Consider the following 288,358-nt stretch of genomic DNA (forward strand, 5'->3'; position numbering starts at 1 on the left):
TAATTAATGTGTGGCATAATGTGTTATAAGGGGCATTACTGTGTCACAAAACCACACACCCTTTTCGTCCTCTATGTTGATTTTTTTTTGGGTGCTGCCAAATTATGCCTTTGCCCCGGGTGACAAAAATCCTAGTTTCGGCCCTGCCTCCAATCAGGCTCGTGCCTTGGCCCCTGTCTTATTAAAAATAATGATCATCTTATCTACAGTTTATTTGATAAACCTGCTCAATTTGTATCTACTTCTGCTAGTCAACTGCAACTTGACAAGAAACATGGAAAGTTGATCAGTATAAATTCATTTTATTTGGAATTAGGTTGGAACAATAAGGACTTTATATGCACATCCAAGAGGGTCATAGAAAAGGATGGTGACATTAGATTTATGTGGCTGCCAACTTCCTGCAGTCTGTGATTACAACTATTTAATCCAGGTCAATCCTGTTTGACTTTTCCCTCAGTTTGTATCTCAACTGATAAACCAATGGTCTTATTATGAAGCAATGTCTTTTGCCTAGCTGGAGTGGAAAACATTAATTTCTCTTTAAAATCTAAAAAATCTCAGAAATTGTTTATTACTGTGGTCTGAAGTTCAAGAAACATTACAGAATATGAGCTAGTAAAACTTAAATGACCTGTCCCTGCGGGGAAAAAAAACACTAATCCTCAATTTATGGATGTTTCATTTTCAGTGATTCCATTTGTCCCAGAAATGTTTACTCTTGGGTTCAGTTTTTTTAAATGTTTAATCTTGGATTCAGTTTTTTACAAGAAACTAACTTAACTTTTACTGTTGGACTACAGTACTTCCTACTTAATATCTGCGTACAGACATGTCCTAAATAAAATGCTGAGACACTAGCACATGACTAGTAAAGCACAGAAAATTATGGCATGTTCAAAGAAATTAAGGAGAAAATATACAGAGGTCCTCTTCAGTGACCGTTGGCCTAGCATTGCACTGTGATGTTATTATGCAATCCCCAGCTACTGATCACTGAGAAGGAGCCAGCATCTCTGAGAGTGCCAGGTATACCCCCAGAGTGAAAAAATTGGGATGTGCCATATGGAGTTGCCTCCATGCCAGCTAAGCCGCACCCATTTTCAGTGAATGCAGGCACATGCAGGAGGTCTATTGGCCGCACTGGGTGGTACAAACCCTATGGGGGTGCAGGGGTATGGGCCGCACTTGGTGTCACCCTCGGAGGGGGTGACACCGCAATGCTGGCTTTTCCTCAGTGACAGGAGATTGCAGTGTGACATTATCCTGCAGCGCTCGGCTGCTGACAAAGAGGAGCAGCCGACAGTGCAGACACTAGACTCCAGGGGCAGGCCAGCATCTCAGGGTGATCATCATCACCCATTACTTCATTTGAAATGATAACCCAGCTGCAGCTCACCCCACTTGCCAATGCACTCCTCCTGTCCGATTCACAGGGGAAAACACATTTTCATTTTAATTAATTTTACATTCTTGAAGACATTCTGTGCTGTGCTGTGCAGAGGTGCATAAAGCCATTTTCAATCTTCAAAGAACATTTGAATCTTACAACAGCTCAGAGCTGATAAGGTTTAGGTCCTCTACTAAACATTAAAGCGGCCCATACACGGTGCAATTTTTTTACACGATGTGGACGATTTAGATCGATTGTACTGATCAATCATGCACATCGTGTGTAGATTTTGGTAATTTACGATGACGATGCGCATCCCCACCATCGTAGATCTGCATCATACATCTTATGGGAAAACCATAAGATTACGACCTGTTGTGTACGATGTGACACACATCGTAATAGTTTTTGTGTATCTACAATACGATGTACAAGGTCTGGAAAAATCCCTGGCCACTCCCCTTCTCCATTTTGTGATTGAGAAACGACAGAATGAAGAACAGCTAGCAGCATCATGCACATCATGAGCCTTGGCAAGTGAGTATTTATGTACTATACAGGCTACCCTGTAACCACTGTGCCACCAATGTTTATTTCCCTCGCACACCATTGTTTAGACCACTGTGGCATAAATGTTTTATTTAACCCTAGCACACCATTGTTTATACCACTGTGCCACCCGTGTTTTTTATACCCTGGCACACCCTTGTTTATACCACTGTACCACCCATGTTTTTTATAGCCCGGCACACCCTTGTTTATACCACTGTGCCACCATTGTTTAATTGTACCCTGTGCAGGGACATTTCTAGAGAGCAGGGGGCCCATGTGCAGTCTCCGACACAGGCCCCCTCCTCTCCGCCCAGCAGTGCACTGAGCTGTGCGTGGCCAGCGCCAGAGTTAAAGACTCTGGGCACAAGAGTGTGCCCAGAGTCTATAGTGTATGCACAGGTCACTGGGAAAATGGCCACGGTGGCCATTTTTCTTGTACTGCGCATACGCAAACGACGGGAAAATGGCCACTGCGGCCATTTTCCAGTCGTTTTATAGCGCCAGACCCCTGCACCGACATGGGACTCCGGAGAGGTAATATTATGGGTGCAGGGTGTGCGGTGCAGGGACCCCTGGACCCAGGTCTCGTGTTCCCCGCACACCCTGCACTCATTATAGATACGCCCCTGCCACTGTGTCACTAATGTTTTATTGTACCCTGGCACACCCTTGTTTAAACCACTGTGCCACCAATGTTTTATTGTACACTGGCACACCCTTGTTTATACCACTGTGCCACCAATGTTTTTTTATAGCCTGGCACACCCTTGTTTATGCCACTGTGAACCAATGTTTTATTGTACCCTGGCACAACATTGTTTATACCACTGTGCCAACAATGTTTTTTATAGCCTGGCACACCCTTGTTTATACCACTGTGCCACCAATGAGTTATTGTACCCTGGCACACCCTTGTTTAGATATTTAGGAGCACTATGTTTTTTTTTATTTTATATTTATTTTTTAAATTATTCAACTATATAAACTTTAGAAATGAAACCGTCATAAACATTTTCAAACAAACTGTGTTAAAGCATAATTTTTTACAGTTTTGAATATGAAAGGCTATATCTTTATGCAGTTTATGTTTTTTATTTCACCAGAAATGACAAGCATTAGAGAACGGCAGTTTATTACGGGCTTCCTGGAGTTGTACAGGGCCCATGAGTGCCTGTGGCGGATTAAAACTAAGGATTATAGCAACAAGCAGAAAAAGGCTGCTGCTATTGACAAGATGGTGACCTCCTGCCTCAGGTACCATGATGAGGCAACCCCCAAATGGGTCAAACTGAGGATCCAGAACTTGCGGACAGTTTATGTGAGGTAGAGGAAGAAGGAAACTGACTCCTGGGCATCTGGAGCGGGGGCAGATGATATCTATACTAGTACATTATGGTACTATAAACTTCTGGAGTTCCTCCATGAAGTGGAGCCCCAGCGTGAATCCTGAAGCATTTTAGTGGACACGCCCCCTGAGGAGGAGTCTTCTGAGAACCCAGGCAGTGAACCACTGTCCTCTCTGGATCTGGTAAGTTTATTTAATATTGTCTTTTATTGTATGCTGTCCTCCTGCCATGGTACTGCCCCACTCCATTAAAGTAGGCCAGGTATAGCTCCCTGACCTGTTTTGCCTGTGCACTTGGTAGTGTCTCCCTCACTATGGGTTTTGTGACAGAGGGCATTTGGGCACCATTGTGTGGTTGTTCCTGGTCATCCAAGTTCATACTTGGTCCAAGCTGTTTAGAGTTTTTGGCCTGCAACAAACTGTGTAGGAACCAACAGGCCATGACCACAGAATTAATTTTGTCCACACAAAGGATTATAGCTGTATGGAATATCCGGAACCAACTACACATAATTCCAAAAGCATTTTCAACTATGCGCCTAGCCCTGGATAGGCGATAGTTGAAAATGCGTTTTTTTTTGGTCAGTCCCCTTTGTACATATGGCTTCATTAAATGCTCATATAGAGCAAATGCCTCGTCTGCCACAACACATAGTTCAGGCCGTGCTTCGTATCTGCTGTTGTAGGCAATTATAGATGTGGTGAGTCGGTCATAAAATTCCATTTGCTTGAAGGAACCACCATCGGAAGCACGGCCATGTTTCCCCACATCAACGTAAATAAATTGGTAGTTGGCATTTACCACCGCCATCAGTACGGTACTGTGCAATCCCTTATAATTGAATTAAAAGGAGCCACTGTGGGGAGGCGTAGTAATGCGTATATGTTTCCCATCAATGGCTCCTCTGCAATTTGGGAAATTCCATCGACTTTCAAATTCATCACCAATAGACTTCCAGTCCTCCATCGATGATGGAAACTAAAATACAAAGAAAAAAGCAAATTAGTTTTATGAAACACAATAAAATAAAATTTTCCAATCTCTCCTCCTACAGTCTACTGCGTCGGAGTATGACCCAAGTGAAAGTCCACACTTACACTTAACCCAGCCTGCTAAAGGTGTGCCAGAAGTGGCGGAGCCACTGCGCCATATATGAAGAATGGCACGCTGTAACATGCCACTGCCAGTCCCTGATCCCCTATTGCAGCAGGTAAAGCAGGCCCTAGCCAAACCAACAGATCAATTCGATAGCCTTGGTTCACATGTGGCCAGCAATCTCCGCATCATGGATGAGGATCAGCAACTGAAAGGCTGATCCATGACATCATTATGCAGGGGAAAAGGAATCAACTAGAAAATACTTCCAGGGTGATCAAGGAACTGGTACTCACCTCCGCAACCAATACGGGCCATGGGTATATGGCATCACCTTTATATCCACCACCAACCTACCAAGGCACTGGAAGAATGGGGCAAACCCCATCCCAACCCACATCCCCTCCCACCTACAGTATGCCTGAGGCATCCTACCCCTCAACATCCTCCTCTTCAGAGGTGCTTTATTGTGCCATGTTGTCCGAGGTTGAGGACGCATCACAATTTGAAAATTTTTCATAGTGTAAAATTCCACAGTATGCCGGGGCCTCAATCTGTACTTGCGCCATTTGCTTCTTGTCATGTTCAACCCGTCATCTGACATACCCTATACCCTGCAGCTGGCTATCTATTTTGCATCTAAAAACTGGTTGATACCCATGTTATTTTGTGTGAAATTTATTTGTGTGTCCCTGTAAAGGGAAAAAGTTTAATTAAAGATTATTTCCACTCTATAAGGCAGTTTTGGGTGGCCCAATACCTGCTGCAGGGTATGCGATGTGGACGATGAAGTTTGGAGAGGGTGAGCAAACGCATGGCGCAAGGGCAGATTGAGGGTTTCCGGGGACTCAATCTGCACTTGCTCCATGCGCTTCTTGCCCTCTTCAACCTGTCATTTGACATACCCTGTACCCTGCAGCTGGCTACCTATTGGGCATCCAAAAACTGGTTGATACCCATGTTATTTTGTGTGAAATTTATATGTGTGTTCCTATAAAGGGAAAAAAATTACATGAAGAAATATGTCCTAACCACTGTATCAGCCAGTATTCAAAGCATGATATACTAGTTCGGCTACTATAAAGACCATGTTGGTTTTGTTGTACCCCATATAAACAGTAATGGTTTCACACCATTAAATACAGCCATGTTGGTTGTTAAATATGTGGTTCCAAATAAAATAAAATAAATGTTTTAAACAAAAACACATTTTTGTTCTATTTTTAATCACCTTGAAGTACTGGAACTTCAGGACTTTAACAATGGCATCACAGGTGTCTGGGATTATGTGCCCCAATGCCTGGGCAGAAATCAGGGTCCCGAACTTCAGGTCTTCAAAAGACCGTCCTGTAGCCAGGTACCTCAGGGTAGCCACCAACCTCTCTTCATCCAGGATGGCCATCCTCATGCTGGTGTCCTGCCTCTGGATATAGGGGGTCACCAGATGCAGCAAATCCTGGAATGTGGCATCATCCATCCACAGGTAGTTGTGATAATTGTCCGGGTTGTTCTCCCTAATCTTCATCAGCAAGGGCATATGGGAGCGACTCTCCCTCCTCATCAGCCACTCCTGGGTCCAGCACGACCACATCCTCCTCCTCTCCTCAGCTCCTACACCTTTCAGCCTCAGATAGCCATAGGCTAGCAGAAGCTTATGGCGATAAGAATCCATCAGGGAGAAGAATAATCACACTTTGTAAATGGCAAGCCTTAAAACAAAACAAAACACACTAGCAAAGTACATCGTTCAGCAGGGTATAAAACCAAGCCTCACTAGTCACTGAGCGTGCACAGATTTAAAATGGATGCTGCCATTTATACCCCCTAGCTAAGCCCTCCCCTATTCAAATTCCAGAGATTTATCATGAGGTGTTTAACAATAAATGATGTATTGTTAACGATTTGAAATCGGAAACAATGCATCGGATCATATGATCGTATGTCCAATCGTACACCATTTGTACACATCGTAGAGTGAATTTCAAGGGAAGAATTTCAAAGCAATCGTACTACACATCTTACCAACTGAAAATCGCACCGTGTATGGCTGGCATAACAGAATACATTTTACATCCCAGAGAATGGCATCTCTACAGTAGGTACATTTGACGTAATACACAAAACGTTTAAAATATACAAAACTACCACAAGTAATAATTACAGTCAAAATACCTATTAAATTATGCTAATCCAAGCACTATTTTATAAGGAAAACAGAAAAAGTTAGTGAATGACAGAAGTGATACTAAAATGGTAGAAGGTTGTACTAATGTGACAATTACACTTTTATACAGTATTCCTCTTCAGGTTTTCCACGTTTATGTAGGTCTATATGTACTTCTAGTTTGTGGTGGCATCCTGAGAGACTGAAAAGAGGAATGCTCTGAACATATATATATATATATATATATATAACAGAGGGCACACAGAAACAGAGAAATCTGCTGATTGCACACACACACAGAAAAGTAGCTATATATATATATATATATATATAAAATGCCATGTGGACGGTACTCCCATGTATGAAGTTTTTATATAGATGCTGGTGCCCTCTGTCGGTCTCCTCTCAAGGGGCCATATAAACCTTCTTAATGGCGGCACTCAGCTCACAATAAAAGTCATGGAGGCAGGGTAAGTCACCAACATTTCGATGCCCCACTTTATTGCATCATCAGGGTAACAAAAGACAACAAGGATTAAACATACCTATATACCGACACCATCACCTTCTACACCTGCGGCTTTCGGCGTCAGGCTTGTAGCACCTACAGATGACGTCCACAGATGGCGTCCGTCGCCGTGACTACAAAAAAATAAACATACAATATAACTATAGCAGACCATAGAATTCAAGGTTTTTTATATATATATATATATATATATATATATATATATATATATAGAAGAGAACAAAAACTGCAGCACCCGGAGGCTGATATTAAATAATTATATTGAAAGTGTCACATAAATCAACAACGTTTCGGAGTTCTAAGCCCCTTTGTCAAGGTGTATATATATTATATATAATATATATATATATATATAAATATAAATCAGAAGGCACACAATTGTGAAGTATGTAGAGATGAAAATGGTATGGTTTTACTTAAAATTAAACACGTACATCAAAGATACATTTGTCACTACTGTTTACAAGTCATCTGTCTCTGTACCGTCTCTGTACCATGCTACAATGGACTTCCTTCACCCACTTTGAAGTGGTGAAACGTGTTTGGAGTGGCTGATGACATATGATGCATTGACATCTCTAGGAGATTTCATTGATTAAAACCGAGCTTGGATTCAGGAAGTCTTCATATTGTAGCATGATCCAGAGATGCATGACTGGTAAACAGCAGTGACCCTGATCATAGGGCTTAGTACATGCTGTTAAATTTATTTTTGATGTACGTGTGTTTGATCTTAAGAAAAGCCTTTTTATCTCTACATATTTCATGATTGTGTCCCCCTGCTTACAGTTATTCTGTCTTCCGGGAAGGGCATTTGTAATGAGTTGCACTCCATCAAATAAACCATATTCCCGAATTGACTCTGCAATAGAGACTTGGTGAATCTTACGCAAACCATTAACAGGATGTTAATGTGTACATATAGAATGTGGTGAGGTGGTGTTGGTGAGCTTCTGAGTCTGTGTTGTGATGGTGGGATCAACCCAAGCAAGTTTAAAAAGGGGTGTGACCACATCTATCTGCTACCCAGAGTATACAGCCCAATTCAGGATGTGGCATCCAAGCAGACAAGTGAGTCTGGAGTAAATGGTGGTGAGAACCTGTGCACACTTCCTATGTTAGGAGATGCTGGTATAAAGGGTCTATCCTAATTCCCTTAATAAACAGAGTACAAAAATTGATAATACCTGCGCTTAGTAATGTAGGGAACAGATGATGTTGCATGTGATAGTGACACTCCAAGGCCCAAATGTTTGGATAAGATTATTTATTCAAAGATAATGTTAGCTAAATCTAAATTAGGGATCAGTAGTTAGTTACACTGCTACCGGACTCCCAATATGTCTAGCAAGCACAAACCACAAAAGGGGAGCGAGGGAGAGGGAAATAGTTGTTTAGGTCCAGTGATGAAAGGGGGGGGGTGGGAAGGGGTAGAGAATAGAAATCCTAATGCAATAGTCACAATAGTCCACCTTCCTAACCGGAAGGTGTAGAGTCCAGGGGATTGAGGAAAAATGAGAGTGAAAAATACATAAACCAATAGTCTGCAAATAAAATAGTGTTGTTAAAGAATGTGTAATGGACAAGTCCAGGGTGTTGCGCTCTGGAGGGGCGGCGTCCCGTGCCCTTCGGTCCGACAACTTACCCTAATCTTTTGGAGTTCCTGCTACTTCAACCGTGGTTCCTGCGGGATGGGTGCCAGCTGTCACTGTAAGCCTTCTTGCGGATACACCTGCGGTCAGGCGGCCTGGGTGTTGCGAACCCGTTAGGGTCCCTGGCAATCACCGGCGTAATGAGGCACGCATCCAGGACTTCGGCACTGCGGATCAGTCTCCTCCCACAGAGAGTTGAGCCACCTATAAGCGGTAGAGGATGGCGGAGGACTATTTTGACTATCGCATTAGGATTTATATTCTCTCCCCCTTCCCACCCCCCCCATTCATCACTGGACCTAAACAACTATTTCCCCCTCTCCAGCTCCCCTTTTGTGGTTTGTGCTTGCTAGACATATTGGGAGTCTGGTAGCAGTGTGACTACCTACAGATCCCTAATTTAGATTTAGCTAGCGTTATCTTTGAATAAGTAATCTTATCCAAACATTTGGGCCTTGGAGCGTCACTATTACATGCAACATCATCTGTTCCCTACATTACTAAGCGCAGGTATTATCAAAGTGAGTCTGGAGGCCAGAAGAGGCCAGGCCAGTGGACCATACCTGCGAGAAGCAGGAAAGACTGAGACTTTGTGCAAAGTTGTGCGCAGCCTAGCTAACTTTGCTAAAAAGGGCTGACGAAATGTGGTAGTGCCCTAACTGGGTGCTGGGTTGTTTATTTTATGTTGTTGTATGCTGATAATGTTAAATCATCATTTTGTTTGTCTCAACCGGATACTCTGTATAGTGTTCCTTATTTATGCACCCAAATACTGCAACACTGACCACTCTACAGAGCAAATATCCCAGAACATCACTATATATTGTGGCAAAGAGGGGTTTTGCCATGTTCTGCTATAAAGAACATGACTCTTTCCATGTGTAAAGATGTTGTTCCCTACTGGATACCTTTAAAACACAGCTGCATCCCATGTATCTGATTTTTGTGTGTCTGTGTGACAAATAAAGGTTCTGAGATTCAAGGGCAGGGCCAACCTGGGACTAAAAATAGGCCCTGGCATTTAAAGTACTGTACACAGGACCACCTTGGCATCAGCATCTGTCTCAAGGGTTAGGATCCTCCCTTGCTATTTCTGACTCCTCCTACTTCTTAGTCTATGCTCTTACAAATATATTTAATAACATTAATAATTAACAACATACGAGCGCTGATTGAAAAGTAATTAGACTGATTTCTTTATTCAGAATCAGATGACTTCACAGGATCTGAACATTTTTCTTTTTTAAAGTAGCGTCCTTCACATTTAATTCATATTTTGCAGTGTTTAAACAATGATTCAAAGACGTGCAGTAGACTGTTTTGTGACATCACAGTTAGTGTTGCAGCTAAGGCATTTTTCACTTCATCATCTGTTGAGAACTTCTTTCCATGCAGTTGTTTTTTCGGGGTTTGGAATGTCCAGAAATCACAGCGCGCTTAGTCTGGGCTATAAGGAGGGTGTTACAGTGCTGTCCCATTAATTTCAGGCAGTGCTGCCAATGCAACAGCAGCAACATGTGGTCAGTCATTGTCTTGGAGCAAAAACCACTGTTTCTTCAGCAAATGTGGTCTTTTCTTCCTCATGCGTCCACGCAAATGGGTTTTCAGGATGTTTGCATAGTAGTCACCATTAATTGTCAGTCCATGGGGAACATAGTGCTGTAGGATTGTAGGATCATACCGCGCGCATCAAAAAACAGCAGAAGCATGACTTTACACGCCAAAGGGATCACACAAAAAATTTTTGGCGGAGGCGAATTTGCGTGTTTCCATACACTGTTGTTTGAATTGCAGATCATAATGATGAATCCATGATTCGTCACATGTCACAATCAATGTCAGGAAATAGGATATCCCCTCCGACATTCAAACGGCGTTCTTTCACGATTCAACTCGTCGTTGCATCTGTTCTTAGGTGAAATATCTGGGTACCCTTCTGGCACACACGCGATGCATTTTCAGATCATTTGTCACAATATGCTGATCCCATTCGAATGAGATGCCAAGTGAAGCCAAAAGTTCATGTCAGGAGGGGGGCACTGTGAGTCCCTCAGCCCGGTGCACAGCCAATGGAGTGTGTGATCAGCGTGATCGCTCCCCCATTGGGAACATCAAGTAACATCTGACCCTCATGCAGAATTACAGCAGTCCTGACTTTACTTAGAAATTGTTAACCCCATACAGGACTGCCATCAGAAATTGTGAGGCTTGGATGACAAAGTAGGCAGCCCCGCCTAGCCTTGTCAACCTTCTGAATGTGTATATTACATTAGAAATATTGGTCAGGCTGTCAGTCCCAGCAATATTTGGCTAAAAAGGCATACAGGCAAACTATTTAGTTAGTTTAGCAACCATGCATAAAAATACGTGCTCTCACATTTAATATAATTTATAATAAACTTGCCGGTGGTTATATGCTCCTTTGGTCCCAGCTATCACCCGTCCCCATAGGCTGTCACCCCTCCCCATAGGCAGTGCTGAAGCCTCAGGCAAAACATTCCAGATTCTAGTTCCCAGGGCTCCACTAAGCAGCAGAGTTAATCTTTGATATTTAGCCAGGAGTACTCTTTACTGAATGTGTGTAAGAGCTGAATGTGCATGTGGTGCAACTACAATACATTTATGGGTGTGGTATCATACCATACCCAGAAATGTATTGTTGTTGCACCATATGCACATTTATCTTTTTCCCACTTACCTCATCTCCTTGAAGAGCCCTTTCTTCTGACTTTGTCTCTTCTTCTCCCCGGCAGACGCAGCTCCTCAATCCTCACACGTTGCAGCTCCTCCGACCTCCTCTCTCCAGCGGCGCGGCGTGACATCACATGCACTGTCTACAAAATAAACTTTATTGAACAAAGGGGCCGACGCGTCCTTCTCCTTTAATGGGGACTGGGTAGTGCAGGTCGGTGGTGGTGGCCATTAGCAGCGGGCCTCCCTTATGGAGGCAGTGCTGTCTTGCGGGCTGTGCAGCGGTGGTAGGGGAGGATGGGCCCCATTCTGACAGTGTCGGGCCCTGTACTCCAGTCCCCCCTGATGGTGGCCCTGACCTTGTAACATGCAGTAAGTACTAAAGCTGTGTTTGTAATTGCAGTGGCTAATTTATGCACGCCCATGCAACAGTGTTCTAATTGACAGTCACGCCTGCATTTCACTGACCTCTCCCCCATCACCACCCCCAAATGTTCACTGCCTGTCAATCACTCTGCGATGATCTCCGTGGTCTCTGTGACTGCAGTGCGATCACAGTTGTGCCTTCATGGATGCGCATTGCAATGCATATGCATGCGCAGTACGCAACAATTGCCCAACTGCGTACGCTTTAGCAGTTGTGATCATTAATGAATCAGTCTGTACTTGTTTAGCACATAGAATCAGAGTCACTGAAAGGGAAGTAGGAGACAAGAGACAAGGAACAATGAAAGCCAGAACAGTGCTGGACAGGAACATGTGGAAGAATTTCCCTGTGTCCATACTAAGAGGAGTGATGAACAGTCAGAGGGTGAACTAGAGAGAAATGATTGATATGGGAGGAGAAAAGGGTGGAGATATAGGATGAAGGATGGCAAACTTGGATGAAAAGGTGAATTTTGAGTAAACATTTGAAGAAAATAAATTATGGGTATGGCGGTATACCTGAGTGGAGGTAAGCAGGGTGTAGAAACAGTTGACAGGATTGTAACTAGGGATTAAACAGTAGCACTGGTTGAAGGGGAGGGGAGCTCCATCCTGGCCATGAGCAAAACTTTGTCTGACAATCAACGAGACTCCTTTTATCTGAACAGTCGCAATTCCATGCTAGTCATGACGTGCCCAGCATTATAATTGATGCAGGTGGTATTCCTGTCTGTTGGCCCACCTCTCCCTCTTTCTTCGACATGTCACTTGGAAAAAGTGACAGGATAGGAGTCAGGACTGATGCTGCTGCAGCATTCATAGAAGCTGAGATCAGCTAGTTAGTGAAAAATAAAATGGGGGCGCAGTATCACATATAGTTTGCATTGGGGACCATGTGTCATATTGTAAATTGGGGAATACAACATGTGGTATCTAATATTAATTGGGACATGTACAGTGTGACATAAAGGGCAAGACGTAATAGGATCTCAGTGTTTTGTGTGTGGCAAACTTCGCACATTTAAAGATCTGAGTTTGTCTCACAATTCGCCAAATGTACAAGCCTGCAAACTTGTAAGTTCGAGGCTATTACATAATGCAAGCCCGGGTGAGATTTCCCCTTTGTAAACTCAGACTTTTCAATGCGACTACCATTAAAAGGTCCAAGTTATACAGAAGCCTTCACATATCAGTGAGAACTGTGGAGGATTATGTGTTTAAAAAAGAAAGCAGTAAAAGCAAACAAACAAGCAAAACCATCCCCAGGTGCTGTTGATCCTGTCCTGTTTCTTAAAATACAGAGGAAAAATGTGTAGGGGTACCCTGTATTTTAAGAACCAGCACCGGACTCTGTTGAGCCTGTCCTGGTTCTTAAGATACAGGGGAAAAAATATGTAGGTTTCCTCTGTATTTTATGAGCCAGCACAAGGCTCTGTTGAGTCGATCTTGGTTGTGGAAATATAGGGAACAAAATGAGTAAGGGTCCTCTGTATTTACTAAAACAGCACCGGATTCTTTCTAGCGGGGAAGTAATGCCACAGCTGGGAGCCATTTCACCAGGTCCCTTGGCCAAAGCATTACACCTGACCAGGGCTGGCCTGGCAATCTAAAACTTCTGGCAAATGCCAGAAGGGCAGTTGGTTTCAGGGCTGCCTCGAGGAGTGTGCGGCTGCACAGGGTGGAAACCTGATGGTGTGCGTACATCACTTATGGCAGGAGGACTGCACATGCACAGGACCCATTCTACCTATGTGCAGAATGGGTCCTGGAAGTTCGCATTGCTCCCTTAGCCGCAGCCTGATTTAGAGGCTGCAGCCATTTGGGGGGAGAGAATGGGGCATTTTGCTCCCATTTTGTAGGTGTGCCGGGGCCAGGATCTGCATCTTCTCACACAGAGTTCTTGGCCCCTGCTGACCAGTTCCGTTGCCCATTGCTCAGATTGGTGGTAACTGCGGCCATATGCTGCATTTTTGGATGAAACACTCGGATCAGCGAAGCTGGCAGGAGGAGTCTTTTGTCATCAAATGTCTCCTGCTGCATTAGCATATGTTATCTTCACTGCTGCGTCCAAAGATGCAGCAGCAATGCTAACAGCGTTTACCTGTGATTCAGGCCCCCAGCGCAGAACCACCGGTACACCCTTCCCAATGAGTAATAATGCACTTAGAGGCATTCAGTTAGTATAATTTGTACAATAAAGATGTCATTTTTCAGGTGATTTTCTTTAAAAAGCTCAAAAATTGGTTTATTTATATAGGACATGTATTTTGGGGTGTTGTATAGATGGGAAATGATTTTTAACTTGCAGATGGGAGTTACAAAAGGTTTTTTTCCTGATAATATTTTAAAATTGTCTAAAAACTATTTGAAATCACATACCCCACACTTGCTTACTATCATTTGTCCACCGTCAATAAAAATAAAGGTAAAAATCAGCCATTTTACACGTAAGTACTAAAATATTTTTGCTTTTGGCCTTCTATACTGTTATGCAGTGTTATTTGCCACCTTTCTAGGGTTCAGGGTGATTTCCCCATTTTTTCATGCAGTTCCCCCAAATCACACACTGTAAACTTACAGAGCTGTTGCGGCAATAAGCATTTTCTATTTGAATAGCAAGGGTCAGGAAAGCGCACATGCTGAAAATTAGTTGCGATATATGCATTAGGTTGACCAGTGGTAAAATCTTAATGTGGTTAATTGAAATCTCCCCTATGTGTAGGTCTGTTGGAATGAGTCAGGCAATGGTAAAGAGCAACAGCACCAGTTGACAGGTTGTTTTTAACTGACCAAGAGGTGGTGGATAATATGGAAGTAAAGGACATAGGGCCCTTTTCATGAAGAGAAAAATGTCCCTAGTGATAATTAAGGATTGAACTCACTGTGAGTTCAATCCTAGTATTGGAGGCATTCATCATGCCTCCAATACATATTTACATGCCTCCAATACATAATTACATGCTTCCAATAAATAATTAAAGCTGTCTCCTTTTGCGGAGACAGTTTTTCAGAAAAAGGGCATTTTTCTCATTCTGCATTCACTCTTCGCTGCCTGTCTTGAAGCTGCGCACGTGCAGCTTGAAGACAGGCTGCAAAGAGACAGGAGTGAAGCCAGCAGAGTCAAGCCCACCTAGCCCCCTTGCACGCTCTCCTCCACCGCTCAGCCACAAATATTCCCACTGCCTGAGACCTGCCCCCCCGGCTTGCTAGCCTCCTCACTCCCCTCCACTCAGCCTGGGATATACCTGATGCTTGAGACCTGGCCCCCAACCCCTTGCCGTATTGCACCCATCACAGGAGTCTGTGACCCCCGCTCAGATCATGCAGCCCCGCAACGCCAGTCCCCTGCTGCCGCTGCTGTGTCCTCTCCCTTAGCCCCATCTCACAGGAGGAGAGTTTGGGGAGCTAGGAGGGAGCTCCTGGAAGGTAAGAGGATACAGCAGGGTGGGAACTTATCAGATCCCTCTGCTGTATCAGATGCTGTATGCCTGCTCAGGGTGGCATAGAATATAATTGTCAAGTTCCAATGCTTTTTCGGAACTTGATGGATTTCATAATTTCCACATCCCCATACTATAGTATGAGGACTGTGAAAATTACCGGGGGAGAATTGTAACCAGGCGATATCAGTGATATTTCCTACATTACATTAAATATGAATGGCAATGACACTTAAATCTTAATTTTCACCTATTTTTGTGTAAATTAAGTGATGATGAGTAGACCCCATAATCAGAAACTTCAATTAAAGCTAGAAGTTATATTTTTGTTTTCGGGGGAGGACAAGTCATTCACTTTGCCAGAGGCACCCATACTTCTAATTATGGCACTGACAGTAGCAATTAGAGAAAGAGTAGTGGAACAGGAAGGAGTGTGAACAGAAATGAGGTTGGAAATGTAGGGGAGGGCAGAGTAATTAAGTACATTGTGAGTGAGTGTAAGGAGTTTGAACTGAACTCTGAGTGGGATGGGAGCAAGTGAAGCTGGTTGCAGAGGGGAATTTCATTGTAAAGTAGTTATAATGGAAAATCAGATGGGCAGCAGAATTTCTGATAGATTGAAATGGGGACTGTTTAGTAAGGGGGAGGCCACAGAGGAGGAGGTTACAGTAGTCAAGGTGAGAGATGATGAGTCCCAGGGCTGTAACTAGGGTAGTGCCCAGTGCCATGGCACAGGGCATCGCAGGGCAGGGGCGCTGTTTGGGCCTGTCAATTGTCCAGGTTATTATCATTCTTACTTGTAGCTTCCTCTTCTTTTATCCGCAGCATCTCCTGGCTGCCCCAGTACCTATCTCTTCCCTGGCCCTTCCCCATGAAGCAATGGCCCTTTTTCAGGTGTACTATCTTATGTACCTATTTAAAAATGGAGGGGGGGGGGGGGGCACCAATGCTCTCTCTGGCACAGGGCACCAAAAAGTCTAGTTACGGCTCTGATGAGTCCACAGATAAGGGTTTTGGTAGCATCAGGAGAGAGTAAGGGCCTGATCTTAGCTGAGACATAAATTGATACTACTCTATGTATAACAATTTGGGAATGATTTGTTCTAAAATGACGGACTCAATAAGCGCATGTGTACTATTCATTACTTTTGACACCAGTTCCAGTTCAATTGTGCATATAATTTATTGAATAATTAATTTATATGGCCCACACAATAACTCCTCCAGACAGTAAAATAATATAATGTTTTCCTTTTACAAGTGGAAAGTATGATGTAACATGTACCTAAGGTCACATCATGAGAAGTGCAACAAAACTAATGCAGTTAAGCCCTAGTGCCAGATTGACGTGCAATATTGACATTATTACCAGGTAAAAAATAATGTATATGAGCATGTTTGGATTTTTCCTTTTGTGAAATGTAGCAGGAAAGATATTTATTTGTAAGCTTTTTGCAGTATGTGACTATCCTGTTCTATATGTACTCCATTAGCTGGGAGTACACAGCCTTAATGCATTAACAGAAATATCTGTTGTGCGCACAGTATTGAAAGCTTACAAAGTGTTATGCTTGTGTATAAAAATAGAAAGTGGTAAAAGCCCTTATAAATAAAATAAACATCACACTGCATTTTTACTGATACCAAAGGAAAGAAGGAATTGGCACTACACCTTGGATTTATCTCAGCACTACACTATATCACCATGTATTTTAGCCAGAAAAAATTACATGCAGCATATTTTAGAAAAAAAAAGAAAAATATGCTGTATAGCCTAGTAAGTGACTTGCTCAGAAGGAGGGATCACATAAATATTGCTCTAAGTGGGATGGCCCGGAAATCCTGTGATAAAAAAGGGATGTATGGGGAGAAAAGGGAAGGTTATTGATCATCTTCTTGTTTCATTACTCTCTCTATGTGCCAGCATTCTGTATTTTAATTCCGTGTCACCTTTGCACCCTGTCCATATGTCCTTGCGATATCTGGCCATCATTAAGCAGTATATACAGTAACTTCATGAAGCCATCTCTTCCCTAAATGCCCTTCAGCAGCGGCTGCAGTTTTCGTTGAGAGCACACATGGACTAGGGGAGGAGGAGACTGTGCTACAGAAGAAAAAAATGATACTCTAGGGGGAGGGGGGCGAGCTTTTTCTTCCATGGTGCAGAGTTGTTACTGAAAGGACAGGCAAACTGCAGGATCTCGTTTCTACTGAAGAAGAGAAGGTACAGACTAATCATTTCCATTTGTCTTTACTCCTTACTTTGCACATCCTGGCCAGTCATAGGTGTAGGGAGCTGTCCCGTCTTGCTTAGTGCTGAATCTGTGTTTAATGTATCCTTAACGATAAGATTCTCCAGCTATTCTAATTTCTTTTCTTCCATGCAATGCTAGTCATGTAATAACAGACACAGCCTTTGCATAGCTTGTGTTCTCCTGTCACTGTCCCCGCTTTGCTTGTTATCCCTTCTAATTTCTTTTTTCTGCTGATACATCTGTTTTCCTGAATACAATACTGTACATTGCAGCATGTGCTGTCTATGAGAGCCGTGCTTAGATTTATTGACAAGCAGGGCAGTGCTGGGCATGCAGCATCAGCTGTGATAGTATTAGACATCTAAATGATACAGGGCAGACACTTGTGAAGTTGTTTTACGTTTAACCTATCAGTATTTCTACTGTATGCAAATTTAATATGACTGTAAGATATCTGCAATATCTGCATCCTGCATTTAACTTTTTTGGTCACAGACACCCATTTCAAACTCTCCATACAAATACGTGCCAATGTGAAATATCAGGGATGCTTTTTAGGATATTAAATGAGTCATAATTTGACAGTCTTTGAAGGACCAGCAGAGGGAGGCATCAAGCTGTGGTATATTGAGAAAATGACAATTCTTATCACCTGCAGTGCAGGAGTAGGACTACTCTGGGATATCATTTGTTGCAGCCCACTAGGTTGTGCAGTGAGGCGGAACACCCACTGCAAAAAGAGTGATTTGCTGTTTTGTTAGTTATTATTTTGGTATATTGGCTGTCAACAAAGACTGAAAAGTGTGAGACATCATGCTTAATACCACATTTTGTTTATGTATGCTTTATATGAACTGAGGTGAAAACAGGCAGCAAAGGCTGCATTGTAGATTTCTGTGGGATGTCTATGCTTGTGTTGGCAACATGACTTGCATTTGACCTCTATGAGGTAAAAAGGCATGTTTTTGTTTCATTTTATTATATTTTTCCATTTTCTTTAGATTATATCTGTCAATTAGCCTCAGAAAAGTGTCTGGTGTTAAAAGAATCTTGTGACTACAGCATAATAATTGAAACAGGACACCTCACCTTCAAATGTCCCTTCAGACACTTCCCTCCAGACACTGTACAAAGGCTGTCCAGTAGCCAAAGCAATTCAAAGATACACACCTTAAAGATCACAGATATGTTTATTTCAAAAGCAGCATACTAGTGATGGTGATTTTATAACATAAATACTTTGTGTACATATAACACCAGATGCTATAAATCTTTGCACCATATTTTCAAGTATGTATTCAAATTTTAAAGCAAACTAGTTTTCTAAAGTGCACATATTTTTTTTCTCTTTGATGTTATCCTTTATTGATTTCTTAATACATTTGAAATAATTTAGTTTATTTTGTGTTAGTAATTTATTTAAAAAAAAAACTGCTGAACTGTGACGTAAATTTCTATTCAATAAAACTCACACCAGCATTGGAGACGTTTTTCAAATATGGTAGCTTTTCAAGGATCAATATTTCAAAAATATAATGCTTGTGCATAGTGACAGCAAAAAAACCTCTTGTTTTTGGATGATTTGTAAATTAAAATATTTGAAAGTATGTATTTTTCATGTATTACAGGCTAGAACACACAAGTTTACCTGATAGTCTTGCATGTAATATATAAAATAAACTGAGTGGAAGGAATCAAAAGCCATCAGTATGGATTTTGTTATGAAGCAAGCTTTGGGAGGTAAGTGCAGGCATCTCCTATTCCCCTATACAGTATGTCAGAAACTTAAGTACAATGCGTCAATTTCCGAAGCTCCTCCCATTCTCTTGTATATCACTGCACCATGAGGTAAAATGCCAGAGTCACCACCTGAATAGCCAGAGGCAAAACATTTGAGTAAGTTAAAAATATTTTTAGAATATTTTATCAATAATCGAGCCACAAGGTAATTCTGATTCCATTCACACATTGCATTCTGTTTTTATCACTTTGAAATTATTTTCAAAACTGCAAAATCTTATATCATGTATTGCACTGGTTCTTTGATTAAATATGATATACATTTTATTTTATAATATTACTTTATGCTTAAAATAATCAAAAACAACAGGGATAAGCTAACAAAAATATTGAAATGTGTAAAATGTACATTAGTTTTCAAGTACCAACATAGTATGAATAATTTTATAGTTACGAATTTACTATACATGTTCATTGTACAAAGTGTTTAATATTTTCTTTGGCATATAAATATCACCCATCTCATTTGCTTATCAAACTTCACAAATGAATATATATCTGTATTGCATACATGGCATTAAGTCAGTAGACTGCTTACTTCCTTAAAGTGTCTGTCAAATGTTTAATTGAGCTTTAGTAAGATGTATTTTAATTAAATAATGAAGTGACCATTTAGTAGCCAAGTCTTAATTGTTATGAGGGAAGGCAACATACAAGTCTATCTTTGTGTTAAACGGGCAGTTGGTAATTTAGAAAATTATGTATTTGCTTTAAAATGTTATTCCACTGTGGTAATTAGCACCTTCTTTTATGCCAAGATCACCAGCACTTTCCTGGACAATCATTCACTGCAGCTTTTTCAGCAGAAAAATCATTGTGCCATAGATATGGCTGTTTCCTCTTATGTTTTAGGTGCAGTGTCAAATTGTGCACTGCAGTATTTTTGCTTACATGAAATAATGTTTTGTGCAAACCTTTTTTTAACAATTAGGATAAATGGATTAATTAAGATCTGCTGACTGTAGAAAAACAATCTTGCAAAACCCGAAATAGGATTGGATCCATTAAGCAGACTCCAGATAAAACCATTTGTCAAACCCTTCACTTTGAAAACAGCTATATCGATAAAGAAAATGATTAAAACCCAGTGAACTGTGGTTAAAATGACTTTTATTTCCATTGATTTATGCCACGGGACAGTTGAAGGTTAAAGGAAAGAATCTTTTAAGTTATTTCATTTTAAAATGAGCTAAGTGTAAAATGTTTTATATTATATTAAAACATTGAAGATGCAGGACAAAGTTTTAGTCAAGTGTAATTACATTATACATTATGGAGTTAATGCTGAGTTGTTGGCAAAATGAGCATAAATGATTCTAAAAATGAAATACAATATATATAGCATATTTCCCTTGCATGTCAGCAGCATATGCATCTGGTTTGCGACAAGGTGTCACCATCAGCATGTATCTGCACATATCCTATACAAGGTGCTAAAATATACCTCATAACAGGTGAATACGCTCTTCTCTGCAGGTTTTCACTTGTCCTACCTTAGAACACCCTTTTGCTTCCCATTCCACCACTGATGATGCTGCAGGCGGTTATAAGTGCCATAGACACATATGTGCAGGAACATACTTTGGCTGTAGAACAGCCTTGGCATCTATCCGTGCACGTGCACATGGAAAAGGGGAGTGGCTATGCCTTATGGGGCATGTCACAAGTCACAGGGGGTGTTTGGCCTAATGACGTGCCCTCACCTCTCTGCATTGGCGGCCGAGCAAAGCCCTGGTAGACTGAGCTGCTTGGCCAGGCTTTTGGGCCATATCAGGCCATCGGCCCTTCTGGCATTTGCCAGAGGTGCCAGATGGCTGGTCTGGCACTGCATATGCGTGTATTCACTTTCTGAGCAAGCGCACAGTGATTTCACGCAAGATACACTATGCATACTGCAGTAGTGCTCATTCTACATCAGCTCCAAAGCCTCTGATAGGTACACTAGTCCAGCACCAGAGATGCATACCTAAGGTAACTCAGGATCACTTGCTTACTATTGGACTGTTTCTGAGTCACACAGAAAGTAGCTATAGGAAACCTGATTTACTAGCTTATGCTAAGTGAGAGTCCATAGGGCTAATGCAGGGGATCAAGTATATTCAAGCAGAAAACTATGCTAGCCAATGCTTTTTACACCAGCCACAGCAACTGTCATCTTTAGTATGGGCACTTGCACCAGCCTCATGCTAAGTACAATTGATCCATCTAAAACAGGCTTCCCTTCCCCATATGCATTTAGAAATGTACAGAGCTTTAAATACACAACCATGACACTCCCACAAGTCAGGGCGGGCCTGTGTGCTCACATTGTTGCCACCCAATTGCCTGGAAATGCCAAAATTCACAGACAGACAGAACCATCCAAGTTTCGTTCGCCTCATAATAGGATGGAGATATGGAAAAATTTGCAAGTCCACATCTGCGCATGTGCTGTATGCAACAACTTGCCATGCACAGAGATTCTTCTGAATGAGCCCTTATATGAACAGGGCCAAACTCAGCAGTTATTATTCTCAAAATGATTTATGCAAAACATTGTATTTGAATGCATTTATTTTACATTAAAATCTAAGGGGTCTATGTACTAAGCCTTGGAGAGAGATAAAGTATCAACCAATCAGATCCTGTCATTATTCAAACACAGCCTGCATAGTGACAGTAGCAGTTTGGTTGATTCTTTATCTCCATCCACTTTATCTTTCTCCAAGTCTTAGTACATATACCCCAAAGTTCTAAAAAGGTTGGTAAGTATAGTAGTCAGAAAAGCAGCAACTTAAGAAAAAAAAAGTCAGATATAAAATGACTGATATACAGTAGGAGTTAGCAGTTAGATGACTATTCATATATAATGTCTCGTTGGTGGAATTTCTTATGATTTACAATCATGCTCTATAGTGTAGCATAATATTATAAGCGCAACTAAGACACTGATTAGACAAATAAATTACAAATTGCATATAGGACTAATTCAGTTTTCCCTGTTCGAGCTCTATTTTGCTCAATTGATACTTTAAATAGTAAACATTAAAAAAAGGAGGGAGTAAAACCTTGTTAGGATTTTATCATGAATATTTCCTTCTCTCAGCCATGGGTTTTATGAGATACTTAACCTCCTTGGTGCCACTAATCAATGTCGTCTCTAGGCCCCAGAGGAGTGTTAGATGCAGTGTTTGCCACAGCAACGATCTCATCAGCTGCCTTTGAAACCCTCTGACAGTGCATCTTACATTCACTCCAGCCTCTTAGACAGAACACAGCAATTGTGTGAGGAAGCTTCTAAATAATTTATTATTTCTGTATCCCTGCATTAATGTAACCTAAAATGAGATCTGGGCATCTAAGTTATAGCAATATAAATAATGCTAAAAATAACTTTGTCCCATATTGGCTGTCTCAGCTATATAAGAGGGACATTTTATACATATGAGATTTTAATCTAGTTTGCATTTTTGGGCCCTTTCTTTGTAAAACAGAAGCTCACAGCCTGTTGTTACCATTAAGCTGGTTACACACTATAATATATAATGTATCATATATAGTTCCTACAGGGATCAATCGTGTGGATCGTATAGTGTGTACGCTTGATTGTGTGTGCACGGCGGTCAATCAGCACATTGCTCCATCTGCTGTGCTGCACAGCAGATGGGACGATATAATGAATGATGCCATACTGCCACATGCAGCATAGAAAGATACATTGCGCAGTAGTACAGCGGATCGTACAGCCGGCCCTGGTGTATCGTTACATTGCGTCGTTCCATTGCCTGGTACACACATCGCGTAGTCTGTACACCTCTTTAGGGATATATGAACGAAAATGCCGGTTTTTAGAAGTGGAGATGTTACCCATAGCAACTAAACAGAATCTATGTAACATTTATCTAGCACCTTCTAGAAGATAATACAGTAGCTAAAATCTGATTGGTTGCTATGGGCAACATCTCCACTTTAGTAAATATACCCCTTAGAGGCTACTCTTTTCAGGTTTGTGGAAATTAATTATCCCATGGTCTAAACAGATTTTAGAGGACAGTTGTTTACATTAATGACACAGAAATGTTCTAGAATGCTACTACAATTTTGGCCTTCATCAATCTACAATGAGGAAGGTAGCATGGAAATCGAGAAAATTAAACATCATTGATATTCTTTCCCAAGAGAAATCACTCAAAGAGCAAGAATTACAATAGTCTGGGAGCACACAAAGAACCCCAGGGTAGTAGATAATTATCTTTTGTATTGTTTAATGCAAGTGTTAATGAGAAAAGAAAAATAAGAGAAATGTTATATTCAGAAAATAAATTGAAACCGCTATACCCACAGTGTGATACATGGAATTGGGAGCATTGTGGTGTTCAATTACTTTGTATCCTCAAGTCCAGGCTGGCTACATATAAACAAGGTTACAAATAATATTACCATTTGATTTTATAGGAAAATTCTGAGCTGATACTTAAATTAATGTGGCTCATGTAATATGACCATTTCCAAAAACACAGAGGTAAATTTACAACCGGATGGCTGATTTGAATAAATATTGTGTTTATAAAAGATCAAAATAAAGTCCTGTTTTGAACCACATTCCAGGTTGCACAGTTCAGCAACCACTGTAGTTTTACAAAATAATATTATTGAAGTCAGTTCCCATCTCTTTCACTGTTCTTGCTAGCTGCTATACACATAGGGCCTATCAGAGTTGTATGCTTTTGCCGATGTTTTCGCAGTTGAAGGATTATCAGTCACACTGCACATGTGTCAAGGTACATTACAGTAGTTGCTTGCAGCGGGTATTTATTCACAGTGTGATTGACCGTCAGGAATCATTTGGGAGAGGTGCGGCAAGGAATAAAGGTGTGCTGTGACCATTTGGGGGGCATGTCTCACCCTGCAACTGTGATCCCATACACAAAAATATGGCTCCGGTTTCTCAATTCCCATGCCCATTTTGAGGGACTATAGACTCTCTCAGGACTGCAACAATCGAATGATCTGCAAACGATGATGCAACTTTGTACACACAGATGCTGCAACGTTTTATGTAGATGCTTGGACTTGCAAAGCTGCTGGTGGGCGGCTCAATACATCTGCGGCATTTGCATATTTTTACATAGCATCTGCCTGCACTGCATAGCATCTGCACATTCGCATCAGGCCCACAGTTCAGCACCAGAGTAGTCCAACTGATTACAGTGCAACTGCTAATAACACCATTACATTCAGCTAATTTAGATGACATAACTTTGGCATCTCCAATGGAATGTGGTTTGGAATGAATCTTGAGGAACAGAAAGCATTTGGCTTAAGTCACTGCAATTAAAAGAGATGTTGATAGTCCATAAATGTAAAAGCTTCCTTATGCTTTTCAATGGGGGACATTTATAAAACTCTGCTACAAGAAACTGTGAAAATGGGTGGGATGCACTAACACTAAAATGCGGTCAAACCTCCGAAAACTGCTGTTTACGGAGGTTTGACTGCATTTCCCATAAGTATCAAGCTCTGTATAATGAAACTTTCCAGAGCTTGCACTGGATAGGCATCACCATCTATAGTCGGCATTGCCTAATAGGAGCTTATGGCCTTATTTTCAGATATTTCCCCTGGGTCCCCAGCAGATCTCGCATGCACTGGCTGGCAGTTACTCATGTGAAGAAGGACCCCTGGGTCATAAACTCGGAAGCCATAACACTGCAAAGGACAGTTCTTATTGGAAGAGCTATATTTTGTGGCTTTAATCGAAAATCTACATGTATACGGTTTTACTAAACACCACTATGTATGATGTAAGTGAGGGATTTATCACATTCAAAATGCAGTGTTTGATAACATCTCTACAAGGGCAGAATATATCAATCAGATGACTGCTTTCAGGGAAAAATTGGTAATCTCATACAAAATTGTATTTTCGACACTTTTACCAAAGAAAACGCTTTATAAGTATTTCCCATTAAATGCTTTATCAGAATGTCCAATAAATTCTCTGTGTTAGATGCCAATGATGGTTTCTGCCAAGTCAATCTGAATACTTCAAATCAGACAGTACATCATTGGGAACCTTTGTAATGTGCATCAACACATTTCAGAAACTTTGTGTGAGATCAGCTGAGCTCCATGTTCTAGGTATATGAACCCTCTGAAAGAGTGTCTGAACTGCAGGGAGATAGAGAGAGGAAATGGTTTCCTTGGACCCATGCCCACATACCACAAAGGAAACTGATAACTGGGCTTTTTTGGGTCATAATTGCAAGTTTAGGAAGTGGCAACTGTTGTAAAACAGACCCCAGGGTAAGGATTTCCTTATTAAGCTCTGTAATGGTAGAGACTGTGCAACACCTCACAGGAAGACAAGCACGAAGCTCTATGCAGTCAATCTGGTTAAGATCAGTGAGAGTTGAGCAAAAAATAATCACCATGTATATTTTTAATTATAAAAAGTATGTAATACATTTCAAACCATATAGCTAGAAAGTAGCAAGAGCATAGAGTTTGTGGTAGACGGCAAGATCAATATTCCAACCGAGCTTATAGAGTACTTAAGGTAAATTGGTCAGTTTAGTCCTATTGGTATTATTTGCCATCTGTAATTCAATAGTGTAAGTAAACAAATTGGTCTTTCACTTATAAAATATTGAGGACTAAATTTAAGTCTAGAACTTACATATTATTAGCTAGTAAATCTTCCAGACCTTCAGCATTCCACTTTCTGCATCTGGCACAAGTGCTGTGGGCTGCTGACCTCTACAATAGTTCAAGTCCAGTCTGCACCCATTGATCAGTCTGTTAAATAGCTAGGACTGTTAAAACATATGCAGCAACTATTACCTGACAGAATTTTCAAGCATATCATACACAGTAAAAAGAATAGCTCAAATAACTCAGAGTTCACCATGATACATCATAAACAATCTGTAACTGCTGCAGGAAAACAATTGTTGTGCCACTAACCCCAAGCAAAGGCAATCAAACATAAAAAAGCTTTGCCGGTTAAAGTGCTTAGCTATGTCTAACCTTGTTTACATACAAAGAACTTTTTAAAAAATATGAGGCTGAATTGAATGTCAATGCACATATGTTTGCTTAATCTGATATCTGCAATTTTGTACTGCACATGCCCACAAAAAAGGCAAATGCCTACATCCTTCATCTGGAACTTGCACTTGGAGAGGTGGAACGGAGAATGGAATAGGCATCAAACACAGACCAAATAAAATAAAACTGTGCTTGTGTAATTGAGAACTGCGGTAGGCCTACACAGGTGTACCAATTTGCTCTTTACTTGTGGCTGCCGGAAGGGCATTGCTTGTGTCTATATCAGGGGTATTTAAACATGCACACCTATAGCTGCTGTGGAACTACACATCCCAGCATGCCTAACCACAACTTTAGCATGCCCTAATAGTAAAACTGGTGCAGGGTATGCTGGGATGTATAGTTCTACAACAGAGGAAGAGCCACATGTTGAATACCCCTGGTCTATATTATGATATTTGATGGATATACTTGTAATATATTTAAGCTATATTCATTAAAACATGTAAAATAAGATTATACTTGATTGCATTAAATTTTGAATAGCGTGCAAGAGACCTCAGGGTTTATTTACTAAGTGCCGGTTGGAAAACCCCACACTTCTGTTTCATGTTTATGCCCAATAAATAAAAGGGCAGTGCTTTTACTAACGGTGTCTTGATAGTAAAATCACAGCCCTTTTAAACGATCCAGAACTGCTTTCAGAAAGTCCAAGTGAATTAGTTCTTTATGGCACATGTCCTACCAATTGAAGAGTCAGTACCACTTCTTTGGAAAAGGCTTTTCGGTTTATTGAAAACTCATAGCAAATGAAGATATATAAAGCCAATATAACAAACAATGAATAGGATACCAACATGGGATGTAGAAATTAGATTTACATAAATTTGTAACGTGTTTCAGGGGCAAACTGCCACCTCCTCGGACTTATTTATGTCAGTATCTGAATATAATTATAAGTATGATATGTGAGAATTATATTTTACAGATAAATATATTAATAGCAGTTAATAAAAATCATTGTAAATAATTTATAATTATAAAATGCATAAAAACTGTATATTAATAAGCTGAAATCATATTGCTATCTTAATCATTTATAATGTTATAGCAAATACCAAATTGTAAATTAAATATAAATCAATCAGTCAAAATGGGTAAAACACAAAAAATAATATGCAAAGAGCAATTAATAAAAAAAGCTAATTTATTTGGGACATTGCTAGGATACTATCACTTCAAGGGTTGTTGGGTTAACACCCTAAAATCATATTTGCCTCCTTTTTCAGGCTCCTCTTTGGGAGAAGCCAAGAGAAATAGATGCAGCTGACTGGAGGTGGGGGTGGGGCCCAGTGCTTCACATTACTAGGCTCCACCCCTTCAGGGGGAATGCTTCAAATCATGGGTTGATCAAGAGGATTACCTGCAATTCAATGTATTATTATCCTTATATTGCTCACTTTGCTAGGAAGTAGACAGGAAGTGAGAGGGCCATCTACTCTTATGCGAGTCTGGGGGACTGCCCATAAATTCATGAGTCTCCCTCAACTTCCTGGAGAGTAGGAAAGTATGCCTAAAATACATTAATTGCTTTTATTTTATCTCCATTGGAGTTATATAGCATCAAGTTGATGCTTAGAGTACATTTTATGTATATATGAAAATGTTCCAGGCAGTGACATCATTAGACGGCTACAATCACTATGGGTAATGTAGGCGAGTCGACTCTAAGGAGGAGAAATTGATATATCAATCTTTCTAAAGAGTGGAGAAGAGAACAAGTGAAAAGTTGTCCATAGCATCCAATCAGCTTCTACCTAGAAGCTAATTGGTTGCATTGGGCAACTTCTTCACTTGTTAACTTCTTCACTCTTTAGAAGTTTTAATATATTTTCCCCCTAATTCCCCAGCTCTTCTCCTAAAAGAGTGGATGTCTCTTCTGAGCTGATAGACACATGCTTTTCTGACCACAGAATGGGGAGTGAGAGCAGAAAAGTAGCCCTGGAAACCTACAGATTAATTGCTGGGTACCTACACAAAATTTGGAATGGAACCTGGCTATACATTGTTGCACGCCTGAATGTAGGACTGTCAGTGAATTGCTGACTCAAAGTTTCAATGTTCATATCAATTATCTTCCCTTTTTATACACAAACAGTACTGTACATAGCAAATTATCTAGTTTTAGATGTGTAGGGTTCTTCTGGAGACACCTGCACAATCATTGTCCAATTACACAGCATTACATGATATAGGAACAATGGAAAAGATTTTCTGTCCATTGTCACAATACAACAAAAATCAAAGTTAATGTGTGAAGCATTATAAGCTTCTGAAACTTCAAAAACTCTTTTTTTTTGTCACTGAGGAACAGAGTGAACCAGATAGTAATCTTTGAGGTCAGACATGCTCATCATATACTTTTCTGCTGCCTTTCTGACGTACCCCAGAATTACTGTTTCAGACTCAGTGTTTGCATAACTAAAAAGAAAATAATAATTAAATTGGGACATATCTTTCTATCATGAAAAAATTGTTTATTTTGGTAAATTTTTGTCTGGCAAAGAAACACTGTATTTTACTGCAGCTACTGTAGTGTGTACTATACTACACGTAAAATGTCAGTCATCAGGAAAGGAACCCAGACAGCATCTGATCAGGCATTAAGGACATTGATAGTGTTTATGCTCTTGAGGCCAACTCTGCTTCCAGCGTAGTGGAGGATAAATTTAAAGCCACGCTGTGCTATCTTTCAAACTACTGTACACTTGTCTGTCTTGTATTACTGGTAATCAGAAAATACTTGCTGTATTTTAGTGGAACAAATGATTTAAAGGGAATATTCTCACATATTTTAGTATCACTCCATTGTTTTTTAAAAAAATTAAGATTATTGGAAATAGACACAAATATATACTCAATGGTATGCAAAAAAAACCTTTGCAAATAAAAAACACCCTCTAAACTTGAGACATAAATAGATGTTCTATTATATACAAGTTTTGCCTGCTGTCTTATATTCATTACATTTGGACCTACTAAATGTAAAATGACAAGCAGTGCAATGTGGGAAAATTATAAAGAAAAGTTGGCAGGTGCAAAATTGCAGAGAAGCAGTGCAAATAGCTAAAATGTATTTTCATTTTTTTACATTATGGCTTCAGGGTGGTGCTAAGGTTTAAGCCTGTGGATTTCCTATATAAAATTAGCATAGATGACAGACCATTGTAAGCATGTGTTAACACCAGGTCACTGGACATGTAACAAGTCAAGGCACCAGGGGTGTATTTATAATGGGTGCAGGGTGTGCGGTCACACAGGGCCCCTGGGTCCTGGGGGGGCCCATACTGCACACCCTGCACCCATATTATACTTACCACTCCGGAGTCCCATGTCACTCCGGTGTCAGCGCTGTAAAAAATGCCTGGAAAATGGCTGCCGCGGCCATTTTCCCGGAGTTTAGTGAATTTGCAATATAGAAAACAGGGAAAATGGCCACCGTGGGAGGTTACCTGAAAAATTGGGACCCTCCCCCAGGTCCCAGGAGAGTAGGCAAGTATGGTCAAAGCACAGTACACATTTCTTACACATTACAGTAAATGGCTGGAAAGTGTAAATGAAAAGGACTCAATTTGCTTGGAGCATGTTAAAAGCAAATCAAACAAAATACAAAAATACCTTTCCACACTTTAACTTCCCAAACTGAGTAGGAAACTTGCACTGTAATCCTATTACTAGACTGCAGCTACATTAGTTATACTATATTGGGTTTGTCTTTGAGGCCTTCTGCAAATGATATTGGGATGCAGTTCAACCCCTGTCCCAGCCACCATGGTGTAGGGAGTTGTAAATGGAAAATGCGGCCCAGTCACCAGGGCAAAAAAAAGCGCATAGCCAACTGACACGCATGCACAAAAAAAGAGCAGGTTGTAGTAAAAAAGACTTGTAACTTGCATTTACAATATGTCCAACTCTACATCAGGCACCATGTATACAAACCTAATTGAAAAACTAAGTTGCTGTAAAAATTAGCTCATAGAAATATGTGCTTCCAAATACTAATTTACCACATTCTATAATAAATATAATATTAACTGAAATTAAGCATAATAAAATATATCTGAAGTAGGAGAGTGAAAATACCCTAGCCTCCCAATCTTTCATAGCTCCTTACAGGCAATTGTTTTCAGGAGTAATTTAGTAATGCACATTGGGCCTGATTCAGGAGTTATTATAATAATTTTTATGGTCAAAACTCTGCAGTAAAAAGTGTATGGCAGGTGAGGCACTGCCTCCCCTATCTACCTTTTCTGCACATCCCTGATCAAAACATACCAACTTTCCAGCATTATATACTGCTGCACCTTTGTATAATACTCACATGCTCCCTCAGGTTCATATATGTATCTGTAAATCTGGCTCTGATACTAGCCAGTGCCTCCCTAGTGATTTAACTCACTGCATGTCACTGGTCAAGACCATTTCTTCAGTGCGTCCTAGTGAGCCTCTGCAAATTTATACGCAGCTGGAGAGGCCCCAGCATCTTAGGCGATATGCTCATGCTCAGAGATTGATGTGCAACCAATTTGCGACCATTGCGAACGTTTCCATTCCGATGTTTTCGCATTTGTACATAAATGGCAGATGTGAGATGCCAGAGGTCACATCTTTGGCCTCTGAGTCATTAGCATATTTTTGAAAGTCCCCTGCATACGCAGCAGTGACGGGCATTGTGTGCATCACTATGCCAATGTATTCGTAGTTGAGTAATTAACGACAGTCTGCACATGCATCCGAGTCGCACTGCGCATGCGTCAAGGAACAGTAGCATAGTTTCTCACAGCGAGTATTTATTCACAGTGTGATTGACAGCCAGGGAGTGTTTGGGGGAGGTAACAGGGTGTATCGGCTAAAAATGGAGGCGTGTCACAATTCTGGGGAATGTCACATTCTGCATCTGCGATTCTTTATGTAAGAAATATGGCTCTGGCGTCTCAGTTCCTGCAGCCATTCTGTGCGACCATAGAGTTACTCAGGACTGATAACATCGAGGCATCTGCGTCCGATGCTGCATATTTATAGGCAAATGCTTAGATTTGCAAAGGCACCTTTGAGTGTTTCAAAACATATCTTGGTGTCTGCGATATTTGTATATTTTTCCACAGCAGCTGCGTACAGATTGTAGATGTGATGGCTATAGCATACATCTCTGAATTAGGCCCATTGTCCCGTAATGACAATATCTGACATTTATTGTAGCACTAAGTGACTACTACACTCATAGGGATGCTTACAGTAGATTAGGTACTTTTCCAATTTCAGTCCTAGCCACTTATTATTTCATTCATAAATACTGGAAGTACAGTACATTGTATTCCTATATAGTGGTGACAATTCTGTCTGTACTCATTTTATTTTTATTAGCACTAAGAGATCCAAGACTAAACAGTTTATTAATGGTTTAAATTTATTGTGATGATCTTAAAATGATAGCAACTTCCTAGAGAGATACAGCAACTATTGTCAGATGAATACTAGAGGAATAGTGCTAGATATAGGATTTTAACATTAAAGTCCTTTTCAAACTAGTATTTTGTGTGAATAATTTTAATGAATTACAGTAACGGTAAAAAAAACTATAAACAATGACTATTGCATACACCCCAACATGCGTGCTCTATGAAAAAGAGACCAGCACATGTTATGTTTGGGGCATGGCCACGCATCACGTTTCCATTCCTCATCATGCTGGGGGCATGCCCAGCATTCTCTGAGCTGTTGGGCTACCCTCAGCCTCTCTTGGCACTGTGTGGATGCCGCACACATAAGATTGCCCCAACAACCTTTGCCTCCAGTATGAAACTGCAGCCCCCATATATGACTGGAGGACTGTGCCCAAAATGTGGGACTGTCCTGTGAAAAAATCAGGAAGGTTGGGGAGTATATTACTGCACTAAGTGTGCTTTCTTAATAATGGGCTCCAACAGTTTTGCATCCTGCCCCAAACTGCTTCAGTTAATAATAGAGACAGGGGCCTATTCATGATCAGTTATGGGCCTAGTTTCCTCATGTTTTTTATAATGGGCCAATTCATTATTAGGGGCCTGATGGGACTGCCTAGTGGTCAGCAAACTCAACATCATTAGATGGCGTTGATTCCCAGAACCACACTCCTTCCCAAGGGAAAGAGGTCCAGGGTTGCAAAGAGGGATCCGAGTGGTTACTTCCACCACCTTTGCACTGCAGGACATGCAGCCATGCACATGTGTGAACTCAGGCTGGCACGGCACTGGTAAGTAACACTGCTACTTAGTAGTGTTATGGATCATGTGGACGGCTGCTTTTCGGACAACTGCACTGCACCAGAGCAATAATGAATTGCTCCGATAGTTAAGTATCCACCTCCAAAACTCGCATCAAGTTTGGATACTTAATTATCAGAGGCCACTCAAACCCTGATGATATGTTCTTTATGCTAAGGAGTCAGGAAGAACTACTTCATCATGTGCAATTATTATCGGTCCTGCGCTTTCAGCATATATGTCTCTGTACTTTTTAGTAACTGTCAGAACAGGAAATCTGCATGTAAGGCATCATGTGGGCAATTCATTTAAATAAGTAAAAATATTTGTGGATAGCATAGAAGCCACACAGCACTGCGGTTCATTGGTTTGATGCCAACCAGTATAATATCTGGCCTGATTCAGAGCCGGACGCTCTGACAGAGCGCTCGCTCTGAAGCAGGGCCGTCCCTCTGAATTTTAGAGCGGCCTCCTGGCTGCTCGCATAGCTGTGGTTGACCACCCACAGCTATAGCGAGCGGCCAAAAAGATGTTCGCGAAGGTCAAGACCATCGCGACCATCGGGCTTGCGATGAGACCCTTGTGGTAGGGTCTCGTCTGCTGCAAGCCCTGGAGTGCTTTTGGCTCTATCAGAGCCAAAAGCACTCCCACTGACATCACTTGTGATGTCAGTGGGGCCGGCCCCAGACAATAGGCTTTCCCATGGGAACGCCTCCGTCTGGGCAGCCACGCCCCCGGCATGCCCACCAAAGGGGGCGTGCAGTCACTCACCATCGTGTGCATGCGCATTGGCCCAACATCAACCCGCTTGCGAGTGCTCAGCGCTTGCAAGTGGGTCTGAATCAGGTCCTCTGTTTGGTTTTGTATGTCCTGACCCTGTGTTGGTGGGTTTCTCTGGGTGCTCCAGTTTCATGCCATATTTTGGTTGGGCATATAGATTGTAAGCCCCGCTGGGTCAGTGACTGATGTGAATGATTAAATATTTTCTGTAATGTGCTGCATAAATATGTAGGCACTGTATGATAAAAAGATTTTGATAAACAATAATCTTAAATAAAAGAGCTAATTTTTCATGGAGGAAAAACCCAGCGCAAAAACTTTTGTTTGACACCACATATAGGGGCCTATTCATCATCACTTTATATTTTACAAATGCACATTTTTACCTGCAATTGTAAAAATGTATTTATCGGGACATTCATTAAGAAGGTAAAGCAAGAGATATCACAGATATCTCCTACTTACCTTTCTCTTGCGGAATGGCCCGCTGTCCCCATACACTAGTATGGGGACAGAATTCATCAAGCTCCAAAAACACAATATTTCCGGAGCTTGATTGCGGGAGCATTCGCCAGCTTCAGTTGGCGAGTGCTCCTGCTACCTGTTCCTTCCCTATGGGAAGGAGACCCAGGCTGAGGGATCCTTTTTGGATCCCTCCGCCCCTGTCCGGCTCCTTCTGCTGGTGAACAGGGCTCCTGTGCCCATGCGTGGGGACATACGATTTTCGGAACAGCTGACTTTCGGAACAGCTGTCTCCACACTGGAGCAATGATGAATTGATCTGGCGCCCGCTGCGAGTTAGAATGTTGGTTATTGGGGCCCGATAATTAACATCATGAATAGACCCATAGACATTTTGTCACACTCCACAGGGCAGACCTCTTTACTAGTGGAGGATAGCTCTTAAATGTACTTGACTTTTCTAGACACCAATAATTGCTCCCATCATGGTTCAAGCAGCAGAACAGGAACCAGTGGGTTAGATCTGCATTGCAAGCTAACTGTAAGAGCTGCCCATATGAATGGCAGTGAATATATTTTAATCTATGTTTTAATTTACTTTTTCTATTCTGCAGGCATTATAGAATTTACCAAGCTCTATTTACTAAATGCAGCACACATAAGCTGTTCTTTCTTTGTAATTATGGGTAACAATACATGAACACTTCTCTTATTATTTATTTTGCATGTAATTTTTTGTTCATGTTCTATATGTATAGACAACTGATTCAGAGTTGTATACTAATGCTCCCACACCTGCGATTTTTGTAACAGTGTATGTGTAAAAATATGCTAATTTAATAGTGGCTGGGATTTGTACTGAGACACCCACCTGAGCATTCACAGCTGTCCACATCTGCCTAACACGTACGTAGCATCAGATGCGGATCATGCCAACATCAACTCCTTGACTGAGTCTATGTTCACTCAAAATGGGCGTCGTAACTGACATGCTGGAACCTTGTTTGCTAAGTTTGGGATCGTAGATGCAGGATGTGATGCCCCCAAAACAGTAGAGACACACCAGTATTTAGCCAAACTCTCCACTGCCTCCCCTAAAATGCTCCCTTCCTGTCAATCACACTCAAATAAAGATTTGCAGAGTGTGACTACGGTGTGCCTTGACTAATGCACAGTGCAACTTACATGCATGCATAGTGGCAAAAACGCTCCATTTGAGAAAATTTCAGCATTGTGTACAACTCAGAATCAGGCGCAATGTACCTAGCTTATTTTCTTGTTTTGTAAGCTGGATTTAAGTCTCAGTGTCCTTATTTATTCCAGCTATATATACAGATGTGCTGCATTTCTGTCTCTGTTTACACATGCTGAATATAGTTGTCAGGATTTGTTGTTGCTTTGTAATGTATTTCTTATCAGTAAAGACATATTATAAACATGCTCAAAGGTCTATGCTAAACAAGTCCAATGTGCCACATTCCTTACATTGTGCAAACAAAATTAATGAAAGTCAGGAAGTAACCTAAAGTAAAAAACGAAAGCTAATGTCAGTACTTATTTGTAGGAATTAAAATAGATTTAACACTAGGCAATATCAAAAGGAAAAGAAAGAGAAAAGTTAAAATTCCTTGGCTACTCAATGAAAATCATATTTAACAATAGTAATAATAGTTGGAACCATAAAATACATAAATCATATTATGTTACATATGAAGATAGTCAATTTATTGTCAAAAAATAAGGAAATATAATACTAGGTATAATTAAAAACATACAATTCAAAAGAACAATATGAAATTATAAACACATTGTCACATAGTCATATGCTTACCAGTGAATGTTATCAAATAACCCACAATCATACTTGACTACCCTCCTAGAATGTCCAGAACACTCCTGAATTTTTGGGAGTCATACATATTCCCTCAAGATCAGGTCATTCTCCCTCATCCCATCTGCTTCCTAGTGAAATGGGAGGGACTAGAGGGTGATGATACGCCATCATTAGACTATGGGTTTTTCCTAAAATGACTATTTCTTTTTAGACTTGTATTCTTTTCACAAATCATCTGAAACTGAATTTTAACTCAACTGCCAACAAAAACAATAGTAATTTTAGGAAAAGTTCTTAGTCTAGTCATCATAGCCAAATTCCCTCACTGTGATGCTGTTATTCATGGCAATGCAACATGGGGGCGGGCCATAATGATGTCATTTGCCCTGCCCCACAGTATCCTCCTGCATTTCCTCTTCAGGAGCTCTCATTGAGGGGAGGGAAACAAAAAAGTGTAGCTATGTTCAATGTGTTTGTCCTATTGCAATAGGGCCTAAAACTAGCAATTTTTTCACTGAACATTTTTGGCTTTCCACTACTCATCATTTTAAAAATGAGTGAACATTGTTTACTGCTCATGTTATTGAAAATGTGTTAGAGATATATAATATTAACATTAAACTCATGCAATGCTTTTAAATTAATTCTAGTGCAACATTTATATTTAAGTCTATTTGTATATAACATTAAGGCAGGGTGTATTTGTTATGTACTTTGAATGATACACTAAACTCTAAGAGGAAAATGTATGAAAACTAGTGTATAGGGAAATCATACAGTTGCCCATAGCAACCAGTCATAATCCAACTTTTATTTTCTAGACAGCTCTAGAAAAATGACAGAATCAGATTGGTAGCTAATAGTTGATAGCAATTTTTTTATATGAATATGGAAGTTTTCATAATATCCCTCATAATGTTTACTGTTAGATTTGGAAGCTGTTATCATTGCAGCATTTTCTTAACTAGGAGAAGATGTATGAAGGCTTGGGGGTATATTTACTAAAGTTACATTTGTGTCAGTTTTGTTTTTTTTATGTATTTATAGGTGATTTTAAGTTGATTTTGCAAATCACGGATTAACTAAAGGCAAAATTGACTAAAATTGACTATAAAACTGAATCCCTACCAAAATTACCATTGATCAAACATCGATACTTTGCCATAGATCACTACAGGATTCCCTCATTTACTAACAGTCAAATTGGAAATTGACTAAAAATGTACTTCAAATCTCACTTTAAAATCAGCAAAACAGTGCACCTGCCTGAGGCAGGCGAGTTTGGGAAAAGCATGCACAGATCGCTATAATGCTTAAAAAAACCTAAAGAATTAAACGTTTAAGAAAAAATGGTGTTTGGTCCTCCCCTAAACCAATAACCTGCCCTAGACCTTTTAGCATGTTATAGTCATGGAAATTCGGGGGGAAAAATGGAGTGTGGTTACCTCTATCTTCCATTTACCAGCAACAGACTGAACTAGCCGGGATGGTAATGCCACAGAAGGAGTACACACAGTGTGGGCTCTTCTTGCCAAATCATTAAACCAGACCCAAACTGGTCCTCACAAGGCTGGCAATCCTCGGAGGGGACCCCACCAAAAAATGGGCTCTTCCTTGCATCCCTGGTGGTGGTGAATGCAGGGTTAATGGATTAAATTAAGAAGTAATATTGTTTTTCACACTAGAACTACAGGTACCAGCAAGCATGCCTTTGGCACTTTATAGAACTATAAGTGCCAGCAGGCCAGTGACACCTGTACCCCCACCTCTCCAAATTAAACAAACCACAGTACACACACCTAATATAGTAAATCTTTATTACATATTCATTCACTCACTCACCCACACTCACACGAAATACTTACCTTGCTCCATGAAGGAGGTTGGTCTTATTCAACAAGTATAAGTCCTAGGTCTTGGTAAAATAAAAAAAACTTACAAGACCCCACAGACATGCAGTGGACAGTGCTAGCTGCCTCCAGAAATGACTGAAGGTCATTCACGGTCATCTCGATTCACTTTGATGAAGAAGCCATTTCTAGGGCAGCGGCCACTCTCAGGTAATCAGCGGCTGCTGCCATGAGCTAATCAGCAGCTGCAGCCATGGATACCGGCCACTTATTCAAATGTTAGTAAATCAGCGATTTTGGGAGTGAGTTAGAAAGTCAGTTTTGGGTTGATATCAGTTGATTTAATTGATATAAAAATTTACTTAAAAATCAATCTTTAGTAAATATATCCCTTGAAGAGAGATTAAGTGGAAATAAATCATGAACCAACCAATCAACTTCTAATTGTCATTTTTTATACATAGCCTATAAAAAAGACAGGAGCAGATTGGTGGGTACTTTATTTCTCTCCAAGGGTTGATACATATAACCCCTAGTTTTCAATATGCTGTAGACAATTTGTAGCTATTTTACTAAATACTCTGTTGTAGAGTCCACACCAATTTAAAATACTTTTTCTTTCTCTTTGCATTTTTCTAAATTTTGATCACAGGTCACCCATATTTTAAATAACAGAGCATAAAAGAACAACATGGCAGTGTTACTTTAAAATCATAGCTACAGTAGGGCTACCATCTCTTTTTAAGTGAACATGTCATCAGTAAAAAGTAAAGATACAGAAATGGAATCACTTTTAGTGGTGGTATCTAATAATTTTGAAACAGGCCGAATATAATTTAGGGGAGTTAGACAAAGAACAAAACTTGCTACTCAACCCCACTCCACTGAGCTTTTTCCACTGATTTCAGAAAGTTCTGTAGTCATCGTTAACTATTGGTTGTAGGTGTCAACCGTATATCTGCATAATGTCCTCAGTTGTAGGAGGGTAACGACTGCTACCACCAATAACTTGGTATCACTCAGTCCTATGTAGCTGCTGCAGCACCTTCTGCTGCTTGTTTAACTAGATCCTCCAAGAATGCTTATGGTGGACTGGGTAAACTGTTCTCTTAGAAATTCAATGTTCAACAAGCAATTCTAATAGAAATTAGCACTTTTTAACTCTGCTGTCTCCTTAAAGACATGGTCCTTTAAACTCATAGAAGTATATAAAAGTTTTGTGCCTGATACTTGTTTATGAGGATCAGCATGGATATTTAATGTTAACTAACTAGGGGTTTTCATTCCCTCATGGACTTGAGGCCAGAAGTCATGGGCCCAGCCACTGTGCCACTGGTTTCACTATGATCACTTCCAGGGCTTTCTTGTTGGGGTCTAGCAACACCACCAAACTGATTTTGTATCCAGGAAGATTTACTAGAACATTGGGGCAGCCCAGCAGCATCAGCATCTGAAGCTCACTTACTGTACAGATGTGTTCTCATACATCTATCCTCAATACGCCATGTAGTGCAAGACACCTGACTTTGCTGATTAATTTGATATGTGACATTTGTATGTCTGTGTGTTACTGAGTCTGTATAAGAAGCACAACAGACCTTGGCATGGAAAAAAACCACTGCATCATAGCATTTGTTATACAGATTCACACTCAGTCACACACAGATATTGTATATAAGTGTTGCACATCAAATTAATCAATGCAATCTCATGGTGCATTCCAGATGCATCAAGTTGTGCCTAAGATGCATTTTTTGGGTGAAAAGATGCAAGAAAGAGTCACCCGGCAATAGCAGAGTTGCACAGGACCTGGTGCACCAAGAGGGCCTGTTTAGCGCAACTTCAAGAATGTATTAGGACACATCTGTAGGTGCCTGACACAGCAGACTCCATATACAATCAGGTAAACATAGGTATGATATAGATTTAATAATATTTTAACAAAAATATATGCTGTCCTCATAAAAGGCACCATTCTACAACCCATTTATAGTTCCCACATTGTGTGATGTATTATGGAGCGAGGACTCAACCACAAGGACAATATTCAATATAGTAGAATTAATACAAGCAAATAAATACAAGTTAATTGACAGACAATAAAGACAAAGGTAATTTTCCTAAGGAGTATACAGTCTAATTGCTAGTGCCGTATAAATATTTGTATCATGAATATAGGATAACATACAGTAAAAAATTGTGATCACAAATTAAGATAAAATCAATGATATTAATGAATGTTATGAATTCATAAATTAGTACTATATACAAAACTCTCTCAATATGTTTACCACAAAATTCTAAGAAGACTTTGCATATATCTGTAGCTACTAGAGGTAGTGAAACTTGTGTAAAACTCCCATTTCAAAACACAAGCAGAAGATCTTGAGAGCAGTAGATCAAGAGAGCCAAAGGTGTACAACTGAAAGTCTAAATTGTAAAAACTTGTTATCTGTAAGTAATGTGCCTTGTCACATCAATCCACTGTAACATTTTTTTAAGCAAACACATTTCTTATAGAAATTATGTCTTATATGTTTGTATATACAGTACTTTTTATATACTGTATAAGGACAGGTTTGATATACAGTATGTGTTATATTTTTGTGGTAGAACTACGAACTGTTGAATATCTCTTCATATAAGATCTTCACTGAACTACTCATTATCAAAAACCATCAGCACAAGTTGCTTCAAGTGTTTACTTAAATGTTCTTATCTTTTTGGCCACTAGGCAAAGCTGAAAAATAACAAAAACGTGATTGATTGCAAATGACTCATTATGTCATTTGGCACACTTCACTAGCATCTGCCATTTCAATGATCTACAGTGTTTACAATTCGCCAAACATGCGAGAGAATAAAGTAATTAAGTCTATTTCACTGGAAATATCACTTTCCATTTCTCTAAGAATCCACACCTGTTTTCTTAATGATCTCTCCAATACGTCTTTCATGTTTCATTATTAATAGTTGTTGGTTATGATAGTTCTGTGTTTATTCAATCCCTAATTGAATTTTTCTTAAGTTGTTTCATCTTCTCGATATTGTTGGTCTATGTAAAAATAATTAAAATGTATATTTTTTACACAAGCAACTCAATACCAAAGAGGACTTCTTTCTGCTTAAGATATTTTGGGATTTTGCAGGATTTCACATTGCAGGAAGCAATGGGCTCCAATCATTGAAATAATGTTTCCTGCAGTGTGACATCCTGCAAGATTCTGAGTAAGCATCATCTTTGCAGGAGTATGGTACCTGTTCTTTCTAATACCACATGACAGTGCTGAGTCTTTAAATACTGTTTGTTTTATGAGTAAAACATTTCAAGAACCAAAAGCCAAGAACATATTAAATAAAATACTAATTATAAACCATTGTAATATGGCTGCTTCTAATTTGCTTCAAGTGTTATTTTATTATTGATTTTTTTTTTCATTTCATTATATACTCCGGCTATAGCATCCACCATTCATCTCTCTAACTAAGTTTGTCAGATAGATATTGATGCTTTAGGTGTCTGCTTGTCAAGGTCACCCCAGACAAGTGACTACCCACCCATTCCACCATTAACCTCATCCAATTAAAGCTCCAGTGTTCTTACTCAAACTCTGATATGCTTCCCTAGTAACCACGGAAATCATAGAAGTGGTAACTAGGCTGTAGGCACACATATAGGTGACTGGGGTGTACTTAACACAAAAAAACCTTCCATATATATATATATATATATATAGTATGTATACACATATATATTATATATATATATATATATATACAGTATGTACTGTGTATATATATATATATATATATGTATATCTATACATGTATCTCATATTACATTCTCTCACTTAGAAATTATTTCCTTACTATCTCATTTACTCAGTTCTGACAATATAAATGTGCAATAGAGCTATGAATACTTAAACATAATTGTAATAATAAGACAGACTGATGCAGGAATGTATCATAAAATTATTAACTGTACAATTTTCTCATATTGTACAAATGAAGCTCTCAGAGGTATACAATATTGTTCAGGATTTGTATCTCATATTTTTCCTTTTGCAGATTTTCAAAGAATTACATTTGTGGCAAGTGATAATAGGCATGTATTGCCCAGAACTGGGGAACTGTTTTTTACTAGCCCTTTAAGTAATTATTTTTGGTGATATTCTTATTAGTATTACTAATAATAAGTATTGCAAAATATGTGCATCACTCAAGAAAAGAATGTATGTAGTGTAGTAAAAGGGTAGGATTGGTTTTCAAGGAATCCTAATGCTTGAAAAAAAATATCACATAACAGAAAAGAGAAAGATCCCGCACAGGACTAAAATGTATAGGTAACCATATTGAACCAACTTATTTGCAATTAATAACTTTTTACTCAATGTAAAAACATATAATATAGTTGGCGGTGCTCCTTGGAATCAAGTATACAAAATACTTATAAACTAAAAAAAAAAGATTTTCGCAAGAGCTAAAAAAAGAAGAAATTCCTTTTTTGGGGCACTCATTATACTTTACTTTTAATGAGTGCCCCAAAAAAAGGAATTTCATCTATTTTAGCTGTAGCTAAAATCTTTTTTGAAAAAAAATATATAAGGTATATAAATTGTTTAAAATGTGAATATTGCATTTCGGTGGATTTACCTTCTACGTACAGCAAATTGTTGAACCCTGGCCTCTTTATTAAGATTCCTGTCAATAATTTTAATGCAACTAGACTTATGGCCATGGAGCTCTTCTTTGAGCGACTTACATGCCAAAGGATCAGTATGATTCTTATTGGAAAGTCAACTTTGGGGCAAGATGCTGTCTCTGTGATTAAATAGAATCATGCATTCATGCAGACATACATCATACAGCTCTCTGTAGTGTTATAGGTAGAACTAGACACAAGAATACAGTACAGTGCACACTTGGACCTCTAAAGCATCATTTTTTTTGAACAGAGGTAACTGCATTTCCCTAGGAGGTGTTTCACAATAACACATTGGACAGCTCCAAGTGTGACGGCTAAGGAACAAAAATAAGGAATAACAAGGTAAGTTGTGCTTTTATGGTTATGATTTCAGAAGGGAAACTACATCCTCAGCTTTCATTTTTCTTTAAATTGATACTCTCCACCCACTTATATATACATGAACATATTTATGTAAATCTAGACAAAACGTTTTAAGATTATCACATAAACAGTTCATGTCAAACCATTAATTTAATGTATTGTTTCTGCTATCACTCTGCAATGTTAATGTACAGAATTTATTGATTTAGATTTCATGATAAAGTAAACAAAACATTACTTTGCCACTAAAAGCAACTTATAAGATAGATGAGGTAATTTATGAACATAATTATAAGTTCCTTGTGGTTTTATGTTGATTCACCTAAAAACAAATCATTTGTGACTTTCTTAAATATTTTACCTTGAAAATGTCAACACCTCTATAGGGATGATTGACTAACATTGCATCTTAGTGCAAGTTTTCTAAAATATAGGAACCAATTAAACAATTGCCTTTAAGATCTGATTGTTACCATAAACTAGCAATCTACAGCCCAGATTTTTCTGTGAAATACAACATGTTGGACAACCCGATTCACCAATTCCAAACACTTTTTGGTTGGAATCTGTGATCTGTAAACCCCATACATTGCAGATTTTTTTTACGCAATCATCTGCGAAACACAGAATTGCTTCAGTTGATTGCTGATGTATGGGGACCTTAACTTTCACTAGGCAGTTTTCAGTTGATTGCTGATTAGTTACTAGTGTAAATCTTCCACTGACCAATAAGAATGCAATGTTAGTAAAATAAAAATACATAATTTACTGAACTTTATATGTCCTCCAAAAAAGGTGTCAAAAAAACCTGTCACCTACACCTTAAACACTTATCCGATCAAATAATATATGACCTAAGAATTTACCTTTTTTAACATGAGCATAGTTTATACCACATTCATATCCTGAAATTATTGTGTCATAAAATTAAAGGAAACCATCAGTATAGAGCAGTGGCTCCTGAGTGGCTCTGAAGGCTCAGTCTAAAGTGCTAAAACACTTTCCCTTAATGCCAATTTCTAATTTAATAGTGGCCTAATGAAATACATACAATACTAATGCCGATAAATTTGAAATGTACACAAAGTGCGTTATTCTATAATTTGACAGAGGAGAAAAAGAGGAAAATATGTTTTCAAGTCAGAATAACTCCTTAATCTATACTCTTATAAGTGTGAACAAAAGTGTTTTCCATTTTTGAGGGGTTTACTAAAATCTAATTCATGAAAGCTACTATTTCTAAAAATTAATAAAATAAGACTTACTTACAAAAAAGTAATTACATTTATTTTTGTGGCCGTTTTTTATGATGTAGAAGTACTGTAGTTTTAAAATGTCATTGAAAAAGTATTTTTAAAATAATGTTTTAAGAGTTTCCTGCAAAACAAAACTTTCAATTAGTACTATACACATGTTGTTTTCTACTGATAATTAGATATATTTTATTTACTTGAATGGTTACAAATTAAATCAGATTTGGACCATTCTTCAATGTGTTATTTTTGGGCCAATTTGATTGTGTCCAACTGCTGCAGCCAAATTTATGGCTTGAAATTGTTCAAATAAACTATAAAAACTTACCTGTATGTGTAAGTGTAATGGATAAATATTTTTTGCCTTTTTTTATTCAAGCAGCACATGGAAAACTGTTAAAATACATTCCAATGAAGCCTTTTAAGCTCAAACTTGCTAAAACCAGGTCAAACGTGAGTTAAACCTGTCAAAAATAGCTCTATTTTTTATATATATCTAAAGTATGAGAAGTAATCACAAAAATAATAATTTTTTTTTAACAATAATTTCTAAAATATAAGACCATAGTTTTCTATATAGAGTATGGCTGCCGACACAAATCTTGGACCACTCCCACAATACAGAGTATATTTCAGTGTATAGATTTAAAAGTAGATCCCAGTTTGCCAGCAAGTTAATTTTGGCAAGTAGCATACAAAAAAGAACCCATTCTGGTAACAGTTTTACAATGCAAGGTTTATCCTAATGCCCAAGCAGGCCTCCAACATGGTAGCTAGTTTAAAAAAATAGATATGGTGGCTATTCTACAGAGGAGTTCTATACTCAACCATTTTGAACCATTCTGATAGTTCAGACCTTCAGTTTGGTAACTAGTTTATGGCTGAATTATAACCTGTAGCAGACCTCAAACTGATGACTCAAATATCATATGGACCTGCAGCCTCCTGAATGTGTACCTAAGGCAAAAGAATAAGAAGTACTGTATAAGGCAAAGAGGAAGGGAATAGTTTTACTAATTATTTTATAATAATATTTATGCATCAATGATTTAAGATCGCAAGTTGCCTTCATTCATATAAGGCTTTTTACTGAATTTATCAGCAAAACTTGCAATCTCCAGTGTTCTAATATTGCAGGAAAAGAATAGCATTAGTTGGAAGCAGCACTGTATAGTGTTATATTGGAAGGTGTGAAGAGATGGGGGATGTGCCAAAGAGTAGATGAGAAAGATTTTAAAAATATATATTTTAAAAAGCAATGGTGTAAATATCATGGACACAAGTTTTAGATTAAATGAATATAAAGGCCATGATATCAGATCAGTATTGGTTCTTTATTCAGAACAGACATGTAGATGTTAAAGTTTTAATTTGTTTATTCACCCCATTGCAAAATTGTGTATAATGATATTTAGATAATTATAGAATTATAACTATACTATATATATGCAACATTTATTTTAATGAGATTCTGTGGGTGGCACCAGAGGGTACCCTGTACCTGCAGCCTAATGAGATATAAGGATTTTCCAAACCCTTCATGTAGAAATTGAAATACAAGAAGACTTGGCACTGGGAAGGTACATACATAAAACATCCGTCTATGACACAAAACTGTAACAAGGCACTCCCTTATCCATCTAAAGAGAGAACATATGCATTTATTCGGGAAAGAGCCACAAGCATGTCACAATGATTATGCTCTTTTAACTGCTTGAGGAAGCAGCCAGGAGATGTGAAACGCATCTAGGTTTTCCTATCAGTAAGAAAGATTTTATCTTATTCTTATGCTTTCTTTTTGTTTTACTATATTTTTTATTTATTAGTCTTTATGATTGTATGCCTGTATGTTATTTTATGATGCTGTATGATTTTTTTAAAATAAATGTTATACTTAGCTGCACACTGACTGTCTGTTATAGTTTGCCCAGGACAGAACAGTAAGTTATTATAAAAATGCAATTTAGAAATAAATAAATAAATAAATAAATAAATAATTTTTAAACCTGTTTGAGTTATTCCTTTATCATAAACATCTGGTTATTAATTTTGAGGTTACCAGTTTTACTTGTGACATCCTTGTGGCTCCTCCCAGATACACGCATACAGTATGTGCTCTCCCTAAAGAGTAAGGGAATGCCTAGTTACAGCTCTGTGTCATGGAGACATGTTTTATGTATGTACCCTCCCAGCGACAGATTCCACATTGATTTTCATGTACTTTACCAATCTTACCAGTGGGATGGGTACGGGATGCTGGCACTCGGGATCCCGATGGTCAAATTCCAGATGCTGGCATTCTGACAGGGTTAGGATACTGACACCTGTTAGTCAGTATCCTAACCCTCCCTCCCTGGTGCCTGAACCTAACCTCCCCTCCTAGTGCCTAAACCTAACCTTCTGCTCTATGCACCCTAAACATAACCCTCCCCCAAGTGCTTAACCCTAACCGTCTTCTCAACCCTGCTACTTAAATTTGGATGCTGGCATTGGGATTCTGACAGGTGTCGGGATTCCTGTGCCGGTATTCTAAGTGCCGGAATCCCATGTGTTGTTATAATGGTATACAGTTGGGAAGCCAGCGGACCTAATCCCGACAGATAGCTTCCTGACTGTCATATCCCGGCAAGGGTCTAAAGACAAGCGTTGATATGCCGACGCCTGTCATTAGACATACTGTACGCCGGGAGCCCGACACCCGACGCCCAGCATCCCTATCAAAGGGACGCTGGGCACTGAGCGCGGATAGCCACAGGGAAGGAGGGTTAGGTTTAGGGTTCCAGGGGGGGGCACTTAGGGTTAGGCACCCCCGAGGGAGGTTAGGTTTAGGCTAGGGGAAGGGGGGATTAGTGTTAGGCACCCCCAGGGGGGATTTATGGTTAGGCACCCCCCTGGGGGATTTAGGATTAGGCAGCGGGGAAGGGGGGGTTAGGTTTAGGCACTTAGAGGGGGGATTAGGGTTATGCACTGGGGGGAAGGTTAGGGTTAGGCACCCTTAAGGGAGGGTTAGGGGGTAGAAATAGGTTAGTATATACTTACCTTTGACGATCAGGATTTCCTCCTCTGCCGGGATGCCACTGTCGGGATTCCAACCGCCGGGCATGGGTCCAGCGGTAAATCATACAGATTCCGTTATAATGAACATATCCCTAACCCGTGTACATGGGCATAAGATCCATAAGCCCATACTGTATGTTCAAACTGCAAAAAAATTTACTGTATGTGTGAAAATTACAATTGTTGGTAAAGAATTAAAAAGTACTTTGTCTGAGTCTCAATCAAGTCATAAGTTATAGAAAAACCAACACATCAGTATTATAAACACTGAAGCACAATCTATGCAGGTGACAAAATAGGAATGTTTGTAAAGAATCCACTTATCTTTTATATTGAGACATAAAATATAACAGACAGCTAACAGTTACTGAAATGGCTACTTTGAACCAAACAAAAGCAACCAACATAATAAATGTTTTATATCAGCAATGCCTTTCAACAGAAAATGAAGGATTATTGTGATTTTTGTTTGTTTGCAACACTGTTAGGAAACAGAAAAATAAAACATCTGTAGGAATTTGTTAAGAAAGCGGGTAACAGACTGTTTTATTTTTATTATTATTATCTATGAGAGTTTCACAGGGTTTCATACTAGTAAATTATGAATGAAGACAAGGAAAATGTAAGTATTGGATGTCACTGAGGAGCTCCATGATTAATAAGGGAGATAAATCCTATTATATTATTCACAGAGCTTCCAGCATCCATAATGATATATTTGCATGAGGGTTGTATATTATATTCAGCTTATGGTACATCCCCCTGGCTGATAATGTAAATTATAGTATATTGTATGCATACTTGCCAACCTTTTGGCAGTGATCACTTCATCGTAGATTACTGGTATTGAGAGGTGGAGGCTGGAGCCATGATGACTTGATTCGGTGTCATACTGGATTTTCCTTTTACGGTATATTAAGATAAATTATTACAATTATTTAGATATACAAATGTGTTCTCATTCGCCTGTCCTCAGTACTCCATGCAGCGCAAGACACAAGTGAGCCGCACCAAGCGGTGTAGTGTAGCAACTTTTTAAAAAAATGTGCATCTTATTCTAATCTGTACCAGAGACTTTAACAGCACAGGAATTAGTTTTGATTTGTTTAAAGCCACAGGTGGAGCACAAGGGAACTTGACATGAGAATGAAAATCACAGCCGCTGCATTGTAGCACTTCATATACAGATTTAGACTCATTCGTGTACAAGTGTCGCATAGCAAATTAATCAGTGCAGTCGAGTTAAGCGGTTTTGTCACATCATATTATGACTAAAACGTACATACAAGTAAAAAAGATGTGGAAAAGACTCTTCGTGTAGGCTGAAGAGTGGGCTGCTGCTATTAGAACTACAAACACCAGCAAACCCTGACATCGAGGGCCTGCTGGGTCTTGTAGTGCACTAGCCAAAAATGTGTTCAATAAAAACACTGCCACCATAATAAAATATTGTATGACAATAAACATTCCCTGGCACACCCTCTTTTACCTTTTCATTAGTCCCCTAAATCCAAGGACATCATCTTCTTTCATCTTGCTTTTAGTTTTTTGGGGAAAAAAAATTCTATACTGTTTTGTATTTGTGCTCTGATTGGTCAGAACCTGGGAAAGCCATTAAGTATTGGTTGCTGCTTGTGGGGTATAATGAACTACAATGGTACAATATTATTCATTGATACTTTTAAACTTCAATATTGTTCATTGATACATTGAAACTTTCAACTTAAATATAGCCAATTCAATCTAACTGTGCAACTAAGTGCCCTGCAGCTGTCACCATAACATATGAAAAGAGTATTTGCTGTGAATATTCATACTATAATTATTACAAGCATACTTGTATCAATACAAGCTTGTATCAATACTTGTATCAATACAATACTTGTATCAACACAAGCAGGCACACAGGCCATCATCTTCTTTCATCTTGCTTTTAGTTTTTTGGGGAAAAAAAATTCTATACTGTTTTGTATTTGTGCTCTGATTGGTCAGAACCTGGGAAAGCCATTAAGTATTGGTTGCTGCTTGTGGGGTATAATGAACTACAATGGTACAATATTATTCATTGATACTTTTAAACTTCAATATTGTTCATTGATACATTGAAGCTTTCAACTTAAATATAGCCAATTCAATCTAACTGTGCAACTAAGTGCCCTGCAGCTGTCACCATAACATATGAAAAGAGTATTTGCTGTGAATACTCATACTATAATTATTACAAGCATACTTGTATCAATACAAGCTTGTATCAATACTTGTATCAATACAATACTTGTATCAACACAAGCAGGCACACAGGCACATATATAGTACAGCTGTACTACACAAGTCCCTCTCCTCATAAACAATATTCAGAGTACAACGTTCAGCCAACAGAGTATTTATTAAAACCCGAAAAACTACTAATACTTACTATCTGATCATAAACCAGATTAGATAAAATTATGATACAAAGGTAGATGACTAATTGGAATAAAATAGAATAAGGCAAAGTAGGCTGTAACTACTGTATTATAAAAGTGTGCAAAACTGCTTTCAACAAATTAAAAATAATGAATACATATTATTGAATATACAAAGTAATATAATCTTCATACTATATATGCGCATTTAGTAATTAACCATGCCATCAATTTTGTGAATATTATAGCATTAAATGATGCAAATTGGAAATCTGATATATATGTAAGGGAAGTAATTATCACTAAGTAATCATGAAACTACAATGATTTGCTTATTGGGAAGATGTAACAGTACGCATAAAATGTGTAATGCATGACATTCTGTTTATTATTGGCTATATATTCAATTAGCATTTTCTGAATAGACAAATGAGTACAAATGAGAATAATTACAGCTTAGAGCATTAATAGACTAATATTATAATGAAATCAATAATGCTTGAATAGTAAAAGTTAAATACATTGTTAGAATTTTTGTCACATAGTCAGCTGCAGTGTAAATAATTGATATTAACTGAACAAAATCTACATTTTGTATAAATGTATTAAACTACAAAAGGTGGTTTAAGTACAATTCATTTATCTGACTGTACTGTATGTGGAGCTCAGTCTCTATAGCCCACAAAAGAAAAAGGCACTGTATGAGGGGCTAAGATTTTTAAAAAATGTCATCAGATAATTATATTGTTAAATTGCTGTAATAACACAGTTCAAATTAAATTGAATATGTCTGTTTAAATTAGCAAGTATAGCTGGGACTAACATTTTAATTAAACCAAAACTTTTCCATTGACTGATTGTGAAAACCTAGCACTGCACATACAACTTTTTCAATATTCCATTCTGCATTCTCTGAAGTACTGCAGTTATCATTTAATGTTCAGACAAAAAACATCTTAATCACATTACATAAGGGTTTGTACCTATTGGAACCATCTAATCTTAGTCAATATCTATGCGTTGTATGAAGACAAATATTGATGATCAGTGTGCAATAAAGACAGGGGTGCAGCAAGGGTGAAAATACAATTGAGCAATCACCTGCTACTCAGTATAACATACAGAACAAACAAAGGTGTAAATCACCTACTGGCGCTCCCCCAACCACCAGTGCACATAGGTGATAAGGCAAAAAGATATTTCCTTAGTTGGTGAAGGAAAGGCGGAAATAACTGCTCCAGATGCAGAAGTCTGCCCAAGGTAAAGCCAGTGAAGCCTGTCCTATGTCCGTGCTGGATGCAGTCCTTAGAACCCACACTTAACGCGTTTCAGACTTAGTAGTCCTTCTTCAGAAGCGTATTTGAGGCTCTTACTTACATAGTATATATATCCTATCCAATAAATCAACATCTGAACATTATTACCGCTAATCGGCACTCACAGGTATAGGCGCATGCGCAATTACATACAAGTCCCGGAAGTGGAATGGCCGTGTGTTCCACACAGCTTGAAGTGGTCATATTATGCGTTCCACAGCCTCCGTAAACCCGGAAGTGGCAAAATAAACATAGTCCAAAATCCTTTTAAGTTTGCTCTTTAAACGGGAACAGAGTTTTTATATTCCAAAGCCTCCATGTAGCCATACATAACAAGCTTCATGGGTCTCTCAATCCATAACTGTGAAATTAATGTTCCTCCTAGTTGTTACATCTTACGGCAGGGACAATCTCCATAAAATACTTCTATATATCCTCACTCATCCATGTCAGCAAGGAGACGATATTAAGTTCATAAATAGTGTCCATACATGAATGACATAAAACACATAACTAAAAAATAGTTAAACAGAAACATGTTATAGTAAAGGACAATAGATAGCAGCAATAACAAAAGACTTCAAAAATTAGTTTAAAAATAGTATCCAATTAAATTATAGCAGCACAAGTAGAGAGCATGTAAAAAATGATGACATTAGGTTAAAAAACACTTTAATTCGAAGTCACCATTTAATCCCCTAGGTACCAAGGTCTTTAATTGATGAATCCATCTCATCTCGGATTGGGGCAGTCGTTTATCTAGGTCTCTCGTTCTCCACTTGGGCATTATCACTTGTATGTCCAAAACATTTTTTATATGGCATTCTTTTGAATTATGCAATTGTTTAAAATGCATAGAGACTACATGGGTCTCTAATCCCTTATGGATGTTATATATATGTTCTGACCACCTAGTTTTCAAATTTCTACTTGTTTTGCCTACATAAAATAAGCCACATGTACATTCCAAGATATATATAGCATTCTTCGAATGACATGAGACAAATTCTTTAATGGGGTATTTGACACCATTCACTGTGAAGTCAGTAACTTTTTTTGTGCTTGATCTGACTGTCTTACACATTAAGCAGCTTCCACAATGGTGAAAGCCCTTAGTTCTTATACTTTGCCTTATTTCTGTCTCTATGCTACTTTTGACCAGTTTTTCCTTCAAAGATGGGGCCTTTCTATATATGAAATTGGGTCTTTCTGGGATTTTATCCCCAATAACTAGTAATTTATCTGCCATGATTGATTTTTATTAGCAGCCTTTGGTCCAAATAACTATTCGTATCTAAAAGACACAAGTGATGTATTACATAAGGTTTCAAATTTAAAATGGCAAGAGGGAGATATTTTGTGCAGTTTTCTGTCAATCCCAGTTAGCCGCGCGGGTGACGCGGTGGATCAGCTTGCTGCAAATGGGTTTCACAGTGAAAGTGTAGTGAAGAATAAAGCTGGCAATAGCAGTGATCACAGGATAGAATGCTCCGTTTCATCACCCATGCGGCTCCCTGGGATTGACAGACCAAGGAGTTGTGGACAGGGAGTCTCGTGGAGAGGGATGCCAGCAGCCTGCGCCTGGAGGAATCTTCACCATACTGCACTTCATATGATGTGAGAAAGGCTGGAGTGGCTTTACAATACAGGACTAGTGAGTACTATGGATCATTGATCTGACCATTTACCCAGCAGCTGATACTTTCATTGGTTTGATGTACTCACCCTATTTACTGGAACATTGAGATTCTCCAGCGCTCACTTGCATATGCGCTACCAGTTTATCCAGTACTACTATATTGCTTGCAGTGATTTAGCACCTATATACAAGAATCAGCACTTTACTGAGATAGGAACTGGTCCCTAATCCATATTTGTTATTACTGTATGGAAATATTATAGTTGGGAGAAACACAAACCGGACTTGATTATATTGGTGGAAGTAGTAACATCTATTGTTTTATTGCTTTCTGTTGCCTAATTGTTGTTTGTGTACTCCCGGGAGTTACATTTATTGTTTTTATTGTTACAATCAGGACACATACTTTTTATTAAAGATTTAACAATACCTTTGGTTGTGTGTCTCAGTGCCACCTACATTCTCTTTTTTTCTGTATATTGTTGGAGGTGTGGCATACCTCCAGTTGGTGTGCAGCAGGACATATCCGCTTGGATAGGAGTGCATTACACCATCACTGGCGCTTAGACTTTTATTGCTTATGTCTTTTATACCACACCCATTCCTGAGGAAAGGGGTAAATTTTGGTAAAATAAAAGCTATATTTTGCACATTTCTAAAATCCTATGAGTGCTGTGTATGTTGTGTGTGTGTAGGTGTGTGTGCGTTCGTGCGCAATCAAATTACTTATCCTTAATACTTGTGATTTAAGGTAAACATGAACATGCCTGTACTGTAACTTCTTTGTCTACATGTGACATTGGCACAAAGATACTTTTAACGTATACATTTTCAAATGGTTAAACTTTTTGGTCAGTTCCAGGTAGCTAAAACCATACAATATATCAAAACATTTCAACACAAAATTATAGCTATAAAACAAAAACTACAGCAGAACGCACAAAGACTATAAATGCAGTACAGCACTAAAATGAATGTTAAAATTATATATATATTTTTTAGATAAAATTAACAGAGATACCTCCCCCCCCATGGCCACTACGGACTTATGAAATGCCCTACTACACCCAATCAGACTGTAGCACAACCTAGACTCTTTAGATGCTTTCTGAAAATTTATTTCTTTATTAGATGTTATGCTGTTCCCACCTAAACTATCCATATTAATGCAACCTCACAACGGTTCAATCTTCGCACTCAGCCAAACTCGTTCCTCTTGTTTCAGCTGTGCCGACTTCAAATTAGATTGTAAGCAATCTCGTGAGTAGTGCCACCACTACCCCTTTTTATGTTTGCATTTATTTTCATTACCTTGTATGTCGATGTTTTATGTATGTCCTGTATTCAAATTAACAATAATACAGTAATAATTAAAATAAAAATAATCATATTGTATACATGAACATTTTCTTTAGCCACTCCTCTGACAATACTTTATGTACATTATTTTGAGATTTGGGAGGTCGTATAAAAATGCCCTACGTTAATAATCATCCCAACCACTGATTGAAGAAATTAAAGTTAATGTATTTGTGTTTCTTCGTCTGTCTCTGGGGAGACATTGTAAAAGCCTGGTAATAATATCTGCAAGAGATGTCACATGAGATTGCTACAACAGCTGTGGGTGGCTCTCTGGAAGCACTGTACCTAGAACGCCAAGCACATGCAATCACTGAACACTGTAACCATTTATGAACAGTATATTTGCATGTCACGTACTTGCACGTTCTCTAAAGAAGCATTAAAATGGATTTTGCATTGTGATAAGATCACAGTGTTTTGAATTAAAGATTCCTTTTCATTTAAGCTATTTTCCACTGCAGATCCAAAGATAAGCTTTAGTGTTGCTTTTGTGCAGTGCCTATTATTTACAATACTTACATGGCAATGGATGGGTCATGGTTTTGGAAATTTGGTTTTGAAACTTAATACACCGTAAAGATGTGTTTGTTGACTCTAATTTAACTTTGAGTTTTTAATTACAGCATGGGATAATTTAACTTACAGAAAGGGAAAAAGTATTATTATGCCCTTAAATCATATTCAGAATGATCATTAAGTAAATATGTTCCTGCTGAATTTCCAGTAACCTCCAGCTCGTACACTACTAAAGTGATACACATCACTTGATATACACTTCCTTAGGGCACAGCTGGGAATGAAAAAGCTTTTTGAAGCGCAGGTCACATCTCACTGGAATTACAAAACTGCTTCTCCATTGGGGACATATCAAGCCTTGAAATAAACAACAAAGCAAAACAGATGTTCGTAAGTTGCACACAGCCTACAAGCTCCAGGATTGTTTGTCTCTGTTGATTTCTTTGCATGAAACATACATGAAAGATAATAATCATGACATTTTGGAGCATATTCAGAATTATTTTTGGATGCGTTAAGCATTCCTTAATTTCTGTATATAAATCTGTGAAAGAAAATTAGCAATTGTGTGTGCTTGCTGTTTAGAGACATATTTCACTGCATCATTTGGTGCTAACAAGCACCACTGGGCTTTATGAATCTGCTAACCCACTTTTTCAGAGTTATCCTGGCACTGTATCACAAATGAACTCACTATTAAAACATATTAGATTGTCCCAATGGTGCCCATTAACCTATTTTATATAGCCACACTTCAGATTGAGGCACAGAACAGAGCAGCAGTGCCTTCTGGTTAAGGCAGAGCTGAACAGAACACATTATACAGCCTTTATATAATGAAGGGATTGCTTAGGGTAAAATGTAGATTCAAATAAATGTCTGTTTTTAAATCTAATGCAAGTACAAAGTTGTGTACCATCCCCGTATCATTGCTATGACACAGCTTATACTCTCTATCATAGAAACACTAACATTACCCTATCAATATATTTTTGGACCGGATAACAGGAAACAGATACAGGGTTTGATCATTAATATTGATGACAATAATAGTTATTCAGGAAAGTGGAAATGTGCAGTGCAGCAGTAATATCATACACCTAATATTGTGTGTATGCATCTGATTTTTGCTGGAAAGGGCATGAATTTGTAAGATGGCAGGATATAGAATATTTGACATCATCTGATGGAAGTACTGTAGCTGTTTGGATGGATGAGTGCTTTGATGCATGTCAGCTAGATGCTTTAATATGCCGAAATGTGCACTCACATGTAAAATGCAATTTTCGCTTTGCAGAGAATAATTATTTCAATTAGACTGAAGCAGAGGAAAAGGTAGATTTATTGGCCCATTCCCCTGTTTAGTGGGTAAATGAACTGTACAAAGGTGGCATCACAATATAATTTCCATGGTCTACTTTACAGAGGTAAGTACAAATTTAGGTCCAGTTTGATTCATTTAATAGTAGTAATAATAATAATAATATCCCTACCCCGTTGATCCCTATTTTATTCACCTTTACAGTCACTATTTGGCACTGTTTGCTGCTACTCAACCAGTATTAATTTTCCATTTCAGTCTTCAAGAACTCCATTTGATGTAATGTGTTAGTAGCATTGTTATTTCCACTGTGTATGTGCATAATTCTTTATTTCTATCTAAAATAAATTTTACCTGCCTTGTCAAGGCTTGGGTTGCAATTCTGTAAAGATATTTCTGTAGCAAGTTCCTATAGTGCTCTGTGTTAATATCCCTACACAGTTTAATACAATTGGAAAATAATTGTGTTAGAATTTTAGACCACTTTTTATGCAATTTAAAACAAATGTTGCTTTATATTTTTTCTGTCCAGTGTTTAGCAGACACTGTTTTTTTAAAATGCCCCTCGCATTCTGTAGTTACATAAGTGACTGTGAATTGCACCTGTTAATTCAAGCTATTCCCTCACCCCATCCTGTGAATGTTTAAAAATATTGAATAAAATCAATGTATTGTAAAAGTAAGTCTAAGCATGAAATACCTTTCTTGCATATCCAAACATTAATTAGATATTCTCCCAATGCAGTCTTTTTCCAAGGAAATTGTCCATTACAACATTATGTACTGTATATTCAAGTACATTGTCTTATCTGAGCTAGCAGCCACTAAACATAGATTATTTTCTGAACCTTTCATGACCAGGTCATTTGAAGGAGTCACAATTTTCCTATTGGCATGTGTTCATGTAGTTAACATTTGACCTTAGTCCATGTCCTTACTATTCATTGGAGATACATCATTAGCTATGGTTAATTATCTCCTGCTTTGAAGTACAGGATTATTCTCTCCTGTATATTAAGCACAATAATACAATGATTAGAGAAAATTAATTATGGTCTATGATCAGTTATCGTTATCCTCCAACACTTAGAAATAATTCATTTTTAACAATATTTAAAACCATTTTTTATTTTGTTCTCTAAACGCTGTAATTGAATCAAAAAAGTATAGTACTGAATTTATAAATAATATTATTTTTAACTTTATTGTTGGTTAAGCCAGAAAAAAACCCATAAAACCACAAAGTGAAATGTTCACATTATATTTCCACATCATTTAGGACACATACTAATTAGCTGAGGCATAATTGCTATAACACAAAATCATTGCTGTCCCTGCCAAATCAACCTGTGCAGTATTCAGGGCCGGATCAAGGTTTGTGGGGGCCCTTTGGGCAACATACATACATATATACACACATATATACATATATATATAGACACACACAAACATAGACACACACTCACACATATATATATATATATATCCACACACACACATATATACATATAGACACACACATATATATATATATATATATATATATATATATATACACACACATAGACATAGACACAGTACATATGTACTGTACATAACTTACTGTTTCAGAGTCAGGGAAAGGTATATTGGCCAGCAGCCGAAGGGGGCGGAGCCAAATCCGATGAAGAAAAAAAAAGTTAATCTTGGGGATTGGGGCTGGGGACAGTGTGTGGGGGCCCCTATGTGCAGGTGCCCCAGGACAACTGCCCCTGTCACCCTCCCTATAATCCGGCCCTGGCAATATTCTGTGGGGCACCCTGCAGCTGCTGTCAATTAAGACTTTGACCCAGTGTCGGTGTCCTTGTTATCTCCTATGCTTGCGCAATATTTCCAGCACCATGTTTCCAAATAAATGACCAGAAATATGGCCTGGGACGCTACTGGGTCACACATTGTAATGGGTGTAGGGAGAGCGATGTGGGTCCCCATGACTCAGGGGCCTGTGTGCAAAGCACATCCTGCTCCAATTATAAAAAAAATATATAAAATAAAATATAAGAAAGGGCACTCACCAGGTAGAAAAGGTAAACTCACATCTTTATTTAGAACTCCCAAAAAACTGCATTACCAAAGTCGACATTTCGAAGCGTCTTCAGGACCATAACATTTGTTGCACACAAGAAAGCTCCTCACCACACACTGATCTCCCTACTCAAGGGACACCTTATGTAGCCAGCAGCCCTTCCAAAGCCCCACCCACCAATTAGCTGATTAGAAAAAATGGAAGTAGCTCAAACACTAAAAAAAAATCAAAGCATAAAACTAATATCAAGCCAGATGATAAAAGACATAGCGGTTATGCATCTAATAAATTCTCAGTAGCGGGACACCAACTCATCAGACAATATAAACATATATAGAAAAATTCTCTAGAACGAGCCAAGATGGCATCAGGCGTCTTGCATTCCACAGAGGGAACAGCTTGCGTTCCATTAACAGGAACACAACTGCCCGGCACAGAAGTGACGTAAACACTAGGTCAGAGACAAGGGAACAGCCTGAGACACACATCCCCACCATGGGCATGTCAGTGGAAAGTAAGTAATGGCTCTTAGGCCCCTTGTGTGACCGCTGTTTGCTCTGGCTGAGCATAATATACTGAAACAAACATCTCATTAATCAAATGACAATAGTCAATGGATAGGAATAATGTAATGGACACTACCGCCACTACAGGGCTGCAGTTCACCCATACAGTAAAAAAAATTATTATATAACCAAAAAAGTGTTTTAAATCAAATCATAAACAATAATAAATATATAAAATAAAATCAAAAGAAATATAGAGAAACAGAAAAATCATGACAAACCATAAAGTAACATATCATAATACAAAAGTAAAAGCAACAAAACAGAACATAACAAAAAATAAAAAAACAAGTTGTGTATTTGATTCTGTTGAATGCACACTTGAACCCATTAACGCAAAAATACATGGAAAGGGTTAGACTCATTTAAACCCTTAGGGGTCACCAAAATGTTTAGTGCTATGGCACTTTTTCAAGATCCTTGACATTTTCACAAAAGATTATCAATTTGTGTCTTATTTTTAATTATTATTTTGCTTACTCTGATTTGATATACATTTACTATTTGTGGTGTTTACACAATCATCATAATTTCTACAGTACCCACACACATAATAAATACATCACATTACATCCTTGCAATTGTATCATTGTACTGTATAACACAATTATAATCGCTAGATGACACTGCTGTGCTTAATTTGTTTTTGTTACTGTACATATCTTAGAACTTAATCATTTTTTGCTGCACCTTTGTCAGTACATACAGAACACATGTTTAGTTTCTTCTTGTTTTGGTATGCTACCTTGCTAGTCTAAGTAATCATTCACATATTGGAGCTTACAATCTAACTTTCCCACTATACACCACAATGGTACATGTCGGAAACTAAATAAACTACTGGTATGGTTTTGGTCTGTTACATAATAAGTGTCTTAGTGGCAATGGAGCAATTTACCTAAGTGCTGCTGGACAACAATACTGACCAGTAATCACTGTGATACCTTTTATAAAGCTATAGATATTATTGTATTGTACCTTGCATATTTTTTTTCTTTAACATTATGCACTGAGGTTAGCCTTATGCTCCAGGGGATTGTATTTTGCAAATTTTGCACGGATATTGACCAATACATAAAATGATTCAGTCATGTTTACAGTAAAAACATTAGTCAGTCTCCTACATTACAAAACTCTCCTTTTTGTCTACACCTAAAAAAAATGTATCGACAAAACTACATAAGAAATCAATCACCAAGCAGATATAGCTGAAAGCTGAAAAAAAACAATTTTCTTCAAGAATACCTCTGATGTATACAGATTATAGAGGTCCTATATGTTATGTGGTCAATGACCACTTCAAATGGAATAGAGTCACCATTTTAATTAGTGCCAAATCACTTCTCAACATAAATATAAAATGGAGAATAAAATGTCATATTTATGATGGTTTTTTTTCTAGTATCTTTGAAGATAGCAAGGTCACTATAGTTTCTCTATATGTCCCCAGTACAAGACATGTCCTCTTTCTCAGGGTGGTATGTGAAGAAATCCAGAAGGTAATAATAGATAGTGTTGTTGTTGTTGTTGTTGTTCATTTCAATAGTATTAGATCCTAAGAAGGACAAATTCCAATTTGCCACATCTCAATCTGTCCTTCATGATGTAGGACTTTGTAAACAGGATTTGGTATTTTCAATGTCTGGAGGACATACACCCCTGATATACATGACTAGTCATTTTATTTTCATAGTAGCTACTCTAGAATAGATTTAATACATTCTGTCAAGTGGACACTTCAAGAAACTTAGCACATTAAAATCCTTCAATTAACCTGGTCAGATCATGCCCCTATTGTGTGGTAATGGGACTTACACCTATCTAAACCCTCTCATAGACCTTGGTGAATCCCCAGTTAACTATTGACTTCTCCTGATTATAAACAGTTAATAGCAAACTTGTTAAATCTTTATATGTAGACTAATAAACTAGAAAACACATCCATCTCTACTTTACATTGTACAATAAGGTAGTCCGTTGTGGTTCTGCTGTCCAAACGGGCCAGGTTGAAACTGAAAAAAACTCTGCAAAAATTTAAGCAGAATTAGAAACTAAATTGACTTGATTAGAAGCAAAGAACCAGAAACATCCCTCTAGCTTTCTCAGGAAGGAGCAGACTGATATTAGGATTCAACTGCAAAACATTTCTTGTATAAGAATGCAAAATGCCCTATGTAAATTAAAAAAAAAATGTTATATTGTGAGCAATAGAGCTAGCCGACTCCTTACATATAAATTATGTGGTAGACAAGCTAAGAATAAAATTAAATGTTTAATTGATCAGCAGAGATGCAAGTGTCATAATCCATTAGATTTTGCTAATGTATTTTCCACACATTATTCTCAATTATAAAATCTATAGGATGATAACACTGTCCCTCAACCTTGTGAGGGACATAGCTCCTTTCTCAGAAAGGTATCTCTTTTCACTGGATCAAAATAGCTTAGCATTGGTGAATGCTCCTTGGACACTGAAAGAAATTAAATTGGATATAAAAAAGCTTCCTAAAAACAATTCTCCAGGCCTGGATGATTTTATTAACAATTACATATATTGTGATGTCATAGCTCTGGTTCTAGATGAGCTGTTCATGATTATGGAAAGTGGGTAACTTTTCAGTGGAAACCCAAATAGTAACATTTGTGAGGCATATGAAAAACTTTTGTATTGCAAAAATGACACACCTATTGCATTACTAAACTATGATATTAAAATATTTGTTAATCTTACTACTGGTTGCCTAAATCCTCTCCTCTCTAAATTGATTCATGCAGATAAAGAAGAGTTTGTTCACAATATTATCGAACAGTACTTGAAGGGTCTCTGACATAGTAGAGCCTGTAACAAAATATAACTTATTTTGCTTTTCCTTGATGCTAAAAAAGACTTTGATAGGCTACACTGAATTATATGAATCAGGTACTAATTCAATTTGGTCTCAAAGGTAAAATGATAAACTCTATATTATCTCTTTATAAGGGCCTGTCAGGCATGGTCTTCAGTTATCAGGTTCCTCTCCTACTATTTTTATATTTTCAATGGAACCTGACAAGGGTGCCTTCTATCCACCTTTTTTTATGGCTATAGAGCCATTGGCCCATAAAATACACTTCTACAGTATGCTAACTTCTTATATCTATCCATACAGGGCAAGCCCCATAAATTGTATCTGTTCACAGACAATGTTATAGTTTTTGTGACTGAACCTAAGACTTTGTTATTAACTATACACATGATCTTTGATCAATATAGTAGAGCTTTTATAAACTAAACATTTCCAAATCAGAAGCTCTTACAATTAATATTTCTCCATCTATATGGGATAAACTTCGATCAAACTATCCATATATTTGGAAAGATATTTCTCTATCATATTTTGATGTTCAGAGTGTGGTCCCTATTGGGAATGTTTTCACTGTAAATTTTACACCACTTACTACTTAATATAACTCATGGATCAAACATGAGGTCTCCTGGCTGGGCCGACTATCTGCATTTAAAATGTTGTTGGCTTGTATCTGGAAAAATAAAGCTCCCTATCTAGCTTTTAGACATATGTTATTGGCAAAAAACAAGGGGGCTTAACACTCCCAATTTAGTTTTATACCAGGAAGCCTGTCTTATATCTCAAATGAGATAATATTTCTCTGTTCCATTCCTTAAACTCTAGATAGACCTGGAAAGAGCTTTGTTACCAGAATCCCCATTGGAGGATATAATATGTATCCAACAACAATCCAGACCATCTCTCTCCTTACTCCAGGTTTAAACCTGGTATTACCAAACAAAAATCTTTCTCCTAAGGCAGTAGATTGATAGCAAATAAGCATGTTTCCAATAGGTTCCCTAAAGACATTAATACCTTATTAGCTATAATTTCTTATAATACCCTTTTTTATTTAACAGCTCTGAAATCAATTTGGGTTAGTCCTATCTGATTTATATAAATATTTCCAAAACTGGCATTGGATATGAGATATAGGTAAGATCAATAACTCACTCTTTCTCTCCCCACCACAGACTTTGAATAAAGTAAAAAATAGATGCGAAAGAGTTCTATAACTTTCTGGTATAAGATATTACTCTCTTTATAGTGGAATTAGATCTCTGTCATATCAACAATGGGAATGCATCTACTTATCTTCATATCATATCGCAAAATGCTTGAACCAAACTTAAATGCATATACCATTAGTATATAGACTCTATCTTACCCCTATTAAACTTCATAAAATATGGCTGGTGTTCAAAGTTTTGCTGGCGTAATTGTGACCAGGAAGGAAATATTATGCATTTATTCTGTGAATGCCCAGTCATTCAATCACTATGGCAGGAGGTTTTTAGCCTGACTTCTAAACTTATAAAACTCTTGATAGTTCCTGTGCCCCTCTATATTTATATACCTCTCATGTTCCCAAAGGCTATTGTTATGTTTTAGGGGACATGTTGATAGCTGTTAATGTGGTCATTACACAAACTTAGATATCCCCTGCACCCCTTCTAGCTTATATGAAAGCGAAAGTACAGAACCATTTTGAGATGTAATGTACAATTCTATTTCAGTTTCCTCTCCTAATAGTAAATAGCTCCCTTGGCCGAAATATGTAACAGAGTTGGAGAGCATCCCAGGGTTGTAAATTTGAATAGATTATGTTTGATGACTTATTATTGCCCAAGTTAATTTTAACTTGTGTTTTAATGTACAGTGCTAGGTGTTTTTTGTGTGTTTTTCATTTTTTATTCTTCTGTCTCTTTCATTTCATTCTGTACTAAATTATATACTGTGTGAAGTGAACCTATGGTCACGTGATTAACACTGTAGGGGAGATGTATCAAATATTTGAGAGCGATAAAGTGGAGAATTGTCCAAAGCAACCGATCAGTGTCTAACTGTAATTTCAAACTCTGTGCGAGATAAATGACAGTTAAGCTGGGTACACACTATACAGTTATCGGGCCGATCAGCCGATAATTGAGTGATCGGCTCGATAATTGTATAGTGTGTGTAGGCAGAAGTATTAGCTGATAAATGACTTCAAACATTCCTGCAACAGACAGATCAGAGGTTGGCATCTGATGTGCTGCACATGCTAACTTGTTTCTGAGCTCCCAATCCTTTAAGACATCTGAATGAAGTACACACTGAGCTAGAAATTGCTCAGTGTGTATGTGTGCACACCAATCAGATAATTGCTCTGTTAAATCAGAGCATTTTTTGGATCAGCAAAATTAATGTACTAGTATTTACCCAAATTGATTGGTTGCATTGGTCAACTTCTTCTTTTTATCACCCTCCAAGGCTTCATACATCTCCCCTTGTATCTCATTCCTATTTATTTCTTTTTTTATTATTTCTATAAAATACTAAAAAAAAAATTACTGATTATAAAAGATCATTTCTTTTCTGATAGTTTTATTTATTTATATGATTGCATTTTTGCATTTGATTAATTATGCATGCTTTTAACACATTATAAAATGTTTCTAAAATAAATTTTGCTAGGAGGAAGGCAATATTATTGTAGTCATTTGAACTATAGACTTACAGCATTTAATCCAAAAGAAACATTATTGTTAATAATAGGAAATCATAGCTTTAATAAGGCACACTCAACATGAAAATTATTAATGAAAGCAATTGAAATTTTTAGTAGAAATACATTTTGTTCTCTTCTTTGGCAGAAAATTGCCATTGCAATGATGATTTCCAATTAAAGTAATTATCTTCATAATACTTTCACTGCCACAAAAGTATATTCAGGTAGGAACAGCAATGCCATTGAACAAAAGATTATTAGAATGTTGAAGAGGAAGTGTTATAGAATGTCTACATTATAGATTCCTAGGGTCATGTACAGACTGTAAAACTGCAGACACGATTTTGCAACAGCTGGGCATATGCACAGATGTACGCCTCATACCACTTTTTTAAAGTCTCTGTGCAGACACTTTGTATAGTTATTGGCAGGACTGAAGTATGTGACAGAACTGCACATGGTGGCAAAACTAAAAATGTCCCTTAAAAACTACTGTCCACATTGTTACAAAATACAGCAAGTAACCCAACCAGTTATATGCCACAACTGGCGTTTTCACAGAGGGATTTACCAGTTCATTTCAAACTAAGTGATATATTTCTTAATAACCCATCATGGTGATAAGTATTATTTTTTTATACCATTTATTGCAGTGAAAAGTAAATCACTTATTGCTGAAAACAATATCACTGAGGCAACTGAATGTTACTTAGCTGCCCTGATGATACGCACCCAGATTGGTGATAGTTAGTTTGCCACTTTGCCAGGTCAGTCTGCCCATGCATCATCTTGCTTGCCAGCTAACACATGTGCAATAGAAATTAATTGACTTGTTAAAATATAAAAATCAAACATGTAGAAAACATTTAATATTATATGTATCTTCTATAACACTTTTTATTACATATACTGTCATAATAAACTGTTATTTATTTATTTATTTTATATTAATAATTACATGTATATAATTTAAACAGTATAATATAAGAAGTATTGCATCATACATTCTACAAATAAAGCCTTTTTGGATGTTTTAGACCTGGAACTGCCAGCACGAGATACTTGTAAAAAGACTCCCCATGTATGAGCAATGTATAAGCAATGAGGAACCTTTGCTAGCAGTAGCCCTTTTGATGTATATATATATATACAGTATATATATATATTAGGGATGAGCGGGTTCGGTTCCCTGAGAACCGAACCCACCGGAACTTCGGGGATCGGGGGCGAACCGAGCCAAAGCTCGGATCTCGCTGTCAGCCCCGGATCCCTTTCCCGAGGCAAAACCTCGAGATCTGGTGTCGGACCTCGAGGTTTTGCCTCGAGCGGCCATTTAAAAAAATGCCTTTGCCTTTAATAGGCAAAGTGCTGATTGGTTGACAGAGCCGTCTGTCACGGCTCTCAGCCAATCAGCATTGTGGTGCTCATTTGGAAGTAGCACGGCCCCGGGAGATCCGTGCTACATGCATCTGTGTGATTGACATTGACACAGAGCACAGATGGGTCTGTGAGACCCATCTGTGCTGCTGTGTATTTCAATGACACAGATGCACGCACGGACCAGGAGATCCATGCTACTTGCATCTGTGTCATTGACACAGAGCACTGATGGGTTCATGAGACCTGTCTGTGCTGCTGTGGTAAAAAAAAAAAACCTGTGTAAAAGGAAAAATGGCGTGCACCCCCCCAAAAAAGAGCAACCAGCCCTAGGCATTAGTGACCCAGTGCTGGGTGTGCTTAAATACAGGGGACAAATGATGTAGGGGTCCCCTGTACTTAAGCACAACCAGCACCGGGCTAGTCAGAACCAGCGCTGGTTGCCAAAATACGGGGGACAAATGACGTAGGGGTCCCCCATATTCTGCACAACCAGCTCTGGGCTCTGATCCGGTCCTGATTCAGGAAATACAGGGGAAAAAAATTAGTAGGGTTCCCCTGTATGTTCCAGAACCAGCACTGGACTTTTTCTAGCGGGGGGCTGATGCCACAGCCAGCGGAGCCCTTTCACCGGGCCCCCCAGCCGCAGCATCAGCCCTGACTGCTAGTCAGCCCAGGCCGGGGATCCCTGGAGAGCTGGGGACCCCCCCAATAAAGGGGTCACCCTCTCCAGGGCACCCCAGGCCCAGGCTGATAGCCCCTGGTGGCGGTGGGTGGCGGGTTGATAGTGTGGTGTGGTATAAATAAATAATATCAAACATTGTCTTTACAAGTAGAACTGCAAGTCCCAGCAAGCCTACTCTGCATGCTGGTACTTGGAGAACCACAAGTACCAGCATGAAGGGCATTAAGGGCCCACTAGTACCTCTAGTTCACCTGTAAAAAAATGTTTAAAAAAAAACACAGGACACACACACCGTGACAGTATAAGTTTATTAAACATATACACACACACACACACACATGTACACATACTCACCTATGTATCCCTGTAGCATCGGTCCACTTGTCTGGTAAAGTATTCATAGGGGACCTGTGAAGAAAAACATACTCACCATCTCCTATGCGAGGTTCTGTCCTCTTCGTTCCAAAGTAGGCATCCCTGGACTTGGCAAAAAAAAAAAACACGAAAACCCGATCCACGAACTTAGTACCGTTCTATAGAAAGGTACTTCCCGAATGAGAGCTTAGCGGCAGGGTACCACCATGGAAACCCCGCTGCTAAGCGTTCATTGGCTGAGAGAGGTCATCTCCCATCTCTCAGCCAATGTACGGCTCCCTTCATTGTAGTCAATGGTGGGAGCCGCAAGGTTATTAAAGTTTACCCTGCGGTTCCCACCATTGACTACAATGGAGGGAGCCGTTCATTGGCTGAGAGATGAGGGATGACCTCTCTCAGCCAATGAACGCTTAGCAGCGGGGTTTCCATGGTGATACCCCACCGCCAAGCTCTCATTCGGGAAGTACCGTTCTATAGAACGGTACTAAGTTCATGGATCAGGTTTTCGTTTTTTTTTTTTGCCAAGTCCGGGGATGCCTACTTTGGAATGAAGAGGACAGAACGTCGCATAGGAGATGGTGAGTATGTTTTTTTTCACAGGTCCCCTATGGATACTTTACCGGACAAGTGGACCGATGCTGCAGGGTTACATAGGTGAGTATGTGTACGTGTGTGTGTGTGTGTGTGTGAATGTTTAATAAACTTATACTGTCACGGTGTGTGTGTCCTGTGTTTTTTTTTAAACATTTTTTTTACAGGTGAACTAGAGGTACTAGTGGGCCCTTAATGCCCTGCATGCTGGTACTTGTGGTTCTACTTGTAAAGACAATGTTTGATATTATTTATTTACACCAGACCACACTATTAACCCGCCACCCACCACCACCAGGGGTGGCGGGGATAGCCCCGGGCTATCTGCCTGGGCCTGGGGTGCCCTGGAGAGGGTGACCCCTTTGTTGGGGGGGTCCCCAGCTCTTCAGGGATCCCCGGCCTGGGCTGACTAGTGGTCAGGGCTGATGCTGCGGCTGGGGGGCCCGGTGAAAGGGCTCCCCTGGCTGTGGCATCAGCCCCCCGCTAAAAAAAGTCCAGTGCTGGTTCTGGAACATACAGGGGAACCCTACTCATTTTTTTCCCCTGTATTTCCAGAACCAGGACCGGATCAGAGCCCAGAGCTGGTTGTGCAGAATACGGGGGACCCCTACGTCATTTGTCCCCCATCTTTTGGCAACCAGCGCTGGTTCTGACTAGCCCGGTGCTGGTTGTGCTTAAGTACAGGGGACCCCTACATCGTTTGTCCCCTGTATTTAAGCACACCCAGCACTGGGTCACTAATGCCCGGGGCTGGTTGCTCTTTTTGGGGGGGGCATGCCATTTTTTTACACAGGTTTTTTTTATCACAGCAGCACAGACGGGTCTCATGGACCCGTCATTGCTCTGTGCCAATCACACAGATGCATGTAGCACGGATCTCCCGGGTCTGTGCTACATGCAAATGGGCACCATAACGCTGATTGGCTTCCTGTCTGCCTCTGCAGTGCCACTCCTAGATGGGCCACGTGTTTGTGCCACCCACTTGTGTCGCTTAGCATAGTCATCCAGCTACCTCGGTGCAACCTTTTGGCCTAAAAACAATATTGTGAGGTGTGAGGTGTTCAGAATAGACTGGAAATGAGTGGAAATTAATGTTATTGGGGTTATTAATAGCGCAGGAACAAAAAAAAGGCCCATTTTATGTGATTTTAGTGGGTTTTTTTATTTTTTAGGAAAAAATTCAGATCCAAAACACAAAACCCAGAACCCAAAACACGGAAGGGTGGTTTTTGCAAAACCAATCCAGATCCAAAAGACGAAGAAAGATCCAGATCCAAAACCAAAACACAAAACACGAAAAGTGGCTGGTGCACACCCCTAATATATATATATATATATAATAAGAAGTCTTGCTACAGGCAAAAATATCCTTTGATCAATAGGGACCCAAGTACTGTACCAATGTTTTAAATGACCAGCAAATCTGTTATGTTACTAACGTCATACCAGTTTCAAGAGGGAACAGGCGAAAGGGATGCTAGTAAGCAGTGCTTAAACATGACTGAATGCACAGAATATGCCAAACTTAGCTTCAAAGGGCAACACAATATTAGAAATGCTCAAACTGAAAATATCAAATAAATATTTTTGCGTGACTACCGCAGTGTGTACTTTGCAACTACTAAGCTGTTAACTTGAATTTGAAATCCACATTTGCAGCTCACTGTTATTAGATATTAAAATAAAACTGTAAAATGTGTAGGTGGAAGCTGGTACAAGCTTAAACGGGTAAATTTTATATTATTTTCAACTTATTTTAAATCAACTGCACACACTATCATATCCTAGATTGACCTTCAAATTCCAAGTTCCAAGTCTCTACTTACGTGAACATAATTTAAAACTATACCAAAAATTATATTGATATAATAATGCGCTTCAATATTGGATGCAGCTCGAACAATATAAATAGAGGTCACAAATCTATATTCATAGAAACACAAACATAAACAATAAAAGTCCCAGCGCTTCCTTCTAGGCCAGTATAGAAGATTTAATTCCCTTTTGTTGGTTCTTTAGAATGAAAGTCCCTTTATAAGTGATTCTTCTTTTTTTCTCCACACTGATTGCCACCAGGCATATATTTCAAATGTATACAAAAGTAAAAAAAAGATTGCCAAATATAGTGAAGTACAATCTTTTAATGAAAAAACTATTTAAAACATATTATCCACCAGCACTAAAGGGTCTAGGTAACGTACCAGATAGAGAGGTGTATATGTACACCGGCAAACACATGTGATAACAGGAAGCAGTCCCGGAAAAAGCACCTGCCTTCAAATTCACTGGTGTATCCAAACAAATTCTCACGTCTGTGTCTGTACCTTCCCCTTAAACACCAACGTGTTTCAACAATTACAGTCTTTATCAAGGTGAGCTGGTGAAGTGGATCTCCAATCTTAATATACCCTGCCCTTCCCTCTCATTGGCCAGCAACAGGAAGGGGACAAAAACATTCTATATTTCACATATAAACATAGTTTTCTATTATAAGCACATTCCAATTGTATATCTCCTTTCAATCTTATTAAGTATAAGGTAAAACGATACGTTTAACCACTAAAATAGACTTAGAAGTATGTTACTTCCGTTTTTTACGTTCCATCTGGAACGCACATGATACTTCCGGGTGCGGTCACCTGACACACCACATGACTAGATTGTCTCCGCTTGGTGCCTGTTAACTACGGCCGCTATTCCTAATTTGCCGTCTCTTCCTGTTTACCATCAGAGGTACATGAGTCATCACATCATGTGACTCACCTCATGATTTAATCTCTTCAGCCAGACGGTCCTTCACTAAACTTCGGGATTCTTTCTGGAGTAGCGCTTCTTCTGGTCACATGATCCGGAAATATGCGGGTCACCTAGAGTTAAGTAACAAACTCTTTCTGGAGTGACGTTTCTTCTGGTAAATAATCCGGAAATATGCGGGTCACCTTGAGTTAAATTACCTCTGCTGGAACGCGTAACATTCCCCATTATAACCTAAAATAGGTGTGATATGAGGAACAAACCCCTTCCGATAGGGATCATTATCACTATAACAGAATAGTGGATGTAAAGTGCAAAAGTGCTCATACTTTACATCTATAAATGCCTTTACAAAATAAAACAGAGATTAGTCTATTAAAATAATGATAATAAAACCACCATCCAATGGGGCAATTGATGGGTAACACCTAAAATATCCATTATTAAAGCGGAGTGCACAGTGCAGAGTGCTTTAAATTTACATCTAAAATTTACATTTAAAATATTATCATAAACAGAGTGTAAAGTATAGAATGTTTATAATTTCCATCTATATATATCATTTTAAATCAAATCAATGGTGACCTTATAAAAATATGGTGATTATGAAGACAGTATATCAAGCTAAAAATTGACAGATAACACCTCAAATACCAAAACCCTTATAAAATTCATATAAAATTCCCCTAAAATTCATACACAATTATAAGAACAATTTGATTTCAAAGTCATTATTCAGGCCAGTAGGTAATAGAGTTTTTAATTCATGTTCCTTGTGAATTTTCCATCAACCGTTTCAAGAACCACTCTGAAACAATTCTGAGCATCTCTACAAAATACAATTATAGGCTGACAGCAAGATTTTTGTATGTTACTCTCCTTCATATAGAGTAACTACAGTATGTGCAAATTCAATAGTGATTGCATCAAGGACAGAACTAGCAACAGGGCAAATTTGGCATTTTCCAGAAGGTCTGGAGTGACTTGTTCTATTGATCTAGTCTGGTCTAGTCTTTTGTTACCATGAGCCTTTTAGCATCAGACAGCATATGCCATGCTTGTAATAAAACAGCATTGTGTAGCAGCCACAAAGGATGTTTCAGAAGTTCATGCTAAAGCAGTCGCAACTGCGTCTTTTGTTGCAATGCAACTGTGTCTTTATGCTAATACCACATATGATGCGATTCATACAGAGATGCACACTGGCATCCTTGACACACCATTGGTTGCACCATGGAACATTGCACCAGCCCTATGGGAGAGCAGAATCTGAACATGGTAGCCAAAATCAGTGCAACTGTGGCAAAAGATGCCCATGACATACCCACGCATGGATAACCACCCACCTGTTACCACTGAGGAATGCTGACTGAAATTTCCTCTCTCTGCATCCATATTTGTTCTGGTGCTTTCAGTAGTAACCATTGGGAATCATTCACAGAGTGACTCAGGCACATGCGCAGACTGAAGACATCGGACACTTGCATCCAACAATGACACTGTATCTACCTCTGATAAATTAGAGATGAATGGTTCGGTTTTGCTGAAGACATTGGACACTTGCATCCAACAATGACACTGTATCTACCTCTGATAAATTAGAGATGAATGGTTCGGTTTTGCTGAAGACATTGGACACTTGCATCCAACAATGACACTGCATCTACCTCTGATAAATTAGAGATGAATGGTTCGGTTTCGCTGAAGACATCAGACACTTGCATCCAACAATGACACTGCATCTACCTCTGATAAATTAGAGATGACTGGTTTGGTTTTGCTGAAGACATCGGACACTTGCATCCAACAATGACACTGCATCTACCTCTGATAAATTAGAGATGACTGGTTTGGTTTTGCTGAAGACATCGGACACTTGCATCCAACAATGACACTGCATCTACCTCTGATAAATTAGAGATGAATGGTTCGGTTTTGCTGAAGACATCGGACACTTGCATCCAACAATGACACTGCATCTACCTCTGATAAATTAGAGATCACTGGTTTGGTTTTGCTGAAGACATCGGACACTTGCATCCAACAATGACACTGCATCTACCTCTGATAAATTAGAGATGAATGGTTCGGTTTTGCTGAAGACATCGGACACTTGCATCCAACAATGACACTGCGTCTACCTCTGATAAATAGAGATGAATGGTTCAGTTTAGTTGAAAACTATACACACCTGAACTTTGGGGTTCCAAGTAGAATCATTTTGGGTCTTCTCACCAAGTTCAGAACTTGGATCTAAAAACTAGGTCTTGTATATTTTGGATTGCATTTAAGTTCCTCCTTCATGATTTCAGGTGCTATGAGGTGGTCAAAATTTACTGGAAATTACTCGAAATGAATGTTATTGATGGTAATAATACTGTAGGTAAAAAACAGGTCCAAGTTATATAACTATAGCTGTTTTCATCAATGTTTAAAGAAATACAAAACCAATGCTGAGCCAAAACACTTGAGGGTGGTTCTGCCAAAAACAGAAACACTAAAATTATTTAGAACCAAAACATGGGGGTCTGCACACATTTCTAAATTAAACACCAACACAAGCTGCACAATAAATTATTGATTTGTCTGTTGCTCTAAATGTGCTAGTGCACTCAGTTTACAAGTTTTTTGGCACAATTATGATCCCAGTTTAGTGCTAGAAATAGATGTCTGTATGTTTTAAAGTTTTTCTGTAAAATGCAAGTTTTCTGTTTTTAAATTCCAAAAATAGGCTTGCATATAAAATAGTGAAGCAAATTACAGTGACACAAAAAAGTGTAATTTTTTTATACTGTTAGGTAGCTTTCTTTACTTGACAATAATCAGCCTTGTGACATGTAGTTTGAAGGCCAAGCCATTCATATCTTATTCATTTCTATAATTATAATCCCTTTTCTGACTATATACTGTTGATAAACCTTTTTGGAATTCAGCATAGTACATACAGTAGCATTTCCAACATATCCCCTAGAGTAAAGAGCAGGGGCATAATTAGACCTAGGAGAACCCAATTGCAAAATTTTCATGCACCCCCCCTACATCCACAGTGGCTCCAACCCCCTCCTCAACTTACCTCTGCTCCGTTGTTGTACAGGGTAGTAGTTTACAGGGTATGTATTATAATTACATTAGCACATACTTTGTGCCTAGCACAACTTTAATTCAAAATGGATGATGAGTGCCCTAATGGGAAAATTAAAAAAAATAAGAATAATTTTATGGGCAAAATCAGGTGCACTTAGGGAGGGTTTGCTCAGAACCATCCAGCACTCAAATTATTCAATTTGTTTGCTAAGCAGGTACCCAGACTACAGGTGAAACTGTTCTAGATTCATTGTGGTGGGTTCTTCAACAGCTGCAATCTGGTTTATTTGTGGAAAAGGGGGGCCCTAGACTGCACACCCTGAAAATATATGTAATGGGAGGTGCTACCTGCATGTAATAAATCTGGTTTATTACATGCAGGCCAGGTCCAAAACTAGGGGTGGGCAAGCAGTGCCACCACCCAAGCACAGGACCTAAGGGGTGGCACCATCACTTCCCCTAAGCACCTCCATTTGGCTTGCTGCCACAGAGTTGCCTAAAGTTTACCTAGCAATACAACAATATACTAGTTTGCTTTCAACTTGCTTTTACCTTATGAAGTTATTGTGAGAAAGAAATATGTATAACTCTGGCTTTTGCAATAATTTCTGCTGCAGGTAGTAATTATACCAATATATTTATTGATAATAAATGCATATCAATATGGGGGGACAAACAGACCAACATGAAAAAGATTGGGAAGGGTGAGTGGGAATGGTGAGGGGAAGATAATTGTTCTCTGGAGCATATATACAGACACGGCCAAAAGTTTTGAGCATGACACAAGTTTTGATTTTCACAAAGGGGGTCATTCAGACCCGCTCGCGAGCGCAGGACGCTCGCAAGCGGGTCAATGTTGCCCCACTGTGCATGCACACGATGGAGGGAGTTCCGTCGTGTGCATGCGCGAGACCCGGATAGCGACGGGCTCTCCGTCGCTCTGGGTCTCGCACCAAAGGGAGCGTGCTGTCGATGTTGATTGACAGCACGCCCCCTTTGGTGGGCATGCCGGGGGCGTGGCTGCCAGGTGGAGGTGTTCCCATGGGAACACCTACTGTCTGAAGCCGGCCCCACTGACATCACTAGTGTCACTAGTGATGTCAGTGGGAGTGATTTTGGCTCTGATAGAGCCAAAATCACTCCAGGGCTTGCGGCAGTGAGACCCTACCGCAGGGTCTCCGTCGCAAGCCAGATGGTCGCGATGGTCTTGACCATCTTGACCATCATCATGGACGCTCGCTATAGCTGTGGGTGGTCACCCACAGCTATGCGAGCGTCCAGGAGAACGCTCCTTTTTCATGGAGGAGGGCCCTGATTCAGAGCGAGCGCTCTGGTCAGAGCGTTCGGCTCTGAAACAGGCCCAAAGTCTGCTGCTTCAGTGTTTTTAGCCCTATTTGTCAGATGTTACTCTAGTATACTAAAGTAAAATTACAAGCATTTCATAAGTGTCAAAGGCTTTTATTGACAATTACATTAAGTTTATGCAAAGAATCAATATTTGTAGTCTTGACCCTTCTTTTTCAAGACCTCTGCAATTCACCCTGGCATGCGGTCAATCAACTTCTGGGCCACATACTGACTGATGGCCACCCATTCTTGCCTAATCAATGCTTGGAGTTTGCCAGAATTTGTGGATTTTTGTTCTCCACCTGCCTCTTGAGGATTGACCACAAGTTCTCAATGGGATTAAGGTCTGGGGAGTTTCCTGGACCCAAAATGTTGATGTTTTGTTCCCCGAGCCACTTAGTTATCACTTGTGCCTTATAGCAAGGTGCTCCATCATGCTGGAAAATGCATTGTGTATCAAGAAACTGTTCTTGTTGGTTTGGAGAAGTTGCTCTTGGAGGATGTTTTGGTACCATTCTTTATTCATGGCTGTGTTCTTAGGCAAAATTGTAAGTGAGCCCACTCCCTTGGCTGAGAATCAACCCCACAGATGAATGGTCTCCGGATGCAGTACTGTTGGCATGACACAGGACTGATGGTAGCACTCACCTTTTCATCTGTGGGCAAGTGTTTTTCAAGATGCCCCAAACAATCTGAAAGGGGATTCATCAGAGAAAATAACTTTACACCAGTCCTCAGCAGTCCAATCCTGTAACTTTTGCAAGATATCAGTTAGTCTCTGATGTTTCTCCTGGAGAGAAGTGGCTTCTTTGCTGCCCTTCTTGACACCAGACCATCCTCCAAAAGTCTTCGTCCTGTGTCATGCCAACAGTAAAGCATACTGAAACCATTTATGTGTGGGGTTGCTTCTCGGCCAAGGGAGTGGGATCACTCACAATTTTGCCAAAGAACACAGCTATGAATAAAGAATGGTACCAAAACATCCTCCAAGAGCAACTTCTCCCAACCATCCAAGAACAGTTTGTTGACAAACAATGCCTTTTCCAGTATGATGGAGCACCTTGCCATAGGGCAAAAGTGACAACTAAGTGGCTCGGGGAACAAAAAATCAAAATTTTGAGTCCATGGCCAGGAAACTCCCCAGACCTTAAACCCATTGAGAACTTGTGGTCAGTCCTCAAGAGGTGGGTGAACAAACAAAAACTCACAAATTCTGACAAACTCCAAGCATTGATTAGGCAAGAATGGGTGGCCATCATTCAGTATGTGGCCCAGAATTTGATTGACAGTATGCTAGGGCGAATTGCAGAGGTCTTGAAAAATTAGGGTCAACACTGCAAATATTGACTCTTGGCATAAACTTAATGTAATTTTCAATAAAGCCTTTGACACTTATGAAATGCTTGTAGTTTTACTTCAGTATAATGTAGAAACATCTGACAAAAAAATCTAAAATCAATGAAGCAACAAACTTTGTGAAACCCATTGTGTCATTTTCAAAACTTTTGGCCATGGCTGTACTCTAATGAACAGATGATATTCACATTATAAAGAGTAACATTTAAAAAAAATATCTAAATTAATTAAAAAATATTTAAAAGTTAGGTTTAAAAACAGGACAAAAAAATCAAAAAAATACAGCCAGTCCTTATAGAGTCAATTAGTACAGTTGATATTGGCAATGCAATAGATATCAGTGTATCAAAATGTCAATTGATTCATCCCTGTGATCACAAGAATCCGGCATGGTTGTAATATTGGATAACTTGTAGCCCTGCAGTGGCTAATGAATCCCTTCCAGGTGAAGTGGAGTAGTAGAGGTAAGTATATCAGGATATTGCTGATGAGCTGCTAGATTAGGCAGTTCTACAGTGGTCCCTTCGGAAAGCAGCTGCAGGGTTTCCAACCGTTTCTGGTGAATACACAAAGGATCCATGATAAGGTCATGACCCTATGTGTATTTGCGGCCGTTATTGTGAAAATGGGGCTGCTTATCAGGAACCTGCCTGAGTCAGGTGAAAAAAAATCCCTTATGACTGTTGGCTTTGAGGCTAATTAAATAGCCCCTGGGGTATCAATTTCACTAAAGGCTTAACTATTTTGGGTTCATTTGTTAATTTTTGTTTATTTACAACTTACATATTTTTATCACATCAGATTTAACTTCCTATAAAAGATTTTCACGGTATAACTTATCTCAAAAGTTGGATTTCATTTTTTTTATAGCCTGACTCTTAAAATTTAATTGATGGTAGAAATTTGTCCCAAACGTCCCATTTGGCACTTTGGCATATTAGCTATCCAGCGTTTGTAATACAGTACCTGCTCTTATAATGCAGGTAATATACTTTATGTATTAAACAATGTAATATTTATGGGATGTGGTATAAAAGATTAATAGTTAACAGGTCGACAATGTCTAGATAGATAACAGATATTAGATAGCCAATAAGTGAATAGGGACAAAAGGTCAATAGGGACAAAATGCTGACACAGTAAAGGTCAACATTGAAGAAGGTCGACAGGTACAAATGGTTGAACGGGTCAAAAGGTCAATACAAAAATGGTTTACACACAAATGGTCAACACAAATATATATATTTCTAAACCTAACCTTCACCCTAACCTCCCCTTGGTGCCTAACCCTAACTTTACCTCCTGGTACCTAACCCTAATCGACAGGGTAGGTGCCATAACGTCCCCTCTAGTGCCTGACCCTCCCTCCTGGTGCTTAACCCTAACCATTGGGGTAAGTGCCTAACCCTAACCATTGGGATAAGTTCCTATCCCTCCAGTAAGTGTCTGACCCCAGACCTAACCATAACCTTAAAAAAAATCATGTGTCTACCATCTGTGTGTTGATCATTTTTGTTTTGACATTTCGACCCTGTTGATCTTTTGTACCCATCAACATTCTACCAGGTCGACCTTTAGTGTGTCGACCTTTTGCCCCTGTTGACCTACAGTATTGCCAATCTAACATCCGGTGTCTATCTAGACATTGTTGACCTTTTAACTGTCTATCTATATTCCGGATACCATATTTAAGAAGAAAAAGATGCACGGCAAGGGCAGCCCAGTTATATGACCTAATAAAAAAGTGACTGGATCACTGTATTATTTGACAAGATCTGAATGACCAAATTGGATGAAATTCAACTGTTTAATCAATGGACAAAGGGTCACACACTGGCACAGTAATTTTCTGCCGAGATTTACAGACGTGACTGTTAGTGGTCTAAATGATTACCATATATTAGAATTATTTTCAGGCTTCATTTTTGTTTGGGACACTTGTCCAATATAGCTGGCAATATTATATTGTGTGGACAGCATTATGGTGCTGATTCTGAGTTGTGAGCAAAGTAAACAAATAACTGTACACCTTGGTAAAACTATGCTGCACTGCAGGTGGTGCATATGTAAAATGTGCCGAGAGAACTAGATTTGGGAGCGGTGTGTCCAAACTGAAATCTAAATTGCAGTGTAAAGATAAAGCAGTTCAGCATTTGTGGGTTTTATGCAAGAGCTGCAGGTATTTACCCTGCATGCATTTTTTTTTTACTTTCCTTCCAAATCACAATCATCCTCTAAATGCTAGATCATTTTGGGATGTCAGTTATTTCAAAAGAATTTAAATAAGGAAAAGGTTCTAGGAGATAACCAGAAGAATAGATGCATGGAAGATTCATAAAGTTAATACATAATATATATGCACTTACAATTGTGTTAAAATGTAGCAGACTTAGGGCTCTATTTACTACAATCCGCATATTGAATGCGGATTGTAGTGTGATATTACCGAGTGAATTCGCATTGCGAATTCAGGCAATATCACAGGGATTTACTATAAATCCCTTGCAGGTACAGAGCTTGCGATAAAGCTCTGTCCCTGCAGATCCCATCCGCACTCTAGTCACGGTATTTTCGGAAAAAATACAGTGACTAAGAGCCCGCGCATGCGCCGACCCACCGTCGCTGCTACCCCCACCTACGCTAAGCCCTGCCCCCCGCGATCGCAGACCCCCCGCGACCCCCCCCCCCCCCCCACGACCCCCCCCTCCCTTCATTACACTTACCTGCTTCCTCCTGGCCTCCGGTGATCTTCTCCGGGCTTCCCGGTCAGGTGATCTCCCATACTGCACTGGGACCCGATCACCTGATGACCGGGCAGCAGTGCACTGTGGGAGACCAGATGACCAGAGAGGAGCCATCACCGGAGGCCCGATCGCCGGTCCCTGGATTCAGGTATGTAAAAAAAAAAATTTCCATTTTTTTTTTCTTTTTTTTACAGCAATCAGCTTGCGGTCTGTTTAGACCACATAGCTGATTACTGGTACCGGCTCCCGACTCTGCTCTCCCCGTTAGAGCAGAGTGGGAGCCCGGTAACCGGGGGAGACCCTGGATAACGCCACCTCCAGGTGGCGTTATTATCACAGGGCTTCCCCTGGTATTTTTTTACAATTTATTTTTAGTAACTCTGGTCGGATCACATTTCCCATTACAATTATGGGAAATGCGATTTGCTTTACTAAAGATAAGTGATACTTAGGGGTTGGAGTAGAATTTTACTAATTCTACTCCAATTGTACAGGTGAAACTACAATAATGTGAAAAGGGTGTGAAAATACCCTTTTTCACTTTATTTTAGTAAAAATAATGTTAATAAATAGAGCCCTAAGATACTTGACAGCACCCTTACCTCTTTAAAAGCTTGCTTACTTGTCCTAAGTATTGGTTAGCTGGGAAATAAATCACAGGGTCACCATAGATCAAGAGCATTGGAGCGTATGTTATCTAACCTATATTCAGTAGGAGCCCTTAAGATTCCTTTCCAAGTAGATTATTTTTTCCTTTTGCATTGCCGGTTCAAACATGCGCATTGGAACTGGAAGTTCATGTGCAAACATGTGCAGTGGAACCTTACTGAGGCTGCCATATCCACTTTTGTTAAACAAAATAAAAAGTGTAGAAAAAAATAGAATAAGCAAAAAATACTGAAAGAAATATTTTAATAGGAAAATAAAATAAAATAAAAATTGCTTTATTTAACAATTTTTTTATTGTGCCTTCCTCAGATGACAAATCTAAAATGGTGGTATTGATAAGACACAAAAGACCACTTGTTCTTGGTAAATCATCAGTGAACGTGGAAGCTTTCAAACTAGAGTCCCAGTGATGGCTACTGCTGGAAATGCTTGGCTATAGCCACCACCTGTGTTACAAAAACAGGAAAATTAACTCAGGCAAATTAGCTATTGTTTTTGGATAAAGGGCTTTTCTAATTTCATAAATATGGCCCTTAGTCTGTTAAACATGCAATAGAGAAGTGCTAGCACTGAGTGCCAAAAGTCTTGAGATAGATGCCTAGTATCGTGTAGGACCACCTGTACCCTGGCGAAGTGCAGAAACTCAATGTGGGTGGACGGAACACCTGTGAAGAGATGGTGACCCATGCCATCTGGATAGCTTCCCACAGCTCCCCGATATTTGTAGGTGCAGGATCTTGGGTGTGAATGGACCTCTCCACCACATCCCATAAATGCTCGATTTGGTTCATGTCAGGCAAACATGGTGGCCACACGATTCGTGGGAGCTCTCCAGAATTATCCTCAAGCCAGTTCTGGCCAACTTGGGACCAATGACATGGTGCATTATCCATTTAGTCCATACCAAATTACCAACACTTAGTAGTACTATTCATCTATTATTAGTACCACAGAGTGCCTAGACATAACCATAAGACTTTACATGTAGTTCATGAAGGACTGCAAATTGTCATCAAGCAATGTAATGTATCAGTTACTGGTCAATAACATGTTCAAGTGGACCAGCAGACCCAACCCGTGCCACGTAAACACACCCCACACCATTATAGAACCACCACCAGCCTGCACAGTGTCTTGTTGACAACTGGAGTCCATGGCCTCATGGGTTCTGCACAATACCCTAACCATACCATCAACCCAAAACAACTAAACCATGACTTTTCAGACCACTCCACATGTTGCAATTCCTTCAGAGTGTTAACAGGAGCACTCCGGTTGGTCTTCTGCTCCCATATCCCATGGAAGCTAAAGATTGCTGCACTGACCTGCTGGTTATGCTTTTGGTACTGTACCTTCTGCATTGCATGTGGATGTGATTTGAGAAATTGTTGATTGTCTGTTACCACAGACAGTTCTGGCCTGACACTGCTAGTCACAATCATTAATCACCTGTGGTTGGGCTGTCCATGGTGATTGGTAATGTCTTGCATAAGTTCACATGTACACACGTGACACGATAGATCGAGGAATGTTGACAGTCTGCACAACTTTGGAAAAGGAATGTCTATCCTTCGGACACCCACTATTACGCTATGTTTAAATTCTGATGATTCACGTTGCATTACCATGAGCAGGTGTTGAAACTGAATCACGAGATGTCAGATTACAACTAATGCAGGTCTGGGCATTTCCAAGACATCAAAGTACGGTGACTTTTTGCACTAGATAGAGATACTAAAATAAACAAAAATTTAGAGGAGTCAAAATATGAAAGAGATACACAACATGCATTTATTGCTAGGTGTCAGTGGCCCTGTTGTGGGAATATTATTTTTCAAGTTGGAATTGTCACTTCTCATGACTGATCTGTGTCATTAGATGTCAGTCATAGATCTTAGTTTCCCTACAGTCTCAAAATTGTTCACATGCACAGTCTGAGCATAGATGCTTCCAGCACAGAGTATTAACTGAAATGTAAATACCTTTATTTTCTCTGGGAACTGGACCTGCAAATCTCTAGAATAAATAGCTATTTGCTGAAGACCATGTAGCAAATAAATAAATATACACCGATAAAATGAAAAAATTAACTTAATGTCAATAAAGAAATGTACTGTCTATACCATTTGCCCCTTAACTAGGCTCACTTCCAGTTGCTGGAACGCAAACCGGAAGTTAGGTGGCGCCGTGGCTCTGGTATTTGGAGCGCATACCGGAGGTTTTGTAAGTCTAAGCTGGGTTTACAGCTTTTCTTTAGTGGTTCCCTTTAGATGTGGTAGCGCCCTATACTGGTGGTTGTCAATCTTTGGGTAAGATATAGTACTAGACACTCTGGCCCTGTAGTTTGAGCCACTTCCGGTCACGGAAGGGCTCCAGAGGTGGAGCTTACTCCATTTGTTATTGGCAGTGGTATAAATAGGGGACTGTGGCTGGAGTTCAGACAGGGTTTGTCTGTGTCCTCTACACTGGTGGTATCCTGATGAAGACATGCACCTGAAACTATTTGTCAAGATGGAATAAAATTTGACTTTTTTTTTTACTACAAATGGAAAGCCCTGGTGAGTGAATCCTATCTACTTGTGTTACATATATATATAAGTATAGACACTACATTTCTTTATTGCCATGAAGTTAACTTTTTTTCATTTTATCTGTGTATATTTATTTATTTGCTACATGGTCTTCAGCAAATACCTATTTATTCTAGAGATTTGCAGGTCCGGTTCCCAGAGAACCAACACCAACTGAATTCGGAATCACTTTGAAGCACCAAGTCAAACCAAGTCCCGGTTCGGATCTTGCCGCGGTTCTGAACTTGGATTTTAAAACTGAACAAGTCTAACAGGTCAAAATGACGTAATTTTAGCCTTTTTTTTACTTTTAATTTTTTATGATACAGATCCAAAACCAAAACACGTGAGGGGTATTTTGCAAAACCAAAACACGAAGATGAATCCGAATCCAAAACCAAAACACGGGGGTCGGCGCACATCTCTAATTTATTCCTAGTAAAAGTAATGGCAGAATACTTATAAAGAAGGGCATCAGCTGTACAGCTCTTGTATCATGCTCTAGACTTATGCTTTTGACAGTATCCCAAAAAATTCTTAACATGATAACTAGATTGTAACCTACCATGAAGCCAAAGACGCATGAGGTCTTGTCTTGTATTTTTTAACATAAACGCTTTTTCCTTTTCAAATATTATTTCCAACTGAGCAGAGAAAAGCTTTTGTATCATGATTGATTGGAAAGAAATCCCTATGAATGGTGGCTGTGTCACCAAATGACATTCATTTATTTTCTTTATGTACTGTCACCCTTGCCATGAGTGAATAATAGGTCAAATGAAGAAAAAAAAGATCCAGGTAGAGTGAATTGTAAAACTGAATTGTGAAACCTTTTTTAATATATTAAGTTTTCTTGTGATATTTAAGTACATCCTGGAAAAAGAAATATGAGCCAGATGTCGTACTGTTATCATAACTAAAACGTTCTTTATAATTTCTTTCTGGATGGCTGTAACTGGAAGGCAGAGAAGATACTATGGCCAGAAAGGGAGGTCCCTATATTTTCAGTTGCCTCTCAATTTCTTTCTAAAGTACATGATGAGGCTATTTACATTTTCTGTAGAAGAACTTTACTGTGGTAAAAATACTTAGTTAATATTCTAACTGGGTAGTAATGTGATAATAGACTATGGGGAATATATTTTACTAATGTGTGGGTTTATAGAAGTGGAGATAATGCCCATGGCAACCAATCAGATTCTAGCTATTATCTTCTAGAAGGTGCTAGATACATTATAAGTAGAATCTGATTGGTTGCTATGGGCAATACTTCCACTTCTATAAACCTGCACTTTAGTAAATATACCCCAAGGCTAGCTATAAATGAATGTTGTTTGTCAGCACAACAAGCCCATGGCATGCTCTAAAACACACAGGGGCTGTTGTGGAGTTTAATGCAATTCATCTGGTATTGCTCCCACATTGCTTGCATGGAGATAAAATAAATATGTGTACTCAGCATGATCTCTTTAGCATAGAGACCAGCGGGGATCCCAGCATCGGCAAATGCATACACACTAGCTGATGTCAGGAGCGACATTGCGACATTGCAGCATGGCCCCCCGCTAAAGATGTTGCCTGTTGGACCTGCATGCAGGGAGTGCACATCGTCAGTGACATTGAGGGTTCACATATACGATGTGCCTGACAACATATTGTCTAGTGTGTACCAGCCATAAGACTCTGCATCACCCATAGTGCAAACAGACATCCTTTCAAGTCTGCATCAGCACCACAGTGTATAAAGCATTGACTTAAAGGGCTGTCATGTAAGGAACATAACCCAAAAGAATCTATTTAGAGTAAATTCTATGCATGTTGTCATTTTTACAAATGAAAATAGTCCATTCACAACATAATGGCTATCTCTGAGATACAGAAAAGGACAAATAGATATTGTAAAACTGCATTTTACACATACTGTACATGTGGCATATTTTATATCTCATTCACTATGCCTTTGCGCTTGTGAACCTGCTGATGCAGCAAATGAAATATTTAAAGTCTACCTACTATCAGGGAGTACAGAACCAGAGGAGGGCTACAATGCCGCCGTGCTCTTGCTCGCTGAAATCACCATTTCTGAATTACTCTGTAATTTGTATTGATTTAGTCAATAAAGAAGGCTCTTCCTACAGACAGAAAACATAAATCTGGTGTCATTGTGTTAGTGATGGATAAAGAAACACCCACAGCTTGCTGCTCAATATTAAACTGTGGTTATAGTTATGCAAAATGATCATATAATTATTTGACATTATAAACATACTAGTATTTACTATATGATTAACATTCTTCTTGTGAGGAACAAAATATTTTAAGCTAGCACAGAGGTTCCCAAACTCGGTCCTCAAGGAACTCTAATGGTCCAGGTGTTAAGGGTATCCATGATTGAGCACAGATGATTAAATCAAAAACTGAGGTACTAATTAAGTCACCTGTGCCCAAGCATGGATATCCTTAAAACCTGGACTGTTACAGTGCCTTGAGTACCAAGTTTGGGAACCTCTGGGCTACCATATTACTAATATATTGTATTACTAATATTAACTAATTGGCTGTTTATTCTAATGCCGTCAGAACCAGTGGGACTCATCCTCAGCATATACCTCAAAAGTACAATGATGAATACCTTTTGTTCTCCCCACTGTGGGAAGGAACGTTTACTTAAAAGTTCACACTATTAGTTGCTGCCATTCACTGCCATGGAGAGGATGGGGCTTGCTTATAACATTGCAGCAGCTGGGTGTTGTCATCACTAAGCCTTGCCCCTCCCAACAACTACATTATAGACTATTGTTAAGAGACAGGAAAATGGAGGAAGTGCACATAAAGTACCCTGTCTCCCCAATACTGGCACAACAGTCTTGGGGTAGACACGTTTGAAAGAGGGAAGTGCCCTATTTCAAACATTGTGTCCACTGAAAGCTTATTATATGGGGATCACTTATGTTGACCAGAGATTATCCACTACACTGTATAAATCAAAAGGACATTCAGAAATGATGTAAGTTGTAGCCCATCTTTCTCTCATTTGAAATAAGGGAATTCCCCTCTGTCCAATTGTGCACCCTTTATTAGTTACTGAGGAGCTTCCAGGGGCGTGACCATACAGCCTTTAAAAACAAGATAATTATCAGAATGTCATCAACCACTACATTTTTCTTGATTATTTTGATAGTGATATAAACAATATACAGATTGAGTCTCCCACATCCAAAATGCTTGGGACCAGGGTTATATTGGATATCAGAATATTCTGTATTTTGGAATATTAGCATACTATAATGAAATATCTTGGGAATGAGACCCAAATTTAAACACAGAATGCACATATGCATTATATACAGTACACCTTTTACACATAACCTGCAGGTAATTTTATACAATATTTTCAATATTTTTTTGGCTCAAAGTTTGTGTACATACATGAAATTAATTTATGTTTCATATACACCTTATACACACAGCCTGAGGGTAATTTTTGTGCCTTAACCACTCAACTGACGATTTCAGAAATTTAAGTTTTTTGTTATGTAATATAGTTTAAAAAGTATTTTTAAAAATCTATTTAAATATTTCATTAAAATAAATATACCTAGGGGGTGCCTCGCACCACCCCAGTGTCCATAGGCCCCCATTATAAAATAATTTTCCTCCCCCCTCCTCCCCCAGCCCCCTCCCCTCCAGATTTTACCCCTCCTTACCATCTTTCTTATTACCCTCCCACCCCCTAATTCCCCAGAATCATATACGTCCCCTTCCCTGCACCCACATACAGGGTGCAGTGGAGCCTTTGTCATAGGGATAGCCATTGGTGGGTTAACCATCGATGTTTACATTGATGGTACCATCGGAAGTGTGAAAGAAATCATAATGAAACCATTGATGGTTTCGCCATTGATGGCCATACCTACTTGTGAGGGGAGACTGATCAGTCCTCCCTGCTAGGGCAAGATTCCCCAGCTTGTTGCTGCTCTCTGCAAATGCCGGGTATATGCAGGTGGAAGCCAGCTCTGGCTTCCACTGGCAGCTCAGCTCTCTGGAGCCGCCATGAGTATAAACAGTAGGGGCAGCGCTAGCTTCACCAGTGGCTGCTGCTCCCTGCAGCCACCTGGTAAATGCAGGGGGAGGACAGGGCTGGCTTCCCCCATGCCTAAGTGATGCCACTGCTTAGGGCACAGGGTCTGCACAGAAACTACATTTGAGTAGAGCTGGTAAATAGCTCTCTGGAGTGTCCTTTTGACCTTCCTGGTAATCACCCTGCACCTTTATAGCCTAGAATGCAGCCATAAGTCCAAAATTAAAAATAAAAGTACCTTTTTTTCTCAACTCAACTGACTAATCCACTCATAAAACATCAGTTATAAAACTGTAAAAAAGTGGGCCTGCAATGAATCCATTGGGGCTGATTCTGTGTTGCATGCATATAGTGGCTGTAGTTGCGGTCAGCTGCAGAAGCCAGAGTTAGAGGTAGATGTACTAAGCCTTGGAGAGAGATAAAGTGGAAAGAGATAAAGTACCAGCTAATCAGCTCCTAACTAATTTTTCAACCACAGCCTGTAAAATAAGTTAGGAGCTGATTGGTTGGTACTTTATCTCCAAGGCTTAGTACATGTCCCCTTTACTACCTTAAGATAATGTGATAATCCATAGGGCAAAATGCCGGGGTTTGTGCATCTGCAAATGGAAACCCGTGCCATTTATTGATTTTACACCAGCCGTCAGCTTTAGTAGTGGCACTTGCACCAGCTCCATGCCAGGTGACAAAAACATCAGAATAGATTAACCTCCCCCATAAGCATGATTCAGAATCACACAGAGCTTAAGATGCACACTTGAAAAACACTCCATGACACTCCTACAAGGCAGGGCGGTTCCATGCACTTGCTTTTTTGCTGCCTGGAAAAATCCAGTTTCTTGGAAAGACAGTTTCTGCCAAGTTCTGTATGACTCAGAATACTGTAGGATGGACATACACAAATATGTGTACATATGAGTCTGCAAATGCATTGTATACTCTCCATTAGCACCCGTACCCAGAGATCTGACTCTGAAAGCGTGAGCACTGCCAGTTTACACTTTTGAAAGTACCTCAGTTCAAAATGCTATCCATGACTTATTGTGTTCCAAAATTTGAATAAAAAAGTAAAAAGTGACGTTAAAATCTCCCACCTAACTCCCCCTTAGTTAATTAACATATTTTCATTTTTCTCCTAAAATACTGCACTACGGAGACTCTTTTATGCCTTAGTTAAGTCATAACAGCAAATAAATATTGGGGCATTGGAACACACCAGTTTGCATAGGTCCTCCTATTAGACATACCTACTAACTATATCACAGTGGAAGATTAATATTGCCACCCCGAAATGGATTGTCTCCCATTAGTGTAACTCAAAACCTCCCAGTTTCGGTGTGACAGTCCCAATTTGTGGGGACTTTTCTGCCATCCCATAAGTGGAGTCTTCATTCCAGCTTGTGGGTGGTTGTGAGGTATTTTACCTGACGCATACACACTAAATACAACAGGGTCCTTTAGGGCATGGGGCAATAAAATGTGGGGGGGTTTATTGCTACAAATGCCACCCACAGCCATGCTCCTATATGAAATCCAAACTCACAAATGTTGGGAGGTGTGCTTTAGTAAATAGACCTCACAGAATGAATCTGCTTCAAAAGCATCAGCTATGAATTCTGGAACACATTAGAACAGAGGTTCCCAAATACGGTCCTCAAAGCACACTAACAATACACTTTCAAGAATAGCCATATTCAGTGTTATTTTTCAGCATGAACTCAGGGCCTGATTCAGACCCGTTGGCAAGGCTGCGTTCGCATGCAGCTGTCCGCAGTCTAAGTATGCAAATCCTGCGATCGCAGGCAAATCATTAGCACGCCCACTATGTTTTGCCATGCGATCGCTGTATGAAATTAGACGACCACTTTCCCTTAGTAACATACGTCATCTCCAGGAAGTGTACTAAACAATCGGTAACATAGGCTGACATTGGACCCATGCGTACCACTTGTGCCTACCATACCCTACCACAAGCACTGCGAGTGCTGCTGTGTTTAATTCAGCCATGTGACGTGTATGTTGATGATGCATTTTGAAATGCCATTTCAGGGGCGTGCATAATTAATGCACATACATGCCTGCGTTCGCACCACCACCATGGGCGCCGAGAGGGGGGGGGGCGGGTACAGTTTACCCAGGCCCGGGCTTGCTAGAGTGGCCCGGGTCCAGCGTCACTCCCCCCCCCTCACTCACAGCAGCTCAGCACACAGCTTGTGCTGGGCTGCAGTGCGGGACTGCTCACGGAACTGCTCGCGGCTGCTGCTTCCTGATAGCACTGACTTGTTCGCGCACATGCACTGCGTCATGTACGCATGTGCAGATTGCAAACATCGGCAGGCTGCGTGCGAACGCAGTTTTGTGACTAGGTCTGAATCAGGCCCCCAGTTCCTGAACCTCTCATTAGGTAATTGTCCTGGGCCAAAATGTATTTTCCACAAGGAAAGTTTTATTTTAAAGGCCCCTTTGAGTGCCTTCTTTTCTAAAGACTATATATATGTATATATAATATATATAAGTATGTATATATATATATATATATATATATATATAGATATATATAGTTGTTTTTCTATAGCTCCACCACCAATAGATTCACCCACAGTTCCTGAACCTATTTTTTCAGAAAAATGATAGACCTGGCCATACTTGAACACAGGTGTCTTAATTAGTACCTCAGTTATTTTGTTTTTACCATCTGTGCTCAAGCATGGATACCACTCAAATCTGGACTGTTGTTGTGACTTAAGGACCGAGGTTGGGAAACACTGCATTAGAACAACACTTCTCTTTCTTTGTGCATAACTACTAGTAACCATATTTGAAGTAAATTTATATATGTATATAAAAAAAACGGTAACTATTGTGGCACCTTTACACGAGGTTATAAAAGGCATTTCTATTTTTTTAAACTCATATTAATGTGAACTGAGTTTTTGTTTGTGCATGAAGTTTTATTGTCTGTATATTAATAAACCCAATTCCTTGGGGGAAAAAAACCTAAACATAAACCATGCATTCCACAAGACTTTTTTACGCTCATTTCAAAATGCTGCCTGTCTGCTATAAAACAGGAAGCTTAAAGTTATGCTAATTATTTCTATTTGGGCCATTTACTTCGGCAGTGTCTGAAGGCAGATGGCAGGATGTTGCTGAGATTTCAGTTTGTACCTAATCAGTGAACTTGTTTTCCCTCTTCATGGAAAAAATCCTATGCATGCACAGAAAGGACATTGTTTCAGCTCCTCTAGAATAACAAGCAGGTTGTTTACCATTCTGAAGAATTACTATAGATAATTATAATATTTTACTAGTCACATATAATTTAGCACCTCATCTAACTTAGCACTTTGTCTAAATCTATCTGTAGAGAATATACATCCACTAGTGAACTTATTCATTTACCATTACATCAATCCTGTACCATCATATACTGCTTGCAAAGAATACTTGAAGGTCATTTATACACAAATTAAATAGGAAATTGCCCAGAACTCAACCCAGAGGAATTTCACTACCAGCGTCTGGCCAGCACCATCTACTAGTCTTTTATGCTGATTAAATTGATGTCGTGGTACTGAATCTTTAAAAGCATTTAAGAATAGAATAGGAGAAATTCTAATTACAAGTCATATACTGTAATTTGCATCTCATTGTCAATTATGCCAGTCACTTTTCCTGCACAGCACAATTCACAGACTGGCATATAGATATATGAAAGATTACTTTGAAGAATAACAGTTTATTAAATTTAGAGAGAGAAATGTACAACATATGGTAGCCTTAAGGGCATTTCTTTTTATTGTTCACATTAGGATGGAGAATTTTTTTAAATAAATTGAGAAAAAGAACATTTTGTATGGGAAAGTGTGCCCTTGACCTCTGTTCTTCTCAAACAGAATGTAGCTTTCTGGAATGCCAGGAAGAGAGGTCATGGGATGCAGTTGTGAGCTCGTCCTTGTTACATGGAGTGAGGCCAGGTACATGATTGTACATAGCATTCAAAGTTCTGTTCGTCATTCGGTGGTTTTGATAAAGTACCATTTAATGGTTACTGGATGGAATAAAAAGAAATTGATGTAGAGGGTAGATATATTTTAAGTACTTTCTGAAATGAAGCCTGATTTAGAGTTGTAAGTAATGCCAATATTTATGCAGTTGGCTGATGTTTTTATTACAGCGCATGCAGCTAAGTCACACAGCTCATATGTCCCGGTGCCTCTGCAATACCATGCGCAGAGAGGATTTAGATGCAGAATGATTGACAGTTATAGGCCGTTTGTGGGTGGTAATGGAGGGGTGGTTAGAAAAATGCAGGCAAGTCACAACTATATTATTGGAGCATCAAATCCAGTGACTGGGTCTTTGTACACAGCTGCACTTGTGCTGACATCTTAAGTCCATTGTCCATTCTAAATACCTATTGGGTTACTCAAAAGGCCATTGATCGACTGATCTGCGATTGATGCTGCAACGTTTTACGCCGATGCTTGGATTTGCAAAGCAGCAGGTGGGTGTCTCAGGGCATCTCAATCAGGCTCATTGTTAGTATTAATAATATCAAATAGAATGTACACAAAGTGTCTGCAGCTGTATAATCTGGCCCAACTACTCTTGAGTAGCCATGTATAGATGTGCCCATATATTGTACACATATCCTCAAATCACGGCAGAGTGTCACAGACTTTGCTACTGCACTTAGCCATGCCAAAAGACTAAATATATTGCCAAATTCTGAGTACAGTACACTATTTATTTATTTTATTATTTGTGAGCCTATTCCATTGTGATTTACATTTGGGTACAAAACAGTAATAAAGTAAGACTGGGTAGTTACAGGCAGACAAAGATGTTGTGGCCCAACTCACAAGCTTACAATCTATAGGGAAAGAGGCATTTATACATAAGGATAAGTGGTAAGATACAAAATTGGGGAAAAAGTAGCACAATGAAGGAAAAAGTTTGCAGTTTGAGTAAGATGGCAAAAGAAAGGCTCAGTAAGAGTAACCAGCGAGATACATCATTATGCTTCATCGGACACTTTATACCAATTCCTTTGCAAAAAAACCCTTAAGTACTTAGTAAACTATATGCAAACTAATGGTGGGTACACAATATGCGATATGTCTTTCAATCAGCCAACAAATGACATATGTCATATTACGTGTGTACAGATGACATGATGTCATTCACAGACATATCAGGTCAGCAATGCTGCAGATATATCTGTACATCTGCCAATGTATATGGACAACCGGCCTACCTCGCAATAGGGTTATGTTGGGTACTCACCTGAATGATATATATCGTTTGATCATGCTTCAAACAATTTATCAATGGTACATCAGTGGGTGTTAAAACCTGATATGTCTGTGAACAACATTGTACAGACATATCTGATTGGTCCTGCAGCACAGCCAATGATGATATACAGAATGTACGGCTGACCTGCTATCTGCCTGAAATGTCACCAGCAGAAGCCATTAAATATGATGTCACAAGTGGGCAGGTATATTCAAATGGATCTGCTGGCAGACATATTGGGTGAATGATTGATAAGTGTATGCACTTACCAATCATTAGATAAGTTGGCAGGTTGGCCATCACCTGGTGTGTACACAGTAAACATTTACTTGCCCAATATCTTCAGAACATGTATATCTTTTGATAGCAATGATGATTGGTTAGTGTGTATCTACGTAATATCCGGCAAATGGAACTTATTAGCAATGTCACTCACCTCTCCCCTATATTGGAATAGCACAGATGTCCTGGAATCCTGGCTTGCAATTAATAGTTGGTGATAGTGTACAATGCAACTCCTGTAGTAATGGAGTGGACAATGGAATGGCGTGGTTAGCATCCGGCAATTGAGAGCCTGCTGATGAGACCACGCGCTGTGCTGGCAGAGTGAACACCAGCAGAGCACGGTCAGCCTCCGGCAATGGACAGCCCATTAGTAACTCCACGCTGCTATCTCCACGTCCTCAGCTGCCGCTCGGCACAATAACCATCTGGGAATCCGGACAATAATACCACTGGTTAATTGGATGCAAGTATGGTGGGTGAGCTGGTCATGAGTGGAATATAGCGGGATATTATCCCCTGGATATGAGGAGAGGCCATTAATACACCATCACACACATGGTGTGAGTTTTTCGCCGAGAGTGGTCATATACTCTTAAATTTTGATTTACAGAACATTTTATTATTGTTCATGAGTCATTATTATTGATATTTTTACCAGTTGGGACCATTTTTAGATAGTCATTTTCAATATACCATTCAGTGTACTGATTGTCACATTTTGTTATTTGTTCTTACATTGTATCCATTATCCTAGGAACTGCAGTTCTATTTTGTTCAAGTTATTTTAATATATTATGTTGCTAATAAATTGTGACTAACAGCTTTGAATTATTATTTTTAGTGGTTATAAGCGCAGTCATATATATATATGTGTGTGTATGTATATATATATATATATATAGTTAATTTTTTTAAGGGGTATTGGCAGTATCCCTTTTATGTCAGCTGCTATTATCCTTGGTTAAAAGGCGCACCACTGTATTACTTGCTATTTGGTTTGGACACTGTATCTTTCTCAACAGGTGTCTGGATACATACTGTCATTACTAAATACTTTTTGCAACAATGTTGCAATCTGATTTGGAATACTCCTGCAGTCAAAACAAGAGACTCTTTTCCCATCTATATTTTTATTTTTTATTGCAATTGTTGCAATTTCCATAAACTCAATATATCTTGTTTAATTTATATTGCTTGTTTAGATTTTTACATGTACTTTATTATCTATTGTACTATTTTTGTATATATAAATTGCCTATTTAATCAGGTTGATTGGGGACTAGTTGCACTTTTATACTCCAGTGATTTCTCATATATATTTTCTAGTTCCTTGTGGTGTTTGCAAGTGTTTCCCCTTCTTATAAGAATTGCTGAAGGTGAAGAACTTGTTATACATTATTACAATTAGATACTGTTTTTTACCTAGCACTGGGTATGTTCAATTTCTGTTGATCATCATTATCAATATGTATTTGCACATGCCCTTTCTAACTAAGTATATGCATGTTTCTGTAGGACTGCCTCTTCAGTTGTAAAGAGCTGCCAGTCTATGGCATCACTAAGGGGAGTGGAGGCTACAGTGGATGACACCACCTGATGGGGTGACACCAAAACAGCCGAGTTACTCTGCTATTTTGGTGTCACCCACTCTGATAGTGTCACGAGAAATGAGCTCCGGTGACTAGAGACGGGCACTGTCTGCACACATCATCCATCACACACCTCTATGGCCAGAGAGTGCAGGGCAAGCCCCAAGTGTGATGTGAACAGCAGTCATGCATCCGCAACTGCACAGAACAGGGGAAGTGGCCTCTCATAGTGCTGCACCAGGTGTCACCACTGATACTAGTAGAAGATAAAGGTAAAACTGCATTGATACAAGTGTGTGCATTCTCTTTTTATGGCATGTACGGTGCAGAATTTGAGTAACTTATGCTATGAAATCATCAAGTTCAATTCAGTCCATCTGTGTAACTGCGGGGCTATGCAGAGATGATAGCAAAAAGGACATAAATTATTTTATAAAATGTGCATGCATCACTGCTCAAATGAGCAGACTAAGATGCGTTCCAATCAACAGTAGCACAAGCAACCAGACACAAGTTAAATGCCACTTGTGCCCACGTTCTAAATCATTTACTTTATATGCAACATATACATTTGCCATTAGGCAACAATAAAACTACTACAAGCTTCTCTAAAACAGTAGAAACATCTCTGAAACTCACTTGCACAAATTAAAAAAAAATGCTTAAACATGGTCCCAAACATGTTATCTATGCCTGGGCAACAATGAAAGCACCAATCAGTGTCAGAAGAGCATTCTCCAGTAGCCAGTCACAAGTGGATCCCTAGCACGCCCACCTTGATCACCTGATTTTTGAACCTTACCATGGACCAGCCAAACAAAATATGGCTTTCTAGACATATATGAGTCTTGTCCCTGGTTTGCATGAACATGTCCCCTTACTGTACTGAAAATTCCTCTTCCACCATTCTGCCTATACAATTATAAGGATTTTTAAGCGCAAGATGTGCATGGATCAATAAGGGAGCAATTGTGTGTGTGTGCAGTATGAATTCTCACAAGAGAATTCTCACAAGATAGACTATGCCAGATGGCATAGTACTCCCTCTGCATCAGCCATGATATGTGTTAAGTAGCAATAACTTACCCAAGACACAGTACCAGGCTGGATAAATTGGGTTGGGTACTGGAGGTTTGGCAGTGACTATGTTACCAGGCACTATGTCAGCACTGGGTTCCTGACACAGGAGAAATGCTACTTAGAGTATTTGACCCGTGCGGATGTTATAACTTGAATAATGTTAGTAAACAACATGTATAAAGTTATATCACCTGCAGGCGTAAAATTCTCTAAGTAGCATTTCATTAATTTTGGGCTCCAGGCACCAGCATAGTGAGGTCAACATAGTGACTGGTGATATCATCACTGTAAACCTCCTAACTGTACTGTAAGCTGTAGTATTTCCTGGTTAGCCCTCCTGATTAATTTTAGCTCATGTGTCTGCCTTCAGTAATTTCCTACGTAGCTATATATACGTACAGTACTATTACAGATTATGGTGAAACCTTATTAACAAAATATCATAAAAATGAGATGTCATGGAAGGTTTGTAAAATAGCTGTAGTCATTTTGCATGCACAGGTTTAATAAAATCTATTTATCTGCCAGGAACTATAATGATCATGTACTTCAGAAGACTAATCTTTTGCTGGCCAAGTATATTTATAGCTCTGCTGTATTTCTGTGTATTTCTTTCTAACTGATGAACACCTTAACTGCCCATTACCTAGGAATTAAACTATATTTGGGAGCTTTAAAAATGTAACAAATCTTTATATTCAGGAATTGAGGGGGATTGTTTTTTTTATCATTTTTTCAGTGTCAGACAGAAATGCTCTAGCTAAGAATTGGAAATCATCATGTTCTATGTTTAGTTCTTTTTATTTTAATATTACCGACCCTCCTGGTGTCAGATGGGAGCAAGTTTGAATTTACGGTGATAGACTTTTTAAACCGATGTCTTTTAAGATTACCTTGTAGAAGACATTAGTTGTTTTTCCTCCTGACGTCAACCCGAAAAGATTTAGGTTTTAATGACATGCAAAAAGGCCATGTCAAGTTGTCCATGAGAAAAACAGTCTCTACTTAGGTCAATTCCAGCCATGTTAGGCATCTGTCCTTGTGCTTTATTTATTGTCATGCCAAAGCAGACTCTTATCAGGGATTGGACTCGATTGATTAAAGAATCATTTTTCACATAAATGAAATAGGAACAATTTTAATTCTGGTTTACTTCAATTTTTCTGGGGAAACCAGATAATACATATCAATCTCTACATGGTATAAAATAAAGTCCATCGTTGTGATATATCTTTAACGATTTAGTCAGTGTAAGCCAAGAAAGTGCTGGGACTTCTGTTTTTTCTTCGACTTGCTTCACTAAGATCATCACTGCTTGGCTGGCTTTTGTCGTACATTAATATTTCATACACCTAAACAAATGCTCTATAGAACATCGAAAACTGCATCAAATTCCGTCCAGTGGTTCTCCAGATTAGTCCAAACAAACAGACAGACTGATACCATTATATTTTATACTATGTACAGATGTGATGCCCTGAATCAGATCATTGTAAGCAGAAGCAAAATAATAGGTAATGTGGATCATGAACAGATGGACGTATGTGTCTTTGCATATAGAATACTTTTGTTTACCGCACATGTACACAAAAAAGTTTTAAACTTCCATCTGTATGGAGATTCCATCATCTTCCACTCACAACTCCTTACTCCTTAGGCTTAGAGGAGCCGATGCCAAGCTGATGAGTAATATGGGGGTAAGTTACTATCTAAAACAAAATTATATTGTTTTTGCACATCCAAAGCCCATAAAAGTAAAAGTTCAATTCTTTATCAATGGTTGACATTGTTCTCTAAAACTAACATTCTATAGTAGAGTGCATCTATGATTAAGGATTTGGTCCAATTCTTCATCTTCAGAGGGTCAGGGTGTTTGCAAATCTCTGTCTGCGACAGCCCACACTGCTATGTGATTTGGTAAAAGTTATCTGTATGACTTTTCACTTAAAAAAATCATTTTCTTCTATGCATAAAATGAAATACTAGTGGTTAGTTATCCTAGAAATATTACAGAATCTACCTTGACTACTGTAGGTATACTAATCCTTTCTTTCTGTTCTTACTGTGTGATTCTAATGTTTCCATTATTCTGATGCTATTTTTCACATTATAATAATCTTTGGTTTATCTCGCCATGAAAGTGATGGAATATAAATGATTAGATGAATTGATAAAAAAACACACACAGATGGAGTTACTGACAAATTAATTAGCACATTATTTTACTCTTCATTATGGTGCTAAAAGTACAACTATGTTGAATATGTAAATTGAGAAATATTCTCAACTTGATAATTAGGTGAAAACTGTATATAATAATTTACAGAGCCAGCCTTCTCAATTATAGGGGGGCATTTTATAGGTAGACAATAATATATTTACTAAGCTTTAACCCTTTCCTGCCTTATTGTAGGTACACATTTTATTATACTGGGTCTTCGTGCAATAGAGAGCACAGATTTGCACACTCTCAGGGTCATTACCTGCCAGACTGGAATTGAACCTTCTGTTTCAGCAGTGTGATCAGGATAGATAGATAGATAGATAGATAGATAGATAGATAGATAGATAGATAGATAGATAGATTGGCACAGACAGTAATAGATGCACTGAAATGTTAAAACAGGTGTTTTTTTATTCATGTATGTAGTAGTATAAAAACTAAGGGTTGCACACTGTATGTAGACTTACGTATGAATGCTCCAGTGACATGAGAAATAATTGTATCACATGTTTTATATGAGTGAGATATCTCCATCTGGCCATCCAATTAAATATTGTGAAGTGCTACATTACTTTGGTTACACATTCACATTGTCAGCTCTACGATTACTGTGGCATCAGATATGGTATTATAGTGTTCATGACAGGTAAGAAATGAAAGCTGCCAGTCAAAACTAAAGTTTAGCCTCTAGTGATTTGTCAGAAAGTCTAACTCCACAGCTATGAAACAAAGAGTGTGGATATGTGATTTTTAGATAGATAATTAGGCAGGACCTGTGATTTTTGCTTTATCATTGAAATAAACAGAAGTATAGAGACCTATCAGTATGATATGCTATTTGTACTAAAATATCAAAACAGGTCTGAACTGTGTGAAAACTGTGACTTTAATTCTTACTATAATGATTCTCAATTATGCTGGCATTTTGACAGGTGTTCCCAAGTTACTTATGTAAATGTGTAAATGGACTGCATAGAATTTGCAGGCTAATGCTCATATGTTTTAATATGGAGAAATATGTATAAAATTCTTTTGGTGTAGATAAAAATGTAAAGGTCTTGTGTTGCTACAAATTTGGGGCCTTATTTATCAACAACTTTTATCACTCAAAACGAGTGATAAAACTCGTTGGGTATGATAAACGGTGCTCCAACCTATCAGCTCCCAACTGTCATCTGTTTGAAAATTGACAGTTGGGAGCTGATTGGCTAGAGGACCAGTTATAATACCCAACAAGTTTTATCACTCGTTGCGAATGATAACATTTGTTTTCTAAATAAGGCTCTAAGGGGTATATTTACTAAAGTGAGATATTTAGAAGTGGACATGTTGCCAATAGCAACCAATCAGATTCTAGCTATTATCTTCTAGAAGGTGCAAGATGAATGTTAAGTAGAATCTGATTGGTTACTGTCAGCAACATCTCCATTTCTAAAAACTCTCACTTTAGTAAATATACCCCTAACTGTGCACAATAGACTGAAAGTGACTCCTTTAAAATTACAACCTATATTCCACTGGTCTTATATACACTATAGTAAAGTACACTTAACAATTGAAAAGATGAGTGGATGAAGGTGTTATGTTATGTTTAGAAGAAACTGAGATATTTCCAGTTTAAGATAAATTTGACGTGAATAGGACATAGCACTCTTATCTACATATATCAGTATATAGACTACCAACATTTCACATTTAAAATAACATTGTTACAATGATCAATAGATCATAACACCATCTTCCATTAAAAAAGTAATTTTTCGCAACATTACACTTTCACTCTCAGCCACTCGCCTTCTTAATTATCTTAAGGCCCTAGGCAAAAGGGGCGGCACACTTGCTTTGCACCCTTTTCCAGCTTACAAGGTGTCTGCATATGCAACTTTAAATGATTAATTATGGGTTTGATGCAGAGATGCATCAATCAAGCAATGGTACTCCAAAACTGCATACCTTTTTTTTTTAAGTGTATAATTGTCCGTACACAGAGTTATATGCATCTTGCAATGCAAACACCTCTGTGTGTACACCTGGTTTGCAACCAGTAATCATCTTACGTGAGCACTTGCATTTATACTAGGTGCTGGGTACTAAGTGCTAATGACACGCCTGGTAACAGACATTTTTTCACTTACATGCTGGCCTGTGTTTCTAATGTATATATTAAAAAACCCTAAAAGATAGAGATGCATCATTATGATATGCTATTGGTATACAAATATTAACATAAGCCTGAACTGTTTGGAAACTCTTACTTTTATAAACAGCATAGAGATAATTGATGTATATACTAAAACCAGCAGTGACAGTCACTGCACACAGCTGTAGTAAGAAAATAAATTATGTACCATTAGTAGTAAAGAATAAAACATCGTACATGCTGCTGTCATGTTCCATCATTTCCTGGACCATATCTATATATGTTAATATTCACATTAGTGGAATATGTTTATATATGACTACACTAAATACCTGTACTGTAGAACCCAAAGACCATTTTTTACACAATTAGAATTCAATGCCTAGCTTTTTAAGTTTACTACAGTAGATATATATTTTCTGAGAAATGGTGGCCCCGCATATAGCCAACACCACATCATTTGCAGGCATCAGTGGGTTTCCAATCCCCAAATTGAATATCAAATTACTCTTTAGTGTAAGGTATCATATGGCGCAAGCAGTAATCAGTGTGTGGGTGCCTTTCATTAGTTTGCAAATCAAATATCTACCTGTTTCAATTTATTATAAAGTCATATTCAGTTTGTACTTCGTGCATATTTGTATTTCCTCTGTGCAGGTGTAACTATACATATTTGTGAAATAACAGATTTTCTAGCCCACTAAAGCCCCTTTCACACATGTGACCTGGGAAATTGCTGATTCTATCAATCCGACAATTTACCAGGTCTCTCAGCCTGACCCTGGTAAGGAGCAGGGTCGTAGACCTGGGACTCTGACCCAGACCGGCCCCTTTCACACATAGTCTACACTCGGTGAGCATGCACAGCAAAAACCTGGGTATTTAGACTGAAAGGGGTATAATGGTGCATACACACACACTGTCAGATATAACAGAACGATAAGGATATTGATCTATCGTTATCGTTCATATCGTCATGTTTTTAGGCCCTTCCAACCCCCAAATGATGTGCGGGCACAGATGGTCGATGCTGATCATCGCCCGTGCTTGCTGGCCAACCTGGTCGATATCGACCAGGTTAGCCTGGTTACTATAGGGACCCGCTATCGTCGATCGCGTGTCGTTATAGTTGTTTGGGGGTTGGTGCATGTGCTGGATGTTTGATATCGAACATCCAGCACATGCAGGACGATCAGACAACGATATCTGATCGCTGCCTCATTGCTCCGTGTATATGGAGCTTAAGGAGGCTGGAGCTTCTCCTGAAAGTGCAGGGGAGAAAATAGGAATTCATGTTTTTTTTTTCATAGGTTCAAATGTAATTTCCACAGTTCAGTAACCCAGAGCTTCCAATCAGTAATTAGTGTTGATCAGTCTAATCAGGGCAAGTAGATTAAAAATAGCAAGAAAATGATTGGTCGTTATTAGTTACTGCATTGTGCAAACCTGTATCCATCATGTTAATAAGCAACCCCCAGTGTATCTAGCGGAGGGACGACCTTCCACATGCTGTTCTGATTTTAATTTGTGTATTTTAATTGTCACCTTTGTGTTCAGTACTGAATTTCATCCACAACCCCCACTGCATGGAGAAAACTCCATGCAGTGGGGGGAATGTAATTTATAATGTAAAAAATAGTGTTCCTATTTTTACAGTGTATTGCTTATTTGCAAGATAGCATTGTGTTTTTCTTCATTTCCAGGGTATCTTTAAATTAATTACTTTAAATGTGATGGTTTCCCTGAGCAGAATTATGCACAGGATGTAGAGTATAATATTTTCCCATTACAGTATTATCAATATCACTACTTTTCCTGGGCGAGATAAAATGTAGCAATGTTTATGGCTGTAATGTGCCAGAAAAAGCATGACCGTAATATTTAATTGAATCTCCCTCTAAATGTCTAGATCTTAAACAATCAAAAGGTATCCCATTATATAGTCCAGAAGTAGCTACTGATTAGTGTTCTCTGTCCAATCAAACAAGCATAATATGCATCCTTCAGCTTCATTTAAATGCCCATGTCTACCTATAATAAAATCAAACAATTGATTAAACCACAATAAACACCATCCTGTTGCATTATTCTGTTAAAAAACAGGCTCATCAACAGAGAAAGTTAATGGTTTTGCCTGATTATGCCACTTTATTTTAGCATTTTAAATTACCCCCGCATTGTTTTAAAATCCTTCTATTTTACTTTCTAGTTTTATAGTTTATTTCCCACTAATGGAACATCAAACAAATTCAGAAGTTTTGGTTAAAGGACAAACATTATTAAACTTATTATTTCAAAAGAAAGACATGCTATTTAACCCCATCAAGATCAGACGAGGTTTATATCTCTTTTTTCATGGTTTAGTACTGTACTAGTTTCACCATGCAAAGGTATGAATATTAGTAGGAAGTCCCTGTGACAAAGTGGAAACATTCTACTGCTTCTGCTGTTGCATTGTACAAAAGGCATTCATATTTGAATGCTGTTTGTACGGATTGCTCCATTATAGGACTGACCAATCTGTACAATGGTATGCAGTCGGGAAGCCGACGGACCTAATCCCGACAGCCGGATTTCTGACTGCTTAATCCCGGCGAGGATTACATGATAGGCATCTAAATCTAGACGCCTGCATTTTACCGACATCGGGAGACCGACGCCCGGCATCCCGATGGAAGGGACGCCGGGCGCCCGAGCATGGATAGCCCCTGGGGAGTAGGGTTAGGGTTCCCGGGGGGGACTTAGAGTTAGGCACCCCTCCGGGAGGTTAGGGTTAGGCTAGGGGGAGAGAGGGTTAGGCACCCCCGGAGGGGACTTAAGGTTAGGCACCCCCCCCAGGGGACTTAGGTTTAGGCAATGGGGAAGAGGGGGTTAGGTTTAGGCACTTAGAGGGGGGATTAGGGTTAGGCATTGGGGGAAGGTTAGGGTTAGGCACCCCTAAGGGAGGGTTAGGGGAGAGAATTAGGTTAGTCAATACTTACCTTAGGGATGATCGGGACTTTCACCCATGTTGGGCAGCCACTGTTGGGATTCCAACTGCCGGACAGGTGTCCGGTGGTAAATCATACTGATTCCGTCCAAACAGCATTCAGTTGGGCATGTCTGTTGTCACTTATGCTATCGACGAGCAATATATTGGGCATGCCTGTTGTCACTTATACTTTCGATGAGCAATATATTGGGCATGCCTGTTGTCACTTATACTTTCAATGAGCAATATATTGGGCATGCCTGTTGTCACTTATTCTATAGATGAGCAATATATTGCGAGTGCATTGGTGGGTGTGTGCACCCGATATATCTGTGAACGGCACTGTTCACAGACATAACTTGTTGGCCCTGCAGCACAGCCAATGCCAATATATCTGAAAAATCTATTTGTACACTTGACTGAGATCTCAAATAGGCAGGCAAAATTAAATGCCCTCCCAGATGTGATGTCAGCCCCGACACATTGAGCGGATGATTGGTAAGTGTGTATAGCTTAACAGTTCGCCACTCTGACATTGGATAGGTCTGCTGACCAATCCATCATCAAAGTGTATACCCAGCTTTGAGTTGTTATTGGAACTAAGGAAATGGGGAGTTTTTAAACTTTTACACCTGGTAAAGAGGTGATATTTGAAAATGGTATATTGCATTAAGTGGTTAACGCAACAAATATGGGAGGAGCTATTTTATTAAAAGCAAACCTACCAACTGTTTCATTTTATGCGCAACAGCCCACATTTGAGAAGATGAAAAGGTGCTGATCTTTAAGTTTTGGAGTTTCTTTGTACATTACAGCACTTTTATTGAATAAAGACAACTAGGGGTAAATTTACTAAGAATTGAGTTTGGGTGTGATTGCAATCTCACGTGAGTTTAGGAATGTTTTTCATCTTACAAATTTACTAAAGACAAACTCGAGTGAGTTTGGAAGTGAGTTTTCTGTTTTCCCAGTTAAAACTCATGTGAGATTGCAAATTCAAATAAGCTCACCATCGGCCAAACTAGGAAGTACTTTACATGAAAAATATGTAACTCGCAAGTTTACTAAGAATCAAGATTACAATCTCGAGTGAGATTGTAGTAAACTCTCTGATAAATTGAAGTTTCAAATAGACCACCTCCTGAGGTGCGAGTTTGCCAGAATCATACATAGATCAGTGTGATTTGTGTATGTTTCTGCCTGAATACCTAATATAAAGTGTTTGTATTTAAAATAAAATGATGTAGGTTCCTCCCCCAAAAGCATAAATAGCCCCAGACTTGTCAGCCAGTCCTGGTTCCAAAAATTACAGGGAACAAAACGAGTAGGGTTCCACTGTAATTTAGGAACCAGCACCAGGCTGCAGGGCCAGTCCTGGTTTTAAATATAGGGGAAAAAAATGCAGAGGTGTCCTCCTATATTTAAAATAAGAACAGGACCCAAGTGTAATGCCACTGCCAGGAGACCCTATTACCAAGTCTCCAGTGCCAAAGCAATTTCACCCCAAGCCGCGGACCTCAGGGGAGGTGGGGACCCCACAAGAAGGGATCACTTCTCTCCCGAAACCCCAGGCTTGGTCTGAAGCTCAGGGCTCTTCCCCGCACCCCTGGGCTGTGGGTATGGGAGTAATAAAGTATAAAATCAAAGTAAACTATTGTATTTTACAGTGGAACTATAGGTGCCAGCATGCCTGCCCTTTGGAACTTGTGGAACTATATGTGCCAGCAGGCAGCCGGCACCCATACCCCCACTGTAAAATAAATAGTTAAACAAAGACAGTACACATACACCATATACAGTAAAAGTTTAATACACACATACATCAATCACACATTATACCAGCCGGTCTGTCCTCTACTCCAAGTAGAAATCCGTGTGCATGGACCTGCAAAAAAGATCATCTCCTGGATGGTTTGTGTCCAGTCTGGTATGAAATATAGGGAAATCCCTATGCATTTTTTTCCGTCTATATTTAAAACCAGGACTGGCCCTGCAGCCTGGTACTGGTTCCTAAATTATGGTGGAACCCTTGTTCCCCGTAATTTTAGGAACCAGGACTGGATGACAAGTCCAGGGCTGGTTATGCTTTTGGGGGTGGACCCTACGTCATTATTTTATTTTATTTTAACGCATTTTTTACAGGTATAACACACAAGCAGCTTACACATATCTCACTGACATGTGCAAGCTGCTTGTTCGGATGAGTATGGCAGAGAGAAAACTCTGCAATCTCGGGTGAGTAATCTCATCTAAACTTGCAACTAGGGGAAGAAATCTCGATCTACTTTACCATCAGACCACTCACTTTCAGCTAAATAAATTTGCCAATTGAAAAACCTAAAACTCACCTGAGTTTTGGCAAAGTAAAGAGTGTTTAGAAAAAACAAAACTCGATCAAACTCGATTCTTAGTAAATGTGCCCCCTACTGTAAGTTGTGTAACAAACGGTTTATTGAAAGATTTGTGCTTTGGTAAAGCAAGCAAGCTGATCACTGGGAAACTAATCCATCTCAATCTACTGCTACTATGTCCTTTTAGTCTACAGATGTGTACCGATATATCCATTTTTGATCTGAATAAGATAAATATTTTAAGAAAAATCTCTGGCGGGATGCATGGGGTGACTAAGGGGCTTATTTACAAAGTATATTTTAAGAAAATACATTCTTACATTACACATTACACTACAATGTAAATAATATGCAAAATTTTGTGGAAAGCATGTAAACACTATGAGCTAGTAAAGCTGTGAAACTAAATCAATTGTACATTACTCAAAGGAAATATGCACAGAAAGATGATCTTGAGATGCATCTGCCTATGCATGGGCTGCATATATACCTATTTTGCTACCAGTTGCCATCATCAGTGTGTACTTGCAGTTAGCCTATTTTAGGCATTAAAGTTAAGGGGTCTATTTACTAAGCAGTGTTAGGAGACAGAGTGAAAAGTGATGTCTGTGATAAGGTGCCAGCCAATCAGCTCCCAAATGTCATTTATCAAACACAGCCTGTGAGATGACAGTTGGGAGCTGATTGGCTGGCACCTTATTACAGACTTATCAACTTTTCACTCCTAACACTGCATAGTAAATAGACCCCTAAATCTTATAACAGGAGTATTTTTGCTGAAGTGCTGAGCAGGATGGCCTGCATTTGTGTGAACACACCCCATACTTGCCTACTTTTGCGAATCAGAGAGAGCGCATTGCCAACATGACGTGTTCTCCATCAAAAGAAATCATATTGGCCCTGCCTTCTCCTTGTTTACCTGCAATTTGCGGCATTATCCTCTCCGTACTTCCCACTTTGCTAGGAAGTGGCCAGGATGTGCGAGGGCCTTCTACTCTTCCGGGGGTGCAGTGGACTGCCTGAAAATTTCGGTTGCCTCATGCAACTTCCGGGAGAGTAGGCATGTATGACACACCCCCACTGAACTTTCCTACATAAAAAGAATTCTTCTCACCCCATTGCCCTTTGGTGCACTCATTACTTGAGAATGCACAGTGTGGAAATAACAATGCAGACAGTCGTATATTCAACTGTATAAACTACTATGGCAAAGAATGAAATACAATTTGGAATGATTTGTGGTATCATATGTTATTCACATTTTCTCACTGAGGTATAGGGACTTGTAACACTCAAACAATTAGATTAGATGGGGAGTATATTCCCCTAATGGTTCTCATAATAAGATAGCTGGCATATCATTTACAGTATAGTGTCGTGTTTATATGATGAATGCTTATTTTATTATTGTTGTGATTTTTAAATAAGCTGTTTTGATATAGCAAATTCATCTGATGTTTACCAACCTATTTTTCAGTGCATATTTATAATTCGAATTTGAGTAAATTGAAAATGTAAATTTTTGCAGAAATTATTTGTACTTCATTTAAATCTTTAATTATCTGCTCGGCAGAATTTTCTCTGTCTTTAGGATATTTATTATGGAAGATTTGGCATTTCCTCTGTTGAAGTCACAGTACAGCAGATAGTAAATAAAAAAATAAAAAAAATATTTTCAACTTGGTGTTTTATATTAATTCAGGTGCACCATTGTGCCTACTTTCTAAATGAGTCCAAACTGAGCCTTGGTTTTGCAGAGCAAGTTTATTGGAATGAGATAAATAGAGTCCGGTGGGTGTATTCCTTTCTTTATGTAAGTGCACACAGCTATTTTCACTTTATCAATACACTTGAATTTTATTCCAGCTCATAGCTGGTAGAGATCGATCTCTTTCTATTCTTTAAGTCAGACGCGCTCTGTCTTACTGTACGAGTAAATGGAAAAAAAACATTTCTATTCACACTTTCCTCAATGTAATAAAATAAAAGAAGCTTTAAAAACACACATTTAAAGGCAGTCCAGATATTTCATCACTCACATGATTAATCATTTCAGTCCCAAATGGGGCTAAGCCAAACAATAATTTAGGAGAACAGACAAAAATAATTTCGTCTAAAGTGGTAGGTGGCTGACTTTCATGTGAAGACACTTTTGCACATTGCACCTCTTCAGATTTTCCACCTTTGTACACATGGAGAAGCACTGTCCAGGAGCACCAGTGCACAACCATGGTGTTCATTTGTAAATTAGATCCCCTGAGTGTTATGTATAAGTCAAGTGGTAAGGACAGCTGGATGTTGCTATGATACCATGTAGTACGCTTTTTGCAGTCACTAATGGATTTTAATGCATACAACAGATATTTGACTCTTAATTACAAAAAGGGAAAGGCTTATTGAATTGATTTGATACATTACACTCTAGTTTATATTTACTTTTAAAACCATGCACTTTTAAAATGTAAATTGAAACAAAATAGATGGATGTATAAAAAAAAGAAACTTTAATGGAAGAATCTAAAGTATGGATTTATATGTTAAATAATCTTCTGGTAAATGTATAGTGTATTTTAGCATAGCGCATAATAAAATGGATTTCTTGAAATATGCTAAGTGCTAAGTTAGTTGCTGTCACACATTTTCCTATTTCAATTAATGTTTAGGAAGCCTAGAGACATTATTAAGTTCTAGTAAAGTGTGAATGTTACGTATGGTGAATATATTAGCAAGATAACACTATATTGTCAGAAAGCATGTGTAAAAATATATAGGGTAATTGTATTCCAAGCGATTTCTAATGCTTGAGGTGTAAAGAATATATTTATATGTTGTCATTTGACCGATATTTAATGACTCTACATGATTAGCAAATGGCAGCAAAGACATTCTTAATATTTTATTGATCACGTATAGGTTTAGTATTTCAGATCTAAAGGCCTGATTCAGAGTTGTACACAAACCCGTTAGTTTGCGGACAATTCTGATTGTTACCGTTTGGCACATTCGCAAGATCTGTACTGCGCATATGCCGATCAGTGTCTGCAATGACAGTCTCAGTGCCCCGTAAGCCTCAGCATGATTGACAGGCTGCGGTCATTTGGTGGCAGTGAAGGGGACGCATCACCACCATTTTTGAGGCTTGCCAAGGCCAGTGTCTGCCTCTTCTGACGCTGCTTCACTGGCCCGGCTGCATGAATACTTAGATGGCTGATGATGTTCATGCAATGGCTGCATCCCAGGCGCAGCAGCAGATCACAGGAGCCAGCAGGAGGCATCTATTTGCCCAAGACGGCTCCTGTGTCATTAGAATAATTGTCGATCGATGCTGCATACAAAGATGCAGCAGCGATGCGATTAGCATAGAACCCTGAATGAGGCCAGGAAGATGTTAACTATAGTCAATAATAATACTAATAATAATTGAAATCCTTGGGGGATAAATGTGATTTTAATTTGCACCATATGTTAAAAGGGGGATGCAGTCATGATACCGGTGGGCGCTATCCTGCCCGATGATATCCCAACACTGACATCCCGACATGGGACTAAAGATAGGCGTCGAAATTCCGACGCCCTTCATTAGCCTCACTACAAAATCCAGACACCCTTCACACCGAACAAAGGTAAGCCATGTGTCTTAGCATGTAGCCATGGGCAGGAGGAGGTTTAGGTTTAGGGACCCCCGACGGGATTTAGGATTAGGCACCCCCCCAGGGGGCATAGGGTTAGGCACCACTAAGGGGGTTAGGGATAGGCACCACCCAGGAGGGTTAGGTTTAGGGTGCAGCGTGGGGGGGTTAGGTTTAGGCACAAATGGGGGGGAGGTTAGGGTTAGGCACCACTAAGTTAGGGTTAGGGTAGGGAGAGGAGAGGGTTAGGGTACTTACCTGCTGCAGTCGGGATTTCGATCTGTCGGGCTGCCGCTGCCGGTATTTGATCCGGCTGCATTACATAGCGATTACGTTAAAAAGTATATACAGTGCATCCAGAAAGTATTCACAAAGCTTCAATTTTTCCTCATTTTTTATGTTACAGCCTTATTCCAAAATTTAATAAATTCATTTTTGTCCTCAAAATTCTACACACAATACCCCATAATGACAATGTGTAAAAAGTTTTTTGGCAAATTTAATTAAAAAAACAACTAAGAAATCACATGTACATAAGTATTCACAACCTTTACTCAATATTTTGCAATTACAGCCTCAAGTCTTTTTGAATATGATGCCACAAGCTTGGCACACCTATCTTTGGGCAGTTTCGCCCATTCCTCTTTGCAGCACCTCTCAAGTTCCATCAGGTTGGATGGGAAGCATCGGTACACAGCCATTTTCAGATCTCTTGTGATTTCATCACTTGTGATGTCAGTGGGGCCGGCCCCAGACGGTAGGCGTTCCCATGGGAACGCCTCCATCTGGGCAGCAGCACCCCCGGCACGCCCACCAAAGCTTGGCCGTCGCTATCCAGGTCTCGCGCATGCGCATGACGGAGCAGTCTCCCTCTGGGCCAACATCGACCCGGGTCTGAATTAGGCCCACTTTCCGGATGCACTGTACAGTACAGTATGCGATAATACCAAAAATCTTGTATTCCTAAAGTAATTTTTCAGTAGTGCATAATAATTTTTATTAGTGAAGCATTAAGTCTTCTTGCTCACAAAAGAGCCATCCTGTTTGTTGCAGTGGCACAAATAATTCAAATACTCTAATGTAGTTTCAGTAACACTTATCTGTAACCAATTATAAATGTGCTTATATTAGTTTAAGCATTTCCCTGCCAAGGATGTATATCAAGTCCGTGCACTACCACTTTTAGCTAGCTATGAATGAGATGTGTTACTGAGCTGCATGCTGTGGTCATCTGCTTGCTCATTCAGTTTACCTTACAAGAGTGAAAGGATGACCTTTGAGTCATCAAATAATTTCTGGCTCTGAATTCAGTTCAGATGACATATCATCTAGTGTGTACCCGGCTTAAGCCTTGGAGAGTGATAAAGTAGAGAAAGATAAAGTACCAATCAAGCAGCTCCTAACTGCCATGTTACAGGCTCTGTTTGTTAAATGGCAGTTATGAGCTGATTGGTTGGTACTTTATCTCTCTCCAAGGCTAAAAAAATAATAATGGGGGGATAATAACATGAACTTGAGACAGCATCTGACCTTGCTTGAACTGATACTAATGAAGTGACATGAACCTGTTGGATCTAGTCCCTGGCTCATACCACCTGCCTGACTACAGAGCATTATGAATGCATAATGCAAATTATTATTTTTTGAGCTGAGCAGATGGTTTTGTGTGGGATGGAAGTAAAGCACATTTTTATGCAATCCAAGAAAACAGGAAATTATAATAAATTGAAATGTTTTCTAAGATGTGTGTATTATTATTGTGTTAATTATGTAAGGAGCAGTCGGTGAGCTAAGATATTGTCTTCTATTTCAGAGCAAATATGCATAAGTTACAAGTAAATTATTTTTCACTTAATAACACTTTTGTATAAATGTTTGATCACCTTTTCCTGTCTTTCATTGCATCTGCCACAACACAGCAGAATGAGCTGACCATCATTGTCACAAATCTCCTTATATTCTACAAATTCAGCAAAAAATAGGAATTTGCAAATAGAGTGTGAAATGGCATTAAACAGAAAGGCAAAGCAAAAGTGGAAATCAAACATTGTATATAGCCTGTGATGTGACCTGATCTCAGGAATAAAGATGTTTAAATTATTCACACCACTTGGAAATTTGAATGAACCAGTAGGGAACGGAACCCTTGAACTTCTGCTCAAAAGAAATGTCAATTACATTTCTTGTCAACTTTTAGATAAGAGTTTGAGTTTATAGCTGAAATGTAAAAGACCTCACAAAAACATAATCTAATAAACAAAAATATGTTGAATTTCTGCCTATACAAGCTTACATGGCTGCGAGTTATAGCAGCAAACATTACTATGTTTCAGTTATTATGGTGAATAGACACGGTCAGATTTGTCAGATTTGAAAGATTTTATTGTACCAATGATTTGAACAACTGAATGATTTCTGACTGCATTAAAATGAATGGAATCGTCCAAGTCTGACTGCAAACACATCAGATGTCAGATATCGTTATTTGACCATCGGGAACGTGCATCGTTCATCGTTCATCATTCAGACATGCCAGATTTTCCTTCAGATATGAATGATTGAATAATTTTTTAAATCGTTATCGTTCAGATCTGAAGAAAAATCTGACTGTGTGTATGCACCATTAGTCATTGCTTGCATAGAAATCATAAAAGTACTATATATAAGCTTGAACATGTTCGAACTGACTTGTGCATTGTTAATTTTGTTCAACTTGTTTGAATTTAGCTACTATTTTTTATTCTATCAAAATGTGAAGTCTAAAACTGGGTACACACTATACCAGTGTTGGCTAACCTTGACACTCCAGCTGTTATGGAACTACATAACCCAGCATGCACTGCTACAGTTTTGCTATTAGGGCATGCTAAAACTGTGGCAGGGCATGCTGGGATATATAGTTCCACAACAGCTGGAGTGTCAAGGTTAGCCAACACTGCACTATACGATCTATCGTCCGATAGATCATTCTCACACGGATCAGTATGATGTACTGTATAGTACACATTGTATAATATATATACCCAATTTGTCATTGCTTGCCATCATGCCATCATTCAATGAATCATCCCATCAGATGTGCTGCACATCCAATGAAATGATTCTACGGACAACATAATGTTGTTACATGCAGCATATAATGATACATTGCACCGTCGCATGGCAGATTGTGTAGTGTGTAAAGCGACGCAATGTATTGTTACATTGCATCAACGCATTGTTAAGTCATTTAGGTGTGTATCCAGCTCAACACAATGAAGCTCATGGTGACAGCATGTTAGTCTTAATGTCTACCTTGTTATCCACACAGCTATAGCTGATATAACAGATATCATGCAGGCACAGCCGGTGAAATGATGCACACATACTTTATACATATTAAAAGTATAGGGGTCAGGTAATTTTAATTAGACATTTAAATGTTAAAGGATTATTACTTTTCAGTCTCTTCTGTTTCCCTTCTGCAATACATATTACTAATTTGCAATAAATTGTTTATATGTTAAAAAGAACTCCTTATCTAAATTCACATTGTCTCATCACATTCCATGGTAGTAGTAATCACATCATCGCATTAGGGGATTGTACAGAACATTTGGCTGAAGAGCTGAAACTTACTTGTTGTGCGTCTGTCATTTTCACTCCTCCCTGCTCCCATTATATGGTGATCTTCTTAATCACTCCAAACTCTCTTAACTTTTTCTAAACAGCAGTTGGTGCAAAAGTAAATACAGTATAGAATTCAGCCTTATGTGTCTCTCTGGGTGTAAGGTCACACACGTTCTTATCACCCTTGGGATCTCCATATGAGACACTAGAACTGCAGCAGTCTCTAGGTCTCCAACGTGGAATATTTCTCAGAGATGTGGTCAAACTGCTTGTGAATTCCACTGCATTCAATGTGGTATTCCCTAAGACCACTGAGCATGAACTCATATCAGCATGGAAAACATGTGACCCATACACGTAAATCAGCCCCTCAAACCAAAGTTTTTTGTCCAAGTGCAGTACATGGGTCCCACATTTTGGATTCCACACTCATCCTAAGGCACAGGTTCTCAAACTCAGGGGGTCATTCAGACCCGCTCGCGAGCGGCAGGACGCTCGCAAGTGGGTCGATGTTCCCCACTGCGCATGCGCACGACGGAGGGAGCTCCGTTGTGTGCATGCGCGAGACCCGGCGAGCGACGGACTCACCATCGCTCCGGGTCTCGCACCAAAGGGGGCGTGCTGTCGATGTTGATTGACAGCACGCCCCCTTTAGTGGGCGTGCCGGGGGCATGCCTGCCAGAGGGAGGCGTTCCCATGGGAACGCCTACTGCCTCAAGCCGGCCCCACTGACATCACAAGTGATGTCAGTGGGAGTGATTTTGGCTCTGATAGAGCCAAAATCACTCCAGGGCTTGCGGCAGTGAGACCCTACCACAGGGTCCCCGTCGCAAGCCCGATGGTCGCGATGGTCAAGACCATCGCGACCATTATCATGGACGCTTGCTATAGCTGTGGGTGGTAACCCACAGCTATGCGAGCGTCCATGAGGACGCTCCAAAAAAAGGTAGGAGTGCCCTGATTCAGAGCGAACGCTCTGGTCAGAGCGTCCAGCTCTGAATCAGGCCCTCAGTCCTCAGGACCTCAAACAGTACATGTTTTCCAGGTCTCCTCACGGAATCACAAGTGAAATAAGTAGCTCCACCTGTGGATCTTTTAAAATGTGTCAGTGAGTAATGACTTCACCTGTGCACTTGCTAGGTGACCTGGAAGAACGTGACCTGTGTGGGATCCTGAGGACACAGTGTGAGAACCACTGTCCTAATTAATCACATAATGTTTAAGAATGTACTGTAATTTTCAAACTTTAAAAATATGTCAACAAACTACTTTGAAACAAACATCATGAGAATGTTAGCCAGACTATATTTTAAATAAAAGTATATGTATAATTCATTTCTGCATAGGTATATTTTAGCTATATTACTCTATGTGGAATATCCTTATTGCACAAAAAAATTGACTTGTTTAATGATGCATATTGTAGGTCTTATTTTGCCATTAAAGGCATTATTGTATTGTATATAACTATATTTACACAGTGTATAGCAGGACTAATTTAGAAAGATGTCAATGTGTAGTTTCACCAAGTGATGGCAAAAAAGCTCCCAACTAGCTTATTAAGGGGCAGGTTCATTATAATGCTTGTGTCTGTCATGAAGATGTCACTCATGAAGTTTAAAGAGTAATATAATGAAGAATATATGTTTATGTAACACAAAGGTTGCCCAGCTCTCAGTACTGTGTTGGCACCTTATTGTAGAAAATAGAAGGTAATATAATTGTGTCCTAAATTATTGATTGTTTTTGTTTTGTTTTTGTCATTTATGCCAGGAAACTGAAGAAACAAATTTAACAAATTCATTATTCTATATTATGTAACTTAATTTTGACCTATAGTATTCCCAGTAGAAAAGTAAGTGTTTTTAGATAAACAATACGATCAATACTATAAGAAATGGATTTGACCATTTGTGGAGGGTAGCCATGCATTTGTTTATGTTGTGTGCCTTTCTCATTTGTACAATGCATTAAGCTCATGCTAGTTACTATTGATCTGATCGTGGCTATGTAATGGAACATAGACTAATGTATTCCTGAGCTGATCTTGTTTTTGATCAGAATATCACTTGTGGGAATAGTATGCTTCTGCACTGACAATTATGTTACCTTGGAGAAATCCAAACAGCAGTGGGAGCTTATTTTCCATTGGAAGCCAATGTTCTCTGCAGTCACTCTTACTACTCTCTCTCTTGCTTTATACTCGGTTTATTGTCCTTGACATTGAATTCTTTGTTGATTTTTGTGAAATTAGTTATTGTGCTACATTGGAGAAACAAAATATATTTTTGTTCAGTTTAGACGTAATGAATAATAAAACACAAGACAATATATAAGAGATGCCATTTACTAAAATGTAAACAAAGTCAAAATTTTTGCACTGCAGAAACCTATCTAGCCAAGAAAGGGCAGACAGTATTTACTTGCATGAGGAAAAGGTTAAAAACAGTTGAGATGATAATGAATCAGTTTGCAGTTTACTAATTTCTACCCTGTTGGTATCCCAAAGACTGACATACTTTCCTCTGGTCTTAGCATACAAATTCAGATATCCTTGATGTGTGGATAATGATATAATAACTGCTATTGCATTGCTTATCAGTGACACAGTCATGAGGTCAATGTTGCATCTGTTTGAGAGTCAGATAATAGTGCTAGTGATGGCATCCAGGGGCACCGAGAGGGAGACATAGCCCACATTTGTCACAGGGCACTGTATTGGAATGCAATTGTTTGCATGCCACTATTATGAGTAGGGTGTCACCCTCCTCCCACCCCAACAAACACACCTGCCCATGCCCCCTCTTCAGCACTGGCACCCGCCCGTTAGGAATTTGAGATGGGATAGCTGTGATCAGCAGATCAGCAGAGACAAACTTGAAGCTGTAAGAAATGTTCTGAACGCTGTCATCCCCCCACCCAGGATTTAAACTACATCCCTTCTAAACAAGCTACTGTATGCAATCTTCTAAAACAAAAAAGTACTTCTCAGATCAAAGCTGTATGTTCAATGGTACATGCTAAGAGCTGGGTGGCATTGTGTATGTGTTTTGGGTAGGTTGGATTCACAGGAATTAATGATATTATCTGGCTTATTTCAGACTAATATGAATATAGAATTATTTGCTTTGTGAATTTATCAGCAGTGCTAGTTCTCTTGTGAAATGTATAATTTATATGTCCCTTTAATTTTTATGTATAGCTTGGTAAAAAAAAATAATAATTCACCTCTTTTGAATTTTTCACCTTTTAATTATGGAATATAGTTGGATTTATTTGTAAATTGTTACAGTAGACAATATAAAATTATCTGTAATGTAAAGCATTTTCTTTATCCATTACAATGTGGGGGGTTTTGGTGATGATAATGGATCAAGTTACATTGCAGTTTTATTACTTAGACATTATCCTAACATTAACAGATATCCTCCTCCGCTCATCCTGCATACTGTGCTTCGGAGATGCAAAGCATTTTGTTGCCAACATGTAAAATCTGCTTAACCTTAAGACAATTGTACACAGTCTGGAACATGTAACACACATTGCCATTAGGGGTGTGCATCGGCCACTTTTCGTGTTTTGTGCTTTGGTTTTGGTTTTACCAAAACCACCCTTCCATGTTTTGGGTTCTGGGTTTTGTGTTTTGGATCTGTATTTTTTTGAAAAAAGCATAAAAACAGCTAAAATCACAGAATGTGTGGGTTTTTCTGCTCCTATGCTATTATTAACCTCAATAACCTTAATTTCCACTCATTTTCAGTCTATTCTGAACACCTCACACCTCACAATAGTGTTTTTATGTCCAAAAGGTTGCACCAAGGTAGCTGGGTGACTATGCTAAGCGACACGAGTGGGCGGCACAAACACGTGGCCCATCTAGGAGTGACACTGCAGTGGCAGACAGGATGGCAGTTTGAAAAACTAGGCCCCAAACAGTACAGTACATAATGCAATGAAAAAAAAGAGGTGCAAGATGGAATTGTCCTTGGGCCCTCCCACCCACCCTTATGTTGTATAAACAGGACATGCACACTTTAACAAACCAATCATTTCAGTGCCAGGGTCTGCCACACGACTGTGGCTGAAATGATTGGTTCGTTTGGGCCCCCACAAAACAAGCTGGCAATTAATCTGTCCCTTAACAAACTGGCTCTACGGAGGCAAGATGCCATCCTCATCCTCCTCATCCATCGATTCCTCACCCTCTTCAGTGTTGTGTACATCCTCATCCTCACAGAGTATTAACTCATCCCCGCTGGAATCCACTACCACAGGTCCCTCTGTACATTCTGGAGGCTGGTCTCCCTGGAAGAGTTGATAATTAATTTTTATTAACATCATCTTCTCCACATTTTGTGGAAGCAACCTCCTACGCCTTTCGCTGACAAGGTTCCCAGCTGCACTAAACACTCTTTTGGAGTACACACTGGAGGGGGGCAACTCAGGTAAAATAGAGCCAGTTTGTACAGGGGCTTCCAAATTGCCTCTTTTTCCTGCCAGTACAGGTACGGACTGTCTGACATGCCTACTTGGATGCTGTCACCGATGTAATCCTCCACCATTCTGTAAATGGTGACAGTATCATATGCAGTGACAGTAGACATGTCAGAAAGTGTTGCCAGGTCCTTCAGTCCAGACCAAACTTGGTCCTGCCTGCCCTAAATCACCGCCAGCGGGTTGCTTAGGATACCTAAGTTGTTTCCTGGCAGCCCCAGTTTCGGGAGAAAATGAGGAAGGAGCTGTTGACGTGTCACATTCCGCTTCAGCTAACAGTGTTTTCACCAGCAGGTCTTTGCACCTCTGCAGGCTTGTGTCGACCAGAAAGAGAGACACCACATAGGTTTTAAACCTAGGATCGAGCACGTTGGCCAAAATGTAGTGGTCTGATTTCAACAGATTGACCACCCTGGAATCCTGGCAAAGCAAATGAAGGGCTTCATCCACAAGTCCCACATGCCGAGCTGAATCGCTCCATCTTAGCTCCTCCTTCACTTTCTCCAGCTGCTTCTGCAAAAGCCTGATGAGGGGAATGACCTGACTCAAGCTGGCAGTGTCTGAACCGACTTCACGTGTGGCAAGTTCGAAGGGCCGAAGAACCTTGCACAACACAGAAATCATTCTCCACTGTGCTTGAGTCAGGTGCATACCCCCTCTTTGTCTATGTCATAGGTGGATGTATAGGCTTGAATGGCCTTTTGCTGCTCCTCCATCCTCTGACGCATGTAGAGGGTTGAGTTCCTCTTTGTCACCACCTCTTGCTTCAGGTGACGGCGGGGCAGGTTCAAGAGTGTTTGCTGACGCTCCAGTCTTCGGCATGCAGTCGCTGAATGGCAAAAGTGTCCAGGAATTTTTCAGGCCACCCAAAGCGTCTCCTGCACGCCCCTGTCGCTTTTCAGAAAATTCTACACCACCAAATTTATTGTGTGAGCAAAACATGGGACGTGCTGGAATTTGCCCAGATGTAATGCCCACAAAATATTGGTGGCATTGTCAGATATGAGAGTCTAAGTGGGGTAAGCCACTGGGCGATGATTTCCCTCAGTTTCTCTAAGAGGTTGTCGGCGGTGTGCCTCTTACTGAAACCGTTGATACACAGTGTAGCCTGCTTGGAACAAGCTGGCGTTTCTGAGATGCTGCTACTGGTGACGCTGCTGTTGTTGCTGCATAAGGTGATACATCTACCCAGTGAGCTGTCACAGTCATATTGTCCTTAGTCTGCCCTGTTCCACTTGTCCACATGTCCGTGGTTAAGTGGACATTGGGTACAACCACATTTTTCAGGACACTGAGGACACTTTTTCTGACGTTTCTGTACAGTCTCGGTATCGCCTGCCTAGTGAAGTGGAATCTAGATGGGATTTGGAACTGGGGACACACTACCTCCATCAGTTGTCTAAAGCCCACTTCACTAATGGCGGATACCGGATGCATTGGAGGGTCAATTGTTTAGTAAAAGCAGTGGTGTTCCTACTTCCTCTCTGGGATGATGAACGACTCCCAGCAGCAACAGCAGCAGCGGCAGCAGTAGGCGTAGCAATGCAGGATCCTATGGAGGAATCCCAGATAGGAGAGTCAGTCATGCCAATGACATGGCCTGCAGGACTACTTCCGATCCTGACTAAGGAGGAAATTGACAAGGAGGGAGTTGACGGTGTGGTTTGCAGGTGCTTGGATACAACAAGACAAAGGCATTTAGGTGTCCCTGGACTGCTTACGGTCTTAGCCAAAGTTTCTGAACTTGACAGTTACTTTTTAAGAACGCTCTGCAGGTGATGTATAAGGGAGGATGTTCCTAGGTGGTTAATGTCCCTACCCCTACTTATTTCACCTTTACATATGGTACATATGGCAAGACAGTTGTTGTCTGGATTTGGATAGAAATATTGCCAGACCAAAGAGGTGGAATGTTTGGTCTTCTGCCCAGGCATGACCGTGATGGGCTTTTTCATCCCACGGACAACAACTGTTTCCCCCAGAGCCTGATTTAAACAAACCACATCTCCATCAGAATCCTCCTCGCCAACTTCTTCCTCAGCGCCAGCTACACCATTATCCTCATTGTGTTGTACTTCAACAGTGACATCTTCAATTTGCATATCAGCAAGTGGACTGTGGGTTCTCCTTTCAGCACTTGCAGAGGGCGTGCAAATGGTGGAAAGATCCACCTCTTCCCGTCCAGTGCTGGGAAGGTCAGGCATTGCATCCGCCACCACACTTGGACTCTCCTTGGGGATTTGTGATATCTTCTTAGAACGCATAGAATGCACAGTTCTTCGCTGTGCTTTTGCCAGCTTAACTCGTTTGATTTTTGTAGCGGTAGGAGGGATTCCATCGTCATGTGAAGCTGACCCACTAGTCATGAACATAGGGATAGACCTTAGCCGTTCCTTGCCACTCCGTGTCATAAATGGCATATTGGCAAGTTTACGTTTCTTCTCAGATGATTTAAATGGTTTTTTTAAGGTCATTTTCCTGAACTTTGTTATTTGGGATTTTATATGGCCTCTACTATGACATTGGGCATCGACCTTGGCAGACGATGTTGATGGCATTTTATCGTCTATGTCATGACTAGTGGCAGCAGCGTCATCACTAGGAGGAAGTGGTTCTTGATCTTTCCCTATTTTATTTTTAGTGGACAAAGTTTGGTCATCCTTTTATGTTATATTGATTGATATATATATGTGCGGCTAAGGCACACACAAACACAGAAAAGAAGAATTTTAAAAAATTTTTGGAGTGCACTTTGGGGGTTACAGCACACTTTAACGGTCAAGCCAGCAAGCTCTTGATTTATGACACAGGTGCACACTTGGCGCTGCTCCTTTGTCGATGGACGTGCGGCTACAGTGCACACAATTCACAACATAGAAAAGAATAATTAAAAAATTTTTTTGGAGTGCACTTTGGGGGTTACACCACCCTTTAACAGACTTATGGGACACAGGCGCACGCTTGACGCTGCACCTTTGTTGATGTATGTGCAGTCACAGTGCACACAATTAACAAACACAGAAAATAATTTTTTATTTTTGTTGGAGTGCACTTTGGGGGTTACAGCACCCTTTAAGAGATGAGCCAGCCGGCCCTTTACTTATGGGACACAGGCGCACGCTTGGCGCTGCTCCTTTGTTGATGCACATGCAGCCACAGTGCACACAATCCACAAACACAGAAAAAAATATTTTTATTTGTTTGGAGTGCACTTTGGGGGTTAGACCACCCTTTAACAGACGAGCCAGCTGGCCCTTTACTTATGACACAGGCGCACGCTTGGCGCTACTTTGTTGCTTTGTTGAGGCACGTGCGACTACTGCGCACACAATTCACAAACACACAAAAAAATATTGAATTTTTTTTGGAGTGCACTTTGGGGGTTACAGCACCCTTTAATGGGCAAGCCAACCAGCCCTTGATTTATGACACAGGCGCATGCTTGGCGCTACTTTATTGATGCACATGTGGCTACAGTGCACACAATTCACAAAGACAAGAAATTTTTTTTTTTTTTTTTTTTTAGGAGTGCACTTTGGGGGAGCACCCTGATGGACAGATCACCCCCCTGGACAACACTACAGCACCCCTTTAGGACTACAGCCTTTATGGGACACTGCACAACACAGTCCAGCCAGCCCCTATAGACTTTGGAGTGGACACAGCCCCTATGGACAACTGACTGCACAACACAGCCCAGCCAGCCCCTATGACAGCAGCACAACACAGCCCAGCCATCCCCTATGGACAACAGCAGCACAACACAGCCCAGTCAGCCCCTATGGACTGAGTGGACATAGCCCCTATGGACAACAGCAGCACAACACAGCCCAGCCAGCCCTAGCTCCCACCCTCCCTCTTCACTGTCCACAGCCAGAGTGAGAAATGACGCCGATGCGGGGACCTTTTATAGAATCCAAAACCCGCGAGATCCGGAAGGTGGGATGATGATGTTTTGCCTCGATTTCAGTTCTGAGTCAGGTGGGAAAACCTGAGCCGGACTCGGTTCCCGGCTCGGATCGGGGGGGCTCCGGGGGGTTCGGATTTCAGAAATCAGAACCCGCTCATCCCTAATTGTCATTGCACTAGTTGATAATGGCTGTCCTTACCAGTAACGAAAATAACTATGTCATATTCATGGAGCATCACAGGCTTCTACTGCAAATGGAGCTTATCGGCTTCATTGTCAATGGCAAGTCACTGTGGAACTACTTGTACATCTCTAATATATGTTTTAGGAATTTCGTCTTAGTCAAGTAAAAAGTGAATTTCCTACTCCATGGTAGCACCTCTGTTTGTTCTATATAATACAACTTTGTTTTGTCTGTGGAGATTGGATATTGCAAAGTGGAAGTCACAGATGCTGTACTTTATATTTACGGAATCTTGGTGTTGAAAGACAGCACAATAATAATCTGCTGATACAGTAGGATATGTACAATATGGTTCTTATATCATTCATACTTTTGTTCAAATGGTATATCTTGGTTAATAGCACACACTATACCTTTATTACTTTACATATACACACACATATACGCACACACGCTACAAGTTGTGTAGTTACGATAGATAGATAGATAGATAGATAGATAGATAGATAGATAGATAGATAGATAGATAGATAGATAGATAGATAGAGTCACTATCCCAGCAGTCGGGATGCTGGTGCCAGAATCCCAACCGACAGCTTCCCAACGGTTAGTATAAGGGTTAGGGGGAGGTTTAGGCACTGGTGGGAGGATTATGGTTAGGCACTAAGGGGAGGGTTAGGCACTAGGGGGAGGGTTATGGTTAGGCACTAGGGGCAGGGTTAGGCACTACAGGGAGGGTTATGGTTAGGCTGTGGCGGAGGAGAGTTATAGTTAGGCTGTGGGAAATGTGGGTTAGGGTTAGGGGGAGGGTTAGGCTACTTACCTTCAGATACAGCAAAAAGGAGAGGGGGGGAGCAGGTGCACACTATAAGCACTAAGAATACAAATGATCAAAATATCTATAATAGACTGCAATAATTAACATGGTTTTAAATGTAAGGTTTCTTAGTACATGTTTGGCCAAAGATGTTTGCCCACCTACCACGTCACGGTGAACCTTATACTGGTGGGTCCCTAACATCTCTAATACTGACACACTAATTAATTTATCAAGGACTTACCTATCATAGAGCCCATTAGATGTGTGTACTGCAATGCAAGGACCCATACCAGTTAAACTCACCTGGGGCAGGCAGGAAGAGTGCTAGCCCAAAGAAGGGGTCTCACCTTCAGAATGTACCTTAAATACACACACACAGGAAATGGGAGGGGCTGGGCTGCACATCCTAATATTAAACATGATAATAGGTGCTACCATGCTGAGACCAGTAGTTCTACAGCAAAAAGGAGGGGGGGGAGGAGCAGGTGCACACTATAAGCACTAAGAATACAAATGATCAAAATATCTATAATAGACTGCAATAATTAACATGGTTTTAAATGTAAGGTTTCTAAACCTTACATTTAAAACCATGGGCCTGATTCAGACCCACTCGCAAGTGGCTGTCCGCTCGCAAGTGGGTCGATGTTGTGCACTGCGCATGCGCACGACGGCGGGAGCTCCGTCGTGCGCATGCGCCAGACGCGACGAGCGAAGGACTTTCCTTCGCTCGTTGTGTCTGATCAAAGGGGGCGTGCTGTCGATGTTGATTGACAGCACGCCCCCTTTGGTGGGCGTGCCAGGGGCATGCCTCCTTGACGGGGGCGTTCCCAAGGGAACGCCTACCGTCAGAAGCCGGCCCACTGACATCACTAGTGATGTCAGTGGGAGTGATTGTGGCTCTGATAGAGCCAAAATCACTCTGGGCCTTGCGGTTGACAAACTCAACCGCAGGCTCCAGCTCGCAGTGGCGATGGTCGCGATGGTCAAGACCATCGCGGCCATCAAACTGCACGCTCGTATAGGCTGTGGGTGGTGACCCACAGCTATACGAGCGTCCAGGAGGACGCTCCATAATTATGGAGGGCGGCCCTCATTCAGAGCGTGCGCTCTGTTAATTATTGCAGTCTATTATAGATATTTTGATCATTTGTATTCTTAGTGCTTATAGTGTGCACCTGCTCCTCCCCCCCTCCTTTTTGCTGTAGAACTACTGGTCTCAGCATGGTAGCACCTATTATCATGTTTAATATTAGGATGTGCAGCCCAGCCCCTCCCATTTCCTGTGTGTGTGTGTATTTAAGGTACATTTTGAAGGTGAGACCCCTTCTTTGGGCTAGCACTCTTCCTGCCTGCCCCAGGTGATTTTAACTGGTATGGGTCCTTGAATTGCAGTACACACATCTAATGGGCTCTATGATAGGTAAGTCCTTGATAAATTAATTAGTGTGTCAGTATTAAAGATGTTAGGGACCCACCTGTATAAGGTTCACCGTGACGTGGTAGGTGGGCAAACATCTTTGGCCAAACATGTACTAAGAAACCTTACATTTCAAACCATGTTAATAATTGCAGTCTATTATAGATATTTTGATCATTTGTATTCTTAGTGCTTATAGTGTGCACCTGCTCCTTCCCCCCCCCCCTCTCCTTTTTGCTGTAGAACTACTTGTCTCAGCATGGTAGCACCTATTATCTTGTTTAATATTAGGATGTGCAGCCCAGCCCCTCCTACTTACCTTCAGATGTCAGAATTCTGACTGTTGGGATGTCACCGTCGGTAGGTAGATAGATAGATAGATAGATATATTCAAAGTTACTGCATGATGTTTGTTCCACTACTTAGCTGAGTGCATATACTGTATACTGTATACTGATACGAGGCTGGTCAAATTCTAGGGTATAAATATATATGACTCTCCATGAATCAATATAACACAAGGTCACTAGCATTGATTTTTTTTGTCTATAAAAAGGTACAGTAGTCAGAAAAAAAGTTAATGGTACAGTGCTCACCTAAAATTATTAGTTGATACAAGATTTATAGTAGCTTCCATGCTTATTTTATTATTTTCTGAAATTAAAATATGCCAATTTCCAGAACTAATTATAAGATTTTAAAATGATACAAAAAAATGGTGAACATGCTGCGTTACTATTGTTGAGGACACTGCCCACTGTAGAGCAAATGAAATACTAAATCATATTTGTCCCTTGGTACATGATGGCATACAGTAGATGGGTTTTCCATGCAATACATGTACTGGTCCCCAATGTATGTGGAGCATTAAGGAGAAAAGTTATTTAACCTCATAAAATCCATAAAGCCTTCTCTCACCTTTTTAGATTTACTATGATACGTGTTTCACTTGTGACCTTGCAAAGAACAATGTGCACAAGAAGTTCAATGAAATCTTCTGTGGATTAGATCTTTTTGCAGAGGTGTGAATATTCAGCGGTTCAATCTTTAAACTCAGTTTTTACTTATGACATATAAATAAATGAATTAACCAGTCTCCCCAGCTGTATTCATATACTTTAAATTATGTAAATTTGCAAGTACTGTGTGGTTTGTCTTTCAAGAAATGGTGAAGCAAAAAGAGAAGTTAATGACTGAATCCTGGAACTATGCACTTTCAACTTGAAGCTTCAGTGCAATGCCTCTTATCTCTAGTATGTAACCAATATAAAGATTTACATATCAATAAAAGAAAACCTGTTCTGTAAAAAAAAAAGTGTAAGATAATTGTCACTATATTAGTTTTCATAGAAATATAGAATTTGACGGCAGATAAGAACCACTTGGCCAATCTAGTCTGCCCTTTTTTACCTTTTGGTAACCTCAACCCTAGGTGATCCTCAGTTTTTTGTAAGGAAATTCTTATGCCTGTCCCAAGCATGTTTAAAATGTTCTCCTGTCTTAGCCTCTACCACCTCTGATGGGAGGCTATTCCATTTATCTACTACCCTTTCTGTAAAGTAATTTTTCCTCAAATTTCCTTTGAATCTACTTCAGTCTAGTCTCAGTGCATGCCCTCGTGTTTTAGTACTTCTCTTCTTTTGAAGAATGTCTCCCTCCTGCATCTTGTTAAAACTCATGATATATTTAAAAATTTCTATTAAGTCCCCCCTTTCCCTTCTCTGCTCAAGACTATACATATTAAGATCTCTTAGTCTTTCCTGGTACGTTTTGTGATGTAGGCCATGCACCATTTTAGTTGCCCTTCTTTGTACAGTCTCTAATGTATTTATATTCTTCTGGAGATGTGGCTTCCAGAACTGAACACAGTATTCGAGATGAGGCCGTACCAATGACATATACAGTGGTATTATCACTTCTTTCTTTCTGCTACTGATTCCTCTCCCTATGCAACCAAGAATCTTACTTGCCTCTCTCATTGCTTTGTTACAATTCTTACCTGCCTTTAAGTCACCTGAAATAGTGACTCCTACAGTAGATCCCTTTCCTCTTCAGTAGTGTCCATTAGAATACCCTCAATACTATATTTAGCTTTTGGGTTCTCAAGACCCAAGTGCATAGTTTTGCAGTTTTTAGCATCAAACTGTAGTTGCCATGTTCTTGACCATTCCTCTAGTCTACCTAGATCCTTCATCATTTGTCTTACCCCTCGAAGTGTGTCTACCCTGTTGCATATTTTCATGTCATCTGCAAAAAGGCATTTGCAATGTCACCAACATAGATATTAAAAAGCACTGGTCCAAGAACAGAACCTTGGGGTACACCACTTGTCACTATTCCCTCCTGAGGCTGCACTCCATTTACTACAACTCTCTGTTTCCTATTCCTTAAGCAAAACATCTTCTACTAGGATACAGGATGCCAAGCTGCAAATGTTGATTGAAAGAGCTTTGGTTAAGATTGATAGATGATGTTTTACACATTAAAAAAGTTTATATATAGATAATATACAGAATGTTTCAGAACCTCTTTGTGATAGCTGAATCCCAACCCCCCATTCCATCTGTTGTAAAACGTTTTCACTGTAACTCATAGATAACTATTCTAGAACTCTTAAAAAACTGCGAAGTTTGATTTAAGTCATATGCTGATGTACTGATTGACTATAGTTCTGTATATAGTATAAATTATAGGTGAAGTATGAGTGGGAGAGAGAAAATGAGAAGCGGAATATGAAACTAAACTCTGTGCAGAGATTAACCCTTTATGTAGTGTAGCAAAGAAAGAAAAAAAATATTTTTAGTAAAACAAATGTGACTGCTAACTTATCATGTTATGGCCCGTATTCAATTTGTTTCGCACCCGCGATACTATTTCGCCTGGTGGACTTTTCGCCTACACCACGTGTGCTTTGGGTGCGGAAACTTTTTGCGCGCGTCCCTGCGATTCCCCGTATTCAATATGAAAGTACGCGAAAACGGCACCCAGCGATACTTGAACAGAAAGAAAGTCCTCTCCAAAATGGGATAATCAGCCTGGCACCCCCCAAAAGATGCACTGACATGGGGGATCACTATGGGTACCCCCGAATTGGCCTGCTGAAGGTATTTGGTGTTTTTAAATGGTCTCAATAGGTGCTGTTTTGCCTATTTCCATAAGTGGTGAAGATTAGCTTTTTGTTTTATTTTCTGTAGATAATAACTAGTCCCTGCAAATTCTACGTACCTGAAGATGAGTAGCATATTTTAAAGTTGGTAAAGTATTGTTTAAAAATATGTAAAAAAATCCACCTGCCGCAAACACCTGTAATCAAAAAAACACCTGGGGCATACTTGGGGATCCCCCTGGAATCTATTTCGCTAGTTTTTAACTTTGTCCCCCAAATGTTTTTCTTTTCACCCCCAAAATGAAAGTAATTTTTTGCGGTGTTCTTAAGTATTTTTAAAGAATTTTTTGACGCAGCCTACCTTTGGGGGACTGTCTTAAGGCTGCACGGTGGTTCCCGCAACGTTGCGCCCCAAAACCCCAATTCTGCACTTTTTTCCGCCTGCTATTCATAAGCAAAACTTTTTCGCCTATTACATTGCATTGACTTTCCGCCTAGGTGGAAAGTCTTTCAAATTGAATACGGCGATACTTTTCCACCTGTCGAAATGACGTCATCTGCAAAACTATTTTGCCGATCTCGGCTTTTCACTCCAAATTGAATACGGGCCTTTATGCTACAATAATACCACTACTTACTAGTAATGTGATTACTATTATTTATCAAACATTTTTTGATGGTGTAGGGCTCTTTTACTGGATCCCCAGTCAGTGACTGGTCTGGTACCCTAAACCAAAAGGGCAACCACAACAATTTTCAGAGCCATGTAATACCCTCTGGTCAATGCCTAGTTGGTCAACAATTTATCCTACAGTAGGATAATGACCCAAAACATACCTCCACACTATGTTTGAACTACCTTTGAAGAAATAACAAGACAGGCACAGTCTCCAGACTTAAAATCTTTGGAGCAGTTTTGGCGTGATCTGTACAGAAGAGTTAAAGTAAAACAACCTACAAGTGCACAGGATTTGTGGAAACTTCTTCAACAGTATTTTGAAGAACATTGAAACAGTATCTGATTTCAATTGTAGAAAGAATGCCACAAGTTTGTTTGGCAGCCATCTCTGCAAAAGGTGACTACTTTGAGACATTGATCTGTGTAAATAGCAATAAAACGTGGAAAAATTGTGGTGTTTTACATTTTTTTGGAGTTCTATTAAATATATGAAAAATCATACTGTGGATGATTTCATGTGGACCTATTCAGGAGTTTGAGATAAGCCTACTTATTTAAACCATATGGTTTGTGTTCACCTAAAAGCTTCATTCAATTCACACTGGTGGCATTAGCACATTATTTCACTAGGCGGTGCTCTGGTCTTTTACAATAGTTCAGATTGGATGAGTTGGTGTGGATCCAGGCAAGGAGATTGGCTGTCCTCTACGATGATTTTCCTATTCACTTTTATACCTTTTGACCTCATTATATTTTCATTTTATACACCATTATAGCACTAATTGTTTCATATACACATATATATATATATATATATATATATATATATATATATATATATATATATATATATATATATATACATATACAGTCAGGTGCATAAATATTGGGACATTGACAGAATTTTCATATTTTGGCCTCTATTCACCACCACAATGGCTTTGAAATGAAACAAACGAGATGTGCTTTAACTGCAGACTTAATTTGAGGGTAATTACATCCAATTCAGGTGAACAGTGTAGGAATTACAACGGTTTCTACATGTGCATCCCACTTTTTAAGGGGGCCAAAAAAATGGAACAAACTAAACAATCCTAAATCTAACTTTCACTTTTTAATACTTTGTTACAAATCCTTTGCAGGCAATTACAGCCTGAAGCCTGGAACGCATAGACATCACCAGACGCTGGGTTTCATCCCTGGTGATGCTCTGCCAGGCCTCTACTGCAAATGTCTTCAGTTCCTGCTTGTTCTTGGGGCATTTTCCCTTCATTTTTGTCTTCATCAAGAGAAATGCATGCTCAATCGGATTCAGGTCAGGGGATTGACTTGGCCATTGCATAACATTCCACTTTTTAGCCTTAAAAAAGTCTTTGGTTGCTTTTGCAGTATGCTTCGGGTCATTGTCCATCTGCACTGTGAAGCGCCGTCCAATGAGTTCTGAAGCATTTGACTGAATATGAGCATATAATATTGCCCGAAACACTTCAGAATTCATTCTGCTGCTTTTGTCAGCAGTCACATCATCAATAAATACAAGGGAACCAGTTCCATTGGCAGCCATACATGCCCACGCCATGACACTACCACCACCATGCTTCACTGATGAGGTGGCATGTTTTGGATCATGAGCAGTTCCTTTCCTTCTCCATATTCTTCTCTTCCCATCACTCTGGTACAAGTTAATCTTTGTGTCATCTGTCTATAGGATGTTGTTCCACAACTGTAATGGCTTTTTTAGATGTTGTTTGGCAAACTCTAATCTGGTCTTCCTGTTTTTGAGGCTCACTAATGGTTTACATTTTGTGGTGAACCCCCTATATTCACTCTTGTGAAGTCTTCTCTTGATTGTTAACTTTGACACATATACACCTACCTCCTGGAAAGTGTTCTTGATTTGGTCAACTGTTGTGAAGGGGTTTTTCTTCACCAGGGAAATAATTCTTCTGTCATCCACCACAGTTGTTTTCCGTGGTCTTCTGGGTCTTTTGGTGTTGCTGAGCTCTCCGGTGCGTTCTTTCTTTATAAGAATGTTCCAAACAGTTGATTTGGCCACACCTAATGTTTTTGCTATATCTCTGATGGGTTTGTTTTGATTTTTCAGCCTAATGATGGCTTGCTTCACTGATAGTGACAGCTCTTTGGATCTCATATTGAGAGTCAACAGCAACTGATTCCAAATGCAAATGTCACACCTAGAATCAACTCTAGACCTTTTACCTACTTAATTGATAATGAAATAACGAGGGAATAGCCCACACCTGTCCATGAAATAGCTTTTCAGTTGATAGTCCCATTACTTTTGGCCCCTTAAAAAGTGGGAGGCACATATAGAAACCGTTGTAATTCCTACACCGTTCACCTGATTTGGATGTAATTACCCTGAAATTAAATCTGAAAGTCTGCAGTTAAAGCACATCTTGTTTGTTTCATTTCATGTATATGTGTATATATATATATATATATATATATATATACATACATACATATATAACACACAGAAGTTTAATTGTGCGCCATATACAGACTCAGTTGCACACAGATATATACAGTATGTGTCGCATATCACATTGTGAATAAGACACATTTTTAGTTCCTTCCTACAGTGAAGAACAGAAGTTATAGCTTTAGGACAACCAGGGCCATTAAAAGCCAGTCCGGGGAAAGTGGGCGTGGCATAATCGCTGGAGGCATAGCCACGCCCCTTAGAAAAAAGAGAAGAACAAAAACCTAGTTGCAGACTGTGAGCCACTCAGAGCGGCACAAATCTGGGGGAGAAGGGGGCGCGATCACTGTGATCCCCCTTCCCCCACATTCAGAGGAGACTGCCTGTCTCCCACTGCAGCCCAGCACACAGCAGCATGTGCTGGGCTGCTGACAGGTAGGAGGGAGGGGGGGGTGGCATCAGACCTGACGGCCACTCCAACAAGCCCAGGTTCGGGTAATTAGTACCCACCTCCCCCACTCTCAGCTCCCCTGAGGATAGGTCTCTGCTTTGAAAATATAGAAGTTCTTAATCTGTCTGGCAGCAGTTTATAGAAATATATCTCATAAACTAAGACAGAAAAATAATGGAATGGATTTATAAAAATAGAAATTGGGCTAGCTTGTCGTCAATGAATAGTGATGTAAGGGTAACATATTATTGCTTATTAATATACAAAGACATTTGGCTGTTCAGTTTAGCAAAGCAATATCAATTTGTCAGATCTTACTGCATGAGTTTCAAACCTTAAATCTGGAATGTGTGCTGCCTGAAGCCGAGTCATCATCATAATTCAAGAGCTACCATCAACACCTGCTTTATCTTCATTTGTATTGCACCTGTCAAGCAGACAAAAATGTCTTAAAATAAAGGTATTACCTCATAGGTTACAAAGTAACATTGAAATCATTTAAAACGTTTGCTCTTATACATACTGACAAGCACAGACAAAACAGTGCAACAATTGAATTCATGTACAGGAGCCAATTGCAAACTCACATTCTATTGCAATACTCTGGATTATGTCAGTATCCCGGCTTGATCACATTACTAGTACTTCGAGGCCTCATCTGGCTTACCTCATTGCAATAACAAAATTACTGCATTTTGTTAAAGGCAAGCACTGTGTGTTTGACAATCGAATAAACATGTTGGAATAAACATATTTGGCTGCAAAGTGCAGTGTATATGTTCCTAAAAGACCTATGAACATTATCAGGAGTTATTAGATGTGACCACACCTAACAAAACAAACAGTCCTTATAAGAGCGAGTTATTGGTGCACTATTGGATGCAGACATTCGCCAATCACCAAATGGACCTATTTGTCATATTTGACCACAAACTAGGTCAGGCCATATATAATCACCTTAAATCAATAGTATCTGTTTACAATAAGCAGCCACACATGGCCACCTAAGCCCAGGCAGTATAATAAGGTTCTGTATATCCACTGCTAACATGCTTAGTACAAGCCAATGACCTAATTCTGTCTCTTTGTCACTAAAAGATATACAGTAGCAGCCTCACTTGCATTCAAGTACACTCAATTTAGAGCAAAAAGTAAAGATGTGTCATAGAGGTTTTAATACATACCCAAGGGAACACCAGGATGATAAAATTACAAGAATGCCTCAATAAGTGGCATATTGAGAACTCTGAAGATTAGAAACACAGGGTTAAATTGAGAGCTAGAAAATAAATTTTAAATTGGCATAATGGGTACAATGTTGAGTTGGACTGAAGCCAGTTTTGTTGCCTGTTTATAACGTACTCACACAAAAAACAAGCTGCACCTACAATATACAGATTTGTGTCTGTTTGCAACTGAAGATGGAAAGAATGTTGAAAAAAATGTAATGTGCTTATAGCATATTTATGCCTGATGTATACTTGCCCCATATGCCACTGATGCAGTGCTGAGATGTGTATGCTTCAGTATATGGGTGTAAAATAAATATGCTGTTTTTACATTCTACTTTTTAGAGTTTCATTTTTGGATACATAATGGTAAACTTAGAATACATTTTTCTAAAACATGTATATTCAGAATTTTCTAAATACAGAAAACATAGCATCAGAATACTGTACATTCAAACCTTAAGCTGCGCCTGAAATTAATAATTTAATATAACAGGCCTCCACCAACAACAATTGCAAATACAGTAAATAAAATATTTGGGTTGTAATGTACTAACACTAAACTGTGGTCAAACCTCCAAAAACTGCTCATATTACCAGCATTCTTATATGGGGGAGTGACTACAATGACACAATTCAGCGTGAATTGTGGCCAAGAGCAGCACCCGAGATTTGGGAGCCTCCCGTCACTGGGCAAATACTGTATGCCTTACACAGACAACTTTGTTGATGAATCTGTCTCTTGCAATATTGATAGAACTTAATGCAATTCATTATTGTAAGATTTAAAATCAAAACAGCTCTAGATTGTCTCATTACAAGCATCTAATAATCTCATGAGTTCACATCACATTATTTACAGTCTGTTTTTTTTACAAATTTACTAACAGAAGAGACATTTAGGGGAGATTTATCAAATCTTGGGGAGTTATAAAGAGAAGTTGCTCATAGCAACCAATCAGCTTCTAACTGTAATTATTCTAGCACAGCCTGTAAATTTACAGTAATTTAATTACTAATTATTATTATTAATTATTTAATTGACAGTAATTGAAGCTGATTGATTGGCACTTTATCTCTCTACACTTTATCTCTCTCCAAGATTTGATACATTTCCCCCTTATCACAATTGGCATATCCTTTCTTCTCCCTAAATCACACCACGATAACTGAAAGACATGCTGCCCAAATCTTATTTTCCTGAGTGGAATACATAATGCAATTCTTAGACTACATTAAATAAACAGTGGCAGAATATGATACAATTAAACAAATGTTGGCAAAACAGGACAGCTCTTACTATAGTAGTGCTGAGAACAGATTGCCTCCTTGACCATAGTCATTTTCCCCTTTTGGCTCACCCTAGTTATTTTGGGGTGGGGTATGACTAGTCAACATTCAGAAGGTCAACATTCAGAATACCAACACCAGAATGTCGACAGGTTCTGAATGTCAACATGGTCATTAGGTTGACAACCAATATGTCGACATACAATTAGAGCGACATGGTTAAAATTAAGACATGATCAGAATATTGACATTTAACATGTTGAGACCTGAATGTTGACAACCCTTAATTTTAAACCTAACGCTATCCCAAACCCCTAAACATAAACCCTAAAACTATACCTAAACCTAACCCATTAAGCTAATCCCTAACCCTAAACCTAACCCCTAACCCTAAATATCAACAAAGAACCATATGTTGACATTCTGGTGTTTACATGTTAAATGTCAACAATATAAACATTTTAACCACGTCAACCTAAGTGTATGTCAACATATTGGTCATCAATCTAACATCCATGATGAGCTTCTGAATGTTGACTACCTGACCAAATACCGTTATTTTGATATCACAAAGCTCAATTGCTTTTGTACATGCTTCATAACAGTGTAATCCATGACAGTGTAATCCATGACATAACAGTGTAATCCATGACAATGTACATTGTAATCTCTCTGACTTGTCTAGTCAGTCATTTGAAAAACTATAGATGTTCCAATGTCATAATGTGTAATCCATTTTGGGATCCACTTCCTGTTGCAAGGCCCCTGAAAACCATCATACTACCTACAACTGCACTATACAGTAGTATAAAAGAGTAAAAATGTGTCACCAACAAAAACATGAGGCAATCTTGTTTCCAGACAAGATTACAGGCAGATCCATGACTATGGTTCTGTAAACAGGGGCAAATTACCAGAATGCATGTAAATAAATATGTTTGGTTACAGTTTCTCTCGTGTCCTATGTGCTAAAATTTGGAGTTACACTCTGTTTCAAGGTTATACAGTCAGGTGCATAAATATGGGGAAATTGACATAATTTTCATATTTTGGCCTCTATTCACCACCACAATGGCTTTGAAATGAAACAAACAAGATGTGCTTTAACTGCAGACTTTCAGATTTAATTTGAGGGTAATTACATCCAAATGTGGTGAACGGTTTCTATATGTGCCTCCCACTTTTTAAGGGGCCAAAAGTAATGGGACTATCAACTCAAAAGCTATTTCATGGACAGGTGTGGGCTATTCCCTCATTACTTCATTATCAATTAAGCAGGTAAAAGGTCTGGAGTTGATTCTAGGTGTGACATTTGCATTTGGAATCAGTTGCTGTCGACTCTTAATATGAGATCCAAAGAGCTGTCACTATCAGTGAAGCAAGCCATCATTAGGCTGAAAAATCAAAACAAACCCATCAGAGATATAGCACAAACATTAAGTGTGGCCAAATCAACTGTTTGAAACATTCTTAAAAAGAAAGAACGCATCGGAGAGCTCAGCAACACCAAAAGACCCGAAAGACCATGGAAAACAACTGTGGTGGATGACAGAAGAATTATTTCCCTGGTAAAGAAAAACCCCTTCACAACAGTTGGTCAAATCAAGAACACTCACCAGGAGGTAGGTGTATATGTGTCAAAGTCAACAATCAAGAGAAAACTTCACAAGAATGAATATTGTGGGTTCACCACAAGATGTAAACCATTGGTGAGCCTCGAAAACAGGAAGACCAGATTAGAGTTTGCTAAACAATATGTAAAAAAGCCATTACAGTTCTGGAACAACATCCTATGGACAGATGAGACAAAGATCAACTTGTACCAGAGTGATGGGAAGAGAAGAGTATGGAGAAGGAACGGAACTGCTCATGATCCAAAACATACCACCTCATCAGTGAAGCATGGTGGTGGTAGTGTCATGGCATGGGCATGTATGGCTGCCAATGGAACTGGTTCCCTTGTATTTATTGATGATGTGACTGCTGACAAAAGCAGCAGAATGAATTCTGAAGTGTTTCGGGCAATATTATATGCTCATATTCAGTCAAATTCTTCAGAACTCATTGGACGGCACTTCACAGTGCAGATGGACAATAACCCGAAGCATACTGCAAAAGCAACCATAGAGCTTTTTAAGGCTAAAAAGTGGAATGTTATGCAATGGCCAAGTCAATCCCCTGACCTGAATCTGATTGAGCATGCATTTCATTTGATGAAGACAAAACTGAAGGGAAAATGCCCCAAGAACAAGCAGGAACTGAAGACATTTGCAGTAGAGGCCTGGCAGAGCATCACCAGGGATGAAACCCAGTGTCTGGTGATGTCTATGCATTCCAGACTTCAGGCTGTAATTGCCTGCAAAGGATTTGCAACAAAGTATTAAAAAGTGAAAGTTAGATTTAGGATTGTTTAGTTTGTTTACTTTTGGCCATTACTTTTGGCCCTTTAAAAAGTGGGAGGCACATATAGAAACCGTTGTAATTCCTACACCGTTCAACTGATTTGGATGTAATTACCCTCAAATTAAATCTGAAAGTCTGCAGTTAAAGCACATCTTGTTTGTTTCATTTCAAAGCCATTGTGGTGGTGAATAGAGGCCAAAATATGAAAATTATGTCAATGTCCCAATATTTATGCACCTGACTGTATATAGATCCTAACTGCTGGTTTGTCCTTTTAAAGTGCTTTTTTTAATATTAAACTTATTTATTTTTATATTTGGACAACTGCACAGATCCATTTCTATTCTTCATGCTGAGTATTTTTTTGTTTATGTATGCAAATATATAGAAATCCCTCCAAAAATATTTTTTTTTTATTGTTGCTCATTTGCAGCAATAGAAAATATTTTTTACAGCTATTTATCAAGAATAATTTATATGTTCAGCTCTGGATGACAATAACCATCAGCAGTATGTGTAGTTTCAGGGGCACACACAGGATTTCTAGAAGGGGGTTTCCAAATGCTTGATTTTAGAGTGAGTGTGGCCAGTCCATGAAGAAGGGGCTCTTAAACAGCTATAATATATGTCATACAAAGTGCAGTGTATGTCATAATTCCGACATATAGAGTGCCAGCAAACCCATTAGAAGCGGTGGTAGGGCCATCCTGCCCGAGCTGAATGTTTTTATTTCAACTGTGGGCACCATTTCAGTCAGGGCATTGGAGCAAGTCCAGGAATGGCAGTAGAATCTAGCACTGCCCTGGACATATATATGTACACATTGGTTGCCTTGTGCACTGGATAGTATACAGTATTAATATATACATCCCTATAGATCGTCTATAGTAGTGTACCCCTAAGTTACTAACCTTGCAAACAGTAAAACTCATAGGCAAACACAGGGGGGTTTCCAGTTACCTGAAAACCCCCTCCCCAGCCCACACCATGACCACAATAACAGTATATAATTAAATTTTACTAGAGAAGCATGTTTTAGTCATGAGGCGGATAACTGCTCAGTTTAAACATATATTTCACATATATGTTATTATTTATTTTTTTAACGTTTATTTATATGGTGCTATCATATTCCGCAAATCTTTACAATTGGGATCAAGCACAATAAAAGAACAAAATGTGTATTTATACAGACAAATAGTTACTGTTATAAGTAAAATCATTTGGCTTTGGGAATACGCTATCTCTCTGGTGTATATTTAGTAAAGTGCGTTTTTTTAGAAGTGGAGATGTTGCACATAGCAACCAATCAGATTCTAGCTATTATCTTCTAGAAGGTGCTAGAATGTTAAGTAGAATTTGATTGCTTCCTATAGGCAAAATCTCCACTTCTAAAAACCCGCACTTTAGTAAATATGCCCTTATGTGCTTATGTGGACTATCATGGTTTATATGCCAGAGCTATATGCCTTTATTAAGGCATGGCTCTGCGTAAAGGCCCCATAAATCAGCAATTAGAAAACCACAATTAACTGATATGAAGATTTGTTGCCAATTTTAGGATTCCACAATCTAGCAATCTGCACTATACTTGCTTACCTTTTTTTTCTCCTCCCCGGGAGATGCCCAGGGAGGAGAAGCAGGTGGGTTGCGACAGGCACGGGACCTGACGGTTTGCATAATTAAGCCCCACCCCATCTGTGGTGGTAAATGAGCGCATATTTAAATAGGGGGCAGGGCTAAATTATGCGATTCATAAAGAATCACTTCATTAAACCCCGCCCCCTGCACGGAGTCCCGTGATCGATGTATAAATTCTCCCCATTCTGCCCACCCACTTTCTTATATAGCGCAGCATATTCTGTTGCGCTTTACAATTGGAACAAAACTGGGTAATAACAGACAGATATATAGGTAGGAAGGCCCTGCTCGCAAGCTTACAATCTATAATTATAATTGAAAGTGTATATGATAATTAATCACTGTAAAATCACTACACCACATGTACATGTTCAATGGTTCAAATGGTTAATATGAATATGTTTATAACTACTGTATGTGGACTAAACTACAGAATGGGGACAAGACTAATGTATATTTTACTTCAGCTGCAACTTGTGAAGTGATTATGTTTTATTACCCATTAGCAACATATGTAATTTAAATGTCTACTATATAATCCTATAAACACTGGACATCATATTTGTAAATTATTTTTAAAATTAGCTTTATTTTACATTATTTTGCTGTTCGAGTAAAAGGCTCAAAGCTGAAACAGAAGCTAATTTTATTAGCCTGTTCTGTGTCTTGTCTTTATTATGGCTCTTAGAGCCTGATTCAGACCCGCTCGCTAGGCTACGTTCGCACGCAGCCAGACGATTGTTTGCATTCTGTGCATGCATACGCATTGCAATGCACATGCGCAGATCAGTGTGAGCGATCGTGAAGCGTACGCTCACCGCCCATAGACAGCCTTGCAGAATGAGTGACAGGAGAAGCCATTTGTGGGTGGTGACGGGCTGGCCGCTAGAAACAGGGGAGTGGATGTGCGAACGCAGGCGTGCCTGGGCATCTCAACGCCATTTAAGAGGTGTGCATAATTAAGAGGCAGCGTCATAGTACACGTCACCTGGTTGTATTTCACACTGAAGTGCTTGGAGTGCTTGCGGCAGGGTATAGTCAGCCACATGCGCTGCATACGGGTCCGATGGTACCCGATGTACTGATGGTTGCATACACTTCCTGGAGATGACGTGCACTAAGAGATGTATTAAGACAGGCTGGTGGGCATCTGCATACACAGAGCGATCGCATAGTGGGCATGCTAATGCCTTGCCGTGTGATCACTTGCCTTGACGAAATTTGCATACGCATCTAGCAAGCAGGTATGAATATGTCCTTGTACACTATTGCTGCAGTCATTCCAAACAGCCCTTCTCGGTGCACCAGGTCCCATGTGACTTGTTTTGCGCCGATCACCTTTTCCATTGTAATGTGCATTTTAGTCACAATGCAAGGTGACAAAACTGCTTAACAAGACTGCACTGATTAATTTTTATATGCGACACTTGCACATCTGTGTGCGAATTATCTGAATCTTTATACAAAGTGCTACGATGCAGCAGCCATGACTTTTTGTCACATCAAGTTCTGTTGTGCTTCATCTGTGACTTTGAACATATTTGAAATTAATTCCTGTGTTGTTAAAGCCGCAGCCCGGTGTCTCTGGTACAGATTGAGTGGTGTTTTGCTGCACTCTGCTGTGTGATTAAGATGCAAACTTAAAGAAAACGTTGCTACCAGGAATCTCACGCCGCATGGCATATTGAGACTAGGTGTATCTATATAATAATGCATAATGGCATGAGATAGACTTGCTCTGTAGGTGTGGAAATGCTCAGGTAATGACACTGGTGGGAGGGTCAGGGTTCAGGCCAATTGTCAGGAACTGTAATGTAGCTGTTACTAAGCAAAGGTGTTTTTTAGTTACTCCTTACATTAGCACCTACTGTATGTAAATGGACTGGGGAACATCCAGTAAGCATCTTACAGAAATGCTTTGCGAAACAGTATGGCCATATATATATATATATATATATATATATATATATATGTTTGTAGGGGTGCACTCACCAGACTTCAACCACAGGCTCAAATGACAGCATGACTATTTCATAGAATATTAATCCGACGTCTCGGTCCTCTCAGGACCTTTGTCAAGGTACTGTGGTTGAAGTCTGGTGAGTGCACCCCTACAAACATTTTTTATATTGGTGGTTTTTGGTTTTACCTGAACCACATTTTTGATGTTGCACCCTAGCGATTACTATTCTGAAGAGTTTGCGGAAAAGACAGAAAGTTATATATCTATATATATATATATATATATATATATATAATTATATATATATATATATATATACATATAGATAGATAGATGGATACTGTATATCTATCTTATTATTTATGTCACCACTCTGGGCCAGCCACTCATTCACCTTCCATAATAACTTAAACATTTGCCCACATATCTTTATTTGGACACTTTGGGCCTGATTCAGAGATTTACGCTAATGCAATCGCAACTGTATTCTGTCACGGATCGATGTTGCTAAAATATGCTATTGCCCCCTAAAGATTAGCCGAACATAGGGACGCCCACTGTTGCCTTCTCATATCCATCAGACGATGTGCAACAGCATAAACATCCATACCATCGATGCACATCGGCCAGTTACACAGCAAGTAAGTAAAGTCTGACCAGCCTCAAATACTACAGGACTCCTGACACGCAATCACAACAGCTAAATTATGCACATCCATGAAACAGCGTTAAATGGTCAGACAAGCCTGCGTTTTTATAACCACCCCATCATCAGTGTTGTTTGTATGCAAAGCTGTCCAAAAAAATAAGTATAGATAGCTATATGGTTTAATTCTTTGTTTTATGTTCTGTGAAATATGCTATTCAGTTTTGTGCCTACAGTATTTTCAGTTCAGCTTTCTGCTCCCATTTTCATCTTTCTTTTATTTTGAAGGGTTCTCCTAATCAGCCCAAATATCAAATACTTAGGAGGACTATCTACAGTACATCCCACAAAAACGTCAGTGTTTATTCATGACATTGGCTGCAGCCCCTAGAAGTCATGTAGGGCTGCCTGAAAGGCAGAGCAGAGGTTTCACTGGAAACACACTCTCTGCTAATCGCAGCCTGGACTGGCAATCCCAAGTGGAGAAAACACCTCTCCCTTGGGCTGCCTGTCCTGTGTGTGATTGGCAGGTAGCGCTTCCAATGGGAAACCACTGCCAGTCACAGTGTAGCCAGAGCAGTCACGGACTGCAACTGGCTCACTGAGGTGGCAGATTTTACTGGGGGGCTGCAGCCCTACAGGCCCTAGGTAAAATCTGCTCTGGATTATGATGTCACTGTTTTAGGATACTGTGGGCACATGTGTGTGTTTATTGAGGTTTCTAAAATATGAGTTATCAGAAACCATAATATGCACTATGGAAGTGTGTAGGACATTACACACAAATAAGATATGGTTATGCTGATTGTGTACAACCTGTTTATGAGAACTATTAAAACATTATGTAACTGAGTTAGCAGCCTTTCATTCCATTACTACAGCATAACCATATTTTATATGTGCATGATATCATATACTGTACACTTCCATACTGCTTATTATGGTTTATTTAACACACCTCCAGACTATGGCCCCCATTTAGTAATGAGTTTTATCACCAAAAACGAGTGATAAATTTCACTGTGTATGATAAATGGTGCTCCAGCCAATCAGCTCTCAACTGTCATTTTTCTAACAGTTGACAGTTGGGAGCTGATTGGCTGGAGCATCATTTATCATACACAGTGACAATTATCACTCGTTTTGGTGATAAAACTTGTTAGTAAAAAAGGCCCTATATACCTTTTGGAGTAAAAGTCCATTATTTGACATTTCACATGGAAATTTGACCACAAGTGGACACTTGGACTAGGCTTTATAGACCGGAGTTCACCTTAACAATTCCAAGCCGATAAGTCAAGTGACTAAGTCACGTTAAAGGAAATCTCCAGTAAAATACATATTTCCATACAAGGATCTTATTTATTAATCCCAAACATGTGGTCAAAGCACTAAAAACAGCTATTTTTACAGGATTGCTACATTTTACAGCTTCTGATGTATTTAATGAGGGGGGCAACGCAGCAGATATCAGAGATATTTGCTTCATTCCCTATCTTTATGATCACAATAGCAGTCTCCATACTGTAGCTTTGTATTGGGAGTGCATAAAAGCTCCATTATCTAAGGCCATCTTCAGATGGCATTAGTTCATTTCCTTGTAGCCTATGGCTTCATTTTCCACATTGCTTTCAGCAAAATGTCCTCAGGATCCCTCTCCGGTACTTATCTCTGCTCTGCCCGCTGGATGCACAGAGTGGCTCAGCCAGGTCTGAATCCGAAAGTTAAGTGATCAATGCAAAAAAATATTAATAATTTTTCCTGGTACATAATTTGTTATTGCTGTGATATGTGTATCAGCTAAAATGCATTAATTAATAAATAGGCTTTGCAATCATTTACACCCTACATGTTGGTGTGATCTTTAAAGGCTCTATTATAATTATTTTGCCAATGGCAATTAACGTATTGTATTGCAGAGATACAGTATAATACAGTATGAAACACCACCTACCTTACAGTGTTCAATGCATAGAGGCTCTCAGCGATATTATAAACAGTCTCCACTGGTAGTGTAATGCTCTGGCGAAAGACTTCTATGTGTGCATGTGTCCAGTGCTGTATGTTGTTTATGACAGTAATACAGTATGGCTTGTGCATACATTATTATTATATATATTATTATACACTGCAAAGAGTAAAAGCTGTTCAACTAGGACTGCTGCTAATATTAGGCAGCTGCTTATGGTGCCAAAATTGAATGTGAGTGTGTGTGGGGGAGGGGAGTACCACTGAGGCCAGGCAATATAGTGAAGTATGCCTTTGCAAGAGATATACAGTACTTCATCAGCAGGGGACAGAGTTCATGTCAGTGGTATTTTCATAGGTGATCCATCACCCCCATGGCAGTGCTTTCCTTTCCTGTGATGTCACTACTGCTGGTTTGCTGCAATGCTGTGCTTGGAGTTCTCTCAGTAAAGTGTTTGGGAACAAAACTGCTAATTAGGAGTACTTAGGCTGGTGGAGAGATATGGAGGTTAGAAGCAGGGCATCTCCTCCAGCACACAGCTGCTGGCTTTGTCACTCCATAGAAACCACTGCTGCACAGCACACTGGCCCCCTCCATGGCAGAAGTAACAAGTAGAAAGGATATAGGCACATCTACTGTAGTTAAGTATTAACATCATTTAAACTCATGTAGTGCTTAGGAAGAGTGGGACTTGTCCTTAGTAGTTTTATTGTACATCTGAAGGATGTGTTCCACTCATTGTTAGCTGTGAAGAGCTTAATGCACCTTAACAACTGGCATGTAAATGTTTAATAAGCGGTAACAAGCAGTTTGTAATCACTTTATGCGCTCAAATGCATTTTAGAATGCCTTACGAATACAAGTGGTACAGAGCTTGTCTCTTTCATTTCAATTGCTCATTTGCTGGCAATATGTGACAATTATCAAAGTGCCAAAAAATGCTCCATCTCATAAAGATGAATATAGTTTATCCAGTATAATGATATTCTTTGAATGTACAGAAATAGGGCAAAGAATATCCAAAAACAAAATTGTTCTGTAATGCAAATCAAGCAGACACAAACATGATGCAAATCATAGTTGCCTATGCTCCTGGAATTTCCAAAAGACTCCTAAATGTTGACTAGTTCTCGCATCTCTCAAGATAGTGGCAACACCACCCCCATTACGCCAATTTCTCAGGTGAAGTGGGCAGAGCAAGGGACAAGATAGTGGGAATTGCTATGATTTACATAATTATGTACCGCTCTATGTGACACAATGCATAGCGCAATATCCTTAACCCCACCATCTGCTCCTCCATCTCCCTGGATCTCCCAGAGGAATGATAGGAAACGCAGATAAAAATGGGTGAGAACATATAGAATAAAATGGAATTTATTTTCGCATGTGCTTCCATGCTTTGAACTTGATTTACAAATGCAAGTCAGGAGCAGCTTTTAAATGCCAGTGAATAACTTGCCTAAGGGTTTACTACGTACAATGCCTGTGTATTTTTTCCTTTATGTCTTAGACCTAAAGCTTTTATTTATAGTTCATGTTATATGTTTAAATGTTAGATGTGCTAGAATAACTTCAGCAAATAATGAAATGGTTTGATGAGTTCTGCTAAAATAAACAAGTTTTATTTTACAATTGATTTGGATGTAGATAAGAAACCAAGTCAGCAATACATACAAGCACAGCTGTGGGTTCATTTGACTTTACAAGCAGGAATAAAAAAATCTGCTGAGCTTTTTAAATGAAGCAAGTTGTTTGAAATGGCTGTGCAAGGTCACCGCTTTTTAGATGGAATAATAGTCTTGAGGGAATTGGTATTTATTTTATATTTTATTCTTTGTTATCATGATGTATTTATCCTTTGCACTGTGCTACATCTATTCACTGTTTGATGCTCAACAGTATTGTTTTTCTCTTTTTTTTTAAATAAAATTGTTATTTGAAATATTGCAGAACTTAATACATAGAAATTGGATCCCTTTTTCTAAAGATATACACTATGTCTTATTATTTTGGTATTTATTTTTATACAAATAAGAAATATATATATATTTATATATATATATTTTTTTTAATTTATTTTATTTATTTTTTTTACAGAAAAGGAGTAGGGAAACTGAGGGGGGGCACAATAAAAAACCCAAGTAGGGCCAAGGCCCAACCTATCATACCTGGCTAAATTTCAGAACACAGGAAATATAGCAGTAATACATAAATCTTAAGGGGCATTTCGGGGGAGGAATCAGGAATGCCAAAGTCTATTGTCCCACTATATATGGAAGAGTGTCCCGGCGCTTCTTAATGCTCAATAATTGTTTTTTTTATAAATCATTGTATACTGGAGAAGTTGTTTTTTAACCACTTCAGTGATAAGGACAAGTAGGACTCACCCTGCTCATAAATACTCCTTTCTCACACATATTCCAAGAGTGATATGGCATATTAACACATACAGTGCTTAGAGTGGTCCTAGAGAAGTGGTGGAACTCATCCCCCCTCAGCGCTTTTCTAATACAGGGTACCAATAAAGGGGGGCTTGGTCTAAAAAGTAAGGGGTGTAGTCACATAATAGTATTCCCAGTTCAAATTACACCACACAGTACCACAATCTTATCCACATTACACCGCACATAGTGACCCTGATTCACATTACACCACATAGTAGTGTCCCTTATTCATGTTATGACACACAGTAGTGCCCATAATACACATAATGCTGACAGCAGTAGTGAACATAATACACATAATGCTGACAGCAGTAGTGCCCCATATACAATGCCCACAGCAGTAGTGCCCCTTATGCAATGCCCACTGTAGTGGTGCCCCTTAAGCAATGCCCACAGTGGTAGTGCCCCTTATGCAGTACCCATAGGAGTGGTGCCCCTTATGCAGTGCCCCCAGTAGTAGTGCCCCCATGAGCGATGCCCCTTATGCAGTGCCCCCAGTAGAAGTGGCCTCAGTAGTAGTGCCCCCAGTAGTAGTACCTCCAGTAGTAATGTTCCCTGTAGTAATTCCCCTGTAGTAATGCCTGCAATAGTAATGCTCCCTGTAGTAATGCCCCAATAGTAATGCCCCCTGCAGAAGTTCCCCCAATAGTAATGTTTCCAATAGTAATGCCCCCAGTAGTAGTGCCCCCAATAGTAATTCCTCAGTAGTAATGTCCCCTGTAGTAGTTCCCCTGTGAACTCCTGGTGCTGTGGGGGAAGGAGCCAGGCATCCACTGGTAACAAAATCTCAGTGAGTGCCCGGCAAATGGATCCTCCCTGCGGCGCTGGGCTGAGGTGGGCAAGAGGAGGCAGAACTGGTTCTTTCTCCAAATAGAAATGACGGAACGCAGTTCTGCCCCATTCTGGCCCACTTTAACACCTTAACACATATTCAACCTGCATTAGGCCTGTTCACAATGTACTTTGGTCCTGCAAAATCTCAGGTCATTGAGTTTCCCTCTAGAGCCATGTCAGCCCTGTAGAACAGGGTTGTCACGTTGCTACATGATTTCAACTTCATCCGGCAATTTCGATCAAACAATGAAGTTATAACCTGTGTAGTGTAACTTGAGCTTCCATACTGCAGCCAACCCAGGTCAGAGCCAGGAAAATCTGCCGTCATAACCAGGGGCATAGATCCAAGTCAGATAATGCTGGTCGACCCATTTATACTAGCACACAACCCAGGTTTTTCCCTGGTCCTTGCCTCAGTGACAAAGAGGTAAAATGAAGCAAATGAGTCATCCAGATGTGCACAGTGATCATGTCTACAATACAGAAAAACATCTCAAGAGTCAGGGGACTGGGAGTGCACTTCAAATTCATATTCTCTCCCATCCTGGCACCTAAAAACTCCTGTGCACCCTTGTTTAAAATATAGGAGTCTCCTCTCTCAAAATATGTGGATCTATAGAAGTAATCTGGTGATTAGGGTGCTCACCAGATTAAACTTCTTACAGCACAGAAAACATTAAGGTGTCAATAACTCATGTGTCTATCATTTGAAAGAGAGGATTACCTTCTTTCCAATATTATGGATGGTTAGTAGATTTTGTTTGGAGGTCCCATGTGATCAACAGACAATAACATTCTTCACCATAGAAACACTAGAAATGGGTTAGAGTACTAAAAATTGTATATAAAAAAATTAGTGAAAGTCCGGTACCACCTGGGGGTAACCTTTATGGTCGGGTTAAAGTATAATGGATGTACCTTTGTTGTCTGCATAACAAAGAAGTTCCCAGGAAACTTCTATCCGTAAATCCAATTTTCAGCTAATCTGGCACAAAAGGGCCTTCTGGTAGTTATTAAAAGTAAGACATTCTGTCAGGTTGCAGCCTAGGATCGGCCGTTACTCACCACAGCATCGGCTTTCCCTGATCTTTAGAATGGTCAGAAGGCAGGTGCGGCGGCGAGTGATGCGCTGAGCATTATACCTGGTTCTCTGCTAGGACATTAAAAAAAAACAGATCACAGATGCACAACTCCAAAATACTAATTATATATAAATACATTTTGCATAAATAGAGGTTTTTAGCATAATCTTGGCAAAGGTTATGCCACCATATCCCGGTAACCTCTGCAGGGTAGGTCCCTAACATACTGTGGTTCAAATCCAAGGCGCAGGACACCCCCAAACCAGCTCAGCCGAGTCACCCCAGGGCATCGCTCTAATGAGAAAGGTGAAGTGTAGAGTAAGATAGATAAGAGCAGCTACGGCTGCATATATAGAGTGAAAATACATATATAATAAACAAACAGTAAAAGTGTTAAAATGTGCAATAAAGTAAAAATGTGTTATAATGCGATGCCCTGAAGCAGGCCAACCAAAGTAATCCAGGGGACCCATGCCCCAAAAATCAACCCAAAGCTGTACTACAGTATTTAATTTGTAGGACTTACCTATATTGTGCCTTGTACTAGTGTGCATAAAAATCCCAGACACCATGCTTTAAAGCAATGGGGCAGGGGTGCTAGTCCAGGCTGAAGGTGTCTCATGCCTTCAGGTGTGCACAGAGGCACACTGATTAGAGTATATGGGAAAGAATTCTAGACAGCACACCCTGAATATATATAATGGGAGGTGCTACCTTTTGAGACTATTAATGCAGACACAAAAAAACAGATCACAGGTGCACAACTCCAAAATACTAATTATATATAAATACATTTTGCAATAAATAGAGGTTTTTAGCATAATCTTGGCCAAAGTTAAGTATACCTGTTATCTGCTAGGATATCCATTTGCTCACTCCGTGATGTGGTTTCTGTGGTTACCATCATGGATTCCTGTTTTAACCTGACTAACCCTTTACCCAATGGTAGCATTGGTTGCAGTCAGCTGACAGTGTCTTCCATTGGACTGCTACCTTGGATTATATAACCGGGTTATGGACAATAGGAAGTTGCCTGTACAACATCGTTACTTCCAATGTTAACTTGCTGTTGCAGCATTCCAGGTTCCAAGCTCCGTTCCTTCTAGTGGCTTGTTCCTAGTGTTTTCCACGGTGTCTGTACTGAGAACATCTTCTAAGTACAAACTATTAAGAGTCATCTTCTGTGTTAGCTCCACAGCTGAATCCTCAGTGTGTGTACTGAGTTCATCATTCAAGTGCCATATTGTGATACCATTCTCCTGTGCTTCGTCTGAGGCCACAGTCTGCATACTGAGTACATCATTCAAGTACCATCTCGTAATACCATTCTCCTGTGCTGCGTCTGAGGCCACAGTGTGTACATCATCCAAGTACCTGCTCATTATACCATCTCCTGTGCCAGCATTGCAACTGAAACCACTAAGTGTGTTCTCTGTACATCACTTCAGTACAATCCTCCAATATCTTTCTCCTGTGCTTGCCCTGTGGTAGTGTTCTTCCATTTTTTCCCACTTGTGCCGGATACCTTATCAAAGGGCCGAGACCTGCCTACTGGGTGCATCTTAATCCCAAATTCCACTTGGAGGGGTCACTGGTGAACACCCAGCAGTAGGTTAGACTCCACGCCTTTGGTCCAATCTCACCAACATCCAGTACTGGCTGCTGAGGAAGACACTAATCCAGGCCCCTCGCCTCCTGTTTCTTCCTCAACCTGGGTCCATGTCTTCTAATCTCATGGGGGAAAATCCTCTTAGCCAGAGTGTGACACATTCACTGTGTATTCAACTTCAAAACTTGGAAAATAGAACAAAAGTAAAATATAGTATACTCTGTGTGATACAAATTAAATATGTTCAAAGGTATAATATCTGATAACTATGAGACTAAGGGGTAAATTTACTAAGCTGAGAGTTTGGGAGAGTTTGGGCATTTTTTCCCACTCTCAAATTTACTAATGTTATACTCGGGAGAGAGATCTCCTTTGCTACAGGAAAATACTGGAGAGTTAGCAAACTCTCTTCAATTCACCATCGGCAAAGCTCGAGAACCTTGTCACTGGTGAAGATAGGATTCTGGAATTTACCAAGCAGAGAGTTTCTAAACTATCATGAGATGGGAAAATTCTCCTGTAAAAATACACCTGCCTGTGATCTGAGAGATTGGCAGAAACATACACAGATCACTGTGATCCATGTATGTTTCAGCCTGTAAATATAGAACAAAAAAGTAAATATCAGAAAAAAATTACATAGGGTGCCCCCCCCCAAAAGCCTAACCAGCCACAGACTTGCCAGCCAGTCCTGGTTTCTAAAATTACAGGGAACAAAATGTGTAGGGTTCCACCATAATTTAGAAACCAACACCAGGCTGCAGGACCAGTCCTAGTTTTAAATATAGGGGAGAAAAAATTGCGTAGGGTCCCCCCTATATTTAAAACCAGCACCAGACCCAAAACGGCCGGGCTGTAATGCCACAGCCCGGAGACCCTTTCACCGGGGCTCCGGGGCCAAAGCATTATCAGCCCAAGCCGGTCAGGCCAAGCCGGGGATATCAGGGGAGGCGGGGACCCCCCAAGAAGGGGTCCCCCCCCGAAACCCCAGGCTTGGACTGAAGTCTGGGGTTCTTCCCCGCACTCCTGGAGCATTGGGTACAGGAGTAATAATGCAAAGAATAGAAGTAAACTATTGTATTTTATAGTGGGATTACAGGTGTCAGGATGCCTGCCCTTTGGCGCTTGTGGAGCTACAAGTGCTAGCAGATGGGCAGCAACTGTACCCCGACTGTAAAATAAATAGCTAAAGAAAGACAAAACACACACACCGTGATTAGTAAAGCTTTATTACATAAACCTACCCTTTCACACATACTTACCTATATCAGATGCTTCTGTCCTCTTCTCCAGTGCAATCCTTAATGACTGGCCCTGCGTGAGAACTGTATCCAAAAAGGGGGAGAAAGAAAATGATTCCTTATTGGGGCACTCACGGACTTATGCTTCATACAATTTGACAAACATGTCAACAGGTTTGGAGGATTACCGTATATACTCGAGTATAAGTCGACCCGAATATAAGCCGTGGTAACTAATTTTACCACAAAAAACTGGGAAAACTTATTGACTCAAGTATAAGCCTAGGGTGGGAAATGCAGCAGCTACTGGTAGTAATTCCTCCCCTGGTACTGCCCCCAGCAGTAATATTCCCCATCTGGTAGTGCCCCCAGTAGTAATACCCCCTGGTAGTGCCCCCAGTAGTAATACCCCCCACTGGTAGTGCCCCCAGTAGCAATATCCCCCCCTGGTAGTGCCCCCAGTATTAATCCCCCCCTGGTAGTGCCCCCAGTAGTAATCCCCCCCTGATACTGCCCCCAGTAGTAGCCCCCCAGTAAAGAGATGTAATAAAAAAAAACACTTACCTGAAACTCCGCTCCTAGTTCCGACGCTGCTACTGGCTCCTCCGGCTGCTTTGCATTATGGGAGAGACGTCGTCATGACGACGTCTCTCCCATTACCCACTGCGGGAGCCAGAAGATGGCTCCCGCAGTTGGAGCAGCAGCAGCCGATGAGGCTGCTGATTACAACAAACACACAGCTGCCGGCTCCGTATTACAACAAACACACAGCTGCCGGCTCCGGCGGCTGTGTGTTTGGCAGTGTGTAGTGCTGACCGAACTCCGTACGGTCAGCACTACACACGCGGTGCAGACTGTGTCACAGAGACACAGTCTTCACCTCGGGCCACATGGTACGCTACTCAGCTGCGTACCATGCAGGCATGACTCGAGTATAAGCTGAGGGGGGCTTTTTCAGCACAAAAAATGTGCTGAAAAACTCGGCTTATACTCAAGTATATACGTATATATACATTAAAACATAACTTTTATTAGCAATTCAAAGTAAGACAATGTTGACCGCGAAGTATAAAGTACAAATAATGTGCAATGATAAAATAAATGATCAATAAAACAATTATAACCACTATATATCTCTTGTGTGTTGTTCTTAAATAAATCTAATGGTGTTCCATGTATATATTAATTAGATCATACGGGTGTCTGTAGAACTGGGGACATACAGTATCTCATAAATATTACTGTCCGGAAACAACCTACATATGTATACTGATATTCAAGGATCCAATTGTCCAAAAATATTACTCTAATCAGCAGTAATTGGGAGTATATGTCAATACAGGATTTTCATGCTAGTGCTTAATAAAATAGGATCACCTGTAATGTACACATTACTCTCAATGAGACTCAACATGTGTCAAGAGAAATCAGACACACCATCACTGTTGAAAGTTATTATAGTTCCCAAATTGTTTAATAGACTGGGATATGGAATATATATAAATCCCAACTGTCCCTATTCATTACTAATAGATAACTTTTTATTCTTATAATATCTGTCAGTAGTATATTGGGAACCACTATTTTAAACACCCTGCATATTCATTGTCATATGCTGTAAAAGATACTTAATTCATAAGTGGTTCTCTCCTCATTGATCACCTCTAGTAGATATCATGGACTAAATAGATGTTAACACTTCATATATCTCACAATGTATCTTAGTAAAGCTTAATAGCAACAATGTGAATCATCCATAATAAACAGTTAACACATAGATTTGAATCTATAATGACAAGTCCCACTTATTAAAGAGATGAAAGGGTAAATAGGGTCACCTTTAATAGTTTGTCTGACGTGTAAATTAAATTCAATATTGTAGATGTAGCAAGTTGATACTATGTATCTCTACAATATGCAGAGATTACAACATGTCATATATGCCCGCTTGTCCTGTCCCTGTGTCTAACAGACACCCTTACTGATGAAGTATATTTACAATAACATATTCACAAAAGTAGTGTTTAACAGCACGTGCTTATGGCGTGTGCCGCGTGTCTCCTGACGCGCGTTTTGCTAAGACAGCTTAATCATAGGGTCAAAAACCGAGGGAACTGTCAGTAGCCGGAGCCAATCAGTGGCTGCTCTACAGTTAGCACGGCCGCTGATTGGCTGGTGGGACTGCAAGGCCCGTGCAGTCCCATCAGCTGGCATTCGGGAGGTATCAGTATGTGTGGCAACACACATACTGATACCGGGTGCGTGGATCGGGAAACTCGTGTTTTTTCTTTTTTTGCAAAGTCCATTGATTACTGCGGAGACCAGCACCAGGATATAGGTGAGTATGCAATCTTTTTTGCAAGGCCAGTCATTAAGGATTCTACTAGAGAAGAGGACAGAAGCATCTGGTAAAGGTAAGTATGTGTGAATGGGTAGGTGTATGTAATAAAGCTTTACTAATCACGGTGTGTGTGTTTTGTCTTTCTTTAGCTATTTATTTTACAGTGGTGCAGCTCATCTGCTGGCACTTGTAGCTCCACAAGTGCCAAAGGGCAGGCATGCTGACACCTGCAATGCCACTGTAAAATACAATAGTTTACTTCTATTCTTTACATTATTACCCCCATACCCAATGCTCCAGGGGTGTGGGAAAGAGACCCGGGCTTCAGTCCAAGCCTGGGGTTTTGGGGGGGTGGACCCCTCCTTGGGGGGGTCCCCACCTCCCCTGAGATCCCCGGCTTGGCCTGACCGGCTTGGGCTAATAATACTTTGGCACCGGAGCCCCGGTGAAAGGGTCTCCGTGCTGTGGCATTACAGCCATTGATTACTGCGGAGACCAGCACCAGGATATAGGTGAGTATGCAATCTTTTTTGCAAGGCCAGTCATTAAGGATTCTACTAGAGAAGAGGACAGAAGCATCTGGTAAAGGTAAGTATGTGTGAATGGGTAGGTGTATGTAATAAAGCTTTACTAATCACGGTGTGTGTGTTTTGTCTTTCTTTAGCTATTTATTTTACAGGTGCAGCCCATCTGCTGGCACTTGTAGTTCCACAAGTGCCAAAGGGCAGGCATGCTGACACCTGCAATGCCACTGTAAAATACAATAGTTTACTTCTATTCTTTACATTATTACCCCCATACCCAATGCTCCAGGGGTGTGGGAAAGAGACCCGGGCTTCAGTCCAAGCCTGGGGTTTTGGGGGGGTGGACCCCTCCTTGGGGGGGTCCCCACCTCCCCTGAGATCCCCGGCTTGGCCTGACCGGCTTGGGCTAATAATACTTTGGCACTGGAGCCCCGGTGAAAGGGTCTCCGTGCTGTGGCATTACAGCCCAGCTGTTTTGGGTCTGGTGCTGGTTTTATATATAGGGGGGACCCTACGCAATTTTCCCTCCCCTATATTTAAAACCAGGACTGGCCCTGCAGCCTGGTGTTGGTTTCTAAATTACGGTGGAACTCTATACATTTTGTTCCCTGTAATTTTAGAAACCAGGACTGGCTGACAAGTCTGGGACTGGTTAAGCTTTAGGGGGGGAGGACTATGTCATTTTTTCTAAAACCTTTTAACCCTTTTCTTACAGGTACAACACAAGCAGCTTACACATATCTCACTGATATGTGCAGGCTGCTTGCTCGGGAGAGTTTTGCAGAGTGACTGCAATCTCGGGGGAGTCATCTCCTGCAAAACCTCCTACTCGGGAGAGAAATCTCCGGCAAAACCTGGTACTCGAGAGAGAAATCTCATTCTGCTTCACCATCAGACATCTCGCTCTCAGCTAAACTCTCGTCTTCGTAAATTTGAGAGTCTCAGGAGCCACAAGTCACCCGAGTTTTGGTGAAGCTAATCGAGTTGAAAGAAAAGCAAACTCTTCCAGACTCGATTCTTAGTAAATTTACCCCTAAGAGTTATATTTACTAATATGAGGGCTTATAGAATTGGAAGTATTGCCCATAGCAACCAAATAGATTCTACTTATCATTTATCTAGCATTTTCTAAAAGATAATAGTTAGAATCTGATTGGTTGCTATGGGCAATCCCTCCACTTCTATAAACCCACATTTTAATAAATATACCCCTAAGACTAGGGGCGCTGGGGGGGGAGTGTACTAATTGCCTGGGCCTGTTCTTGTTTAAGGGGCCAGACGGGGGTCTGGATCTACCGCACACCTCCCCTTCCTCTTATATGTGAGCAGCCTGTGTCTCTCCAGCTCAGCACACACTGCTGTGTGCTAGGCTGCAGTGGGGCAAGGGAGGCTGCTACCACTGAGCAGCAGCAGTCTTCTCTGACTGGGGGCAGGAGCAATCATTCTGATAGCTCCACCCTTGCTTTGCCCTGACCGATGGGGTCACAGTGCCCCATTCCTCAGTGCGCAATGATTAGGCAACTCAACCCAAAAGTACTGGGGCATGATGGACGGGATGCCGGAATGGGGAGTATTGTTCCCCTGTCCTATTTAACCCCTAACCCTAATCCTCCTTTCCTGTACCTTAATACTAACCATCCCTACCCAGCACCCTAACCCCCCCGATAAGTGCCTAAACCTAACCCTCCTTCCTTAGTGCCTAACCCTAACCCACCCCCCTTAGTGCCTAACCCTAAAACCCCCAGGTGGCGCCTGAACCTAACCCCCCTGCCCAGAGCCTAACCCCAACCTCCCCCCTCCCGCAGCATAACGCTAATACCCCCCCAGGGTGCCTAAACCTATGCCCTCCCCTCCGCAGCTGATACTCACCTTTCCGCGGTGTCCTTACGATCGGGATGCCATCTGCTGGGATTCCGACGTTGGCATACCGAGACATGTCGGAATTTCAGTGCCTGTGTAATCTCGGCGTTCGGAATTCCGATGCCGGGATTCCAGCAGACTGCATCCCGCCTGTCGGGATGCTGACCGTATCCCATCTATGGGTCTGCCTAAGACTTTAAATCATATAAAGAAGCAAATGTTCTTCAATGTGAATCATTAGCTACAAGTTTGGAAAGTTGAATGAGTAGGAAAACTGCCCTCACCTCAAATCCTTCTTTGCAAGGCACTTTTGATTGCTTTGATGTTGTAATAAAAAAGGGTTCAGTATTCATCTATTATTTCTATTTCTTACTGGATCATAAACAACACTTGGTGCATTAATTTTTGTTCATATTTTTGGATATACCGTATGATTACATTGCAACATTAAATTTGTATCTTTTCTAAAGTTTGTGTGGGGTTGCACCACAATCTCCCAAAATGGACCAACATCATCTAATGTATAGTACAGGGTGTTTCACTCGCTATTGGCCCAAAGTTTTCCTTATAACTTTTAAAGTAATTGATGTAATTTAGTAAAATTTGAAATAGCCCCACCACGTGTCTGTGTGTTACATGTGGATATGAGCTGGTACACAGCTGAACAACACGTATTTTTTGTCCAGACATACTGGAAAACTGAGTAAAAAAAGGTTCATATCGGCACGTAACACACAGATACAATGAATGTAGATGCCTCAGTACACAACACCACTGTCAGAAGCAGGAATACCTACTGACTAGCAGTGGCAGTCCAAAATTCAAATAGGGGAACCACACCAACTGGCATCCTCACTGGTAGTTGGTGTGTCTCCCCTATATGAATTTTGGACTGTTCTGCTGACTGGTGTGGTGAACTGCTGGCCTTCACGTCTAGCATACGTGAACAGTAGGCCTGGATGCTAATGGCGAACACTTTCAACACTTGCTATGACATCCTCATGTTTCTCATAGACCAAGGTATGTCTGTGTTAAATTTCACTAAATTTCGTCAGTTACTTTAAAAGTTATAACAAAAACTTTGGGGCCAATAGTGAATGCAACACCCTGTAGAAGATGAAGGCTTTCTGGAAGTTCTCGTTAAAAAACTAGTTGCAGGTTGCATGCGCCATGAAGAAGAAGATCACTTAAAAACAATGGAAAGCACAGTAACTTATAATGAAGACTCTGCTCGCTTTAGTAGCTGTTGAAAATGATTTATAAAGTACATTGTGGGAATCTAGGTTCGTGGGCCGATATCAATCAAAGCTCATCTACAGGGCACATGCTAATAAAAGCATGGGAAATATACAGAATTATACAGTACTCATGTGTCAATAATGCTCTTCTTATCTGAACCCAGCTGATTTTCCGAGTGATATTGTAGTCTCTAAACAATCTTACCGTTCCTATCCTGACAGTTGAATTCCTAGTGGGATTGATCTTAAAAAGACTAGCCTGGAGGTAAAATGACTGTCATGTGAGGATTGAAGCCTTTTAAAAACAACTTCTCCAAACTGTTCATTTTGAACGTTGACAGTAGACAAATCACAGGAGAATTTTGTAACAAGTGGAACATAAAAAAATGACAGAACAGATGTACTACAAACTTACACTAACATGATCACTCTTTTTGCATTTGCAGTTTTACAGACGCAAATGCCCAATACGTTGAGTTAGTTGAGATAGTCATGTCATTAATTATCAGTTTGGATAAAGAAACCAGCATTTTATATTGAAGGACACACTGTATCCGTAGTGTTCCAGGATAGCAAATATATAAAAAAAAATAACATGTCCGTACATTGGTTTGGCACCAGGTGGCTCGATGTAATAACTGGCAATAAAAGTGTTTATTCCCTCTGTTGGCTTTCTAGAGACAGTACATGCTATTACAATATTCTTTTATTATAGCAAATTACCGTGTGACTGTAATCTCAAAGGTTGGAAGGCATCAATAATATTTTCACCTACAAATTCATCCCGCATTATACCAACTTTTGTTGCAACAATTAGTGACATTTTTTTACATTATAACAGGAAAATTAATAGAAATACAATTAATAATCAGTCATGTTGCCCCACATAGATTGTCACTGTGCTATCTGCTTATTGCTTACTTAAGGACATTGCCAGGCATAAATCATTCCTTTTCCAGGTTCTTTTTATTGTATATCTCCCTCCCTCCATTGTAAATCAGCAGTTATGCTCAAGGATTATTCTGTGTATGCTCTCACCTGCTGTAGCTATATGGAGAGTCAGCACAAAAGTTGTGGCACTGGGAGGGAAAGGACAGTAGCAGATGGCTACGGAGCTTCCCATGTCAATCTAGCAACTGTAAAAGACTTCCTCAAATTTGGATTTTTTATTTTAGCCATGGAATACTAAACGTGGATAAATTAACTGAAGTCCACAGTATATAGCAATAAAAAATCAGGTGCATATATTTATTTATACTAAAATCCTAAATCGTAGTGAGTATAATGTTAAAAACAAATATTCAAAATCTTCTAGAATGTTGATACTTAAAGGGTTTTCAGTGGATTGCAAAAAGTCTGAAAAACATAACAGAGGGCCTGATTCCTTACCGATTGCACCTGCGATTACACATGCAATCGGTCGATTGTTGAGTTCTGTGCATCCGTATGCATCGCAGTGTGCATGCGCAAACCAGCCACTGCGATCTCAGTGAATATGCAGGCCCATTGCAGAGTGATTGACAGGAAGTACCGTTTGTGGCTGGTGAAGGGGGGTGGTCAGTTAAACGCAGGCGTGCGTTTCAACGCCATTGCAGGGGCATCCATAAATTAGCCACTGCGATGCCGTACGCAGCCTGAGGACTTATAGTGTGCTATGAAGTTACCAATTTCTGAGTAAGGTCAGAGCTTGTGCAAGTGTGCGTGAGGCTGCGATGTTACCAATGGTTTCGCAGTCTTGATAAACATTACGGATGTGTGTAAGATAAAGTGGGCGTCCTTATGTTGTACTGCGGCGGCATAGCGATCGCAATGGATTAGCATACTATTGCAGTTGAACTGCGTGCATAATCACTATTGCAATCGCAGTTGCAATCGGTAGTGGATCAGGCCCAGAATCAATTAAAATGTTTCCCAGCAAGTGGTGTATGAAGAGGCCTGCAGATGTACCTAGAGTTCCATGATTTTGCAGCTTTAGCCAAAGGGAATTTGGCTTAAACATTTTATTTCACTGGAACATTGTTCTTATTTTCCACTGTGAAGCTCATGAAGATATCAACCTTGAAGTCATTATGACAGCTTTTATTCTTCAAATGTGCCTGAGCATTATTTTGCAAAGAGCTATGAACACAAGCAGCATTAATAAAACAGCATGTTCTCATATATATTATCTGAGCATCTATATTTAAAATGCATAATTTGGGGGTAAAATACTGAAAACTACCAAAGGTTATATTTTCTTTCACAGACAACAGCTTGAATCCACAGATAAGTGTTTTTTTTTTAATCCATGTTGCTAAATGGTTTCTACAGCTAAAAGCTGCAATTTGAAGCTTTCATCTGTATTTTCTCTAAGTTCTCATTAGTTCTTTCCATTAAAACTCCACATTTCAATTGTTCATAAGAAAAAATCAGTCTACATTGGAAGGAATAAACTTTACAGCAGGGATTAATATATATTCTATTTTATACAAACCTTAATTAACAAGTTGTATTATAGCAGAAAAAGGCTCCAGTACAAATATATAACTTAATACCATATTTGTATGTTTTTCCATTTGCCATAATCAAGAGAAATAGGCAGCTTCAAATAAAGCTACAGGGATGTGTAAACCCTTTTTATTTGCCCAAAGGTCACAATGGGAGATAGTAATCATTTGAAGGTGCTGTAATAAAATGATAACTTGTTTAAAAAATATTTATTACAGTAAGAGAGGAACCTCTTCCCAGTTATGTCAGTCCTCTCAAAAGTGTGAACTCCGTGTGGGATATACAGAGCTATAACTAGACATTTTAGTGCCCTAGGTTAGAGAAAATACTGGTGCCATCCCTATGATGTTGAGAGTAATAGTAAATGATTCAAAGCAGGAGGACATATAACCAACCAACACAGGTGGCGCTTCCATCGTACCTCACTTTACAAGGACAATACAACCCCTCCATTCTGCCATTTATGACAGTGAATACTGACAGTTGGAGCAGCTGTCTGCCTCGTCTCGCTTATTTCAGATTATCAGAGACAGCCCATGATCATTATGTCTTAGAGGCAATTCTGACTCTCAGTACAGACCATTTGCTTCCCTCCAATGTTCACTATATAATGCAGAATTTCACATAATAAGTTCATTAAACAATACACAGCCCCATCTGATGTCCATTACACAATACATCCCCTAATAGATTTCTAATACACATTTCACAGCATTCCATTAAAAATTAACAAGGCTTCTTTATTGTCCATTATAGACTGTACAGCCTACTTCAGGTGTACATTATAAACTTATCAGCCTACCTAGTAGGTCCAATATCGAGTACACCTTTTCATGTTCTATCTGCCAGCACAGTTCCTAGACAGACTGACTCCCAAGGTGACTTCTGTGAATGTTCTCTAGTATGAATGAAATATATACAGTATATGTATATCATAATACACATACTATGGGGGAGATTTATCAAGTCTTGGAAAGAGATAAAGTGGAAAGAGATAAGGTGCAACCAATCATCTTGTAACTGTCATTTTACAGTCCGTTCTAGGAAAATGACAGTTAGATGGTCATTGGTTGCTAAGAACAACTTCTCCACTTTAGCTCTCTCCAAAATATGTACAGGTATATATAGTCAAGCATACTGGAGGGCCGTTGTCAGGAATCAACTTGTTCAACTACTTACTGCTTCTTGCATTGGCTTAAGCAACCTGCTTCTGTGTAGCTGGCTCTTACTCTCACTTCCTAACATGCAAAGTTTTAATATTGTAGCCAGAGTTATAAAAATGAGTGTTAGTAGAGATACATGTTTTTTATTTAGGCACCAATTTAAGAATTCACCAGCATATCTGTTTCAAATCTCTGTTGATCACGGCCTTCCCAACATGAACAACCTGCTGGTCATCAGCTGTTTAAGGACATTGTGGATGAGGTGGTCATGCAAGTGGAAGACAGGATGAAACCAATAAACAGCATCCTCACAGCAATCTAATCAGAGTGCAATTAACCACTCCTGGGAAGACCTCAGACTCCAGCAACCAGACAATTTGTCTCTGCACAGCTGGTTCTCCTCAATGCAAGTGGTTCCAATATAATTATATATTGAGGCAGCACAGACAGTGTAATGGTTAGCATTGCTGCCTCACAACACTGAGGTCATGGGTTTGATTCCCCCTACGGCCATAACTGTGTGGAGTTTGTATATTCTCCCTGTGCTTGCCTGGGTTTCCTCCGGGTGCTCCGGTTTCCTCCCACACTCCAGAAATAGATTGGTAGGTTAGTTGGCTCCCATCAAAATTAACCCTAGTATGTATGTGTGTGTGCATCCGACAGGGAATATAGATTGTATGCTCAACTGGGGCAGATACTGATGTGAACGGCCAAATATTCTCTGTAAAGTGCTGTGGAATATGTGTGCGCTATATAAATAACTGGCAATAAATTAATAAATTTTGTTTTGTATGATTAATATTTCTAAATAGCTTTGTTATGCTCCAAGTAGGTGGCAGAGCATGTGTTTCTCTAAAGTGAGATGTTAACATAAATGGGACAATTGTAACTTTACAATTATTCTGTCATTTTGTTAAAATCTCTCAAAATAATGACATTTGTATTTCTAATTTATAGCAGCAGAGAAAGAGGATCATGAGCAAATTTAAGGGTCAGGGCGCCCCTAGGTACAACAGTGATGGCCACCCCCTCCTCCTATCAATTTTATTATTTTAATTGTTTGCCATCATTTGGCTATGCAGGGGGGTGATACTAACTTGCTGGCAGATAGTGCTCTATCCATCCTTATCTTCAGGGCTTAAAGTAGTCCTGGAGAGGTGGTAGAACTCATCTCTACCGCCGCCTACCCCCCACCCCCACCCCCTGCCACGCTAATCTGACAAGGCAAAACAAGTGTGAAAACTGTTGGGGGCTATGACAGTGGGGGCTATGACTGGTGGGAGCTATGACAGCTTTAGGGGCTATGACAGTGTGAAATACATTTTAGATGCTTTTTTAGCACTCCTGCCATCAGCTGAGACTACAATGTTAGATCACTTAAAAAAAAAAAGTTCTATATCCTCAGTGTTATTTTTCTGCCGTGCCTCTGAGCATACATGCCTACTCTCACGGGAATCACGGGAGGCTCACAATTTTTCCTTAACCCCCCACACTCCTAATAGAGTAGGCATATCTCCCGCATCCCGCCCACTTCCTAGAAAAGTGGGCAGGATGCGGAGATTGTACCTTGAATTTTTGAATCCTTAGGGAAGGGGCGGGACTAAATGGCAAAAATCACTTCATTTAGCCCCGTCCCCTCCTTACGGACCCACAAATCGCGGGGAGTTTATGTAAAGGGGTGGGGCCTAATGCAGTCTATCGTCTGGCTCCGCCCTCCCGAAGAGGAGAGCAGCAGGTCCTCTCCTGCTGCTCCCAGAAAGCTGCCCAGGAATGTCGGCAAGTATGCCTCTGAGTTTTTATGGGGTCCTCACAAACTAGTCTGTCACTTGGATGCCCAATGTTTTTTTGCAACCCCTATGTATTGCCTTCACTTGATTCTTTCCTTACCTATATGCTGGTTTCTCTGAAGAAATTGAGCCTCCCTAGGCAGACAGTGAGTAGCTCTCTGTCTGTGGGACTACTGTGCAGGGACTTGGTGGAGGTGGAACTAGTTCCACCTACCATTAGAAGTAAGGGAACTCAGTTCCACCCCGTTCCTGCCCACTTTAACACCTGCTCATCTCTAATCTGCATCACATAAGGAAAGAAACTGGTTTGATAATTAAAACATTTTGAAATAAAAAAATCTGAAATCTATTAAATAAAGAAAGATCACATTTTGAATGTATATATTTATATAAGACATATTAATATTCTAATTTACCTTGTGAACCACAACAATCCTTTATGAATTTACTATACAAGATAGCTGTTTTGCTATGAGGTGCTTTAATGAAAAGTGCATCTCATATTTCTCTGTGTCTACCAGTTATGATACAGTACATGGCAGATTCTTGTGCTTTCAACCAAATAATGTCATCATCATGAATACACAAGCATATATTCAGTGCCGGATTTTACTTTTCACTGAACATTTCCTGGGCATGTCTTTAATGATACAGCATCAATAAGAAGCATTAATAAACTAAAGGATTGTAAATATGTGTTAATATCGAAAATTGTAATATCTGGCAAATGATCTTAGTTCAAAAAAATTATTTAAGCGAATAAATGCAATCACGAGTGTTTTAACACATGGGGGTCTATTCACCAATGATTTTTTACTTAAAAAATTAAAAAACAATCAATTCTGCCTTTTTTAAGTAGTTTCACTATTCAGCAATGTGATAATGGCTTGATATCCACACTGTATGGATCAAGCCATTGACCTCTACAGTGCTTTTACTTTATTTGCTTTTCAGCAAAGCGAAAAGCGTTAAATTACTCGATAAATCTTTACTTTATATAACGCCATCTCAGAATGGTGTTATTTGAAGCAAAACCTTAAATATCCCAAAAACTGCAGGGACAGAGGGAAATTTTCCCATAAGTCCGTGCAGAATCTTAAAACTCCGCCCCAGTCTGCTTTGTGGTGACCGCCGAGTGTAAGTCTAACTCCAGCCTATCAAAACTGTCTAAATTGATTGAAATGTGTCCATAGGTTTTATATTAGTCTGTATACATGAACTGTATATTTATGTGCTTTTATATTTAGCATTTATATACACTCGGTGATCACCGCAAAGCAGGGAAGGGGATTATTCGCAAGCGCATGACTGAGCATGCGCAGAAGAAGAAACAGAAGGTTTTGTTTTTGTAATCCCGAAAACAGCGCCTTCTGTATCATCGCAGGGACACATTGTCCCTGTGTAGAAAAATGCTGAATGCAGCCATAAAATTTAATACTTGCTTCAAAAGAATTGTGATGATGTTGCCTGATAATATTTGGGGCAACATAGTCACTCTTGCTAAATAGAGCCCATGGGTTGGTTCTGTCTGCAGATAGATGCACACCCTGTTCCCATTTCAGATACCCTACTGAATGAATTTCTATGGAAGCACATTAAACACAGTATATACAGATGTGTCCATATACATCTATACTCAAATCATGCCTAATAACCCCATGCGGTACGCCAAGGAGATTGCAACTTAGCCACGCATGTGACTTTCTTTGAAAAATATTATTTTTAATCTGCTACTTTACACCAATTCTTTTGCAGCAAATATACTTATTTAAAATGCTTCATACAGTATTAGCAAAAAAACACACAAAATTCAGGAAAAGGTACACAATCTGGGTAAAAGGCAAATGATAGAGGTCCAATACGAATGACCCATGCCATGTCTCATGACACACATCATTCCCTTTAATCTGCTACTTTATAAAAATTGTGTTGCAACATAATTACTAATCTGAATTATTTTGTACACTACAGTATTAGCAAATTAAGGGTCTGATTTAGTAGTGCACACAAGTGCACTGCTGATTGCAGATTCTCAATTATTGGGATGTGCAGAATGGGTCCTGGGAAATCGGACGCAGGACCCGCTATGCCTCTGCCTGATTGATAATCCGGCGGTTCAAATCCTGACAGTGGAAGCCTGGCAGGGGTGAAGATCCCGATCGCTAATTAAGGTAAGTATAACTAACCCTATTCTCCCCCCTAACCCTCCCTTAGGGGTGCCTAACCCTAACCTCCCCTCTAGTGCCTAACCCTAACCCATCTCTATCTAAACCTAACCCCCCTTCCCCGCAGCCTAAACCTAAGTCTCCCGGGGGGGTGCCAAATCCCTAACCTCCCCCCGGGGGTGCCTAACCCTAACCCCCCTTCCCCTAGCCTAAACCTAACTCTCCCAGGGGGATGCATAACCATAAGTCCCCCTGGGAGCCCAAAAACCTTACCCTCCCCCCGCAGCTGTCCGCACCCAGCTTACCTTCGTTCGGTATGCCAGGCGTTGGGCTCCCAGCGTAGGTCTAAGGACAGGCATCAGGATTCCTGACTACATCCCATTTGCGGGGTGGTATGGGGATGGCCTGTGTACCTGGAAACGGGGGGGTGTCACCCCCATTTTCCAGGAGTGTCAAGGCCAGGATCTGCGTCCATGGAAGCAGACTTCCTGGCCTTTCAAGCTGACAGGACCCAGCCAGGCTGTGGTAAGCATGAATGTATGAGGAGGACACATCCTTAGTACAGAGTGCAGCAAAACTTTGGTACAACTCTTTTATAAGCTATTTTAATGCAAGGACATTTGATATAATCCTGCAATCGATAAACAGATAAACTAGTATCTTCATGTGCATATCATAGTTCAGTGGTAACATATGAATGATGCATGTCAAGAAACTCGGAGAGTTAGAATCTTCTAAAATAAGTGGTCTCCAGGCAAAATACAATTTATTTTAATGGGGTCATACCACAATTGGCTTTATACAATAATTTCCTCTCTGCTCTTTTTCATTTTTTGAGACTAGATTTCCTGATGTAAAGGGAAAGCATTGATCTTTTTGACCTGGGGTTTATGAGTAAATTCCCTTCATCTCCAGTACAGATGTCAGGTGAATTGAAGCAATCATAGATACATTAAAAAATTGATGGTATCCTAAAGGCTATCATTTCTGTTCATCTGCCATATGGAGAATAACTTGGGAGTCAGCTTTTGCAAGATAAGAAAGTCTAGCAGAAGATACATTTATTTAACATGTTCATGATTGACCTTGTCTTAATTTTCTTCAATTAATTTCATAGTACCTGTCCACACTATCCAGAGTTTTTGCCTATTGGACGTACTGTATATTCATCTACAGTATATTCCTTTTCCCCAACTTAATGTAGGCACACAATCTTTATTTTAGTGTTGTTAGTCTTATCATTAATATTATTATTATTATTATTATTATTAATAATCTATATCACCTTTTTGTGGTTACAACTACTGTACAGGTCAGTGATGAACAGTTTAATACCTGAATACATTGTCAGCTATAGTTGTAGCTGTTTCTTGCCCAATTTTAGACCATTGGACTGCTGCAGCTCCCCCTCCCCTGCAAGTCCTATCTCCCCAAGTTGCAGACAGGAGCCAGGGTTGTGCTACGTAGCCTTACCCTGTGATCAGATCCTGCCTCCTCTCTCTCCTCTACTGCCTACATGACAATTCAGCCTAGAGATGGCCATAGAAGGGGTCACCATCATTATGCCATCAGTGCTTTTGCATCTATGGCATGAAAACATCAATAGGAAACCATTGATGGTTTCAACCATTGATGAGCATTCTTAATGTGTCAGTGAGCCAATCAGTGAATGGCAGTGAGAGTCTGAAAACTCCAGTGGGAGGAGACTAAGTAGAGGGCAAACAAGAGAAGGGGGTAAGACTAACTGGCCAATGGTAGCAGAACTAAGCTCCATGCCCCTTACATCAAAAAAACTCAATTGCCACATCTCTTCCCTATTTCCTGGCTTTTAAATGTTTCTGCAATGTTAATCCTCAAAGGAGTGGGGCTTAATTACATCACTGGGGGCTTAATAGAATGAAAGAATCAAGCCTTGCACTATTCAATGTCTGAGTGACATTAACTATAAGGGGGGACTTTAGGTAATTTCCCATCTCACCATTTAAATATCTACAGTGCTCATAATGAGTCTCAATTTTCTTTAGCAGGAAGTGGGTAAAGAAACAATTTTATTAAAGGCAAAATCTGGATTGTTTTCAACAAATCACAGTTCATAACATTTTTACTTACATGTACAAATGTCACTCCAATGTGTCTGTTTTGATTTCCTTTTGACTGATTTATGTAATTAAAAATTCTAATTAATTTGAAAAATTATTTCTCTTGGTTTTTTTTTAAACTATAATTGGAAATGTGTTTTTATTATAACATGTTTACAAACTCATTATAAACTTTTTAAAGGAACAAAATAAAATACATTTCAAGGTCTTAATTTGATTATAAAAATAAAAATTAATGTTATATTTTGTTGAACAAATTGTAATTAAAACAATAAATATTTCTACAGTACTTACTTCATTTTGATGTATATATTCTAAATGTTCACACATTGTATCATAGGTGCTACAAAAGACATGGGAAAAATGCTTGGGGGTGATGAAGAGAAGGATCCAGATGCCCAAAAGAAAATGGAAGAACAACAAGAGGCTCTACGTCAGCAAGAGGAGGAAAGGAAAGCAAAATATTCAAAGATGGAGGCGGAGAGAGAAGTAATGAGACAAGGTATCCGGGATAAGGTGAGAAGAAAATTATATTAAATATTATTAAATGTGAACAGAATACTGTCATAAAAGAACTTATGCTAATATCTACAAGTGGTTTGAAGCACATATAAATTCTATGGGCTTTAATAACTAAGAGTCAGGTTCTAAAATCTGGTGCTTCCGACCATGTTTGTGCCTGAAATTTAAAAGGGCGATGCATTTACTAGCAGTGTTTTGCTTATAAAATCACTGCCCTTTTAAAGTTTGGATATAAACTTGATCCAAAATGAACCCGACACTTAGTAAATAGAGCCCTATATGTTTTACATTACTATAATGAATATATTAACCATCAAGAAGGCAGGAATTATTTAAACCATCCTGTTCCTATATAATTTTAATTTTATTTTTTGTATGGGTGATGAGGCATATAGTATAGTATCTTGATATTGGAGGTTTTTTTTTTCTAAATTAAAGATCATTAATTATGACATGATCATTGATTTTGCTGTTATATACAGTAATTCCATAAATAATTATATGCAATGTGCTCACTAGTAATAATAACCACACAAAGAGTAGTTTAATTTAAATTCTTAGAAGCCACTAGATAATGAATTGTACCCTACACTACACTACTTTCATAGCCAGCAGTTATGCATACTTCATTGAATAACTAATTTAAATAATTTTTGAAATTCTCAGAGAACACTGTGGGCTGCATAAAGCTACGTATATAGTAACTCTAGGGGTTTTATTGTCTTAGACTCTAATCTCAAATAAATGTATTAATGAAAATGAAATTTAATAGATACCTTTAGTGATATTGCTCAGGAGTATTTTAATCAATGTATGACAAACTGGAGGTTTTACTTATCACACAATAATATATGTTTGATATTTTATAAAGACTAACCAAGCAGAAGTCAATTTATTACTGGTTGAAGGACTGCCACTAATGAATGATATGACAGCTATGTGGAGAAGTGTGGAATACATTACAAAGAAAACAAAATAAAAACAATCAAATCCCCTCTTTCATTTCTCCTAGACATACAGGAGAATGATTTCAGTAGTAGTAAAAACCTTACCAAATTAAAAAAATATTTAATTTTAATTGATGTGTCTCTAGGTGCACAATAAAAAAAAACAAAACACTGCTTTGAAGGTTAATTGAACAAAATGGAGCTTTACTGTCGGCATTCCTGAAATAAAATATAATAAACAAAGTAGCCGTCTCGCAGGACACTACCTCACTTCTTGACCCCTGACTAACAGGGCAGCTAGTCTGCAAATGTAACACAGTCATAATCTTTATAGTCCTGACTCTCACAGGTATAGACACAGCCTCCTGGCCTGACTTGGCTGCCACACAAAGTCTCTCTTATGGTTCTATCTACCTTCTGCTGGTACGGATGCTGGCCTCCTCACCTTTTTAGCTTCAAGACCCACTGGCCTGTCTTGGCTGACACAGCTTTACATAAACACAGTCTCAGAGATCTATGGTCCTCCCTGCCCCTTGCAGATATGGACACATGGCAACAGTATTAAATACAACAACTCTACTGATCTTGATTTGGTGTGCCAGAAGCATTACTATTAGTTTGTGACTAACACACCTATTAACCATTTTGAGACTTGCTTTGGCCTGTTGCATTTAGTAATTTCTTTTTACAAGCTTACAAAGTAGTGCATGTGGTCATTTGCAATTGCTGTTCATAATCATTTTGACTGTGTTTTCAGTGCACTGACTGTAAAATTCATGACAGCATAGCGATAGAAGCTCAAATCCATACAATTCAACTTCTTGATCTGGTGCAGCAGAGGAATGACCACTGGTTATTATTTGTAGCAACTGGCTAATGAGTAACATACAAATTGATTATTTCTAGAGTTTATCTACCCTGTTGCACTGACTGGCCATTATCACTCAGACAGTTTCGAGCACACTGCAAAATACTGCTAATTTATACATTAAAAAAAATACATCCATAGAGCGGATTACTTTCAACATTCCGTTAACGCTGTGCTTATAGTAAAGTTATCAATCCAAAAAGACAAATTGCAAGAGAGAATTGCATCCATCAAACACATATAGAGTGGGAAAAGCAGTACTGTACAATTTTAGAGAGCAATAAAAGTGAAGTGTCTATACACATAGCAAGAAAGATACTGGGAATTACAGACAAATTACAGTACAAAGCATGATATCTACAGTACAGTCTCTACTTTTGTTCATATAGACTTATACTAAGACCATAACAGTGGTGTGTTCTTGGTTTCAATGCCAACCAATGCATATTCTGTATGAAGTTTGTATGTCCTCCTTATGTCTGCATGGCTTTCCCCCAGGTGCTCCAGTTTCCTCCCCCAACCTAAAAATAAAATGTTATGTTATGTGGCTTCTGATAAAAATTAATCCTAGTGTGTGTATGTTTGTGTGGCAAGGAATATAATAATGTGAATTTAAATTATAAGCTCCACTGCGATAGGGGCTACTGTGAATTCTAAAAATATTATCTGTACAACTTTTTGTAATATATAATATAATGGCTGTGTTTACAGGATTATGTCAAATTTAAATAGCACAGTTATTTATTATAACTAACACAGGAGATATCTCAGATATCACTGATGTTTACTAAAGTACCAGCAAATTCTTTAGAAACCCCCTGTGCCCATAGCTCCATGTGGAGATGGATATATGGATATACAGTAAGTCTTAGCTTTCCAAGTTTGGCATTGTTAGCCATTGTAGACTATAGTAGGCTACATTGTTGCTGTAGAGGGATACTATTCCAACAACCTCTGCTGTGCGCATGTGCAGTAGGCAAGCCGCATCAGGACGAGTAGACTTTTTCAATGGTGTGCTCAGTGACAAAAAATGACTCTTTACCATTTGCTAGGACAGCTGCTTTTGCAGTTAGGGTTAAGTTTACATTGAAAATGCCATCGTAGACATTCTAACTAACGACATTCGCAATGTCAACGTTCTGGCAATGTTGACATCATGCAAGTGTCGATATTGCAAACAACATCATTAAGGCCATTTGGACATTATGAATGGGACATTATACCATCCCATACATGATACTACCTCAAAATTGCTATAAAATGCAATAGTTCATAAATTAACAATAACAGACCTACTGTACCAAGATGAATTTAAAAGCTTATTCTCTCCTAAACATTATTTTAGTATTTACTTTTCAGTGTCCATTTGGTGCAGGATCAAAATACCAGTAGAGGTTTCCTGTCCCATTTCCCAAGATAACCTAGCACTGAAACTTCCTGGGAGTACTCTTCAGGGTTACTGTGATTAAATAACTGTTCTGATAATAAGAGCTGCAATGTGTTACTGATTATTTAACTATTTTGCTCTAGGGATGAAATCGTTAACCAGTCAGATGTAGGTTTCAGTTTTTACCAGCTATTGTTTGTATTTTCTTACAGAAATTAGTGCACTATTTATCTGTTAAAACATAGTTATCATCTATACCACAAGAAAATGGCCATCATTCTCATAAACAGGGACATTAAAATTAATATACAGTACTGTTCAAATATTGATTTGATTTAGATTTCTTTAGATTTCTCTTTGGTTCATTCACTTTGCATTTTGTTAATTGATAAAAATAAACTGTTAACACTTCTATTTTTTAAAGCATTCTTACTTTGCAGCATTTTTTCCACACCTGCCTTAAACCTTTGCACTGTATCGTATATTAATGTTAAATTTCATATTCTGTTTTATAGATAACTGATTGCTCTGCATACAGAATAGAACAATGACATTTAGTGACTGGCATATTTATCTAGCAAGACAAACATCTGTACCATGAGTAAATGTGTTATGAGAAAGTAAACAGATATGTATAGTTATTTCATAGTTGCCTACCCTCCCTCATCCTCTGGAAAAGCCTAGTTTCAAACTCTTATCTCTTGCTTCCCCGAATTCTGGATCAAAACCCTGCATTCTTTGGATACTTCACTGCAGCTGAAGCACCACCAAGGAGATTCTGGGTAAGGACAGTGATTTGCAGCAGGCACTAGGACTGCTGTCCGGGCTCTGCAGCCTCTGCTGTTGACTCTCAGAAACTCCTTGTTGGACCTTCAGCTGTAGAGAATACAGCTTGCATGATTTCTGCGATCAGTGTCTTCTTATCTCAGTGTCTGTTGCTATTGCCAGTGTGTGTGAGTTATGGCTGACTGTGAGAATGCCCATATAAACAATGGAAATTCTATTACATTTCATCAAAATATATAGAATATGTGATAAGAAATTTCACAATGAGGCCTATTAATTTAGCTTCCTGTGATATTTCTTTAATGGTCTATTTTCTGCTCACAGCCTATGGAGGTGTGGGCAGAAATCTGACACAATATTGTCAAGTGTGGAGTATTTTAACTGGTTATTTTATGACATATTCCAGAATGTTAAACCATAAAATAGTTTCTTATGAATGGTAAGTCTTTGATCAATGTATTTGATAGACTCTTATACAAATTATTAAACTCTGTGAGGTAATTTTAAATGAATAATATTTTGTTTCATATTCCAATTTAAGTAATGCTTGTCAAAAATAAGTAATAATAATATTAAATGATAACACTCACTGTTTTTTAAAAGCAATATTTCTCACCTTATCATGGTTATAAATGCTAAATTGAAAATGCAAAGCAAAAATTAATAAATAAAAAAATAACTATTAGAACACTACAGTCTACTCTCAGTTGCCGCCAATGAAAGTACATCATAAAGAAGAAAAAAAAAATCAATATTTGTATTATGAGAACTAGAAATGCATGTAATATCTTACCAGTGCATTTTTCTGGCACTAGGAATCAGAAAGATTCAGTCAGGGCTATAAATTGTGTGTCAACATAAATTCCCTTTTATAAGCTCTTTTTTTCTTCTTATTCTCTATCTATTGCCTTAAATGCCAAAAAATCTAGGACACTGTCCTGCATGAGGTTAGAGCCTCTGGCAGAGTTCAAGTTCATCATGGCAAATCAAATTAGTCTGGCACATAAATCCTTAATGAAATTATTTAGATGTAGTAAATAATTTCTGTAACTTAAGTTATGAAAAGTGTTCCATGTAATGTTCACATAATTTTGACTACAAGATTCCTTGGTACAATTTGCCAAAAATACAGTATTATTAGTCAAAGCCCAACCACGCCACACAGCAGAATGAGCTAGCCAGAATCAGTCCAGCTAAATTCTTTCTACAAAATACGAATGTACAAATACAATGATTGCATAATCAGAACTTCACAACTTCCTGATGTGATACCACATTAGATTGGCTTAAATATAAATGCTTCTCATACCCACTCTATTTATAAAAAAGAAACAATTTTCCTATAGTTGATTTGGCCTAGTTGCTGATAAAGATGTGCGCAGACCCCCGTGTTTTGGTTGTGGCAAAACCACCCTCAAGTGTTTTGGTTTGGATTCAATTTTGGTTAGCTTTTGGACTCCATAAATCAACTAAAATCACATAATTTGGACTTGTTTACATGCAATCTAAACCCAAATTTGTTTATAAATCCAAGTCCCGAACTGACAGCAGACGCGAGCTGGGACTCGATTCCACTCGGAACCGCTAAGTTTGGGTGTGTATGTATGTCAGGAAAACTGAACCGCACATCTGTAGTTGCTGTGTAGCATGTATATAGAAAATGGTAAGGTGCCAGAGTACAGTAAACTTTCGGAACACACGAAAGTGTTTATTAGCCTTAAGCATATTAGCCACACAAAGCAGAATGTTTCAGGCATACTTCTGCCATTGCTTTAACATACTGTAGTACATGTGAGGTGCTGACAGGTAGAATATCCAGGATGATACATTTCGTCATGGAACGAGATTATTTCTAAAGTTTTGTGACAAGAAAAGACACTTCAGATTGTAAATGAGAGGAGGACTGTTGATTGCTGCTGATTGATATATTACTCAGTCCTAACAGAGCAAAAGGAATCTTTGAACAGCGATCCAGACCCAAACTTCAGATTGTATGGTAATGAACTTTTGATACAGTGTGTAACATCAAGAAATTTTCTGCATAAATATTGGCCATATTTACAAGAATCTCAGAACTGGCTTGGTGAGGAGGATAAAAGTGAGTTTGCTCCTAAACTGAACGCCTCCAGGTATATTACAGTATCAGTTAATTTGTTCTGAATTCGTAAAGGGACTTGTGCAATTCTGGATTAGTATGTATTGATTGAAAATTTAAGCTACAGTATATGCCAATATAAATGCTCAAGCTGATGTGTGCTCCTATTGTACCGATGTGTGTTTAGCTCTTCTGAATGTCTCCTTGATTTTATACTTTACACTCTATGTAATTGTTGTATTTTGCAAAAAATAGACTAAAGGCGCACATCCACTAGCAGACATTAATGGACGACTGAATGATAATGACATCGTTATCATTCAGTCGTCCATTAATCGTGCATGAATCGGGCACTAAAATGTCGGAAACAATCAGCGATGTGCGCTCCAGCTGGTCGTTTTCAACATCAATCATCGCCCAAAGCATGCAGGCCGATGTGCCGATAACGACAGATTGACCGTGTTCAGGGATGATGGAGGGTGCCTACACTGAACGATATATCGTTCATTGTAGATACTGCACTGTACACTGAACGGCTGAATGATGATATCGTTATCGTTTGGTCTTTTCATTGTCACCTAGTGGATGTACCCCCTAATTGTAATAGCCAACATCATAGTTTTAATTGCATTTTGTTAGTCTGCTAAATAGTATGTGTTTATGCAGTGCTGTCTCTTTTGGAAAATTGTTTATTTTGCGAAAGGAAAGATTGTATGGCAGTAATCATGCAAATATGCAAAATGTCCTATTGCACAGTAAATTCGTTTGGCCTGAATTTCCACCTTAAATTTGCTCAACTTTAGCCTAAACATATACACATAAGGCAGCTGCAGGGAGAACTACATCTCCCAGCAGCCACCTCCCCTCCAAGCAGCCCCCTGGCCTCCCATCAGCCTTCGCGAATCCCAGCAGCCCCCTCCGCAGTTCAAAGAGGAAGGGGAGCTGACCAGGAGCTGTGGAGACCACCAGAGACCAACGGACCGCTAAGTAGGTTGTTTTTCCTCGCACCACGGGCATTTTTTTTAAATTGAACACCGCGGGGGACATCGAGAGCACGCATACGCGTGGTATTCCACAATTGTTCTTTTGCAGAGAAAACCATGCTCCCAATTGTATCTACCCCAGTGTGTGCTTGATTGCCTTGAAAAGCAATGATGTTTAGTTTGGTTGCTCTCAGTAGCAGACGCTGCTATGCATTCTTAGAACTTTTTGACCCATTCTAACTTCAAATGACTTTATTGGCTAAATGTAATAGGGTGAGAGTTTAGAAAATGTCAGTAAACTCTCACACTTTTTAAACTCAGCCAATGTAATAGAGTCTGAGAACATGCACTCATATGTTTTAGCCTCGAAAAACTCTCATGATTTAAACTCTCATCCAGATGTTTACCCATTTTGAAGGTAAAGCTCGACCAATGTGAGAGCTTACTGCTAAACTCTCACATTTTCTAAACTCTCACCCTATTACATTTGGCCCTATATGTTACTTTATCTGCAATTATTACCTCTCTGCATAAAGTGTCGACACTGGATGGTGCAACCAAGCTACAGGATATTTTGTGATGATGCAAAAAGGGAGATACAGATACTGCTAATGTATGTATGTAATAGATGATTGGGACTTTAGTGTTCATGCCACAAAAATTACTGCAGATTGCAGTTTCACCAACAGGAAACGTTAGATAGTGAGATTAACAATAACTCATGCAAAAATATTACTGGAGTCATAATAACAAGGCAAAAACATGGACATTGCTTGGGCAAAAATTATCTTTATTGAATATATTTTTTGAATATATATTTAACTTTTAAAAGCATGCACCTTGCAAAAGTAGGCTGAAATAGACATATATTTGACATTGATAACAATATTTCCTAAAAACATCTTTATAATGTGTCATTTTATAGCATCTATTATAACTTATATTCTCGAAATAATAATTTGCATAGCATTTGAATTTAAACATAGAGCACACATACAAAGGAAACAAATGTGTGCTTGGAATGGTACATTGATTTTTGCCTATTTGTTTATCTTTTCCACTTCTCCTAAGGGATTGATTAACACTTATTCTGTCCAATACCCAGAGGAGTGTTTAAGCAACTGAGCAATGATTTAAGCACCTTGTCAGAGAGAACAAAAGTTTCACTTTAATACCTTTCTCTAAGCTGCTCTCTATAAAAGATTTGTTTTGAGAATTTAATTTACAGCATATGCAAAGTAAGAGGATGCCACTGGAAAAATGCAGGCTTAGATCCCTATCTACGAAAATGTAATGCCAGCTTAAATTACATTCAAACACTCAAACTATGTAGTGCATAGGACTGCATTGTCAAGTGTTTAGATAGCATACTTATAAATATATTTATGATATATTACTAGTGGGCATACTACGTAGAAGTCTATGTACTCATTCTGCCTTTAATTTTCCCTACATATTTAATGATCCTCTGAGCCCTACAAATGTATCCACTGTCAAAGAAAGATCTTACTAAGCACAGTTCAGCAAAAAATACCTCATCTAGCTGTACAGTACATGGGATAATTGGGACAATTAAAGCCTGTATTTAATCAATATATAATTATTTGAATTTCATTCTTGAGAATAAACAGGTATTGAGTAGATTGAGAAATTTACAGTCATGAATATGTAGTTTCCCCATAATAAATATCATATTTTGCAGAGTAGTACTAATATTAAATACATATGTAGATATTGAGTAGCGCACCATTTACAACTACCCTCTCTTTAATTGCTTTTTAACTATTCAACTTTTTGGCATTTTGGTCATACCTAGCCACTCTCACTCTAAATATTTTTAAGACAATTATATTCTTTGTGATACCTTATTAGAGGAGTAAAAATGAATACATGACCTTGGATTGTGTGGTGGATCTTTGCTTTTCCTTTTCTAATAAAATATTTCCTAAATCCAGTCCTCACACACCCTTTTCAGGATGTCTATAATCTTGTACACGGGACTTATTGTAGTCTACCAGCTGGGTCAGTCATTAGCCTATCTGTTTCTACTGACAGAAGTTTAGAAAACTTTAGTTGTTGGGTATGCTTAAGGACAAAACTTTCGAAATACTGTTATATGGTCAAAGAGTATCACAGCTTTGTGCAAAAACAATAACTCCCACAACCATTGCATACATTTTATAACAGCTCTAGAAAGTAATTTTTTTGTAAAACAAAAAGTGATTTTTTCATCGAAATTATCCAAAACACATGAGAGCTGGATAGCCAATAAGTTATAACCGAGTAAAACCAAACTGCTCATCTCTAGTCTAAATTAATCTGCCCTTAAGTATGAAACAGGCAAAAGTTTGTAGACAAATGTAAGATAAATATTAAGTAAATTTTACACAAATCTGTTATGAGAATGTAATTTCAATTAAAAATGTATTCCTTTTTACTAAAGTGATCATGTAACAACACATGCAATTCAGTTTAGAAACAATTCTCAGCAGCCTCACTGTTAACCAAAAATGTGTGAATTGTAAGACTTGTAATCAAGTCACAATATTTGACAGGTTTTTTGTATATTTTATTACATATTCATACTATATTACTGTGAATTAATTTTGTGCAAATAAAAACCTATATGCATTTTATTTTCATCAACCTAAAAATACAGTAATTTATAGTAAATTTCTCGTCTGGAGAAAATGAATCAAACAAATAATAATGTATTACCTTATCTATATGTAAATTGATATTTTGAAGCTGAAACTTTATTGTTATGTTAATTGAAACATATTTCATTCCTCTGGTTACATGGTGCTTTTCATTTATTTTATTTTCAGAGTACAGTACAGTACGTAATTTGTGAATGCCATTATACATTTTTTAACCTTTGTATAATAAACATAATACATTATACTTTAATGGTTCAGATAAATTAAAGCTACAGTAGTTTAAGGCGATTCTTTGAAACCCTCTTTTATTAGATAGTCATACAGACAGATAGATGACAGAAAAATATGCATGGATAAAATCAGATAAAATCAGAAATTAGTTGCTACCAGCCTTAACCAGCTAATTCCCACTTTATTCTGGGAGTGCCGTAACATAGTGTTAACGCTAACACTATCTTACAGCACCCTCAGCTTCCCCTCACATGATCACTACACATCGCCAAGTGTACTAGATCCCTCTCTGCATACCCATAATGAGGGACCCAGAAGACTGGTAGGCGGCTCGTACACCAGCATCTCAGTTACAAAAATTGCTCTTGTTTTGCAACAAGGAGCGCCAATATTCAAATAATCCAATATTAAAAAATGTACATACATACACTCCAAATACATTAAAATTGTTCCAGATTAATATATAACACCACAAGATACATTTCAATCTGCTTTCAATCTCAATATGTATAATTAGAGTGCATTCAAAATAGCAGAAAAAAGTCCACATTACATACAATAGACCCAATTGGTATTGGGAGCAGCTGATTTGTGTCCTTGTTTTATAGGATTCAATATATATAGCCAAAAGTATGCCTTTGTCTCCAAATTATATTGCCAGGTTTTATTGCTTATCTCCAACCTCCCTTTCTTAGTAAATCCCGTGAGACAGACTCACAGCCCACCAGGTAAAGCATTATGATTGCAGTCCTGAGAGGAGCACTTTCTCCTTCTCTGTGATCTTACAGCTCCCCTGCTTGGGCTTTAGGGGTCTATTTATCAAGCAGTGAAAAGCATGGAGAAATGAACCAGTGGAGAAGTTGCCAATAGCAACCAATCAGCTCCTACCTATTATTTTATAGACTCTACTTGATAAATGCTACTTCAGAGCTGATTGGTTGCTATGGGCAACCTCTCCACTGGTTCATTTCTCCACACTTTTCACTGCTTGATATACATACCCATTAGTCTCCCCGTTCCTTGTGTTAATTTTTCATCTTCTGTAGAAACCGCTAACCTTAATAGTGGAGAAACGCATAAATTAACAGGGATATTCCACCTACTTGCAGCTATTTGTAGGATCTAACATCTGTCTAACTTGTCTACCAGCCAGAGAACTTTTTCTACTCAGCGTACTCCGTCCCACTAAAGTGACTGTGCCGTGTGTAACTGGATGCCCTGCGCTAACACAAGGAGCAGGGGGAGCAGTAAGATCACAGGGAAGGAGAAAGTGCTCCTCTCAGGACAGCAATCATAATGCAATACTGCTTTACCTGGTAGTCTGTCTCACGGGATTTACTAAGAAAGGGAGGTTGGAGATAAGCAATAAAACCTGGCAATATAATTTGGAGACAAAGGCATACTTTGGGCTGTATATACTGAATCCTATAAAACAAGGACACAAATCAGCTGCTCCCAATACCAATTGGGTCTATGTAAGGTGGACTTTTTTTTCTGCTACTTTGAATGCACTCTAATTATACATATTGAGATTGAAAGCAGATTGAAATGTATCTTGTGGTGTTATATATTAATGTGGAATGATGTTAATGTATTTGTATGTGTATGTATGTACATTTTTTAATTAAATATTGGATTATTTGAATATTTGTGCTCCTTGTTGCAAAACAAGAGTAATTCCGGATTGTTCTTGGGAGTAGATCAGAAATACTCAGTAGGAGCAGCAAATTTGTTATATATATATATATATATATATATATATAATTAAGATAATAAGGAATAATTCCTTATTAACTCTATTTGAAGCACCTACATTTTATTTAAGTAATCTCTGCTACGAGCTGCTACAAGTTTTATCATAATAGCAACATACTATCTTCATAAGCTACATTTAGCTGAAAGCATATTATTTCTGAATATAAAAGACACAGACAGCCTGCACAAGGCAGACGGTACAGCTGCACCTTATGTCCCCTTATTGTTACCAAGTGCTATGCCTGCATTGTACAGTAGCCGGACAATCTAAACTCATTTTACTGCAATTGAACTTTTATGTGTTTTAGTATCTGTTTGTTTTATGTGTTTCTTGTATAATTGATTTTATTTGCTATTGTTTCATATATCTTGCATTGTTTGTTCATACTATATCTATCATTAAACCCTATTTTTATGCTCACTGACTTACTACATGCCCATTTATCTCCACATACTATACTTTTATTTTATTGTATTTTTCCACCATACAGATACTAATCTACACATTACTGCACAAACAAGGTCACCTTTTGCGCCTATACAGACCCAATTTTCTACAATAATTTTTACATAGGTCTCAATTAACTATTCCTGCCACCGTAGGCCACATTTGTTTTTTTCCCCATATTCCTCTTCTCCCAACCTGAAATTGGTATTTCAGGGAGATTGCAAAAGTAATAAACAATGCAACTGGTGCTAAAGAGGACATGTACTGCTGTTTCTGAGAGGCATGTAAAAAAATTGACTTGCGTCCAACTGTAAATGATTGCCAAAGCAGCTAGATAGTTTGGCACATATAATCTATGTTTAGACAGTTATGATGTGATAGGAGGCTGTGTGAAGGTGCTTTGAACCAATGATGATGTCATCTATGTGTTGTGCCCACCTGACTTGACATTAGGGAGTTATGGAGATCACCACTATTTTAAGAAGTCTCCCTGACATTCAGGGACAGTTGACAAGTATGCTCCTCCCCTATCCCTGCAGCTACTGTGCTTTAATCTACGTAAACCAAAAAACATATTTTATCAACAATTTGTTTTTACTTTTTTTATTGTTATACTAGAAGGCACAACTAAGAAAGGAATACCTATGAATAAAGGGCGATAATACTTGCTGCCATCCTGCTGTCCATGGGCCAGGCCTATTTGGCTTTTCCACAAATCCTGGCTTGCTTGTTAGATTCTTTGTACACATTTGCATTCAAGGATGGTAATTTATAAAACTGCTTGAGTAACTAGCCTGGTAAGGCACATTATATGTGTGGCCAACCACTTAGAATAAGTTCATACTACATTAGCATAGTCACATTTTCACATTGACAAATTGCTCCATATTCATTACATAATGGCCAGGGGGAGGAATAGTCATTTCATCCATTTGCCACTGAGGCTTTTCATATACTTGTGCTAACCCTGTTTTGGGCTGGTCACATCCATCATATCAGTAATTACTTCATGCAGTACTTATACTTGTTTTTTTTTTTTTTTCTTTTTAAATAATGACTTTGAAGACTACCCCTATGGTCAAATATGTTCTTTTTTTGTCAATTGAAATTGCAAGAAAGCGAGCTAAAAGTAAATGTGTGTTTGTGTTTTTGTTTTAAATAAACACCACAAAGACATACATTGTGGTTTTTGCTTTACCATTTATCCACCATTCCAATAAAGCAAAAAGCAAGATTCTACACAGGTTTAAACAATAAACTCTGCAATTGAAAATGATTATATTTTTCACTTTTGTTTGAATGAAACGCATGAATATGCAGGAATAACAGGATAGCCCATTAATGCAAACCATTTTGAATGTTATATAAGTTACTGCATTACATGAGTATACCCCTGCACTTACTGACATCAAGATGAGGGCAATCTGGACATCAGAACCCCTGATCTCTGTTATTGCTGGTGATCAACAGACAATAAGTACTAAGGGGGCATATTGCTTTACACAGTGATTCCAACTACAGTAGGTGTGTTGATGCCAGGATTGGGTTACTGAGCACTTTAAATGCCACCACCCATCTGCTGGCTCTTACTGCATTTCTGCAGTGCTGGGTGATGCTGATACTAGTTATCATAGGAAATCACCAAACAAAAACCACTAAAGTGCCACATACAGTAATATGATGGAAGGGACACCCCTCATAGAAATGAGGATTCTCTTGAGTTGATTGAAGTCAGAATGTGGGAGACCATACCCATCCCTATTTATAGGAGTTTATTTTCTGGTAAACCTATTGATCACCAAAATATAACTATTACAGAGGCAACTGTAAAAAGCATGTTTAGCTGAAAGGATGGGGAAATGATAGCACGTTCATTGCTCTATTCCCATAATGTGATTCTGCTCTACATTCTGTAGCCCAGTGGGACAAATGCCACTCATCAGTGATATCACCACATACGAGCATGATGGCTGCATCCGCCATCAGACTGTCTTTGCAGTAGCTGGGAAATATGATTTTTCTCGCATTGGACTCCTACAGTGCTGAGAGTGAATATGCTGAGGATGATTCATACTTGTCTTTAGTACTGAAGATGTTAATCTAGCATGGAAGCTGTTGTCTCAGTATTATACATATCACCTTAAAAGCCACATGTTGTTACATTATAGTATAGTGCATTAAAAACTGCTCTGTATTTTATAGTTTGTTAGTTGCAAAAACATACATTGCTATTAATAGTAATCTCTTTATTAGTGGGCAATGAATTGGTCTCACAGGCAAGACAAGAGTAGCCCACATGCTATACTATATAATGTGAATTCCATTGGATTGCCCAAGGCATAATTTGCAGTTTTACATAATTTAGATTAAATTGCTGTACATAACAGATTAAATAGCAATAACAATACTGTATGTAAAATTTCACACCAGAAAATAACAAATGAACACATTGACTTCTAGAGATTAAATCAGAGATAAGACACTGGCCCAGGGGGAGATGCACTAAGCCTTGTAGAGTGATAAAGTGGAGAATGATAAAGTACCAACCAATCAGCTCCTAACTGTCAGTTTACTGGCTGTGTTTAAAAAATGACAGGTAGGAGCTGATTGGTTGGTACTTTATCACTCTACTTTATCACTCTCCAAGGCTTAGTACACCTCCCCCAGAGCCCGATTCATAGGTGCACACTATTGCAGTCCTGACTTTGTTTATTGCTGCAGCATGACTGGATCTATGCTAATGCTGCAGCCAATGGGATTCCTACAGAGATACCAACCGGCTGTTGCACTAATCCGCCACTGTGCATATTAATATGCACCATCGGTCACACCAATGAAACATTGCACCAGCTCTATGGGGATGCAGATTATCCATCTAAACATGGCCACCGGTGTCAGTGCAACTGCAGCTAAAGACTAAGGGGTCTATTTACCAAGCAGTGTTAGGAAACAGAGTGAAAAGTGATAAGAAGTGATAAGGTGCCAGCCAATCAGCTCCCAACTGTCATCTCACAGGCTGTGTTTGAAAAATGACAGTTGGGAGCTGAATGGCTGGCACCTTATCACTTTCTCATCACTTTTCACACTGTCTCCTAACACTGCTTAGTAAATAGACCCCTTAGTCGCTAACCACGCCACATCCGCAACACTCCCACGTCTGGCTGTCTAATCCCCTGTTACCAACCAGAAATGCCCACCAAAATTGTCTTTCTCTGTGTACAAATTTGTTCTGCGGCACCCGGAAGTAACTAATGGGATGCATGTGTAGCGTGGCTCTGATGCATGCGCATACTGAAAAACAATGGCTGCTTGCATGCAGCATCGACACTGCATCCACCACTGAATCAGGTTCACTGAGTGTTTTGCTTGCATTATATTTTTTCCTAGTTCCTATCAAACAAGGGTAAAAGAACAGGTCCACTGGTACTTGGTATGTAATTTGATTATCAATGTTAACAACGTGGACAATCAGAAGGGGGGCAGCCAGAGCTGAAGTAAGGGGGGCATGAGGGCAAGTGTCTTGGACCCACCCCCCTCATCATATATTGTTTGTGTGTGTAACAGTACATATGTATGTATATATGTTTGTGGCTATGTATGTATGCATTTTCCCCAACCATCATGATTTTGGTGGAGCAGTCCTGTTTTTCTGTTACTACCCCATGTCTGGAGAAAAGGTAAGGACTGGGCAGCAAAGCAGCTTGGGAAGCAAGGTGCATGCCCCCAGCATGAAATGAAATGAGGGTTTGATGTGGGACCATGCCCCCTTTTTGTGTGTGTGCACAAAGCTTGTGCACAAGGACCCGATCCCCATGTCTCAAATGTTATTGTATAGGGCCCTCTGTCTTAAGCGCCCAGGTCCCCCAAAGCCTTAATCCAGCTCTGGGAGCGGCATTATGTCAAACCCGATATACCAACATGTTACTAATGACATTTAAAGCATTTTAACCGTGACGGCTTTAAATCTTTAAACTTGATGCTTTACCAACATGATTAAAGTTGTAAAGCCGATACAATTACAATGCTGCACATCGCAATAGAAACACCTCGACATAATGGGTCTAACATCACGTTGCCCCACTTCTAACTATAGACCTTCTATCATCTATCACCCATACCCAACCCGTGGAACTCAGCTTTGGGCTGGTTATATGTAGGTTTGTCTGACAAGCCCCCAACCCACCCCAACCTCCTTCCTTTGTTGGGAGGCAGCAGGCATGTCTAAAAAGGAATGAAGTGGTGTTTTTTATTCTTATTTTTTATACTAGCAGGAAAAACTCCTAGAAATAACCTGCACTTTGTTTCATCGTGATCCGTCAAGTTAAAGCTGAGCAATACCAAAAACAAAATTTATTGACATCATCAATGCAAGAGATAGGTGTGGCACCATGCACTCGGCCGCTAAGGGGTGGGGGAGAGGTGCCTTGGGCCCACGTTAACATGAATAGAATAGGCTACATAGCAGTCTGTGCACAGGGTACATAGTGAGTGGTGGGTGAAGGCACTGCTGCCACCAGTCTGTAAAGCATTGCTGGGCACGAGGGGCCACTCCTCTGATAGGACTCCTATGCAAAGCAATAAAACTAAAACACTTCAAATAATAAAATGTTGGCATAAGCAATTTCATCATGGGCGAAGCCGTGTGCAACAGCTAGTTTTTAGTAAGAGGTCATTATACAGAAGTGAATTACCATAGAATAGCTACTGTTATTGTTTGTAAATTTGAGGAAGGTAAAAGAACCACAGCAAGGAAGAACTGTACAATCATGGCATTGTCCTTTGTTTGGATCAAATTTATTTTCCTTTTCTGTGTACAGTATACTGTATTATTTTTATAACTGTCTCCTCTTCCCCAGCCCTTACTCATTACTTATTGCAGATGAATGATGGCATGACACTGTGCAAGGTCAATAGGCACCAGGGCCTGGAAAATCAGATTTGTTAGTGTGAACATAATCAGAGTCTCTCAGCATCAAGCTTGATTACTAGACAGAGAACACTAAAAAAATAGACAGTTGACCAGCGCAAACTACAATGAACTTGACAATGAAGTTGTAAACTGTTTATATCTAATATAGCAAATGTTCTTGCAGGTACATTGCTGAAGCAATGTGCCTGCAAAAACAGATACAATTCAATCATAATAACAACTGCTACCAGTTTTACCAACTATGATAGTAATACAAAAAGAATTAATTGCTACAGTATGTCAGGAATCACATCACTGCGCTACAGATCTCACCTCCACGCTGGTGTACTGGCCTGCACAGGTCATCTTTTCAGGCTAGCTCTCCAGTTCCTGCTCTGGGCTGCTGTCCGCAGTGTATCCCATCTTCCCCTGGCTTCTGTAACCCCTCTTGCATGTCCGCCATCTCCAGGCCTGGGCGCCGCCATGAGACCTGTGGTCAGCTGATCACTGATCCTCCAGTCCCTGGGCTAGCAGTGATCATGTGAATCTGAGCTCCACGCAGTGTGGAGTGTCATTCATCCAATTGGACACATTGCTACAGACACCTGATCCTGTCAGCCAACTAGCACAGACCAGGGGAGATAAAAGGATTGCACTGACTAGCAGTTAGTGCCTTGGACAACACATCTCACTCCTGTGCTACATTACTAGGCTCCAGACTTCTCCTCGCTACTGTTGCAGAAGTACTTGCACCATCGGTCCCTATCCGATACCAGTACCATCGGACCCTATCCGATATTCAGCCAAGTGGTACAACTCAAGTCTAACCTCATCTGTATCTATTCGATTGCCGTCTTACCGGTTAAACATTCATCAGCTATATCTAGAACCATTGGTTCCACAATCATCAGCTGTTTCCAGAATCACTGGTTCCACATTCATCAGCTATATCTAGAACCATCGGTTCCACATTCATCAGCTGTATCCAGAACCATCGGTTCCACATTTTTCAGCTGTAACAAGAACCATCGGTTCCATATTCATCAGATATAACCAGAACCATCGGTTTCAACATAATCACCTGCAACCGGAAACATTGGATCATTTATATTGGCTATTGCTATCCTTCCCCTTTGTTTTGTACATGGTCCTGGGGGCTTGCCCTTAGTATCTTTTGAGAGTTCTAGACAGAGTCCTTGGGAGACCCTACCAGGGAGCCACAAACTGCACATCAGACGCAGCAAAATCCATATGCCCATGCAGGGTTTCCCTGGTGAAAACCGCTGGTGTACTTAGACTCAACACCATTGGTTAGGGTATTAGTCAACGCCTTAAACCTGTCTAGTTCCCCGAGTCCAGGGCTACCTGTGCCATCCCCTGAGTACAGTCTCCTTGTGTTCCTCCATAGTCCTGGTCAACACCAGGCTCCAGTGTCTGAGTTAATTCCTCAAATCCTATACACATTTACACTGCTGCCTCCTCTCCATCTGCTTCTGTATCTGCATACAGTATGTGTAGAAACTACATTAAGCCTGCCAATGTCCAGACCCCGAGTTCCACCACTAAGCTACCAGTAACACAGTAAGGAACATAAAACACCACAGTCCTGACATGCTAAAATTGCTAATAGCTTCATATTTTTCATCACATCCGACATCATAAATGAATCAGGCCCAAGAGGCATGTGGCACCAAAAAGATAGATTAGTAACACACAATTAAAACTGGATTAGGGGGGTTCTTGTAAAATTACTCATCTGGATATTGGGTATCTGGTCAGATGGTCGACAGTAACCATGTCTACACCACAATGTCTACATTAGAATGTCACATAGTACAACATGTTCACAATGTCCACATCTGAATTGTTGCCATGTGAGATGTCCTCATTCTGAAAATGCTAATGGTTACGGTTAGGTGCTGCCAAGGGATTTGGTTTAGTCTGCTTGAGGAGGTTAAGGTTAGGCTGCTGGGGAGGGAAGATAGATTAGGTTTAGGCACTAGAGGGAGGGTTAGGGTGTAGAATACTCACCGGAATGCCGTTGCAGAGACGTTGTTGCCAGGACTGCTTCTCACGTGATGGGAGCCCGGAAGAAGACCCTTGAGCTGCTGGTGCCACTAGAGAAGCTAAGAAGTCACTAGACCACCAGGGATGGTTTGTCTATAGTTCATTATGTCAACATATCATCCGTCTATTACCCCTAGAACCTAGTAGAAGTTGGTGTGCTGTGTGGCTAAGGGTAATAAAATACCCCTGCTCTATCTGTATTGTAATTTTGTGGTATTAGCCAGAATTGGCAAAGATATATCAATATAAAATGTTAATACAATGTAAAAAAGTTCATAAAAAATGCTGAGATGCCATATTTTGATTGATATACACGCGCCAAGGTCATTTAATATTGCTGTATTGCAAATTGCTTTATACTACTGAAATATACTACCCACAGCACTCTTCTCCCTACGGCATTTCAGGGAAATGTTAATGGTGAACACATGAAAATGCCGCTTTCAATATGATTTTTTATTAATTATACTTGAGCATTGCATTACTGTATGTACCATGTTAGGGTAACTTCTTGTGATACTGAATTTAGATTCAATATTTTTCTGTGTTGTGTCAGTGTCACAGATTCTCTAAGCCTAGAAGGTTAGATTGCAATAAAAATGGAATAAAAAATATTATCAAATTTATTAGATCCCAGAGTATTCATTGACCCTCAATATACATAAGGTATTCATGTCTTGATCTCACATAATTCAATTTTAATTATTTTCTTCTGTTTGGATATGCCATAAAAATACCAGAAATAAAAATAGCAGATCCCTACAAGTAACAGCATGCCAGTAGGGGAGTTTTAGTTCTATGTTTGGAGTACACATCTCCCTTATGGCATGGAGAATAGAGATAACCCTATCTGTGTCGCCATGTTTATAATGTTGCAACTAACCTGGCTCCAATAGTGGGGACATAAAGAAAGCACTTAGCCAGGGGGATTGCATTTACTTTAGTTTAGATGGTTAATGCCCATATCATAAGGCAACAGGTCATATTGATTAGAAGTAATACTGGTTCCAAGTGAGGAAGGGTAGGGACTTTAGACTAGGTTGGGACCCATTACTCATCCACATCCGTCTTTACCTCAAGCAGGAAGAGTTAAAGAAACTTCTATAATTTCTTGGTTTTACATCACATTATGTGGGTCCGGGAAGAAGCCACACAAGTCAGGCTGGATATTTGATTCACTGCTTACTTGGCTCCATTTAACTATAAGTTCTCCTAGTGCAATATTTACTGATGTACGGTAAATGCCAATTTCAGTTGATGATTAAACTAGTCTTTTGTATATTTTCCTTTTATTATCTACTAATTTATATAAAACTGAAACTGTTCACACTTCTAACTGATTGAGATGTGGACACTCCCGTTACCTCCCACAAAATGACCCCTGTCTGACAATCACTTGCAAATAAATCCTCACTACAGCCATAGTCCCATTTGATCACAAGTCAATCTCCACGCGTGCGCATTGTGGCTAAAACGCAAGTGCAGTTCACTGATAATCGCTCAACTGCTGAAAATTAAAATAGCGTCCTCATCTGAATAAGGCCCTTAATCTGTATGTATTGCATTAAACTATAATCCCTTTTGTTTTGTGTATGTTTGTAGACAATGTCTTCATGTTATGGCCACTGTCAGAAAACTATAGTATGTTAAAAAAAAAAAAAAGAAAAAAACAAACCCAACAATATTCTGTGGATCAATAACTTTGTATCACATTTGTAAGAAATCTCCCACTGCTGCATCTGCTATTGTTCAATATGAATGAAAGTGGATGGCTTTTAAAATTGAATGTCCCACTGCTTTCTATTATTCTGTATAACATTGTCTGAAGAGGTAGCTTAAAGCTTTCTATCTAATCTTGTGTTATATAAACACCGTGCCACATACTGTCATTAGGTTTCTATTAACAAGACCTTTATAGCTGTCACAAGGTATTGCATTGACTTATTAAGAAATGGCATTTACTGTCAGAATTTCTGTATTATGGTATCACTGTTCATGGTACTGTACATTGTGCTGTAAACATTTTGTTCAAAATTCACATAAGAGATCAGATTAACTACAAAAATAGAAAAGTAAACGATTTTCTAATATCCACCTTTATATTTAAGGCTTTGTGCTGCTTAGCATCTAGGCTATTGGTGGAAACAAAACTGTGGCTCAGGCAGTATTATACCTGGATATTTCAGAGTCGAGCAGCGCCACTCCATCCCTGTTCTCATTTGAACTTGTACAAGCCCCTCTACCGTTGCTCATTTATTCAATTGCTCCTCAATGTTCTCACCAACACAGACTCTCTCCAGCGCACTTCACCCAACATGTTGTCCTGGAATCTGTACTTCCTGTATGGTTGCTCTTGGCTACGGCTCTCTCTATTGTCATGTGCACTGCGCTGGAGGGAGCAAAGAGCCAAGAACAACTTCAAGGACTTGTACCACTGATATCAAGCAGACATGCTGCCCACTCATCCTTCTGCCCTGGGCGTACCATTAGACCTGGCTCAGTGCTCTTAATTTAATAGTTTGGGTACTATGTACAGTATGTACTATCAATATAAAAGTTAGAGAGGGGAAAAAGGCACTAAAAATGCCATGTTCACATGGAATTATTGATTGAAAGTTTTTTCTTCTATCAGTAACAAACATTTTTATACATTACAAGACTTTAAATCGACTTGATCCTCATTAGCACATGCGATATCCATTCACTGACAGCTATATTCCATTATAAAGGACATAAGAGCAGTGCCTCTCTACTGTAAAGGTTATTATAGAGCTGTCCGGGTGGTTTGAGTCTCGCTGCGCATGCATCTGAGTCACACTGAGGTACATTACCATAATAGCTCACAGCGAGTATTTATTTGCAGTGTGATTGACAGTAAGGAAGTGTTTGGGGGAGGCAACGGGGAGTGTTGGTTAAAAACGCAGGCATGTCGCAACCGTTTCAAGGGGAAAGTCAAATCCTGCATCTGCTATACCTTACTTCATTAAACTTACTCCTGCGTTTCAGTTCTCGTGATCATTCTGTGCGACCATAGAGTTACTCATGTCTGCTAATATTGAATTATCTGCAACCGTTGCTGCGTCTTTGTACACAGGTGCTTGGATTTGCAAAGACGCTGGTGCACGTCTCAATATATGTGACATTTGCATATTTTCACACATGGCGTACAGCCATAGTCATTTGTAAGACTAAACTCATTATTAAAATAAAGAGAAAAAAGAAAAAGTACTCTCTTTGCTGGGGCACTCATCCTACCCGATATAATGAAGCTAAAACATAGCGTTTATTGGTATGTATTAAAAAATATCTGCAAATGAATTCTATAGTAAAAAGTCAAATACAAATATATTAAGAAAACCTTTGACAGACAGTGGGCCTGATTCAGGCCCGCTTGCAAGCGGGTCGATGGTGGGGTACTGCGCACGCTGCGCGCATGTGCGAGCTCCGGAGCGAGAGAGAAATTCTCTCGCTCCGGGACTCACTATAAAAGGGACGGCTGTTGATGTTGATCGACAGCTCGTCCCGTTTTGTAGGCGGGGAGGGGGGGTGGCTACACAAACTGAGGCGTTCCCGAAGGAACGCCTGCCGTTTGTGGGAGGCACCAGTGATGTCAGTGGAGAGCTTCCTGATCTGTTAGAGCAGGAAGCTCTCTGGGGCTTGCGACGGACGAGACCCTACCACAAGGGTCTCATCGCAAGCCCCAATGGTCGTGACCATCGCGACCATCACCTGGCCGCTCGTTAGCGAGCGGCCTGGAGGGCACAAAAAAAAAAGCCCTGATTCAGAGCGAACGCTCTTAAAGAGTGTCTGGCTCTGAATCAGGCCCTGTGACCCCAATTTTCCACCTGAAAAAATGGACATCAGCTGTCTGTCTTCAAACAATCTGGGATGGTGGAATACTCCTGGATTAATTCAATCAGGTGATCAATCGATCATGTACCAGGGTGAAAATATGACAAAACAATTCTGTTACTTACCACACATAAGACCTATCCAGGTCCAAAAAGTACAGTCTGTGCCTACAAATGTATCCTTCCAGACAATTGCTAAAAAATTATTAGGCACAGATTCAAATGCATAGGATATTGTTTTTCACAGTGTGCCAAGAGAGACGTACCGGTCACGAATCACACCTAATCAGCTACAGTGAAGAGCAATCATAATTCATCAATAGAGCACCTCTTTGTACTAGATGTGATGACAGTATTCATACAGTATCTGATCATAACTGTATATCTGAGATTTGGTATGGTAATCCAACATGAAAATCATTTACCCCTGACATGCTCAGCTGTAATAAATACATACTGTATACAGTATGACCTGCACAGAATCCAATGTAAAAGTGTTCAAAGTAATTGGAATAATGTCATATGTGATTATAATGTAACAACAGTGAGTACATACAAAATCTGCACAGAATCCAGTGCTTTCACATAGTACAGATTATAATGCAGTAACAGTGATTACATACAGTATAACATCTGCACAGAATCCAATGCAAGAAAATAGTTGGTTTTAAATTAAAAACGTGTTTCATAGTTCAGATTTCTGTTTTATCGCATAATCTAAGGCTTAATGAATGTCAAGACCATGTCACAGGGGACTACATTCAGAGTCTCTCGCTAGCACTGTGCGCTCACAAGTGGCCCAATGGTTTGCGTATGCGCATGCGCACACTTCATTCTGTGCATGCGCGAACTACTATCTGCGATCGCAGGCCGCTCGCTCGCCCAGCAAAGACAGCCAAGTGAAATGAGTGACAGAAGAGGCCGTTTGTGGGTGGTAACAGGGGCAGGACACTAATAACGGGGGAGTGGAGGTGTGAACGCAGGCATGCCTGAGTGTTTCAACGCCATTTTAGAGGCGTCCATAACTAATACGCAGCATCATAGAACACATCACATGCCTGTTTTTTACACAGTGCTTGCGCTAGGGTAAGGCAACCACAAGCGCTGCGATCGCTTCCGATTGTCCTCGATGTACCAATGTTTTAATACACTTCCTGGAGATAACATGTGCTGGTGGGCTGCTCTGCCTGTGCGATTGGGCGTACGCTGGCTGCTCGCTAAGACATGGTGGGCGTTCTTATGCCTTGGCGAGTGATCGCTTCCCGTGGCGTCACTTTGACAAATTTGCATATGCTGGGGGCGAGCTATCACATCTAGCTAGAGACTCTGAATGAGGTCCAGAGTATAATGCAGTAATGGTGAGTACATACAAAACCTGCACGGAATCCAATGCAAGAAAATATTTAACTTTAAATGAAAAACGCGTGTTTTCATAGTTAATGCTGTCGGGATGTCAGCGGTCGGGATACTGGTGTCAGGATTACGGTGTTGGCATCATGACTACATCCCTCTCCCTCTCTGGATTCTTTCCCACTTTCTTTTTTTTTCTCTCTTCCTACTCTGTCTCTTTTTCCCTCCTTTATTTTTTCACTCATTCTTTTTCCTCCTTTTGCTCTCCTGCCCCTCTGTTTCTCTCCTGCCCCTCTGTTTCTCTCCTGCCCCTATGTTTCTCTCCTGCCCCTATGTTTCTCTCCTGCCCCTCTGTTTCGCTCCTTACCGACTGTTTTTTGTTCTTCTCTACCCACTCTCTCTGTCTTTTTTTGTTAGACTTCAGTAACTCCTCATCGAGCCTATCTTTAGTTCTGCCATTTGTTGGTGCACCAATGAGACACTGCCTGTAGCATATGCTGTGCACATCATTGCATTGGCTGACATGCAAACATAATGGATTGTAATTTTAAATTTTATGGGACTGGTGTAATTATTTGGTATATGTTTATGGGGGAGCCAGGCAGGGGTGTCAGGGGGTGCTGAGCATGTGAGGAACTTTATTTAACCATTTAACTGGTTAATATTTTTTTCCAAAAATGTCTCAAAAATTGTCCATTTTCTTAAATTAGCAAATTAATATTCAGATCTACATGCAAATGCCATCGCAGTTGTAATTTCTCCCAGAACACAATTGCGAAAATATGCTAATGACCCACTCGGCATCGAGGGCTAAAAGATGCCCACTATAAGCATCTCACATCTGATGCTCACGCACAGAACTGGAAACATTGGAAACATGATGCTGTACACACAGGGAGTCTCCAGACATGCAGAGAGCTCTCCTACTGCAAGCAAGGATGCAGTGGCTAATTTATGCACATTCTGAAAACAGTGTTTAAATGGTCTGATACTCCTGTGTTTTTCTAATCACCACCCGTTACCTCCCCCAAAGGCTGACTACCTGTCATTCACTTTGTGAGTGAATCCACTGTGTGTGCGTGATCGCAAATCCCTGCGCGTGTACAATACAACTTTCATGAATGCGCAATGGCTAACAAGCACTCAAACTGCGTAAATATCGGCATTGTGTGTGGGTTTGAATCAGGTCTTATCTGAATAATAGTTATTTAAACCCAATTCAGTATATTTTATTAACAAATCTGCATATTTGTTCACAAAATTATATTAAATAAGGCTTAAATAACTCTTATTTACATAGTTTGATCATTTAAAAAATCAACAATATTGCAGACAATTTTGGAAAAATATTGTTTTATACAGGTAAAAATACTTCATAGTCCTGCAAGAGCAGCCAGCATCAGGAGTTGGGAGATCCTATGGGTTTCCCATGACTCACACTTGGCTGAGAAAGGTAGAGGGCAGTGGTACTGTAGGTGAGGCTGCTTCAGTGCAATCAGCCCCAGCTGGTGGATGATCCCCAATCACAGCGACTCCTCCAGCAGTGCTTGTAGCTGGGGGAGAGAATGGAAACTACAGCTTTCCTGAGTCCGGGCTGCAGAAAGACTGTCTTCCTGCAGTCACAGGTGGTTGATCCTTTCAGGGTTGCCCCCCTTCTATAGCACAGGAGGAGACTGCGGGGAGGTTGCCGCCACAAGCAAGGGGCCGGCCAGATAGGCTGAGCACAGCAGTTGTCTCCTCTGACAATGTCACATCAGATTCGACCGTGTCAGGGAAAGTCCAGATTGGTATGCTTGCATGTCATGCAACAACGCCAGACAAGTGGTTAAGCAGACTCTGTGGTAGGCACGCCATGCATGTTAGGTCCAATGTACAATGTGCATGCATGGTGACAATTTTTATCAGCAGTTGATTTTATTATCTAGGTTATCCTTAGAATTACGTTTTTGTTTAATATTGTACATTTTAATCTCTGTGTGTGGCCTTTGCATCTCTGTGTGCCTTTTTCCTTTCTTCTTTACTGTTGTACATTTGATTGTAGATAATGTTGTGATGTTATTATTCTCTGATTATCAGGAGTGTCTTTGATTCTGTAATGATATGGTTACTTGATGAGTAACTACTGTATGGGAAATAACAAAAGTGTTTGGAGACTGGAGATAAAGAAAATAATTTCAGCACATACCCTGACGTGCAAAATAAATAATTATATGCAACGTGCAATAGAGCTTTGCTCTGGGACTAATGCATCTGTTCATCCTGAACCACGCCAGGCGAGTACAGATTCATTGATTGGATCTCAATGGACACCGTGAATACCATCATGGTTATATGGGAGGTCTGCTGGCAGACACTGAAGCCACCCTGGACTCCAGCGAAGGAGTAAAGGCCCCTTACCTCATCTGTGGTGACCAGAAGGGACTGACACTGCCAAGGTAAATTTGTACATGGCATTTTGTATATACTGCATGCTGCACTTCACCTTAGGGGGCATTCATACTAATTAAAGGACTGTCCCATAAAATGAGCAAAGCTCTATTGCACGTTGCATTTAATTAATTTATTTTGCACATTGCACTTTATACCTATACCAGGAGATATTAGGGAGTACGGAGTAAAGAGGACTGTATACTGCATGCTGGACTTTTTCTACATACTACACAGGGCTCCTTGCTCTTGTCATTTGGAAACTGTACCCGATCATATATTATAGAAGATCATATTACCCGGAGTCTCTTCATATCTATTGCAGGGGAAGTAAAATGCTAATGCGTATTTCACTATTCTCAGATACCTTACTTTTGGAGTGAACTTGGCTTTTAGGAAATGTAAACATTTTTAATTCACATTTTATGTTTTATGTTGTATTTTGTTATATATACCGGTATTAGGTTGCACGATTTATGATATACAACTTATAAGAAGAGTTTATATATATTTTTATTTATACACATATTCTTAATGAAATAGTTTGAAATAACAACCTTTTTTAGTCTTATTAGACAGAGTATGCGCTGAAATTATTTTCTGTATTATTGTTTTCATTGAAGTTAGGTGGGACTTCCACATTTTATGGCTGTAACTTGTACTAATATCCAGGGATAGCGCAGTTACTGTTTTTTCTATTTTGGAGATATGTGTTAATGCCTGAACTCTCTGAAAGTAAGATCACTGACAGTGTTGGGATGAACATAGGGGTTTATGTATCAAGCAGTGAAAAGCATAGAGGTGGAGAAGTTGCCCATAGCAACATTGTTTTTATTAATTACATCTTAAATGCAGTTTGGGTAAATATACAGTATGTATAATGTGCAAGAAGATGTTAAATATAAAATTCTCTGCAGAAGAGATATGACAAGATGTTCCCAAATTTTGCACAGATTGAATATATTTTAGGTTTGGCATATTGCACTGCATTTATAATTTTTGTATTTTCTCAATATGTAGAGTTTATGATTTCAGATGGGGCACATACTGTATAGTTTGGGTAGGAAAACTAAGATAAAAATGGAGGTTTGGTATTTATGATGATATGAGAATAATGTCGACAGTGAACATGTCAACATGTTCATAATGTCATCATTTACTGTGTAAAACATTCATCTTGTCGACACTGAAACAAAGTTGACATGGTCATAATACCATAATGTCATAATGTCGACTATGTTTTCTTAAGGTAAGTGTGAACCTAACGATAACCCTAACCTGACCCCCAAAACTTAAACCTAATCCCTAACCTTAACCCCTAAAGCTAAGCCTAACCCAAGTGTCAACATTTATGATGTTGACATTTTAACTATGTAGACGTATATGTCAATATACTGACCATAAACACCACGACTGCATACTAAAAATGTATTATAATTATTAGGTATAATTTTTTATTTATAGTCTAATAAAATCTATCTATACATGGGAATTATATATTTATTTTATATTACAGTGGTATTTTAACAATTAGGGTCTTTTAAGTATGAAGTCATTGAATAATATTTTAAGCCCATAAGCAGAGAGGTACAGATGTTTGTTATAATAACTTCAGACTAAAAAAACAATGATGACTTCTTACAAACTGTGAAGAAAAGATAAAACATCACTCCTCCCTGGTGACAGACTACTCTAACACGTCAGGCAGTAAGGACGACGGCTGCAGCATTTTTACTGGAAAGTTTGGCAGTTTTTTGGTTGTTTTGAGACGTTGACACTTTTGTTGTTTTCCTATTAAGACCTAGAAGGTCAAACCTATTACAAGCCATTGAGCTTCGCCTTTCCTTTGCGATTTGAAAGTTAAGCCCTTTATGAAAGCTGCAGCCAATGATGTTATACAAGGTCAGACAAATAAAAAATACCAAAGGGTAACTGTAGCAAATGATCTTATGCTTAGCAGTATATTGCAGCTTTTCCCTGATACTGTGGCTAACCAACTAGAGGATGATCTCCCAAGTGACATTACATACCAGAACTTGCTGGGTCATCATCTAAAATCTTAAACAGTATTACTACAGCTATGAGGCAGTAACAGACATTGTTTATTTACTGCCTTAGGTACAAGAGACACACAAATAATCTTATATTCTACTAATAATACTTTTGGGGGTTTCTACCATTACACACATGACGGAGATATACATGACCTTTAACATTGTATTTAATGTAACAAACACAAAGCTACAGTCCTACATTTTAAAATACTTTTAGGAATTATGTAGGAGCAATAAGTGAATTAATATGCACACAATACAGGGTCAGTTTAGGAGAGAAGGGGGCTCGTGTGCAGCCTCTGTACGAGCCCCCTCCTCTCCAGCAGCGCAGTAGACCCTGGCTTTGTCCGTATGCACAGGTTTCATTTCTCAAGGCAAAGTGATCCCAAGATCTCCTCAAATTTGAAAATAATTACCAATTTAAGCTAATAACCTTATTTTCTAACATCAATCAAAGGGGGTCATTCAGACCCGCTCGCGAGCGCAGGACGCTTGCAAGCGGGTCGATGTTCCCCCACTGCGCATGCGCACGATGGAGGGAGCTCCATCGTGCGCATGCGCGAGACCATCGCGACTATCAGGGCTTGCGACGAGACCCTATGGTTGGGCTCGGCAACCGCAAGCCCCAGGGAGCTTCCTGCTCTGATCGAGCAGGAAACTCCCCACTGACATCACTGCTGATGTCAGTGCGGTTGCCCACAAAATGGCAGGCGTTCGCTTGGGAACGCCTCTGTTTGTGTAGCCACCCCCCCAACCCGCCTACAAAACGGGGCGAGCTGTCGATCACCATCAACAGCCGTCCCTTTTGTAGTGAGCTCTGGAGCGACTTGCGCTTGCGACCGGGTCTGAATGAGACCCTATATCTTCCTGAGCAGGGCACACTACTGCACATGCAAACGATGCATGCGCTAGTGGTGAGAGCTGGGCAGAAAGTGCAAATATTACATCATTTACACTTAAAATATATAAGCAGCAAAATTATTTGAATATACCTTTTAGACCCCAACTTCCCATAAAATACACCCTCATGCACTAACACCGCCACAAGTATCAAATTAATGCTGAAGTTCAGCTGTACTTTACAGTGCTACACAATAGGATAGAGGGCCGCTGGCACATTCCCCCTAGATGTCTTCGACATGTGTCCTGCCTATGTTAGGGATTTCCTTCAACCATCGATGGTTAACAATCATCAATTGTTAACCACCGATGGTCGATGGTTTTGCCACTGATGGTGGAGACCCAACTGTTCTCCGCCATCAATGGCACAGAGCAATGTAATATTTTTTTTCTTCTCCTGTGCCGACAATGAGCATAGCTCTGCCCCCCTACATGACCCGCAAAGCCCCACTCACTGATTGGCACTTTGTCCAGCAAGTATTCAAGTAGGGGTGACCATCGGTGGATGAAGCCATCAATGGTTGACAGTTGATAGTTTAATACCATCAATGGTTAACCCACCGACGACCATCTCTATCCTATGTTCAACCCTACTACTGAGCTCCAGAGGTCGGATTGCTTCCCCGGCATGGATGCAGCTAACAGTGTGCTAGCTGGCAGAGACTGCTGTCTGACCACTGATTGTAATACAATTGGAGTGCCAGGGGAGCACTTTATGCTTACTGCTTGGCTGTCAGAATGTGCATGCAATGTGCTTGGGGGCGAGTGGCAGCAAAATGGTACTGGCCTGGGGGCAGATGCCACCTTGCCCCATGGCCCAGCCCGCACCTGGATCCCGACAGGGTTAAAGCATTTCAACCATGCTCCATGCTTTTTCCATTCTACAGTAGATATTCACTGTCGACATAGCGACTGTAGACTCATCGTATTTTTACGTGATACTTGGGGTCCAATAATGCCTTCAATCACCCTTGCTGTAAAGTTGAAGAAGCCTTTAGGTATATATTGAATATTTAATTGTTTGGTTTTCTGTTGCATCCTTTTAGAAAATGTTTGACCAGTCTTCTCTTGTACTGAAATGTAGCTAACACAAAAAATGAATAGATCAACAAGAATTATTTTGTTTCATGCTACAATGCAGCAGTCAGCAGATTGGATTTTTGGTTGACGATAACTCCCTGTTACTGTATGTCTATTCTACAGTGGAATCTATTTTTGATGTGTATTTTTAATAACAGAGAGAAAATAAATAATGCAGCAAGATCCTTCGGCATATAAAGAATATATCAGAGCAAAAAATTTCCAGTGAAATCATTCAGTATATGTGTACTTAGCTGGCCAAGGCTAGTTTGCTGTTTAGTTATGTACTGTATACCTGCTTGGCTATAATTCCTTATAATATTTATCTTGCAGCACATTATGGGGGAGATTCACATACTATCAAAGCATAAATGCTAATGCCAGATAGTCCCGTGATTAGCATCTCACTTAGAATAAGGGTTACCAAATGAATCTCCTTCTTAATGTGAAACAACAATGTTCTCCTTAGTGGAAATACATCTTTACCTGCCTCTCATATGAACTTAGGGCCTGATTCAGAGCCACTCGTAAGCGGCAGCTCGTTCGCTCTGAGCGATGTTTGCCCAACTGCGCATGCGTACGGATCGTTATACGCATGCGCGAACCAGTCAGTGCGGCCGAAATTCATGTGCTCGCAAAATAGCGAATGCCTGCTAATTTGAGTGACAGAAAGAGGCGTATGTGGGTGGTAACAGGGGAAGGTGCTTGAAAACGGGGAGTGGAGATCCGATCGCAGGCGTGCTTAAAGGTCAAAACGGGCGTTTTATGGGTGTGCATATTTAAAACAGCAGCGTCATTGACCATGTCACTGGGTTATTTTATAGCCAGAACTGCTCGCAAAATTGTGGTAGCAAAAACCAATCACAAGAATAGTGAGCAGTTCATACCCTGTTCGATGTACTCGATTAATCTAATAAATAGCGGACATGACGTAAGATGCGAGCAGCCAGGGGGCGTAGTTTCCCAAAAAACGACCGCAAGTTTTGTACGCTCATTCAGACCAAGAGGCGTGAACAGACCGCAAACAGCGAACGGTTCATTTGAATAGCCACCCCTATTTTCTGGACGAGCGAGCGCTAATTGCGTCCGGCTCTGTATCAGGCCCTTAATATCATGGCGTAAGAAATGCTATAACATCACAAACAACAAATACTGTAGCAAACTTAGGGGCATATTCAAATAGCCGCGATAAGCAGTTTTCATCGAAAAAGTTTTGCCGATGACATCATTCCACCTGACGAAAACCTATTCCCGTATTCAATTCCAAAGACTTTTCACCTAGGCGGAAAGTCAATGCATCGGTATAGGCGAAAAAGATTTGCCTATGAAACCAGAAAAAAGTGCAGATTGGTGGTTTTGGGGTGCAAAGGTGCGGAAACCACCCTGCACACTTGGGACAGGTCCCCAAAGGTTACCTGCATCAAAAAAATCCTAAAAATATGTGAAGAACACCCCAAAAAATGACATTAAAAAACTAGCGATATAAAAGTTGGGGTGCAAACTAAAAAACTAGCGAAATAAGCTTTTGGGGGATCTGCAAGTATGGGGGAGGTGTTTTTTTATTGCAGTTGCTTGCTGAAGGTGCGTTTTTCACGTTTTTTAAATCTTCACTTTTAGCGATTTTTAACCATACTTGCACCCATTTTCATGTACCCCAAATTTGCTGGGACTAGTTATTTCTTCCCAAAAAACGGCAAAATGCTATTCTTCACCACTTGTGCAAATATGCTAATTAGCAGCTATTGAGAGCATTAAAGTACTATTTGGGGGCAATTACATTGATCCCCAATGTTAGTGCAGCTTTTCGGGGTGTCAGGCTGATTTCCCCAAATCTGACAGCAGTTTTCTCCTGTTTGCATTCGCCGGGTCCTGTTTTCACGTCCTTTGTATTTGAATAGGACGAAAAGTGAGGTTGCGCACAAGAAAAATGTTCGCCTCCAAAACACACGAAGTCGGCGAAAAGTACGGAGGGCGAAATCTTTCCGACTTTTCACGTCTAGTTGATAAAGAGACAGATAAAATATAATTTTCTTCCACCATATTTCCTGCAGCTGAACATGCACAGGCTTCTAACACATTTGTGTTTATATTTTATACTCTACTGTTACTTCGCCAAATGACTTCAATAAAAATTATTATCAGATAACATTCATATCAACAAACCAAGCCATAGTTTCTAGCAACCAGTGATTATGGGAATCACACACCAAACTACACTGGAGAAATTGTTGGCTAAAACAAGACTTTTCAGATCAAGGGCTCCATTTACTAACGAAACAACCCCTTTAGTGTGCTCTAAAGGGGTTATGCCACCTTTCTGCATTTAATAGGCTTTCACAGCATCGCTCTCACCATCTTTCAGATGGTGAGTGCGATGTAGTCCCCATTGCCGGCAATGGAGACCCGGCGGTGCCTTTCCAGCTTCAGCGAAGCCTTCTAGGCACTGCCGAGTCCCCGTGTCATGCACAGGTGCAGATGGACCATTGCGAATGCGCATAACACTGGAGCCCCGTTACTGGCAGTGTTAGGCTGCCAGCAGCCCAGCAGAGGACCTCGCCGAGGACTTCACTGGACTTAGCGGTACCTCGCCGAGGACTTCGCTGGACTTAGCGGGACCTCGCCAGAGGGGTAAGTATTAATAAATACTAGTGGCATTTTCGTTTGTATCACAGTGATACTATTTTCGCTCATTTTTATTTAGGGCCCAAAGGGGTATATTTACCATTTATCTGGACTTGGTCATGATAATTATCATTACAATAAGAAATTAAGGGGGAGATTTATCAAAGCCTGGAGAGAGATAAAGTGGAGAGAGATAAAGTACAAACAAATCATCTCCTTTAATTTTTCAAACACAGTCTCTAAAGTAACAGAAGCTGTTTGCTTGGTACTTTATCTCTCTTCACTTTCTCTCCATGGCTTGAAACATCTCCTCCTAAGTTTAACTTGATAATATTCACAAGCAGGGACAGGGGGTCCAATAGGAGCCCATTCCTGTGATGTGTAAGAAAAATTTTATTACAATCAGTGGTTTTCCCTATCACTCATCACATAATGCCCCTACATGCCCCCCACTTCATCATAACCATTATCATCATTGTTTATTTGAAAAGTGCCACAAAATTCTGCAGTATAAGCAGGGCCAGATTAACAATGGGGTGGATGGAGCTACAGCTCCAGGCCTCCACATAAAAATAGGCCCATTGTCATGACAACATGATGTTGACTGGCCATCTGCTCTCCACACATTCAGCCATAAATCATAAGTAGTAACATTATATTTCTATTTACCTCACAGAATGAAGCATTTTTTTTCTTTTACATATTTAGGTGCCTATTTACTAAGCAGTGTTAGGAGACAGAGTGAAAAGTGATAAGGTGCCAGCCAATCAGCTCACAACTGTCATTTTTCAAACACAGCCTGTGAGATGACAGTTGGGAGCTGATTGGCTGGCACCTTATCACTTTTCACTCTGTCTCCTAACACTGCTTAGTAAATAGACCCATTAGAGACACATTGGGACTGAGAGTATAGACATACCCACATGGCACTGGCCACACTCACACAGCACTGGTCACACCTCCTCTGCGTCTCATAATAGGCCTTTGGTCATTTTCAGCTCCAGGCCCATGTGGCCCTAAATCCGGCTCTGAGTATAAGACAGAGTTATACATCATTCAAATACATTACACAAAAAACAAAACAAACACAGAAGAGGTATACAAAAGATGGTGCAACTCTGGACAATGGGTACAGAAGACCAATGTCAGCGCTTACAGTCTATCAGTATAGGGTAAAACTGAGATAAAAAGAGATCCCAAATTACTTGCTAATATTTCAGCACTTGCCACTGACACATTGTACTCACTACAAAATAGCCCCATAAACTTTTTAGACCCCAACTTGCCACAAAATACACCCTCATGCACTAACACCGCCACAACCACTGAAATTCCATATGTATAGTACTACAAAACTTCCCCAAATGCCCCTCAAACCTCTTTACATGACCTTCACATGATGACCAGATCTCCCCCACATATTCATAAATCCTCCCCACATGTCTCTCACACCTTCCCTACATGCTTTTCACATCTCCTTCACTTTTCTATTTGTTTTATTAATTTTTTTAATAAAGAAACAAATGATGCATGAAAATGAGGGAAGGGGGGGCACATTATGTACAAGTTACATAACTTGCACAACAGAAAAAGTTTGTAGCTCACCAAAAGTTAGATATATCAAGCATACGATACATACCGCATGCATACCGGCATTAATAACACCAGTATGCACGTACATTTGTGATTAAAATTACAATGAACAGCTGTTCTGAAAGGAACTGTCCTTTGTGATGAGAGAACTTCCTGGTTTATGAACCAGGATTTATTGTGCGCATACGCGCCCATCATCCAGTGCATTTGTGAGCCGCGGGGAACCTGGGAGGGATCCTATTGTACCCCTCTCAGGGATTGCTCCGAAAAGAATCCCATAGGCTTCTATTAGACAACACCATCTACAGATGGTACTGCCTATCTGGTTCAAAGCTCTGGAAGGTTTTGCTTTATGGAGCTTTGTAAATATGTGAAATGCGGTTAAACCCCATTTTTTGGAGTATTGACATATTCCACATGTCATGTGACCCAGAAGTCATCTGATTCCATTCAGTTTTATCAATGCTTTGTAGCACAGCAGAGAATTCAGAATCAATGAGCCGGGAACTGCAGACTCACCCACAACCCGCCTGTTGCCCATGACTGATCTATATGGTTCAAATTGGTCACCATCTATAACAATATATCTATGTTTTAAAGTTAAATAGGACATTTGTGTCTCTTTTTATTGTTTATAGAAGTAATTTTATTAGATAGTGTACATTTATGTAAAAAAAATCACTTACTTTTTAAGTTTCCATATCATAATAAACAACCTATTAATTCATGCAACTTTTCCATTATAATAAATAATATTTAGGGGTAGATGTATCAGATCTATGAGATAAACAAAGTGTAGAGAGCTAAAATATCAACCAATCAGCTTCTGTAATTTTTCTAGTACAGCCTGTAAAAAGACAGAAGCTGATTGGTTGGTACTTTTTTTCTCTCCGCTTATCTCTCTACAAGATTTGATATATCTCTCCCAATATCCCTATTTAGATATGTTATTGCTAAATGTTACAATAGTATACAGTATATGCTTCATTAGGAAGCTGTTGGAACTTCACAGAACATCATAACAGTTTTTCTGGAAGTCATCTAATTCAAATATTGTCGACAGCAGTGGCAGATTTTATATAGGGGCTGTGGGACTGCAGCCCTCCCAGTAAAATCCACCACCTGCAAAATTGCCTACCAGTGGTAGTGATTTCTCATTGAAAGCACTCCCTGCTGATCACAGCCAGACAGGCAGTCCCAGGGGGAGGTGTTTTTCCCCCTGGGACTGCCTTTCTGGACTGCAATAGCAGAGAGAGAGCTTCTCATGGGAAGCCATTCCCCTGTTATTATGGCAGCCCTATCTAGCTTCTAGGGGCTGCAGCTCATGCAGTCCCAAAAAGCCAGCCTGTCTGCTAGTAGCTCTGGGCTTAAACCATGCCCTCTAATTTAGACTCCGTCCCTTGTGGCCACCAGCCTTAAGCCCAGCCTCCTGGTGACATCAGCTGTCAATCACCAGAATGGCAGGAAGGAGAGAGCTGCAAAGACTGCAGAATATGATGTGCAGACCCCCCGGCCATACAGGTAAGGAGCCGCCACTGGTTGACAGCATATCTGGCTATTGTTGCATAAAAAATGAAACTGCAAAATTATGGTGTTTGTTTCCCATTGTGTGACACACTGTTTAGAATACACTAGTCTAGTTCTATTAGCAGCACAAAAATAAACAAAACTATAAAAGTAAATCCTATCTAAACAAAATGATTCCTATCTAAACAAAATGATTCCATCTCTTTCTAAACAAAATGATTCCATCTCTCAGAGTGGAAGGACCTAACCTCTTTCTCACAAACAGAAGTCTTTAGCACAGCACTTACATTCAGCAATCACAGGCCCTGATTCAGAGCCGGACGCTCTGACAGAGCGCTCGCTCTGAATCAGGGCCGTCCTTCTTAATTTTTAGAGCGGCCTCCTGGCCACACGTATAGCTGTGGGTGACCACCCACAGCTATAGCGAGCGGCCATGAAGATGGTCGCGATGGTCAAGACCATCGCGACCATCGGGCTTGCGACGAGACCCTTGTGGTAGGGTCTCGTTGCCGCAAGCTCTGGAGTGCTTTCGGCTCTATCAGAGCCGAAGGCACTCCCACTGACATCACTTGTGATGTCAGTGGGGCCGGCGCCAGATGGTAGGCGTTCCCATGGAAATGCCTCCATCTGTGCAGCCACGCCCCCGGCACGCCCACCAAAGGGGGCGTGCTGTCACTCACCATCGACAGCACGCCCCCTTTGGTACGAGACCTGGAGTGACGGCTTGCCCGTCGCTATCCAGGTTTCGCGCATGGGCACGATGGAGCTGGCTCCATAGTGCGCATGCGCACTGGGCCACCATCGACCCGCTTGCGAGCGCTCAGCGCTCACGAGCGGGTCTGAATCAGGCCCACCGTGTCTTTCAACAGACCTCTGACCTGTTCCCAGGGCAGTGAGAGACTGACTGCAGAGACTGACACAGCCTTCAACAGTTTCTCACAGATTGTGTGGCAAACAAGGCAGCTAATCATCTTCTTTCCAGTGTTTTTGTGAATATATATATATATATATACAGAATAAAGAAAGTGGCACTGTATTTAAGATCATTTAAGGTTGCTAGGGACAATATGTGCTGTGTTTGAGTATGTAGAGGCACACCATGATCTTATCTTACAATGACCAGTCTTCATATTTTTCCTCCTACATCAGTGTATCAGAAACACTGTGATTACAGTTAAGGATGTAAGGGAGTGTGCAGCGATATGTGGTCTGGTTGAAGGCAAGATAGCAAAGAACTGACCTGACCTTGAAGTAATATTATATTTTCTTTCAATTAAAGTAATAATAAATCCTGCTCTCCTGTACATTAAATCACCAAACACCTGCCGTTGTACAGTATTCAATTGTTTATTTCATCAACACAAAGATCTCTAGCCTTGTTGTAAGTACCACTGTGAGTGAACCAGTTATTCTGAAAGATTTACTTGTTTTCATGCTACAATAGCCTGAAAACATGATGACCTAAGCCAAGTTTGAGAAACACCAAACAAATACCCGAGCCATTCTGTTTCTGAGACAGCTGAAATAGCAATTTGCAGTTTCAAGCGAGTGTGCTCTCCATTCTACATGTTTACAGTCAATTTGCTCTCACTCTACCTTGCAATAATAATCTTATTTTAGATTGAATTCTCCACAACACTTGCTATCCCAACTCACTCTCCCCTATGTAGTACTATTGGAAAAATGCAATTGCACAGTTAGCAAGTCAGCAGTATTGAGAAGCACAGTGCAATATTTGTTTTTCTAAGAAAGATGAGTGGTGCACATTTGCAACAAATATTCTAATTATTTGTTGTACATAAATGTTCTCATTAATAAGATAGTAGACAGACTTATATGATATATAATGTGCACACATGTAAGTATTTACATTTCTAGGTACATATCAGCATAATTAATGCCAGTATGTACCCGATAAGATGTGGGATGTACCGCATCATGGATGGCATACTTAGTACATCCCGCTCCATGGGCTGTATGCAATTAGTGGCGAAAAATGCCATTTTTTCGCCATTGGCAAAATCGGGAAATCTTTTCTCCATTTTTTCTTGCCTACTGCCATTTTCGCCTGTTTTTTGGCGAAAATGTTTCAGTTTTTTTGGCAAAAAACAGCCGTTTTTGCAACTAATTGAATGCAGCCCATCTGATAAACTTTGTTCAGTTCATAAATGATGAGCAAAGTGAATTATATATTGCAACAAAAACTGATGTAGTCAAATGAAAGTACATAAAGAGCCAGCATATCTTTGCTAAATACTATCCATCAGGGGTGTTTTAAGAGTGGAGAGGACCCGTGTGCAAACTCAGTGCGAGCCCCCCTCTCTGGCGGCACAGTACATTCTGCCCTGGTGCCAGAATCTACTGCACATGCGCGGGTCTCTGGAAAAATGGTGCCTACGTCTTATTCCCGGGGATATCAGTACTGCACATGTGTGAGTCACCGGGAAAAAGGACTCTGGAGATTACGGACAGGTAAGTATAACATCTGGGCCGTATTCAATTAGAAGCAAAAAGCTGAGATCCGCGAAAACGTAGCGTCAATTGCGACTTTTCGCCTATCGGAAACTTATCTCCGTATTCAATTCGATACGCTTTTCGCGTATGCGGAAAGTTAATGCAATGTAATAGGCGAAAAAGATTCACCTCTGAATAGCATGAGAAAAGAAGTGCAATGTTTTTATTTTTGGGTGCAAACCTGGGGGAAACCACTCAGAACCCTTGAGATAGCCCCCCAAAGGACAACTGTGTCAAAAAAATCCACAAAATACTTAAGAACACCCCAAAAAAGTACTTTGAATTTGGGGGAGAAAAAGCAGAAAGTGGGGGGACAAGTTCGCAAACTAGCGAAATAAGGTTCTGAGAGTGCTCTAAGAAGGGGTCAAGTGTTTTTGAGATTGCAGGTGCTTTTATGAGGGAGGAATTTCACTTTTATTGAAACTACACTTTAGAGACATTAAAATATGCTAGCACCCCTTTTCAGGTACCCCAAACTTGCCAGGACTACTTATTTTCTCCAAAAAATACTGCTTTATGCCATTCTTCACCACTTGTGCAAAGATGCTAATTAGTAGCAATTGTGCGACCTTAAGTACCCCAAACAGATTTATTAGGACTAATCGGGCACTAATACATTGATCCCCAATGTTTCTGCATCTTTTTGGGGAGTTCAGGCTGATTCCCCAATTCTAACACCACTTTTTGCCTGTTCTGACTTCACATGTTGCCATTTTCGCGTCTTTTGGAATTGAATAGGGCGAATAGCTGGTACACACACGATAAGTTTCTGCAGCTAAAATGTAGATGTAGTCGAAAAGTCCGGCATGCAAAACTTTATCGCAGGTGCGAAACTAATTGAATACCGCCCTCTATTGGTGTAGGGCATGCGGTGTGGGATTATGCATACTCTCTGCATAGAAATTAAAATACTGATGATACATAACATTTCTGTTCTACCTTTTACTCACTTACAAAGGCATAAGTGTGTGGCAGGTCAGATTTTGGGGTAAACAATCTATGCCAACTTAATTATGCCATTAGAGATACTTTCCGAAACGTAAAACTGTTAATACAATCCACACATGTCATCTCTTGTCAGTAGTTAAATAGACAATTTCAAACTTACCAATGTACAACACAGTGTAATATATATATATATATATATATATATATATATATTTATATATATGTCTGTAAAAAGTGCTTAGGTTGTATGATTTTTGCAGAGAAGTAAGATCAAAGCATTCTTGAACTTTTAGTACTCACCACAATAAAAAAAAAAAAAGAAAAAAGGAAAGAGATTTGTTGGATGCATGAATCCATCTTGACAGTACATTACAAAGTCTTAATTGCTAACACATAAGCCTGGAGGGGTTTGAGGAATCCTACTGGTAGTACAAAACGAGCACCAATTTGAATTATCTCAAGGAAAAGATTATAGCCTCCCTTTATAAGGGCAATATATATTTTTGGCATTCTTTGCACAAAATAAAGAAATTACTGTGTGTATTGATTCCTGAAGCCATTCACAAAGTATTTCCCCTCTAATTACATACATCTTAAAGGCTTTTCTTTCTTTTGTTTGATGTAACCAGACCTCCATGGGAAGTGTTCTAATCAAAGTTCACTTCTGAATACGAATCATTCAGGAGTGAAGTTCAAAATGTTCTTCAGTGATGCACAATGTTGCAATGTCAATAAATTCATAAACTCTTGGAGCATTTACTTTGCAGTATAACAATCATTATTGTTAATCAAGTAGCTGTCATCAATGTAAATATATATATATATATATTATATATGTATATATACATATATTTGGCATTGGGAAATTCAAACTTGCAACCCAGTCCCACTCATAAGATAATTACTTATGGATTTTTATACAAGGGCTGTGTTTATTGATTGAGGTAACGGGAGGCCGTAGCTTAATATTCTTTGGCTTTCATTACAAACACAAAGGTTAGACATGTAACTGGTATAGTTTAGTATTAAAAAAAAGCCACTAAGCCTGATTCTGTGCCAAATTACTAGTCACAGTGGGTGTGAACAAGGTAGATTTCATTTAATTTATTTAAAAAAAGATCATGGCCTCTATAATCAGCAAAATATTTTAGATAAGACTAGCTAGAATGCCGGGCGTTGCCCGGGATTTTAAGAATGTTTGTTTACACATCATCACATCATCCTCCAACCAACCTCTCCTTAGGCAGGCCTCAGGAAAAGTGTGACAAACTTCCCCATCAACAGTCCTAAGGTCTTCGAAGAAAGTAGGACCTGTAACTGTGTAAAGTAAACTTCAGAGATAGAAGCATTCAAAATTTGTAGGATGTACAGTGTACGGCCAAGAGCTTCTGTATACCAGGATGACCATCTACAGCGACTCCCTGTTTTCTGTACAGAAAAGCTTTGGGAGAAGCATGCCATGTGTAATATTTTGGCAGCTCACAGTACAGCAGGGTCCTTGCAAAGTCATAATTTTGACACAGTTGGAAAAAAGAAGTAAATGTTGTTGCATAATTTGGTATAGTCAGAGAGCTGAGAATGCTGGCAAAGCCTGCTAAAGCTCTCTTCAATAATAAACATTAAGATCATGACAAAACATGACAACACAAAACGCTTGCACCGAGGCCCTACCCATATGCCGTGAGGCCCCCCAATGAGCGTCCAGCAAAAACTGTGGTTTTAAATTAATTAAAAATGAACAGTAATTAATTTAGATTTTAAAAAAATGTTGTTGCCTGCACCGTGTTTTAATATGCTCATATGTGAAATGTCATGATCTTCGCTTGTAAACTGTGGATTTGTATAGAAAGACAGAAGTACAGAAGGACAAATTTTTGCTTTGATATAGTAGAGAAGATAGAAAAGAAAAAATAGATAAGCTAAATCCTTTTCTAATTCTGTACCTGACCTGTAGAGGGCAAATGCTATGCAACAATTGTGGGCTTGTCGATGGAAATGCGGGCTATGCAGAGTTATATATAAGTGTAAATACTGTTTCCATGCTAAGCATTTCACCTATAGGCTAGTGCAATTGGGCACTGATGATGATCACAAGTATTAAATTAAGTGTACGGATAGAAGAGGTGTACTGCAACATGAGTACATTACTGTAAATATACTCATTTATTGTATGAGCAATTGTGGACAATTTACATTTAACTCTGCACCAGGCCCTTAGTGTACTTTGGGTCTGAGTCTGATGAAGGACAGTATAGCACAGTCGCAGGGAAGTGGCGGTGCAATACCGTATAACTATAATACAAATGCAGCAGAAGGTGTCTGTAGGACACCTGCTGCGTGCACCTGTGATCCGTGTGCTGCACCCAAAGATGCAGCATCGTATCACCATTGTGACCATCAGCCAATATGCACAAGCCAAAGCTTACTCAGATTTGCCGTCGCAACTGGTCAGCGGGGTCCAGAAAGTCTGTTTCTAATGACGTAGTCCATGGGCTCTGCATGCCTAAAAAACAAGGGTGTCACCCCCGTTTTCTACAATGGTCCTGGACTCAAGCCCCCATATGGGGGAACTGCGAGTGTTTATGCAGGACTCATTATGCAAGATCACTTTTTTTTATTTAAATAAAGTAATTACAGTATCACTCATGTTGTGCTCAGCAGAAGTTTTATGCTTCAATTTGTAAAGCGGCACTATATTGTTATAATAATACACTGTATAACAGTACATCAACAGTCAGAAAAAAAATATTTAATGGTTTTATTTTTTTTCCTGATTTCACAATTCACAATTCTCCAATCAACTAATATGCACCCAGTAGCGGCTCCAGGCACGGGCAAGCCGGTCTGTGGTCCGGAGCGCTACTGTTTCCGGAGGGCACAGGAAATGCCCACCTCTCTCCCAGCGCTATAGTACATATTTAAGCTCAGGAGGAGGGAGCGGAGGAGGGAGCGGAGGAGGGAAGGGGCTGCAACATAGGACGGCGCTGGGCGCAGCACAGCCTAGCGCCGGCCCTGTATGCACCCATGCATCTCAGATAGTTTTCAATGATTTGCAGATAATTTTTAGCAAATAATAGATCTGCTAATCGTGAAAGGCTCATCATTATATTAGTAACGGTTGGCTGATCCTTACCATATACTAGCAATCTACACCCCCGATTGGTTGGTGAAAATCAAAGTGTTCTACAACCTGATTTACCAATTCCAATCACTTTTTGGTCGGATTTGGCAATCAGTGAACCCCATACCTTGCAGATATTTTTACACAATCATCTGCAAAATAGGGAATTGCCCCAATTGATTGCTGATGTAGGGTTGCCATAAGACAATAAGTTATTTTTCACACGTTCCTCTGCTTTAGTGTTGGGGACTTTTAACTACATAAATTATGTAGCAGAATAGAAAAATAGAAAGAAAAAACCAATAGTTAAAAATCTATTTATATTATTTAAAGTGTATCAAATAAAATGTACTTGTAAGGTCCTACTTTAAATAAATCTATACCATATCTAAATACCAAAACATAAATTCTGCAGTAGATTGATAAGTGTAGAAGTTGTGTGAAGCAACCAATAAGCTTCTAACTGTCATTTATCTAGAACAGGCAATGAATGACAGAAGCTGATTGGTTGCTTTGGGCAACTTCTCCACTGTATCTCTTACTAGGCTTGATACATCTCACCTCCAGTCTGTTTCCTGGGTCCCCTGTAGATCCAACAGTGGACATCATTATAATAATTTTGCACATGCTCACAGTTAATAGGCAAAAGCAATACAAGGTAGCTTTTGGCCCTTAAGTAGTGGTTTCTCAAAGCAAAATATTATTGGAGACCTAATGCAATTTTGCAATAAAATACATTATACTACAGATTTGTGTGTTAGCTTTGCATTTTGTGCTCCAGTGATTTATGGACACATTGTGGTTCGTGGCAATTTTTAGACATGTATGCATTTTGACATGGCTTCACTGTTCATTTATCAATTTAATTTATCTTTTCATATCACTCAATTTATTCATCGTCATGCATTCAATTACCATATTCTACACACATTCAGTCTAGTTTTTATAGTCCCAATTCTATAGATTAGACAAATGTCTCACTAGCCTCATTTATTTATGAATTCATTACTTTTCCCTTGCATTTTCCTAATTGCGTTATCATGTACATTAGATTTATTTGTGACTACATGATGGGTTTTTGGGTGGAATGCTGTGAATAGACTTTTTATATTTGTCCTGCATTTAATTAGCACGACAGAAGTAGCTGATCCTTTGTCGTTATTATGATTTGTATACATTTATGTATACTTAAATTACCTTTTCCATTTTTGTATTTCGTATAAACTTTTGCGGATTTAATAATACTTAGTAAATCTTGTTTCATTTTTGAATGTGAGGGAGCCATTGGATTTAATGTAAATTTTCATCTGTGCAATTGATTTGTAGTGTACACCGTAGTATTGAAAAGACAGGGGTTTTGTTATGAGCTGTAACAATAAGATTGTGAGATGACTCATCAGCACTCAGCATATTGTTGATTTACAAATCCATGCTGCATGTTCGAAAAGTACTCGGTTACCGATGTAGCATAATAATCTATTTTAGTAGCTGGGTATTGTTTTCTATCCCAGTTGTCTGAAGCGGAGATTTAGTGTATCATGTGGCTTTGCAATGCTGTGTGTATTTGACGTGGCTTTTCCATAGCACTCAGAAGTACAAATAGGAATTGGGTACATACTGTAATGTTCATGTGACAATTTTGGTATACTGTAACATGTTTTAAATTTCCTTTAAAATGTGATACTACTTTTTTTTCTCCCTGTTTATTTCTTTAATGCTCTTCTTACTGCCGCTTTAACTCTGGTCAATCATTTTGTATGTGTCACTAAATGTATGCGAGAAATACTGAATGTCATCCGCAATACATTTTCTCTTAGGGGAGATTTATCAAGCTTTCTAAAGAGGACAAATGGAGAATTTACCCCTTAGCAACCAATCAGCTTCTAGCTAGCATTTATTAGGTACATTCTATAAAATGATAACAAGGAGCTGATTGGTTGCTATGGGCAACTTCTCAACTTTAGAAGTTTTAATACATCTGTAGTTGATACTAGGTACACCTGACTATAGGCGTCCCATGTTTTCAGTACTATTAAAGTGAATATTACATTTAATGGTAAGGTGACATGAGGTTAAATTTGTATATAGCACTTTGGTTGCACAGCATCATCAATAATAATAATAATAATAATAATAATAATAATAATAATAATAATGCTTCACATTTCATGTTTCCCTAGGAAACAGAAGGAAAATGTGGTAGCCCTGAAATGCATTACTTAATCAAATTATGAAATAGAGTGGGTTGCATATAAAATCACTGCAAATATTGATAAATAGGCAAACTTAATAAATAAGTGAGTGAGTGAGGCTTGCACAATAGTATTGTCTTTTAGCCTCCAGTAGACACATGCCTGTAGAATTAGGCACCCTTGGGTTGCCACCTATTCACCTGTAAACAAAGCTCTGGAAGCCTGTAGAAAGCGCAGCCTTATATGTATTTAGTTTTTTACTGATGTATAACAAATTGTCGAAAGACTCAAACTTGTATTTATGTATTCATAAATATTATTTAAGCAAAGGGCATTGAAGATTTTGAATTGAAAATCAATTTTAGAAAACCCTATTTTAAGTAGAATCAGCATGATTGTTATAGCTACTTAAGATTCACTTGAAAATAAAATATTTAATCCATTCTATAATTCCAGGCATGTTCTGAAGGCTTTTCATGTAAACTATTTTCTTTTTCTTCACAATCTTAAATATAATTAATAACAATATGGCCTGAGGGATAGACCTATATTTTTTCAGTGCTTAATAATTTTTGACTGAATGTGATACTTGTATGTAATTATCAATTGTATTACTTATTAGAGTGAAATAATCATACATCAAAATTATCTGAAGAAGCTTTTTGAATTTATTATTCATACATCATTTCCATATTATGCTATAATGTCTACATATTTAGCATACCATTACATTCACCTCGGTACACATGACTGGTGCTCCTGTAGGCAACAACAGATGGAAAATTAATTTAACCTAGTACCAATGTCTAATCATGTTATCCCAAATCTTTCTGACTGATTGTCTTTCATTTAATATTCTCCTTAACTGACTATTGGAAAGTGGAGATCTCTAAAAAAACAATACAGTCATTTAATTAAGCTAAATATCTAGGTGGCTAAATTGACACAGATTTACTGAAGGATTTTAGACCTAATGCATCTTATTTGTAGAAAGTTACTGGTAGTTAGTTTTAAAAGTTTGCACAACTTTGTATATCTCTGCTTATTCTAGGACTCTTTAGCTGGACAGTTTGAGGTAGGCATTATTATATAGGGGCATATTTATCAATTAAAAACCCATTTTTATAGGCTACACATAAGTATTAAGTATTCCTAAGATGTATGTACAGGGACTGCAGCCAATTTTGGAGATACAGTATCTTCTGCAGTCCCTCATTTTTAATCACAAAAGCAATCCCATAGGTTTCTAAGGGGGCTGCTTAATTGTCATATTTCCCAAGCTATGGGAAACAAAGCATTCTAGAGCCTGGCCCTGGTAGCTAACACCATATTCAGATGGCATTAGCCATTGTAGACTATGGGCTAAATTTCACAACATGTTTAGGGAGAGGGATCAGACAGTTCCCTTCCCATTACACTTCTCTGGTCACATTCACCATGCATGTGACCTGCATGCACAATAACCAGAGAAGATATTTTAAATTAAATAACATTCCTGATCAGATGGGACAAGCCTACAGGAGCTTCAATGAAGGTTACAAAAGTAGTGTATAATACACTCAAGCACGCTAAGACAAACTCAATATATGTCATTATTAAGTAAAAGCAAATGTTCATAGACACTATAAAATAATTATTTCTAAATGTTTCTCATTAAAGAACAGAGAGGGAAGCACTATTTATATGATACAGTTTCAATTCATGTATTAAACAAAAGATGGAAAAAAATGTCCTTTAGACCTAATTAATTAATTAATTAATTTAAAAAAAACCTGTTTTTATTGTACCGGCATTTAAAATACATTTTAATCTTAATTTCTTATGACCTAATAGTTATCTAAGTATATCATTTTTGACCTATTGTACTAAGGTATTCTTAAAGCTAAAACTCCACTAATGTACATATACAGTGGTGTATGTGAAGAAAACAGGTAGGAAGATTCTCTGCATAAGAAATTATTTGCTGATGTACCTAAAGAAAGAGTAGAGAGTAATGGGGAAAGGATCTCCCACTTTTATTCTTAGGAGTAGATTTACTAAGCCAAGGAGAGAGATAAAGTGGAGAGAGCTAAAGCATCAACCAATCTGCTCCTAACTGTCATTTTTGAAACACAGCCTGTAAAGTGACAGTTTGGAGCTAATTAATTGGTACTTTATATCTCTCCACTATAATTCTCTCTGAGGCTTAGAAAGAACATCTCAGCTCTCTATGTAGAGTGGCTAACTAGGATTAGTCCTAATGCCTGTATGCTTGTGTTTTTTCTGTGCATAGGTAATAGTATAAGGCATGTAAAGTCAATTCCTTATCGAGGAGATGTTCAAACTTCAAAATACTAACTAATAATAACAATAAGTATAATCACTTACATGGCATTCTATGATAGAATATGTCAGCAAGCCAATCACATACACAGAATTTTGACTCCTGCTTATAGTCCCACAACCAAAAAAAAAAAAGTGCAAGGGGCATATTTATCAATTTTTTTCTAAAATAATGTGAAAACTGGTGTACACCATTTTCACATTATTTTAGTATCACTTAAATGTATCAAAGGTCTTTTGGAGCATCTTTTTTAAAAAACTACTCCAAGCTCTAAAATTCATATTCTTTTAGTAAGCAGATTGCATTTACCAAACTTGTAATAGGAAATGCTCTCACTTTCAGATTTACTAAAAGAAATTGTAAAAAAACTAACAGTTGGGAGGCTTGCAAGATGACGTTTCACCTACTCTAGCTCAGCCTTCCCTGCTTGCTGACTGGGAAAGCAGAGCCCGAAGCAGGCTTCTGTGATCAATCTGTTTGTCTGATAGATCACAGGCTGATCACAGTAAACAAAAAATTGGAATAAATAAAAATATATACTTACCTGCACCCAGGGACCGGTGATCAGTAGGCTCCTTCTCTAACCTTAGTCATCTGATCTGTCCTGTGAACTGAGATGCAGTGAAGTCCCAGCCAGCATCTCAGTTTACTGCACAGATCAGATGACCAAGGTCATAGAGCAGGAGACCTGTGATCAGTTAACCGGTTCACAGAGGAACTCACCGGATCACCTGAAAGGAAATAAATGTAAGCTGAGCAGCGGGGGTAGACATAGGCAAACACAGGGGGTTTCTGTCTGCCTGGAAACCCCCCTCCCCAGCACACACCATGACCACAATAGAAATAGTAATATAATATAATGTTACTAGTGCTGCATATTCTTCTCAGTATTACAAATGAAATGATTAGCACCAACTGTGGATCTTTTACAATGTGTCAGCCAGTAATAAATATACCAGTGCACCAACTAGAAGATGTGAAAAACATGCACTGTTAGGGGTGCACTGCTATAGATCCTTCAAAATTTGTAATAATTAATACTGTATAATAATACACTATCCAGTACATAAGGAGACCGATATATGTACGTATATGTCCAGGGCAGTGCTAAGTTCTTTTGCTGCTACCTCAGACTCCCGGAATTGCTCCAATGCTCAGGAATGGTGCCTACATCTGAAAAAAAACATTCTGCTCAGACAGGATGGACCTACTGCCGCATCTAATGGCATACTGTGATCGCTGGTCCAGTATATGCTGGAATTATGCAACACAATACACTTTGTATGTAACATATTAAAGCTGGATAAGTGCTAATTATGCCCTCGAAAATCAAGCATTTGGAAACCCCCCTCTAGAAATCATGCATTTGCCACTGGTATAGGGTGTGGTGATGGGGAGAGCCAGCAGTGCATGAGCAGGTACAGTCTCAGGGTATTTTTTACAAAAAATACCCTGAGATGTGCAGACAGGAAATTCGCAGTAACAGAGCTTTCTTGCAAACTCTGTCCCGGCATGCAAATTTAAATACATTAGGCGAACATATCACACCACAACCACATTTTAAATGCAGATTGTAGTTAATAGGCCCCTATGCATGTGACAGGGAAGATTGAATTTTTTTTATAATGCTGATATATGCTTTAAGTGGGCTATAATAACTGACTGCTGACAATATATAGAGTGTTTGGATTGATTTTAAGCAGTTTAAAATAGGAGAAACATCCATGGGTCTTTTAGCAGGCCCGGATTAAGGTCTGTGGTGGCCCCTGGGCAACAAACATGTGGGAGCCCCTATTAAATATGGACGAAATGGGTGTATGCGCAAAGGGTACTGTATTGCTTGTAAGCAGTACATTGACAAACAGCAATAAGCTAAGCTCAGCGCTGTTTGTTAAATACTGAAAGTAGGACATAACCCCTTTAGTGAGTGCTAAAGGGGTTATGTATCTTTGTGAAATGGGGCCCATGGGCTCCACATGAAAAAAAAAACACAGACACACACCCAAAAAAAAACACACAATATGCTGTACACCCACAAAAAAAAAACCACATATAGGCGACCACATTAAAGATTACTCACCAGATGTGCAATCATATCCACATTACACCGCACATAGGGCCTGATTCAAAGCCACTCGCGAGTGCACAGCACTAGCAAGTGGCTCAATGTTTGGCCACTGCACATTCACCGCGTCTGGCGTGCGCATGCACGAGCCCCGCCGAGCGGCTCAACTTCAGTCGCTGCGGGGCTCGCTGTCGATGGTGAGTGACAGCTCGCCCTGTTTTGTAGGTGGGGTGGCTGCACAAATGCAGGTGTTCCCTTAGGAACGTCTGGCATTTGTGGGAGGACCTACTGACATCACTAGTGATGTCAGTAGTGGACTTCCTGCTCTATTAGAGCAGGGATCCACTCAGGCTTGCGGCAGCCGAGACCCTACCCCAGGGTCTCCTCACAAGCCCGATGGTCGCGATAATCATGATGGTCTCCAGCCCACTCGCACAAGCTGTGGTTGGACACCCACAGCTTTGCGAGCAGCCTAGAGACAAAAAATATGCCCACAGACCCGGCGAGCTGCCCGCGGCAGTGAGCTTTTCTGAATCAGGGCCATAGTGTCCCTGATTCACATTACACCACATAGTAGTGTCCCTTATTCATGTTATGACACACAGCAGTGCCCCTTTTACACAATGCCCAGAGTAGTGCCCCTTATGCCCCTTAGCAGGCCCCATACACAATGCCCACAGTAGTAGTGCTCCTAATACACATAATGCACACAGCAGTAGTGCCCCTTATGCAATGCCCTCACTAATAGTGCCCCCAGTAGTTATGCCCACAGTAGTTTTGCCCCCTGTTGTAGTGCCCCCAATAGTAATGCCCCAGTAGTGATGCCCTTGTTGTAATGCCCCCTATAGAAATGCCCCCAGTAGTAATGCCCCCTGTAGTAGTGCTGCCAGTAGTATTGCCCCCAGTAGTAGTGTCCCCAATAGTAATGCCCCTTGTAGTAATGCCCCAGAAATAATGTCCCCAGCAGTAATGCCCCCTGTAGTAGTGCCCTCTGTAGTAATGCTTCCAGTAGAAATGCTCCCTGTAGCAGTGCCCCTGAAGTAGTGCCCTTGTAGCAGTGCTGCCCTGTAGTAGTGCCTCCAGTAGTAATAGCGATGCCAACTGTTGTAATGCCCCATGTATAAATGCCCCCAGTAGTAATGCCCCCTGAAGAAATGCTCCCTGCAGTATTGCACCCAGTAGTAGTGCCCCAATAGTATTGCTTCCTACAGTAGTGCCCACTGTAATAATGCCCCCTGTAGTAGTGCCCCCAATAGTAATGCCCCAGCAGTAATTTCCCCTGAAGTAGTGGCCCCAGAAGTAGTACCCTCTGTAGTAGTGCCCCCAGTGGTAATGCCCCAGAAGTAATGCCACAGTAGTGATGCCCCCTGCTGTAATGCCCCCTGTATAAATACCCCCAGTAGTAATACCAACTGTAGAAATGCCCCCAGTAGTAATGCCCCCTGTAGTAGTGCCCCCAGTAGTAGTGCTGCCAGTAATAGTGTCCCCAATAGTAATGCCCCTGTAGTAGTGCCCCAGCATAATGCCCCCAGTAATAAAGCCTCCTGTAGTAGTGCCTCCAGAAGTAATGCCTCCTGTAATAATGCCCCCTGTTGCAGTGCCTCCTGTAGTAGTGCCCCAATAGTAATGCCCCAGTAGTGATGCCCCCTGTAGAAATGCCCCCAGTAGTATTGCCCCCTGCAGTAGTGCCCCAGCATAATGCCCCCAGTAATAAAGCCTCCTGTAGTAGTGCCTCCAGCAGTAATGCCTCCTGTAATAATGCCCCCTGTTGCAGTGCCTCCTGTAGTAGTGCCCCAATAGTAATGCCCCAGTAATGATGCCCCCTGTAGAAATGCCCCCAGTAGTATTGCCCCCTGCAGTAGTGCCCCCAGTAGTAGTTTCCCAATAGTAATACCCCCTGTAGTAATGCCCCAACTGTAATGCCCCCTTTAGTAGTGCCTCCAGAAGTAGTGCCCGCTGTAGTTGTGCCCCCTGTAGTAATTTTCTGTCTAGCAGTGCCCCCTGTAGTAGTGCCCCCAATAGTAATGCCCCAGCAGTAATGCCCCCAGAAGTAATGCCACCTGTGTAAGTGCCCCCTGTTGTAATGCCTACATTACTACATTACTACAGGGGACACTGATACTGGGGCACTGCTACAGGGGGCATTGCAATGAGGGCACTGCTACAGGGGCTTAAGGTAAGTATTTTTTTTCCGTATAAGCAGCTTCACTACAGGGGCACTACTATATGGGACATTACTACAGGGAACACTACTACAGGAGGCACCCCTGCCCCATATCAGGACCATTGCTAGGGGCAGATGGGGTGCGCACCCCTATGATTGCATGGCTCACAACCCCACAGTGTGCTGCAGCCAAGTCTTGGGCCCAGCCCCAGAGAGAGAAAAGAGCATGTCCGCAAGCCTGCCCACTTCCCCGCCTGTCCACTACCCCGTCCGCAGCCCATTCACTTCCTTGCCTGCCCACTTCCTCGCCCCGCCACAGTCTGCACACCTTTCAATAAAGTTTTTTTTTGATCAGGCGTGGAGTGTGACTCCATGGCTTCACACCACGGAGTCGCGGCTGCTAAAAGAGGAACCACGCAGGAGGTAAGTGAGAGTGCTGGGCAGGGGCTGGCTCTGGAGAGACAGAAGGGGGGCTGGGCTGGAGACAGAAAGGGAGCAGACTGGCTGGGAAAACAGAAAGGGGGCTGGATGGCTAAGGAAACAGAACGAGGGCTGCCTGGGAACATAGAAAGGTTAGGTCTAAAGTGAAGTGGACCTCTGATGTCACAACTATGTGACTTGGGACAACAGGGGGATGTGCAAGGTTAAGAACAGGGGGCCAAAAGAGTCCCCTTGCGGGCTCGCTTTGCTTGCCACGCTTCAGGCAAGTTGGCTCACTTTGCTTGCCACAGGTTTGTATTCCCCCTCTATGCCCATGTGGATAGTAACACCGATAGCTGACCAGCCCTGCTGTAGCAGTCACGTGCTTGTGACATCAGTGAACCATTTTACAACTTGGATCTAGCAACAACCAACATAGAAGGGGGTTTGGCTGGGGACAGAGTTGGTTCTATTTTCCCTTAATCCTAAGGACCTGGACGAGACACGAAGTGAAGGTGGAAGTGCGGATGCATGCCCTCACAACGCTGTTATCTTGTATTAGCTGGAGTATCTGACCCCCGACAGTGGTAATTTGTACCCATGTGGGCTCACTTTGCTCTCCACACTTTGCTATCCACAATTTGCTCACCACATTTCGCTCGCCAGTCTTCAGGCTCGGTGGCTTGCTTCACTCACCACAGTTTTATATTCCCCCTTTATGTCCATGTGGATAGTAACTGATGAAATCAGGGTCCATTCGGTGAAGGGCATCTAGATGCTACCCTGGGGACACAGAAGTGTGGCTTGCTGGCTGGGGACATTGAAGGAGGGCTAGCTGGCAGGCAATATAGAAGGGGCAATGTGTTTTTTTTTCTGTGGGGAACAAAGTTATTTCCTCTGTTGGAAGCAATGTTATTTTCTTTGTGGGCTGTGGGGAGTAATGATATTTTCTCTGTGGGGGGTAATGTCATTTCCTCTGTGTGGAGCAATGTGTTTTTTTCTATAGGGATCAATGTTATTTCCTATGTGAGGAGCAATGTTATTTCCTCTGGACGGAAGCTTTGTTATTTCCCCTGGGGAGCAATGTGTTTTCCTATGTGTGGAGCAATGTTATTTCCTCTGTGGGGTGCAATGTGCTTTTTTATATTTCGGGATCAATGTTATTTCCTATATGGGGAACAATGTTATTTCCTCTGTGGGGATCAATGTGTTTTTTTTTTCTGTGGGGAGCAATGTTACTTCTTCTATGAGGAGCAATGTGTTTTTTTCTTGTGGGGGGGGAAACTGATGGTGTGCCTTGGAAATTTTAACAGGAAAACAGCAATTGGTTTTGCTGTCCATAATCCTATGTTAATGTCATTTATTCATAGGGAAGTCTTTTAATTTGAGGCCATGCTCCTTATTGTGAGACCACACCCTTACTCTGAGACCATGCCCCCTTCCGGGGTGCGTGCAAATTTACTATGTTTGTTTGAGGGGGAAGCACATTTTGACTGTTCACACTGGGAACCCTAGCCCCTACAAATGGCCCTGCCCCGTATCCAAACTTATTTGAACACACCCTATTCCCACCTCAACCCACAATCCTGTTACTTTGCCATTTTAGCACTCGCTCCCTTCAATCCCTGCCTGTATATATGAGCTTAATGTCCCTTTAGCCGCTATTGTTTCTCATTACCTCTGAATGCAAGGGTCCTCTATTATATGTTTCATATCTGTCAACTGTCTGTGTGATGTGTGCCTGTCATTTTTATGCTGAATATTTTCTGTATGCTATGCCATTTGTTCTATTATTATACTTCTATTATACTGCTCTGCAGGAGTGTATTTAGGTATTTGAAGGTCCCATAGCAAACATTTGTAAGGGCCCCTATGTTCCATATAATAGCTAAAAATTTATATAGCACATGTAACTTTGACAAGGAAGATGGGCAACTAAGCTCTGGGCCCCATAGCAGCTGCACCCCATGTACCTATGGTAATTATGCACATAGTGCTCTGTACTCATATACGGGTCATTATATTTACTGTTTTCAAGTATACTGTATCATATCTGTATAATTATGTTATGCAATACAGAATCTGTGGTGCCATGCACTTAAATGATGATGATTAATGTACTGTAATAATAACTCATAACTATGAGTTGATACATCATGCCCACTCTTCCTATTTTGGTTTAGACCTCTTTGGATTGAATACAGGTACATATTGCCTGCCCATTTCCCCATTTTTGGTGCCTAGATGTGCAATTAATATAGGTACATTATGATAATTTGCATTAAAAGTTACTCCCTAAGGTAATAGTGTATCTTTCTAATACCTGATAAATTCTCTTCCCATAGGGGCTTGGGTATGCAGTCCCCACCACTATGACCTATACATGATTTTGGTGTTTGAGTTGAAAGCTGCTATTCAAAGCTTTGCAAATGTCTCCACCTCTAAAGGACCTACAGAAAAATGATTTGGTTGGATTCACTTTGCTAGAGACTAGATATAACCATTAATTAGATTTAGAATGAGAACACTATTTGCATGTAAGTCTATTTTGGACGTTTACCCCACCCCCCCCAAATGAAAGAGTTCACAAGTGTCATCTTATCATATAAGTGTGGTATAGTACTGTATATATAATCTAAAATAGTTTTTATTTGCAAACTATGAGATTTCTTGAAGACCTAAAGTATACAAATGTGTCCACATACATTTCACCTCCTTGCACTAAAAGTCACATTAAACATAATGCGTGAGCACCGTGCAACTCAGTAGCTCTGACCATCTTTTCCAGCGATTTTTTACATTAAAATTCATCTTATTTGGAAAGCAATGCAAAGCAGGCAGTTTCTGCTGATTAAATGATATGCGGCATGCCTATATTCTGTGTGTGACTGCGGGTGTATATGCATGTGAAATGCTTCATTACAGTGTCAACGACTGTAACACTGTAACGTAGCATTTTGCATGCAGATACAGCAGCAGTCGCACACATAGTAAAGGCATGCCGCATATCATTTTAATCAGCAGAAGATGCTTATGCAACCTATTCACATCACTGCATTGCATTTGAAGGTAAAAGTCGCATGAAAAGATGCTCAGCGCTACCGAGTCAGGCCACGGCATCACACGACTAGAAGGGTTGTTTAATGCGCAAGGAAGTAAGAATGTATTAAATTGATTTTCACCTGTTTAGTATCTGTGCATACTGGATGGTTGTGTGCAGGGACATAACTAGGTATTTGAATGCCCCATAGCAAAAGTTTGTAAGGGCCCCTATGTACCACCCAATGGTGCAAAATGTATGTAATACGTATAGCTTCGACAAGGGAGATGACCCCCTCCCCCGGTCTGTGCCCCATAGCAGCAGCACCCCCTTCACCTATGGTAGTTACGCCAATGGTTGTGTGAAGTATTTTATGATGGAGAATACTAGCCATAATAAGTAAAGATAAGTAAAATAGGGGAATAAATGTGAAATTATTGTTTCCCTTTCTCTTACTTTAGTGTACTGTACCATGTATTTCATTTTAAACATCTGCAATTTGAACAAAGTTCAGGAAATGTAATTGCAAAATAGAACTAAGCATTTACATTTAAACAAATATATATGCACTTGTTGTCTGGAATTGGTGCTTAAATTATATGCAAAATTACTCTAATCATTTTTCAGAAGTCTTTCTAAGGAAAATAGTAGAGACAGTCAAATTGAGAACATATTCTCAGACATTCTTATTGCTCTTACATATAATTTGCATGTTACTCTTAGAAGAAAAAAAAACTGCTGGCGTGTTCATATTGTTTTAAAGATTTGCTGTCTGAATGATTATTTCAGGTGGCTTGCACCAGCATCACAACAATCCCTGTGGCAGTTGAAAGTTTATTAAATTATTGCATGACAACTGGAAATTGCTTGGAAGAGAGTTTAGAAAACATGTTAAAAGAAAAGCTGTCATGACTTAGGATCATATACAAGTATAAATAGTATATAAAGCGTAATCTCTCTAGACTGAAAGGTTTCATCACTCTAGCAATGTAATGTTTGCCTTAAAGGTATGATTACATATTACAAAAGTATGGGATCAACTGGTCTGTGCAATGTATGCAGTATTCTTCTAACAGGGCAACATTCAGGATCTATTATATTCACAAGGTTATCTTAACACCTTTATGACCATAGACATTGCATATTATTAGGAATAACTTTTTGTAGTTTAATCTGATAAAATTGTATTGTTTTTGGAGTCTAAGGGGCCTATTCATCAACACTAAAATAACGTTTGTAAGGACATTTTCCTTAATTACTGTTATTTTAGTATTCATGATGACACTTAACACAGGAAATATCACTGATATCTCCTGGTTAGGTCTGCCTGCGTTAATTTCCACACTCTACATACATTAGTATGGGGATATGGAAATTATGCTATTCATCAAATTCCGAAAATTATGTATTTTCGGAATTTGATAGTGTTACTATATGTCACACTGAGGTGGCGTACAGCGGGTTACACTTACCTTCTGTCAGCTGGCTCTAACACTGTGTTCTCCCGGCAGAATACAGTAAAGTTTAGAAAAAAAACAAAACTTTTTTTTTCTAAACTTTACTGTGTTCTGTCGGGAGAACACAGTGTCAGAGCAGCAGCTGGAGCCGGAGGTGGCTGCAGCAGCCAGGTAAGTGGGGGACAGGGAGGTGAGCGGAGGGGTGGAGGGGGAGTGGGGGGGGCACACAATTACCGAAGCTGTAGGCAGTGCTGCCCATGTGCTGCTTTTACGGATGTAACAGCGCATGCACAGTGCTGATTACAGCTCCGGTAAGGTAGAGTAGATAGGGAAAAGTATCTATTTCCCGAAAAGTTGTCATCGCAAAAATGACAGCTTTTCAGAATAGATAGTTATGGAGAGGAGGAATGATGAATTCCTCCGGTAATTAGTAGAATTCCATGCAAGTTCTAAACCTAATTACCTCTATCAAATTTTTAGTAATGATGAATAGGCCCCTAAATTACCTTTCCTATTTGTGACGTAGTCATGTTAATATTTTGTTTTATTCATTATTCTATGATCACTGTATAGGGAAAGCCAAGTAAAATGTAAAAAAATAACACATCAGTTATTTTTGACAAAATACAATGATTTTGCTCTTGTGTTTATTTTTATGTTCAGTGTTGGACTGCAGTTCTTGGGCCCATGCTTAAGGGCAGTGGTCTTCCACCAGTGAGGGTGATTCCAGCCCCCACAGATTCATGGCTCACCATTAGGCAAATCTTGGTGTAGTTTCTATAAAAGAGAACCAAGCCCCCATGCTGATTAGTGGTCCTGCTCCACCACGTGACTGACTGTCTAGTAGAGTAACAATCTATTTTTTGAGGTCTGGAACCTGACACCTAGATGAGGGTGGTGGGCCCAAAGGCAGTGGGGTCCACCAGGGATTTCCCCTGTACCCCAGTGGGCCAGTCCAACCCTGTTTATGTTTATATTATTATTTTTTATTGATTTTTACACAGTTTTTTAATCCTTTTTTTTGCGGACCAAAGATGCAGTGAGATCTATAGTAACTCCGATGTGAATGTTTCACTTCTGCTTTGGGAACACAGTGCTCATAGTGAGGGTGTATTTTACAGATCATGTGCCTGAGAGCCATATTATAAAAACTAATGGACCTAGTGTAACTGAACTCAATCACAGCCAGCTTCCAGTCAGGAAGGAAGGTGGAAAGCACTCATTTACAGAGTCAATTAGTAGCAAATCTACATACACCCTATTGTGGTAAGGCACAAAGCAATATGACTACTATGGCCAAGCCTGAAGGGCAATAGAAAATGTATTTTTATGGGACATAAGAAATATTCTACAAGTTTCTAATTAGCTTTATTAATATTTTACAACTTGTCTCTGACCTACTTGTGTTCTGGAGACTTCAGTCAGCATGTACTAAGTGAACTTGAAACTACTGTACCTGAGCTGTCACATCTCTCTCCTTTCCTTAATAACTCAAGAGAACATGGCATGCAGCAATTATCTTTAGTTTGTGCAACAATGTTGTTGTTCTCTACAACTAGGTTAATGCTATACTGAAGCAGAAGTTTATATGATGTTTTTTTAAATTACATTTGCCCCAATTGTTAATAAAACAATTTGCAAATATTGCTTAAAAAACAACTTATATCTTTTAAAACTGGTAATTTCCTCTGTAATATACATTTGAACAAAATATGATTCAAAATTATTTTATTATTCTTCTATAGTTGGAAGCTACAAATTTGTAATAGTCCATATAGCAATCAGTTACGGTTATGCTCTCTGTTTTAAATCCGTTGACTGAGTAATTGGTGAAGTTCACAAATATTTACTACTTTCTGATAACATTTTAATATCCTGTGGAGTTAAGAAATAATGTGTTGTAAATTGTACTCATGCTATTAAAACCCTATAACAGATTCATTGGTTGGAATCTGTGAACTTTTGCCAAACGTATTAACCTTGATTTCAGTAGGGCAGCATCTATGTGAGAGCTCTACCCTACTGTCATGATAGGGACTAAAATGTCTTAATTGCCAAGCATTTGGAAGGTATTTCTGTTCGCTGTTGCTCTGCACAGCATGCACATACCACTGGTGTGTGCAGGAGTAAAAGGGTGGTAGAAGGACCACTGGAGGGGCATAAAATCCAGCTTAGCATTTTTCAGCTCTAGACACACACATCGGGATGTGACCATCCCTTCCATTACAAGGCCATAGATTCTTCTTTATGTGATCTTGACTCTTTCTTACATGGCCACACCCTCTTTCCCAATCTACATACCTCCAATTTTGTGAGGTATGCCTTTGGCTCATTTTTGCTATTAATGGTACCACCTTGTCCTGTAAAAAGATACATACTGTACCTTTCATCAAATAATCCTTTTTTTTCTTCCAAGAACGTGAAAAGCTTATCTTATTTAAGATACATATTTTTAAGAATATATGTTTTTTCTCTATTTGTTCAATATCTGAAACAAGCCAGAAACTTCCATCTTCAGGGAAGGATCATTTGGAGTATTTTTAGTTAATACCATATAGGCTTAATATACTTTATGAATTAGTATGGGACCAACCAATATATTGGGCACTATTTTTAATAATACAGCATTTTGTCTTTATTTTATTGCACTAAAAGGAATCTTTTGAGTTTTTCCTTGCTAACATAACATTTGGTTTATGCTGTATAATATTTAAATTTTTATGAACTTGATAAAATCATCATATTTGCAATGTTGTCAGTCCCTGTTTTTGTTTGGAAAATTTGGAGACCTAATAGATAAAATTCACCAACCTATCTAAAGAATATGACTCCTTCAAGCTGTATTTACTGGTTCAGTGCAGACATTTGCCTTCAGGAATAATAGCAGTGAAGTGTCAGCAATGCAGTTTCAACAAACTGTGGCAATCAACAAGAACTAACAGAGTAACCTCCAACTTTTATTGCTTCATGGCACAAACATTAATTGTTTTCATTTTTATAAAATGTATTGAACATTTTTTTTTTTTTTATAAAATGTATTGAAATTAAAAAATATATTGATTACACCTATACCTATTCCATTTGTTAGACTACTTTTAAGATATTTTGAAGTAAATATAGTGGTTTTAGTTTACAAGTAATTTTTTTACACTAATATAGTCAGAACCATAACAGTGATTTAAATGTGAGTAACTCAATTTCAACTAAAGTTAGAGTTAACATTTGTAAATACAGTGTTAAATTGGCCAGTAAATAGAATAAACAGTGATAAAAGGTAGCGCTATATAGAGTATTCTAAAGTTCCTCTATCTCTGGTTGCTACAGCTGCTGCAAACAATTACCGGGTAGTGTCCTGGTGAAATATAGAAATATAGATCACAAAAAGATAAGCAGCGCTTGGAGCATTCAATTAATAGGGAAAAAATTTTTTATTCATATATAAATCAAATATTGAATATAAAATGACATATACAGTTTAACGCAAACTAAAAAGAGGAGAGATAAATTCCCACATGTACAAAAATACTTAAAAAGTCACAGCCTATGCATATAATAGTACCACTGAAGGGTGAAGCAGTGAAAAAAGGAACTTGCATATGTTCAGTTTAAAATGTCCTTATGTTTAAAATTTGTATCCAAACAGTTCCAAAGGCAATAGTGTCTATTTCTGTTGGTAACAAAATAATTGCTGAGTATAAGAAAAATATGCTCAAGGCAATGTCCCGATGTGGTGGAGAGCAATACGGGATAGAATGGAGTCACTTTACAGCCCTGTATGGTGTAAAGGTAGATGTCTCACATCCAGGTGGGGGGATGATCACCTGGGATAAATACCTGTATTGTCCCTGGTGTAGTCACCGGGTGGAGCTGGTAGATGAGAGGCTCAGGCAGCAGTGCGGTCAGCGGTGATAGTCTTTGCTGTGGGAGGAAATCCCTTGTATTGGGAGATGTAGTACGACCCTGGATTCCGTGATTTTGCAGCGGTAGTGAGTTCAAATATAACTCAAAATATGTGACTCGCTGTGTGACCAAGCCGGGTATAGAGTGGAGTTCAGCAGCTGCAGTCTGCAGAACAACCCGCCCGGAAAGGAAATCTAATGATGTGCGGCTGGATGTGCTGCATCAATAGCGGGCTCTTCCTACAATGGTAGTATGTCCTAGAAGCTCCGTATGTGCAGTATCTACTTTTTGACGGTAACTACTGGAAATCAGCAGAATATCCCTATTAATTGAATGCTCCAAGCGCTGCTTATCTTTTTGTGATCAGTCTTAAGAATATAATTAATGGCGCACATAAAATGATGAAGTCTTGTATTTTAAATCTGGTTTTACCACCTCCTAACCCACAATAACAATATGCAATGTTGTTAATTTTATTATGAATGCATAATTTTAATGTTATACTGTATTAACACCATTTTGTTTGTTAATTTGTTGTGAGATTATAAATAAATAATATTTTCATAATCATTAATTGTTAGATAAAATGTAAATTATGCAGGTTATATTGGTTCAAATGTACTAGATTTCTGCATTTTGTAATGTTCTATTTAAAGTTTGAGTTCACTGAACTACTGTAAAATGCTCATGCGATACTGCAAACAATCGGTGTTGGCAGAATAAATCGATAGGATAAATAAATTAGATAAAAATAATAAAAAAGTAAAAAGAATACATATAAATGCAATCCCTTGAAGAGTTCATAGGAACATAAACCTGCCTATACTACGGCAGCTAACCTTCCCTAATAAATGTCCAATTAGAGTCCTAGATTTTTAAGACATGTCTTACTTATTTGTTTATCACAGACAATTTTGCTGAGTATAAAGAGTGACAAACTGCAAATATAAGGGTTTTCCAAAGGGAATTTCCTGTCTTTTCATACACTTCCATTGTTATTCATTTCCTCATTATAGTAGGACTGTGGTAGAAGGCAGTTAATGAGTATATCTGTGGGTATTATATTATTGCATAATAGCAGCAATTCTTTAGTTTTTTTCCCTTTATAGTTTATGGTAAGTTATTAGATAAGAAATCTGGATAAGAGATCTATCTGTTCTTTTTCTATTAATCTGTAAAGCGAATGCAATTTTTTTATTTTTGAGGAAATGCTTAAAGTACAAAATAATAGTTTTTCTTAGGTGATGTAATGCCCTATGTATCCATAGAGAGCCTTCATATTGTCTGCATAGATGTATTCTGCAAGGGGGCCTGCAATTTGAGCAACAATTCTAGCAACTATATGATATACCCCTGTGCAGCTCTATCTTGTCACAATGTAAATAATTTAAACAACATATCAAAAGTTTATAATATGCTTTCACATTGAATAAAATCAATTGTATGCATTTACTAATTATATGTATGGCAATTCTATAGCTCATTGTAGAGTTTCCCTTTTTTTTTGTTAACATGTTTACATTATTTCAATTGTACATCTGTTCTCATGCTGACTGGGATGTATTTTACGTATACAGTACTTGTCAAAAGTCTGAGCACACCCCCTGAAATCGAAAAGAAGCTTGTTTATCGTACAACTGCTACTTGGGTATGAATGGAGTATGATAAAAATAACAAAATATATAATTTTCGTGCCAATGCAACCCGGAAAATCGATAGAGGACAACTTCATTGTGACTACTAGCGAGCGTAACAGACATTTGACTGCTCCAGAAATAGGAAGGGAGTTGCGGAAAAGTAATTCCCAGCCTGTGTCCGATAGGACGGTGGCCAGGCGCTTGCAGGAATATGGCCTTAGTGGTACGGCTGCGGTAAGAAAACCACTTCTACCTGCTACAAACGTAGCAAAAAGGTATGCATGGGCTAAGAAGCATAAGGATTAGACTGAGGAACAGTGGAAGAGGATGCTTTGGACCAATGAATCGAATTTGTACTCATTGGCTCGCATGTGATGGTTTGGGGATGTTTCGCGGGCAATCGAGTTGGTGACTTAGTCAGAATCGATGGAATAATGGATCAAAAGGTGTACCACAACATATTAGTGTGTCATGTGATTTCCTCCGGAAGGCAAATTGTGGGTCAGAACTTCGTTTTCCAAAAAGATAATGATCCAAAACATACGTCCAAGTTGTGTACTAATTATTTGCAAAAGAAACAATATGCTCAAGTCGTAACAAAAATGGAATGGCCACCTCAATCACCAGATGTTTCACCCATTGAGCTTTTGTGGGAAGAAATAGACAGGGAAGTCCGAAAACAGGTGCCTTCCAACACTGAGGGCCTGTGGGAGGCTCTTCAAAGCTGCTGGAGTGAAATGAATCGCCAAAAGCTGGAAAAATTAGAAAATAGGATGCCAAGGATATGCAAAGCACTTATCAAAGCTAAGGGTCGTCACTTCAATGAAAGCAGACTACCTAAAACTACCTAAATAAACTTGCCTAAAAGTCAAAACAAGTATTTTTTATTGTTTCCTTATTGTTCAGTATATGGGAAAGATTTCTTGATTGCACACCCTGAATATATATATATATATATATATATATGATGGGAGGTGCTACCTGATGAGACTAATTGCAGGCACAGAAACAGACAAATCTCAGGTGCACAACTCCAAATTATTAACAATATATAAATGCAATAAAATTTTGCAATCAGTAGAGGTTTTTAGCATAATCTTGGCCAAGGTTATGGGCCTACCCACCATATCCAGGTAACCTCTGTAGGGTAGGTCCCTAACATACTACGATTCAAATGCAGAGCGCCGGACACCCCCAAACTAGCCCAGCTAAGCCACCCCAGGGCACCGCCATAGTAAGAAAAGTGCAGTGTGAAAGAGATAGCTAGGAGCAGCTACTGCTGCATATAAAGAATGAAAATAAAAAGTGAGGTACATATATAATAAACAAACAGTGAAGGGTTAAAATGTGTTATAAAAGAAAAATGTATTATAATGTGGTGCCCTGAAACAGATCAACAAAGGCAATCTAGGGGGACCCACGCCCCAAAAATTAACCAAAGTTGCACTACAGTATATAACTTGTAGGACTTACCTAGAATTGTGCCTAATACTAGAGTGCATATTCATTACAAGACTCCATGCTTTTAAACCAATAAGGTAGGGGTGCTAATCCAGACTGAGGGCGTCACCTTTCCCTCAGGTGTGCAATAAAGCACATTAAATTGAGTATATGGGAAAGATTTCTGGACTGCACACCCTGAATATATATATATATATATATATATATATATATATAATGGAAGGTGCTACCTGATGAGACTAATTGCAGGCACAAAATAGACAAATCTCAGGTGCACAACTCCAAATTATTAATAATATATAAATGCAATAACATTTTGGAATCAATAGAGGTTTTTAGCATAATCTTGGCCAAGGTTATGGGCCTACCCACCATATCCAGGTAACCTCTGTAGGGTAGGTCCCTAACATACTACGATTCAAATCCAGAGCGCAGGACACCCCCAAAGTAGCCCAGCTAAGCCACCCCAGGGCACCGCCATAGTAAGAAAAGTGCAGTGTGAAAGAGATAGTTTGGAGCAGCTACTGCTGCATATAAAGAGTGAAAATAAAGGTACATATATAATAAATATAATAAACAAACAGTGGCGGTGGCGGTGCCCTGGGGTGGCTTAGCTGGGCTAGTTTGGGGGTGTCCTGCACTCTGCATTTGAATTGTAGTATGTTAGGGACCTACCCTACAGAGGTTACCTGGATATGGTGGGTAGGCCCATAACCTTGGCCAAGATTATGCTAAAATCCTCTATTGTTTGCAAAATTTTATTGCATTTATATATTATTAATAATTTGGAGTTGTGCACCTGAGATTTGTCTGTTTTTGTTCCTTATTGTTCAAACAGTTGTTTATTTTGTAAACAAAGCCAATAAAACAGGTTTTATTTCATTACAGTGCAGTTAAATTGAAAATTCCTTAAAATATACTGGTGTGCTCAGACTTTTGACAAGTACTGTATGTCTTTTTGCACTTTGTGAGGCAAAAAAGATGTGGAGAAGGCATGGCCAAAGTTTTGTATTGACTGTCCACACAAAAAGTGAGAATGCTGACCACAATAAAGCTCCACACATACCTGTTAGGAAATGGACCACTTGCTGGTGCCCGACCATTGGTGCAAATTGCAAACTGATGATAATGACAGACAGTGGCAGCTTCTGATTGGCTGAATGTGTCCTAATCTCTCCCACTTTATAATATTACTGTTCTAATGTGGTTGATGCAATCTATTTACATTATTATAGTGATATTTGCAATCAGTTAACAGCAACAGTGAATGTTTCCATTACATTTTTTAAAGGGATTCAGGGCCTGATTCAGAATTAGGAATAGAGAGAGAGATCTCTCTCAACTGATCATCTTGGTAAAACCATGCTGCACTGCAGGTGGGGCAGATTTAAAATGTGCAGAGAGATTTAGATTTGGGAGCAATGTTTCCAAACTGACATCTAAATTGTAGAGTAATAATAAAGCTCTGCAGTATTTGTGGGCTACATGTAAAAGAAGCCAGTATTTACCTGTAAAAAAATTTATGTATTTACACCCCTTGCATTGCAATATGGTTTGTTCAGGTTCACAGTTGAGAGAGATAGCTCTCTCTTATCCCAACTCTGAATCAGTTTCTCAGAACGGGAGGTCGGTACTCACTACCACACTGAGTATGACAACATGACAGTATTGGTGCCAGGAACCTGACACTGGTGTAATGCTGCTTAAAGCATTTTCCCAGTGCAGGTGGCATAACATTATACATGCCAGTAAGTGCCATATATAAAGTGATAACACCCACACGGTGAAAATGCTGTAAGTAGCATTAGCATTATGCCTGTATTAGGATCACAGCGCTGTTATTGTCATGTCGAAATACTCACTCACTAAAGGCAGATGTGTGTATTAATTTGAACTTAAATAGTGCTTTCATTTTGTCCTTGTGTCTTGTTCTAATTACCTTTTTCATGGTAAATGCAACTCTATGAGTTATTAATAACACTTTTCAGACATATATAATAATGTGCAGTGGCGTCACTAGTGGGGGTGCGGCCCACACCAGGTGACACCATCTGAGGGGGTGACACTAAAATAGCAAAGCTGCTCTGCTATTTTGGTGTCACCCCCTCATATTGTGTCACCGAGCAGAAGGATGATGCACACATTCTCGTGTCATCCACTGTCACAGGAGATGCTGGAGGCTGCACAACAGCTTCTGGAGCACTGGGCAAGCCCCCAGCATGATGAGAATTTGGGCATGGCATGTGGCTATGCCCCCAAAATGTCACAAACCAGGAGGCATGGCTTCACAAGCAGGAGTGAAGATTACCCACTACCGCACCAGGTGACACCACTAATAATTAGGGGTGTGCACCGGCCACTTTTCGTGTTTTGTGTTTTGGTTTTGGATCTGGATCTTTCTTCGTGTTTTGGATCTGGATTGGTTTTGCCAAAACCACCCTTCCGTGTTTTGGGTTCTGGGTTTTGTGTTTTGGATCTGTATTTTTTTGAAAAAAAGCATAAAAACCACTAAAATCACAGAATTTGTAGGTTTTTCTGCTCCTATGCTATTATTAACCTAAATAACCTTAATTTCCACTAATTTCCAGTCTATTCTGAACACCCCACACCTCACAATAGTGTTTTTATGTCCAAAAGGTTGCACCGAGGTAGCTGGATGACTATGCTAAGCGACACGAGTGGGCGGCACAAACACATGACCCATCTAGGCGTGATACTGCAGTGGCAGACAGGATGGCAGTTTGAAAAACTAGGCCCCAAACTGTACATAATGCAAAGAAAAAAAAGAGGTGCAAGATGGAATTGTCCTTGGGCCCTCCCACCCACCCTTATGTTGTATAAACAGGACATGCACACTTTAACAAACCAATCATTTCAGCGCCAGGGTCTGCCACACGACTGTGGCTGAAATGATTGGTTCGTTTGGGCCCCCACAAAACAAGCTGGCAATTAATCTGTCCCTGCACAAACTGGCTCTACGGAGGCAAGATGTCATCCTCAACCTCCTCATCCACCGATTCCTCACCCTCTTCAGTGTTGTGTACATCCTCATCCTCAGAGAGTATTAACTCGTCCCCACTGGAATCCACCACCACAGGTCCCTCTGTACGTTCTGGAGGCTGGTCTCCCTGGAAGAGCCGATAATTCATTTTGATGAACATCATCTTCTCCACATTCTGTGGAAGCAACCTCCTACGCCTTTCGCTGACAAGGTTCCCGGCTGCACTAAACACTCTTTCGGAGTACACACTGGAGGGGGGGCAACTCAGGTAAAATAGAGCCAGTTTGTACAGGGGCCTCCAAATTGCCTCTTTTTCCTGCCAGTACAGGTATGGACTGTCTGACATGCCTACTTGGATGCTGTCACCGATGTAATCCTCCACCATTCTGTCAATGGTGACAGTATCATATGCAGTGACAGTAGACATGTCAGAAATTGTTGCCAGGTCCTTCAGTCCAGACCAGATGTCCAAACTTGGTCCTGCCTGCCCTGCATCACCGCCAGCGGGTTGCTTAGGATACATAAGTTTTTTCCTGGCAGCCCCAGTTGCGGGAGAAAATGAAGAAGGAGCCATTGACGTGTCACGTTCCGCTTCAGCTGACAGTGTGTTCACCAGCAGGTCTTTGCACCTCTGCAGGCTTGTGTCGGCCGGAAAGAGAGACACCACATAGGCCTTAAACCTAGGATCGAGCACGGTGGCCAAAATGTAGTGGTCTGATTTCAACAGATTGACCACCCTGGAATCCTGGCAAAGCAAATGAAGGGCTTCATCCACAAGTCCCACATGCCGAGCGGAATCGCTCCGTCTTAGCTCCTCCTTCACTTTCTCCAGCTGCTTCTGCAAAAGCCTGATGAGGGGAATGACCTGACTCAAGCTGGCAGTGTCTGAACTGACTTCACATGTGGCAAGTTGGAAGGGCTGGAGAACCTTGCACAACACGGAAATCATTCTCCACTGCGCTTGAGTCAGGTGCATACCCCCTCCTTTGCCTATGTCATAGGTGGATGTATAGGCTTGAATGGCCTTTTGCTGCTCCTCCATCCTCTGAAGCATATAGAGGGTTGAGTTCCACCACGTCACAACCTCTTGCTTCAGGTGATGGCGGGGCAGGTTCAAGAGTGTTTGCTGGCACTCCAGTCTTCGGCACGCAGTCGCTGAATGGCGAAAGTGGCCAGAAATTTTTCGGGCCACCCAAAGCGTCTCCTGCACGCCCCTGTCGCTTTTCAGAAAATTCTGCACCACCAAGTTTATTGTGTGAGCAAAACATGGGACGTGCTGGAATTTGCCCAGATGTAATGCCCGCACAATATTGGTGGCGTTGTCAGATATCACAAATCCCCAGGAGAGTCTAAGTGGGGTAAGCCACTGGGTGATGATTTCCCTCAGTTTCTCTAAGAGGTTGTCGGTGGTGTGCCTCTTACTGAAACCGGTGATACACAGCGTCGCCTGCCTTGGAACGAGCTGGCGTTTCTGAGATGCTGCGACTGGTGACGCTGCTGCTGTTGCTGCGTAAGGTGATACATCTACCCAGTGGGCTGTCACAGTCAAATAGTCCTTAGTCTGCCCTGTTCCACTTGTCCACATGTCCGTGGTTAAGTGGACATTGGGTACAACGGCATTTTTCAGGACACTGAGGACACTTTTTCTGACGTTTCTGTACAGTCTCGGTATCGCCTGCCTAGTGAAGTGGAATCTAGACGGGATTTGGAACCGGGGACACACTACCTCCATCAATTGTCTAAATCCCACTGCACTATTGGCGGATACCGGACGCACGTCTAACACCAACATAGCAGTCAAGGCCTCAGTTATACGTTTTGCTTCAGGATGACTGCTGTCGTACTTCATCCTCCTCGCTTAAGACTGTTGGAGGGTCAATTGTTTAGTAAAAGTAGTGGTGTTCCTACTTCCTCTCTGGGATGATGAACGACTCCCAGCAGCAGCAACAGCAGCAGCGGCAGCAGGAGGCGTAGCAATGCAGGATCCTCCAGAGGAATCCGGGATAGGAGAGTCAGTCATGCCAGTGACATGGCCTGCAGGACTACTTCCGATCCTGACTAAGGAAGAAATTGACGAGGAGGGAGTTGATGGTGTGGTTTGCAGGCGCTTTGATACAACAGGACAACGGGATTTAGGTGTCCCTGGACTGCTTACGGTCTTAGCCAAAGTTTCTGAACTTGACAGTAACTTATTATGAACGCGCTGCAGGTGCCGTATAAGGGAGGATGTTCCTAGGTGGTTAACGTCCCTACCCCTACTTATTCCACCTTTACATAAGGTACATATGGCAAGACAGTTGTTGTCCGGATTTGGATAGAAATATTGCCAGACCAAAGAGGTGGAATGTTTGGTCTTCTGCCCAGGCATGACCGTGATGGGCTTTTTCATCCCACGGACAACAACTGTCTCCCCCGGAGCCTGATTTAAACAAACCACATCACCATCAGAATCCTCCTCGCCAACTTCCTCCTCAGCGCCAGCTACACCAGTATCCTCATCCTGTTGTACTCCTGTTGTACTTCAACAGTGACATCTTCAATTTGCATATCAGCAAGTGGACTGTGGGTGCTCCTTTCAGCACTTTTAGTGGGAGGAGGGCTTCCATCGTCATGTGAAGCTGAACCACTAGTCATGAACATACTAGGGATCGACCTTAGCCGTTCCTTGCCACTCCGTGTCGTAAATGGCATATTGGCAAGTTTACGTTTCTCTTCAGCTGATTTAAATGTTTTTTTTCAAGGTCATTTTCCTGAACTTTGTCTTTTGGGATTGTATGTGCCCTCTATTATGACATTGGGCATCGGCCTTGGCAGACGACGTTGATGGCATGTTATCGTCTATGTCATGACTAGTGGCAGCAGCTTCAGCACTAGGAGGAAGTGGTTCTTGATCTTTCTCTATTTTATTTTTATCGGAGAAAGTTTGGTCCTCCATTTATGTTATATCGATTTGATATATACGTGCGGCTAAACACAGAAAATATTTTTTTATTTTTGCTGGAGAGTAGTGCACTTTGTGGGTTACACCAGCCTTTAAGAAATGAGCCAGCCGGCTCTTTACTTATGGGACACAGGCGCACGCTTGGCGCTGCTCCTTTGTTGATGCACGTGCGGCTACTGCGCACACAATTCACAAACACAGAAAATAATTCTTTTTTGGTTTGGACTGGAGTGTACTTTGGGGGTTACAGCACCCTTTAATGGTCAAGCCAGCCGGCCCTATACTTATGACACAGGCGCACGCTTGCCACTACTTTGTTGATGCACGTGCGGCTACTGCGCACACAATTCACAAACACAGAAAATAACTTTTATTTTGGTTTGGACTGGAGTGTACTTTGGGGGTTACAGCACCCTTTAATGGTCAAGCTCAAGCCAGTCAGCCCTTTACTTATGACACAGGCGCACGCTTGGCACTACTTTGTTGATGCACATGCGGCTACTGCGCACACAATTCACAAACACAGAAAATAATTGTTTTTTTGGTTTGGACTGGAGTGTACTTTGGGGTTTACAGCACCCTTTAACGGTCAAGCCAGCCGGCCCTTTACTTATGACACAGGCGCACGCTTGGCACTACTTTGTTGATGCACGTGCGGCTACTGTGCACACAATTCATAAACACAGAAAATAATTTTTTTTTTGGTTTGCACTGGAGTATACTTTGGGGGTTACAGCACCCTTTAACGGTCAAGCCAGCCGGCCCATTACTTATGACACAGGTGCACGCTTGGCACTACTTTGTTGATGCACGTGCGGCTACTGCGCACACAATTCACAAACACAGAAAATATTTTTTTTTTGGTTTGGACTGGAGTGTACTTAGGGGGTTACAGCACCCTTTAACGGTCAAGCCAGCTGGCCCTTTACTTATGACACAGGTGCACGCTTGGCACTACTTTGTTGATGCACGTGCGGCTACTGTGCACACAATTCACAAACACACAAAATAATTTTTTTTTTGGTTTGGACTGGAGTGTACTTTGGGGGTTACAGCACCCTTTAACGGTCAAGCCAGCCGGCCCTTTACTTATGACACAGGCGCACGCTTGGCACTACTTTGTTGATGCACGTGCGGCTACTGCGCACACAATTCACAAACACAGAAAATAATTGTTTTTTTGGTTTGGACTGGAGTGTACTTTGGGGGTTACAGCACCCTTTAACGGTCAAGCCAGCCGGCCCTTTACTTATGACACAGGCGCACGCTTGGCACTACTTTGTTGATGCACGTGCGGCTACTGTGCACACAATTCATAAACACAGAAAATATTTTTTTTTTTGGTTTGCACTGGAGTATACTTTGGGGGTTACAGCACCCTTTAACGGTCAAGCCAGCCGGCCCTTTACTTATGACACAGGTGCACGCTTGGCACTACTTTGTTGATGCACGTGCGGCTACTGCGCACACAATTCACAAACACAGAAAATATTTTTTTTTTGGTTTGGACTGGAGTGTACTTAGGGGGTTACAGCACCCTTTAACGGTCAAGCCAGCCGGCCCTTTACTTATGACCCAGGCGCACGCTTGGCACTACTTTGTTGATGCACGTGCGGCTACTGTGCACACAATTCACAAACACACAAAATAATTTTTTTTTTGGTTTGGACTGGAGTGTACTTTGGGGGTTACAGCACCCTTTAATGGTCAAGCCAGCCGGCCCTTTACTTATGACACAGGCGCACGCTTGGCACTACTTTGTTGATGCACGTGCGGCTACTGCGCACACAATTCACAAACACAGAAAATAATAGTTTTTTTGGTTTGGACTGGAGTGTACTTTGGGGGTTACAGCACCCTTTAACGGTCAAGCCAGCCGGCCCTTTACTTATGACACAGGTGCACGCTTGGCACTACTTTGTTGATGCACGTGCGGCTACTGCGCACACAATTCACAAACACACAAAAAATATTATTTTTTTAGCACTTGGGGGGAGCACCCCTGATGGACAGAGCACCCCCTGGACAACACTACAGCACCCCTTTAGGACTGGGACACTGCACAGGACTTTGGAGTGGACACAGCCCCTATGGAGAACTGACTGCACAACACAGTCCAGCCAGCCCCTATGGACTTTAAAGTAGTGGACACAGTCCCTATTAACAACAGCAGCACAGCACAACACAGCCAGCCCCTATGGACTTTGAAGTAGTGGACAACAGCAGCACAGTGCAGCACAGCACAGTACAGCACAACACTACTCTGCACTACACTACATTACACAGCCCAGCCAGCCCTAACTCCCACCCTCCCTCTTCACTGTCCACAGCCGAGTGAGAAAATGGCGCCAACGCGGGTACCTTATATAGGTTCCAAAACCCGCGAGACTCGGAAGGCGGGATGATGACGTTTTGCCTCGATTTCAGATCCGAGTCAGGCGGGAAAACTCGAGCCTGACTCGGATCTGCCTCGGATCGGGGGGGCTCGGGGGGGTTCGGATTTCAGAAATCCGAACCCGCTCACCCCTACTAATAATGTGTATGAATTGTGAAATATAGAGTTAGCATTTACTACTACAACTTTGAAGTAACACTCCTTGTGCAAACAAGGTGCATATACTACTGTTGTCTCAATGAGTAAATGTTGTGAATATGCTACCCTTAATGTTTAATGCAACTTGTAAATATGGACAGTTTTGCAAGCTAAGCAAAATGTACATTTTGCTTTAGAGATTTAGATGCAACATCTCATCCAACTCAACATGAGCCTCTTAGAGTGATAAATATATGTTATATGTTTTTGAAAAGATAAAAAAAAAAAGATTGGCATTAAATGCTGTTATGACCGTTTTCTTCAATTAAAGTGCCATTGACAAATTGATTGTGTTTGTTCTGTATACAGTATATGGCCACTTCTTTCATTTATATAACTATATTCTTGATACAGTGTTGACTATTCTCTGGCACAAAAACATTTTCCACATGAAATCGTGTTCTACAAAGCTTCACTAGGACTTTTTCCTTAGCATGAAAAATAAAATAAATTATATATTGATCACTGATAAAGATTTGTTTTAATTTTGGCATTGTCAAAATGTAAGAAACAATTGTTATCCACTGAAACATCTGTTTATCTGCTTAGGCTCAACTTGCAGTACATGAAATCCCTTTATTTGAAATGTTATAGCTGGAAATCAATAACGGGTTCTAATAGAAGATTGGTTGACTTTTGTTGACTTTTTTCTAAATGAGAATGGCAAAAGTTTTTTTGTACAATGTATTTTCTAGCATTTATCATTGGATAGATAATCTTTGTGTTTTATATTACCTTACTCTAAATACTCGGCTCTTCAGAGGGTAGGGGTTGTATAGTATGCAGTAATACACTATGGGGGAGATGCACTAAGCTCTGGAAAGTGATACATTGGAGAGTGATAAACTACCAGCCACTCAACTCCTAACTGTAATGTTACAGACTGTGTTTGAAAAATGACAGTTAGGAGCTGATTGGTTGGTAGTTTATCACTCTCCAATGTATCACTTTCCATAGCTTAGTACTTCCTTCCCACAATGGTATCACATCAAACAATGTATTAAATGATTACAAGAAACATTATTACATAGATTGTTATTGTATATAATTGATGTCTTTATTTTTCTCTTGTTTTACCAGTATGGCATAAAGAAGAAAGAAGAAAAAGAAGCTGAAGCACAAGCTGCCATGGAAGCAACGTCCGAAGGGAGTTTGACGCGTCCAAAGAAAGCAATACCTGCTGGCTGTGGGGATGAAGATGAAGAAGAGGAAGAAAGCATTCTAGACACAGTTATTAAATATCTACCGGGTCCACTTCAAGATATGTTCAAGAAATAAAACACAGTAGACTGTCAGACTGTTTAACAATAAACAGAAAAGCAATGGATTTCCCCTTGGTTAGTGGGAGATTTCAGTATTTGCCACATGCTATCTTCCCTCCCGTCTCTAAACCTTTGCTCACTCTAGTCCCTCCACTTTCTTTTCTCCTTTCCTTTTGTACATAGTTACATACAGTAGACACTTCTCAAAGGATGTCAAGATTATGAGCTGCAGTCTACGCAATTTTATTATAAGCCATAGTACAATTGTATGTTCAATCTGGCAGTTGTGTACACAATCAACATTATACTTTTCAATCATGTAAATTCATTATTATCCAGTGAGAGTCAGTGGGTTGCTGTTAATGTGATACACAGTTTCTGGCCAGCTTGTAAATGATCAGTATTGGTTTGTTTCTGGCAGACTAAATGACAAAGAGGCAACTTATCATTATAATGTAAAGCGATGTCTAGTCTTCATCTCATGTCTATTTGACAGTAAGAGAAAATTCAGAAAATGAACCATGTAGAACTCCTATGCTTGGGACTTCATAATGAACTGTAGAACAGCCTCGGATATAATGTAATAATATACATTACTGACATACACGCTTTTCTATTTAATCCAAAAAAAGAATGTAGGATTTTATAGAGAAATATTTAAAATGCTGATTTTTGTTTTTTTTATAGCAAATGTACTTTCAAAATCATGGTTACTCAATTTATTTTCTAACAGTTTCTTTTAAGTTCGTAATTGCTAGATGTGATTGAGATAGCACAAAGCTCCAAATTATTTGTACCATGATTAACATTTCAATAGTCGCTAATCCGGTATTTTTCAAATTTGTCCATGTGCTGCCTCTTAATATGCATACAACAATGCTAAGTGTTTTACTGGCAAACAGGAGCTAGCAGGGAATCCTGCTTTGGAAGTATTTATGGCTGCACATATTGAATGTATACTGTGTCACTGGTTGGAATCTAAATTTTACATTGAGTAATAATTATATACCCTTAGTGTTTGAAAGTGGAATTTCTGTAGAGTACTTGGAATTAATTAGAAAAAATTAAATTGTGATAAACAATTGTAGCCGAGGTCTACCATAAAATGCTGTGGTTTGAATCAATGTTATCAGCTCCCAGTGAATTATTTACAAAGAACCTTGAACTTCATGAAAACCAAAACCTGCAGAAGTTAAAAACACAGTAACTAAAATACTGTAACTAATGACTTTATAGCCTAATTCACCTTACACAATGTAACACTCAATAACACCAAGTGCATGCCAACATGGAAGACAGAAGCCCAAAACCATAATTCACTATAAGCTGGCAATTAAAATACTGTAGCTTATATTGTTGTGTTAGCGAAGAATATAAGTGTACTTTCCAACATTTTAATAATCTGCAAAAGCATTTACCGTTGTAAATATAATTTTTATGTGCCGATTTCATTTATTTATTTAACAAATGTAACATGAGGCTTTAATGCAAGACCAAAGAGAAGCCTGGTTCATTTGTTTAATTAATGCTGAATATCTCTGTCACCCTTCATTGCTTTCTGTCCATAAATGTGTTTAATCTCAGGTAATTGAGGTAGTCTTTTGTAATTTTCTTTGTCTACTAATTAGGAAGGGGTGCATCACATTAAGCAAGGCCTAAGGTTCTACCAACGATTGAGTGCTAGATTTGCAATCTCTTCTGTTTTACAGCAAGAAAAAAGGGGAATCATCACCCTCTGATTGTTTTTTTTAATTAGAGGGTAAAGACTTTTTTTATTTATTTTTTATTTATTTTATTTGTTTTCATAAATTACATCTACCTTTAGACAAAGCCATATATAAAAACAGACTGCAATATTAATTTTGAATGCTACTATGTGTAAAAGAGAATAGATCACGTGTTAATTTGCACTGGAGTTTCTCAGTCTACGTTTAGTGTGTGTTAGTTTAGTGTTTTCCCCTTCTGTGTCAGAGTAACACATATCAATGCTGCTCTCCTGTCTCCTTTGACAAGCTTACTGATAATACTGTTGTCATGTAATGTTACAGATTTGCTGTTGTGAACTAAATGTAATGTCTTCTGTGTATGCTACGTTAACATGTGTTTCCTCTCTATGTTCGTAAAATGTTTAGGTAACAGTCTTTTAAAAATGTTTTCACACATAGAAGTTTATCCGCTCAGCCATAATTTTGTGATTAGCTGAATCATTTTGTAATTTAAAGGCTCACATACCCAGATCAGATGCATGCTTCAGTCTCCTCGGTGACAAGAGGAAGATATAGAGACTTTGTGAATGTATATCTCATTTGTATTTTGCCTGCTACTCTTCATTGCATGATCTCAGTTCAACTGTTCTTTTAAAAGTGGAATCACAGCCAATAAAAAATAAAGTGATTTCATGTTTTTCTTACATTGTATTCAATTATTTTATTTGTTATAAAAACAAGATGTGAGTTTATTCATTGTAGTGTACTTTGTTTTAAATGTACACAAATGTAGAAAAATAGGAAATAAGAATACCTCATATTTAAAAGATGCTGTAATTCCATGTAGAAAAATGTATTAAAAAAATGAACCATTGAACTCTAATAATTGGATTGGAACTTCTGATGATATCAGGCTTCACAGATGAGAAGCCACTACACAAAGATGATTCCTGTCCCTATAGCATTTTGGTGTTTAAGGCCATCAGCAGATTAACAGTCAAATGTTACCACATCTCTTGACCTATGTGTACTTGAAATGTTGTCAGGATCTACCAGTGACATAACTAGGGGTATGCAAGCTTTACCATCACACAGAGTACAGGAACAGGGCCGAGGCTAGGGTGGTGCGGCCGGTGCGCCCGCACAGAGTGCATATGCCCTGTGGGCGAAACCGGCCGCCTCCACCCGCGATTAGTGTCACTACCTTTACTACTGCCTGCTACAATGTATAATAGTAGCGGTGTGCCCGGCTCTTTATCTGCCGGGTGCACCGCTACTAATCCACATTACAGCGGGCTGGACAGTAGCGCTGCAGCTGCCTGCCCTTGTGGTCCGCCCCCTCCCTATCTATCTCCAGTATGACATTCTTCAGGGAGGGACTGGGAGAGACGTCATGACGTCTCTCTCCAAGTCCAGTCCCACAGTGTGGTGAGGAGCCAGAAACTTCAGCTTCCCCTCCCCCCGGCTCCCACAGTGACCCGGCTGATGCTGCAGAACCAGATTAAGGTGGTGGGTGGGTGGCACAGGACAGGAATACTAGCAGATTCTTCGCTGCCCTCTCCCCGGCGAGTGCGGTGACAAGCACCTTTCAGTAGATCTCCTCCGGCGATGAGCGGTGATGTGCTACTAAGAAGATGCTGAGGAGTGGGAGACGGGACTCTGGAGCTGGCCTGCCTCAATGCTGGGACTCTGGGAGCGCTGAGCCCAACACAGCCCACCAGTCAGCACTCAGGTAAGTGAGCAAAACTGAAAGGGTATGGGGAGGGGGAATCATTAAATATACAAGATTTGTGGCCTTGGGGTGAGGGGGAAATCAATAAATATATAAGGGATTGGGGTGAAGGGGGGAGAAGATAATTAAAATTATATAGAAAGTTAACATATATATAATCTCCTACGTTACTGCCTTATGGAGGTTGCACAGCCAGTGCTGTCAACTGGGAGAGGCTCTCCTATATCTTAAGTGCTCCGGGCCCCCCGAAGGCTTGATTCAGCACTGGATGCTGAGTAACTTTGTAATAAAAGTGTGCTGCTTTTAGGAGAGAGACCCAAAGGAAGGGGAGATTATTTCTGTGGGCAAAATGTATAAGGAGAATCACTACTGTGTGGCATAATCTGTAATGGGCAGTACTACTGTGTGGCGTAATGTGTAAGGGGTATTATTAATATGTGGTCATAATGTAAGGGGCATTACTAATGTGTGGTCATACTGTGTAAGGGGCAATACTACTGTGTAGCGTAATGTGTAAGAGGCATTACTACTGTGTGGTCATAATATGTAATGGGCATTACTACTGTGGGTATAATGTGTAATTGGCATTACTACTACTACTGTAAGGGGCATCACTACTATGTGGTCATAATGTGTAAGGGGCAGTACTACTGTGTAGCGTATTGTGTATAAGGGACACTACTATGTAGTGTAATGTGAATAAGAGGCACTACTGTGTCTCGTAATGTGAATGGAGTACTATAGTGTGGCCACGCCCTTTCCCTATGAGACCACGCCTTTTCCCTACAAGACCACACCTATTTTCTGGCCGTGCATCTGTGCGCGCACTGTCCCTGTTTACAGTATGGGGGGGTGGGCACCAATGCTCTTTTTGGCACAGGGCACCAAAATGTCTAGTTATGGCTCTGTGCAGGACTTTCTGGTACCATCGCTGACCCACGGCCCTTGGCATCTGTCCAGCAGGGTGCCTGTAATAGCACCTTGCAGGCAGGATCACTGCTACAGCACCACCGGAAGCATCCTTTGGACACTCCATACATGCACACTGCAGCCTGTACAGCCGCTCAGAGCATCCTCAGAAGGCTCGGGCAGAGCTGTACTTCCTGATGCTGATGACCACGCCCCTCATGATGTCATCTGGTCATGGGCTGTAACCAGCACAGGGCACAATGGTGGCTGGTTACTGCACGAGGATCTACATTATGCCCTCCTGCATGAAATGCTGAACATTAGGTATCATTTATAAATGCTTAATTTCATCAGGATTGACTTGGCAAAAAAGAAGGTAGCCATAGAGTAGACACTCCTAATGTTTAATTATGGGAGTAGGTAATTAGTTTTTTGAAGGGAACTTTACATAAGAAAAGTGTCCTTGAAAAGGATTCTCCACCCCCTCTGCGTACAGCCATAATGCTATATTTGAAGTTCAGGCAGCAGGTTTGAGACAGTTAATGTCTCAAAAAAAAGGTATTTCTTTACTGGACTGATATGAGTTAAATCATCCCAAATTAGCAGCTTGGTACTGTATCATGTTTCTCTCTTCAAATCTTTATGATGGGATGGAGAAAAGCTGTAATTGTAGTATAGTCATTTATTTTGCAGTTCGTATAAAGAAAAAGGTTGCCAGACAATCTACATACTATGTCCCACTGCAGTGGGAAAATGAAGATCGACTGATTAACACAAAAAGCATTCATGTTATAAACTACAATAAGAATTGGACATGTTGTGGTGCTATGATAGACCACTTATAGGAATGTTGTACAGATGATTGATAACACACTCTGAAAAAAATATGTAAAATCATTTAGTAAATATTTAAAAGTTAGAAGTGTTCATATATGATGCATGTAGTTAATGGGCACAATTAGCATAACTTTTTCCCTACTGTACATCATTAATATGTTAAAACAAATTTGAAGTTCCCTTTTAATTCTTTCCTTGGTTTACTCCTTACTGGGACATATGTATCCCTACTAATTAGCTGTCTCAATATCTCTTTCTTGTGATTAGTGGCAGTTGTTTTTTTATATTATGAGATAAAATACGTACAGAAGTGCCGTAGCCAATACTTTCTTCGGGGGAACTGTTCTGCCCCTCACTAAGCCTATTGACAAATTGGAAGCATACAGTATAACCACCTCTACTTTTCAATAATTACAGTCAGATGTGATGATCTGAAGAATGGTGTTTTTATAGTACAATAGAGGAAAGTGGTAAAACTGTAAAAATAATGAAGGAATGCAATTGCAACTGTTCAGATGAGATACTACAATGCAAACATGCAGAATGCAGAAACATGAACTCAGTATACAAACATTAATGAGTCACATATCCAAGAGTATGCTGGAATACATACACTCTATCAGCAGATCTGTAATGGCAAATTCAGGGATAATAAACTCACCATCGGATGCTGGCTGAGAGGAGCACATGTGTGTGGATATCTGGCAGACCATTTGAGGAATGAAATGGCTGCCCCAAGTCATTACCCAGAATACACTAAGAACTAAGCTAAGAACTAAGCTAAGGGACAATGTACAGTGATCTTTATCTAGAGCCCAGGGATGTAAAATAGGAGCTGCTCATGGCTGGAGAGACCACCACACTCTCTTTAAATAGAAATAGATAATAACAAAATTAGCCTGCACTCATTTCCTGAGAGTATTGTGGCTGGATAATAGGTGTATAATAATGAAATGATAACAGTGGTACGTATATTTAAAATAGTGGTATTTTTTAATTCTTATTAGAGCTCTTATGGATCTAAATATAAATCTAAAAATGACCAACAGACTCACATTGATACATGAGGGAAGGGTGATGGGAAGGGAGGGGTAAAAAGAAAAAAAATCTAGAAAAAATAATATATCTATAAAAAAAATAACAATAAAGAAAAAATAAGTATCCAAAGAAGCCTCAGTGGTCAGGCAATAAAATCAAAAGTTTTAAAAGATTGTAGACAGGTAGAATGAGAAGAAAAAGTTGCTTTATGTAAAAATAGAAAAATGATCAATCAGATTCAATTAAAATCATTGTATCCAGATATACAAGTAGCAAATATGGATAAATGTGCACTTTGTAATGTTAAATAGGATTAGTCATTTGTTGTACAGACAATATTATTGTACAGGAGTTAAACACATCAGCCGATTAAACAAGTTCCTTGAAGGGGTCAGACCCGCATGTTGTTAATACACAAGGCTGTCAGTCCTGCAGTGGCTGACAGTCCTTCCAGGACTGTTGTAATGGTAGGTAAGTACCAGACTAGTGCTCCTTTAAACTGCGGTGACAGGCAGTAAGAGAGCGATCCCTAAGGTAGTGGCTTCAGGGGCCTGATAGTGTGCAGAGTATATGGGCAGAAAGCGCAAGAAGCGGGTCCACCTCTGGCAATGGGCTTACCGCTTGTGTCCGGCACTAACAGAGTCCCCAGCACAGCATCTCTTCCTTGCTTAAGTTACCCGTGGCTTGACAGTAGATGTTGTTAGCTGCTGCGGATGTTCCTTCTGTCTGTCCTGGGGATGGGTTCTGCCGATGATTAAGTGGTGTTGATGTGATGAGATGTGGTGTCCTGTCCAATGCGTTTCAGCCAACTGCGGTGGCCTTTATCAAGGATGCTTATCAATATCCATGTATCTGTTTAAGTACTTGGTCAATGTCCCAGGTCTTATCTGTGACTTATTTAGTGAGTGTGGTTTGATAGGTTGTTTCCATTGTCAATCAGGGTGAGATTGCAATCCTTTACACAGGTGTAATGTGCCTCCAAAAAAGAAATAAAAGGAAAGAAGGAGTCAAGAATAACAAGGAAGATTGAATGCATCACAGTGAGGGAAAAGGGAACCACACAAGGCATCTAAACATATATAATTAAACAAGATAATCCTAAGTGGTTGATTTCTGCTGCATATTAGTTAGACTGCATACGACAGTAGAGGTAAATCAGAATTATTTATATTAAATGAGTTACTAATTTTTTGTTGTTCCTTCAAGTTGATTGATTTGGCATTCTGACTAGGGTTAGGTCTGGATATATCAACCTAATTTTAATCATTAATTAAGTGATCCATCTACAGGTTAGTGACATGTGGTGTTCCTAGTGAGAATTTATTAGTCATTTTAAATGAGAATAAGTGATTGGTTTCCAATGTGTAGTCGATGTTCATATAATATATATTCAACTCTATTTGGATTATCACTTACATCAGCAATTATTCATTTTGCATTTGATCATAGACGATCTAACCGATCAGCTAATCCATTCAGACTGTCTCCATCCACATCTAGTGTGATACTGGGAATATTTGGATACATTATCTCAATCTAGTTACCAATGCAACTCGATTATATTAATTTGCTATAACTGGTTACAAGCTTGTTATTGGGAACATTTGGACACATTATCTTAATCCAGATACCAATGCAATTCGATTTTATTTATTGCTAATTGCTTATTGTTCATGATGTTATGTGTGTGTGTGTTTATTTTTCTTGAACTGCAGTCCATTTTATATGTTTAATAAATTTTATATTCATATTTAATTGGAATTGTGTTACATGTATCAACACCAGCGCATATACCTCCTTTCTTTTCTCCCTTAATTCGTATGGTCTCGTGTGTCCCCCCCATTTATGATAAGATTAAGAAATGGATTTATTTATAGGCCATAGGTGTGTGTCTTAATGTGCTGAAGACTCGTTTCAGATAGAGATCTAATGTATATTAGTGTCTGCCATATGTCTCTATTGTGCTAGTTCTGAGGTCCCAGATGTTCACAAGATTCCAAGGGGTTTGCTCTTTACATTAAAGAATATTCTGGATCTCTATATCTAAATTCAAGCCAGTAGGTGCTAACCTTTTTAGGGAAACAATCAATTTTATTTCTTCTTTACTGAGTGTTTTGTCATAGTCTGCCCTTCTCCAATTTTTCTTGATGGCCTTGATACCAATGAAACATAGTTTGGTAGCATCTTGGTTAGGTTTCATTTTTAAGTGGTATGACACACTATGTTCCTCCAATCCTTTTGTGATATTTCTTCTATGTTTGTTTATTCTTTGTTTTAAATCTCTTGTGGTTTTTCCCATGTATTGTATGCCACAAGGGCATGATAACAAATATATCACTACCTTTGTATCACATTTAATGAAGTCTGTAATCTTATGGCTGGTTTTTTTGTGATGTTTGAGAGGAAGTTGGTGATGGGTTTGGTAGTGTTACAATCAGATATTTTGCAATTGGTACATAGGGCCTGATTCACACCCAGTCGCAAGTCCTGAGCGCTCGCAACCGGGTCGATGGTGGCCCACAGCGCATGCGCACGACGGAGCTGCATGTGCGAGACCCGGCTAAGCAACAGGCAATCTGTTAGAGCCGAAATCTCTCTAGGGCTTGCGGCCACGAGACCCTACCACAAGGGTCTCGTCGCAAGCCCGATGGTTGTGATGGTCTTGACCATCGCGACCATCAACCTGGCCGCTCGCTATAGCTGTGGGTGGTCACCCACAGCTATGCGAGCGGCCAGGAGGCCGCACAAAAAAAAACAACGCCCTGATTCAGAGCGAGTGCTCTTTCAGAGCGTCCGGCACTGAATCAGGGCCATAGTCTGCAGTGATAGAAACCTTTGTTCTTCTCCATCAGAACTGATGTCTGTACCAGGCTGCTGGGTGGTTGATGATTGGAGACTAATTTTTTCTTTATATTTGGAGCTTTTCTGAAGACGACCTTTGGAAATTCAGATAGGAATTAAGCCAAAATTTAATTTTGGTCAGGATGTTCCAAAGTTTTCTTAGGATCTGTCTTAATTGTTTTGCTGGGTGATTACACTCATTATGAAACAAATATCGAATCCTCTTTCTGGGGGCTTATTTTTGTCTTTGTAGATTAATAGTTCATTCCTATCTCTCTCTAATAATTCTTGAAATGCCTTATTTACCGTTTTTTCATCATATTTCTTGTGTAAGAACTGCTTCTTGAGCTTTAAAACAAAGAATAAACGAACATAGAAGAAATATCACTAGAGGATTGGAGCAACATATTGTGTCATACCACTTTAAAATGGAACATAACCAAAATGCTACCAAACTAGGTTTTATTGGTATCAATACCGTGAAGAAAAAAATTGGAGACGCACTCAGTAAAGAAAAAATAAAATGGATTGTTTCCCTAAAAAGGTTAGCACCTACTGGCTTGAATTTAGATTTAGAGATCCAGAATATTATTTAATATAAAGAGCAAACCCCTTGGAATCTTGTGAACATCTGGGACATCAGAACTAGCACAATAGAGACATAAGACAGTCACTAATATACATTAGATCTCTATCTGAATCGAATCTTCAGCACATTGAGACACACACCTATGAACCATAAATAAATCTAATTCTTAGACTTATCATAAATGGGGGACACACACGAGACCATCCAAATTAAGGAAATTAAGTTTGAAACTAGACACACAATAGGATACAAAGGATAGGGAAACATACCATTGATAAGGGAAAACAGAAAATCATGTTTTATAATGACCAACATAATTATCATGCCCCACATAACACTAAGCAAGATTATATATACATACACATAATAAATACATTTCCACACTGTCCAGTCTGGTGGCATCTAATAATAGAGCCAACCAACACAATGTTAATATGGATCCAACTGTACTAATCATGACACAAGAATACTAATAAGGAGTATCTTTACAAGAACACTTTTTTTAAATATAATATATTGTCAGAATACCATTAGATAAAGTCTGTTAAAACATATCTGTCAGTAACATTCTATAGATATCTATATCCGGTAATAACATCATGTGAAGCTCGTCTCCTCCTTTTCCGCAACACATATCTGAGTAATATATTTCTTGTCATACGGTATCAAAGTACCACTGGACTAAGATTTATGAAACATGTAGATCTGTCAATAACATTAATACATACATCTGGTAGTAACATTATATGGAATTCATTCCCCTTTTCAACGGTATATATTTGTTTACTATTGTACTCAGCCTCTAGAGGCACATCAATGTACATTTTCTTCCTCTCCCTTGCAGATTATATATAGATGTATGGATATTTTTTCTGTACAATACAAGTTACTTCCAGTGATTTAGTTGAATATATATATTATATGAACATCAACTACACATTGGAAACCAATCACTTTTTCTCATTTAAAATGATTAATAGATTCTCACTTGGAACACCACATGTCACTAACCTGTAGATGGATCAATTAATTAACGATCCAAATTAGGTTGATATATCCAGACCTAACACTAGTCAGAATGCCAAATCAATCAACTTGAAGGAACAACAACCACTTAGTAACTCATTTAATATAAATAATTCAGATTTAACTCTAATGACGTATGCAGTCTATCTAATATGCATCAGATATCAACCATTTAGGATTATCTTGTTTAATTATATATGTTTAGATGCCTTGTGTGGTTCCCTTTTCCCTCACTGTGATGCATTCAATCTTCCTTGTTATTTTGGACTCCTCCTTTCCATTTTTTTCTTTTTTGGAGGTACATTACACCTGTGTAAAAGATTGCAATCTCACCCTGATTGACAGGGGAAACAACCTATCAAACCACACTCACTAAACAAGTCACAGATCAGACCTGGGACAATGACCAAGTACTTAAACGGATACATGGATATTGATAAGCATTCTTGATAAAGGCTGTAGGAAGTTGGTTGGTGGTGGAGTGGGGTAAGGGGATGTGTGTTTGGGAACATCTGGGGTGGGGGGAGGAGGGATGGGGGCTGGTGCTGCAATGTGCAAGTAGGGGTACCTGATCCTACTATAGGTTGGCTATATATGGAAAGGTTGACGTGCACTCCTGGGTAATGTGTAGGGGGGGAGGAGGGGATGGGGAGAAGGAAATGCTGGGGGGAGGGTTGGTCAGTCAGTGTTTATTGTGGTGGATGTTTTGCAGTGGGGTGTGAATGACAACAGAATGCTGGGTGAGTGGATATAGGTGATATATTTATTCAATTTGTGTTTAATTGTGGGGACACAAGTTCCTTCCTTTGTCTGGAGGCACAGTGCTCCTCGGGGATTCGTTATCTCTGGATAGTTCATGGGGGCGTGCTGACCGATGGTGGTGATCTGGTGCAATCCACAGTATGGGGGGTGGGTGGACCCTTTGAGGGGGCTCCTTACCATGCGGTCCTTACTACTGCATGTACCCCTGCTGGACCTATGGTCTACAGTCTTGAGAACTGGGATGCTCTATTGTTGGTGGTTGGGGGGTGTCCCCAGTGGCGGCGTCCCACACTGTTAAGGAGGGGCGGTTGGTACTTACCGGTAGGTGCTCGACTTCTGTGGCAGGGAGCGGCTTCATCAAAGTCCAGTTGGGGCCAGATGTTCTGTTGGGCTGACGTGGGCCATCCACATGCCCATGGGTGCACATGGATGTACTTTTTGAATATTGCCTGACCACTGAGGCTTCTTTGGATACTTATTTTTTTATATTGTTATTTTTTCATATATATATATATATATATATATATATATATATATATATAATATAATTTTATAGATATTTTTTTCTTTTTATCCCTCCCTTCCCATCACCATTCCCTCATGTATCAATGTGAGTCTGTTGGTCCATTTTTAGATTTAATTTTAGATCCTTTAAAGCTCTAATAAATATTAATTAATACCACTATTTTAAATATACGCACCATTGTTATTATTTAATTATTGTACACCTATTACCCAGCCACAATACTTTCAATAAGTGATCGCAGGCTAATTTTATTATTTATCACAATTACACTACTACTGTGTTGACCACTAGATGGGGTCGATATCAATTATGACTGTAATCAGCACTAAGATGTATGTGCTTAAGGCATGAGATCTAAGACATATGTCATCTGGTTTCACTGATACTATCATTTAAACTCTAAGAAGTTAACAGTAAGAACAGTTCAGACAATGGTCTGAGAAACAACTTACACTCTCCTTGTTTGCAGATATTGGCCTCGGCCTTTCGGACCTTCCCATCCTTGCTCGGCAAGGTTTTGGTGACAAGAATTAAAGGCAACTCCTTACATAGTGACTGGCAATCTCTGATGAGCACAGTCACCAGGTTTAAAGTTGGGTTTGGCAACTTTCCACTTGCTCCTTGGTTGCAAGGTAGAGATATACTGTCTTTGACACATGTCCAAAAGGTGTTTTCTAGGCTTTGAACTTGTCTCCTTTGACCTTTGAATTAGTCCTTAGTGTTGAATTCTCCCGAAGGAGCATTGATAGTCCCAGTCTTCTGAGTAAGAAGAGTGGAGAGTGGCAGGAGTAAGCAGAAGTGGATCTTCTGGGTCATTAAAAACTGAAGTCAGAGGTCTAGCATTGAATCTACAGCGCATGTGCGGGTTTCCGGGAAAGTGGAACCCGTGCCTACTTTCCCAGGGACATCTTTTCTGCGCATGCGCAGATCACTGGGAAAATGGCCACCACCATTTTCCCAGTGAGTGTTTGCTGCTCTACAGCACCAGTTTGGCACTGCGGAGCAGCACTTTGGGAATGGCGGAGAGGTAAGTATATTTACTTATGGGTGCAGGGTATGCAGTGTGGGCCCCACTGGACCCGGGCATCCATGTGCTCCACACACCCTGCACCCATTATAGATACGCCCCTGGTTGAGCGGGTCGAGAATTAGTTCTTAAATCCAAATCCCTAAAATCATTGTTATGATCTTGGGAAGGGAAGGCTTCCATCACTCTTTTGCTATTGGAAGCTATTTTGTAAAGCCTGAGATTAGAATATGCAAGCATTTCTTGAGCTCTCTTGAGGAGGCTGATTGCTGTTATATATATTTTAAACAGTCATCCACATAGAAATCTTTTTCTACGAGTTGTCTAACATCAGAACCATACTTTAACTCACCCTCCTGAGGTTAACATTTGTATCTGTAGATGGCAACTGCAGGGGAAGGGCTGTTACCAAAGATGTGTACCCTCATGTTGTACTCTGCAATATCTTTAGAAGGGTCATTGTCTCTGAACCAAAGAAATCTTAGGAAGTTCCTGTATTTTTCTCTCACGAGGAAGCAATGGAACATTTGTTGAATGTCAGTAGTGAATCAATAGAGTCCTTTCTGAAATGAATGAAATCTCCAAGGAGTTTGTTGTTAAGATCTGGTTCTGTCAGGAGAACATCATTTATGACTCTAATCTGACAAACTACAAACATTGGCAGGTACCAGCATTCCTCTGTATCTTTAGGAATGGGAGCTATTTCTGTGTGACCATTCTCAAATATTTTGGCCATGAAGTAGAAGAAATGATCTCTCATCTCTGGTTTCCTGTGAAAGTTGCGCTTAAGTGAAGAGAAGCATTTAAGTATTTGTTCTCTGTTTTTAGGTAAGTGTTTTCTGTGTGTCCTAAAGGGTAGAGGTGCAACCCAGCTGTTGGCATCATATTTGGCTAGTCTGTTGTCACAGATGTGGTTGTCACTAGGAGACTCTATGACAGTACAATGGTAGTTCCTTTATGAATAAGTGATTGTGACATGGCTGGAATAGAGAAGGGCATCCATTTTTTAAATTACAGGTAAGCATGCTATTGACAGAAGCTGGTCTGTGTACATCTCCAAGACATACTGTACTTCACCTATTATGACCCATCCTAGACGTTGAGGATAAGGTGCCTTGTGTGGACCATTAATTTAACTACTGGCTTTGTGTACTTGTAGGATATCTCTCCTGATGTGTAGAATTAGCTGGGCTTGCGGGCAGAGCTGTAACTAGACCTTTTGGTGCCCTGTGCCAGAAAGAGCATTGGTGCCCCCCTCATTTTTCAAAGGGACATAATGCACCCAAAAAAGGGCCATGGCTTCATGGGGAAGGGCCAGGGAAGAGATAGGAAAGGCTAGGAGATGCTGGGGATGAAATAAGGGGAAGCTACAAGCAAGAATGATAATAAACAGAAATTTTACAGGCCCAAACAGCACCCCCTGACCTGTGGTGCCCTGTGCGATGGCACCAACCGCACTACCCTAGCTACGGCCCTGCTTGCAGGTCTAGTTCTGGCATCAGGTGTGCTATGCGTTTCAAATGTCCATGAAGTATAGCTGCATCTGGTGTCGAATTTCAGACCTATTATCTGGCATCTCATTGCATTCAGTGATAGTTGGTAAGGGAAGACATATCTTCCCATCTAGGGACTCGACTTGATAGCCAGTAGCTCTTCTTCCTATTGTCTCAAAACTCCCTGCACAAGTCTTTATGGAGTAAGGAGTGCTGGGGCCTTTGATAGTAAAGGTCTCAAAGAAGTTTGATCTGGCTAGAGACTTGTTACTTTGGTCATCTAGGATTGCATTAAGTTTGGCAGCTTTGTCTGGCTGGCCTTTGGAGTAGACTCTATCTAAAGAGATTTTGGAGCAAGATCTGCTGCTAATAGCATTTTTGCAGACTTTGGTACATTGTGAAGTTATTTCTGGTGTGACTGCAGTAGTGTCTCTTTGCTGTACATTGTGCTCCCTGCCATTCTTGGTATCACCATAACTGTGTTGTAAAGTCCATGGAGGAGACCCAGGGTGTAGAACTGTGTTATGATCTGTGCTGTGACATTCTGTGCAGTTAAAACTAACCTTACAGTCCTTGGCAAGGTGAGATGTGGACTTGTAGCAGATGTTGTTTTCTTTTAGGATTGCCTTGCCATTCTCCAGGGACTTTTCTTTGAAGGCTCTGGATTTCAAGAGAGGATGTGGTTTGTGATGCAGAGGACACTGCTTGGCAGGATTTTCATCTTTTGTCTTTTGGCGAGTAGAGCAGGTAGACCTGTGGTAGGAATCTGAATAGTGTACATCAGTCTTGTGAACTGGAGTTAGGTAACATAGGGGCTGCATTTGGCTTAGCTTGCAAAATCCACAAAAACAGATAATGATGGAAAGGGCACCTTGTTCCGCTGCTTATATTTGGAACCATGGATGACCCATTTTCCTGCAGATTGTAAGGTAGCTTTTGCACTATAGGGTTAATGCCTCTGGCTGTGACAAGGAAGGCAAGTCCTGGTAAGTCTCCCTCACATGTGGCAACTTGAAGTTCTTTTAGTAAGTCACTTAATTCTCTATGTTTCTTTCTTTTGTTAAGTAACTTAGAGAAATCCTCAATTCTTTTGAACAGTGCACTTTCTATTATCTCTGGTGAGCCATAGCACTTAAGTCTATTCCAGGCCATTCTCAGGGTGGTTAATATTGATCACTCTTATCCTTCTAGCATGTTCGGCAGATTCATTCCCAAGCCATTTAATCAAGAGGTCTATCTCTTCACTATATGAAAGGCCTAATCTTTTGATAGCATTTTGGAAAGAAGATTGCCAGGCTCTGAAGCTCCCAGATCGATCATTGAACTTTTAAAGTCCTTTTGTCACTATGTCACATCGAGCAAGAAACTTAGCAAAGTCGAATGTGTCCTGATTGGCTCTAGGAGGTGCTGTTGGTGCATTAACATGGTGGGTAAGTGGTGTTTAGTCATACCTGCTAGGGTTGTCTGGTTCCAGCCAGCCTATATCATACCACTTTTGTGTGCAGGAGGCTGCGCCTTTGTTGCAATTTGCAGATTCAGATATCTGGTGTGGGGGAGAGTTGTCCTTCTTGGGTTCACTGTGTCTAGAATTCTCTTGCTTACAAATATACAGTTTGTTGCTAACTTGTGGTGGTGTTGCACAGCGTGTTTGGCTTGTTATGCTAATGCAGTCTGGTTGCATACCTTCTACTGGTGGAGAGTTGCTGCCTATTTTGGAAACTTGATAGACATACAGTATCCTGATGTGTGTTGTAGTGAATCCTGGCATCCAAGCTCTGAACCGAGTACATTAATGGTTCCTTTCATATCAGATGGTTCTACAGTCTCCAAGAAATCTGCTTCAGTTATATCAGCTGCTGCTTTCTTCACTGCAGCGAGCTTGCCACTCATTGCTTCTAAGTGTTTTTTTTCCATATCTCTATCTGCCTCCAGACATTATTTCTCTATTTTTAGTTACATCTCTTGCTCAGCAAAGTCAGCACATACTTTTATGGCTTCAGCTTTTGCATGTGCAATAATGGCTGCATTTCTGACAGAAGATGACTTTGAGGAACCACAGGTTTGGGACCTTGTTTTGTATGAAGATGTTGTTTTCTGTAACATGATGATGGGATGTAGATGATTGACTTTGTAGATAATGCTGTATTGCTATATGCAGGTACTGTAACTGTGCTGACAGTGTAGCAGGTCTCTGAGAAGTAAGGTCTTGAAACTGTTGTAAAGCTACTTGACTGTGCAGGGACTGTTGTGTTGCCGTATGCAGATGGCTGCACTGACCGTGTACAGGTTTCTGTGAAGTCAAATGGTGGTACTCCTATTGCTGAGTTGCCATAATTAGTAGATTGTTTAGAAACTCTTGTACTGTTATATGCAAGTAGCTGGGGCTGGCAGTATAACAGATCTGTAAGTCGGCATTGTGTATCCCATTTGCTGACAGTGTTTGCTGACAAAGTCAAAATATATGCTTCACACTCACTGACAGTGCAATTGAAGCATACAACCACCTCTACTTTTCAATAATCCCAGTCAGATGTGATAATCTGAATAATGTTGTTTTTATTGTACAATAGAGGAAATTGGTAAAACAGTAAAAATAAATAAAGAAAAGCAATTGCAACATGTTCAGATGAGATACTACAATGCAAACATACAAACATGCAGAATGCAGAAACATGAACACATACTACAAACATTACTGAGTCACATATCCAAGAGTATGCTGGAATACATACACTCTATCAGCAGATCTACAGATGGACCCAGCTAGTTTGTTGCTCATAGCGCGCCATTCAGGCCTCTGTGTCACATCATGGAATGTTACGTGATGGCTGGACTTTGGCATACCATGGTATTCTTCAAAGAAAGATATGCTATGGCATGTAATACAGTGCTTAACTGTTGGATGGCGAGTGCTCCACTGATGTAATTTGTACTGAATATGATACTATTAATTTGGATGGATATCACATTCACGCAGTGTATTTGCATATTGCATGTTCGCACAACCAATCTTTTTAATATCACATAAGCTCTTAGAACAGGATGCAAATCAGTACACATACTGTACGTAACTGTACAGTAGTGTAATTGCCATGTTCTTATGACAGTATAACCGATAATATACAATAATGAGATGCATGCACAGCTTTCAATAAGCCGGGATGAATTATTCTCTAATGGTGGGGTACTGTGTATATACTGTATATACTAGTATAATATTTTGTAAGGAAGACACATTATTAAAAACAGCAGCAGGTGGGTGGAGTGCACAAGGATGAGCCCACTATTGACATTGTACACAGTGCCTGCTGTAATTCACAGACGGCACATCACATACACGACAGGTGCAGCTCTTGATATGGCAGGCGTGTGGGCTAGAGGTTAACTGTTCGCCTTGCTACAGTGCTTGTCCCGCAGGTTCAAGGCCTGGAAAATATATATTTTTTTTAAATCTTCACTACAGGATTAAAAAGAAATCATTTGGTGTGTGACTTCTGTCATTTATACAGATATCTGTGTTGACCAAAAAGACGCACTACCAGCATTGCATAAAGACCAAGCTATTGAAGTTCAGTATTGTTATCCAACCCCACTGTGTGCTCAAGAAAGTGGTATATGGCGCTCCAATACAGTACTCACATAGCGCCCTGCTAGTCGCTCTATGGCATTTAGCGTTTCAAAGTACTGTGCATGAGTACATATACCAGCACTAGCTCTAAATCTTAAAGGTCTCTATATATCAATAGTAACCAAATATACTATAAATAAAAAGATACAGGACGGCTCTAGCATATACCAAAAGATAAACATCAATTTATTACACATAAAAAATTGGTTAAATTAATTATAGTAATTATAATCCTGAATTCATCAAGGTGCACAATAAAAAATGGAAGAATAAAAATAATTCAATAATTAAATAATAGTTCATAAAAATTATTAATTAATATATCTGCCACTTGTTTAGGGCCGGATTGAGGGCTACATGGGCCTGGAGCTGAAAATGACCAAGGGCCTATTATGAGAAGCAGAAGAGGCATGACCAGTGCTGTGAGGGTGTGGCCAGTGCCATGTGGGTGTGTACACCAACTATACTCTCAGCCCCAATGCCTCCGTAAATATGTACAAGAAAAAAAATGCTTCATTTTGTGAGGTAAATAGAAATACAATTTTATGACTTATGATTTATGGCTGACCGTATGGAGAGCAGATGGCCAGTCAACAGAATGTTGACATGACAATGGGCCTATTTTTATGTGGAGGCCTGGAGCTGTAGCTCCATCCACCCCATTGTTAATCTGGCCCTGCACTCGTTAGACTTCCGGATCTCTTATAGGTTTTAGGACTTCCTCCATATAATATTATCAGCAAAAAGTTACCATACTGTATGTATGTAGAACTTCCCCCAATTGTCTGTAAACACACACTCCATTTGCACTGCAGAATACACAAAGGTATGTTTTAGTAATTTGTAGTGTTGTCTTAACAGTGGTGCATAAAACCATCACTGAACTAGAAGTCATCCCAGAAAGAAGTGTTTCTATATTACAAACTGACTGAGCGTTGTCCCAGACAGATACTGTAGTGAATGCATGTTTTAGAAACTAATAGTGGGGTCTGAGTCTCAGATGGGTCCCAGGATTACAAACTGACTCTGCGTCTTAACTTGTGGCACCGCTTTGAAGAGTGGGTTTCCCAGGTTTGAGAACTGGAATGGGATTATTTTTATTTAATAATATATATATATATTCTTTTTTTTAACAGTTACAAATATTGTCTTGCTGTGGAACTACAGGTTCCAGCAAGCTTCCCCCGAATGCAGGTACTTGGAGAACCACAAGAACCATAGTGTGGAGCATTATGGGGCCACTGGTACCTTTAGTTCCACAGCAAAATAAATATTAAAATTAACCCAAGACACACACACACCATAAAAAGTTAAAATTTATTAAAACATACATGCACACACGGAATGGATATGAAGTATACCAATACCAGCAGCCAGAAGGGAGTAGATAAGTACCCTATCCCTACCCCTCTCCCCCCTAACCCTCCTTTATAGGTGTCTAACCCTAACATCCCCCTTTATTGTCTAACCCTAACCTCCTCCCGGAGGTGCCTCAACCTACTCTAACCCTAAACCTACTATAACCCCTCACAGGGGGTGCATAACCCTAACCTACCCCCGGGGGTTCCTAACCCTAAACATCCCCCCCATTGGCTAACACTAAGGGCACCCCAGACTTACCTCATTCGGGTTGGCATCCTTTGGCGTTCTGTATTATTTTTGTTATTTCGATGACTATCTTAAGTCCCATGCTGGGCTTCTGCAGTCGAGATACAGTATAGACTGGCAGCATCTCGTCCACCGGTCTATTGACTGCATCCCTGCACACACACACACATGTACGCACGCTATAAATATATTTATATTTACTGTATAATATATAATTATATTATAGTATATTTAAAAACATAAACTTCATGCAAGTACTGCATTAATACTAATGAAAAAAATGTGCAAAACATTTTCAAAACAATAAAAATGTAATGCAAAAATAAACAAAATTAAGAAAATATAATATAAAATCAAATCAAACATCCGAATGACCGCCTCCCGCAGCTGAAGGACCAGCCGTCTCATTTGCTCTGTGAGAAATAAAAAAGTACAGTTTTAGAACAGTGATAGGGTACAGTAAAAGTACATAATCAAGTCTTTCACTAATACTGTACAGTCATTGACTCTTAATAAAACCTAATGTACCAAAATAGGATGTACAGTTCTTCACATGGATCTATCCTTACAGCTTATATTGTAAGTAATTTTCCATTGCGCACAACATGGCTGGCTCACCTGGCACTCTCGTAATGGCATAAAAAAAACTACTTGGACCTGACTTATGTATTTTGGGAATCTACTCCTAGCAATAAGATGCTGCAACCAACTACAGTATTTTGTGCCATCTGTTGAATAACAATTCTTGGACCATATATTTGTGATAAAGAACATACTGTATAAGTTTTATTACAGCAATACCTCCACTATTCTGCACAGAGATTCATGGAGTCTAGCATAATGAGAATTCAAGAAGAATTCTGTCAAGAAGAATTCTGGCAGTGTACTAGGAAACAAGGGATTTTATACTGTACACATGGTTACATAAAACAACAGAATGGGTGTTAACATGTACTGTATATTACAATGAAGATTATTCATTCGATGAAGCACAGACATGGTCAGTGACAATATACAATAATGCAGGCTTAATCTACAATATTCCACCCAAAGTACTGTAATCCCACTGTGGGTGGAATGTAGAATACAGTCAATGGAAGTTAATACCCAAATAGTATTTGATGCCTACTGTATCGTGCACTCTAGTTTACTTTTTTACTTCTGTATTAGTGTACAGTACCTAATCCACCTAATCCACAGTGTGCACTTTGTGTGTTAAGCACCTTGAGCCCTGCTGGAGGACAGAGTGCTACAATACTGTGTATAAAATAAAAATTATTCAAATTATTATGACTGTACAGAACCTTTATTAAGAGGCGGGGGTCCTTGTCCATCCAACGGCTGCCTCTGAGTAGCTTGGTATGTTTTAGTTAAAAAAAAAAGGTACAGTAAATTACAGAAACAATAACTAAAGTTGGCTAGTTATAATACAGTAACTCTTCAACTACATTTCTATTTCATTCATCCTCATTTAATTTATCCCCATTCTGCTTTGTGTATAAGTTCATGAGGGGGCAAAACACAATCTTAAACCACCCAACAGAAATTATGGTGGGGCAACTGCCCCCTCTGCTCCACACTCCTGGGAAAGACGGGGCGGGGGGAACTGACACACACAAGGAAGCAGAGCCAGAGGGGGAGAGGTAAGCTGAAAGACACAGTGGGATATGGAAAGAGGAAGAAAGACATGGGAGGTGAAGCTGAGAGAAACAGTCAATCGTGAGGCTGCACAGATAAAGGCAGATATACAGTATACTGTAGCTGGTACAGACCCACCAAAGTGTAAAGTTTAGCCAGCTTAACTGTCACCACTTTCTTACCTAAAGGGTGTCCCTGAACTTGGGTGGCAGAGTAACTGTAAAAAAAAAAGTAGAGTAGAGTCAGCTTTAATTCTGAAAAAAAGACCCCTACACTACTGCATAACAGTACTATTACAACAGTAGTATTACTACAGGTATTATTACAGTACAGTACCAAAAAAAAATTCACAAGTACAGAAAGAATTAGTGGGTAAGGAGAAGAGGTCGGAGATGGGTCTTTGGAGTACAGGAGGGAGAGAGAGAGACACTGTGAAATGGAAAAAAGTAGAGAGATAGAAGACAATGTAGTGTTCAGTACTTATTAAGCCTAAAGGAGTTGCTGGGGCCAGCTGTGTCCTCCTGGGCAGGGGGGTGCTTGGGCCCTTGGGTTGGTGTTACTGTGGACTTTGCATTCCGGTGCGAGGTTGAGTCTGCACCTGGTGTGCGATCACCTAGGTGGATCTGAGGCCAAAAGTGCCAGTGATTATTCTCACTTAAACCCAAATATTTTTCTGTTGTCCTCGGTCCGGTAGGGCATATCGGTTGGCATTGAGGAAGGATGGTTCTCATGTAATCTCCTAGTTTCTAGGTACAGTAGTCTTATCCGAGTCCAGCTTAGAATTCCAGGACCATGTGAGCAACATACAGGCTGAAGGTGACACGGTGCGATGCAAGCTTCTGAAGTACACCTGCATGGCAGCAGGCACTGCACCCCTCTTAGAAATGCATGCTAATGTCATAGTGTAATACAGTTGTTGAGTAAAGACTTACTGAAAAAAACTGCAGTAATGTATATACTGTAGTAGATTCATACTGTATACTGTTACACTACTGTATAAGTGAATATATTTTTAATTTACGTTATACTACTGTGTTTGACCTACAGTACTTACAATAATAATTTTTGTTTACTTTTTCTAGTTGGCATCATGCAGTGACAATTGGCAAATCCATTTTGTTTTCATCTTATCTAAAAGCATGTATTAAAAAGGTGTGATTATCTGCATACAGTATTATGTTAAGTAAAAGAATTGTCATTCATTTTTAAAATTGATGTTTGTGTGTAATTCAGTCTTTAAGTGCATCTGAGACACGTGCATCTGTCATTGCAAGGTACAGCTGGGGTTGTTGTGAATAATGTAGTGAGTTCGACACAGTACCACAAAAGTAGTGAACAATAATTAATCTTACTGTAAATTAGTATGTGACATACAGTACAGTAAGAACTATTGTGCATGGTCTCACAATTTTTATATTAGATTGTACGAAATAGCAGATGATGCTTGCAGCATGGATCAGGGAGATATGTGCTCCAAGTATCGATGAAAAAAACAGATCACAGATGCTTGCATGGATCAGTGAGTTCCGTGTTGCAAGCAGCTACAGTATGATAAAACATAGGTCAATCAGACATAGATTCAGGGGCGTATCTTCCTATTGTCCAGGATTGCCCTCGCCAGGGGTGCCAGTCACGGGGGGTGCCATTGCTGCCCGCAACAGTTCTATTCCTGCTGCCAACCCCAGTGATTGCCTGGCGCTTAGTATACACATACACACTGAGTCTGTCACAATCACTACAGAGTGATAGACTCAGTCTGGACCTGGCAGCGCTGGGTGACTGCGTGAACCCTTAGTGACATGTGACACCATGCGTGCTTTGATAGAGAGGACATATGCCTAATGACAGCATCTAGATGCCCTTCACAGCAGCAGTCAGGGCACATGCAGCACTGCTGAATCTATTGGTCAGGACCTGTGGGGATGAGGACTGATCAGGCATGAAGAGTGTGCAGCAGCGTGAGGACTTGGGCAGGGGAAGTTGGGATCGATCTGTGATGGGGATAGCTGAGGAAGGTGATGTGGCTGTGGACTGAGGTAGGTGATGGGGCTGGCTGAAAAAGGTGATGTGGCTGGGGGCTGGCTGAGGAAGGTGACATGTTTGTGGACTGAGGTAGGTGATTGAGCTGGCTGAGGAAGGTGATGTGGCTGGGGGCTGGCTGAGGAAGGTGATGTGGCTGGGAGCTGGCTGAGGAAGGTGATGTGGCTGAGGATGATGATGTGGCAGTGGACTGAGGTAGGTGATTGAGCTGGCTGAGGAAGGTGATGTGGCTGGGGGCTGGCTGAGGAAGGTGATGTGGCTGAGGAAGGTGATGTGGCTGTGGACTGAGGAGGGTGATGGGGGGCTGAGGAAGGTGATGGGGGGCTGAGGAAGGGAGTGGGACCAAATTCCAACCCACTGGCCTAGTCTGGACTCTCTGGAGGGAGACACTCACTGGTCTGGACTTTCTGAAATGACTGGAGGCTGGTCTCCTGCAATAAGCTCTGCAGCTATTTGTGACAGCCCAGCAGGTGAGGTTACTCAGTCTTCTGTAGGGGGCTGGAGGGAATTAATGTTTGTTTATATTTATCCTCTGGCTGTGGGGGCAATGAATCAGTGTGTGTGTTATTTTATTTCCAGTGGGAGCAATCATTGGAGGGGAGCACCTGACACCTAGATACACCACTGCACAGATGCATAATCCAGAGACCCCTCTTTCAAACAGAGCCCACTACTAGTTTCTAAAGTCATGAAATCACTAAAGTATCTAAGTCTGGGATGCACTCTGTGTGACTCCAGACTGACTCTACTGGGCATAGCGCAGAACTATGTGACTCTAAAGGCCATAGTACAACTCACAGGGTGCTACATGGGTACTGTATGGAGCACCATGCACCACTTTCTTTGAGCACACAGTGCATCAGCAGTACAGTAGCACAAAGTAGCATAAAAATTCCAGGTGGTATGAAGATGTAAACAATGTATTGAGTTCAGTTGGCTTTGATAAAAATAGCGAACTTCAATTGCTTGGTCTACAGTGTATATATGCAATACTGGGTCAACTCAGATACTGTACCTGTATAAATGACACAACTCAAACACCACCAAGTCCTTTAGTGAAGATTTATTAAAAAAAATAATAAAGTCCCTTACCAGGTCTCAAGCCGATCACCAAACCTCTAACCACAGTCACACCTGCTGTATACAGCTAGCAGTGCATCAGTGTAGTGCTGATTGCACTGTGTCAATCCAGATCATCTCCACAAGGGCATGCACAGTACTATGAGACTCAATATGCCACAGCGTAGGGTGACTAGCAGGATGCTACATGGCGTATGGAGCGGCTCCACTGGGCATGGTGTCAGAGTTCCCATGTGCAAAGGCCCAGAGCTGTCAGTCACCACAGCACAGACATGATGACAGTGCCACAAGTGTGCACATTAAAACACACAGTCAGTTTGTAATACAGAGACCCCACTTTAAAACAGAACCCACTATTAGTTTCTAAAGTCTTAAAATCACTATATTGTGTAAGTCTGGGATGCACTGTGTGTGACTCCCGACCCACTGGGCATGCACAGTACTATGAGACTCTATACACCATAGCGCAACTAGCAGAGCGCTATGTGAGTTCTGTATTGGAGCACTGTACACCACTTTTCTTGAGCACACAGCAGTGGCATAAAGTAGCATAGAAATTCCAGGTGGTGGGAAGTTGTGGAAATTGTATTGAGTTCAGTAAGGGTTGGATAACAATACTGAAAAACAATAGCTTGGTCTTTCTGCTATGCTGGTAGTGCGTCTTTTTGGTCAACACAATATCTGTATAAATGACAGAAGTCACACACCACCCAAGTGATTTCTTTTTAATCTTGTAGTGAAGATTTAAAAAAAAAATAATATATATATATATTTTCCAGGTCTCTAACGCATGGGACAAGCTCTGTAGCAAGGCGATCACCTAATTTCTAGCTCACAAGCCAGACATATTAAGAGCTGCACCTGCCATGTATGTAATATCTTCAAATTACAGTGTACAATGTGTACTGTGAGCCTCCATACACCACAGCATAGCACGACTGGCGTATGGAGCGGCTCCATTGGGATTGTTCCAGAGATCCCATTGCAACCCTCAGAGCTGGCAGCCACCACAGCGCCAACGTGCCAACAGTGCTGCAAGTGTGTGGATTAGAACCCCACTTTTAAATAGCTCACTGCTAGTGTCTAAAGTTATGAAATCACTTTAGTGTTTGTCTGGGAATAGCACCGACATTAACGCAAGTGTGCGGATTAAAACATAGTCAGTGTAATATAGAGACCCCTCTTTCAAACAGAGCCTGCTACTAGTTCCTAAAGTCATGAAATCACTATAGTCTAGGACAGCACAGACAGTGCCAACATTGACGCAAGTGTGCAGCTTCAAACGCACAGCCAGTGTGTAATACAGAGCTTTGCGTGTGTGTGAAATATTTTTTTAAAAAAGTACTGGACTCACACACTTAATGTAATGTTTTCAAACTTTATTAGACATTCTTCTACAGCTCTTCTCCATGAGGAAAATGCTGTACTATAGTGTACCGAATTACTGCTTCTGTCAGTCAATCATCGACCAGTGATACAGAAAATGCATTGGAAATCTGACACATGCGCTGTGTAGTTTAGGAAAAGTGACACCTGGTGGACAAAAATATTTGTATTACACTTTGACTTTTTTCCAGTGCTACGCTATGTTCCATTATGAAACATTCTGTGTGGCGTGACTCATGGTGTCATGGTGTAGTGTGTGGCGTGAGATGCATGGTGTGCTACATGGCGTATGGAGCAACAAACTAGCTGGGCACATCTGTATAATGGCAAATTCAGCCAGCATCTGATGGTGAGTTTATTATGCCTGAGAGGAGCACATGTGTATGGATATCTTGCAGACCATGTGAGGAATGAAATGGCTGCCCCCATTAATTACCCAGAATACCCTGAGAACTAAGCTAAGGTGGCCTGTAAGGTTCACAATGACACTACTACTGTGTTGACTGTGTCGATATCAATTATGACTGTAATCAGCACTAAGATGTATATGCTTAAGGCATGAGATACAAGACATATGCAGAAGGCATGACAGGAACAAACTCAGCTTCATACCCAGCGTGCATCCACATTCATTGCTCGAAGAATGTCTCAATCTGGGTCTTTCTGTAATGCTACAAAGGATATTAGCCGCAGCCTTTCAGTCATACTAATCCCAATTATACATCTTAAAGGGCTTGAGAGCTAAGGAAGTTTTGTCACCAAGGAGGGGGTTCAATTAAAGCTTACACTCTAGAAATAATCAAGGATAGGACTGTACTGTCGGTGTGTCTAAAAATCACATTAATTTAATAGTATCGCTTGACTGAAAATTGTAAATATTTGCCAAAGCTTCTCTCAATAAATAAAAATTTTGAATAAACATGTATCACATTAACAACACATATTAAACTACACACACATATATATAAAACAATAATAATGCAAAATAGCAATTATAGCTTGTATTTCTGCCGCTTGTAATCCTCAAATAATTGTGTCCAAAGGAGCCTTTAAATAATGATTATAATAAGGCAACAATCTTAAAAGTAGAAGATAAATAGTCTCTAGTTCGCTCACTAGCACAGTATACACTGACTGTTTATGTGCTCTTACCCATCTGTATGCTATATGTATCCAAAGGTCCTTTTAGCAATGGCTTAAGTAGTCTGATTTAGCCTGCGGTTTCCTCACTGCTCCAAAACCCGGACTTGCAGGTAGTGTGTTGCACTGCTGTTATATTGTGTTCCAGCACTCCTGGGAGACCTCAGCGTGACTGTATGAAGCGGCCGCTCCTAACATTGGGTGGTTCCCTTTATGCTTCTTTACCTTGGTCTGGGTGATGAACCTTTGGCTTGGGTGTTTTAAGAGCATATACAAGTAGATTTGGCAGAAGTCATGAGCAATCACAAGCGGTATTAACCCTTTAGCGTCGAAGCGTTTTTCTCTGTGCTTGGAGATTTTTCAAGACAAGGGTATGCTGTTCAAAGGTCTCCTTATAAGTGGAGTTACTTTTGTTTAATTATCCACATCAGTGTTCATTAATTAGTCTGATGATTGTTCACATTTGTGTGTTTCTTTCACTTGCAATTTGCTATTTACTTAGTATCACCAGGTGTCACTTAGTAAACAGCAAATTGCAAGTAAAAGAAACACACAAATGTGAACAATCATCAGACTAATTAATGAATACTGATGTGAATAATTAAACAAGAGTAACTCCACTTATCTAAGTAAGATATTATTTAAAATGTAATCTTTTAACAAGATACCCCAATTTCTTCAGATGACACCTTCAATTTTCTAATGATGTTTATTAAATTGTGTGTTAAAGGTTAGATGAAAAATTTAACTGTTACTAGTACTCTCCTTTTCTTTGTTAGAATTCAGGAGGTGGTTCATATCTATAGTACCCACTTCCAAAGTGTTTTGTAGTGTAGTTTTTTTTATATCCCTTGTTAATTAATTTTTTATCATTGTGTTGGCTTGTTTATTATATATATCACCTTCCTAACAATTTTGTTGCAATCTTATTAAATTACTTTTAGGGATACTGTTAAACCATCGAGATAAGTGGTTGCTTTTTATATCAATAAAGGTGTTGCAATCTGTTGGTTTTACGTAATTACTCGTGACCACCCTTCCTTCAAAGATGTTGATTTTTAAATCAAGATAGTTAACTTCCTACTTGCTCATAGAGAAAGTAAGTACAATGTTGAGGGTATTATCATTTAGATATTTACAATAATCTTTAAGACTATTCTCATCTACCTTGCACACAAATAAAATGTTGTCTATGTACCACCACCAATGCACCAGGTTCATGCATCAGCCATGCCCTGACTAGGCATGTGATTTCTCCCATCTGAACATAAAAAGGTTTGTATAGCTGGGCGCGAATCTGATGGCCATGGCAGTACTGACAAGTTGCTTCTAGAAGGATCCATCAAAATTAAAATAATTATTTTGTAAAATGAATGTTATACCATCAATAGTGAAATTACAAAAACCTTAATTGAGTTCACCTTTTTTAAGAGTTTCTCTGACCACATTAATCCCATCTGTGTGGGAGATAATACTATACAAAGATCTAACAATAAAATAATCTGTTTCCCAATTAAGGTCCAATAGCTTATTAAGGACATATCTGGTGTCTTTTAAATATGTTGCTATTGATTGTTTTTTTTTCTTAAAGTGAACTTGTACCTTTATTTTTCTGTAGTATACTATATTGTTCATATGTTCAAAATATACTCTACTGTATTTGAGGCTGCCACACCCCAAGAAGACCTCTTTGTTTTGAGTTTTCTCTCCCAGTTCTATATAAAAAAAATTGCAAATAAATATTTTTTTTTCACCTTTTAAAACAAAACACCTGCAATCGTTTCTAATTGAATGTAAAAATTATATTGTGTATATATGAAGAAGTGTATGTTCAGTTTAGATGAGTGAATCAGCATAGATTACTGCACCCCAAAAAATTTCCCACAAAGACCTGTCCTTCCAAGTGCATGCAATCAATTGCCAGTGTTATTTCTGTCTAAAAAAACCCAAAGCCATTAGTGCATTTAATGTCCATATTGTTTTATCATCCCAGTGTAAGCAACAGCATGTGCAGTGGTGTCCCACCTTTAATCTGCCCTCCAAAACAATTCTCACAAAGACCTATTCCTCCAAGTGCATGTAAACAATTGGCAGTGTTGTTTGTATCTAAAAAAACAAAGCCATTAGTGCAAAAAAATGTGCATAGTGTGTTATCCTTCTAGTGTAAGAAGCGGTGTGTGCGGTAGTGTCCCACCCATAATCTGTACCCCAAAACAATTTTCGCAAAAACCTGTTCCTCTAAGTATGTGAAAACTATTGTCAGTTTTGTTTGTATCTAAAAAACAAAGCCATTAGTGCAAAAAAAGGCATATTATGTTATTCTTCCAGTGTAAGCAATGGTGTGTGCAATGGTGTCCCAACCTTAATTTGCACCCCAAAACAATTCTCACTAGACCTATTTCTCTAAGTGCCTGCAAACAATTGGCAGCATTGTTTGTGTCTAAAAAACAGAACCATTAGTGCAAAAAAATGTGCACGTTGTGTTATCCTTCCAGTGTAAGTGATGGTGTGTGCGGTGGTGTCCCACTCTTATTCTGCACCCCAAAGCAATTCTCAAGTGTATATAAATAATTTCTTGGCTGGTGTAAAAAATAAAACCAATCATGTTAGTACTTCAACATCTACTAAAGGTGGTCAAGGAGAAAGAAGGGTTAAGAAAGTGTACCTGAAATCTAAACACAATTTCAAAATGTTAAAGAAAAAAACATCACCTTTAACAATAACAAGAAACTTTACTGCCAGCCTGCTATAAAGGACAGTGGCAAGGAAAAGCTCAGACCATGGCCTTTCTTTGCAAGTGCTGGTGCTGCTACTGCTTTTTCATGCGCTACAATGCCTATTGCTGAAGCCGGGGCCAAACACATTCAGGTATCTTCTGTTACCTAGATAAATTGATATAATGTGTCAGTATCAGGGATGTTAGGGACCCACCTTTTGAAGGTTACCATATGGATGGACAAACTATTTTGGCCAAACGTGCTAAATAACCTTATTTATACTCCAAGAAAATTGCAGTTTATAAAAATTGTTTTGATTATCAGTATTCTTAGTGCTTAGATTGTGCACCTGCATTATATTTTTTAAGTCCCGTTATGTTAGCATCTCTTATAATGTTTAATATTAGGTTGTTTACTTCTCCCTATTTCTTCTGTATTTGTGTACATTAAGTACACTTGAAGGTAGAGAAATCTCCAGCCTGACTAGCACACCTCAAACTAAACATTTAAATGGGCTATACTATAGGTAAGTCCTAGATAAATTGATACAATGTGTCAGCCTTAGGGATATTATGGACCCACCTGATGAGGTTCACTATGATGTGGTAAGTGGGCATGCATTTTTGGCCAAACATGTGCTAAGAAACCTTGTTTATACTTCATGAAAATTGTAGTTTATTTGAATTGTTTTCATTATCAGTATTCTCAGCACTTAAAGTGTGCACCTGCATTTTCTTATTTTTTTGGATCTTCTGTATCCTCACATGCAATACCTTCTCACTCTGAGTCTAGAGGTATCAGGCAAACAGGCAAATTAGTGCACAAAAAAACCACTAAGGCTGAATAAAAAACTGTGTGTTCACAAACTTCACAATCCTGAGGAGAGTCTAGGGGTATCCACGAGGGCTATGTGTAAGTCTGACATTCCTGACACTGTAATCCTAGAGAATCCTCCTTCCACCTTTTCTGCACCCTCTGCAAATGTGAGGATGAGTAGCAGTAAAAGTAAAGATGGTGACATAGAAATTGAGGATGCTACTGTGGAAGTGCAACATAATGAGGGGGTATTTGTGTATTTGACACTACAGGGGATGTTAATGAATGTGTTGGGCAAGAAAAGTTGATAAAATTGAGGATGTTGTATGTGTCAAAGTTAGTCAGTCACCAGTGGCAGCAGTTCTTGTCATGCCCAGCAATAAGACCAAAAACACCTCTATTGTTTGAAACTAGGGTATCCATCTGTACCATTTGTGAGGCCAAAGTAAGTAAAGGTAGGGTCCAGGATGTTAAACATCTAGAAACCTCCTCCCTGTTACATCTTTTGCGGCAAGCTCATGCTAATTATTTGGAAAAATCAAAAAAATCCTGTCAAATTATAATAACAAGCAGACCAGTATCAACTTCCAGCAGCATGGGCACATCCCTGCATGTGAAATTTCCACGCCAACACCTTCATCATCAATCTCCTCAATAATCAGAGGTAATCCTCCTGCATCCAATTTGCGAAGGCTAACTGGTCCCTCCCCTATCCAAGATTCCCCAGAAGAAAGCTTCAAAGGCTTTTGCTGTTGCTGGGGGTGTTTTCAACACAGAAGATGACCAAGAACAGTAATTTCAAACAGCAATTTAATGTGATACAATTCTTTACGAGATGAAGCAAGTACGGAAGCTGCCATCCAATTTCACAGCAGATCACTGAAGCCATGATGTGTATGCAAGCATTAGCAATATTTTAAAAGATTAACAACTTTTATTCTTGTGTGACCAGTCTATAATTTATTTTTAAACAAGTGCATCCCAACTGAACTGACACAGATTACTTTCAGAAATGTACTTCATAATGGAACTCTTATAATAATCAGGTAAGTTTAAAATACTTGATTAAAGTAACATCTATTGAAAAATAATTATCTGGTTTAGGTAACACTATCATCAAGTGGGTTTTCTGCATTCATTACATCAATTGGAGCCTTTTCCATGCATGGTATGTGTGCTCCCCTCACTATAATCTCCACTGATTAAAATTAGACAGACAGGATAACCACTCCAAATCAATACTCCAATTGAGAATATCTGAAAAATGGTGTTTATTGTAGTGATATGAGGAATGATGAATCCAATGGTAAAACTGTAAACAAGAAATAAAGTAATGCATTTACTATACAACTAATGCAATCCAAACATGATAAAAGAACATAACTAAGCTGTGAGCTGATCTAATGATGGCAGATCTAGGCCAGAGTCTTTACCATCGATGCTGCACTGATAGGAGGAATATACAGTATATACAGCTGTTTGCTGGGACCATTTGAGAAACTAAGATGGATACCATACCCCAACAATCTTCTACCCAGATTGCATTGGGAACTACTGTAATTAAGTAACCCTGTGAAGTTCAACATATCAGATTGACCACTAGGTTGAGCTTACACAGTACAAATGCATAAAACAAACATATTACATATTATACCGAAGGCATGGCAGTATGTCATTCATCGCTATTTCAGATGTCATATACCCTAAACGGAAGGCAGCAAGTCCAACTGCTTTAATACATACTTACCGACTTGTTAGGAATCCTTCAAGGGAGCAGTCCAGAGAGGAGAGCTGCTCTCAGCTTCGGGGGGGGGGTTCAGACTGTAGCTGCCATTAGGCCCGGCCCCCTTTACAGGAAAATCCAAGATTCACGAGTCCGCAATGAGGGGGCGGGGCAATGCACATCATTTAGCCCCCGCCCCCTCCCTACAGACCTGCAAATTTTGCGGGAAATCTCCACATCCTGCCCACTTCACTTGAAAGTGGGTGGGATGCGTGAGATCTGCCTACTCTTTCAGGAGTGCAGAGGGTTACCCAAAAAATCAGGAACCTCCTGCAACTCCTGGGAGAGTAGGCAAGTATGTTTTAATACTATCCTATGCACAATAGTCACAATATATTTATTTTCTATTTACTATAGTGGTATCACTGTCAAAGCAGTTAAAAATAAAAAAGATACTGCTTTGAAATAGGTTATAATCTAAAATCAATGCATGTGACTACTTTTATTGCACAGCTGATTAAATTGTGTTACGGTTGTATAAATTAAATTTGTTACAGAAATAATGTACACTTGTAAAATATTACATTTTCTTTGCAAAGATGGTACTGAAATATGAAAGGCAAGTAAAGTACTAAATTGGCAAGAAAAATAGAAAAAGCCTATTGTATTAATTACGGGTAGAAAAATACAATAATGCACAAACTATGGATGTTTTGCAGTTTACTCACTACCTTCATAATTCTTACTGTATTTCTACATAGACATTAATAATATTATGGGCAAGTAAGAGATTACCCTTAATGGCACTAGAAATTAAAAACTTGGATTAACTTTAACAGTGAAAGCTGTAAAGACTGAGGTAGTTAGCATGTAAAATATGGATAATAAATTAGTATGGCTAAAATAGCACTTATCAACAACAACAGTGTAAATCAATAATTCAGTAGTTATACTATATTATACGTGGACCATACTATAATAAAATATTATAGAAATGTATTCAATAAATATGTATACAATACAAACATGAAATGTTATTATGCATAAAGACCTAAATAGATAAATATAAAAAATGTAAACACTGAGAACTCCTTGATTATGAAGCATAATTACAATAGGTACCCACAGAGTACTAAATTGAAAAATAGTCACTTAACCAATTAATTGACGATTTATTTTTCCCTAAAACCACTCAGAAATTGTCTTTTTTATATAACAGAGATTGAAATGTATTATGTGGAAGATGTTGAAAGAAGACTAAGCCACTTCAGCATGTTGGGGATGCTCCTCTGGATGACAGCGCTACCAGAAGGTAAGTAAGTAATTATTGGATTAATTAAGCTAATTTGAAACTTCCAATAGCTTCATTAGGCATGGGGGGAGGGTCCAAGGGCTTCAGAAGCAAGTACATACACTTATTCCTAAAAACAACAAGTTTAGGAAAAGTTAGACTTGCTCTAAAACGCAGAGAAAAAAAACTAGCACCCCCCACAAAAAAAAATCTTACCTAAGTGAATACCAAAAATCTTGCACCTGTGGGAAAAAAAACAAAAGTGCAAGATTTTTGGTAAACTCAAACCTATTTGAAAATGCACCTAAGGATGCAAGCAAGCCACTACAGTATCAATTTTTTGTTCACCAGTTTGAGTCACAGCACTTTGGCTTAAAGTAAATTTAAGCAGGTTGACTACTATCCACTTGCCTTTCATATATGCTGGTGAATCCTCTGTGCATGTACAAGCTTTCTGCCTCTGCCCTTATACCCCTGACAGCATGAGGGTTATTTGTGGCTCCTCATCTTCCTGCTATTTAAGTAGGTCACTTCCTTAGACACTTTGGTAGGTTATTAGTTTTCAATTACTGCTACTGATAGGGCTGGTGCTAGGTTTGCAAGGGCAATAGGCAAAATTTTACTCTGCCGTCCCTGTTCCCCCTAGTTTTCTATCCACTTGTTCACTTATCTCAGGCCATCCTCTCGTCTTGTTCTGTGCTCCTCCATTCCTCATCTGTGTCTGCTCCCACTCCGCCTCCAATGTTCTCCTTTGACCTAATGATCAGCAGTGCTGTGTTTCGGCAGAGGGCTCCCCCAGTCCAGAATTGTAGTGTTAGTGTCGCAACATCATACCATATTGTCCACGATGATGCTGGGAATAGGTACCGCCGGCAGAAGGGGTGACGATCCGCCTTGTAAAAGAAGGATGTTTCTTAGAGACATCCTTTTTAGTGGTAGGTGGACTCTCCGGCGCCCTCCAGAGGCCAGCCTAAAGCTGCCTAATGGTACCACTGGCCCTGGCTACTGATATACTTTTGATAATAGTTAGGCCTTCCAGACTCGTAGACTGTATCCCAATCTTGCTTTTTGTTCAACCTCACTGTAACTCTGCCAGTGTTATACTGTATTCTATGTATTAGACTCATGGACAGTACCTTAACCATTCATATTTGTCTGAACCATTCTCTACTTGTATGTAATACTACTGAGTGGATTTAGCTGTCCTTTAAAATGTATAATTGTACTTTTACATAATTTCAAATAGTTATCTAACTTTTGGTACTGCTAACCCATTTAACCAATGCAGAAATCAAAACTGTAGCTACCAGTATATTTTCAAGCAACTTAATAAATAAAAAAAGTGACAGACAATAAGTTGTAATTTAAATATGAGGACATAAGTGGCAGAAAAGATATGTATTTATTTGTATCACACAAAGGTACTGTAGAGCCAAGGAAAGTAAAGTGAGGAGTAACAGTTCTCAAAATGATTTATACTTTTATATCTATTCTAAAAATGATTAATATCTGCTGAATTTCAGTGTTCTGAAATTTAGCACAGTGAAGACAATGGGGAACAATTATGAAAAGTGTTGTGAAGTAAAAAGGTTCTGTAACCAGTAGCAAAAAATCAAATTCAGGGAAAACAAATAAATAAAATGACCGATGGGACCTTTTTTTTTGAGAACCAGTATTTGACTGAGAGCAAAGCAGCACAGATACACCAATGTATTGAGGGCTTTAACTTTCCTAATTCAGATGTTAGAGATCATCTTTCTAAGTTAAAATGTGCAGCAAGGGCAATTCTGAAATAGTATTAAAAGGCTTTACTTATTTAACGGTATAAAATATTGATTTGTAACTATTATAGAGTACAACCCAAAGAACACTTAGTAGTGAAAAAGTACTGTAAAAATAATAACATAATATCAAAAAAATACTATATTGTTAGTTACCCATTCTTTTGATTTGCTGACTGTTACTGTAAATCATATTTTCTTTTACATATTTCTATGAGGCACATATACACTTAAAAGATGAATCCTAAAATTGTGCAGATATAAAGCATTCGGCATGGGATCCCAGCTGCTGCATGACTGGCAGTTCGATTCCCGGGTGCGGCAGCCCAACAAAACAGCAGAGTCTGTCAGCGGAAGCCCGACAGCTCTGGAAATCCCGATCGTCCCTAAGGTAAGTATAAACTAACCTAACCAACCCCCCTAACCCTCCTTAGGGGTGCCTAATCCTAACCTCCCCCCAAGTGCCTAACCCTAACCTCCCCCCTCTAAGTGCCTAGCCCTAACTCTCCCTCCCCCTAGCCTAACCCTAACCCTCCCGGGGGGTGCCTAACCCTAATTCCCCCCAGGTGCCCTAAACCTAACCCTCCCCCCGTGGCTGTAATCTCACGGCGCCCGGCATTCCTTCAATCGGGATGCCGGGCGCCTGTATCCAGGCATCGGGAAAATGACAGGCATCTAGATTTTAGATGCCTGTCATTTAACCCTAGGCAGGATGGAGGATTCGGGAAGCCAGCGGTCGGGATTGCGGCCTCCGGCTTCCTAAACATATTCCGATATAAATAAGCTACACACTACAAGCAAAGGAATTTTACCACTTCCTCACAAATAACACTTCAAAATATAGTGTGGCTGTGGAATAGCGCTATTATACATTAATACAAGTAATATATGTAGTCAAAGGAATTGAGTCTTACATTTGTTCATAAGTACTCATTTAAATAAATCCATCCAATAATAAATGGCAGTTTTTTCTTTTTCTTTGTATAATCTTGTGTCCTTATTAGGGATAGATGGTACACCTGTACTTTTTCATTTGATCATAGTCTTTTGAATTATTAATCATAAATCGTCCACCACTCCAGATGGTTAAAGGTTCTCACCGGTCCCAGGATTTACCAGAGATCAAGATAAGAGAGACTGTCGTTTTCCCTTTGGCACTGTTGGATTAGCGTCTTTTTTTGGGGATCTCCGGTAATTCCCAGGTCAACAGCCATAATTAGCATGTAACCATCAAAATGGTAACACCATTTTATATTTTATAAAATGTGAGTGCAATGTGTGAATAAATTATGTTATCATACAGTGTTGCACTATTGTCTTTCTTCTTTTTGAGATTATCAATTCATAAGAATATGATCAAGTGAAAAAGTACAGTTGTACCATCTATCCTTAATAAGGATTCAAGATTATACAAAGAAAAAGAAAAAATTGCTATTTATTATTGGATAGATTTATGTACATGAGTACTTATGAACACATGTAAGACTCTATTCCTTTGACTACGTATATGAATTACTTGCATTATCATATAATAGCACCATTCCACAGCCACATTGTATTTTTAAGTGATATTTCTACGAGGTGCAAATGTACATGATGGTAAAAGTCATTGACACCCATTATGGAGCAAACCTTATCTAAACATAGCCTAGGTGATTTTGGATATAGCTGACTACTTGCAAATTACTAAATGTGAAGAGTTCTTTGAAGCACAAGTTGAGTTAATGACAGGTTTAAGTGTGAAAGCACCTTTTTCACAATGGCGTATCTATAATGAGCGCAGGGTGTGAGGTGTACACAGACCCCTGGGTCCAGGTGGGCCCTCACTGCATCCATATATAGTTATACTTACTTCTCCGCAGCCTCCAGAGTGCTGCTCAGTTGCCCCGAGCCGGGAGTTGCACATTCGCATTAGAGATGTTCCCGGGAATAAGGCGCAGGTGACCGTGCACAGTAGATTCTGTCACCAAGCCAGAATCTAATGTGCTGCCAGAGAGGAGGGGTCCCGCACTGAGTCTGCACACTGGCTCAGCTCACTCCGCTCTTAAAATGCCCCTGCTTCTTGATAGTAGTTTAAAGCATTTCTTGACATTTCTCATTAGTAGGCAGGATGTCACTGAATATAAAGAAGTAGTATCGGAAAGATACAAGCCAATAAGTATTGTATGTGCACCTGCAGAAGAAATACGGCAAGCACCAGCAGCACTCTCTCTAATGTTTAGATATTAGGAAGTTCTTCTTCGAGATAATTTAAGGTCCACCAGCTATCATATATTTTACCATGATATCAAGGCTCACCATAACAGTGCAATGTTTGACATACAGTATGTATTAATCAATAATCATATACAATACATGCAGGAGAAGAGAATGGGTGGGTTTCCTCTGGGTGCTCCAGTTTCCTCCCACACTCCAAAAATATACTGGTAGATTAATTGGCTTACCTCTTCTCATAAGTATCTTAATGACATGACTAGAGAATTCTTTTTCCAATATCTGATATCAAAGACAAAATTAACATTGAAAACAATTCCTACTATTACAGAACTTTCATACATCCATTAAATCTCTGCTACTAGAGATCACAATGGACATGTTTGGGAGGGGATGCAGTCAGGAAGCTGACGGTCACAATGCCGACCGCCGGCTTCCTGACTGTCAAATCTTGGCAAGGTACTAATGGCAGGTGTCAAAATCCCAACGCCTGTCATTAGACCTACGCCGGAAGCCCGACGCCTGGCATACCAAATGAAGTTAAGCCGGGCGTGGACAGCCATGGAGGGGGAGGGTTAGGTTTTAGGGCTCTAGTTGGGACTTAGGGTAGGCACCCCCCCGGGAGGGTTAGGTTTAGGCTAGGGGAAGGGGGGGTTAGGGTTAGGCACCCGGGGGGAGGTTAGGGTTAGGCACCCCCCTGGAGACTTAGGTTCAGGCTGCAGGGATGGAGTGATTAGGTTTAGGCACTTAGAGGGGGGTTAGGCACTGGGAGGAAGGGTTAGGGTTATGCACCCCTAAAGGAGGGTTAGGGTTAGGGAGTAGAATAGGGTTAGTTATACTTACAGTTTTAGCTGTCGGGATCTTCACCCCTGCCTGGCTTCTGCTGTCGGGATTTGAACTGTCGGCCATGTGGCCAGTGGTATTACATACTTATCCCATTTGGGAGAGAGATTTGGGTGGGAGCTTGGATTATGAGACTTGGCAGAAATTCAACAATATACAGCTGCTGGATCCATCTGTGTGAAAATAAAAGAAAATGCTTATAAACTTCTATACAGATGGTATCTGGTTCCTGCTAGATTAAATTAATTTTTCTTATGAACCCCGAGCAGATGTTGGAGAGGTTGTACGTCACTGCCACATCTGGTGGAGCTGCCTTAAAATCTCTACCTTTTGATTAAAAAGCAAGTGTACAGCCTTCTAAATTTGGAGATTCTTTTCACTCCCAGATTATATATTTTTATTATATATTCTCCCACTAAATGCCCCCTTGGCCACTAAGCATTAAAATAAATTAATCTATTACATAGTATCAGCAGCTACTGTAACTGACAAATTAGAGCAAATGGTCACTAACCAAAACTGGAACTGTTCATCTACCAAACAGAGTATTTGACAAGTATACTTCATAACTTCTTAAAGTCTTTTACTGAAGTATGGTAACCTTGGACCACTCACTTATAAAGCCAGCATTCCATTCTCAATGTAAACCCTCCCTATTTTAAAGTTACAAACAAAAATAGTAGGCGGCGTCTATAAGCACAAATCAGGGAGTGTAATATTAAATATCCTTTAATAAAATCTCATGTAGCTGAGTGTAAATGAACATTCAAGAGCATAAATAAAACTCCCGGGAGTGTAAGAAGTCTATACACAACATATACAAAATAGAGCATAAACTCCTTTTATAATATTGCGATGACAAACAAACAAATGCAATAAAAAAAAATGTCTCTAATAGTTCTTGGCTGTTGAGTATGAATCTGAATTCCAATGCATCTGTAGAAACATATATTCAGCCAGGTGTAAAAAAGGCCCAATTGATAACAATGTGTCTGATGGCTAAGAATAAGCAACTATTGTACTAGCAATGGATGAAAAGATGAATGGCCATTTAAACTAAATAGCTGACAGTGTTCCACAGTGCACTTGTGATGGGCAATTCCAATAAGTAGCTGTATTGAAGTGCGGTATGAGAAACACTCAATGCTCCGCTGTACTCACTATCCTCTGGTCAGTCCCGCCACTCCAGCGGCTATCGAATGCTCATAGCTCTGACTCCGGCAGTGTGAGCCTGGTGACAGCACACAGCGACACCGTCCCTCCGGTGGAAGCTCTGTTCGCAGCCCTCCTAGCATGTCACCTCCAGGGGGCTGCACAGGTCTCATGGGGCATCAGCTGCTGTAAGTGTGCAGGCTGGAGGAGTCTGTGAAAGTGATCAAAGATGGTATGTGTGGTCAGCGACTGGACACGGCTCTCAAAAGGTGGTCCGTTTCCTCAATGTGTTTCTCCACATAATGGCGGCTTTTTCAAGAGGTGGAAGTGTAGATCTGTGGGTCAGGACTAAGCTAAATAGCTGGAGCAATTAGTTTAATGAGTTGTCTCCAAGTGTTCACAATTAGGGAGAGCTCTCTGGCCCACATAGAACATATGAGGATAGTTCTTAAGTATGTAAATTCATTCAAAGAAGGGTATTTATTCACCCATAATATATATCTATCTGATCCTATCCCTACAACCATAAATAGTTGATTATAGTTAAAAAACTTAATCATCATAACTGAGAACATACATATAAAGATTATTTTTTTATAAAATGTATTATATATTTTAAGGATTTTTTTTTACAATCAATTAAACATATAAGCATGAATTGACGTGCTAAGTATGACTCTAATATTTATACCAGAAATCTGGTTTGGTCATAGGATGTATGAGGTAAACCTCCATATAAGGGAAAAATTGAAAGAACTCCTAATAACCCTAAAATTGACAAGATGAAAAAAATGGGAAAAACTCTCATGCTGCATCATACTGTTCTAACCCATATAGACAGGTCACTACTAACATCCCATATGGACAAATGAAACACCATATCGACTGAAAATAGGAATACCAATAATCAAAATCTAAGTAGGGGAAATCCACATTTATTCAATACGTACATACCAATTGGTTCAATTTACTCATTTATTTATAACTAGTTAAATGCTCCTATATGACTTTATTCAGACACAATCATGCAATCATATAAAGGACACTATGCACAGACCTATGCACACATCAGATAAATTCCAAATCAATTATCTCATTCAATCCCTGTGGTGCAGGGATTGGATTTTTAGAATCCAAGCAGCTTCCTGATGACACAGTGTTCTGCATCTATCCCCTCCCCTTGCAGTGGTAGAAATGTGTTCTAGTCCAATCAAACGAAGGCCTGCAGGGTCCCCCCCATGGAATTCTAAAAAGTGTCTAGGGACACTGTGATTGGCATATTTATTCAGAACATTTCTCCTATGTTCCATGAACCGGCACTTGAGTTTTCTCGTAGTACGACCCACATAGTACATGTTGCAAGGGCAACATAACATATATATGACATAACTCAAATTGCAATTGATGAATGACTCTATTTGATATTCTTTTTTTGAAACACCGGAGATTACTGACTGAATCTTATTAACCACATGTAGGCAAGTTGTACATTTTTATGATTACATCTGAAAAAACCTTTTATCACTTCACCAGTGATGGTACTCTGTTTAGGACAAGATTTCGTGCTCAGAGGGTTAATGAAAAAACTGGCAGTTAGTATGCTTTGGAGATTTTTGCTCTCTTGAAAACTACTTTAGGTTTGTTCTCTAAGCTTTTAGCCAACACTGGATCGGTAAATAATACTTTAGAATTAGTCTTAACTATATTAGTAATTTTGTTGGCCACTATATTATAATTAGAGATGAAGGATAAGCCATAATCAAAATTGTCAGACTCTTCTGTAATAGACTGAGCCCCAATACTCTCAACCCCCTCACTTCCGATGGGTGTGCTGCTATTTTACACAAGGAGGAGAGTCAACCACACACCATCACTGGCGCTTGGGTTATACCTTTTTACAAGTTTTTCTGTCCTTTGCCTCAGCCTATAGCTGACAGTGTTGGTGTGTGTTATAGACATGAATTTGATGTGCTATGTTGATAGGATACATACAGGAGATACTAAAGAATTATGAGACTGGGAATATTAATGTGAATGTCAATGCTCATGATGAAATATATAGGCAATTTAATAGACTATAGGATTTGTTGAAATCTGAGGCCAGGCATTGGTGTGATAAAATTACATTAGAAAAATATATAGAACATAAAAAAATCCCCCATGGCCTCAGAGTTAGAAAGACCCTATCCTTCAACCCACACTCTCAGAAAAATGGGATAATATTATAGATCAATGCTCCCTGTCCCTCATGCAACAATTAGTTGAGTATAGAGGAAACAGGTTGAGAGAAGTAGAGGATGAAATCAAATCTATACCGGAATCTTCAGTTAAGCATAAAGAGGAACCTCATTATAGGGAGAGGGAATCCCTCACTAATACTAGACTGGATCAGTATGAAAAAGAAATTGTGGAGAGAAAGGAACAGAAATTTAAAACGGGTTTACAAGATTATAATAACAACGTGGTGAGATCATATCATAAAAAGAAAGAACAGTTACCATATTGTTATAGACATCAAAGAAGGGGGCAGCATCAGGCACATAACCAAACTTATGAGCCCATATTCAGTAACACTAATCCCAATTATGAGAAGATTGCACCATCTAGGAATTTAACTAAGAGGGATGATTTAGCAACCATACAGGATTGGCAAGTAGTGAGACACAAAGGATCTAGGAGGGATTTTAATCCTCAATTCAATAAACATCATTCTCCTAATACACAGAATGACCATTTTTTAGACAGAGAAAGGTGGACAAGAAGGGGGGAACCCCCCAACACTCCACTTTACATGAACAGGCAAAACCGATTTGCACCACTATCACAATCCCCCAAAAGGGCAAGAGACATAGACCTAAAGGGAGACGGGGAAGAAAAAGGAAAAAATAATTGAAAATTCCAGTAAAATCTAGAGGGGTATTCAACCTCTCTACTAGGACACTCACTGATGAGGAAGTCAGTGTCCTATCAAGAGGTTTGAATTTTGCACCCACGTCACAACCTAATGTCTTCTAATTGTTTGTTGAGTTAAATCAATACATTAGGGGTTTGTGCAGAAAGAGACACTTTGCACAGAAAAAGTTGTCCACTAAGGAGATAATAGGCCATCGCATAATATTAGATCAGAGTGGTCATGAAGGAATTGAAGCTCTTGAAGGTTTACTGGCTGAGAATGGAGATCAGGGACTTGTAGATGAACGTGTGTTTGATATTAATAGACCATCTATGCGGAGGTTTAAAAACAAGTCACAATTTTTCCTGATTAATCACAGGAGCAGTGCAATTGACACATTTTATTTTGCCACCTTAGAAAATTTTTGCCAGCTATGTGATACTCCAATACATCCATGTATGTTTAATCCCAATGCTAGAGAAAGACAAGCCCTAAAGATCCTATTCAAAGATCCCTCAGTTACTATTAAACCTGCGGACAAGGTTGGGGGGGTTGTAGTGCAGGATTCCGCCACTTACATTTAGAAGCACAGAGACAGTTATTAGATGAACGGTTTTATAAGATCCTTTCACAAGATCCCACAAAAAATTTTCAAAGTGATCTGAAGGTACTATTAAGTAATGCTGTTGTAAATGGTGTTATTGGTAAAGGCAAGTTTGATTTCCTGTATCCCCTCCACTCAGTCACCCCCGTATATTATTACCTCCCCATAATACACAAAACACTACACAATCCACCGGGTCATCCCATAATTTCTGGGATAGGGAGTCTCACTTCCAATTTATCATTTTATGTTGATTATTTTTTGCAGCCTCACGCTGCCTCTTTGAGATCACATATTCGGGACACTACCCAATTTATTACTAAAATTGAGGGTTTCAAATGGAAGCCCAGCTATCGATTAGTCACTTGCAATGTGCAAGCTTTATACACTAACATATCGCATATATTGGGGATTTAAACTGTAGAGATGTATTTACTTCAAGATGAGGGGATTTGGGGGGGCAGCGTGGGTTTATTTTGTCTTCTATTGCATTTATTCTTTCTCACAATTATTTTTTGTTTGATCACGTGCACTATTTACAGGTCCTCGGTACAGCAATGGGGAGCCGTTTCGCACCGAGTTTCACTAACTTGTATATGGGACACCTTGAACAACATCATATATGGGACGGCCCATACGGTGCGAACACCATGCTCTACTGTCGCTATATCGATTACCTGTTTTTTATTTGGGATGGTGATGCTGATCCTGTCACTACTTTTGTTGAATATTTGAACACTAACCCTCGTGGTCTCTCCTTCACTGGCACTCACGATCCCACTCACATTATTTTTTTAGATATTACAGTGGAGGTGATACAGGATACCATATGCATTTCTTCCTTTAAGAAACAATTTGATGTATGCAATTATATTCCTTTTTCCAGCAATCATAATAAGACCTGGTTGAAAAATGTACCTAAGAGCCAGTTACAACATATACGTAGAAACTGTACATCCGATGAAATATTCAAGGTGCAAGCGTTGGGTATCATTAAGAATTTTAAAGAAAAGGAGTATCCAAGGGAGGTTTTAGATGAGGCGATGGATTATTCCAGCACATTAGATAGGTAATCTATATTGAAAAGGTCAAATAGAACTAAGAAAGAAATGATAGCTCCATATGACATAGGAAACAACATCTCCGGTAATGCGAATGGACCATTACAAACTAGTTCCCAACATGCAGTGGATAGGAATGTAAGCACTGTCAAGTATAAAGAAACTGAGGGGATTGAGAGTATTGGGGCTCAGTCTTACAGAAGAGTCTGACAATTTGGATTATGGCTTATTCTTCATCTCTAAATATAATATAGCAGCCAAATAAATCACCAATACAGTTAAGACTTATTATAAATTATTATTTACCGATCCAGTGTTGGCTAAAAGCTTAGAGAACAAACCTAAAGTAGTTTTCAAGAGAGCAAAAAATCTCAATAGCATACTAGCTGCCAGTTTTTTCATTAACCCTCTGAGCAAGAAATCTGGTCCTAAACAGAGTACCATCACTGGTGAAGTGATAAAAGGTTTTTTCAGATGTAATCATAAAAAATGTACAACTTGCCTACATGTGGTTAATAAAATTAAGTCAGTAATCTCCAGTGTTTCAAAAAAAGAATATCAAATAGAGTCATTCATCAATTGCAATTTGAGTTACGTCATATATATGTTATGTTGCCCTTGCAACATGTACTATGTGGGTCGTACTACGAGAAAACTCAAGTGCAGGTTCATAGAACATAGGAGAAATGTTCTGAATAAATGTGCCAATCACAGTGTCCCTAGACACTTTTTAGAATTCCATGGGGGGGACCCTGCGGGCCTTCATTTGATTGGACTAGAACACATTTCTACCACTGCCAGGGGAGGGGATAAATACACAGAACACTGTGTTGTCAGGAAGCTGCTTGGATTCTAAAAATCCAATCCCTGCAACCACAGGGATTGAATGAGATAATTGATTTGGAATTTATCTGATGTGTGCATACAGTAGGTCTGTGCATAGTGTCCTTTATTTGAGGGTTATTAGGGGTTCTTTAGATTGTTGCCTGGTATGGAGGTTTACCTCATACATCCTATGACCAAACCAGAATTCTGTTAGAAATATTAGAGTCATACTTAGCATGTCAATTCATGCTTATATGTTTAATTGATTGTAAAAAAAAATTCTTAAAATATATAATACATTTTATAAAAAATAATCTCTTTATATGAATGTTTTCAATTATGATGATTAAGTTTTTTAACTAGATCAACTATTTATGGTTGTAGGGATATGATCAGATAGATAGATATTATGGGTTAATATCCTTCTTTGAATTAAATTATATACTTAAGAACTATCCTCATATGTTCTATTGTGAACACTTGGAGACAACTCATTAAACTAATTGCTCCAGCTATATAGCTTAGTGCTGACCCACAGATCTACACTTCCGCCTCTTGAAAAAACCGTCATTGTGCGGAGAAACGCATTGAGAAAACAGACCACCTTTTGAGACCGTGTCCAGTCGCTGACCACACATACCATCTGGGATCACTATCACAGACTCCTCCAGCCTGCACACTTACAGAAGCTGATGCCCCATTTGACCTGCGCAGCCCCCTGGAGGTGACACTCTAGGAGGGCTGTGAACAGAGCTTTCACTGGAGGGACAGCGTAGCTGTGTGCTGTCACCTGGCTCACACTGCCGGAGTCGGAGCTATCAGCATTCGATAGACGTTGGAGTGGCGGGACTGACCAGAGGAGAGTGAGTACAGTGGAGCATTGAGTGTTTCTCATACCGCACTACAATACAGCTACTTATTGGAATTGCACATCAAAAGTGCACTGTGGAACACTGTCAGCTAATTAGTTTACTGGGCCGTTCATCTTTTCATCCATTGCTAGTACAATAGTTGCTTATTCTTAGCCATCAGACACATTGTTGTCAATTGGGCCTTTTTTACACTTGGCTGAATATATGTTTCTACAGATGCATTGGAATTCAGATTCATACTCAACAGCCGAGAACTATTACAGAAAAAAATAGTTTTATTGCATTTGTTTGTTTGTCATCGCAATATTATAATAGGAGTTTATGCTCTATTTAGAATATGTTGTGTATAGACTTCTTACACTCCCGGGAGTTTTATTTATGCTCTTGAATGTTCATTTATACTCAGCTACATGAGATTTTATTATAGGATATTTAATATTACACTCCCTGATTTGTGCTTATAGGCACCGCCTACTATTTTTGTTTGTATTTTTGTTATTGTTGGAAGTCTGGCAACACTTTCGGTGGGTGTGCTGCTATTTTACACAAGGGGGGGAGTCAACCACACACCATCACTGGCGCTTGGGATATACCTTTTTACTATTTTGAAGTTACTTGACCCAGCTCACCCTGTTTCATTTCCCACATCCTGACCCCCTTTTTTCTTTGCTTGTGGCTTGCCAAGGAAATTTATTTATTCTGTACTCTTCTTCCTCTGCTCCTCCCCTCTCTACTCTTACTTATCTTTTGTCATGTTTTAAAATAAATAAAAAAAAATGATTCAGCACAATTAATATACATTCTCACTGGATTTCTATATTCCCTGGTCAAAATAGTATTATGTACTGTTAGCAATGTTTTTGAGTACAACATATTTGTTGTAAAACTTTCTGTTACGTTTGAAATAAGATTTCATTATTTTTTTTTTTTTTAAGTTTACATTAACATGATTGGTGTAACATTACTATGATTTGGTAGAAAGAGATATTCAAGTAGAAACTAGTTACCTTAAAAAAATAATATACAAATACAGTTTTACTGTTGTAATTGTTTCATTATCAATCAATTTGTGCTGGTGCATGTTGTTTTTTTTTAAATTGGAGGTGTATTTGTTGTACAAGAGGATGTCATTTCAGTGGTCCCTCTTGCTTTGTAGTAGTCTACACAGCTGTTTCCCATCTATAAAAAACACTTGGATATTGAAAACTAGGTGAGGTGATTTGTTAACGAGAACTTGGGCAATTTTTACAAATTGAATATTTGGGGAGTCATATATATGTATTGATGGCTGATATTCATGAATATTCATGATGCACTCATTCCTAAGCTGCATTATCATGAATACTGTTTTATCCCACAAAGTAACTTCGTCAACTATATGTAGATGACAGATGCACTTTAAAATCCAATCACACATTAAAAATTATATTTGGATAAGCAGCCAGACTTTTATTTAATTTACATGCAAGTACATGCAAGTACATTATATAGTAGTTTTTGGCTGAAAATACAGTAACAAAATTTGAAGGCCAATGACTTTTCTGCAAAGAAACAAATACTCTCATAGCTATTTTTTTTTTCATATGTATTTTACCCCCCAGACAGCAGAGAGCTAGTTTGTGAGATGGAGAAATAGTGTTTTTTTTATCTATTTAAAAAGAGAAATGCAACATGGAATTGATCCCAGTAGGCATACCTTAATAAACACTTTGCTGTAAATATATCTATGTAGAAACCATGCAATACATGTGTAGTTCATTTGGTCCTGGAGAGTTACTACGCTCCTGAAAATAGTAGTTATAAATCAACACTATAACACAATACATATTGGTTGACAAATCCCAGAGTACACAGTTACTATTGGTTCTTTTGATATTGTATTGTATCTCACTTTCATTGACATCTTTCTCCTGTGATCGCTTATGTGAAAAGGAAAATAAATGTGTATGATACTGTATATCTGGTGTGACATTATTAGACATGAACAATTTTCCACATTTTGATATGAACAGATTTTGGCCAACCAAGAATTCTTGACATAATTTTGGACTTTGCACTGTTTATTTTTTATGGACCAGTGGACATTTCCAATTAAATACATACAAATGATTATATTGTAATGTCTAGCAAGCAGAGATGGATTAAGGAGAGGACGCAGTGGCCTGGTCGGAATACACTGATGCACTATGCAGACCTGTGCATTTTCAAAGGACTACATGAATGGGGGTGGGCCAGATGTTGTGTGGGGGTGGGCTTGATGACTAGTGAGGTTGGGCTCCATGACAAATGTAAGGCCTATCGACTTCTTGTCAGCACCAGGGGGGTGGTGCTGACAAGAAGGAGAGGGCTTGAGGAGTTAAGTGCTGCAGTCCCCCTGGAGCTATCAAGGGATCACTGATAACATAACTGGATGGATTGACAGGTTGAGAGATTACTCAGAAATGTCTTATTATTTATGTTCATTGCAAGACTGCTATAATAATCAAGAAAAGTGGGCACAAGTAGATAATAGTTAGATAGGATGTGGCAGTACATAGAGTAATACCTCTGAGGCAGGGATGTAACTACAACTTTGTTGGCCAAATAGCAACATTTTGAGGGGTCACCAACATTGTAGTGTCCCCGGTTCAAATTATGTCACACAGTGTTCCCAGTTCACATTTTCCACATTATAGTACCCCAATTCACATTATGCCTCATTGTAGTGCCTCAGTTGCCATATTCCCACACAGTTCTCCTAGTGTATAGTATGACACATTATATTGCCACATATTATGCCACACTGTAGTGCCCCTGTTATACCACATTGTAGTGCCAAAGTTGACATTAAACCACACAGTGACCTCAGTTCATAGTATACAACATTATAGTGTCACACATTATGCCACACTGTAGAGCCCCCAGTTTACTTAATGCCACATTGTAGTGCCTCCAGTTAATCTTATGCCACAGAGTAGTGCCCCCATGTTCACATGTTGCCACATTGTAGGGCTCCTAGCTTACATTATGACACATTTGTTGTGCCACCAGTTCACATTATGCCACAGTTTGTACAGCTCATATTGAGAAACATTGTAGTGACCCATAGATCAAATTATGCCACACAGTGCCCCAGTTCATATTATTCCACATTGTAGTCCCTCTCAGTTCACATTGTGCCACACAGTGATCCCCAGTTCACATTATTCTACATCATCATCATAATAATCATAATAATAATAATAATAATAATAATAATAATAATAATAAAAATTTGGTACAGGATGCCGGAGCTCGGCATCCTGGCGGCCAGAATCCCTACACTGGCATCCTGACAAGGTTAGAATACCAATACCTCTCAGTTGGTATCCTAATCTTCCCCCTCTCCCTATCCCTAACCCTCCCTCCCTGATGTCTAAACATTACCTCCCTACTAGTGCCTAAACCTAACCTCCCCATCCTTGCACCCTAAACCTAACCCTCCCACTTAGTGCCTAACTCTAACCCTTGGCCTAACACCGCTACTACCTTTGGATTGCCAGCAATTACGATGCCAGTGCCAGGATTCTAACAGGTGTCAGGATTGCAGCGCCGGCATTCTGAGAGCTGGAACCCCAGCAGTCTGTAGGACCACATCTAATAATAATAATATTTATTATTATTATTACTGCTGCTACTACTACTACAATAGGGAAATGCTCCCAATTCATATTATGACACATTGACTCTCTCACATGGAATGCCCATTATCCACATCCATGCATCAATAAAGGAGGACACTTTGTGCAGTAGGCTGACAGCTCTCCCTCTCTCTCCTATTCTTTTCTAAGTAGAATTATATAAAGGACTGTGGGAAGAGGTGGATGGAGATGTTACTGAAGAGGAGAGCGGACTGCACTAGGGAGATGAGACTATTATGCAGTGTGGTAGCCTAGATTTCTAACCTAGCCTAGTCTGGGGGGCCTGGAAAGCATGCCCCCCATTCCCTCTGTGCCCTACCTAAATGAATCTCTGTGCTGATGTAAGCTGGGTGCAGATAAGGCACTGGTAAATATGAGGAAGGTCATCCAAACATCTGGGCCCCATAGCAATGCCCATCTCTGCACACACATAGTTACACCCCTTATCTAAGGGTCAAAGCCAAGATAAGTAGTCAAGTCAGGCAGGGGTCAATACCAAGAGTCAAATAAATACATAAGTAGAACACAGACACAACAACAATTATCAGTCACAAATAACACGTGGAAGGAAAGGCAAGAAAAACAAAAAAATACAATAGTACCAATATTATATGCAGAAGAAAATAAAGAAATAAAAGAGATAATTAAATTTGAATGCCCAAATAGAATAAAAGAATATAAAAAATAATATTCTATTTGCAAGAATTACCAATAAAAATGCATATCAGAATACAAATGTTATAATAAAACATAACCCCACATAATATTTTTTTAAATTCAACTATTGAGCTGTTTCTAGCCTAGCGGCTCTCACAAGCATCTGAGCCTCTTACTTTTAGCAGCATCTGAGACACAGGCTGGATTTTATCAGCCACTGGATTTTAGCATCAGATGGTTAATTTATTGACTGCCAACATTTTGACTCATAATATAGACAATCAAAATGTTGACATGAAAAATTTAGACATGCTTATATTTTCTATGGCAACAGTTTGCTTGTCTATTTTTTGAACAAATCATTGAAAATTTAAGCATGTCTATATACTGTATTTTGAAATAGTCAAAATGTCAACATTCAAAATATAGACATGTCTATATTATGAATGTCTATAGTAACAGAAACAGTAACTCTTAAAATTAAAAAATGTATCGCCCACCCCCCCTCCCCCAATCCATTATAAGTCTCGGCGCTCTCTGCCTTGGCTTGTATTGGATTATTGGGGGAAAAATGGTGTAGGGTTCTCCCTATTTTACAATAACCTGCAGCTGGCTCAAGTAATTGGTAGGGGGTTAATGCCATTGAAGGGAGGCATGTGGTCCTCCTGCCATAACATTAACCAGCTCCAAACTGGTCAGTCCAGGGCTTTTCCCTGCACCCCTGGTGGCAGTAATGATAATTAATGAGTTAATAATATTGTTGTCTATAAACAGCCTACAAGTCCCAACAAGCCTGCCCCAGAATGATGGCACTTGATAGCCTGATATTAAAATATTAAACAAAAGACAGAGTCCAAGTATTGTACTACTTGGTTGAAAAAATACTTCCCCCACACAGCTCTCGTTTTCCAATTTAATACTCACAAAATTCAGGAACAATGTCCTCTTCAGTCCATATAAGCATCCACGGCATCTTGACAAAATAATAAACCAGCAGACAAAGAGCCCCATAGCGAAGTGTAAGGTCAGTTGAGAACATTCCATAGACATGAATGGGGCAGTGCTGATTGGCTGAAAATGTGGGAGCAGTGTTCTCAGTCAATCAGCGCATCCCTATTCATTTATATGTCAGTGCCTGCAAATGAGTGCCTTCATGTGTAATGTACTGTAGGATCCCTGTTTGTTTTTGCAGTTTGATGGAAGGAAAGAGAGTCCCTGTGTAATTACTTGTGCCTTGTGTTAGGAATTATCCATGAGGGTTGAGACAAAGTGCAATGAATTTTGGATCTGGAGTCCCCTTTATACTGTATGGTGTATTTAATGTACTCTATTTAATGTACTGACATTATGTGTAAGACTGTGTGGGAGGTGTTATCGTAGGATTAAAAATAATGTCTATTGCAATGCTGGTGGAGTACTGAGTCTGTACCTACACTACATGAGATCTGCTAAAAGTATTGTGCAGAAGGAAGTTAGAGAATTTGTATGTGCAACCATTACATGTATTGTGCTGAAATATGTGGAGTGTAAATAAAGTTTTATATTTCATTCGCCATGACATGGTTTGGCTCCCAATATTTATATGATTGCACTGTACCTGTTGTCCATGGGAAGCAATCAGGAAGCCGACGGATGACATCCAGACCGCCGGCTTCCTGACTGTCTAATCCCAGCAGGGTACTAATGACAGGCATCGAAATCCTGATGCCTGTCATTAGACGTACTCCGGGAGCCTGACACCTGGCATACCGATCGAAGGTAAGTCAGTTGCTGGGCGTGGACTGCTGTGGGGGGTGGGTTAGGCACCACCCCTGGGAGGGTTAGGCACCCCCAGGGGGAGGTTAGGGTTAGGCACCCCCCCCGGGAGACTTAGGGTTAGGCTGCAGGGATGGGGGGGTTAGATTTAGGCACTTAGAGGGGTGTTAGGGTTAGGCACTTGGTGGGGCGGTTAGGGTTAGGCACCCCTAAAGGAGGGTTAGGGTGGGGAATTAGGTTAGCAATACTTTCCAGAAAGAACAATCAGGATTTTCACGTCTGCCTGGTTGCCGCTTTTGGGAATAGCCAGCGGTAAATCATACTGGTTCCGTTGTCCAT

At 39.7% G+C, this 288,358-nt stretch overlaps 1 protein-coding gene across 2 annotated transcripts; it reads left to right on the plus strand.

Moving 5' to 3' along the window:
- The first annotated feature begins 17,177 nt into the window (after nt 1-17,177).
- CPLX1 (complexin 1) lies at nt 17,178-238,560 on the plus strand. Of its 2 annotated transcripts, XM_088478493.1 has the most exons (4): nt 17,178-17,512; nt 19,172-19,283; nt 162,390-162,565; nt 235,969-238,560. In XM_088478493.1, exons 2-4 carry the CDS (start codon nt 19,253-19,255, stop codon nt 236,164-236,166), a joined length of 405 nt encoding a protein of 134 aa, XP_088334619.1. In that variant the 5' UTR covers nt 17,178-17,512; nt 19,172-19,252; the 3' UTR covers nt 236,167-238,560. The 2 variants fall into 2 exon arrangements, with proteins under 2 accessions (XP_088334619.1, XP_088334620.1); XM_088478494.1 differs by lacking the exons at nt 17,178-17,512; nt 19,172-19,283 and adding an exon at nt 19,404-19,439.
- The last annotated feature ends 49,798 nt before the right edge of the window (nt 238,561-288,358 follow it).

Source organism: Taudactylus pleione, unplaced genomic scaffold, assembly GCF_031769625.1.
Source record: "Taudactylus pleione unplaced genomic scaffold, aTauple2 ptg000214l, whole genome shotgun sequence".
Classification (NCBI taxonomy): Eukaryota; Metazoa; Chordata; class Amphibia; order Anura; family Myobatrachidae; genus Taudactylus; species Taudactylus pleione.

Coding starts and splice junctions, on each gene's coding strand:
- CPLX1 (XM_088478493.1), top strand. CDS start 19,253: ATGGATTTTGTTATGAAGCAAGCTTTGGGAG. Junction 19,284..162,389: donor TATGAAGCAAGCTTTGGGAG/GTAAGTGCAGGC, acceptor ATTGTATCATAG/GTGCTACAAAAGACATGGGA. Junction 162,566..235,968: donor GACAAGGTATCCGGGATAAG/GTGAGAAGAAAA, acceptor TTGTTTTACCAG/TATGGCATAAAGAAGAAAGA.